At 34.7% G+C, this 254,176-nt stretch overlaps 29 protein-coding genes, 1 non-coding gene and 2 pseudogenes across 30 annotated transcripts; 14 read left to right on the forward strand and 18 right to left on the reverse strand.

The window, feature by feature from the left end:
- Positions 1-1,246: 1,246 nt before the first annotated feature.
- On the forward strand, positions 1,247-2,645 carry LOC145597942 (FCS-Like Zinc finger 2-like). Its single transcript, XM_081654225.1, has 2 exons — positions 1,247-1,730; positions 1,986-2,645. The coding sequence occupies exons 1-2, from the start codon at positions 1,342-1,344 to the stop codon at positions 2,182-2,184; spliced, it is 588 nt and encodes a 195-aa protein (XP_081510351.1). The 5' UTR covers positions 1,247-1,341; the 3' UTR covers positions 2,185-2,645.
- A 6,301-nt stretch (positions 2,646-8,946) lies between these two features.
- LOC145597967 (uncharacterized) lies at positions 8,947-54,346 on the forward strand. Its single transcript, XM_081654247.1, has 64 exons — positions 8,947-9,282; positions 11,364-11,467; positions 13,899-14,033; positions 14,124-14,177; positions 14,411-14,505; positions 14,579-14,696; positions 14,853-14,954; positions 15,039-15,227; positions 15,308-15,468; positions 16,666-16,836; positions 17,667-17,753; positions 17,859-18,177; positions 18,264-18,368; positions 18,463-18,555; positions 19,099-19,166; positions 21,792-21,912; positions 21,989-22,195; positions 22,415-22,615; positions 22,776-22,885; positions 25,220-25,322; positions 25,504-25,602; positions 26,034-26,198; positions 26,282-26,356; positions 26,433-26,858; positions 26,939-27,283; positions 27,399-27,530; positions 28,110-28,223; positions 28,300-28,484; positions 28,654-28,762; positions 29,390-29,533; positions 29,668-29,958; positions 30,508-31,107; positions 31,213-31,398; positions 32,038-32,141; positions 32,804-33,093; positions 33,177-33,261; positions 33,342-33,671; positions 33,947-34,300; positions 34,382-34,871; positions 35,583-35,746; positions 36,504-36,666; positions 36,833-37,102; positions 38,082-38,282; positions 38,890-38,932; positions 39,623-39,741; positions 39,842-40,351; positions 41,175-41,957; positions 42,060-42,133; positions 42,232-42,568; positions 42,653-42,751; positions 42,830-42,985; positions 44,330-44,508; positions 44,775-45,281; positions 45,712-45,883; positions 45,974-46,110; positions 46,369-46,495; positions 47,744-47,965; positions 48,056-48,415; positions 49,261-49,419; positions 49,537-49,821; positions 49,897-50,112; positions 50,200-50,252; positions 53,228-53,336; positions 53,725-54,346. The coding sequence occupies exons 1-64, from the start codon at positions 9,186-9,188 to the stop codon at positions 54,067-54,069; spliced, it is 12,954 nt and encodes a 4,317-aa protein (XP_081510373.1). The 5' UTR covers positions 8,947-9,185; the 3' UTR covers positions 54,070-54,346.
- A 1,295-nt stretch (positions 54,347-55,641) lies between these two features.
- Positions 55,642-59,998, forward strand: LOC145597802 (uncharacterized). Its single transcript, XM_081654046.1, has 7 exons — positions 55,642-55,929; positions 56,032-56,133; positions 56,973-57,038; positions 57,125-57,193; positions 57,841-58,449; positions 58,711-58,782; positions 59,554-59,998. The coding sequence occupies exons 1-7, from the start codon at positions 55,792-55,794 to the stop codon at positions 59,785-59,787; spliced, it is 1,290 nt and encodes a 429-aa protein (XP_081510172.1). The 5' UTR covers positions 55,642-55,791; the 3' UTR covers positions 59,788-59,998.
- A 13,402-nt stretch (positions 59,999-73,400) lies between these two features.
- Positions 73,401-75,960, forward strand: LOC145599472 (beta-amylase 3, chloroplastic-like). The gene is made up of 4 exons (XM_081655846.1): positions 73,401-73,970; positions 74,084-74,294; positions 74,789-74,899; positions 75,013-75,960. Exons 1-4 carry the CDS (start codon positions 73,450-73,452, stop codon positions 75,799-75,801), a joined length of 1,632 nt encoding a protein of 543 aa, XP_081511972.1. The 5' UTR covers positions 73,401-73,449; the 3' UTR covers positions 75,802-75,960.
- Positions 75,961-81,224: 5,264 nt separating this feature from the next.
- Positions 81,225-84,629, reverse strand: LOC145597903 (putative serine/threonine-protein kinase PBL19). Its single transcript, XM_081654169.1, has 4 exons — positions 83,461-84,629; positions 82,901-83,161; positions 82,288-82,410; positions 81,225-81,907 (listed from the first exon to the last, which is right to left on the reverse strand). Exons 1-4 carry the CDS (start codon positions 83,854-83,856, stop codon positions 81,503-81,505), a joined length of 1,185 nt encoding a protein of 394 aa, XP_081510295.1. The 5' UTR covers positions 83,857-84,629; the 3' UTR covers positions 81,225-81,502.
- Positions 84,630-87,249: 2,620 nt separating this feature from the next.
- On the reverse strand, positions 87,250-96,773 carry LOC145597890 (putative plant SNARE 11). Its single transcript, XM_081654159.1, has 10 exons — positions 96,269-96,773; positions 94,955-95,047; positions 94,341-94,434; positions 93,921-93,958; positions 90,405-90,493; positions 89,826-89,905; positions 89,338-89,394; positions 89,115-89,207; positions 88,964-89,038; positions 87,250-87,795 (listed from the first exon to the last, which is right to left on the reverse strand). The coding sequence occupies exons 1-10, from the start codon at positions 96,343-96,345 to the stop codon at positions 87,706-87,708; spliced, it is 786 nt and encodes a 261-aa protein (XP_081510285.1). The 5' UTR covers positions 96,346-96,773; the 3' UTR covers positions 87,250-87,705.
- An 8,697-nt stretch (positions 96,774-105,470) lies between these two features.
- Positions 105,471-109,365, forward strand: LOC145599176 (SNF2 domain-containing protein CLASSY 4-like). Its single transcript, XM_081655583.1, has 4 exons — positions 105,471-105,477; positions 105,564-106,166; positions 106,349-106,518; positions 107,369-109,365. The coding sequence occupies exons 1-4, from the start codon at positions 105,471-105,473 to the stop codon at positions 109,232-109,234; spliced, it is 2,646 nt and encodes an 881-aa protein (XP_081511709.1). The 3' UTR covers positions 109,235-109,365.
- Positions 109,366-114,149: 4,784 nt separating this feature from the next.
- LOC145599178 (SNF2 domain-containing protein CLASSY 4-like) lies at positions 114,150-118,931 on the forward strand. Its single transcript, XM_081655586.1, has 4 exons — positions 114,150-115,015; positions 115,160-115,621; positions 116,605-116,772; positions 116,908-118,931. Exons 1-4 carry the CDS (start codon positions 114,302-114,304, stop codon positions 118,717-118,719), a joined length of 3,156 nt encoding a protein of 1,051 aa, XP_081511712.1. The 5' UTR covers positions 114,150-114,301; the 3' UTR covers positions 118,720-118,931.
- A 562-nt stretch (positions 118,932-119,493) lies between these two features.
- On the reverse strand, positions 119,494-123,450 carry LOC145597856 (uncharacterized). Its single transcript, XM_081654110.1, has 3 exons — positions 122,549-123,450; positions 120,485-120,734; positions 119,494-120,109 (listed from the first exon to the last, which is right to left on the reverse strand). Exons 1-3 carry the CDS (start codon positions 123,316-123,318, stop codon positions 119,933-119,935), a joined length of 1,197 nt encoding a protein of 398 aa, XP_081510236.1. The 5' UTR covers positions 123,319-123,450; the 3' UTR covers positions 119,494-119,932.
- Positions 123,451-126,432: 2,982 nt separating this feature from the next.
- On the reverse strand, positions 126,433-131,862 carry LOC145597410 (casein kinase II subunit beta-1-like). Its single transcript, XM_081653567.1, has 5 exons — positions 131,178-131,862; positions 128,918-129,136; positions 127,815-127,924; positions 127,572-127,737; positions 126,433-127,050 (listed from the first exon to the last, which is right to left on the reverse strand). The coding sequence occupies exons 1-5, from the start codon at positions 131,416-131,418 to the stop codon at positions 126,920-126,922; spliced, it is 867 nt and encodes a 288-aa protein (XP_081509693.1). The 5' UTR covers positions 131,419-131,862; the 3' UTR covers positions 126,433-126,919.
- Positions 131,863-132,672: 810 nt separating this feature from the next.
- LOC145597508 (uncharacterized) lies at positions 132,673-136,629 on the reverse strand. Its single transcript, XM_081653696.1, has 3 exons — positions 136,413-136,629; positions 134,488-135,077; positions 132,673-133,185 (listed from the first exon to the last, which is right to left on the reverse strand). Exons 1-3 carry the CDS (start codon positions 136,591-136,593, stop codon positions 132,922-132,924), a joined length of 1,035 nt encoding a protein of 344 aa, XP_081509822.1. The 5' UTR covers positions 136,594-136,629; the 3' UTR covers positions 132,673-132,921.
- Positions 136,630-137,383: 754 nt separating this feature from the next.
- On the reverse strand, positions 137,384-145,228 carry LOC145597507 (NAD-capped RNA hydrolase DXO1-like). The gene is made up of 13 exons (XM_081653694.1): positions 144,549-145,228; positions 143,415-143,659; positions 142,984-143,049; positions 142,804-142,882; positions 142,507-142,586; positions 142,378-142,401; positions 141,335-141,459; positions 139,954-140,170; positions 139,789-139,842; positions 139,645-139,691; positions 138,896-138,980; positions 138,678-138,741; positions 137,384-137,909 (listed from the first exon to the last, which is right to left on the reverse strand). The coding sequence occupies exons 1-13, from the start codon at positions 144,985-144,987 to the stop codon at positions 137,782-137,784; spliced, it is 1,653 nt and encodes a 550-aa protein (XP_081509820.1). The 5' UTR covers positions 144,988-145,228; the 3' UTR covers positions 137,384-137,781.
- A 2,040-nt stretch (positions 145,229-147,268) lies between these two features.
- On the reverse strand, positions 147,269-153,462 carry LOC145599179 (uncharacterized). Its single transcript, XM_081655587.1, has 3 exons — positions 153,382-153,462; positions 148,013-149,606; positions 147,269-147,558 (listed from the first exon to the last, which is right to left on the reverse strand). The coding sequence occupies exons 1-3, from the start codon at positions 153,460-153,462 to the stop codon at positions 147,269-147,271; spliced, it is 1,965 nt and encodes a 654-aa protein (XP_081511713.1).
- A 1,962-nt stretch (positions 153,463-155,424) lies between these two features.
- On the reverse strand, positions 155,425-159,184 carry LOC145598258 (uncharacterized). The gene is made up of 3 exons (XM_081654588.1): positions 159,064-159,184; positions 156,956-158,686; positions 155,425-156,266 (listed from the first exon to the last, which is right to left on the reverse strand). The coding sequence occupies exons 2-3, from the start codon at positions 158,676-158,678 to the stop codon at positions 155,839-155,841; spliced, it is 2,151 nt and encodes a 716-aa protein (XP_081510714.1). The 5' UTR covers positions 158,679-158,686; positions 159,064-159,184; the 3' UTR covers positions 155,425-155,838.
- A 1,569-nt stretch (positions 159,185-160,753) lies between these two features.
- On the forward strand, positions 160,754-160,835 carry TRNAS-AGA (transfer RNA serine (anticodon AGA)). Its single transcript has one exon. It is a non-coding gene; the product is annotated as a tRNA-Ser (tRNA).
- An 838-nt stretch (positions 160,836-161,673) lies between these two features.
- On the reverse strand, positions 161,674-163,594 carry LOC145597426 (chlorophyll a-b binding protein CP29.1, chloroplastic-like). Its single transcript, XM_081653585.1, has 2 exons — positions 162,935-163,594; positions 161,674-162,295 (listed from the first exon to the last, which is right to left on the reverse strand). Exons 1-2 carry the CDS (start codon positions 163,439-163,441, stop codon positions 161,939-161,941), a joined length of 864 nt encoding a protein of 287 aa, XP_081509711.1. The 5' UTR covers positions 163,442-163,594; the 3' UTR covers positions 161,674-161,938.
- Positions 163,595-164,706: 1,112 nt separating this feature from the next.
- On the forward strand, positions 164,707-169,436 carry LOC145598264 (putative complex I intermediate-associated protein 30). The gene is made up of 7 exons (XM_081654594.1): positions 164,707-164,926; positions 166,386-166,499; positions 167,074-167,124; positions 167,340-167,431; positions 168,063-168,143; positions 168,223-168,321; positions 168,995-169,436. Exons 1-7 carry the CDS (start codon positions 164,875-164,877, stop codon positions 169,181-169,183), a joined length of 678 nt encoding a protein of 225 aa, XP_081510720.1. The 5' UTR covers positions 164,707-164,874; the 3' UTR covers positions 169,184-169,436.
- A 494-nt stretch (positions 169,437-169,930) lies between these two features.
- Positions 169,931-173,130, reverse strand: LOC145598117 (peptide methionine sulfoxide reductase A1-like). Its single transcript, XM_081654429.1, has 2 exons — positions 172,347-173,130; positions 169,931-170,570 (listed from the first exon to the last, which is right to left on the reverse strand). The coding sequence occupies exons 1-2, from the start codon at positions 172,887-172,889 to the stop codon at positions 170,319-170,321; spliced, it is 795 nt and encodes a 264-aa protein (XP_081510555.1). The 5' UTR covers positions 172,890-173,130; the 3' UTR covers positions 169,931-170,318.
- Positions 173,131-175,087: 1,957 nt separating this feature from the next.
- LOC145598748 (pentatricopeptide repeat-containing protein At4g17616-like) lies at positions 175,088-178,068 on the reverse strand. The gene is made up of 2 exons (XM_081655136.1): positions 175,675-178,068; positions 175,088-175,374 (listed from the first exon to the last, which is right to left on the reverse strand). The coding sequence occupies exon 1, from the start codon at positions 177,902-177,904 to the stop codon at positions 175,796-175,798; it is 2,109 nt and encodes a 702-aa protein (XP_081511262.1). The 5' UTR covers positions 177,905-178,068; the 3' UTR covers positions 175,088-175,374; positions 175,675-175,795.
- Positions 178,069-180,292: 2,224 nt separating this feature from the next.
- Positions 180,293-183,897, forward strand: LOC145598461 (tRNA (guanine-N(7)-)-methyltransferase-like). The gene is made up of 2 exons (XM_081654820.1): positions 180,293-180,420; positions 182,869-183,897. The coding sequence occupies exon 2, from the start codon at positions 182,927-182,929 to the stop codon at positions 183,683-183,685; it is 759 nt and encodes a 252-aa protein (XP_081510946.1). The 5' UTR covers positions 180,293-180,420; positions 182,869-182,926; the 3' UTR covers positions 183,686-183,897.
- Positions 183,898-184,547: 650 nt separating this feature from the next.
- Positions 184,548-186,305, forward strand: LOC145599276 (splicing factor Cactin pseudogene; annotated as a pseudogene).
- An 8,037-nt stretch (positions 186,306-194,342) lies between these two features.
- LOC145599180 (splicing factor SF3a60 homolog) lies at positions 194,343-195,299 on the forward strand. Its single transcript, XM_081655588.1, has one exon. The coding sequence runs from the start codon at positions 194,343-194,345 to the stop codon at positions 195,297-195,299; it is 957 nt and encodes a 318-aa protein (XP_081511714.1).
- A 690-nt stretch (positions 195,300-195,989) lies between these two features.
- Positions 195,990-197,485, reverse strand: LOC145599181 (F-box/LRR-repeat protein 13-like). The gene has a single exon (XM_081655589.1). The coding sequence runs from the start codon at positions 197,483-197,485 to the stop codon at positions 196,145-196,147; it is 1,341 nt and encodes a 446-aa protein (XP_081511715.1). The 3' UTR covers positions 195,990-196,144.
- Positions 197,486-199,215: 1,730 nt separating this feature from the next.
- LOC145599182 (F-box/LRR-repeat protein 13-like) lies at positions 199,216-200,532 on the reverse strand. The gene has a single exon (XM_081655590.1). It carries the CDS (start codon positions 200,530-200,532, stop codon positions 199,216-199,218), a length of 1,317 nt encoding a protein of 438 aa, XP_081511716.1.
- Positions 200,533-200,989: 457 nt separating this feature from the next.
- Positions 200,990-202,420, reverse strand: LOC145599184 (FBD-associated F-box protein At4g10400-like). The gene has a single exon (XM_081655591.1). The coding sequence runs from the start codon at positions 202,418-202,420 to the stop codon at positions 200,990-200,992; it is 1,431 nt and encodes a 476-aa protein (XP_081511717.1).
- A 1,168-nt stretch (positions 202,421-203,588) lies between these two features.
- On the reverse strand, positions 203,589-205,025 carry LOC145599186 (F-box/FBD/LRR-repeat protein At4g26340-like). The gene has a single exon (XM_081655593.1). It carries the CDS (start codon positions 205,023-205,025, stop codon positions 203,589-203,591), a length of 1,437 nt encoding a protein of 478 aa, XP_081511719.1.
- Positions 205,026-205,920: 895 nt separating this feature from the next.
- Positions 205,921-207,333, reverse strand: LOC145599188 (F-box protein At4g09920-like). Its single transcript, XM_081655596.1, has one exon. The coding sequence runs from the start codon at positions 207,331-207,333 to the stop codon at positions 205,921-205,923; it is 1,413 nt and encodes a 470-aa protein (XP_081511722.1).
- Positions 207,334-208,821: 1,488 nt separating this feature from the next.
- On the reverse strand, positions 208,822-211,667 carry LOC145599189 (PHD finger protein ALFIN-LIKE 3-like). Its single transcript, XM_081655597.1, has 5 exons — positions 211,595-211,667; positions 211,390-211,422; positions 209,640-209,871; positions 209,302-209,365; positions 208,822-209,106 (listed from the first exon to the last, which is right to left on the reverse strand). Exons 1-5 carry the CDS (start codon positions 211,665-211,667, stop codon positions 208,822-208,824), a joined length of 687 nt encoding a protein of 228 aa, XP_081511723.1.
- Positions 211,668-217,322: 5,655 nt separating this feature from the next.
- Positions 217,323-218,334, forward strand: LOC145596505 (transcription factor bHLH55-like). The gene is made up of 3 exons (XM_081652683.1): positions 217,323-217,386; positions 217,561-217,929; positions 218,136-218,334. The coding sequence occupies exons 1-3, from the start codon at positions 217,330-217,332 to the stop codon at positions 218,211-218,213; spliced, it is 504 nt and encodes a 167-aa protein (XP_081508809.1). The 5' UTR covers positions 217,323-217,329; the 3' UTR covers positions 218,214-218,334.
- Positions 218,335-221,135: 2,801 nt separating this feature from the next.
- LOC145599344 (protein DETOXIFICATION 33-like) lies at positions 221,136-223,501 on the forward strand. Its single transcript, XM_081655740.1, has 9 exons — positions 221,136-221,153; positions 221,324-221,519; positions 221,832-222,177; positions 222,322-222,408; positions 222,534-222,590; positions 222,708-222,946; positions 223,034-223,152; positions 223,273-223,359; positions 223,445-223,501. Exons 1-9 carry the CDS (start codon positions 221,151-221,153, stop codon positions 223,499-223,501), a joined length of 1,191 nt encoding a protein of 396 aa, XP_081511866.1. The 5' UTR covers positions 221,136-221,150.
- A 1,626-nt stretch (positions 223,502-225,127) lies between these two features.
- On the forward strand, positions 225,128-226,546 carry LOC145599190 (UDP-glycosyltransferase 91C1 pseudogene; annotated as a pseudogene).
- A 3,206-nt stretch (positions 226,547-229,752) lies between these two features.
- LOC145599453 (calcineurin B-like protein 1) lies at positions 229,753-232,581 on the reverse strand. Its single transcript, XM_081655835.1, has 8 exons — positions 232,441-232,581; positions 232,169-232,251; positions 231,549-231,608; positions 231,298-231,406; positions 231,134-231,186; positions 230,452-230,532; positions 230,220-230,332; positions 229,753-230,108 (listed from the first exon to the last, which is right to left on the reverse strand). Exons 1-8 carry the CDS (start codon positions 232,517-232,519, stop codon positions 230,045-230,047), a joined length of 642 nt encoding a protein of 213 aa, XP_081511961.1. The 5' UTR covers positions 232,520-232,581; the 3' UTR covers positions 229,753-230,044.
- Between the last annotated feature and the right edge of the window lie 21,595 nt (positions 232,582-254,176).

A 254,176-nucleotide genomic window follows, 5' to 3' on the forward strand; every position in this document is an offset into this window, starting at 1 on the left:
GCATGGATTGTGTGAATATTCATAAAATGATATAAAGAGCGATTTGACTAGTATCTATAGGGATATTAATATATTATATATTGTTATAAAACATGAAGAATGGAATATCTAAAAATATGAACAAACTTTACAATGAGGCATATTTTTAAGAGAATTACATTTCTAAATACGAAACTTTGATTACAAGTTACTCTAATTTTTTGGTTACAATTAAAATCTAAATATACTTTGGGTATAATCCCATATCCAATTGACTTGCTTTAAATTGAGGAAAAAGGAGCAGTGAAGTGGTGACACTCCTATGTCTTGAAGAATTGATTTGAGGTTCAATTCATGTCTACATTACGGAAAATTAATTAAGAAGGAAAAATTATGTTCAACATATACTTCATAAATGGTATTTTATGCATTTTTCGTGTTTAGTTTCATACAATAGAGCATACAACAATAAGAACGAATAATCCATAGGGGAAAAAGCATTTATATTCAACAAAGATTAAAACTTTGCAAGTAAGATATACATGGAAAATTTTATTTTTTTTTTGGAAAATTTTACTTGTACCGACATGCATAAATGGATAAACTTATAATTACTTGTATTTTTTGATGGTACATTAGAGGTGCAACCAATATTTTTACAGCTCATCATAGTATCATGCTATACCTTGAGATTACAATGTGAAATTTTTCACCAATATCTCCGTATATAAGCGAAAAAGAAAAAAAGTAAGGCGTGCTCCGTACAATTGAAAATGTAAAAGAAAATTGAAAAATCGCGTGTAGAACACGAAGTTGAAAAAGAGAAAGGGGGAAATCAAAGTAGTTGTCGTTTTCTCCGTCCGCTCAAGTGACGTTAAGAAAAGCGTTAAGAGTCGTGAGTAGGTCCCACTGTGGCTCCCCACCCCTCCCCTTTCAATTGAAAGCAAACAGAAAACTCAAGCATATACACACAGTCACACACCCACCCTGTTTCCATATTCCCCAAAACACCCTCACTCAAACCCCTTATTCTCATAAACATCCAAGGGCAAATCAGTCATTTCTCACCCCACATCGCAACAAACAGCCAATGGATTCAGTAGCACGGGATTCCATGCACCCGCTCGTGGTTTATACTTTCTCTCTCCTCCTCCTCCAACTTCATTTTCCATTTCAATTAATTTAAATTTAATTTAGTTTAATTAATTTAATAAGAAAAATTTGATTAGTTTCTCTTTCCACCAAACCACTCTTTATAACCTCCCTTATTTCACCCCCATTCTCTCCCTTACCCCATCACCCAACTCTCTCTCACTTTCTCTCTCCTCTCAAACCAAATAAAATCCAAAATTCTCCATTAAAATGGAATCATCATCATCAACGATGAGAAGGCCTTGTTTCAGAGCAGAAGACGATGGTTTAGCTTCTATTGCTGGATTCTCCGGTACTACTCAAAATCATATCATAAATAATAATGGGTTTCCTTTTAACAACAACAATAATCATCAGAATCTGAATCAGAATCAAGCTTTCTTATGCTACAATGGCGGAAATGGTGCTGGTATTATGATGAGAAGAAGAAGTAGTCTTAGAAATATTACTTCTCTTTCATCTTCTTCCCCGGTTTCTTCTCCTAGATCCGGTCGTCTTTTTGATGCGAGATTTGAAGAGCTTCACTCCCCTCATTTCCTCGAATCTTGCTTCCTCTGCAAAAAACCCCTCGGCGGAAACCGCGATATCTTCATGTACAGGTCAGTCTATAACCTCCCCAGATCCACCTTTCGTTCTCCTGCGTCTGTCTATCGGTGTTATTAATACATACGCCGTCTTAAGGACTAACTATCTGAACAAAACATTACTTGTATTAATAACACCGATAGACGAATCATGATAGTTAGTCCTTAAGACGGCATATATATATAAATTACTAATTTAATTTGTAGATATTGAATTTGTTTTGGGTATGATTATTGATTTGTGTTGGGATTTTATTGTTGTTATTACAGAGGGGATACGCCATTTTGCAGCGAAGAGTGTAGACAAGAACAAATTGATATAGACGAAGCGAAAGAGAAGAACAGAAAAGTGAAGGCGTTGCGAAACAAGAAAGAATCGTCTAAATCGAATTCGACAACATCTTCATCTTCTACCCCTAGTAAAAACCCAAACTACCCTTTTCGCACCGGTACCGTTGCGGCAGCCTAATTTTCACTTAATTTCCCTAATTAATGTTCTTAATTAGGGAAAAATATAAGAACTTGTTACATAGTAAATCTAAAGAAAATAGGTTTTTTTTTTGGGTTTTTTTTTTTAAAGGGTGATCTTGAAGAAAGATCTATTTTGGGGAGAAGTATGTAAACTGACTTTACAGTCAAAGGAGAGAGAAAGTGAGGAATCAGAGGGGAAGGAGAGAAAACAGAGCTCATGAGAGTGTTATGCAAGGAGTATAACAAAGATGATGAAATCAGAGTGATGTGCATATGGAATTATGGATGGGTGTATTTTAGATGAAAAATTACTCTATGAATGGCTCTTTTTTTTTTTTTTGGTTGAATTATAATCCAAAAAAGGGGTTGGAAAAAAGAAAAATAATTTTTGGCTACTTTGGTTGTAATTTTTCCTTAGTTTTTGATATAATACTTACTAATCTATGAAAATTAGATGCATATTACTGTGACAAAAATAATCAAATTTTTGTTCTTGATTTTCTTGAAATTTTCAATTATTTATTTTTGTCTTGGTTCTTTGTTGTTATTACTGTGAGTCTATGATACATGACAAAGTAAGGTCCATTATTGGAGAAAATTGACAGATTATTCTTGAACTTGTATGAACAAGTAATGAACTTTCTTTTTATTCATGTTTTTGTAAACAAAATTATTTTATTTCACTGTAATTTTGATTCTCAAAAAAAAAAAAAAAAAAAAAAAAAAAGAGAGAAAGAGAGATTCTATATGTCAATTTTTAGAAAAGATTCGGGACTTTAAAAAGTTAAAATTGTACTACACTACAAATATTTCTAAATATGCCGTACTGTATTCGGCACCTTGATTTGTTAATTGAAAATTTGATTTGTAAATTTGATTTGTAGTATTATTGATTATGAATTTAATTATGAATCTAATGTTTGTAAACGGCATAAATAATACGGAGAACGAAGTAATTTCAATTATAATGACTTGTTTAATAAATTTAGCTAGATATTTATTTAAAGTCAAAACTAGACTTTAAGTTTGAGTGTCTTTTGCATAAAGCAAAGTAGAAATGGACCATGATTATTACTCCATGGATTATTATTTATCTTTTCTTAGATGTATTGTCACTGTTAGTTCTTTATGATAGTAATGGCCATAAAAGAAGGTTTCAAAGCAAAAGAGATGACAAGTTCAGACACAGAAAGCAAACTATTGAGAGGAGACTGCCAACAAAAAGAATTGATCTTTCACATCTTTAATTAACCTTTGCTAGGCTGCTGGCCTATATGGTCTTTCTTTCACCTTGGTCTGCTTCGAGCAAAGGCTCGGTGGACCAAGCAAAGATCCCTCCATTTCGACCACTTCTATAAAGGGGAGGGGGGCATGGAGAATTACTCGAATTAGTGGTTTGGCCGGTTCAAGTCAATTTCAACTTAAGCATTATTTTTACTTTTACGTTTTAACTCACAAGTTTAACATATGGATAAGTTTCAACGTACTAGTATTTGAAAGTATCACGAAGTACTCCGTAATTTTTAAAGTAAGTTTCCATGAAATTATACAAGTACTTCGTACTCGATTATGAAATGAAGATAGCCTTAGGTTGGAAGAGGTATTAGGTGGTCAATGATTGAAGTACTAGCAGCTAGCAGTAGAACAATTAAGGCAGATAAATACTGTGAAATGTAGCAAGTAGAAGCTGCGAGATTCAAAGATCTAGCTACTACGGAGTACAATTTACTGCAAAGTTTGATATTAAAGGAGATCTCCTTATTTGGGGGTTTTTCCAAAATAGTAGTTTTATGACAAATTTATTTATAGTTGGTAGCGTTATATTTATGCAATTGGTTCAAATATTGGCCACTTTCTTGGTCATCCTTATAGTGGACCACAATTACCATTACAATTTTGGACCACTTTTGTGGCGTGTTTATAGTAGTTAACCATCCATGTCTAGAAAAGGATTTACTCCGTAAAAATTGATGAAAGTAAATTGTAAATTGTAATTTTTGTTTTTTTTTTTTTTGAAAATAATAATAATAATAATGCTTGGTCAATGAAAAGACCAAAATAGAGTACGGAGTATTAGATGATCTAGTGTATAAGTGTATTAGTGTGAGTGACATTTTGTTTGTTACTCCAATTGAAATTAGGGGTTTATTGTCATTGATTACAACCATTTATTAATAATTATTACGGAGTAAAATTATATATTTAAAATTTTATTTGATGGTACACCTTGAAAATTATAGTACGTATTATATATTGATGTCTATACTTTGAATGATTTCATAAAATATTCTCCTTAGTAAAATTCTATGTAGAGTTGCATGACTCATTTTAATATATGAATTACAAAGTTTATAACATAAAATATTACTTTAAAGGGTTCAATTATCGTATTCCATATATATTAAAACTTCTCTTAGATTTCTTTGATGCAATGATAGTTTGATAGGATGAATTGAACATAGTTTGAGTGTTAGGCATTGTTTAGTTCACCTTATTTTTACTTATTTCAGAAAAAATAAGTTCAGATCAAATCGGATCAGAAAAAATAAGTTCGGATCAGATAATCGTTTTATGTGCAGTTTTATATCGCTAAATATCTCTAATTTCATAATGAAAAAATTCTGAAAATCACATATTAATAAAGTACTCATTATTACGAATCTAACAAGACACCACTTGATATATTTTTTCCGTATAGATTATCGTATATTTAAGGTCAAAGTTTGGTCAGATTTGACCTTCAGATCAGATCAGACAAGATCACATCAGATAAGCAAATATAAGCGAACTAAACAAGGCCTTAATCTTACATTAACATACACCGGCCACACATCATCTTAAATTAAAATACACTCAAATACGGAGTACTGTACATATGATTACTCCGTATTTACGGTGTCTTAATGTGAATGATTTTCTTGTCTTAGAATCATAGTGTCAGTCCTAATTCCCTCAAAGTTCCACTTTTTTTACAGAGAAAATCTCTCAAGCCCCTTTGCCACTTTATTAAAAGCCTCAAAAGTAATTAAAACCCATTAAAGCCATCATACAAGTGCTCATCAACCTTTACTATAATTAAAGTAGTTGTCATGAAAGTTCCAAGAAGAGAGATTCGAGGAGAATCCTTTTAAACTGTCCACTACTAGAGTACAAGACAAGTGTAATGCACAATCTCATTAGAGAATAGCAATGTTTCATTCAAGTTTTTAATTAGTTTTTGATACTCATTTTTTACTCTATAAGGTTGCTAAAAGATTTTGATTTTGATAAGATAAATTACAAGCACTACACATGTATTTTAAACCACATTGTAACACATATATTAATATTATTTTAAGGAAAATATCATAAAATTTGGCATAAAAAAAATAAATTAGCTACAACTCTACAAGTTCAAATGATCATTGCAATCTTAGGAATTGCAAAATAAAGAAGGTTAATGTTGTTATATACTCTGCATTAAACTTATTGTATATCAAATGTCAATCGGTGTTAGTGTTATTATTTGATTAATACTTAACAAATCTACTGTTACCTCTTCAATTTAACATGGAGTCTTTTTAGTAATACCTTTTAAAGAAAAATAAGATTAAAATCTAGCCACAAAATTAAAAATTAGCAACAAGTTTAACACTCCTAGATCATTATACACTTAAAAGTTGGTTAAATGAAAGGTGAAATGAAAAGCAAAAGAAAAGGAGGAAACCTTTTTCTTTAGAAAAATCATACTAGTAGATTGGGCATTTTAATACTATGAAGTATTAATAAGTGTGGGGATTGAGCTGGAACAAGCTCAGCTGTGGGGCCCACTTAACGTTAATGGTTGTCTACAATAAGAGGGATGTCAATTATATGTGGTCATGTGGGACTTATGTCTATATCATGAGGTGTTTCTATGATCAATGACCATGACTCACCCTTTTGGTAATTCCATGAACAAACAAAGGGACAACAACCTTGCTTGGAAGGTTTCTTGATCCATGCCCATCAAAATTTAATTCAATTAGTGAGGGGAGAGAACGAATTGAAGGAACATTGGAGTAATTTCTGTATATGGGCAAGCCTCCAATAAGGGAATGAAAGTGGTCGTGTTATTCAATTGTTTTCTTGTGCACGATTCAATGGATGTGGGAGAGAATTTGAAGAGAGGGGTTGAGGGATGGAGAGGTTGGAATTGTTTCACGTACACACGCTAAGGCACACATGAGTATATGATGGAATCGACTGGTTACACTGCTTTAATATGTTGCATTAACAATAGTGTGCAATTAATAGAGTATAGAAGTCACTTATTTAGTGGAATGATTGTTGAATGGAATTTTATATTCATGATGATATATAATTAATAGGCCACGTTCAATAAAATACGGAGTGTTTTAGATTGGAGGTATAAATTGGAGAAGTATTGTTCATAAATATGCTGTATAAAAAAAATGGTTGAGATGAGCACACTAGTTTGAAGGCTTTCAACCACTTTACGTGATATGGATTGGGTTAAAATATATATTAGTATAAAATACTACTCGTACTTAACAAACCATAGAAAAATTAATACCCGGATAAAAAAGTTTCCATTGATATGTTAATGAGGGATATTGTTTGTCCATGCAGTCTATCTATTAGTTACAACTCTTATGAGTAATAACTTTATTCAACATTCTTTAAGAAAAAAAGAGAAAAAAAAAACTCTTGCTAGTTCCCCCATACTCAAATAACTTTTTACATGCTTCTAATGATGAAAGTATAAGGTTTGTCTACTCAAACACATTTAAATTATAGTATAGCCAAAAGTGTATTTTTTCTTGTAGTTTTAAAGAGGATTGTGTTAGTACTTAAATTTTACGGGTGTTTGTTTAGGAGGGTAGGAATGAAATCAATCAACTTGCTAGTTTACCACATTTTTTCTTGTAGAATACTTTATTTGTCCCACTAAAATTATCTCATACCATTTAGAATTCTTTTTAAAGAGTTGGTTCACCTGAAATTATGTCAGGATTTTTTTTTTTGGTCTTTCTATAGTTATATACTTCATATATTTTATGAGCTGCCAAAGGAAAAAGTATATTGCCAAACAAATTTGAGTAAAGTCCTTACGATATTCGTTTTAGATGTATGACACGATTCTATTAGAACTAACTTGCTGAAAAATAACTACATATTTTCAGAATACTTTTTATTGGTGCTTTGTATGGTAATTGATCATCAAAGTCATACTCATATAGCAAAAACATAATTTTAAATTGATGTCTTGTATCACAATGTTGGATCATATCGTATAACTAGGTTAAAATCCCGTGCAATGCACGGTTGTTAAATATTTTTGACAATAATATTACAAAATACAAAATATATCAAAAATATTCATAAATATTTTAATTGGGTATATATGGAATATGATTCTTAAATTTGAAAGAAAATATATGAGGTAAAAAAAATTTATAAAAAAAAGTGAAAAGGCGGGAAAAATTTTCACAATGTAATGACAAGTGTCATGGGAGAATTTGCTTTTAGTAGTATAGGTTAGTAGATTCGAAAAACTGTGTACAATTTTTTTTCTAAAAAAAAAAGGCAAGAAGAAAGAAACATTAGGAACATATATTGATATATTTACCCCGTATTAATTTTGAGGGGACCGTAAAACTGTGTACATTGTACAATGGATTTTGGCCCTCTATGTTTATACTGAGGATTGAAGCTGAAGCCATCTAAATAATTGACGGGCCCCATCTCAAGAAATAATGTTGGGCCTACTTTGAAAATTAGATGGACTGTTAGTTCATTATTTAGGCATCTTGTTGAAAGTCGATTTTAGTGGTCTTTGCCATATGCTCTAGACAAACTTCCCATGCCCCTTTTCTCCTTAAAAACAGAGAAGTATATGACTATTTCATAAGTCATTCTAACTAACATTAATACTTCGTATTCTTCATTTTTATGCCAATGCTAGTATTATGCTACAATCTCTTTAGGTTAGAAATTACTCCCTCCGTATTTTTACAAATGAAACGATTCTCTTGTGCATGTATGAAAGTGTAAAATTTTCACCAATAACATCTTTAGTTATCAATAAGTAAAACTATAACAACTGAATATAAATAATCTATTTATTGAGACGATTCCAACAGATACACACAAAACTATATTTTGTCTTATGTATAAATCAGTTATATTAATCAAAGTGGATTAAGTGAATAGTGCAAAAAGTCAAAATATTTCACTAAAAAAAAAAAAGAACGGAATATATATCAGTATATGTCTAATCATAAGTCATCTAACTAACATGAATCCAAACTATAATTTTATGCCAATGATAATGCTACAATCTATGAGAGTGAGGAATAACTCAAGTGATTAGAGCTTCCCTTACGGTTTCAGGAAATCTTGGGATCGATTCTCACTCCTGCCTGTGGCTCTCTAGACACCAAAAAATAAAGCTACAATCTCTTTATGTTACTCTCATATTTGGGCTTATGGATTGGTAGTCCATGTACACCTGAAAGGGCAAGTCGGACCAGCCCATCACCCACAACATCACTAGCCAGAAGCACGTGCCATTCATAAATTTTTATGATAGACACGTGCAATTCTTAAATGCAAAGTACACTTAGCAGAATTTCCCCGTCTTTACCTCCAAAAAATGCGCCACGTGTCAACTACCTTGCAGGTGAAAACTCTTTCTGTATTCCTCTTCTTCTCACTGAAATATCTACTCCTCTTTCTTTAAAAAAGAAAAAAGCAAATCTCCTTTATTTTTTTTCTCTCTATATCTAGAAACTGTCATACTTGTCCTCTAATCCTCGAATCTCTCTCCATTTTCTCTCTCCTCCTCCTCCTAGATTTTTGGCGGTTTCATCATTTCTGCACTTTAGGTGTTCGACGAATTGCTTCAATGAAACTAATCCAATTTTTATCTCTATGATTTCTTTTGTGTTTCGATTATTTTGTTTGTTTGTTTTTGGATGATATATTTTGATTGCAGTTTGATCGAAGAAGAAGAAGATGTTAGAGGATCAAGTTGCGTATTTGCTGCAGAGGTATTTAGGCAATTATGTTAGAGGTCTTAATAAAGACGCTCTCAAAATTAGCGTCTGGCAAGGTAATCATCAATTTATTCCTTTTTTTGTGAATTTTTTGATCAAATTTGCGTTACTTGTTGCTTAATTTTAGTATATACTATGAATGTTTATTGAATTTTGTTGTATAGGATAAACTGATTTGTGTTTTGACTGTTAAATTGAACTTATTAGTTTATGTGATGCTGGACATTGGACAAGACTGTAAACTATTAGTGTAAGGAGGATTATAAAATTTTGATTAGATTACAATGTGGAGGACTGGTTAGTGGTGGCAGTTGCAAATTTGGCTGGAAGTTTCGTTTAGACTAGTGGCGGATTCAGTAATTGTAAAACGTTGTGTCTGAATTGTGGTTAGATAAAGCTTAAATCATTCTTTAGTTTTTTCTTGTGATTGCTGATGTAAATTGTTTATGCTGTTATTACACGGAGAATAGTAGTACGGATTATCTTCAGCTTTCAGTGTGGAGGTAGTGGTGACGGACTTAGGATCTTCAATGCAGTGTCTGAAGTGCGGTTAAAAAAACCTTAGCCATACTTATATGGGGTGTATGGCTTATCTACGGTAATAGCCATAGAAACTATGATTGTGAGACTAAGCAAATGTATGAACCATATATTTGAACTTTTAGTATATACTGAAGTCAGCCATTTTACAAAATTTATGCTATGCTTAGTATCATGTAAACATGAACGAGTCTTTGCTCCTTCTGCTGGGGGGATATTACTTGATTTTGAATGACTTAAGGGTAGAAATCAATCGGGCACTAGCATGAGATTATGTTCTTTTATGAATTTTTGGTCAGTGTTCTAAGGCAAAAATGGAAATGGATGGTCGAATGTATACATTGTATTGGAATTGGCTGATTCATCAAGATCAACCTTGAACAATAGTAACATACTCTCTTTGCATTGTACGTAGAAATTATTTATGTTTGAAATTATAAGTCTTATAGAGTTAGTGATGGAGCTAATGAGCTATGGTCATTTGAAGTTGAGTTGTGCTGCAACATATTAGGGCTTTCGCATCATATTAAAATTTTCGTTTTGCTACATAACTTAAGGAAATTTCCCAATAAAACTATTACAAAGTAATTTTTTGGAAGGGACTTATAATGTTTTGCTTAGTCAGGATTGGAATGGTACTTGCAAATAAATCTCCAAATAACTTTCTTTTTATACTTTGAAACAATATTTGTTACTCTTTCATCGAAAAAGTTTGAACATCATGTTTTTCACCCAAATATTTTTTATTTATGATTCTTAATAGCTTATTCTAAAATTAATTATTCATAATCGACCTTATTATGAAATGATAACTATTTAGCTGTAAGAGATTACGACTAACTACTCCTAATTGAAATTACACCTCAATAGAACTACTTCTTTGTTTCTAATGTTATTCAAAAAGCCAAAAGTATCTTCTTTTTGTTAATTATCTCTATGAATTCTTAGCCTTTTGAAACCAATTCTCGTTTTTCTTTTAGAAAATTCTCCATCAATTTCACTACTTTGGCTAATGATTTATCTTAATTTTACTCTCTCTTTATCTCATTCTTCCAGCAGCATGCTCTGCTACGCATCCATGAACTTATACCTGTAGCTTCTCCTTTTTAGTGACACCTTAATGTGATCTGAGCCTTTTTTTTTTTTTTTTTTTTTCCTTTGCAAGGTTTTAGATCTGATATAATTCATATAATTAGGATGTTTTAGCCTATAGGGAAATAGGCTGCCGCTCTATGCACGTGTATTCAGGATAGAGATAACTGTCTTGTATGATACATCAAGCCTTGAAACTTGGGAGTTTGACTCTCAAGATCACTGTATCATTTTCTTGCTCTCTTCTTGCCTAGTGGGTTTGTTTTAGACTATCTGATTCACTTGGTGTTAATCACTGATGACCCTACTTAAGGCTCTTTCTTTTCCTATGTTATTGAGGTTGCTTTTTATTTTGTGATTGGTTTGTGCTAGATTTCATAAACTCAGTATTTGTTTTGTCTTTCGCGAATGCTTAGATATAAACTGTTTATTTTCATGGGTTTTATTTAGTTATGCTGCATGAATTTATTTAAGTTTCTGATAGTAATTTGGTACTTTTGAACAGGTAATGTGGTGCTAACTAACATGCAATTAAAGCCCGAGGCATTAAATGCATTAAAACTTCCCATTAAAGTTAAAGCAGGATTCCTTGGATCTGTCACACTCAAGGTTGGTTATATTTCTATGCCATAATTTGAGACGGAAATCCTCTTCACTTTCTCCATATAAATTTGATATTGGCCTTTAAAGCTGTATGCTAGGAGTCTAAGACCGGGAAAAATGAATATTGTAATAAATTTTAGATGGTACGGTTTAATAGAATACATTTTAATAATATTGCTCTTGGTGAAAATGTGTGTTTTTTTTTTTTTTTTTTTTGACAAGTGTATATGTAAGAGAGAAGGTGGTTCTTGTGAGTTGTGATGGAGAGAGACGAAGAGAGAAGGTGGTGGCCTATGTTACATTGACACGGGTACGGGGATCCGATATTGGTACGGATCCGAGTGTCCGATACGTCATTTTCAAAAATTTAGGACGCAGGGACACTGTCTTAACTTTAGACTCGGGTACGGATACGGCAATAAAAGAAAAAAAAAAGGATAACCGTAGCAAGTCGCCATAAAAAATACCAATTTTTATTTTAAATTAGACTGTATAATAACTCTATACAGTACTACTACTTATTTATTTATTTATTTTTTTTTATTTTTTTTATTTTAACGAAAAGTAGTACTACTACTAGTCTTACTACTTAAGTACCTAATATAATAGTCTAATACTGTCAAAACTCTTATTGATACTGCCAAAATTTGATAGCATATGTTGAAATTTCTGTAAAAAGAGAAAGTGGAGTGTGGGTCCAATTAAAGACTCTACCATTCATTTTTTTATTTCTCTTTTCTCTCTTTTGTTGAGTGTTCGCCATTTTTGAAGCTCCAAGCTCCACCTTCAACCTCTTCTCTGCCATAAGATAACTATGCCATACCCGAGAGCCAAATGGGGGGTCCGAAACGGATTTCATACCCGGATGTGTGCTGTGTCGCACTGACGCGAGTATGACGGCAAATTTGCCGTGTCCGAGTAACATAGGTGGTGGCTATGTTGCATAGACTCGAATTTGTGTGTCGTGTCTAACACGGTGTTGGATCCTTCGACTCTCCATATTTTATAAAATTTCATATAAGGCCACTATATATGTTAGTGTTGTTTTGTGGCGAAGTGTCGGAGGATTCGACACTGGACAGTCGGCGTATAATAGGGTATCAGAGTAACATAGGGTGGTGGTTTGGTGAAGCTAGAGTGATCGGGGATGGTGGCTAGAGGGGTCGGTGGTTAGGGGGTGGTTGGGAGGGGTGGTTGGACAGGTGACATGAGTGTGGTGAATAAGGAAGCGATGGGTGGAGAAATACGCTAAATTAAGGGCCTCTGTGGTTCAGCTTAATTTCATTTCATTTCAGCTCAGCTCTAATCAGGTCAGGTTAGTTCCTAATTTCCTTTTCTCATAAACAATTCATTTCAGTTCTATTCAGTTTAGTTCACCCCAATCAGTTCAATTAAGTTGTTTCAGCAAATCGGAGCAGGCCCTAAAACGCGACATTGTAACCATTCAAACTGGTTACAACAGGTTACGGATCATGTTGGAAAGAACCCCTCAAGGTTGGCCCATTGTAGGATTATTTAATAGATGGACTATTTATAGCGTATAGGTTACAGTAAGTTGGGACAGTTAAAATAAAATTTTCCTTTTTAACACATTCTTAAACTATGTATCTAACTATCTGCATTAATTAATTGTAAAAGATTGGAGGTAGTGTGAATTTTGTAATTATGTGAATAACATATATTAGAACCAAATAAAACACTGCCTCATTAGTTGCTTTGTGTAAAATAAAACACCGTATGTTGATTATAATGTCTTAACTGATTTTTTTTGAACAACACTATCCTAAGAAAAAAGCACGACACCAAATTACAATTGTTTTCTTGTATGCACAACTCCCTAGTTGATGCTCACAAGGTCTCAATTCCTCAATTGCGACATCCATGGATTGAGGCCCATTTAATCGTATAATAATATCCTTATGTCTGCAAATACTACTCTAATTTGCGTCATAACCCAAGCTAACATATTAATTAAAATAACCAAGGTAATCTTTTTGAGTTGATTATTCACTCCCATATCAGACTCACTGGGGAGCAGGATCTTTTCACGTATAGATAGGGGGATGACACGGAGTCATGATCAATTTGAAGATAGGAAGAGAATTAAGAAAGAGCAGAAGATGGCAATTGGGTTTCTGGGTGTTAATGTTGGCATCTTCATGATCCATGGCATGTTTCTGGAAGTACACTAATTTTTTTTTAACCTCACTTGATTTTGAGGTTTCCTGGTCCTTTAATTTGCCATGCCTTACAGTTTCGCAGTGATAGACATTTCTCGTTATATTATCTGGTGCTTTGTTTATTTTTACGCAAGAGTTGTTTTTTACACAGTCTGGTCTGATAGCTTTTATATACTACGTAGATAGAATGGTTGAGTAAGGATGCTGGTTCAGTTTTTAGTTATTTTGAATCTTCTTATGATGGATCTTAATTTCAGGTTCCTTGGAGTAAGCTTGGCCAAGATCCAGTTATAGTTGAATTAGATGAAATTTTTTTGTTAGCTGAACCTGCCACACATGTTGATGGAGACAGTGAAGATGCTTTACAGGAGGCCAAAAGAAATCGAATACGTGTACGACTTCATTGATCTTCCGTTTGAACTCATGTTTTTGAATGCTGAATTAGGAATTTTAAAATTGTTTTTGGTAATTGTTGCAAATAGGAGATGGAAACGAAGTTGTTGGAAAGAGCACAACGCATAAAGACTGATGAAGTGGTATGTCATGATATTTTTTTTTTTTGTTTTATTTTTGAGCATGTTAATACATTGATGACCACATGAAAGCTCGGTCAATTAGGGGTTGGGACTTGGGATACCCCTACCCTCTATCCTCCCTGCCTCAGTCTCTTTCTATTCTGATGTCTAGTTCTTGATTTTCCGGTTTTTGTGATATAATTTTTGGTCAGCTTAGTGCGGATGACATTCAATGATTCCATTCCTTGTATCAGAATACATCTTGGTTGGGCTCACTAATTAGCACTATAATCGGTAACCTGAAGCTTTCAATTTCAAATATCCACGTTAGATATGAAGATGGTGAAAGGTATCTGCAACAACTTACAATACCTGAAATTTCTTGTCAACTATACATCTTTTAATATGTTTTTTTTCTTCAGCAATGCTGGCCACCCGTTTGCAGCTGGTGTTACCTTGGACAAACTTTCAGCTTTCACTGTTGATAACAATGGGAATGAAACTTTTGTCACTGGGGGTGCATTGGACAATATCCAGAAGGTTTGTATATTTTCAGTAGTAAAATGTAAAGCCGATTGGATGAGCTAGTCACTTTTAGCCTCATGATATCTTAAGATGTGTGCACTGGTTTTTGTCCTTAAATTATTACTCATGTTGCTAAATTCCATTATTGCTTTTCTTTTTGAATATTGTTAGTCTGTGGAATTGGAGCGTTTAGCTTTCTATTTCAATTCTGATATTACTCCATGGCGTCTTGACAAACCATGGGAGGATTTGCTTCCTTCTGAGTGGTCTCAGGTGTGTACTGCAGTACTTGTCCTGTACGTGTTATTTACCTTATTGCTAAGAATTGTAATTTACTAACACAATGATGAGTGTCAGGTGTTTAAGTTTGGAACAAAGGATGGAAAAGTGGCTGCTGTTCCTGTAGATAAACATAGTTACATTTTGGAACCAATATCTGGAAATGCCAAGTACTTAAAACTGCGGTCATATGATTCTCCTGTTACCGGTCAACCTTTGCAGAAGGCAGCAGTAAATTTGGATGATGTGACAATCTGTTTATCGAAGGTAGATATTTTTGATTAACAAATAATTTTGTTGTGGGTTGATGTGAATGGTGCCAAGGACCTTATGATGCCATATTACAGGATGGTTACAGAGATATGCTGAAGTTAGCAGACAATTTCGCTGCTTTTAATCAGCGTCTGAAGTATGCCCACTATCGCCCAGTTGTCCCAGTGAAATCTGATCCCAGGTCCTGGTGGAACTATGCATACAATGTTGTATCAGATCAATTGAAGATGGCTAGGTTTGGAAAATCTTCTTACATTTTTTTTTCCTTCTTTTGGGCTTCTTGCTCTTAATTGGAGGAGCAATTTCTCTTTGGGCACGTTCTAACCATGCTTCTCTTTCCTGCCTTGTATCTTTTATCTGTCTTGTGTGTGTATGTGTGTGCGTGTGTTTGTGCACGAAAATCGAAGTAAGGATTTTCTTCATAGATTTTGAGGACTATTGTGTTACGTTTTAAATTTTTACTTTCCAGAAGTCTAATTGTCCCTGTTGGTGGTTATTTGTTTTCCTTAAGAGGTTTGTGGATTTTTTTCATAGTTTTTGAGGTATTGCAGCTTCCTATATCGTAGCCTAATAGTAAGCATTTATTTTTTTATTATTTAATTTAATTCATCCTCAAAATGGCGGATTAGATTCCACCCCCCCTCCCTTCCCCAGTCCTTTAAGTGCCTAATATGTTTATAACATACACAATAAGTTAATTACTTAAAGGGAAATGACATGGTTGGATATGTCTACTTCTGAACACTTTATCTTTTAATGCTGTATCAATCAATCAATCAATCAATTAAAGCCTTAATCCCATAAAGTGGGGTCGGCTAACATGAACCAAAATTGATTATTCCGTGTAGTCATCGACATAAATCTTCCTCCTCCATCCCTTACAATCCAATGCTTCATCCTCATGCAAATCCATATACTTCATATCCTTCCTAACTCGTTCCAACCAAGTCATTTTCGGTCTCCCTCTCCCTCGTTTCACCCCTCCATAATCCCACTCTTCCTAATGCTGTATTTAACTTATTTATTTATGTTAAACCTTTTTCAAAATTTTATAGCCAGGAATTGTTGCCTTTCGCCCCACCTTTTTCTCTCTTTAGTGACATCTTGTCCTTTCTCGATAGTTTTTTTTATTAGATCTGTTTCAATTACCTGACATTATTACTATCCGTCTATCTTTAACGTGCCGAATAATGCCGTGCAAGATTCACTACTGTATTATGATGTAGGGTTGAACAGTTATGTGAGTTGCTACTGCAGTGATCTATAGTGGGTTTATTTCCAACGATATTGCTATTTTTTGTGTTTGTTTGATGTTTGAACCTTTTACTACTATTTTTGAATCCTTTGAGAGGCAGGTGAGTTAATGTATATATATGCATGCTTTTTGGATATGTATGTGATGTGCTTTGCATCCTTTGATTTTTTATTGCAGTGGGAAACTATCTTGGGATCGAGTGCTGAGGTTTGCGAGGTTAAGGAAGAAGTATATATCTTTGTATGCTTCTTTACTGAAATCCAATCCAAGTCAGGTGGTGATTGATGACAGTAAAGAAATTGAGAAATTAGATCTTGAACTTGATATTGATCTCATTGTGCAGTGGAGGTGAGATTTGTAGGTTAAAGTCTTTTTTTTTCATTATTATTTTTTGTTTTTTTTATTTTTTATATAACTTGTCTGGTGAATTATTTAAGCTAAAGTATAACTTGTATTTTCTTCATGATATTTTTTGTCTGTGGATAAGTTATTATGCATTTATTTTTTTGGTGTTTAGAGAGCCACAAGGGCGGATGATGAGAATCGATTCCAAGATCTCTTGGAACCGGGAGGGGAGCTCTAACCACTTGAGCTATCCCTCACTCTCAGTTATTATGCATTTATGACACATGTTAAAACTTTAAAAGGCACTGAGGGGGGCTTTATTACTCGTCTATCTATTTTTCCTTTTTGTTTAAAATTTTTTATTTTATTTTATTTGTTTTATTTTATTTATTTATTTATTTCCCTGGACTTCTAGTTGTGTTATGGCTTGTGACTTGCATAGTATATCCACAATTGGGTTTAAAGCTTCTGAATTTGAAATGATTTTCTATTTGTTGCTAGTAGAGTAGCGATTGTGATAGTGGTTAGTGTTTTTGTAGCAAATAGCAATCACAGCAAACAAGGGTTTTATGCAAAACTATATTTTTGTTATTTTAGTCTACAACCAGATTTTTTGTGAAATGTTACTTCAACCTATCAATTAACCTCTAATCACTAATTAATTCACTACATCATTGTAAATTATTACTTTTGTATTACTTAGAAGGATGTTGCATAACACACCCTATATTTGGTCTAAAAGCAGGATCTACTTGTGCTTTTGAATATATATATATGTGGTTTGTTCTATTGATTTCTAATATTGTGATCAACTTGATCTTTCTGTCGTTTAGGATGGTTGCTCACAGGTTTGTGGAGCAGTCCATAGAGTCAGACCTGAAGAAACAACGAGAAAAGAAGTCATGGTGGTCATTTGGGTGGTAAAATCTTGCTTTCTTTTTCATATTTTTGTCAAAGCTAAGCTCTTGTACTGTGTCGAATGAACCTCAGAGTTGTTGAAGTAGCATTTAACTCTTTTCTTTTAGGGGTGGTGGTGAGTCATCTCAAGCTGAGACTGAAACCTTACAGTTCACTGATGAAGATTGGGAACGCTTGAATAAAATCATAAGATACAAGGAAAGCGATGTTGGACAAGTTTTTGATGTGAAAAAGGATGTTATACATACTGCCTTTGAACTCTACATGAGACGTAATGCATCAAAGTTGATTGATGCTGATGGATGTGTCGCTGAATTGTCGTGTGAGGGCCTAAAGTGCTCCGGTAGTCTGTATGCAGAAGCAAAAAATTTTGATCTAAAGTTAGGCTCATATCGTCTGACTTCACCACAAGGAATTCTTGCTGAGGTCTGATCCTGACTCCTCTGATTCATGTGACATTTATATGTTTTTTATTTTCATGCTGATGGCTGGATGCGTTATTTTGTTACCAGAGTGCTACAGCTCATGATTCTCTAGCTGGCACATTTGTTTACAAGCCTTTTGATGTGGAGGTTGATTGGAGTTTCATCGCTAAAGCTTCTCCCTGTTATGTGACTGTGAGAATGCTTTCCCAAGTAAAATGTTAAAATCAATTTTTTTTTACTATAAATGTTGTACAGCATTTAGTAATATCAGTAAATGTCATTACAGTATCTTAAAGACTCCGTCGATCAGATTGTGAAGTTTTTTGAGAGCACCACTGTCAGTCAGACACTAGCTGTAGAGACTGCAGCCGCTGTACAGGTATTCCTGTAGCTCTTTGCACAACTCAGTGGGAAGTCGGGGTCAAACATAGATATTCTTTTTTCTAATGTTATTCCTCATTTCTTATTTAAATGTGCATGTTCTACAGAGTACAAACTACGCAATTTTTTAAATTAATGGTATGAGTGACATGGATGATCTAAATTATAATTATCTCTAAATTATCTTAACTTTTGGGGTTGTATTCACTTAATAATGCCAATTGCTGTTTACTTTTCAGATAGTGTTAGATAATGTCCTAAAATTTAAGTGTTAGATTTATTGATTTATTTTGAGGATCAATTACAGAAGCTGAGTGTGATCTAAGTTCTTATGTAGGTGGGATTAATTTAAGTAGATGGTTAAAAGTTTGAATTTTTCATGCTAATTTAGTTCCAGCTCATCAGAAGTGGCTTTTAAAGCTAACTAGTCTGTGTGATTTTATTTATAAATTCCAATGCAAGTTATTGTTATTGTTTTTGTGATCCCTGTTATTTTCTTCTATATGTTACTGATTGCTGAATCTATTTCTGTTAATCTCAGATGACTATTGATGAAATGAAAAAGACTGCACAAGAGCAAATGTCCAGGGCTTTGAGAAATCAAAGCAGGTACGCTTTGACTGTAAACTTAATATCACATTGCTGGGTTGCTTTTATATCTAGCTTTAGATTAGACTTGCAAAATTTGACCCAACTTGATAATATTGGGTCTTGAGACGACATTAGTTGGCAAAATTCAAAAAGACTGAACCTAAAAAACTAAATATAAGTTGGTGAAACCTGACCTGACCCGACCTTACTGCCCCAATTTAATTGTCATGCCAACCTTTTCAAGTAGTTTTATGCAATAAGTGGTTGGTTTATTTATTACTTCCTATGTTCCGGATTAGTCGCACCTCTTTAACTGGCACAATTTTAAGGTGAATCAATTAAGTTATTAGTTATTACTTCATGTAGCCGACCCCACTTAATAATCAAATTTGGTTCATGTAGCTGACCCCACTTATGGGATTAAGACTTTTATTGAATTAAGTTAATACTTTGTACATTACTGGGGGTAGCTGATAATGGGAGTTGTTTTTAATTGTAGTTTGTGGGAATTGAGGTTTTTTTTATTTTTTTTATTTTTTATTTATTTATTTATATATATATTTTTTATAAACTAATTGGGCAGTAGGGTTATTTTACTATATTTATTAGGTAGTAGGGCATTTTTTTTTTTTTTTAATTTTTTTTTTTATTGATAGTGGGATCATAGTGAAGTGATGGAATTTGTTTAAAAAATGGTGTATCCTTACCATTTAATCATTTATATAAGTGTTTGAAGTAATATGGGATGAGTTAATTGTAAAAGTGTGTCATCTATGACATTGGGTGCATATATTAATTGAAAAGTAGATGTGATGGGAAATGGTGGAGGAATATATGATTGAATGAGAGTGGGCGTGACTGTGTGAGACCTTAAGGTAATAAAATGTTATTGAGTACATATTAAACTGGTACGGAAGTTAAATGAAAGTGTGACGGTCAAATTAGGATGAAAGGAGTATTATTGCGCCCTAATGTTTAATTAGGGTGAATTATTTTGCGATTTTTTTTTGAATTGACTTCACTTTCACTTGCTCAAATTTTCGCATTGTTGGTAATTTGATATTTGCAAACTCATTTTAAGAAAATTGAACTTATTTTAATACTACTTTTAAGCATTTATATTAAATTATTAATTATGCAATTTTCTTTTTTTAGAAAAACTACATTAAATAAACTCCTAAAATTTGGGCCTGCTGTGAATGTCAGTTGTCTTCTTATTCTACTTGGACTCGGGTCTTTGATTGAAACAATTTAGGGAGAGAGAAGTTGAGAAGATTAGAAACAGATTAGCGAGCAGCAGCCTATGGGACCACGGCTTCACAGTGGTAGCCTGCAGTTCTGGTGAGGTCGCAGCGCCAAACTGCACTTCTTGTGGCTGAGCTTAGGTAGAGCCGTAGAGGTGAGATAACGAGTACAGTGGCTGCTCAGATTCCCAACAGAGGAGAGAGAAAAAGAGTGAGAAGAAGAGGGAGGATTTGGACTTGTAATTCAAGGTTTAAATTGGTGATTTTGGGTTTATGTTAGAGTGATGTTGAAAGCTTGGCAATAGCAGCCATGGCTTAGGTAAGATAGATGAAGAATGATGAGATAATTTAGCTTACTAATTAATAAACAGAGTTTTAAATGAGTTCTGAGCTTGGAATTTTATTGGATTTTATTGGATATTAAAGTGCTATTTGTTGACATTTTACAAACCTAAACTGGATAAACAAGCTGAATTTAGATTCTTGCTGGCCTATGTAAATCTTAGCAATTACAAATGACAAATTTCTGAAAAATTTTAGGCAAATGGGATAGTTGTATTGGATCTTAAGAATTCAGTAGGGTAGCTTAGATCAGGAGATCATTTCTGAGGAGATATTATGCCAATAATGGCTGGAGGTTCTACACACTGTACACATGGAACATGGAAAAAATTTGTTCTCTTTTTGGAGTGATAAGGGTAATATCATCATTTTAGAAATTGTGATCAAATTCAGATTTGGTTTTCTGGGCTGTAAAATATGATGGACAATAATTAAAATTAAAATGTTTAGTAGAACATTATTATTTGGCACAATGACATTAATAATATTTCGAACCTATTTCAATCGTTCTATTATATAATCAGTAATCATGAATATAGGTTTAGTAAGAAACAAATTAAATTATTTGAGATATTGTTTAGCTTATTAAATATCACTAACATCTAAGAAGCCCTGTTTAATATTCAGGTTATTACAGTTTGTACTACTATCATTTCTATGAAAGTGAACTGAAGAAACCGTTTGAAGAGATTCAAATTATCTTTTTAGCATTTGTTATTATTTTGTGATAGTGAACATAATAAAGTGTAGATACCCTTTGAAGAGTCCCAAATTATCCTGCCCAAGAAATTTCTGAGATCCCCACTTTTGTTCGCTAACCAATTGGAATTTCACCAAGGGAGAAAGAAAAGATTTCTTCAAAAGAATTGCATTTGCTTAGATTAAAAAGCCTGAACAAGCCAGTGCATCTCAGCGATTTGTATTAAGACTGAACTTACTCTTGATCATCCTTAGCTATAGGAAGTTAGTTATTGATAGACTAAATCTATGTAAATGATTCCTTTCTTACACATCAGCTCCTAGCTATAGAAGTGTTGGCTTTAATATGTGCTTTTAGGTTTCTGCTCGACCTGGATATTGCTGCTCCCAAGATTACTCTTCCTACTGAGTTTTGTCCAGATGGTGATCATTCAACAAAACTCATGCTTGACTTGGGGAATCTGATAATACGAACAAAGGTAGTTTCACTTTAACTTTTAATAGTGCAGGATATGCATGTTAGGTAGTTTTCTAATATGCCTATTGCAAATGTAGAATGACCATGGATCAGAGTCAGCTGAGATCATGAATTTGTACCTGCAATTTGATATGGTGCTGAGTGACGTATCTGCTTTCCTAGTGGATGGTGATTACTGCTGGGGTGAAACCTCATTGGGTGGGCATCTTGGCTCTTCCAAGTTACCCGGTGCTGTTTTATTGCCTGTTTTGGACAAATGTGGTGTGGTTCTTAGGCTTCAACAGGTAAATTTTGTCTTTTGGCTTATAGATCTTCAAAAATACAGAAGATGCAAATATGATTTAAGCTCACCTGCCATATGTAGTTAGACCTTGTGGAAGATCTTTTCCATTGTGCTTTGGCAGATTGCATATCTTCTTTAATGTAGTATTCAGGGTCAGCAATCTTCATTTTGTGAAATATTCACGCTTTTAAACATCTTGCTGATGCTTTGACACATACAGATAAGGGTGGAAAACCCATCATATCCATCAACGAGGTTGGCCGTTCGGGTGCCGTCGTTGGGATTTTATTTTTCCCCAGCTCGCTACCATCGTTTGATGAAAGTAGTGAAATTTTTTGTGGAGGATGATGATAATGCTAACCGTTTGCTTCCGTGGACACAAGCTGATTATTCGGGTTGGCTGTATCTTTTGACTTGGAAGGTTTTTACTTCTTAAATATTAATCGTTTTGAAATTTCGGAATTTGGTTCTTTGATTATTTTGTTAAAAATAAATAATAACGGTAACTAGTCTTTACGGGCCGTCTCTTCGAAACCAGCGCTAACCTTTTACTGCACCTGGTTTTTTCTTTTAACCTATAGGGAGTAGCGAACAGGGAGGCTGTTTGGCAGAGAAGATACTTTTGTTTAGTTGGTCCATTCCTTTACATACTTGAAAATCCAGACTCCAAAACCTACAAACAATATCTGAGGTTGGGGCTCTTACCACTTTGTTCTGTTTTGTGATTCTTCTTTCAATATTTGCTTTATGCTGAATTTTGCGTTTATACGTCTGTAACTTCTTGTTTTGTCCTCTCCCTTTGGGCCCTTTGGGACAATTTTCTTTTAGTGGTTGTCTAAGAGTGACATCTTGGATTGTTGGGTTTTGTTGAACTAGTGTAATGGACCTGGAGGAAATACTTAGAGCATGTACATTAGGGGTCTTGAACTAATTCTCTAATGTGCTCTTGGAGGAGAGAAAATTAAGAATTTTAATCTTCCTCCAACTATGGGGTTTCTAATTAGCTCTTGGATGGAGCCCATGGAGAGCCGCATGAGAATGGCTCTTCCCCAAGAGCCACTTAAATACTTATGGGGTAGCTAAATGCTTGAAAAGTGTACTAATTGTCTAATTCTTGTATATTTTTTTGGGACCACTAGAGAGCTCATCGAAAGATTTCATCATTGTTGGGGCTTTTTGAATATAGATTTTTACTTTTTTTTGGTGTATCTTATTGATAGAAAAAGGTAGAGAGAAGGTAAGAACTCACACCAATGTACATACTCTTATGATTTAGGACACTGCTATTTGGTTCAATACTAGGTAAGAAATTAGAATCCTACCTCTTGGGTAAAGGTAAAGTGGTACGGGAAATGGCTGAGATGACGCCGAACCACTATCGAGATTATTTGAACCATTTTTCCCACGTAGTTTATCAGTCAATCATTTTATTGTCAGAGAACTAGAGAGATATTTTTCTAGTGACTTCTATCAATGCAATAAAAGAACCATCTGATTTTGTTGCCCCTAGCAACAGACATGTATGAATCATCATTCTGTTTTGCTGCTTCTTCATTTTCTTCTCCACATTCTGATTTAGCGAGATTCGGGAATAACTAGTGCATTACAATGAAAAGACTAATGTTGCGCCAAAGAATGTTTCTAAAGAAGAATAAGCAAAAAGTGAGTGCAGAAGGACCTGAATAGAGTGTTTATCTTGCAAGGTCAGTTGAGTTTTGAGTGCAAAGTGAAAAATCCATGGGAGCAATCCACCTAGTTTGAACGAATCGTTCGACTATGACCCACTCAATCTTATGCCTGTCGTACGCTACAATGATGAACTAACTTTGGAAGAAAAACGCTACCCAGCTACGTTTGAAACCTGAAATTCAAGACTTAAAAAACAAAATGGTCAAAGCATAAGAAAAGCCAAGTTTAAATAGTAACATTGAATGTAGACATTAATAAACTTAAAGCAAATACGTAGTATAATTTTGACTAGTGTCCAAAAATAGGGGTTGGTATATATATAGTTGGTAAATGTCTTTTTATATAGTATATGTGAGACACGTGGTTCTTTTATGAATCCTAACTTTGGCCGGTTCATCTTTATTAATTGCAGCTATCAATTAGTTTTTAATAATATATTTGGGTTGGGGAGTTTCCATTTTTTTTTTTTTTTTTTTTGGTCTTCGGTGATTTGATGAATGAGTATTTTTTTTTTTTTTTTTCTATTTACTTTTTTTCCCCTCCATCAACACTAGTACTAAACTTTGACAGCCAACACCACTGAGACCACCACTAAGGGTTGTTTTTGATTGTGAGGGAGGAAGGAGGTATTTTTATTATTTATGGTGGAGATGGGAGGGGGTGACTTTCGATGGTGGGGGAAGGAAAATAGGCGGGTTTTAGTGGTGGAAAGGCAAGGAGGTGAAGTTTTGTGGTGGGGGAGGGAAAAGGGATGGCTTTGTGGCGGGGGAATGGAGGCAGTTATATTCTGGAGGAGGAGAAGGGTGGTTTTCGATGGTGGGGGGCTGGACGGCGGTGGATGGAAAAGGGGTGGTTTTGCAGGGGACGTCGGTAGGGTTGGAGAGGAGTTAGGCTTTTGAAAAAAATAAAATTATTTATTTAACCGATTATGTGTTTACACGTGGCAAGAAAACCGTTAACCCGGTGGACCAAATAAAGCTTATCCCCCAAAGTTCGGATAATTAAAAACTATCTCATAGTTGGGTTTAATAAAAGTTAATCGGCCAAAGTTGGGATTAATAAAACCAAATTTTCTAAATAAATATATCAATCGTTCTGCTACTAATTGTTGAAATCATGTTCACTCCTCTTTTAAGTATCCGGCTGCTTAGCTAAATTTATATTTTTATTTTTATATTATTTATCACTTATAAAACCCAATAGAATATCATTTATCATTTTGATTTACCTATAAAATATTACCAATAAGCTTTGAATAGTAATGCATTGGACTTGTTGGGCAACTTTGATGGATTAATTGTAATGGTGATTTGGTCAACTCACTGGCCTTTTGCAGTTTGAGAGGGAAACATCTATATAAGGTGCCTGCAGAGAATGTTGGTAATGAGGAACATATACTTGCTATCCTTGATGCTACACGTGTCCATGCTCCTGGCAAGGTCCTTATACTCTCTTTTTGTTTATATATTAATTGCAAAATAGCAAATTTTTTTTTTCTAAAGTTAATTTTTTGAAGTGTTGGTTCTTTTTTTTTTTTTTTTTTTTTTTTTTAAATTTTCATTTATATCATTGATTCCATTGCTGTTGCAGTTCATTCTATCCCCATTTTTGCATTTGCAGGTTGTTGAGCAAGCAAATGCATTGATCTTGCGATTCGAGTCTGATGAATCTGAAAGCATTTGGTATACCCAATTACGGAATGCTATATATCGTGCATCAGTATGTAGAAATTGTCTCTTTGTATCTTTTGTTTTGGTTCACCGGCTATCTATTGTGATTAAAAGTGCTGTGGGGAGTAGGAACTTTCTATTTTTGTTAAATATCAATTTTGTTCTTTTTTAAGTACACTTTTCTTGTCAATTTTATTATTCCTGGGCCTCTATTGTTTGGCTAAGCTATCTTCGCTTTGCAGATTCAATTTTTTATTTATTTATTTTAAAAATTTTTAAATCATCCTCTTGCTGTAAGATTTCCCACTTAATATGTGGTTGGGGGGCAGTAAATGTGATTATCCAATTTGATTCTAGTTTCAAAACAGTATAAGTCTATTACTGTTGAAGGTTGAGTCCTATATCCACTCCATTTCCCCCTCGTTGCTTTTCAATATCTGTTTAATGCTGCATATTTTTCTGGTTTTATGTTAAATCTAGAATTCAGCTCAAATCAGTACATTTTCTGAATCTTCATCGGACGCTGAAAGCTTGGAATCTGAGGCTGTTGAACACAATGGTGTTGATAATGTTATAAACATGGAGAAAATATTTGTTACTGGTGTGTTAGATGAATTAAAAATCTGCTTCAACTATAACCAGGAGGTAAAACTACATTTCATTATGTTGTAATCTAGATCTTTTGCTGCCAGATGTCTTACTTGTCTTTGTGCTACCTTGAAACTTAGTATGACGAGAGCTTTATGAAGATGTTACTATCTGAAGAGAAGCATTTGTTTGAATTTCGAGCTGTTGGTGGTCAGGTATGTTTGTTATCCTTGTATTTTTGCGCTCTATATACTACTTTATCACCATAGTTTTATATATTGGTTTGAACAGGTGGAAATTGCAATTAAGGATAATGATATGTTCATAGGAACTCTCTTGCAATCCTTGGAGATAGAAGATTTAGTATGTGGAGGAACTTCTCAACGTCAATATTTAGCCAGATCATTCATACAGGGACCTGAAGTTAGTATGGTTTCTGAAGAAACTAGGCAGAACAGTAATGGTGATTTGTCTGCTGAAGGTGATGATAAATTCTACGAGGCTCCAGAGAATCTGCCGGATAATGACTTCACCATCCCTGAAGTTTCAGCATTTAAACCTCCCAGCTTTAGCAGGGTGCCTGGTCTTCTTCCTGATAGCTCCTTTCAAACTATAGCAGAGAAAACTGGGCAAAATGATGAGTTGGGAAGTTTTGTTAAAGCTCAAATAGTTATATATGATCAGAACTCTCCTTTCTATAGTAAAACCGATAATATGGTGAGTTTCTGTCTCTTTCTGGGCAGTGAAGCTTGATTGGTTTGTTGATGTCAAAATGATATATTCTGTGGTGACTGCAGGTTGTGGTGACCCTTGCCACCTTATCGTTTTTCTTCCGTAGGCCTACACTTGCTGCTGTTATGGATTTTGTGAGTGGTATTAATTTTGAAGATGCAAGCTCTGTATCTCTCAGTGACAGTTCACCAGCTGCCACTCAACAGCATGAAATTCCTGTTGAAGGGGATGATCCACAAAATACAACTGTAGCTGCGCAGTCTGTTGCTGTAGGTCTCTTAGGAAAGGGAAAATCCAGAATTATTTTTTATTTAGTCTTGAATATGGCTCGTGCCCAGATAGTTCTTTTGAAGGAGGATGAAACTAAGCTCGCTACTTTGTCTCAGGATAATTTCCTTACTTGTATTAAGGTTTACTTGAGCTTGCCCCCCTTTTACGAGTCTTATCTTATCCTTGCATTATGCTATATGACATACTTTTATTCTTGTGAATTTTTTATAACTAACTTGACTTCCTTTGGGTTAGGTATTTCCATCATCATTCAGTATCAAAGCTTCCATAGGTAATCTGAGAATAAGTGATGACAGTCTTTCCCTGGAGCACTTTTATTTTTGGGCCTGTGACATGAGGAACCCAGGGGGAAGTTCATTTGTGGAGGTATTACACAATTTTGAATTTTTGTGCTAGCATGATTCTATTGTTGGTTGGGTGTCATTACTTGTCATTACTTGTCATATTGGTTTTATGTCAATACTCTTTTCTTTGTTTGTTTGGGCGCGCGCCGTGTTTGCGTGCGTGCTTGTGTTCTTTTTGAGAAGTAATTTTTCTTAATTAGACGTGGAAAAGAATGAAACAGAAGGAACAATGGTTATCATACTTGTAACCCCCTTTTTTTTCCCCATCTCTCTTGGAATCTGAAGTTTATCTCCATTACATGCATAGATTTGCTGTATTTAGCTATCTACTAACAAATTTTTTGGTAGATACTAGTGTAAATGATGTTCTGTTAGGTTTTCCCCCCTTTAAATCGAGGAAACACAAATTTTTTTTTTTTTTTAATCTAATGGGTTGTCTAATCTTGTCTCACTCATAGTCATCAATTGCTGCATGAACTTAGATACATTTAACACAATTTTATGTGGTCACTCATTATTTACTGCCCATTTCCCCGCTCTTTTTATTTATTTATCTATTTATTTTTTATCATTGTTTTACAGTTTGACTCTGTGCATGCAGATAGATTTCTCTTCACATGATGCTGATGATGATGATTATGAGGGGTATGATTATAGTCTCTCTGGTCAACTTTCTGAAGTGAGGATTGTGTTCTTAAATCGCTTTATCCAAGAGGTAATCAATTTTATGTTTATCTCGATTGCTTAGCTTTCTTTTGTATCTTGCTCTAACGGTTGGAAATTGTATGTAGGTAGTTAGTTACTTTGTGGGTCTTGCTCCCAACACTTCTGCTGGCGTTGTCAAATTGAGGGATCAGGTTACTGATTCTGAGAAGTGGTTTACTACAAGTGAAATTGAGGGCTCACCTGCTATGAAGCTCAATTTATCACTTACAAAGCCAATTATAATAATGCCTCGGAGAACGGACAGTCTCGAGTATATTTTTATCTTATTTATTTAATCTCATATCAAGATAGAGTAGTTCGGGTTTTATTATTATTATCATTGTTGTTGTTGTTTATTTTTTATTTTATTATTATTTTTTATCCCGTCCTTGATGTTGAGGACCCTGTTAATATTGGATGTAATGGGTTCTATTCTGCAGTTTCCTGAAGCTTGATGTTGTACATATAACTGTCCAGAACACCTTCCAGTGGTTCAATGGCAGTAAACATGAGATGAATGCTGTTCATATGGAAATATTGACTGTGATGGTAAGTTATGTCCATATCAAACATTTGATATCAGAATTTCAACTGTTGGAACTGGATCCATTGTCGTTTGGTCCTCTAGTTTCCTTTTTATAATGTTTTTTCTATGTCTTTTCTTCCCTATGAATATGACTGAAATGATTTGCTGAAGGTTCTTGTTCACAAGTTTTTTTTGGTAAGAAAAATAGACTGTGTTCTCAGCTGAGAAGGGTGTACAGAAAAATATAGGACAAGGTGTCCTCCAATGACAAAATAGCAGATTAACATAGTTTGACTAACCGAGTTATAATTTGAGCCCAGCTGATTTACTTTGGAACAACACTTAAAATAACTTTTATCCTTCTACAAATTATAAGATAAAGATTTTATGAAAGGACACAAAGCAAACTGCTCAAAGAACAATATGAAACCATTTGAGGCAGTTCCCGTGCCGATTTTCAGAAATTAACCATGTAACTATGCAAGTATCAAAGCTGAACCTCTCTGATGAATTTGCTGTTCGTTCTAATTCAGTGGACTAAATCTGTCTCGCTAGAGTTTTTTATTTTATTTTATTTTATTTTAATTTTTTTTTAAAAATACTCAGTATGTGTTGTTAGCAATGCTTTCAAGTCCATTTTGTCTGTGTAGGTTGAAGACATCAATTTGAATGTTGGAACGGGAAAAGAAGTGGGGGATAGCATTATTCAGGATGTCAATGGATTGTCCATTGTTCTTCGGCGGTCACTTCGAGATTTGTTACATCAAATTCCAAGCACCGAAGCAACAATAGAGGTCATTTCATCTACATTCATACACACTTTGCTCTACAACAAAGTCAAATCTTTGCAGTCCCTATCTTATTTCATTGGTTACAAGTAAATTGTGCTTTTCTTATTAACTTTTTTTTTATTAATTTGTGTTTGTAGATGGATGTACTGAAAGCTTCTTTATCTAACAAAGAATACCAGATCATTACAGAATGTGCACAGTCTAATTTATCCGAGGTTCCAAATATTGTGCCTCCCTTGCAGTGGAAGAAAAAGACGCCCTCCATTGACATGATTGAGTCTGCTGCGACTTTCGAATTAGGATCTACTGAAGTTGATTCTAATACTAGGGAGGGCTGGATCAGCTTGAAAGTCATTGTTGCTATTAATTTAGTGGAATTGAGCTTACATTCAGGTGCTGCAAGAGATGCACCATTGGGGACCGTTCAGGTATCTATTATTGTATTTACTTTCCACCCCAAGGTTTTGTCGTTGTTGTATTGAATAATTTCATATTTAAAGATGATGAGTGATTTAGTGGTGGCAGATGATAGAACTTAGATGTAGCTTATGGCAATGGCTAATTGAACCAAATGGTAATGATTCTGAAATGTAAATTTTTCTGTTCCAAAACATTATGTATGATATATGTGCAATTAGTAATTGCTGAAAATGATTATGATAAATAGTCTCATCTACATGATTCAGAATTCAGAATTCAAATTTTAATGTTCGGTGGTGTTCTATTCCATCATACTAGGATGAAATAGTTATTGTGGATAACATCTGTGCTCCCCTTTAAATAAAGGTTATATGTCACTGCTCTTAAGCTAATCTGGCCATTATTGTTGTTAGTTATACACATCATATGTTTATAGTGTGTATTTTTTTATACAATCCCTTTTAATTTCTCATCATTTGTTATTTTTTTTTTGTATAGTGTTATTTGTATTTGCTTCATTTGTAATATGGGATCATTAATATTCTTTGCTATGACAGATCAACACTGCATGGCTTCTTTACAAGTCTACCACAGGCGGAGAAGATTTTCTATCTGTCACGCTCCAAAGTTTTAATGTACTGGATGATCGTGAGAGTACTCAGGAACAGTTTAGACTAGCAATTGGGCAGCCAAAAAGCATTGAGTATAGTTCTTTAGAGAATGAAATCAGGCAGATAGATGCTACGATGCTTGTTGTTGATGCGACACTGAGTGAGAAATCATCATCTATATGTTTGTGTTTGCAAAGGCCTCAATTGCTCGTTGCACTTGATTTCCTGTTGGCTGTTATTGAGTTTTTTGTCCCAACAGTTCGTGGCATATTGTCAAATGAAGAGGATGACATGCCCATGAGTTTAGTTGATGCAATCATTTTGAATGATTCTACCTACACCCAACCTTCATATGAATCTTCTCTCTCTCCAAAGACACCCCTTATTATTGATAATGAAAGATTTGATCATTTTATCTATGATGGCAATGGTGGGACACTATTGTTGAAAGATAGGCAAGGTTCTGTTATTTCATCTTCCAGTACAGAAGCAATAATATATGTGGGAAATGGGAAAAGACTGCAATTCAAAAATGTTGTCATTAAGGTGGCCATCCTTATTATATTAATTTCTTTCATTTTTTGTTTACTATATATTAGCTTGTGTAAGGTAAAGAAGAAACACTTATCTAATTAGTGTATACTGTTGCAGGATGGACGTTATTTGGACTCTTGCATCGTATTAGGAGATAATAGTAGTTATTCGGTGTCCGAGGATGATCATGTTGCTTTGGAGTATGAAGATGAACCTTCAAAGGATTCTTCTGGGACTTTTCAAGTTACAGAGAACCAAAATACTGAGAATGGGGAACCTCCAGAATACATAATTGAGTTGCAGGTTATGCTCTGATTAATTTTCCCTTATTTTTCTACAAGGAAATTATATGTATATACATATACATATAAAATTTCCATTATTTTTCTACATATTTACATATATGTATACATATTCGATTTTCCCTTATTTTTCTGCATGGAAATTATATATATATCAAACTCTTAAAATGACTATCTTGTTTTGTCCCTTTCTTTATATCGTACGGTTCCTTATTATGATTCATGTTAGGCGACCCCAAATCATTTTGGGACTAAGGCTTTGTTCTTGTTACAAATCTTTTTAATGTTAATAAAGAGGGGAAGGACCGATCAATTATTACCAGGGTATTTTCCAGGATGAATCTCTCCTATATACAATCTTACTTATTTGCATGTTGTAGATTTAATGAAAATTTGAATAATTTATACTTGGATATATTTTTTTTTTCTCTTTATTTTTGTCTAATTTTTTTTTTTTTTTTTTTTTTTTTTTTTTTTTTTTTTTTTTTTGGGGGGGGGGGGGGGGGGGGGTTGGGTTAGGGCTGTTCAAATATCTTCCCAAAAATTACATTTGAGTTTTTATCTTCCAATATCAGTTTTAGGTAAGAAAAAGAGGTATTATATGCTTTTAAATATTATCCTGATATGTGTTTACTTTCAGGCTATTAGTCCAGAGCTCACTTTTTATAGCTCATCAAAAGATGTGGGAAATTCGGCTAGTTTATCCAACAAATTGTTGTATGCGGAGCTGGATGCATTCTCCAGGTTAGATTTCTCATAGTAAATAAGCCACTATAGGTCAAGTCCTTGCTTTTGAAGTTAAAAGAAAACTTGTGAAATGTATTGCTTTCACGAGAGCCTCATGGGAAGAAGCCAAGTAAACCTTTGAACACCTGATAATTTCTTGCAGTTGTTGCATCATTTCTTTCTCACTCTGAAACCAAAGAATAGTTAAATGAGTCCGTCTTCTTAGAGCCTGTCTCCTATTATATCTTCCCAATCTCATATAAATTATTAGTTAATGGTGGGCAGAAGTCAAGTAAACCTTTGAACACCTTCTGCTCCAATCAATCAATCAATCAATCAAAGCCTTAATCCCATAAGTGGGGCTGGCTACATGAACCAAAAGTGACTATTCTGTATAGTTGCTAACCCAATGTTAGAAAACAATTTATTTCCAGAGAGTAGTTATCTTACTAAGAACAAAGAGATGATTTCACCCTTCTATATGATCAAGGTATATGCACTGGAAAATTAACCTTTGGTTTTAAAATTTATGCTATTATTGAAATCTACTATCTCTACTGTCTGTCTATTTTTAAAATTCAGAATTGTTGTGGATTTTGTTGTAATATTTCCCTCCTATTTTAAGGAAGGGAAGCTTTAATGCTTCGATGTTATGTAATGCAGTAAATATTTGGTTTTAGGATTGTATTAAAGGGTGAAACCATGGAAATGACTGCAAATGCACTTGGATTGACAATGGAAAGCAATGGAGTCAGAATTTTGGAGCCATTTGATACATCTGTCAAGTTTTCAAAAGTTGCTGGAGAGACAAACATACATCTCTCATCTTCTGATATATTCATGAATTTTTCCTTCAGCATCTTGCGTCTTTTTTTGGCTGTTGAAGAAGACATTTTGTCCTTCTTAAGAATGACGTCAAGGAAGATGACTGTCAGTTGTTCTGAGTTTGACAAAGTAGCAGTTGTGGAATGTGAGTTCCTTACTTTTGGACATTTGTTGTTGCAATGTATTGTTATCTGCTCTATCATCTTAATAATTCCTTTGATTCCTCAGACCCGAAAAATGACCTCATTTTTGCCTTTTGGAGACCTCGTGCACCCCCTGGCTTTGTTGTCCTCGGTGACTATATGACTCCACTGTTAGTGCTGTCTCATCTATTTTTCTGCCAGTGTAATTTTATATTGCTTTTGACTGTTGTAACTCAAATGTTTGTGTCAGAGACAAGCCACCTACCAAAGCAGTTCTTGCAGTAAATAAGAACCTTGTAAGACTCAAGAGACCTGAGTCGTTCAAGTTGATATGGCCACAAACTGCATCTGGTGTTGTCTCTGATGCCGAAGGCATCAACAAACTGCCATCTATTCTTCAGGAGGGCAGCGTAAGCTGTTCAATTTGGTATCCTGTGGCCCCAGAAGGTTATATTGCTCTTGGCTGTGTGGTTTCTTCTGGAACAGCACCTCCTCCGTTGTCGTCTGCGTATTGTATCTTGGCTTCTTTGGTTTCTTCTTGTCCATTAAGGGATTGTGTTGTGATTGGAGCAAGCAATGAGTACGTGACTATAAGAACCCTTTCTGGCACTATTTTACTTACTAATTGCGGGGAAATGAATTAAATCAGTTTTGTCAAGCAGATCTAGCTTTTATTTTTGGCATTTTATGTTTTTGTATGTTGCTAAGATGGGTCTGAAATCTTGGAAATTCTGCAGTTTGTTTTTCACTCTCAGTTTTTGTGATTAATTATCAATTAATTAGAAACTTGGAGTAATGCTGTAACTTTATTTTGTTGAAACTTATCTGGTTTATGTAATCTTTGGAGTAATGTAGGTCCTCAATGGCTTTGCCCTTCTGGCGGGTGGATAATTCTGTTGGCACGTTCTTACCAACAGATCATAATTCATTGAAGCTGGTTGGTGGAGCATATGACTTGCGACATATTTTTTTTGGGATATCAGAGTTCTCACAAGATGTTCCTAAGAGTAAGCCTCATCATGCCTCACCGTGTGATGGACCCCTCCCTGTGGAACCGTCAATTGGAAATTCTGGTCGGCGTTTTGAGACTGCGACGCTCTTTGATCTGGTGTGGAGCAATCAAGGTTCCAGTTCAAAGAAAAAACTATCAATATGGCGTCCAGTGGTCCCACAAGGGATGGTATTCTTTGGCGATATTGCTGTTAAAGGGTATTTAAGATTTGTAATAGACTTTTATCTTTATGTTGGTTGCTTTTATCATTATTGACTGAGAGAATGTATTGGCCATAGGTTTGAACGTCCAAATGCTTGTGTTGTTGCTGAAGACATTGGTGATGAAATTTTCAAATCACCTATAGGATACCAAATGGTTGGTAGAATTAAGAAGCAACGGGGAGTAGATCCTATGTTATTTTGGTTGCCTCAAGCTCCGCCTGGCTATGTTCCTCTGGGATGTATTTCCTGTAAAGGCTCGCCCAAGGATTATGATTTTAGTGGCTCATTGCGATGCATACGGAGTGACATGGTTGTTGGGGATCAATATTCGGAAGAAAGCTTGTGGGATACATATGATGCTGGTCTTAGAGCAGAACCATTTAGCATATGGGCAGTTGGTGGTGACTTTGGAACTTTTCAGGTGCGGAGTGGAAACAAGAGGCCTTCCAAAAGATATGCGGTGAAGCTTGCTCATAAATATGTAGCAGATGGCAAGGAAGATACAGTCATCGATGCAGAAATTAGAACGTTTTCTGTTGCATTCTTTGATGACTATGGTGGCTTGGTAAGTGATGCCTTATTTGAGATCATTAAGTATTCGATACTTCCTTTGTTCTGAATTAATTGCTCCATTTCTCATTTTACACTACTCAATTACATTCTTCTAACTATCTTTTGTGATTTATATGTAAGTAAATATATAGTCACGTGGGATATTGTTGGATTTGTCTCTATGTATATACATTCAAAATATCAATTTTTTATAGCGTTTACTTTAAAGGGAATTAAAGATATTAATGGTCATAGTTGTCTGTAGTAGGGAAGCATAAAACTCCAGATGGAGCATTTATTCAAAAATGGGGGAAGTAAACAATCTATAATTTATCTGACATGTGTCATGCAGCCAATGGGCTACCTGAGGTGTTTTTGCTGATTTTCATGATAAAACATTTTTTTATGAATGACATCTAATCTTCCAAGTTGTAATCTCTAACATCTGTCTAAAAGTGTACTGATAATTAAGTCTAAAGGATTACTTTTTGGTTTTATGGTTGATATATCTCGGGACACTTACACATACACCTGTTAGAGATACATGCCTAATGCTATTGGTTGGGACATTTATCTGCACAAGAGTCAGAGATATGATGTTGAAAGTTTCTGTTGTTTTTCTTATCTTGGTAGCTTCTTGATGTCACTTTGTTGTTGAAATATGCAACGTCCTTTCCCTTGCATAATCATTTGATATTGTTCTTGCTTTATTTTATATTTGCAGATGGTTCCGTTGTTTAATGTGTCCTTGAGTGGTATTGGGTTCAAATTACAAGGAAGGCCTGACTACCTAATCTCCAATGTAAACTTCTCTCTTTCGGTGAGGTCATACAATGACAAATATGAGTCTTGGGAGCCTGTGGTAGAGGCAGCTGATGGGTTTTTGAGGTAATTATTGATATTAATGTCGCAGATTATCTGTTACAGTTCTTTGTGATTAACGAATGTTTAGGCTTGATCTCAATTTTGGCATGGTTGCCATATTTGAGGAAATTGCTAATGAAAAAAGGTATTGCACATGTGAGGATTGACATCTTTCAGTGGAATTAAATGTTTCACACACCTACTTCACCAAAATATTATATCACACTAACTCCTTCCACAAAATATTAGTTTTGCAACGAGAGCAAAGGCTGAAAATTTAAATGGCAATCTTAAAAGTAATATTGCAGAAAATATTGGGCAAAATCCACTCTTATTGCATGTAAGCTAAAAGCTAAACTTACCTTAGATTTCTCTCATCAGTTTTCCAAAAGACCCATGGAACTCACCCTTAATTAGCCTTCCTTACTTTTGTTGAGCTTCACTTTCCCCACCTTTGCTCTTTTACATGCTACATAATGTGTTAAGTTTTTTCAATTCGTGATTAACATGTCTAAGAGTGGATATTTTAGCTCTTTTGTGCTAATTGGTGTTTGAGTGTCTTTAGTTCTTTTTTTGTTGTGTGAATGAATTGTATCATTGTATGTGGTGGCTAGCTCTTAGCCTTTGGGTTTTTCAAAAGTACACTCTGAACTAATATCACCTCGTGGTTGACAGTTGTTAGACTGTCAAATGTAATTTCTTACCTCGTGAGAAGGCTTCTCTAATAAAAATGGTTGTTTTTATTTTTGTTGCATGATTTTCTCATGGTTAAAATATGCAGGTATCAGTATGATATGTCTTCCCCTGTTGCTGCTTCACAGTTAAGACTCACTTCAACCAAAGATCTTAATGTGAATGTTTCTAGTTCTAACATAAATATGATTCTCCAAGCTTATGCAAGCTGGAATAGCCTAAGTGAAATCCAAGAGTCCTGCGTTACTAGAGTATGCTCTTTACTTCTCCCAGTTATTATTGTATGATAATTCTTGTAAGCTACTTCACGCATATTTATTAAATTTGGCACTTATTTTCAATATTATGGACCATTTCTTGATGATATTTTGTTGTGTTGTAAGTTGTAACTTTATTTGGTGATACCCTATTCTTCAGGAAATTGTTACTCCAACTCATAAGGATACATCAATTGATAGTGTGCATCATAAAAGAAATTATTTCATCATTCCACTAAACAAGCTCGGCCAGGACATTTTCATCCGAGTTACTGACATTAATGAGCTTTCAAGTGTATTCATGATGCCGTCAGTGGATCTGAAGCCTCTTAAAGTTCCCGTGCTGAAAAATATGCTGGATTCTCACTTCCGAGGGAATATTGGCCAGAATATCCGTACGATGGTGACGTTGATGATTGCAGAAGCACAGGTATGATCATTCATTCTTCTTTAGAAAATGATCAGAAAAAGTTTAATTAAGAAAAGAAAATTGTTCCGATTTAATTTCAAAGTTCTACTTGATATGTAGTATAGCTCTGTACAAGTGTATAGTTTGTATAAATTTAGATCTTCCTCTTTGTATTATTGGTTCGTGATTGCTGCAGCCTCACTTGGATCCTTATGCAAGCAGGCTGTTAAAATATGATGTGTTTAATTGTTTTTTTGTCATTCATAGTTGAAGGGTTGATTCCGTTAATGTTTTACAGCCATCATGTTTTAGTAGCTAGGCTGGACACTAAATGGACATCATTTAACAGCCATCATGTTTCCTCTTTATCGTGGGACTTTAATCTCGACATATTTTCACTTGATTATAGGTTTACTAGTGTTGTTATAGACAAGAAATTGTAACAAATTTCATTAGTCAAGCAGTAATAGTGCCCCTAGCGCAAAAAGAGGTGGATTGTTTATCATGTATCATTGTATCCTCTCTCTCTCTCTCTCTCTCTCTCTCTCTCTCTCGCGTTTTTCTGCCTAATCACGAGTAATATCAATTTATCTGATTGTATATGGAGTAGTGATTTGCTATGAGAAGCATATTTAGGAGTTGGACTTGATAATCTCCATTTTTGAAGACTTTTGTTCTCACGGTAAACATCTGGAAAATTTCTCACTATTATTACCAATGGCAAAGCAATTAATAATCCTGGTGGTTATTTGCATCATATCAGGTGAAAGAAGTGATATTGCTCCTTTGCGATTCTCATTTTTTCTAAATATCTAACTGGACCAAGTGATTAAGTGATCTGGAAATTGGAAATCTAATTCTTTTCATGCATCCAAGTTTATTGCAATTACATTAGATAAAAGTTTCATGTCTATAGCAACATGTTGAAATTTATTTCTAGAATTTAATGGTTGTTGGTAGTATGGCTTCTTATTTATTGTATTCATGTTTTCAATTACAGTTTAAAAAGTTGGATGGTCTATCTTCTCGTCAGTATGCTGTATCAATTCGCCTTAGTCCAGAACCTATTGTGTCAGATGCTACAGCATTGAATCAGCAGCAAAGTGTTCGCACATGTGGGCGTCGCTCTGAGTCTAGCAGTTCTTTGAAGCTCGAATGTGTTAAATGGAGAGAAGCTTTCTTCTTTAAAGTTGATTCTCCGGTATGTCAGAAGTGTTTCACTTTATCTGAGTTTCACTACTATGTTTGTATGTTTTCCTACCCTCTTTCACAGTTCCCCTACCACCTTCCCCTGGACTCTCTTGTCTTATTAACGATTTCTGTCTCAGACTACATATCTATTTAAGTTCAGGAAAATAAACATTTTAAGTTTAATAATAATATAGCTTATGTGAACCTTTTCATGAATCTTGATGGGGCTGATGATTTTAAAACAAGCTGCAAATCCTCAATCCTCCCCTTCCCCACCCCCGCCCCACCTCGAAAGAAGATTTTGGAAGGGTTATGAGCCCTGCCTGATTACTCAGGTGAAACAATTTTGGAGTATTTTTATTGCTTAAAGATCTGAGTTATTAATTTAAAATTGTTTTTATGGATAGCTTCATGAGTATGGACTGTTGATTATTCTTGGTTCTTTGACTTCTATCTATTATTGAAATGGTACAAGTACATGTGCGGATACGCCTATGTTTTGAACGGGGAAACCTAAAGAGTTTCACTTTGGCCAAACCATATGCTACAACAATACTACTCGTGGTTTGTGTCTATATCTTTATCTTTCTGAAATTTTACACATTTTTTTTGAGCAGGAAAACTACCAGTTGGAGCTTATTATGACTGACATTGGAAAAGGTATATATTTTCTTATTTTTAATTGAATTGAAATTGCAAAGATCAAAGTTTTAAGATAAACCAAGGCTGCACTGCACTCTTTAGTACTTTGTAAACTTTTTTTTTTTTTTTTTTTTTTTTTTTTTTTTTTTTTTTTGAGGAAAACGTACTTTGTAAATTATATATAATACTTGTAGGGTTTAAAAAAAATCTATATAGTATATAGGATCTAAAAATGTAGAGACCAAGTTAATTTAAAATTGGTTTTAAAACATTTCAAACTAAAACAAAATAAATCTAATTAGAGTAGGAAAGTAACTTAATAATTTACAATACCTATTTTAATCTTTAAATATATTAAAAAATTATATAATACTCGGGTGTTACAGTTTATGATTCGGAATCAGGCAGTTGTATCATCTCTTGGTGTCACCTTGCGATTGAGCAAATAATATGTATGATATTTAGCATGTTCTATATAGTCTGGTAATCTATATTTGAAGTCAGTAGTTGTGTGCACTCCCATTTTACTTCTCTAGCACTAATTCTGTACATGAACTAGAAAATTTGTGAAGTGGACAGACTGGACACTACATCAAATTTTACACGAAAGAATTTATTAATCTTATAATTCCTTGTATGTAAATGTTCATTGCTAATTTTTTATGTAATATTTTATGCTCTATGAATTTACCATCTTTGTTCCGGCAGGTGATTTGGTTGGATTTTACTCAGCTCCATTGAAGCAGATAGCAACAATGAAAACTGCAGATTCTCATGATGATGGCAATGAATGGAAATGGATTGATCTATTTCCTCCAGAATCAAAGGTTCCTTTCGTTTTATTTTTCATTTTTCTCTTAGCCTAAGTTTTCTGATCCTGAAGTTGGTGGTACTATTGTAATCCTGAACCATGATTATTTCTGGCAGATGCTGTCTAAGGGAGATACTTCAAAGGGAACACAAGGAAGATTAAGAGTATCTGTTCATTTTGCATCAAAATTGGAAGTTGAAAACAAGCAGTCATTTGCTGATGGCAGGAAGCCTGGGTTAATCCAGATTAGTCCTACCCGGGAAGGACCATGGACTACTGTGAGGTTGAATTATGCGGCTCCTGCTGCTTGTTGGAGATTAGGCAATGATGTTGTTGCAAGTGAAGTTAGTGTTCGGAATGGCAATAGATATGTAAATATTAGATCCCTAGCGTCAGTACGTAATGATACTGATTTCACACTTGATTTGTGCCTGAAAGCCAAGGCCCCATTTGAGTCCAAGAGACCATTGAATAATCCATGGACAGCTAACAAGTCAAAATTGAATGATGAAAAGATTGAAACAGTGGAATTTTTTGAAATAGAAAGATACATACCTGATGTTGGTTGGGTTTGTTGCTCTGGAAAACCTGATAATAGTCTATCAGCTAGTGGAGGGCCTGACAAGGTGAGTTACTCTTAAATTGTGTTTTTTGCTTGAATGGATAATTTGGTCAAGTGTTTTAATTCTCTTCTTAAGTCACTTGTTTTGACGGTGATGTTTTATTTTATATATTGAGCGCCATTCATCATATGCAAATACTATCATACAGATGATAAATCGATACTATAAGTAGCTTGTCCTGATGTCATCTGGAGCAGCTTGTTCTAATTTGATTGGAATCATCAGCTGTCTTATATATGCAACCTTTAAAAGAAGTTTGATTCGTTGGCTTTCATAGTATGCGTATCATTGTCATACTTATTTTATTGTTATTTCTTTTGCAATAATAACTTGTGCAAGCTAAAGATGAGCTAGTACAGAGAAAATTCCACTTCTAATGTCACAGTATTTGGTAAGTTAGTACTATATCCTAGAAAGAATTACAGGTGTCCTTAAGCTCAAAGGGTGAAGCTGTTAGGAAAAATGAATGTGGTAAAACATATAGCACCCCTTGGGTGTAGCTGTTAGGATATCATACTCCCTCTATCTTCTGCGGATAGATCTATTATTTATTTAAATGTTTTTCTTTTAAATAAACTTATGGTATCAATTATAGCATTCTAGTTATTTTTAAGTCAATAATTATTGTGGATGTTAGTTGTATACAAGTATTCTTTAACACTGAAAGCGAGAGGCTGGGGGTCGATTCTGTTTGCAGAACTTTAGAATTCTGCTGGATTTTGGACTGAGTTTTCTAATGGATGTTTGCTTTTATATTATAATACATATTTAATTTAATCTGTACTTTCTTCCTAACCTTAATGCTACTAAGACCTTTAATATGCAGATAGTTTCTGGGGAAGAGCCATCATTTGACTGGGTATGGGCTGATGATTGGCATCTTGATGAAGCGTCAGTGTGCACTGCTGGTGGATGGGTTTATGCTCCAGATGAAGAAAGTCTTAAGTGGCCTGAGTCTTATGCTGCTGGAAGTTACGTGAATCATGCTCGGCAACGAAAATGGATACGAAACAGGAAACTGATTGCAAGTGATGCACAACAACATATATCCATTGGGCTACTTAAGCCTGGTGACTCTATGCCCCTTCCACTTGCATGCTTAACGCATGCTGGATCTTTTTCTTTGCTTCTACGACCTTTAAATTTTGGTATTCCAGATAGATATGCTTGGAGTAAAGTCGTTGAATACCCTGCTCAATTACAAGGTTCTAGTAAATCTCAAGAAGAACCTGAGATTTGTGTATCTGACCTAGAGGAATCTGAAAAACTGTTGCACTGTGAACATAGTTCTCCAACCTCCTCCAGTAGCACCATTGGCTCCAGTGGAATTTGGTTTTGCTTGAGTGTGCTGGCTACTGAGATTGCTAAAGATATCCGTTCTGATCCCATCCAGGATTGGACTCTTGTGGTTAAATCCCCTTTAAATATTGCTAATTATCTTCCTTTGAGGGTCGAGTATTCAGTTTTTGAAATGCAATCGAGTGGTCACTTTGTGAATCGTTCTAGAGGCATTTTTTCTCCTGGAAAAGCTGTAAATGTTTATGCTGCTGATGTTACGAAAGGCTTATTCTTATCACTGTTTCCACAAAAAGGGTGGCTGCCAATGCATGTGAGCTTCAAAAATATATACTAATTTTCCTTTTCTCTTTAAAGGTATTAACTCTGGTATTATATCTCAATCATAGTTCTAAGCCTTCTCTGTTTTCTGTAGGAAGCTGTTCCAATATCTCAGCCTAGTGGAGTGTCATCTACAATGTTGAACTTAAAAAATCTAATTTCCGGAAGGTCGCCTCATACACTTTATTACTTGCTTTACACCTTGTATTATTTTTTAATGCCCCTTCTCTAGTGTCCAAACCTCCAATATAATATCATTGGTGCAGGATTGTCCAAGTTGTTCTGGAGCAATTTCATGACAAGGAACAGCCAGCAATGCCAAAGGCTGTCCGAATATATGCCCCATTTTGGTTTGCTGTTTCCAGGTGTCCTCCTCTGACTTTTAGGCTAGTTGACAGAAAGGTAGAAAAAGCATCCTCACCATTGAAGTCAAGAAATAATAATCCAGAAACAAGTGGGCAGATAACAGAAGAAGAACTCCAGGAGGGTTGCACTATTGCTTCATCGCTGAACTTCAAATCAGTGGGACTACAAGCATCTATTGCCCCTACTGGAGAAAATTCATTTGGACCTGTTAAAGATCTTTCTCCACTCAGTGACATGGTAAATTGCATTTGTAACTGATTGCATGGTCTGTTAGTCTCTGTAAGAGTGAAATATTGCTAAATGCTTTTGTTCAATTTGTAGGATGGATCACTGGATCTGTCAGCTATTGATTCTGATGGTAATTGTATTCGATTGTTCATCACCACTAAACCGTGCCCTTATCAAACAATTCCCACGAAGGTATTTTTATAAGCCAAACTTTTAGACATTTGTGGGGACACTATAAATGATGATGTTTTTTCTTATTCCTTTTCCCAGGTAGTCTCCATTAGACCATACATGACATTCACTAACAGAACAGGTCAGGATGTATTTATAAAATTGAGCAGCCATGATGAGGCAAAGATCTTAAGGGCGTCGGATTCAAGAGTGAGCTTCCTTTATCGAGAAACAAGTGATAGTAACAAACTCCAGGTATTTGGACTTTATACAATGATCAATGTTTGCAAGGGGTATCTCCCTTCTTTTTTTTTAGCATCAATTGGTATGGGCTTTGTTAGTGCTCTTATTTAACTTCTTTGTAAAAGTATGGTAATTTGAGTGTTTCAAGGGTTGGACACATTAATGTATCTTTTATTTGTACAATTAAAATTTAAGTGCCAAAATTTAACTTATTTGAGCTACCTAATTTCTGAGGGTGAGCATGGATCGGGTACCTAAACTATTATCGTTATTGGATCAGGTATCTAATAACACATAACACTAAAATGAGGCCTATGAACCGAACCAATAAGATTACTTCGGAGATCTGTTTTTTCGGATCGGATATTGGATACTTGATATGAAATCCATGTATGAAAAGTTTGACATTTCAATATTTAACACTAAGTAACAACGTTAGCGCATGGTCTTTACTCTTTACTAAATTACTAATAATATTATTATTTATTCACATTATTAAGTATTTATGAAACTATGTCAGAGTTTAGGTTTGAGATAAATATATTTAGTTGATAAAAAAATGTGTATTGGATCATTATCGGATACTCGTAAGGTAAACCTGATAACTATCACTTTTTTAAGTCGGGTACCCGAACCGTTATGGTTATCGGATCAAGTACCCTACTTTTTAGATGATATAGTGGATTAGATTTGTGGATTACTATGCCCTACTAATTTAGTAATTTCAAGTCAAAATATTATTGGATATGTCTTCAATGATGTTGACATGCTTTCTACTTTCTAGATGTGTATTGTGAAGATATAGCATTGCTTGATTTTTTTTTTTCTTTTTTCTTTTTTTTTTTTTTGAAGTTGTTTTTGAGTGATTTATTCATATAACTTAATAATTTTGTTTACATTTTCTGAATGAGTGGTACCTTAAACATAGCTTAAGGTATGGATTGGTGTGGAACCTTATACTAAAGAGGAATGGATTCTAAAACCCATACTAGTCTAAAGTTGTTTGGTTTTATTGTTGGAATGGATTTATATACTTCATTAATAAAATGGATTGCGAATCTTTGGGGGAGAGATGGGTATGGGATTCCATAGGTATTGGGTAGAGTTAGATTGTTAGAATCCTTGGGTATGAGATTCCATTACTAAAGTACTCAACCAAACAAAAAAATAGATGTAATGGATTCTAACTCCATTCCAGTTCATTCCAAATGACTCAACCAAACGGCCCCGAAATCAGTGTATTTTGAATAAGGATGTTAAGCTTTCTCTTCTAATGATTGACCTTTTTTAAGATTGGGTCTCTGCCTCTTTGGTAAGAGAACCATGTTAATTTTTGTAAAATGGTCAATATTGTAGGTACGCCTAGGAAATACCAAATGGTCATTTCCTATTGAAATCCTGAAGGAAGACACTCTCTCCCTTGTTTTACAAAAGGAATGTGGTGAACGGATATTTGTAAGGATGGAAATTCGTGGCAATGAGGAAGGATCACGGTTCATTGTTGTTTTTCGTCTATGCTCAAGAACTCCCATCAGGTGTTATTCTTTAACCTATTTTATAACGCATGTCAAATAATCCATTAGGAACTGTACCTTGTTCTTGGGCCTGTGTGTGCATATTACATTATTTCTGCACAGGTTTCTGTAAATCTTGGCTTACTATTGTGGTAGCATGTGTGTTAATGCTTGTGGCTGTGAACCTGTTATAATTTTTGTGATATCAACTTCTTTACTCCCAGTGTTGAGGAGTATTCCCCTTGAACTTTGACAAGTATAATTTTTTTTTCTTTTTTTTATTACAGGATTGAAAATAGAACAAGGAAGAAAATTAGCATTTGCCAGAGTGGATTTGGTGATGATCATTTGATTCATTTGACACCTCTGTCTACAACAAATTTTGCTTGGGATGATCCATATGGTCATAAATGTTTTGATGCTAGTATTTATAGTGACAATAGTGTGAGCACCTCAACACTCAACTTGGAAAGTGCTTCCATGTGCTCACTAGAAGGAGCAGGAGTGCAGTTTCAACTGATGGAAACTGGTAATATCACAGTCGCTCGATTCACAGAGGAGCAGCCATCCAGGTTGAATGCACAAGGAGATGACCAGGCAATGATTAATGACGAGGAGAGTGTTCAGATGCAGAAAAAAATGCGAAATAGTGTTCCACCATTTAAACTCACTGTTGAGCTTGGGGTCCTTGGTCTTTCTGTTATCGATCACAGACCTAAAGAACTTTCGTATTTATTCTTGGAGAGGGTCTATGTAGCATATTCCATTGGCTGTGATGATGGGACTACAAACAAGTGAGGCTTTGCAATCACATTTGTCTGTATCTTTATGTTTGTCACATATAATGCAATTAAGACTTAAGTTGATCACTTGGTCTTAAATTAGATCAAATTAGTGAGATCTTTTATCTTATAAGAAGCCACTCTGGAACAATCAGTGCTTCAAAGATGGAATAAAAACTGAACTATTAAGTAGAAGAAATTATTCAGTCTCTGATGGGACTGTTCGAAGAAAGTGTCCTGATAGTTTTATAATTATGTACTGCATTCGTATGTTTAGTTTCCAGAGGTTGGGGGTGCAGGAGTGGTAGTAATAATAATTTTTTATTCACATTTCAATTAAGACTTAAAGAGGTTTTAATTTCCGATCTCTAATATTCTTTAGAATTGACAGCTTAGTTTAGTGTATCTCATGAGCTGATTGGATAACCTTCATGTAATCCAGGTTCAAGATTAGCTTGGGTCATTTGCAGCTTGACAATCAGCTTCCCTTGACAGCGATGCCTGTATTATTGGCACCTGAGCATATTGGTCAGCAACCAGTATTCAAAATAACCCTGACTGTCTTAAATGAGAATACTGATGGCATCCAAGTATATCCAGAAGTGTACATAAGAGTAATTTTTTTTATATTATTATTAAAAAAAAATCTCTCCCTTTTCATAAGAAGTCTGTATCCATTTCTGATGAATTTGATGACTCAACAGGTAACAGAGAACTGGTGGAGGCTAAATATTCATGAACCTATTATTTGGGCTGCCATGGATTTCTACAATAAGCTACGGCTTGATCGTCTTCCGGAAAATCCAAATGTCACACAAGTTGATCCAGAGATACGTATTGAGTAAGATTTCAATTTTTTGGCATCACTTATGTGTCTGGTTGCCTTGTTTAAACCCTGTCTATGGTCGCTTAAAATATTAAGCTGATCAACTTTGGAACTTGCGTCTGACGTTACTACGGTGACTTTTTAGCTACTCTCTTGCCTTCATTTAGTTGCATGATGATTTAATTTATTACTTCCATTAGCACACTGTGTTATGGTTTTGGACTCGTTACATATTCTCAACTAAGAGATGCTGACATTATAAAATCGGTGCAGCCTCATAGATGTTTCAGAAGTAAGATTGAAAGTCGCACTGGAAACAGCACCAGCTCAAAGACCACATGGTGTGTTGGGAGTATGGAGCCCCTTATTGTCAGCAATTGGCAGTGCATTTAAAATTCAGGTGAGCTTGCCTGATTGGAATTAGTAACTTGCAGATTAAATCTTTCTCGTTGTGAATGCATCTTTTGTACTACCTCCGTTACATTTTATTTGCAACGATTAGACATTTTCTACTCACACTTTATGTCAAATTGTTGCAAATTATATGAAACTGAGGTAGTATAATTATTACTTTCAGGTTTCAACCACTTTAAAGCTTCCCAAGAAATAAATTTACAATTCATAATTATTATTCTTTTTTTTTCTTTTTTTTTTTTTTTTTGGTAAGACTGCCTTGGTAAGTTGAAATTTGATTCACTTAGTGAAAGTTATCATCATTATAAATCAAGCTGATTCAAACTGCTTGATCAGATATTTTATAATTCTGAGTAGCTTGATTAATGGAGAGACAATGAGAATGGAGGAGGTAGGAGCTCTGCATCTAGCATCTTTACCATATCATTACAGCATTACCCATAAATCCTGTCAAGGCTACTTCCTAGTGCAGGTAAGGGAAAGACCAGGGTTTGCTATTAAGTGTCTTGCCCATGTATTAAATATAAGATGGGCAATTAAATATATGGTGGAGCAGTTGCTTCTCATAGTTTGGGGCCTTTATTAATTACTTTGACGTGGTTAATTTTGGATGAAGAAACCCATGATCTAGATAGGTGATTTCTTGCACTTCAATAAGCACTATTGCTTATGTCTCCCAACATGGGAGATTATATTTCACCTAACACAATTGGCGAAACTGCACATCTGACCAAAGCAAAGAACACATGTATATATTCATCAATATTTTTATACACATAATACATATTATTAGGTTTTAGAAATAAGTTTTCACCTTTCCTTTTAGGCCTACCTCGTAAAGTCGTAATTACTTGCACTCCAATCAGTTCTTTGCATACCTTCTGAGTCCCATCTAGATTTTTACTCCTAACATCTCTTAACCATCCAAGTCTTGCACGTTATAGCAAGACCATATAATAAGATTCATATTGATGTTAAATTACTACTTCATTCAAGAGTCATGCGGGTCTTATTCTACTTGAAAGCTTCTCATGACATGCATTGCCCCCCTTTTATTTGAGGACTCTGCAATTATGCTACAATTTATGTGTGTGTCATTCCAACCGTTAACACATTGGATCTGGAGGCTTAAGCAACATGATACTACTGGATTCTTGGAATTGGATCTTTACACTATATAAATCAACCTAATATGATTTCATGGCCATAACTTTGTAATATGTATCTTTTGCAGATTCACTTACGGAAGGTTATGCACAGGGATCGATTCATGCGAAAAAGTGCTGTGGTTCCTGCCATTACAAATCGGATCTGGAGGGACTTAATACACAATCCTCTGCATCTAATCCTCTCAGTTGATGTACTTGGCATGACAAGATCTACATTAGCCTCCCTAAGCAAAGGTTTTGCTGAGCTTTCTACAGATGGACAGTTCCTACGATTACGTTCCAAGCAGGTTCTTCCCTTATTTCTGTGTAATCCATTATCCATATGAAGGTTATGGTTTTAATATGGATATCTTGAGCTTAATTGAAAACTTCTTCAGGTTTGGTCTAGAAAAATAACAGGCGTGGGTGATGGAATTATCCAAGGAACTGAAGCTCTGGCGCAAGGTTTTGCATTCGGTGTGTCAGGAGTAGTCAGGAAACCTGTTGAGAGTGCTAGGCAGAATGGCGTTCTAGGACTTGCTCATGGGCTTGGGCGAGCTTTTGTGGGATTTATAGTCCAACCAATGAGTGGTGCATTAGATTTCCTATCATTGACTGTTGATGGAATTGGTGCAAGTTGTGCCAGATGCTTTGAAGTTTTAAACAATAGAACCTCCCTCCAAAGGGTCCGTAATCCACGAGCTATACATGCAGATGGTATTCTTCGAGAATACAATGAAAGAGAAGCTCTTGGACAGGTACAAAAATATCTGATATTGTACCTGATATCAGCAAGCCTTAGTGTTTGTAATTGATTATTTTATTTAGTGCAAGAATTATATTCGACTAACACCAAGGGGGTTTCACCCCTATTTAAAAAAGGGCTTAAGACAAATATATTAATGGCCTTAAGCTATCACTGAACTTTTAATCTGCTCCCTTTTTCTTAAAACTCCAATTTTCCTGGGAACACGTTTTAATGAGAGAAGTTATAGTGGGGTACTTTGATAATGTTGAACAAGGAAGGTAGTGGAAATTATTTATTGTTTTAGGGGAAGTGAAAGACATTATGGTGGGGTTAGAGGGTTTTGTAGATTTATTATGCATAAGTTAAAGAAGTTAATGGGTGAAGGACCCTACCCAAATTAGAAATGGGGCTTTTATTTTTGAGCTAGAATTCTGGAGAAGTGGGGCATTTATTCCGGGATAAGGGGGATTAGAATTCTATGTTTATTCGATTGTTGATAGCTGTATTGTAAAAGCAATTGTTTCAACTTTGATTTTGTTAAAATGATATAATGAATCTTACAGCTTTGTGCCATTAATCATATTGTTAGACTAAATGAGGGTTCTAAATTATTTAAAGAAAACCCCTCTGAAATCTTTTGTAACTCAGGTTCCGAAAGGAAATACTACCCAAGCTCTCCCCTTAAAAACTAAATTTCCTCATCATGTGTTATGGTTTATTTCTCTTCCATACAGTTTTCTAATTTGGCAAAAAAAATCAAAGGAGTTATAAAGTATATGATCTTATTTAGATGATTCCTGTTTCAGTTTAAAAGGAGTTAAATTAATTTAAAGTTCTTTTCTTGTTTTGATTCAGATGATTCTATGGCTTGCGGAAGCAAGTCATAATCTGGGATGCACGAAAATCTTCAAAGAACCCTCCAAATTTGCGTTGTCTGATTACTATGAAGCTCATTTCATGTTGCCTCCGCAAAGGATTTTATTGGTTACAAACAGAAGGGTTATGCTTCTTCAGGTATATAAGAGATAAGTAGCCCTTCTAGGCTTCTAGCACTATCTTATCAATATAAAAGACTAATGGATGTGTGTGTGTGTGTGTGTGTATGTGTCTGTGTTTGTGTTTTGGATCTAGTTCAAAGCTTCAGAAAATATGGACAAAAGACCTAGCAAGATTATGTGGGATGTGCCATGGGAAGAGTTATTGTCTCTTGAGTTGGCCAAGCCTGGAAGACTTCAACCTTCTCATTTGATTTTTCATCTTAAAACTTTCAAGAGATCTGAGCCATTTGTTCGGGTTATAAAATGCAAGCCCGAGGAAGAATCAGAAGGCGGAGAACCTCTGGCAAATAAAATTTGCTCGACAGTGAGGACGATGTGGAAAGCCTATCAATCTGATTTGAAAAGTTTAGCTTTAAAGGTTAAAAAGTGATTTCATTTCACTGGTCCTTCATTCTGGGTTACAATCTGTCCTCATGAATTTGTACATTAGCAGGTACCTTCAAGCCAGAAACGTGTGTACTTCTCTTGGGCTGAAGCTGATAGGAGAGATATGCAGAGCCAGAGTAAAGCTATTGTTATGTCTAGGGAAGCATCATCATCTAGTTGTGTATCCCATGAAAGGAGGTTTGTGGAACACAGCGTCAACTTTGATAAGATTTGGAGTAGTGAACAAGAATCTAAAAGCAGATGCACACTGTGTAGAAAGAAGGTGAGAAGACTGAGAACAGGATCATGGCATATGCAGGCTATTTTTTTTCTCAATTGAGAATTTATTTGTAATTTATTATTTATGCAGGCTATTGAGGATCATGGCATATGCAGCATCTGGAGACCAGCATGTCCTTCTGGGTAAATCAGGAACTCCCTACTCTGGCCCCGGCCCCGGCCCTATTCTTCCCTTAAGTATTCAATGACTTCAAAAGAAAAACCCAATTTAATTTACTACTTCCTCCATCCCTTAATGTTTGCACCATTTGACCCAAAAAGCTCTCACAAAAAATGGGCCCACAGTGCAAAGAAAAAGGGACCGAGGGAGTAATTTATAAGGACCATAACTTTATTCAGGGTTTTTACAAGCCCTAGGAAGAAAATTTCTCACTTAATATCTCATTGAAAATAACAAGAGAAACTTTAATGGCATGCGTGATTAAGTAATTTAGAAGGACCATAACTTTATTCGGGGTTTTTACAAGTCCTTGGAAGTATCTCATTGAAAATAAAAAGAAAAACTCTAATGGCATGCATGATTAAGGAAGCAATTTCAGAAATATGTTAGTCATAGTATTATTACTCATAGCAATGAGGAGAAGAGTGAGAAAGTAAAATTCTCAACAAGCTTTATAAGAAAATTGCTAAAACCTTTAATAATACTGCAAGTATCCTAATTCACCATTACGATTTTGGTTTTTTTCTTTTTCTTTTTTTTTTTTTTTTGTTTTTTGTTTTTTTCTTTTTTTTTTTTTTAAATTTTTAAACAAAAAAAAACTATACCCAAAATCTAATGCAGTTTAATCAGCCAAAAAACTGTAAAACTCAAAATCAATGTAATAAGTGTCAAATACGGAGTATTAGCTATATCCTATATGCATCTTTTTTGCTCTGAATTATTTTACAATTACTATGTAATTCAATAATTACATGAAAATTTTGACTACACACATGATAATTTCGAGAAAACAATTAACCCATTCATTGAGATTCTTATTATTACTTCACCTTGAGTTAAATTTCATATCTAACAAAAAACCTAAAATTGCAAGGAGAATAGTGGGATTGTTAGCAATACTCTGTATTTGTCAACAATCTAATAGGGTGTTGGTGCTCTTAAAGAGTAGGGCCTTCATCTTTTACCATCATTTCCCATTTCGTCTTTTCCACTCAAAAAATTTTGCGGTATTATTAAATTTTTTTTTTGTGGGCGATTAATATCTTTAATGCTTATCAGTCATGTGGAATCTTATTAGATTCGTCACAATATATATTCTCAATAAGCTTTATAAGAAAATTGCTAAAATTCTGGAGTTTGATGGGTGAATTTGACTATTAAAACCTATGCTAACTGTCAAAAACTTTAAAAGATAAGAGAGACACATAGGGGCGGCAGCGATGGTGGCTTTGCGACACCACTCGCTAAGTTATATGGTGGATGTGTTAAAAATAAAGAAGCTAATTGAGAAATGATGAGAGGAGAGAGGTTGGTGGCCATGGTGGGTATCGGTACTTGGTGTATATAGGCAAAGAGAGTGTATTTACTGAATTTTTGTAGCTACTCAAACCAAACAACATAGCATATCAAATTCTTTTCCCTCCCTCAGCCTTTCCTGGTTCCATTCCCTTTATCCTCTTTGAACCAAATGGCCCCAAATAGTCTTCAACAGTTCAACTTGTTAGCATTTCCTTTACTTTCTTTCTCTTACTTTAAGCTTTCTTGAAGATTTTTAGTGAAACAATTACAATTGGAAATTTTAGTAAATATAATCTAGTCACCTTAAGACCCACAAACACATCCGTGTCTCCTCAGAGCACCACGGTCATGTCAAGACAGCCAGAATAAAAAAAAGGCCTAAGATTAAGATTACTAAGAAGACTCAACTGCCACTTCATGTCACCTTTCTTGGATGTGGATGTGTCAAGTTGATTTTGCTGATATCTGAAAATTTTCCAGATTTGATAACGCTGACATAAACGTGTCAAGCTGATCTTGCTGGGGGCAGGGGCAGAAACTGAAGCTTTAGGACATAGACAAGTAGTGCTTCTTTGGCACAAACTCATTTGCTCTCTTGTTCTAGCTCTTTACTTCTTTGATCTTTACCTCCCCAGATTTTCCATGCTTGCATCAACTAATTTCTGAATATCTGAAATTTCCCTAAATCAATACAAAGACCCGTAAAAAAAAAAAAACAAAAAAACAAACAAGTAAAAAAAAAACAGTGGAGTAATATGGAAATAAGATGGAAATCATGCATAAGTTGAAGCTTTTTTTTAAGTTTGTTTTTTCATTTGTTTTTGTGTTGCTACGATGTCCCCCCCCCCCCCCCCCCCAAACACACACTCAGAAAAAAGGAATGTTTGGGCCTATTTCATTTGGTACATAAATTCTGTATTTTTCCTCTCACTTTTCTCGTGGATGTAGCTAAAATAGTGCTAGTGAATCACGTAAATTTTTGTATTCTTAAACATTAATCTTTCTCACATCTGCCATTAAGTATGGGTTTTGAATCTTGTGATGGTGGTGGTGACATCAATGGGGCAATTTGGGCAGCTTGGTGGTGATTATCGTGATCTAGATGATTGCTTTAATGGGGTTGGTGGAGGGTGTTGCAGTTGGTGTTGGTTAAGGTGGGTGATAGAGATTGGGGCAATGGTTAAGCAAAAACATGAATTGAAATGATACTGTTTTATATTTCCGCTGATTCCTAGAGTGAGGTTTTTCTCCCCGCGTTTGGGAACCCAATACCTTGGGAGTTTGAAGGATGACTCCAAGATTCCATTTTTTGGTGAATAAACTAAAACAAAAGTCAAAAATAGCTGAAATAAACGCCCCTTAAACTCTCTAGAAATATGTACAAATAAGCACTTAGCACACACCTTCCCCAACCCACCCATCTAATCCCGCTCAAAGCCCCTTTCAATGGAGAAGTAATGAAAGAAATTGTACTCTAGTTTCATTTCATGCTGACTGGATTTCTGTTTGGTAGTGTATGTTGGACCAAGCCTAGTTCATTTTCCGCCAATCTGAATCATCTTGCTTATAGTTTTACAATGTTTTGTATTTAATTCTCATGTATCTTTAAAGGGGTAACATAATTCTTTCTATTCTTCAGGTACTTGTCCATTGGTGACATAGCTCATGTTGGTGGTCACCCACCCAGTGTTGCCACTGTCTTTCTTTATGATGACCAATTGTTTGCACTTCCTCTTGGTTTTGACCTGGTATGAACGATTTACATATCACACTGCAGTATCTCTTGTTTAAATGACTCATATTGTAGAAAATATCCGCAGCAAAGTTTCGGGTGTAGGGGTGTATATGACATCTTTTTCAGCATATCACTTTGGCTGTAGCCTTGTATGCAGTTGCTACTTTTTTTATTCATACTCTGTACTTAGCAATACCTCAGAACCAACTTCTTTCAACTGCTATTTGACATCTAGTTCCTTAGAATGTGAAATCGCTGAACTTTTTGGTCCAAAGTAGTAGATTAGCACATTTTTGTGGCCTGTTATGCATTTCCTTTAGCCATATTAGAATTTCATCATTTACAGAATTAGCACCTGTTAGTATTTGATATTTATCTATACTCTTTTGGGGTTGGTGTAGGTATGGAGGAATTGTGCAGACGATTATGTAACTCCAGCATCTATATGGCTTCCACGGGCTCCAGAAGGATTTGTATCTCTAGGATGCGTGGCTGTGCCAGGGTTTAATGAGCCTGAGACCAATGTAGTTTATTGTGTGGCAGAATCATTAGTTGAAGATGCAGAATTTGAAGGGGAAAAGATTTGGTCTGCACCGGATTCATATCCATGGGCATGTCACTTGTATCAGGTGCAGAGTGCTGCTCTTCAGTTTGTAGCTTTAAGACAGCCTAGGGAAGAGTCTGGATGGATACCAAAGAAGGTGCGTGAGGATGCGGCTTCTTCATCACAGTCATCTGAGACATAAAGAGTTGACATAATTCTATTTGAAATGCTGGTCTGAATTTTTTTTAACCAGTTTTACCCTTCTCTATTGATTCTTTTATTGTACATAAGACATATTGGCCGGAGTCATTGGCCATAGCAAATTTTGTCGGCATGGAAATTATGGAGTAATGTTTAAAGCTGCAAAAAAATGTGTGATAAAACTTTTATAAATACGTGAGGGGTTGCTTTTGTAAATCATTTTCATGAGTATAAATCAATACATACATCCATACATGTGTGAAACACACTTTGGTCAATCCTAAAGTACTACATATACACTGCATATTTCATGTTTGTATATCATATGACAATTAAATGATTCAGCTTTCTAAATTTCATAGTTGGTATTCAAATACCTTTCACTACATGTGCAAGAACCAGATTTACTAACATTGTAATTTATTTTTATCAAATTATGGAATTATTGTCATAAAAATACCTTAGTTTTATTTCAATTTGTGAACTATACTTTTTTTTTTCCCAACTAGTACCTTAAATTAAATTTTCTTTTAAAAGTAGCATGTTAATCACGAAATCCGGCTTAATAGGCAATACTCCGGTCATTGTCTTTCATTTTCTCACTAAACTCTACTATTCCTTCTGTTTCATAATAATTGCAACATTAATATTGCAACATTAATAATAAAATGTTGCAATTGTTATAAAACGAATGTAAAAGGATAGTGTTGTAATTATTATAAAACTAACCTAAATGAAAAGTGTTGCGATTATTATTTATTACGAAATGGAGGGAATAATAATATGAAATTCAAACAAATTATATGACCAACCTTGGAGTGCAACACACGTAACTGAACCAAACACATTCTTTGGACTTTATATATCTATGTATGAGTCTTTTATGGTTCTAATATGGGAAACACCACAATGCAGCCACACATTCACTTCAATTTTGGAAAAATTTTCCAATATTGGGCCAATAACGTGGATTATATAACTTTTAGTTTTGAATAATTTTATATTTTATTGGATCGATAAGGAAATAAGTCGAAAAGCTTTCCATAGACCCCAAGACACCTGGGGAGGCCATTGGATTGTTTGAAGACTTGGAATAGTAGTCCACTTTCCCATTAAACTATCCAAATCCAATCAAAATTAGCATTTTTTATTACACTTCATCTCATAAATTTGCATTTTTTTAAATAACGATTTAACGTGTATCGTGAAAAATAAAAGTAGATATTAAGTATATTATACTTGATTACACATTATGTGTCCAAATAATAATTCGATAATCTGATTGTATAGTGAACACCTTGATATGAAGTGTTCGGATTCAGGTGCTTCGGCATAAAGCATATGGGTGAGTCCATTTTCGGCATATACCAATAAATCAAATTACTACTTAATTAACATTACTTTCCATACTAAGAGTGAGGGATAGCTCAAGTGGTTAGAGTTTTCCTCTCGGTTCCAAGAGATTATGAATTCGATTATGATCCATGCCCTGTGGGTCTCTAAAAAAAAAAAAAAAAAACATTATCTTCCGTTCTTCTTTGTTACTTCTTATCCATTATTTAAATCTCTACTTCTCAACTGTCACTCCCTCTCTTTCTCTTTCTATATCTTCAAATAAAAGGAAATAAAGATTACCCTTTTTAATTATAGTCACTTTCTCCATTTGTCGTACAATCAAAATAAAGATAATTCTCAAAGGAAAAAAAAAAAAAAAAAATCGATTATGGACGGTTTGATCAAGGGTCTCGTCGACGTCGCGATCGGCCACCATCGTCGCAACGACGACGACGATAACAACAACAACAACAACATCAACAACTCTGAAGAAATAGAAGAACGTTCTAGATCCAGTTGGGCGCAGGTTAGCAGAATTACCCTGTTCCTTGTTTAGTACTTTTAACATTATAATGGAATTTGTAATATGAATTATGATCTGATGATGGGAATTGGCTAAAATGCGCAGGTGGTGTCAGGGGAGCAGGATAATGATCAAACTGGTCAACACACCTCTTATGCTGCTACTGTTGATCATACTTATCAAACTCAATCTCAATACGTTACGCATGTACGTTTTTTATTTATTAATTTCATAAAGTTTAACGAAATAAAAGGGGGAAATTTTATTTTTAGGGAGTATATTATGATCTGAAATTATGTGGATTTAACCTAATGATCTATATTATGCGAGATTTCGAAATTATGGATTGAAGACAATAATGATCCATGCTATATGGGATTATTGATAAAAGTATGGATGAATATGTATATGCTGTATGAAATTTTGAAATTATGGATTTAACAGATTAAAGAATGATCCATTCGAAATTGAACAATTAATTTGAAGTAGCTTTTGCATACAAGTACATTATGAAGGAAGTGGTGATTAGTTTTTGGAATTGAATTTGGAATTGAACAGAATGATCAATGCTGTATGAAATTTTGATACTTCATTGTTGACTAAATTTTAAAATTAGTGATTTCCAACTATCAATCGTATCAAACATTGTCAAATGTACATCAATGTGTACACCCTAGAGATCAATTTATCATGCTTGGGCGGTATATCTCCTGCGATGCTTATTATTGGTGTTGATAAGTTGTTTATTGTGACGGTACTTTTGAAGTTGTTAACCCGAGAATGCTAGTGATTTGATCAAGTTATTGGCTACAGATATCAGCATGTTTATTCAACATATAGGTTGTCGATCTAAAGATCATAATCTTACATAAATTAATGCAAGTATGATAGAAGAAACAAAAATCTGAGTACAATTGTTCAGCCTTTAATATTTCACATCATGTCTGCAGCTTGGAGTGTAATCCTGAACTCTTAATCGTGAAAATCTGTCTTTCTTTGGATGCATTTGTACTTATGTGATGCTTTGAACATTTTTTGACATCTAGGCTACGCATGAGAATTATCAACAACATGAAGCTTATGAGAGGCCTAGTCATAACCGAAATGAAGAGGTTAGTTTTGTCTGCTGTTTCATTGTGTCATTCACTGTAAGAAGTTAATGTTTTGGTTTTAAACTTTTCAGTTTTGATATGTGTAGAATGAACAAGAGGAAAACACTGATGGTTGGCAAACTGCCCACAAAAAGCATCACAAGCGGCCTCAAAGGGTATGACACCTCCAATATGCATCTTAATGTTACACTACATATTTTGATTTGCTTGTGGTAAATACATTCTCTTTTCATCAGTTTGGTGATCACGATAGTAGTTTTCAGGGGAATTGATGCCTTTGTTTAGGTTACTGATTACTGTCTATTCTGGTGGTACTTTATGCTAGAGGGATCTGTGTCGTACATTGATCAAGCAAGTAGTAGACAAAATAGTGTACTTTTTGAATTCATTATTTTTGTAGGAATGAAATGTGAAGTGCAGTAAAGAAATGGAAAAGGAAAATGGTAGTTGAATAGAAGGGATCTTTTATGTTTTAATGGATAATTTTCACTGTATGCTTAGTATTGATGGAATTTGAAGCAAAGATTGTCTTTACCTTACCTCACCACTGCCCTTTCCCCTCTTATACCTTGTATCGCAATGTGCCAACATATAATGTGGATAGGGACTTAAGATGATGGCTCCAGACTACCTCCTTTCAGTTATGGCAATTCATGACCTTAGAGTGCTACTTATCTTAATTTGCTGTTTCCCTTACAGCCTTAATTGATATACCAATTATGATTGAGAAGCAAACATCTGCTTATAGTTGTTATAGATAGATCACTTCACTTCTTGTCTAACTTTATATCTCGATTAACAGGTTCATATGGACCATTGGAATTCATATAAAAGTCCTCCAAGTGAGCAGCAATATTCTGAGGAAGTCAACTATGCTGCTGAAATGGAGCCATCAGAAAATGAGCTTTCTGACTACATAAGTGCTTGCGCAAAGCTTTGGGAACTCGATTTTAACCGCTTGAATCCTGGAAAGGACTATGAACTTGATGTTGGTGAGGGAAAGAGGGTCCATGAGAGGGAAGACATGGCAGAAGCCAGTCTCTTTACATGGGTTGATGAAAATGTTCTCAGAAAACCTACTTTTTCTCGGTTCTGTGCCCTGCTTGACAACTACAACCCATATGAAGGATGTAAGGAAAAAGTATCTGAGGAAGAAAGACGGGAACAAGCTGCATTTATTGAAGAGATTAGTAGGACTGCGCCTATTAAGTACCTTTACAAGTATCTTTCAAGCACGGGTCTCTTCACTGAAAATTACCAGGAATTTAAGAGTATGCTAAAAGATCTCTGGTTCACTCTTTATGGTCGAGGTGGTACTTCTGGATGCTCATCTTCTTTTGAACATGTCTTTGTTGGAGAAATCAAGTCACGTGGAGAACAACAGATCTCAGGCTTCCACAACTGGCTTCAGGTATATGCCTGTACTGCAATCACTAGTCATAGGAATTCAGAAGTAGTTCTTATAAGTTCGCATCTCCATTATTTATATGTTTATGTTAGTTAAGCACTTTCTTTGTAATATGCATAGTGATTTGACATGTAAACTTCTGTTTCCTTACTGTATCCCTTTCTTTCTTAACGTGTTTTGGTCTATTAAATATCAACTATTCTGTTATCAATGGTGTCTGTACTTCAGTATTGAGTAACCATTAAACTTCGTTTTTTCCTGCAGTTTTACCTTGAGGAGGCGAAAGGGAAGGCAGACTATCAAGGTTATATCTTGCCTCGCAGAAATAGGCAGTTCGTAAGTAACTAACACTATGGTATATTTTTGTTATTTGGAGCAAAGATGCAGTAATTATGGTTTATATGAAATTAGAAATGACATCTCTCAGTAGATACACTCCCTATGTTGTCTGTTGATCACTTTTTCTGGAATTTTCTGCTCGTAATTCATTTTTTTTGTAATGACAAACTGACATACAAATCCCCCTACGAGATGACCATCTTTTATTAGTGACTGGACATTCTTTCCTATGTGACTCTCTTTCACCTTCAGTACCACAATCTGGGTGCTAAAGAGTAGTATTTCTCGTAACAGATAAAATTTGCTTATGACTTATGACTTTATGAGCAATACAGAATTAGTAAAATTATGTGTATAGAACACTTAACGGATGAATATATGTAATAAGTGGAGCTCATCTTTGTGTGGATTTTGTGCATTTTACAATATGTAGCTTAGTTAATCTTGATTGGAGAAGAAACAGTATAGGTCGTATAACAGTTTATACACTGGATGAGGGGATGACTTTGAAAAGTGCCTACTTTATACATAAGAAAACAGCTCCCTATTTCTATTTCATAATTTTCTGATTATCTCAGTACAGTACAATGTCCAAAGCTCTAATTTATTCAAGATTCAAGGGGTCAGCAATTTTCATGATTATTAAGTTTGTTGTGCCTAGACTGATAATGTACTCGTACCTTCTTAGCAAATTATGTCACATACATACTGAATTGTGTTTCTTTTTTCTTGTTTCCTTGATTTGTCTCTACCTATGTCTCTCTACAGCCAGATGCTGAGACACAGTTGCTTACTGTTCAATTTGAGTGGAATGGAGTCCTCAAGTCTCTCTCAAGCATGTTCATAGGAGTTAGCCCTGAGTTTGAACTAGCCCTCTACACACTGTGTTTCTTTGCAGGAGGAGAGGACAACCACATAGAGGTCGGTCCATACCCTGTTAATATCAAGTGTTATCGTCTAGGAAACAAAATTGGTTCTGCATTTCCTATTGCTGAGGCCTGATCAGCAAGGAGTATAACTCTGCTGTTAGTCATAAATTCTGAATGTTCTAAAGAAGCTATATATAAACTCCCTTGTATTTTAAAATTTCTATTTGATACACAACCTTGTTCTGCTACAAAGTATTGATGGTAGCACTTTACAGGAAGGAAAGCATGTGCCTCCCTAAGTAAATTATTTCTCTTATACTGTGCTATTCAAGTGCATTTTTCCATTTGTATTTAGAATTTTCCTTAGCATGCATCACAGTTCAAATTAATCAACATTAAATCAAACAATTATTGTCCACTGCTTACTTGCTACTCCTTTCGTCTTCAAATTATTGTGACTAATTAGGGTACTACTTATCAGCTCTACAAAAAGCAACCCAAAGACTTTGATCTCTTCAGTTTATCAGCTCTTAAAGAGTACCAGTATGCTTAAAAATATGAGTTCGCCTTTGATGCACCACTTTCATAATACGAGTCAAGTGGTTCGTTTTTCTCAAGGTTTGATTCTATAGTTCTTCACAATTTATGCAAGAAGAATATATTCCGGAGTATCATTATCATTGTGAAGAATTTACTACTGAACGATGAATTGTTCTTGTGGTATAATCATACGTTTATAATTTTACATATTAGTAATTGAAGATTTTAGTGATTGAAATAATATTGACAAGAGTGAAAAAAAAAGTACTTCCTCCGTTAACTATTATTTGCAACAAAGGGGGTGTTTGCGGACTCTTAGGCAAAATTTGTTTGTGAGAGTAAAATGGAGAGAGAAAAAGTTGGGTGCATGTGATGAGGAGAGAGATAGAGAGAAATGATTACCTAAATAGGAAAGAAAACATTTGTTGCACATAATAGTTAATATCCATTTATAGTATATGTTGCAAATAACAGTTAACGGATGAAGTATTACAAGTACAAAAATAATGGAAGAAGCAGTATATAAGGTGAGAAAAACAAAACCTACCTAACAATATTTTCTATTTCTGTTTTTTGCTTTTGAGAAAAGAAATTACAAGAAGGTAATCAAAATTCATTAGGACACAAATTTGCACAATTAAGAAGACCAAAATTCAAGGAGTTAAGGAAAATATTATATTCCAAGCCTATAATCCACACTTTTTGAGGAAATTTTGAGGTTTCGGGATCCGGTGGCAAAAAGTGTTGAGACCCTAAGGGATATATCTCGGTGTCATATAATGTCGTTTGAAACCATATATAATCATTAAATGTTGTCATAAACGTACGTGGTAGTCTTGAGTTTACAAAATCAATGCAAGTTGTGAACGAGTAAAATGACCGTCTAAGGGCATATTGGATGGTTCCACCGACCCAATTGGACACCCGGAGAATATTATGGACCATGGTAAACATCTCGATAATTTTTATTTCCGGGAGAAAAACAGTCAAAAAATTACAAAATTAAAGGCTACAATCCAAGCTTTTTGAAAAATTTTGAGGTTTAGGGACCCGATAGCGAAAAGCCTTGAAACCGTAAGGAATATATTTCTCAGGTTCATATAATTAATGCCGTTTGAAACCATATATAATCATTATATGTTGTCATAAACGTTCGTGGTAGGCTTGAGTTTACGAAATCACTGCAAGTTGTGAACGGGTAAAATGGTTAATTAAAGGCATATTGGACGATTCCACCGACCCTATTTGTCTCCCGAAGGATATTAGGGTCCATGGTAAAATCTCAGCAATTTTTATTCCAAGCGAAAAAAGGTCAAAAATTACAAAATGGAAGGCTATAATCTGCGCTTTTTGAGGAAATTTTGAGATTTTGGGGCACGGTGGCGAAAAGTCTTGAAACCCTAAGGGATACATTTCGGGGTCATATAATGCCGTTTGAAACCATATATGATCATTATATGTAGTCATAAACGTCCGTGGTAGGCTTGAGTTTACAAAATTACTACAAGTTGTAAACGGGTAAAATGACCGTTTAAGGTCATATTGGATGGTTCCACTGACCCAATTTGACTCCCGGAGGATATGAGGGACCATGGTAAACATCTCGGCAATTTTTATTTCCGGGCGAAAAAGGTCAAAAAATAACAAAATTAAATGCTATAATCCACGCTTTTTGAGGAATTTTGAGGTTCGGGGCCCGGTGGCGAAAAGCCTTGAGACCATAAGGGATACATCTTAAGGTTATATAAATCCGTTTGAAACTACGTATGATCATTATATGTTGTCATAAACATCCATGGGAGGCTTGAGTTTACGAAATTACTGCAAGTTATGAACGGGTAAAATGACCGTTTAAGGGAATATTGGATGGTTCAACCGACCCAATTTGACTGCCGGAGGATATAAGAGACCATGGTAAACATCTTGGCAATTTTTATTTCCAAGCGAAAAAAGGTCAAAAAATTACAAAATTGAAGACTATAATCCACGTTTTTTTGAGTAATTTTGAGGTTCGGGGCCGGCGAAAAGCCTTGAGACCCTAAGGAATACATCTCGGGATTATATAATTCCGTTTTGAAACCACGTATGATCATTATATGTTGTCATAAACGTCCGTGGTACACTTGAGTTTATGAAATCACTTCAAGTTGTGAACGGGTAAAATGATCGTTTAAGGGAATATTGGATGGTTTTACCGACCCAATTGAACTCTTGGAGTGGATTAGGGACCATGGTTAACATCTCGGCAATTTTTATTTACGGACAAAAACAGATCAAAAAATTACAAAATTGAAGGCTATAATCCACGCTTTTTGAGAAAATTTTGAGGTTTTGGGACACGGTGGCGAAAAGCTTTGAAACCCTAAGGGATACATCTCTGGGTCATATAATGTCGTTTGAAACCATATATGATAATTATATATTGTCATAAACGTCTATTGTACGCTTTGAGTTTACGAAGTCACTGCAAATTGTGAACGGGTAAAATGACTTTTTAAGGGCTTATTATATGGTTCCACCGACCCAATTTGACTCCCGGAGGATATTAGGGACAATGGTATACATCTCGACAATTTTTATTTTCAGTCGAAAAAAGGTCAAAAAATTACAAAATTAAAGGCTATAATCCACGCTTTTTAAGGAAATTTTGAGGTTTCGGGGCCCGGTGGCGAAAAACCTTAAAACCCTAAGGGAAACATTTCAGGGTCATATAATTTCGTTTGAAACCACTTATGATCATTATATGTTGTCATAAACGTCCGTGGTAAGCTTGAGTTTACAAAATCACTTCAAGTTGTGAACGGGTAATATGACCGTTTAAGGGCATATTGGACGGTTCCATCGACCCAATTTGACTTCCGGAGGATATTAGGGACCATGGTAAACATCTGGGAAATTTAAAGGAGAAAAAAGGTCAACAAATTACAAAATTGAAGGCTAATCCACGCTTTTTAGGGAAATTTTGAGATTTTGGGGCCCGGTGACAAAAAACCTTGAAACCCTAAGGGATACATCTCGGGGTTATATAATATCGTTTAAAACCATATATGATCATTATATGGTTTCATAAACGTTCATGATAGGCTTGAGTTTACAAAATCACTACAAATTGTGAATGGGTAAAATGACCTTTTAAGGCCATATTGGATGATTTCACTGACCCAATTTAACTCCCGTAGGATATTAGGGACCATTGTAAACTTCTCGGTAATTTTTATTTTCAGGCGAAAAAAAGTCAAAAAATTACAAAATTAAAGGCTATAATCTACTTTTTTTTTTGAGGAATTTTAAGGTTCAGGGCCCGGTGGCGAAAAGCCTTGAGACCCTAAGAAATACATCTCGGGGTTATATAGTTCCGTTTGAAACCACGTATGATCATTATATGTTGTCATAAACGTCCGTGTTAGGCTTGAGTTTACGAAATCACTTCAAGTTGTGAATGGGTAAAATGATCATTTAAGGGCATATTGGATGGTTTTACAGACCCAATTGGACTCTTGGAGGGTATTAGAGACCATGGTTAATTAACATCTCGGCAATTTATATTTACGGGCGAAAAAAAGCTCAAAAATTTACAAAATTGAAGGTTATAATCCATGCTTTTGAGGAAATTTTTAGGTTTCGGGTCACGATGGCGAATAGCATTGAAACCCTAACGGATATACCTCGGGGTCATATAATGCTGTTTGAAACCATATATAATCATTAAATGTTGTCATAAACGTCCGTGGTAGGATAGAGTTTACGAAATCACTTCAAGTTGTGAACGGGTAATATGACCGTTTACGAGTATATTGGACGGTTCCACCAACCCAATTGTACTCCCGGAGGGTATTAGGGACCATGCTAAACATCTTGTCAATTTTTAGTTCCGGGGGAAAATAGGACAAAAAATTACAAAATTAAAGGCTATTATCCACGCTTTTTGAGGAAATTTTGAAGTTTCGCGGTCCGAAAGGAAAGCCTTAAGTCCCTAAGGGATACGTCCAGAGGTCATATAATTCCGTTAGAAAATATATGATCATTATATGTTTTCATAAACGTCAGTGGTAGGCTTTGAGTTTACGAAGTCACTGCAAATTATGAACGGGTAAAAACACCGTTTAAGGGCTTATTGGATGGTTCTACCGACCCAATTTGACTCCCGGACGATATTAGGAACAATGGTAAACATCTCGGCAATTTTTATTTTTGGACGAAAAAAAGGTCAAAAAATTACAAAATTAAAGGCTATAAACCACGCTTTTTGAGGAAAATTTGAGGTTTCGGGGTCCGGTGACGAAAAACCTTGGAACCCCTAAGGGATACATCTCAGGGTCATATAATGTCGTTTAAAACCATATACGATCATTAAATGTTGTCATAAACGTCCGTGATAGGCTTGAGTTTAAAAAATCACTTGAAGTTGTGAACGGGTAATATAACCGTTTAAGGGCATATTGGACGGTTCCACCGACCCAATTTGACTCCCGGAGGATATTAGGGACCATGGTAAACATCTCGAAAATTTTTATTTCCAGGCGAAAAAAGGTTTAAAAATTACAAAATTGAAGGTTATAATCCACACTTTTTGAGGAAATTTTGAGGTTTCGGTGCCCGGTGGCGAAAATCATTGAAACCCTAAGGGATACATCTCGGGGTTATATAATGCCGTTTAATACCATATATGATCATTATATGTTGTCATAAATGTCCGTGATAAGCTTGAGTTTACAAAATCACTACAAATTATGAACGGGTAAAATGATCACCGTTTAAGGGCATATTGGATGATTTCACCGACCCAATTTGACTCCCGGAGGATATTAGGGACCCTGGTAATAATCTCGGCAATTTTTATTTTCGGGCAAAAAAAGGTCAAAAAATTACAAAATTGAAGGCTATAATCTACGCTTTTTGAGGAATTTTTGTGGTTTCTGGGCATGGTGGCGAAAAGCCTTGAAACCCTAAGGAATACATCTCGGGTTCATAAAATGCCGTGCGAAACCATATATGATCATTATATGTTGTCATAAACGTCCGTGGTAGGCTAGAGTTTACAAAATCACTTCAAGTTGTGAATGGGTGAAATGACCGTTGAAGGGCATATTGGATGATTTTACCGACTCAATTGTGCTCCCGAAGGATATTAGGGACTATGGTAACCATCTTGGCAATTTTTATTTCCGAGCGAAAAAAGGTAAAAAAGTTACAAAATTGAAAGCTATAATCCACGTTTTTTGAGGAATTTTGAGGTTCGGAGCCGGTGGCGAAAAGCCTTCAGACCATAAATAATACGTCTCGGGGTCATATTATTCCTTTTGAATCCATATATGATCATTATATGTTGTCATAATTGTCCATGGTAGGCTTGAGTTTACAAAATCACTACAAATTGTGAACGAGTAAAATGACTGTTTAAAGGCATATTGGAAGATTTCACCAACCCAATTTGACTCCCGGTGGATATTAGGGACCATGGTAAATATCTCAGCGAATTTTATTTTCGGGCGAAAAAAGGTCACAATATTACAAAATTGAAGGCTATAATCCACGTTTTTTGAGGAATTTTGAGGTTCGGGGCCCGGTGGCGAAAAGCCTTCAGACTATAAGGGATACATCTCGGGGTTATATTATTCCGTTTGAAACTACTTATGATCATTATATGTTGTCATAAACGTCCGTTGTAGGCTTGAGTTTACTAAATCACTTCAAGTTGTGAATGGGTAAAATGATCGTTTAAGGGCATATTGGATGGTTTCACTGACCCAATTAGACTCTTGGAGGGTATTTAGAGACCATGGTTAACAGCTCGGCAATTTTTTTTTACGGGCGATAAAAAAGGTCAAAAATCTCCAAAATTGAAGGCTATAATCCACGCTTTTTAAGGAAATTTTGAGGTTTCGGGGCACGGTGGCGAAAAGCCTTGAAACCCTAAGGGATACGTCTCGGGGTCATATAATTCCTTTTTAAACCATATATGATCATTATATGTTGTCATAAACGTCTGTGGTAGGCTTGAATTTACAAAATCACTACAAATTGTGAACGGGTAAAATGACTGTTTAAGGGCATATTGGATGATTTCACCGACCCAATTTGACTCCCGGAGGATATTAGGGACCATGGTAAACATCTTGGCAAATTTTATTTTTGGGCGAAAAAAGGTTAAAATATTACAAAATTGAAGGCTTTAATCCACGTTTTTTTGAGGAATTTTGAGGTTCGTGGCCCGGTGGCGAAAAGCCTTCAGACCATAAGGGATACATCTCAGGGTTATATAATTTCGTTTGAAACCACGTATGATCATTATATATTGTCATAAACGTCTGTGGTAGGCTTGAGTTTACTAAATCACTTCAAGTTGTGAACGGGTAAAATGATCGTTTAAGGGCATATTGGATAGTTCCACCGACCCAATTGTACTCCCGGAGGATATTAGGGACCATGGTAAACATCTTGGCAATTTTTAGTTCTGGGCGAAAAAAGGTTAAATAATTATAAAATTGAAGGGTATAATCCTTGCTTTTTGCTAAAATTTTGAGGTTTCGGGGCCCGGTTGCGAAAAGCCTTGAGACCCTAAGGGATACGTCTGGGGTCATATAATTCAGTTTGAAACCACATATAATTATTATATGTTGTAATAAATGTCCGTGATAGGCTTTATTTTACGAAACTATTTCAAGTTGTGAGTGGGTAAAATGACCGTTTAAGGGCATATTGGATGGGTCCACCGACCCAATTGGACTCTTGGAGGGTATTAGGGACCATGGTAAAAATCTCGGCAATTTTTGTTTCCGGACGAAAAAAGGTCAAAAAATTACAAAATTGAAGGCTATTATCCACGCTTTTTGAGGAAAATTTGAGGTTTCAGGGCCCGGTGGCGAAAAGTGGCAAAATTGAAGGCTATAATCCACCCCATTTGTTCGAGTACAGGCTAGGTTCTAATCATTGTCGGTTAAGGTCGGGTCCTCGGGTCAAGTCAGTTTTTGACGGCTTTAGGGTTTCAATACTTTTCGCCATCGGGCCCCGAAACCTTAAAAATTCCTCAAAAGTGTGGATTATATAACCTTCATTTTTGTAATTTTTTTGACCTTTTTCGCCCGGAAATAAAAATTGTCGAGATGTTTATCATGGTCATTTATACCCTCCGAGAGTTTAATTGGGTGGGTGGAACCATTCAATTTGCCTTTAAATGGTCATTTTACCCTTTTTCGTCTTGTATTGACTATAAGCTCTCACGGGGCCTTTACGTTGCCAGATAGTGGTCATATATGGGTCCACACAATATTATATGATCCTGGGATTCATCCCGCAGTGTTCCGTGAAATTCCAACACCAGCTCCCGACACCTCCTAAATCGCTCCGATTTCGTGTATTATATACCCAACCGACATTCTATTGCACTTTTTTTTTGGAAGTGTTTCCCTAAATATCTAATGGCACTTGTTTTTTTTTTTAACAAATATCTAGTGGCACTTTGAGTCCATATACTTAAGGCACCTTAAAATAAGGATATTAACCATCTATTGGCATTAGAGAATGTTGTGACAAAGCATTAATAAAATATACATCGAGTCAATTCAAATAAGATCCTACATAAGTACTCTCTCTGTTTTTTTATATGCATCAGTTTGACCGGTACATTTGTCGAAACGTTACTTTGAACATTAATTTCTTTAATTGTGCATTAGTAAAAATTGTAACAAAATTATATTATAAAAATAGACATTAGGACAAATCTAATGATATATTATATAATAACAATTTATTTTTTAGAGGTGAAAAAATTAAGTCAACCATGGTAAGTGAATAAAACATTGTCAAAGTGATGCATATAAAAAAAACCGGAGAGGGTATATCTTATTTATAAATCACAAAAGTAAGGCAAAGTGTAGCATGTGAATAGTGTCAAAGTCAAACAGTGTCAACTAAAAAAAACAAAGGAAATAGTATTAGTTAAGGTTTTGCATCAATATACGGCATTTAAGAAACGTATCACTTAGAAAATACAAAGACATTATAACATACTTCCTTCGTTTTTTTATTATTGACATGTTTTGACTTCAGCACTATTCACACACTTTTCTTTATAGTCACGTAAAATTTTTTTATATTTATTGCTTGTAGGTAGTTAACGATATTAATAGTTGAATTTGTGTATCGATACACATGACTAAAAAACCGTGTCAATTAAAACAAACGAAGAAAGTGACTAAGACACGTAATTGAAAAAAACAAATAATGCACAAATCAGAACCATGTTAAACAAATACAAGGGCTCATACTCTTTGTGTACTCCTCGTGTCTTCCCATTTTCCAGGTATAGTTAGATTAACGTGTAACTTTTTTACTCATTAGTTGATTTGGCAAGCAATAATAGCCGATCGACATGTTACATTGTGATATTTTTATCTAAAACAATCTTGAAAAAGACATTTGAATGCAAACACAAAGTATCTTGGCATACATTATAATAGTCGGTACTAAGAATACAATTGAAAAAGATTTGATGATCGACATCAAAATATATATAAAACTATAATCACTTCAACCGTTACTAGTATAAATATCTCTATGTCGACTGACCAATAGGAATATAGGATACATAAATATTTCTGTTACTCTGCCATATGAAAAGATATTTCTTCAACAACCTTACTTTAACAATAACGTCTCTCCCATCATTATTCAAGAGAGAGGGCCTTCAAAAGCTAAAAAATTAAAAGCCACAAGACAACAAGAGTAGTTGCATAATTGTATTTGAGTCTTGAGATTTGACAATTAAATGAATCTTCCACCTCAATTACTTAATGTTTGAATCTTGGAAGCAACAAACTTCGTCCAAACATCTGTGTCAATTTTACATGTACATATTGCATAATACTTGTAATAGGAATGAATTAAAATGTAAAATAAGAGAGCGACTATGAATGGTTATGTTGATATTAAAGATTGTTACAATATAAAATCATGATATTGATTATAAATGGTTGTAATGGTACTAAAATGACTACAGTGTCCTAGTGATACACTAGAAATTGAAAATTAACGTGACAAAATATAGTCCCATAACCTTTTATTATTATACTATGTTAGCATATACCCTTATTATGTAACAACAAATACATAACAATACTCCCTTAGAATTCCTCCTCTAAACTAGATATCAATATGGATACAATCAACATTGAAAGACCAACTCTTTTGATCCTCGTAGTATGATAACCCCTTCACTAATTAGTATAACTAGCAATCAAATAATAAATTCGACTGTCTCCATGGTTAAGTGTATGAATTTTCTTTTGCCATGGAGATATCATATCAAGTTGGCTACATGCATCTAAAACCACAAGGTGTACAATGCACTCAGATGTCATACATTGCCACACTTGCCCATCTATATAAGTGCACTTGAGTTAATCGGGTGTGCGAAACTGTGCAATGGGTTTGTGACATAATTTACATGCATTGACGACACTCATTTTACATGATAACATGAGTACATGACACTTTATTTATGCTCAACACCTTGAATATACCTTCCATTAAGCATCTGCACACTCTATAATTAAATCCAAACCATTGTCATGAAAAGATTGACTAGAAACATTATCAATACCTCAACAAATTAATGGATTTTATCCAAATTTTCTTCTGTCCCTCTAAAGACAAAAAAAATTCAAAAACAATTCTCAAGCACATGAACTGTTTGTATCAATTATATGCATTTTGAATCGGATAACTCAGCATGATTTCGAAAAATAGGCAAGTCATGTGCATATTATTGTATACAAGTAGTTCATGTGACTCAGCACCCTTATTTATTTCAAAAGAGACAACCTCCTATCACAATAAATTATTTGTTTTATTTGGAAAAACTGTCCTGTAACTCACAAATATTCATGCATATGCAAACCATATACAAAGTACTTAGTATACTTGATAGTTTGATTTTATTTTAATTTTCATATGACAAAGTTTGCGTTCAAAGAGATTATAAAGCACACACTAAGAATATCACATTCATTAAAAAAAAAAAATTAATTTTGCATCAATAAAAGCATTCATTTACAGAAATTATTGACATAGACTACTAGACTAGTAGAGAGTGAAAGATTGGCTTGCTGAGGTGGAAAGTGGACGTAGAAAAACAAATTAAAGAGTATTACTTCGTATTAAATATCACCTTCTCCATCAAAAAGAGTATGAAAAAGAACCCATTCAACACGAGTGCTAAGAAGAGCAAGAACCCAACAAGTGAAAGAAATAAGTTCCAATCTCACCTCCCATTGCATAACACTAATTGTAAAGAAACACATTAAGAGTATCCAACTACATAAATATGTCCGATACTACATTACACAAACAGCACACATAAGTTCACTACTACAAAATTAAGATCAATCCAAGAGCCATGCATTGCATAGACTCATTCATTCATATATTGTTTAACCATAACAATATGACATGTGTACTCACCAACTATTTCAAAAATGGAATCAGAAGATAATCTAGTTACATACTTTGTATAACCTAATCTAAATCACATTTAGTTTTACCATCAGTATCACTTTCGCCTATTCTTTTTACCGCGAACAACCCTTCCTTGCAGCAACACGGCCAACACCCCCCCCCCCCTCCCCGTAAGGGAGGAGTGTAAGGAGGAAAAAAATTAATAAGAGTAAAAAAAACCTAGCCAGACAACAAAAAAAATGGGTCCAAGATGACAGCTTGTTTGCTATGTGCTCTTTATGAAATTGGCAGAATATAGTTGTTACATCTATGTCCTCTTAGAGGAAAACAAAAACAGGTTTCATTTCTCCTTAAGGTGGGGCTAGGCTAATAAGGAAGTGAGTCACCAAAAAGATAAGGTTCAATTACCTCCACTAAAATCTGCATCAACAAGCATCAGAATCACACAGCGCGCCAAAAGGACCAACTTGAAATTATACTAGAATAGGATTCAAAAACATAGCCAATTTGCTCTTAATTTCCTAGGTTACCAACCTTAATTTAAATCGTTCGAAAAGTCTAAACCCATCTAACCCAAATTTCACGCTAAGTCGCTACATAACAAAACACATCAACCTTATCTGACCAAGCTTTGTTACTGATATTCAGGAAGGTTAACAAGTCTTAAGGTCAATTATGCTCATTTTTTCAACTAACTTAGCATAACCTATGAATATCCCGCCTCCAGGGAATGAGACTCAATCTGAAAGCATCTCCTTGGCTCATGGAGGTAACTTACCAGCTGAACTGCCCAGTGCCACAAGGGCAAGGCCCTCTAGTCCTCAACAGGAGAAAAAACGAATGTAGCAGGCTAGAAGCTACGGTAACAACGACAATTTATACTGTTAGCATAAACTACACAAATATCTAAATAAATGAGTCAAAAGAGGCACAACCTTGATATTTTAGACTTAAATTGAGTAAATTTTATGTCATTTTCGGACAAGAAAAGTTCAAAGTATCCCTCCTCTATTGTGCCTATCAACACCACGTGAACAGGGAAGATTTTAAACCGACACAAGTCACGCAACGAATAATTCGCAACACCAATCAACTTAGCATCTCTAATGGAGCCAAAACAACCCCACATGCCTTTTACCATTACAACTGAAACCCTCAATCCTCCTTATCCATAGTTAACAATGACCAAAGATAATAGAAGATTAGAAGTTAGCAACAAATTTAGCCTCCACATAAAATCATGTGACGAAAAACACTAACACATCAGAAGCAAAAGTGTCCACTGCACTTTTTTGTGGGACTGGAATGTTAGAAGTAATGTTTGTGGCAAAACAATGCCACCCGATTATTATCACTAAAAGGAATATATGGGACAGAAAGAAAGAAAATTTTTTTACATAAACATGTTTACTTCTGAATACATAGTATTTGAAAACAATGCCAAAATTTTCAAAATAACACGAGCATTGTAACAGGTCACATTTGACTTTATTTGACAATCTTTCTAACTTTAACCCCAAGTCTAATAAAAACTATGTACTCGTATAAAGTTACGATAGGAAAGGGTAGAGTAAATGAGTAATATTAGGGTATCCTCATCACAAAACTAAGAAATGGCAGAATTTGTAAGGGAAAAAGTACACAGCTTCACATCCAATATCAAGAGAAATCAACAAAAGAAAAGCAAAGCCAAGTTAAAACCTTGAACATTACAGAAGAGCAGAAACGAAACTATACAGCGTAAATGTATTTTTAAAAAAAAACCAACAAAAACACCGAAAACAGAGGAAATATACTCAGTAATAATTTAGAGAATCTTCACGGTACCTTCCACTATTCCAAACTCTAATGATAATACAATAAATTGAATTCACATGATCCACAAATAATGGCAATATACACGTCGGACATACGTGTGAATGTGTAATTCACTACTGCACATGACAGTTGACATTTACAATGGAATACAGGGTATAGGTTAAGGTTATGTTCAACTCACCATATACTACATTGGTTGATGTGATCTATTTTTATAATTCAATATTCAACTTAACTTCAGCATAATTTATAAATTACATAAAGATGTTAAATCTGTGTTAATGTGTATTTTTAAATAAGAAATTTTCATTATTTTTTTTATGGAAAAATCAAATATATTTAGCTTAAATAATCCGGTCTAATCATAAATTAAGATACCAGTACAACTTATTTTTTAAGCTCTTGAAAGGTAAGTGAATTCAACAGTAACTAAAGTATTACTCCATATTCGTAACCCTATCCAAAAAAAAATGCAATAATAGTAACTGGGTAACAAGGCAATCATTCCCAGCCTGGCTTCTAATAATTATCAAATCTTCTCAGTCAGCATGAAATGGAAAATAGTTGCACCATAAAAGTAAAATAATAAAAACCCTAAAATTGGTAATAAAGTGCCCTTAATATATTAAAAACTCCAAACCCGGATAACTTTAGTGATAAAACGAGTGGTTAAGATTTATACATAAAAAATGGCCACTAAAAATAATTTTAAAAAATCACTAAATAACTCATGTACTTCATAATAATTTCGGATCCCCATATTTTATGATAAGGTTGAAAGTAGATCCGCGTAGAAGCTGACTTGGAAAAGCCAAGCCGACTAATCTCGATTTTATGCGCTTTTTTCTAAGTATTTTATACGATGGGCCCCAGCTTGGCAAATAAAGGTAGGATTCACCTTATAAATAGTGCGCTTAAATCATCATTTTTCCTTCATCTTTCTTTCTTCATCCTCAGAACTCATTTTTCACAACCATTAAAAATGACTTTAACTCTACGTTCTACAAATTCTTTCCTTAAGGGTCTCAGAAGCTTTAAAACTTCTGAAGATTTCTCGAATCTCGTATGTATTGCACGAATCAGACCGTCGTATCGTGTTCGGGCAATCAGTTCATTACAGGCAGAGCATTTTACGCCTGAGAAGATGGTGTTAGAAGGTAGGTGTAGTGATAAATGGGAAAAACTACATGAATTGACAGGTCATCATCACACGAATGATAAGAAGGTGCCGGTGTTTGTGATGCTTCCTTTAGACACTATATCTACTGGTGGAAGCTTAAACAAGCCACGGGCAATGAATGCCAGTCTGATGGCGCTAAAAACTGCTGGGGTTGAAGGAGTAATGGTAGACGCATGGTGGGGGTTGGTCGAAAAGGACGGACCTTTGAAGTATAATTGGGATGGGTATGTTGAGCTAGTACAGATGGTCCAAAGGCATGGTCTAAAGCTACAAGTAGTTATGTCTTTCCATCAATGCGGAGGAAATGTGGGCGACTCCTGCAGGTATGGAAATACTAATAATTATTGTGTTTCATTAGCTGTTCTTTTAGGATCATAGTAGATTATAGATAACTGAATCATCTTAGACTAAAATTTTGGCAAATTTCAACTTGCAGTATTCCTTTACCCCCATGGGTACTAGAAGAAATCGACAACAACCCTGACCTTGTCTACACAGACAAATCAGGCAGGAGGAATCCAGAGTATATCTCCTTAGGCTGCGATTCACTGCCGGTGCTCAAAGGAAGAACACCCATTCAGGTCTACTCTGACTACATGAGGAGCTTCCGTGAGAAATTCAAAGATTATCTGGGCAAAGTTATAGTGGTAAGACTCAAAGCTACCTAGCACTTCCCCCAAAATCTATAAATAATTCAAATCACTAATTGGCTTTATATGACCTAAAACCACCAATTAACATATTCTGGAAACAAAATGAGTACAGATCCCATCTATAAGGCTATCAGTTAGGAAAACAATATATTTGTTCTGTTTTTATCTATCTTAATATGTATATATATTCAGATAAAAAGATGATCAAATTGGACAGATAGGTAATTAAAGAATAAGTATTATACAAAAATCATTAAAAAAATCAAATCAAGATAATTATTTTGTATAATAAAAACAATGAAATACATGCCAAATATGCCAATATATGTAATCAAAAAGAGACAGAGACACAGAGAGATTGGAGGATTGCAAGACGCGTCTAAAATCCAAAAATAATTGGGTCACAAAAACCACATCTTGAATTTTTGAAAATAACAAGAAATATCTTCTGCTAGCTTTACTAATACAATTTCTATACTTATTTGCAGGAAATTCAAGTAGGGATGGGACCATGTGGAGAGCTAAGATATCCATCTTACCCAGAAAGCAATGGCACTTGGAGATTTCCAGGGATTGGAGAGTTTCAGTGTTATGACAAGGTAAAATCTTAGACCGAGCCCTAAACCTACTGTAATGTTTCGGACAATGAATTATGTGCCAATAGAATCTTTCGGACAGTGGACTCATCTTCGTTTTTCTTATATTCAAACAGTATATGAAAGCATCACTGCAAGCAGCAGCTGAGGCATTTGGACAGCAAGAATGGGGAAGAAATGGGCCGCATGATTCAGGCCAGTACCACCAGTATCCTGAAGACACAGGATTCTTTCGTAGAGAAGGAACATGGAAAACACCATATGGACAGTTCTTCCTAGAATGGTACAGTGCAAAACTAATTGAGCATGGTGAGAGCATTCTAGGAGCTGCTCATGGAATATTTAAGGATACTGGGGCAAAACTGTCCGGGAAAGTAGCAGGAATTCATTGGCATTACAAAACCAGATCACATGCCGCTGAATTAACAGCTGGATATTATAATACAAGAGATCGAAATGGCTACCTACCAATAGCTAGAATGTTTGCCAAGTATGAAGTCGTACTCAACTTTACATGCATGGAAATGAAGGATGGGGAGCAACCAGATCATGCAAACTGTTCTCCTGAAGGTCTAGTGCAGCAAGTAAAATTGGCAACTCAAACAGCTGGAGCTGAACTTGCTGGTGAAAATGCTTTGGAGAGATATGATGCAAGTGCATTTGGGCAAGTTTTAGCAACCAGCAAGTCTCAAACGGGAAGTGGATTGAGTGCTTTTACATATTTAAGGATGAATAAAAGATTATTTGAAGGAGATAACTGGAGGCATTTGGTAGAGTTTGTGAAGAGCATGTCTGAAGGTGGTCAAAACGAGAGACACTCAGCAAAAGACTTAAGCAGGACAGGCCTTTATGTAGGATTTTTGAAAGAAAAGAGCATTCAGAAAAACGAGCATGCTTTAGTATAGATTGTACAAGCACTGCAATAATTATTGGTGCAAACTAGCATACTCATATACAATGGAAGGGTACATACTGATCAAATAGTATAGAGCATGAATTATACAATGTATGCATGTCAATTTCAAGGCAATTTCGTAAGATAAATAAGAGTGACGCCTTATACATCCTAGCTTCAAGTAGTATAGAGCATGATTTTTACAATGTATTCATGTCAATTTCAAGGCAATTTCAAAAAATACATCCTAGCATTCTTAGTTAACAGAAGACAAGAGAAACACAATGAACTAAGATGTCCTCAAAATAAAAACAACCTAAAAGTCTTCATTGCCATGGCCATCCCGGCAAAAAAAGCACCCTAGTTAAATTATGAACTCAGAGATCAAATAAGACTAACTTCAGACCCATCCTTTCCAAGAGACTTGACACCAATCATCAACTTTTAGCCTAAAGTAACTTGACACTCCCCTGAATAAGTTGTACTAGGGAGACTATCTCATCCTTTACTTCCCTCAAATACTAGAATCTGCACAGCTTAATTTGAATGAGCCTCTTGAAAGTGCCAAGTATATTGTAAATCAAACAGATCTATTCGTTGAGCCAATCTACAACTAGCGAAAGGTAAATGCTTTTCATTTAATCAAACAGCTAAAGCATTTAAGGGACTAGTCTAAGATCATGCAACACTTATCATGCCCCCATAGTTCATGCTTGCCACCAAAATTGGAAGTTACACAAGTTAACAAAATAACAAGGTATCAACCATGAGTTAGGATCATTCCATGATTGACAAAAACAAGAAAAGAAATAACTTCATAAATTAAAACCTTGTCCAACTACATAAATCCCAAAGGAAAAACTGATTGAAACATGTCAAACCACATCAAAATAATCCATAAAACTGCTGAAAAAAAATATATATTTATCAACTCGATCAATTGAGCAAAAACGAAAACTTTCTTTCGATTCCATAATTAAGTTCAAAGTACTCCATGTCTCCGAAGAAACAGCAAAGCCAACGACAACAATAACAAACACAATCACACATATAATGAGGAGAAACAATCAAAAAATTAACTCAGAGCTAGAATTGAAAATCAGCAGTAATTCACCAACAAATCAGGAGCTGATAACTTGAAATTGAAATCAGCAACTAGTGAATTAATTCATCAAAGCATTAGTTTTACAAAAAACACAAACTACAAAGAGGAGAGAGAAAGTACAGAATCAAGATTGAGGAGGAGTAGGCGAATTGGAATTAGAACGGCGAAGATCATCAATGAGACTACCAAGCTCCTTGCGAGCTGATTCTCTTCCAAACATGAAGCCATACCTAGTTAATTCCATAAAATTTTGAGCAAAAATTGATCGAAAAAAATTGGCAGCCATTGATGAAGAAATCGGAGGAGAGAGAAAGAAGAAATTACCAGAATGATACGGCGGAGAAGAGGCCGGCGGTTGCGACGGTGTGGAGAAGAGTGAATTTTCTCTCCATCATTGATTGCTTCAAGTAGACTGAAATGGAGAATGTTGGGGGGTTTTGTGATTTGTGAGAGCATTCCCACCAATGAGCAAAAATTGGTTTCCTCATTCTCTCTCTACCCACTTTCTCTCTCTTTCAACCCATGAGCATTTTTGTGATCATATTTTTATCCCATCAATGATCAAAATATTTTTTTTCCCCATTCTCTCTCTAGTACATTTTCTCTCTTACTTTTACTAATATCCTTTTATATTTCTCTCTACTATATTATTTTTAATTCTTTTTTTTACTTGTATTGTGGACCCTACATGATTACTATTCATCTTAAAAAATGCTCATCCTATGAGCAATTTTCATTTTGCTCATGAGCATTTTTCAATATGCTCATTGATGGGGAACATCTTCAATCATTTTTGCTCACCATTTTTGCTCATGAGCAAAAAAATGCTCATTGATGGGGATGCTCTGAGGGTTTAGAAATGGCGGGTTTTGGGTCAACAAAATTAGGATTATTGATGCAATTTTGCCTATTTGGAAATACCATTTAGGTCTATTAGTTGATCCATAATCAATTAATCGTAACTCATAAGGCTTGTCTTAGTGATAAGAATTTATCTCATGATTTAGGTTATAGAATCGAATCATGGAGCAAAAATGAGTTTAAATATGGTAGGATTATATCTCAATTTTGTAATTCCAAAATTTATTGAAAAATGTGTGTTCTTGTCATCTACGGAGTAACTTAGACTAAGGGCATGTTCTCTTCAGATTATTTTCAGTTTAGTTCTTAATTTCCTTCTCTCATAAAATTCAGTTCAGTTCAGTATAGTTCAACTCAATTCTGGTCAACCAGAAGAGGCCCTAAACACAGATTGAAGGCAGGAAGTCATTGTATACTAGCAACCCCTTCTATCGCATTTTGCCTTTAAATATGGATGGTGCAATGTGAGGCTCCTGGACCAGCAAGGGGAGGTGTAATTAAAATAGAAATGAAAATTTACAATATGCTTCCTCTCTTAAGTGTGAAATTTGTTCAACCTTCCAAGCTAAAAATTAAGGCTCTAGAAATAGGATTGGATCTAATGTTAGCCAACTTATAGTCCAAAATCAAGCGACTATCTTAGCCTTGCAAAGCTCAGAGCGTTATCAAGGGGATTGTGTTAATCTAATTAACAATTGTTATTGAATGATAATAATGTATGGTTGGTGCACCCGGGTGTACCATGCGCATGGTGCACCCAGTTAAAAAAAAGGCGGAAAGAACATTAAGTGTATGAAAAAGAACATTTAGTTTCTTATAAAAGAACATGTTTGTTTTTAACAAAGAACATGCATTACAAAAGAATATAAAGACATTACACAAAGAACATGATAAAAACTTTATTAAATTTCATAAAAAATAACACATTAACGTAAAAATTCTTTACCAAAGGTTTCAGTTTCCCAAAAATAGTATTTTCTCTCACCAAAAATTTAACTTTCCATAATAATTTTATTTTTCTCTCTCTAAATTATTTTCAACTAAAAATAATTCAAGATTTCATTTTAAAATTAAATTTCAAATTTCAAAATTTAAAATAACATAAAAGAACATAAGTTAAAGAACATGCGTTAAAGAACATAAGTTAAAGAATATACGTTAAAGAATTCATTACTTAAAGAGCATACGAGCCATTTTCCAAAAAAAAAATAAAAAAATAAAAAATACGACCCAAATTCAAAGAACATACGAACCAAAAAGAACATATTTTGTATTATTGAAAAACATGTTATCAAACATATATATGTTTGTCAAACACAAACATGTTCTTTTGCCAAACACAAGATGTTCTTTTTCAAACACTAGTATGCATGTTCTTTTTCAAACACTAGCATGTTCTTTTTCCAACGCTAGTATGTTCTTTTTTTTTCCCATGTTCTTTAAAATATACCTAATGTTCTTTCCGGATGCACCATGCGCATGGTGCACCCGGGTGCACTATACTATTTTCAGAATGATAAGAAGTGATGAATGGAAGTCTCCTTTTTTTACATGTGTATCATGAGGGCAACAGGATTGCGGCCTAGTTGGCTAAAATAGGATTAATCAAACTGCGAAGATTGAAATTATCCAAACCCTACCTATAGTTAAAGTGGCTTAATTGTATTGTTTATTTCCATTGTTTTCGGCCCTAACGGCCCTAACGTATCTTTAACTTTCTTGCTATTTAGATTAATAAAATAGAAAAGTCAATTGACAAACAAATCTACTTATTCAAAATACTAATAACATGGAGTATTACCATTCTCCCTATTTGTTTGTCCTATTTGACTCTTTATAGTATTTAAATCGGTCTTAAAACTCTAAACACGTAAATATCTCGAACTCTATATATTTAAAAAAAATATATAAAAATATATGATATTTTTAAAATAGACATTAAATTTGATGATAATTTGAGATCAAAGTTCTTAACATTCATAATTACAAATTTACAATGGGGCAAAATAATTGAGGAAAGAGGGCCTATTCAAATACGTGTATGCTACCATGTTGTTTGACTTGCGATCTCAAGGATATAGTGGTTGATGATTGATGAATAAGATGATAGATGGAGGAGAATTAGGTGACGTATGTGATGGTGTGGCAGTAATGGACCGTGATGTAAGCCAGAAGGCGATAAGGTATTCTTAATGACTGCTGCCGACTACAGTCAAACCATACAAGGTCAACAGCACATTCAAATTGACCATATACTACTGTTGCATTGTACTTGGTAAACATTGTTGATTAGCTTTGAATTTCTCATGTAATTAAATTAGAGGATTGTGTCATTTGCGCCTAATCTCTTCCTAAACAATGATAAGATTGATAACAACGAATTCAACCACTTTGACTTTGTATTTACTCTTTCCACCTCAAATTTGCAATTTAGAGTTGCACATGTGTTAGGCTCTTGGAAAATGGGGGGAAGGACAAGGCTATAATAAAGGGAAATCCGACCCCTCAAAACCACAACAAAGTCATGAGGTGAAACTCAAATTTAGAGTTATACATATTAGGCTCTTAGGGAAAAGATAAGGGAATCTCCACTCTCGAAGAAACGCAGTAATATTATGAGGTAAAACACCAACTAATTAAACCAAGTACTACTTAGTACAATTTAGTCACATTATATAGTATATAAATCTTAAAATATTTGGAAATATTAATGTATATTTTGAGTTAATTATACTCCCTTTAATTCCCTTCATATGTCAAACAACTATGGAACATTAAAACATAATAGAGAACTCAAGAAGTCAAGATGTGTTAGTCTTTGTGGTTTATATATTACAATAGTGGGTGGTGTTTTGGCAAAGAAGGCACTATATTATTTGTAGACTCAACCATTTTGAATCACATAAAATAAAGTGTAATCTTAAAATGAATGATTCGAAATTTCGAATCATACTAAAATGACTTTTTTACTAGTTACAGTATACAACCTTTGACAAAAATAATTGGTCTTCCAAGCAGTGGTGCAATCATCAAAATGCTTCTAATGTGGAATGAAAATCTATTATTATACACCAAAAGATCTTTGAGATTTATTTCCTATAAATAAAAGCAGTCTCACAATAATAGTATAATCACTTTAATAGTTTAATAATAGTACAGTATAATCATAGTGACACATAATTGTTTGACAATTTTGTAATAAGTCTAATAACTCTATTCAACCAACGACTAGCTACCTAACAAGGGCCAAATGAAGAAAAGGTTTGCATTTTCCATTTTCCCTTGCTTATATTGCTAAGGAAAAGGGATAAATCCGTCATTTAGCTAACTACTAGGTAGCTAACATGCTTAGCAATGACTCGGACCACTCGATAATTATAATAATAAGTAATAAGAATAAGGTGAATAGAACAAAATCTTTAATTTGTGCTTAATGTAAGAGCAATATCTCATGGACGATAAACAAATGCTAACAACATAACAAATTTGATTGATTATATACAGACACAAATGCTGCAATGAAGCAGAAAATCAAGGGAAATGATCTGATTCATTACAAACTCTCCGCAAAATAAGCTTAAATGAATCAAAATCAAATGCACTCACTAAATCATTCAACCTAGATTTTTATTTTCTACTACAAATGACTGATAAATACATAATTTTTGGTATTTGCATCATATTGTAAGACTTACAGCATGATCATGCTTCTACTAAATTGAATCTTAATTTGTTGCTAATTCCTCTATTTAGCTTTACTTGATTGTGGGGTGTTTACTCTAGAAGAGCTTTCCTCTGATTCTAGTACAGCCGCTTTCAACACCTCTATAATTTCACTCATATCGGGTCGTTCTTCTGCTGTCTTGACCAAGCATCTATCTGCTAACTTAGCTATTTTTCGGGCAGTGCTTAAGGGATACTGATTTCGAAGGCGGAAGTCCATCATCATGCTAAACATCTTACTGTCAGCTGGAAACCGTTTCACCCAGTCTAGCAATCTCTGCTCTGAGACTGGTCGATTTCTCTCTATGGCTCGTCTACCAGTCAAGATCTCGTAAAGTACCACCCCAAAGCTGTAAATGTCACTCTTTTGCTTTAGATGGCCTGTGTCAACATATTCCGGGGCTGCATATCCAAATGTTCCCACTGGCTGAAAGTTAATAAGCAAGACATATCTTCAGTTTAATAATGCCCAAAATTTTTAAATTCATCATAATGTTTTAAGTAAACACTTTCAACTTTCAAGTTTCAATATTCTCAAGGCTTCCAAGTATTTTTCCTAAATTCGCCCATAACACAGGCCAGCCAGTTTGATCAGCTCTAATTCCCAAGGAAAGTCGACTGTCAATCTAGAACTCAGTGAATTAATCTACACAAATTTACTATCAGGCATTTGAATTAACATTGTAGCCAAAAAAAATTAGACATTATTTACTTTAAAGGTTGGGGCTGCAGCACACAAGACTTCTTTTTGACTATTAGATTAATAGAATAACACGAATGTTTAGGCATATCAATAATAGAACTCACCGCTGTTGACACATGAGTAGCATCCCCACTCGGCCCTTCTCTAGCCATCCCGAAGTCAGATAACTTCGCGTTCATATGCTGATCCAAAAGCACATTCGAAGACTTAAAGTCTCTAAATATCACCTGAAAAACAACAACAACAAAAAAAAAGTTAAGTGATTCAGTCCAACATCAATTGACCAGTAACACATGGCTTTTATTTTCAGCTGTGTATGCCCATACTGTGGATAACATCACAGACAGTAGAAGACCATATTATATGGGTTCCTAGTGATTTTCGGTTAAAGGTATTAAAAATGAAAGACCAAGCATCAACCTCCATGATATTGTGTTTTCAAGCTCAATGAGTACATCAATCTTAGCTTATAACATAATAATCCATTTACAATTTGATCATCAGTTTGTATTCTGTTAGTAATATAATCACATTATGCACTAGCACAAGCGGCTCATTATGCTGATTGAGACTGATAAATTTACATAGAGACATTGCACTAATAAAATCTATTGATTTGACTCGGCCACTCAGGAAACATGATCAGTTAAATGCTGCTATTCTAAGACACATAACAATATAACATTGCAGTATTGCATCAGCAGAAGAAAATCTCACCTGAACTTCGATTCCATCGTGCAGATAACTCAATCCTTCAGCAGCATCCAACATTATCTTTAACCTTCTTATCCATGGTAGAGCAGGAAAGTTTTTCCCAAACAAATGGTGTTCCAAACTTTTATTCTGCATATATTCATACACTAATAGCCTTTGAATTCCTCTTTCTCCGTCAACAGCACAATATCCCAAAAGCTTTACCAACTTAGGATGATCAACAACGCCGAGGAATTGAACTTCCGCAAGAAATTCTTTGTGACCCTACATTGGATCACCAACAAAATTCAAGACCAGAAAAAAAAAAACTACCACCATTCTATAAGCATTGTCAAATGATCACAAGATTGTAATTCTGCCTCGAAACAAATCCAACCACATGATTCTAATACAAGCCTATTAAGTCTAGCAAGCAAATCTGATAAAAAGGCAAATGTAAAGCATACAAATCAGGTAGAGGGTGTTCAAAGATAGAACAAAACAACAAAGAAATCGACACACAGATTTACGTGGTTCACTAATAATGCGACAACAAGAAAGAAAAGGTTGAATTCAATGAATACCTGCATGCCATATCTGTTAAGCTTCTTAATAGCAACCACAATAGGATCACCCTTGCCGTTTGAAGGCTTAATTGTACCTTTATAAACACTCCCAAAACCACCCTCACCAACTTTCAACAACTTGTTGAAATCATTTGTAGCTTCTCTAAGCTCATTATAAGTAAAAACCCTCAAATTATGTTGCTTCTCCCTATACAATTCTGGTATACTTTTTGATGATGAGGCTGAATTCGCCGATTTTGATACTCGATTATTCGATGCATTTGAAGGCTTTTGATTTCTTAATTCAGGAGCTGAATTTGATTGCTGCTTTTCTTTACCCTTCCTCTTGAATGAAGTGAAACAATTCATCTTTGAGATTTTTAGGAATAACCTCTCAAGTAACACAATTTTCATATAATTGTTGGATTAACTTTTTTACATCACACCCATGTTTTTCTAAAAAAAAAAAAAAAAGGAGAAAACTTGAAATTGAGATAAATCAGTTGAGAAAAATTGAAAATTGAGATAACCCAGTTGAGAAAAATTGAAAACTTAGAGAACCAGTTCAGAAATAATGAAAATTGAGAAAAACCAGTGGAAACTTTGGTCCAAATTTGTGAGAAAGTAAATAAAACCTAGATTAAAGTACACAGAAGCAATTTCTGGGCACTAAAAAATATAAGTTGAAGCCAAAGAAATAAAAAAATCCAATGAATTTAGCTAGATTTTAGTACAATACAACCAAAGTACAAAATTTTGAGGAGATTGAAGAAACCCCAATTAAGAAATTGGTCAAAAAAATGTGGCAAAAAGATAGCCCAGATGAAATCAAACAAGTAAAAGGAAAAAAAAAAAAAATCTAAAAAAATTTATATTTAAAGTTCTAAACAGAAGAAATTTCTGGGAATTTAAAAGAAAATAAAGGTGGAAAGCTCTGAAAAAAAATATATGAAAGGAGAGAATTTTCTTGTATAAGAAATTTGTCACACCTTTATTTTAGTGATGTTGGTCCTAATCTTAACGTAACAAAAATGATATCCAATTAAATGATATGAGAAATAATTTAATAAGATAACCAAATGTGAAAGCAGCTGAAGAATTCCACGATGAAGAAGGAAGGAAACAGGGGAAAGAGAGAGGATAGAAGAAAGTAAACCAAAAAAAACAGGGGAAGAAAATAATAAAATATTGACCGTTGATGACGATTTGTTGAATAAAAAGGAAGAAAAGACCAAGATATAATCAATTTTATTTGTGTTTTTTGGGTCTATTTCACAACTGTTTCTGAGATCAGTCAAATTCATTCAACTTTTAAGGTTTTTTTTAGACAATTTTTAAGATTTTAGGTGGCCTTTTTAGTTTTTACTATCTCATCATTTATCAAACACATACATTTTGAAAAGGTAATAAAGCCGGTAACGGTTTAGAATTAACGGGGTATTCAAATAAACCGCGTTCTACATGAAAATTGATTTGGAAGGGTTAGACCGCTAGACCATGTCTTGTTAGGCCTTGTTAAATTTATTGAAACTTACTCCCTTTGTGTCTAAATTAAAAGTCTATATCTCTTTATTATGTGAGTAATAAATGTTAGAATGAAGCTTTGTAGTAAGGGACGGAGGGAGTATTAAAACCTTATTGAATTTATTAAAACTTATTAGACTTTATTAAACTAATTAAAATTTATTAAATCTGATTAAACTTAATACGGTAGAAAATCTAATCTTATTAGACCTGAAACTTATATTTTTAAGGTGAAGAAAACACGCCTAAATGTATTCAATTTCTATCTTAATGGCTACGAGCTAAGTATTGTAGTAGGTTTTGAAAAGTAAACCGTGGTAATTGGGATCTTCTTCACCAATACTTCACGTGTGGACCCAAAAGTTTTTATGTTGGTTGTCATTATCTAGTCATAACTCTACTAATGGTCTTTAACAAGAGCGAGATCGCCAAGATGATCACATTATTTATATTTTTTGTACGTTATTAATTACAGTATTTATTTATTTATTTATTTACTCGTATATATTTGGTAGGTGTATTTGATGTTATTTTCGCACTCGTTTTCATTTGCTCATCTAATAGTCCAACATCATCAGGGAAAATAGGCTTGGCTGCATCACAAAACTGATTGTTTTCAATTACTTGACTGAAATACTCAAAGTCAGGTTTTACTCGAAAATTTATATTCTAATATGCCTAACTCAGACCAAAAGTAAATTTGTCTAATATTTCGTAACATGCCAACTGAAAATAGACAAGATTTAACTCAAATTTTCACCCGATCAAAATGTCCCATGATAGATTTGGAATAATTTTCAAGAGGGTTTAAGTGGTTTAAATCAACTAGAATTAACTTACTTACTCTGTCGACACTTTGACTATTTCAATATTCATCTTCTAATTTTTATTTTTATTTTATTTTATTTTTTTTAACGAGTATCTGCTAACTTTTATTAAGGGCCTGTTCACATTTATTTAATTTCAGTTCAGTTCAGTTCAGCTCCAATCAGTCCAGTTCAGTTCCAATCAGTTCAGTTCAGTTCAGCTCTTAATTTCACTCTCACATAAAATATTCATTTCAGCTCAATTCAGTTCAGTTCAGTTCCAATCAGTTCAGTTCAGTTCAGTTCAGTTCAGTTCAGTTCAGTAAATATGAACAGGCCCTAAGTCGTAATAGTTTTACCATTATTCATGTGCTATTATTTTACCTATTAATAAAAGGTATAAATTTTTTAAGTGCTATTAATATTTTTATATTTTTTTTAAAGCTATGCTATACCTTTTATTAGGGAAAAATTAAAATCCAATTACAATAATATAATTTTTTTAGGAAAATAATTTTTAGCACATAACATATGTCATTTAAATTTCTAAAATTTTAAATTACAACATTATTTCTTATTTATGTTTTACTAGTATATGTTAATAACTAAACACTAACTTTCATATGGTTACTTTTTTAATTTTCTGTTTTTTGAGGAGGAAAATACAACAAATGAGTTTTTTTATTTTTATTTTTATTTTTATTTTTTTTATGAGAAAATATAATAATTTGTACCGTATATGACTCTACGTCTCTACCTATAAAGTACCCATGACCTAAACTAAAGCCCTAAAGCACAACTTTCTACTCGTAACAACTAAGCAAAGAACTCTTTTTCTAGATCGGCATGACCTAATCACATGATCCATTATGACATCACCAACACCTTTCACCACGTCACACCAATTACTGTATAGTTAAACAACGTTGTTAATCATTTTAATTATTGTTAATCATGTAACTTGTTCAAGTTGGGTATTTCTTTATCTCCTTAAACAACAAAAAAAAAATAAAAGGAACATAGACCAAGAGTCCAAGACCATGTGAGGCTTCAACAAGCTAATACTACCTCCGTTACAGGTTATGTGCAACGATTAGACATTTTTCCTCTCTATTTTATGTCAAATTGTTGACATAACCTTTAATTGAGGTAGTATAATACTTAAATAATTCACCACACATTATAGAGGCCAAAATTTCTAATACTTACTCATGACCTCATGTATCCCCGCCATCCCTTAAGATTGCCCGTAGTCCTATAGTCCAGTTTACACTATTAAAATTCGGCAAAAGTAGTACACGGGAAGAGAGAGAGATAGCAAATGGGTATGCATACCAACAAAGAAGGTACGGAACAAATTCAAAGAAACACTTCAAAATGGTACATGGAGTCATCTTTTTTGGTCGGAACTCTGAAGAAGTAATAATTAAGACTTAAACAACTTGTTTTAAAACAAAAACTCATTAAATTAATTGTATTATCTCATAGGTACATAAAATCCGACAAAAGTCCAAACAACAGAAAGGTGGAAGTATCAAAAAAAAAAAGTTGTGGGGAAGAAAGAATGTAGGTATGATTATACAAAGGTTGCGAGTCATGTGTGAACGTGCACTTTAGTCATATGAAAATGACTAACTTTCACGCTAATACAAACATAGGATTACAGGAATAATTAATATTTTGACAGCATCACTACACCGAACCCTACAAAAGAAGTTTGTTGTATGCTGGAATATATTCTTGGCAAGTTGTGATGTAAGGCTCCAAATCAAATATATTGCAAAGGCCAAAATACCGCCAATATGAACATATTCTTGACTAAATTACTCGGGTTCCGAAAAGACCTTGGTGCAGTCAAAGTCTTTCACACGGCTCACAAGATAGCAAAAGACCAAAGTAAGAATCCTAGGAAGCATCATCTTTGGTAGGAACTTCAGTTTGGAAATGAAAGCAGTCTTCGTGATTGAGCCGGTGGCGCTAGTCCAGGAATATCTCGGATGTCTTTGTTGTGTGGGTTTATAATCTGAAAACAAGTTGTGTATCCAGTGTAAGCTCACATGTAAAGTATTTTAAGTGGGAACTATGTATGAACATGATACAAAGACTTGGATCTTGCAAGTAACAGCTAACAAAGATATCCCTAAACAGAAGGCAAGGAAGCAGATGGAAAACCAGTAAGATTAAAAAGTACATAACCTTAGAATGGATAATAGAAAGTTTCTTTTTAATAAGGCTAATGAATGTGGGTGCGTGACTGCGTGTTTTGGAGGGGGAGGTAACACGTAACAATCACATAACAATTTCAAAATGGGGGAGGTAACAACTCTAACTAACAACAAAGACATTTTTGTCCCCAAACTTCAGCCATAATAAAGCTCAAAGTCAATTGATGATAGCTAAAAGCAAACAGCTGAAAATGCTAATAAAGATCCAGATAACAGGCAAAAGCAATTCAAGGTTTCTTCATTCAGATCAAATTCAGAGGGGGTATAGCATGTAAAGATTTGTGCTGAGGAAGAGGTTAAGGAGCATGATAACCTACATTGCTTGGGTAGGCCAGCAAGGGACTGGCTGCTTTTATCACTATATAGTGTAGGACCATGATAAGGCCAATGCTAAGTAGGGTTTTCTGCGGATATATATATAGATTAAAAGTCTATTGGAGTGCTAATCAAACCCCTTTGAGAACCATACAGAAGTGGGTGGGGCAATTGATGACGAAACAAAGGCTGTCAGACCAGTTGATCTTAATTTATTCATTATTGGTCGCCCACATGGCACATCCTCTAAATTGGACTGAGGTTCTGGGAAGTCTGAAGAGTATTACATTCTTTCTTTCAAAAACTGTTACGGCCTATTCCTTGCATATCTCTATTTTGAAAACTTCCAAATATGATAATTTTGAAGTCTAACAAGTAAAAACCAAAAACTGTTTCTGGTTTCCATATTCTTGTTTACACTAGAAAAATAAAAAGGGCACACATTGAAACATGGGAAAACGATGAAAAGGAAATTTGTAGTTAAGATCCTATGCTACGTAGTTAAAGATCTGAAAATCAAGTAGTAATTTTAGTTTTCTTTCTAAAGAACTACACTCCAAGTAACAACTCCTAGAGTCTAATCATTTTTTTTTTGGAATAAAGACGAAATCATCAACATAATTTACATTATATAGGATATTAGTAGCCAACCTTCGCAATGATGATGGCTATGACTCCAAGCACTATGAGGAAAAGCAAGGCCATGATACATTTATCAGTAGCAACCTGTAGAAAGTTGGAAGGGTAAGTAGCCATAATGCATCCAACATAATCAAAGATATAAGATGAGTGTTGAAGAGACCTGTCGACCGATTTCCTTGACTAGCTTCGAAGCTTTCTTGATCGAGAAATTTATGGAGTCCAGTTCATTAACAATCCTACTCATTTGATCAGTCTGCACACTCCCAGAGGTTATTGCATTATATTTCATGCATGTAAAATTCCTCATAAAGAGTCTCAAAAGAAATGGATAGATATTAAAGCTCCATTTCAACCCCAACAAAAACTTCTACTATGTTACACACCTGGGCTTTAAGAGCTTCTGCAGTTTCCGTTCCTACATTAATTGTCTCGTGAACAATCTGCCTCAAACAAATGAAAGTATTAATTATTGCATATGATTAATCAGAATACTTGAGAATGTTAAGAGTATGGAATCCCATGTATGATATGTATATTGCACTGACACTGCAGAGTGACAGATGAAAGATGTGATGATAGACGAGCATTATTTACACATCAACTCCACTATATTCTGGATGAATTGCATATAGCCATGTACAGCACATTATACATGTTAATTTCACAAAGTTTTAGTATCATTTTCAGAACACACAAAATTTCTCCGATTCCTTTTTAAAGCACTATAACAATTCACATTTTGAGCTGCATTATTATTCAGATCAGGTAGAAGATTTTCATATTTCTCATGGATATGCCCATAAGAGTGTGATAAGACAAAAAAGTTTGGTTCTAAATCTGAGATTAAAATGCAAAAAGCTAATCAACAAACCTTTTTTCCTCTATCAATGGCTTGATCAGTTTCATCCATCATTGTGTTTCCACGATCCATCAGCTGCTCATTCGTCATAGCTGCATAATGTACAACCAAGGTTACAAATGTATAAATGATACATGTACTTACAAAAAAATTATAGGATGAACAATCAAGAAAAAGGTAAACACAAAGAAGAAATAGCCTCGAAAGAGAGGAACTAAAAAATTATTGAGTAAAAGTTTACTTTGTCCATGATCAGTTCTTATGTGTGAAAATATGCACGCGTGGAATGTTTTTAATAAAAATGATTGACAAATTTCCTACTGACATCAAATTAATGAAAAAGTGGAGGATACTGTTTTGCACAAGCTATATATAAACTCGTAGTTATTAGACTTAAACATTGATATATTTCGCATATAAGATATAAATACATGAAAAAGACGTAGTCCAATGCTTGTTGCATTCATTAAGTTCTAACTTATAACTCTTGATGGTAGAACAATGATGAGAAGTTAAGAATAACAAAAGAAGCCACAGCCCACCAGAAGCCACATGCTAATAACAGTAGTTAAGATTACAGCATTTGCTTACTGGATGCTAACAAAACATTTTCTTCTCCTACCCCTTCGCTAGGCCCATCAAATAGTTCAACTCGTTTATTTTCAAGATTGGAAGCATATCTGTTCACAAATTAAATCCAAGTCAGTTATTGAAAGGCTTAATGCATAGAGATTTAACAGCATCTGAACAAGTGCATAAGTGCAGGAAACACCATGACATTGTAAGAATCCTAAATTATGAATTCAAAAAAGAATAATAAGAAAAACAGAATTGAAGGCAAGGTTTTTGCCAAGAACAGGTATATGAGATTTCCATAACCCTCACAAAAAGGGAAACAAAAAAGATATGGAATGTTACAAATGCAAATAAATTAATAGAAATAGAGAAATACCAAGCATGTTGCTCATTTTATAATGAACATTTGATCATGGCCTAATTAATGAGCATTGCTGCACAAAGCTACACCCAAGAATTTTTTTATACAAGAAAAGCGGTAATTCAAACTCCAAACAAAAGCATAAGAATTATGGGCATCATGTCTGTAAATAATTAATCAATTAAATTAACAACCTACAAAAAAAAAAAAAAAAAAAAAAAATGTTCCCTCCATTATATTAGTCCACGAAGCAATAAATCCTAGCATTACAGAGCATATTTTCAAAAGAAGAGATAACTTGTCAGAAAATATCCACTTTGGTGCCCTAGGGTTTAATATAATTCCACTTTATTGCTTTGTACTTTCAGTAATTCCACTATGGTGCCCTTTAGTTTGGTAATTCCACTATGATGCCCCGAGTTTGAAACTTTTTTTAATCACTATATATATAATGATAAATGGAAATTTTTTTCCTTACAAATAAACAAAGCTATAGAAGTTACAAAAAAATAAGCGCGCGCGCACAGACACACATATAGGGTTGGGATCCAATGAGAAGGTACCAAACATAGAGAGTATGAACAAAATTTGATTTTTATTTAAAGAGAAGGAGAAAAAAGAAAAAAAAAAAAAGGTAATACGTATAGAGAGCATGAAATGAGAGAGAGAGAGATATAATAATAAAATGTAGAGATTTGCCAAAAAAAAAAAAAGGAAGTGTAACACTTGAAAAAAAAAAGAGGGAGTATGAACAAAATTTAATTTTATTTATTTACGAAGTATAAAGAGGAGGGGGGGGGGGGGGGGGAAGGCACACAAAGTTTGTTTAATAGAAAATAATAATTCTTGTCAAACTATAAAAATTTAAGAACATGTTCTTAATGAAGAGGCTAGTACAAAAATATCAATATACAATATAACTGACGAGATTAACCGGATGTAAAACAAAAAATTAACAACAATGTAAGGTTTAAAGCACCAAAGTTAGCAATTTATTAAAAAAATAATATTAAAAAAGGGCCTTTTTTGCCTTACTTTGATATGTTGTTTTTCTTCCTTACAATAAAATAGGAAAATATAACATAAACAGACAAACCTTTGGGCGGTTCTCCAATATTGGACTAACCTTTAAATCTGCCCATATTAGACACAAGTTTAACCTTTTTCTCCCAAAATGGACCCAAATGACCACTGACTTGTACAACCGGTAATTTTTTTAATTATTATTTTTTTATTATTTTTTTTATTAAAAACCTTTAATTATCTTTTTCAAATTAAAAAAATACATTTAAAAAAAAAAACACTTTCCTTTCACCCCACTGCCAACCAGGCAACCGCCCCCTCCTCCACCTCTCCACCCTTTCCAGCCACCACTCCCCCTCCCTCTTCACCTCCCATTTTTGAACATCTCCTCCAATTGCATTTTCCGACCACATCCCACTCCCCTTGAAACCCCTAAACTGGAAAAAAGTGAAAAATTGATGTAGAAAGATAGAAGAATTGGAAGATTGAGAAACTAAGGATAAATGGGATGATTTTGGAGGAAAGGTGCGGTGGTGGTTATGGGGTGAGTGTGGGTTAGCTTCACGGTGCGGACGCGAGTTGGGTGGGGTGGAATAATTCGGATCTTGGTGGTTGTGGTGAGAGGATGGTTATGGCAGGTTTTGGGTATGGGTTTTTGGATGGTTTTAGTGTGTTGATTGGTGGTTTGTATGGTGTTTTGACTGTCTTCAGAGGTTGGTATGGGTGTTTTTGGTGGGTTGGTATGGTTGTTTCGATGTTTTTGGTGGGTTGGTATGGTGGTTTGATTGGTAGGTATGGGCCGTATGGTGATTTTGGTGGTTTTGGTTGTCGGTATGGTCAATGGTGTTTACATAGGTGGTGTTGCAGTGGATGGAAGTGGTGGTGGTGAATGTTAGGGTGTAGGTGTAGGTGGACGGCGTTGTAGGTCGCCAACGCCGAGGGAATTGGTTGGCCCTTGGCCGCTGGTAGGGGAGGGGGCTGGCTGTGGTGGAAGGGTGGTTTTGTTTTTTTTATTTTATTTTTTTCTTTTTTTAAAAAAAAATTATCAAAATTAATAAATTAAAAAAAAAAAAAAAACTTGACCAACGATTTAATGACACGTGGTATTTTACCTGGTATAACAGGTAAGGTAACCTATTTGGTCCATTTTGAGAGAAAAGTGTTAAACTTGTGTCTAATATGGGCAGATTTAAAGGTTAGTCTAATATTGGAGAACCGCCAAAAGGTTTGTCTGTTTATGTTAAATTTTCCAATAAAATAAGACTAAAGAAAATATTTTTTGTTCCAAAAATGAACATTAATATAGTTTCAGGTCATCAAACTATCAAAATGAAGAAAAGTATAAAAGTGGAATTATCAAAACCTCACGGCACCATAGTGAAACAAAATTTAAAAGTTCAAAGCACCAAAGCGTAATTATAGAATCTACATTCTATAGGGCACCAATGTGGAAATTTTCCTACTCTATATACAGTGGACATGATAAGTAGGCAATTCAACAACTTACAAAGGTAGTACTTATACATCACTTGATATGAATTAACTGATACTTATTGGGTTTCAAGTTAGAAATGAAATTTCAATAACCATGTTCAAAAAAAGAAGTATCCAAATAAGAATCAACCATGGCTTTGACCGTAATTTGACCCTTTTATTAGAACTTCCCCTTCCTTTAGATTGACATGTTATGTTAATGGCTACTCTAACACATGAGGATGAGATGTTAACAGCCAATGTACTTTCAGATTTTAACATTCATTTCTTTTTTTTATGTTATGATACTTATAAGATACTTTTGAGGGAAAAAAATGGTTCAATCATTCTCAGCAATCTACATTCACACTTCATTTAATAATCTAACTAGGATAAAGAATGTCAGGTGGCAATAACTCAGGATGAGAAAGTAGGGGACTGGTTCAAAAATTCAAGATGGCAACATGATTCATAATTTATTAAGGTATCCTAGGATCACATTATTAGTAAAATCATCTCTCTTTTCACATGTTAATGCAACGCTGCTATCAACTAAAACAAGCATATAAAAATGAGTGCAGGAAAGGACACACATTAAGGTATTTAATATTTAAATTTATATTTCTGATAGTATGTGAAGAACGGTCATAATAACGTAAAATAATTCGACTTACTGCTTTTTCAAAGCAACATATGAATTCAGCTCCTTGATCTGCAAAAAACCATCAAAAACATAATCAGTGCTTAAGGAGTGAAGCTAAGAAGATCCCCACCGGATATAAAAATTTCGTAATAATGATCACCAAATAGGGAGGAAAAGAAAAAACAAACCTTATGCATCAAAACAATGTTTAGGGTCAGTACTTCATCACAACAATGTACATTTATACCCCTTCCCCATTCACAACATAGTAGTGAATTTCACTTATTAAAAACTACCCAAAAGTAGTGTGGCAAAAACCAATTATACCAATATACCTTCACCTGTTATCTAAGCGATAATAAACATCAATGCTTGAAACTACTTTATTTTAGAACATCTAACTGTCTAAGAACAAAACACCTATGCTTTAACATAAGTAAAGATGTCTAACCATAGACTGTTTTCTCTCATTCAATGTCTTGCTTGTGTTTGGATCATTCCTGCTTTCCAAATTCTTCACCTCTCGATCAAACTCTTTAATAAGCCTGAGAAAATAATAAATCAGCTTCAGTTAAGCAAGAAGGACTAAGAGGAGGCAGGGCCCATAAGACTCATTCTTAAGCATTGGCACATCATTACCATCAGCTAAACTTCCTTTAAGAAAGACAGGTTACAGACTAACACAGAATGCACATTTATTATCAATGAATGCAAGATTCAGCCAAGTTCACCATCAGGCTCATTAAGCAGTTATCCTCCTCACAATTCAACCTGAATTTGAATAATCAGCTTTATCCACAACACTAATGATCTACGTATTTGTGAAAGCAGATATACGTATTTGTGCTCATCATGCATAACAATTCCATAAAACCAAACTGCTAATGCCATCTATTGATGATAAAACTGTAAGTTTTTTGTTTGAGCCAACAACACCATTAGGTTCGACAAACCAATGGTGAGAAGAAGATTACTTCGTAAGGATAGTTCATGGGATGCATGTTATTCTTACTAGATGAAACAAATATAGATTACCCATATGGAAAAGAAAGTTCAGACAACTACCTTTTACACTCTCGCATCTTATCCGTGAGCTCTTCCAGTTGCCTGCTCTGTCTACTGGAATCCTTGATCTTCTCCAACTTCTGAAACCCGTTTCTGTTTCAAAGATATAATCAAACAAAAAGTTGACACAACTGTTCATTGCTAACTACAACCATAACTCTATAATATCAACATGATTCCATTGAAACTGAATAGATGAAAGACTACCACAAACATAGGCCATGCGTAAATAGATCAGCAAAAGAATATGCAGCCTGTTAATTGATTTCTAAAATTTCAATGTAGTCATACCAAGTGCATAGTATAAGCAATAACATTCCCTAATATGCAGTTGCAAAGTTGCTGATAGTAGAATTCTCAGGAAAGGCAGAGCTAAAAGTGTATCAGTCCAAAAGTTGTATACCAGCTTGTATACAACATATCAGCAGAAACATGTTGATTTGCAGCTTGCAACACTAACCATCCCCAAGTTGCAAATTACCAATACGCATCAGTTTTACAGTCAAGACGAAAAGAGACATGTGCAGGCTGATAAGTCCAATATGATAAATACACGAATCATGCCACATTAACCACAACACTTAATGCAACACTAGAATTAAATATGCTTTAGCTGTGCATCATCATTACTGCAATCGATCCAAGATTTTAATATTCGTTAATTCCATATTACCATAATTTCACTTAAATGATTGAAGCACACACACGGGTGTCTTACGAGCAGAAAAGATTACAAACAGATGCTAGATTTTGTTACTTGGAAAAGCAATTCACTTCATTTGAAATCTCTTTCCTAGTAAAAATCATCACTATCACTCTCCCCTCTCCCTCTCACCCAATAAAAACCGAAAGCTAGTAAGGCTCAATTCATCAGGAATATTAGGCTCTTGGATAGTAAAGCTTTCATCCTTGGAAAGCTAAGTAATTTCCCCTAAACAGTTGGCAACCAAATGCCATATCAAAGCTAGTTATAAGGTAAAGTAATTAACTCCAATCGAAAATGGTGAAAAATCAACCCAATTCGCCATTTTTTCACCATTTTTAGCATTACATTCTTCAAGAACCTAACTAACACTGTGCAAATCTCTCTGCATAAACTTATTACAGTATATAAATTACACATCAAAATATCAGGCAATTGCAACTTGTAAGCAACAAAAACAAAGCGCTGATTAAATATCCGACGCTTATATTAGATGAATTAAAAGACTGCTAAGAACAATTCACAATGCATAAATTCATCAACTTAGATTATATAAAACAAAACATAAACAAACTTCGGAACATTGAGGAAGAAATTGACATAAATCTTACGATAATGCACGAAAAATATCATTGATTTGTCCATCAATCTCGCCGAGCTCCTCGCTAATCGACGACAACGACGACATTGTCAAATTCCTCAAAATGTCAACTCGTTTCTCCTCTTTCTCTCTCTTACTCCGTTGTTTGTCGAATCAAATGACAAACAAATGTTCAACAAAAATGCAGATTATCTCGCCATTGTTGATCAAAACAAATTTCGAGCAACGATGAATGTCAAATTTTCAAAATTTTGAAGCGGTAATTGTAAACTAATTGAATCTGGTTGTTCAGGTAAAATTGAATTTAGTTTTGGTGGACCAAAAATTGGGGGAAATTTAGGATCAAAACAATGTAGGATTTGAAAGATCGAAATCTAGGGTTTTGAAGATCTAATTGTTGCGTTGTAATAATAGTTTAAGGACAGAGAATTTGAAAATGGAGAAGGTGTTTTTCTCTCTCCTGTTTTCCTATGTAGTTTTGTGCTGGTCTAATTTCCATTGATTTTCAAGCTATTTTCTGTGTACTTTTATAATCTTATTTTATTGGAACGGGAATTGGGCCGATTAATACGCTGTAGAGTGCTGCAGCAACTGTAGTGAGTAATGACTATTGTCTAGAGTTCTAGACCATTAGTCCATTACTCCATTAGATCACTCTCCCATTAGGCCATTACCCAACTTAAATATGTAGCACTCGCATCGGCTCCGTTCTTTACATGTAAATTTAGTTGGAATGAACTGAAACTATCTATATTGAACCATTAATGACTCGTTTTAGCGATGTTGGTATGTTGTATCTCATTTTGTATATCGAGTAGCCAAATGTGCTATCAACATGTACTTCTTTTATTCTTTTATACTCACTATTTATTGGGTCAAACTATAAAAAATTTGATCGTCTATTGCTAAGTAGGTCAAAAGTTATCATGTGTAATCTTATTAAATAGGTTTAAATGTGTAATTTCTATATATCAAATGTAATTAGAGATATAGCTAATTAAACATATGCATTGAAAACCGCACAAAATGCTTGGACGTCTTAAATTCTCAAAGTAAGATTGTAATATTAAATATTTTAAGAGTTTAAGGGCATGTTCTCATTAACTGAACTCCGCTGAACTGAATTGAGCTTAACTGAACTAAGTTGAACTGAACTGAACTGAATATTTTATAAGAGAAGGAAATTAGGAGCTGAACTGAACTGAATTTCAACGTATGAGAACAGGCCCTAAGACACATAATTTAATGCTACTCACAAGATTAGTGGTAAAAATGTAAAATTAACCGACATTGATGATGGAGAATATAGGACATAGGTACTTAGGAAGTATTAGTCACTTAAACCCAATATAAGGGGCTCGTGTCACATCACATTTTAAATCCAAAAGGTTCTCATGTGAGAGGACAATATAAGAGTAAATTGATTCGAACTTTAATCATCAGCTTAAGTTTCTTAAGTTTTTTTATTAGGTTGGTCTTTTAATAATACAGATAAGGTCAATTTGTTTACATTCTTTACATTAATGTACATATAAACGGTAGTTAGACATGTGGATAAGCATATTAAAGAATATAAAAGTATCCTGTCAAACATAAAAAAATAAAATAAAATAAAATAAAAAAGGATATAAGAGTATAAAAATTAAAGTTTATATCTTTAAAAGTAATTTTATAATGATACGAGTTTTTTTTATTTTTTTTACAACATCGTGTGGCCAGCTAACACACGAGTAACCCTTGACCAACCGAGTTCCCCTGATCAAGTAATCCCTGACCGATTGAGTAACCCTTGATCAACCGAGTAACCCCTGACTGACCTGGTAACCCCAAACCAATCGAATAATTCTTGACCAACTAAGTAACCTCTAACCGATCAAGTAACCCCTAACCGAGTGAGTAACCCCTGACTGACCAAATAATCCCTGACCAAGTAATATCGACCATTTTTTTTTAAAAAAAATTATTTATATGTGAATGATCATACATCGTGGCAAACCACAGATGAAAGTTTGTGTTGTTTTTTTAATGCAAAGAGTATTTACTACGGAGTACACTATATCGTTATTAAACCAAATTTAACATTTTAATTTTTTTATTTTTATTTTTTTTTTTAAGAAAAAAAAAAAGTTTTTTCAGGGGCTAATAAATTCAACGTAATCAACTATGATGCACTTGTACTTCTTAAGAATCTTTTGGCATTACTTCTACTTCAGGTAAATCAGGCTCATAAATGTACGAGTACTTGGTAACTTTTATATGTAAGTAGTTGTTACACTTGTTAGATCAAACAAAGGCATTATTGTTTGGCATTATGCAACAAATACAAAATACGAGTAGAACGAAACAGAAACAAGTGAAATACTCTTAACGTCGTAATAAGAGTACGCTAGCTGTCGCTAGGCCGCTAGCAGAACCAAACAACTGAAATACTCGTAAAGTCGTAATAGTACGTTAGTAAGATCACTCTCATTCATGGGCAAATAAAAAAAATGTCATTATCTCTCTACCCTCTTTCTCACTCCTCTTTTCCACTTTTTCTTATAAGCATTTTTTTTCTACAAGTTCTCACACATTCATGGGCTAAGATAAAACCCACTCTCTCTCCTATTTTTTCTCTCTCCTAAAGTATTACTATCATCACATTATTTATTTTTTTTCTTATATTATTTTTGATGATTTAGTATCATGGCCCACACTACTGTAGCAATTAATTTTTGCCATTGCTATGGGCAATTGAGGATTTCCCCATGGGCATTTTTTCTAATGCTCATGAGTGGGAAACCAAAATTTCATTGTTTTCATTAAAATCTCCTCATGGGCAAAAAAAATGCCCATGAGTGAGAGTGCTCTAATAAGAGTACGCTAGTAGAACCAAACAGTTATGTTCTTCCCCCCTTTTCCTCCTCCTCCAAACTTTTTTTTAAATTTTTTTTTTATTTTTTTGAAAGCTCCTCCAAACTTATTTGGGTAATGTTAATTAACGGATAAAAATTCCCAAAAAATTAGTACTGTTGTAAAAAAAACTGTTAGGCTCCTTCCTTTTCTTATTTAAAATCAATAACTTCTCGTGAACCCAACATCCCGTTTTTTTACCAAGTGAACCGTTTTTTTATGCAAAAGCAGGAAAAAAAATCCCCCCCAAAAAAAAAAAAAAAACCCAACAACTAAACGGGGGTGTGGTACCCAAGGATGTCCTTCTAAAAAAAAGATTCTTTATTTGTTTAGAGGCATGTCAAAATAAACAACCATCTCTATAAAAACGGTTCGCTTGGGAATTAGAACTTCTCATGAATTGTGAATTGCTACTTACCTAAGGGGGGTTAGCTCAGTAAGTTCTTACATTTTATGGGAACTCAAAATTCCTAGAATGTTTCACTTCTCCCACTTCACCAAATTTTTGTCAACTAAACAATACACCCAACTTGCAAGTCCTAGGAAGTTTCACTTTTCATGTTTTTTTTGTCAAACAAACAAACGCTTAGTCAAACAATCAGCTACCTTATTAGTTATTACTAGACCTGGTTATTCGGTGCAGGTCATTAGATGTGGGTCGGGTCAAAGAGGGTCATATTTTATAGGGTCAATAACTCGATATCGGGTTGGGCTAATGCGGGTCGCGGGTCGATAATGGACAGGCCTGTAAAATATCAATTAAAATAAGTATTGGTCAAACTCATTATTAAGTACTCCGTATATATGAATACAAATCTATGTAATTATTTTTACATTATCTAATTTCTTTATTAATTAAATTGAAACATTTTGACCCTATCCAATAAGGGTCCTCTTCATTAAAAACCTTGTCCGTTAAAAGCCATTAAAGCTTAACCCTAACCCTATTATTATTGGGCTACTCTACCCAATAACTAGCTCTAGTTATTACCCTCCTTAAACATTAAGCAAAACGAAAATTACAACCAAAACACCAAGGGGGTGTTTGGTAAATAGGAATTGATGGTGGGAATGGGATTTTTAATTCCAAATTAAAAAAATCTCCTGTTTGTTAAATTGGATTGGGAATAAAGAAGGGAATGAGATTGGGAATAAATAGGGTGAATTCTAAGGATGGGCATGGGCCGTGCCGGCAAGCGGGCGGCACGGGCCCGACACGATTCTGGCACGGCGGCCCACCTGTGGGCCGTGAACAAAAATCTGGAAATCGGCACGGGCACGGTCGGCACGCCGGCACGGCACACTGGCACAACACGTGGCACGGCTTGGCACGGCACTAGGAATTTAATTTTATTATATGTATTGTTGTTTTTTGCTAAATTAATAAAATTATTTATATAAATTTAAACATAATTGGATAAATAATTTATAAAACCTTAATTAAAATAAAGTTGTTCAAAACAAAATTATTAACATTAACATAAACATAAATTAATAACATTATTTATATAAAATTAAGTTGTACTAAAAAAATATTTATATATCGTTTTTTTATTTACGTTCATTTTTTTTAAAAAAATAATAATAATAATAAAAAGTAGCACGGTTTGGCCCGTGGCCCGGCACGACACGGCCCGCCAGGCACGTGGGCCGTGCCGTGCCGTGGGCTGGGGTGTGCCAAATTTAGGCACGGCACGTCCACCACCGCGGCACGGCACGGCCCCGTTGCCCATCCTTAGTGAATTCCCACCAATTTATTACCTACGGAGGGTAGGTTATATAGGTGGGAATGTGAATAAGTAGAAGATGACAATTTTGCCATTAATGAAAAGAATGGAGAAGAAAGATTAAGAAGGGTAGTTTTGTAGTTTTTTATTTATTCTCCATTTAATCCCATCCACTATCCAAATAAAGTATTGTCATATTTTTCTATATTCCCAAATCCTAACAATCAATTCTCAATCCCATATTCCTATCCCCACAATTTATCCCTAAACTCCCATTAGTCCCATTCCCACATTCCAAACCCCCCGCAACAACTACTACCATGGCCTGGTGGTCTTGATTTTCTAGCGCTTCAAGACAAGCTTTATCATCCATTTGCAACTCTAGCTTTGTCACTCCCAAGGCCATTTCCATCTTAAGTCATCTTAAGGAACATAAAGACTTAGTTGTACTGCAAGTGAAATTAATCTAAGATGGTATAAGTGGTCAAAGGTCATATCAAAGAAGTGATCATTAATGACATTAACTGACATAGGATAGCTACAGTACTAGTAGTATACAGTATAGCACCAGAGTTGCAAAATCAGAGCAAGGAGCATATATTTACGAGGTCAATCAGAGTCACAATAGTAGAAATTACACAATGAAACAACATTAAAACCTATGGAATTCTGAAGCTATCGTGTCAATATCTCTTTATCCTCCATGTCTAAAATGTACTACTCTTTATGTAACGATTTTACTCTAATGGCCTAGTCCATATTTATTTTGTGTGAAGCTCTTCTAATGAATTGAACCTTTCTCTTCGTTTATTTAAAATAAGTCATACAATGATACTCGAAAAGCTAGCCGGAATAGATACAGGGGTGGTGAAACCTACTACTCCGTAGTTTTGTAAATTAGAGATGGTATTTTTTTATTTTTTATTTTAAAAATAGGTGGTTAGTTGAACAAAGAGTACATTTAGGGGTGGTTATTTACAAAAAAAATCCCCTTAAATTATTATAAATGTCCTAAAAGCCTCATTTCAAGTTACAAATGTCATGCACATATAAGATACTCCCTCCGTCCCTAAATTACATTCCTCTTTGGAAATTTACACGGGAATTTATGAGGGAAGAATAAGACAAATAACAATAATTAGATAATGCAATGGGAAGTACAAAAATAGATTAGTTATTACTCATGACAAGTAGTCATCAATCCTTTGCAAAAAAAAAAAGGATCAATCACATGCTCTAATTAAAAAATTTTAACCAATCATATTCATTGTAATTTGGCACTAGGATTATGAGTGAGATTAGGTAAGGATGAGTGAGAAAACATTAAATATAAAACAGAAAAAAAGAGTTAATTTACTAAAAAAAACTTACCAAAAATAGAAAGGAAGAATGTAATTTTGGAATACCAAAATTAGAAAGGAGGAATGTAATTTAGGGACGGAGGGAGTAACTAGTTTAATTATCAAGATAGTATGCAACTTAATTAGGGTGACCTAACATTTTTGAAGTTACAAATGACATTGACGTATAATGATTTATGGGATCAGTGTATGTAAGCATTGAATTGTATCCCTCCATGTGAAAAATTGCCATAATTGTTGAAGCTTTGAATTAATCTCCATATCAAATATTCAAAATTTGCCAAAAACCAAAAAAAGAGCAATGCATCATTGGTAGTATGAGTAGATGGGAAAAAAGCGTCTAGTATTGCCAACTAGCTAGCAACTTAGCAAGGTCACCATCTTGGATGTCCTAGGTAGGAATGACACGGATAATATTTCTTGTAATAGCTATATTTTTTTAGAGTTTTGAATGTTCTATTCAAAATCTTTTAATAGTCTCCTAATTCACCTATTGAATTTCTAATTTGGGACAATATGATCAAGTAGATGGAAAAAAAAACATCTTTAGTGAAAATGACACGAATATCATTTCTTGTAATAACTCTATTTTTTTTTACGCTTTAAATGTTCTTATTTAAAAACATTCAATAGTCTTCTAATTCACCCCTTGAATTTCTAAATTGGGAAGTTACCAATCAATGAAGTATGTAATAATGTGACCTTGTCTCTAAATGATGCTTAATTGCTTATAACAACAGTAGTGAAATGTGGAGTGATTAATTATAAAGCTTTGGTGACTTGAAAATCATGAGATATTGATGTTTGTATGTAGAATTGCATAAATGCTGAAAAGTAATTGGAGTTGTTGGAGTATTAAAATGTATATAAAGTAAGATAAAACAGTTAATATTTTATTAAAAACTACTGTAAGTAATGTGAGAAAGAAAAACAAATTAATAAAAAATTTAGTGGATTTGAATGAGAAAAATGAGAGAGGAGAAAATGACATTAAAAAACGATCGCATTTAGTAAATATGACACTTAAAAAAACAAATAAAAATAGGAGAGGAGAATGCCACTTTTTTTTATTATTTATTTATTTTTTTATTTTGAGGCCGGGGAGTGTCTCCATAATTACACGTAGATCTCCCAAAAATAGATTTTACATAGGAGTACAATAATACTCTACTTAAAACAAAAAAATGCATTTTGTTAACATGACACTAAAAAAAAAATGGTTTCAAAAAACATATATATGACACTAAAAAAAACCGAATGAAGTACTTAAATTTATAATTTTACTTGTAATATTTGATTACAACATTGTACATATATTACTCCGTAGTCCGTATTAAGAGATAGAGAGACTAGAGAGGGTACAATTTATATTCAACCCAAACGATAACTAAAGTCTATACTCCTCAATACTCTATACTTCTATAGTACTCGTACTCTACAATGTGCCATTAAGAACACCACAGTAGTGCCAATACTCCAACGTCTCCAAGTAGCAAAGATCAAAAGAAATTCCAGAATAAAATCAAGAAGCAGTTGTAAATCAAGAAACAGTGAACACTTTGTCATTACTAAGATTAATAATGTCAGCAAAAACGTAAGTCTTCTTCCAAATTTCTGAACCACAAGAAAAAAAATACAGTAGCTGTAGCCTAGTACATCAGAATTGCAGAGTTTTTACACAAACACAGCAACAAAAATTAAAATACAGTACTAATAAAAATTAAACCCACAAATTCCAAAAAAATAAATTAATTAAACCCATAAATTCCTTAAATGAACAAATATTCTTCCTTTTCTTACACGTTCTTTGGCGCCTTTTTTCCATTTTCTTGCAACAAACAAAACACATTTTTACTTTCTCTCTCCTCCTCCTTCCATGAAGTATCTACCTTTAAAAAAATAAAATAAAATTAATTCCAATATTTATTTTTGAAACGTTACATTTTCCTTACTTTACAAAATTTAATTCAACTTAATTTAGCTTCATTTTCTTCCCTGGTTTTGACCTCCCCTGTTTTCCTCTGTTTTCAATCTTTTGAACTCCAAATTCTTAAATCATGGACCCTGTAAATGAGCCTGTTGGACGAAGAACAAGGCTTCAGAGGTCAATCAACACGGAGAAATTTAGGAAAGAGAACAAACAGAGACGAATAGCTGCTAAGAAAAGATTCCAAGAAGCGAAAGCGAAACAATCCGGTTTAAGTTACAATTCTAATGACAGTGACAATGAGGATGAAAATGGTGGAATTGAAGAAGCAGTAGCAATCGATGAATCCGAGTTCTTGAAGGGAATTCAGCTACTTGGATGCGGGAATAGAATCTGCTACAACGGCGACACGAACAATAATGTTAATGCTATAGCAATGAACACGGATTTAGGTGAAAGGGATGGAGGGGTGATGATAAATTATGAAAATGGTGGTGAAAGCGACGATTCGGTTCAGATAATTGGGGAGAAATGGAACCCAATTGGGGTTTATGATGACGAGTCATCTGATTATGACAATGGTGGTTGTGATGATGGTAATGCTTTAGTTGAGGCGATGGAGGGAGATAATACAGGGGTTAATGGTGGTGTTCATTCATCTGATATCGAGTCGTCTTCGAGTGAGGATGATGGTCTTAGTGATCGTGACTTTGATGTTGAAAATCCGGAAGATATTTCCAGTTCTGAGGATTCTAGTTCTAGCTCTAGCTCGGATGACAGCACAACCGAAGAGGAAGAGGTACTGTAATTTTTTAATTAAAATCTAAATTTTCAACATTTTAATTACATTTACTTTTGTATTCAGTATTCTCATTTATTTTGTTAATGTTTCTTTGTATATCTTGGTTTGCTGGATGATATTTTCTGATATTATGAGAATTGGGAAGTACTCGTACATTTTTATTTTATTTGTTTTAGATAAGCCTTTAATCATCTAAAGAGTTACAAAACAGTGTGATTGATTTGTTACTATTTCTGAAAATTGAATTTTTTGGAAGGTTATATAATTTGGGTATTAGAGGTTGTTAGATTTGATTAAGTTCCTCAATTCAATGAAATATGCAAGATGTTCATAATCTCTTAAAATGTTTTTCTTTGTTAATATTGTTTGATAGGTATGTAGTAATAATGGCTTGGATAAGCATAATGATGATGGCGGTAGGTTGGCCATCAAAGATAAACAAGATAGGAAGAAGAAAAAGAAACAAAAGAAAATTTCGAAGTTTGAGTTTCGAAAGAGAGTTGATGGAGGGTTGGTGTGTTCAACATCCCAGGAGAAGAATTGTGATGTGGAGAAAAGTTTGAAAGCAAAAAGAAACAAGTCTAGTAAAAAAACAGATTACCCTAGGAAGAAATCGAAAGAAGGGGCATTAGTTAGCCCTCGGACAGATGATGTTGAAGGTGCATCATCGTTTTCATCTGACTCCCATGATGAGGACTTGCAAGTGCCTTTGAGTGTGAGGATTCCCGAGGATGGCGAAAGGGAGGAAGGAGTGAGGCCATCCAAGAAGAAAAATGTAGTGTCGGGTTCTAAACTTAAGAAAAAGAAGGAGCATGATAGAGATTTAGACCCTATGCTTGAGGAAAGGGAGCCTAATGTAGTATTTGATGACTTAGATTTTGTTCCTCTTAAGAAGAAACGAGTGAAGAAGCTAAAGGCAAAGGATGTTGAGCATGTTTTGCTAAATACGATTTTGGAGAATGGGAGTGCATCTGCTTTAGAGGACATTGTATCCCCTGCGATAGATGATGTATCCCCTACAGTAGATAATGTATTGCCTACAATAGATCAAGATAATCTGTCTCGAAAGTTTAGATTTGAAGATGAGAAGGATCCGGTGCCTGAAAAAACAGAAAGCGAACTTGAAATAGATGACCTCTGCAAGGAACTGGATTTCGGGCTTGGAGTTTGTGATATTGGTGCACAAACATCTTGTTTGGTAAGTTTTTTCATTCAATATCTTGTTTCATCAATAAACTAAGTGTTATCTTTCTTCTGTTTTTAGCTCTATGTACATTTGTACTTTAAACCTTGTTGTAGTAAATGCTAGACTAATAGTATTACATGACAATACCTTCATAATAATTTTATAACTTGATCTAACTATTGTTTCTTGTTGGTTTGCAGCATGACAATGAAGAGGAAGATGCCATTCTCTGTGATAGTGCAATTTCACAAGAAAAGCTTTGTCGCGAAGGGAAGCACTATCTAATTCTAGATGATGAAATTGGAGTCAAATGCAAGTTCTGCTCTATCGTAGTGCATGAAATTAGAGATGTAACACCAGCTTTTGTAAGTCACTAATCCTTTTATTTTTCTAAAAAATTTTACATGGCTTTCTTGAACCTTTTAGTAATTAATAATTTGATTGAAAACTTTGGTCCTCTAAACCTGTAGGAGTGTACATATGTCTAGAATGTTTGTCTTTCTACTGTTGGACATTAATTTGTAGCCTTGTTGGATAGGAATTTGTTATGATTCGGACAAACTAACTCAGCTAATATAGTTAGAATGAGTTGCTCTGGTTCTACTCCGTACTAGTCATGCAATTAAAACCGTGTTGATGAATTTGTAGTTATTTGTTGTTACTGCTTATTGATGCACTCATGCACCTTTTCAAATTTATATTAGTATAGCAATTGACACAAGTAGGCCTTTGATTAAACAGGAAATCAGAAACCGACTCTTAGCTTAACAGATAAATTTGTCAGACTCAGTGATAGCTTATTTGCCTAAGTTGAGGTATCCAAATACAGTTGAGGAAATCAGAAACCGACTCTTAGCTTAACAGAATCTTTACCTCTGCTAATTCTCCATTGTTCGAGCAAGGCTTCTGGTATAGGAGGATGCTGTAACATTTGGTCTATGAGAATTGACCGGTAGTGTCAATGCTTCTGTTGGCTTCACTTCTGCATTCGTTTGAATGGAAGTTGCTGAATGATACAGTGGTGGTAAATTTCTCCGAGAAATGAGATACTGTGATGTAAAATTCAGAACCTTTGTTTGCTGTTTTATTGATTTTAGTAATTAATACTTCGTACATAGTATCTTATAGTTTGATGCAAATGATTATATAATGTTGCTTGTATAACCAGTCAATGCTCAATAACATATGATTATTGTTTCTGTTTTGTATATGAAGAATGAAAATCTATTTGGGAATTCCAAAAATTATGGAAGGTTACCATCTGACAATAACAACGGGTCTGATGGGTTTGAATTTCCTGATTTAATCCATGATTCTGGAGATGCTCCTGGAGATGAAACTCGGGGCACAGTATGGAACCTAATCCCGGGTATAAAGAGGACTTTATATGAACATCAGCAGAAGGGTTTTGAGTTCATCTGGAGAAACATAGCAGGAGGAATACAAATTGATGAACTTGGTAAGCCTTCAGAGTCTAGCCTAGGAGGATGCATCATATGCCATGCCCCCGGAACAGGAAAAACTCGTTTGGCTATTGTTTTCCTTCAGTCCTACCTGAAGCAGTACCCCATGTCAAAACCAGTGATCATTGCTCCCAGTAGCATGCTTCTCACCTGGGAAGAGGAATTTGCGAGATGGCATGTTGATGTCCCATTTGTTAACCTCAACAGCGCTGAACTATCAAGCAAGGAGTTTGAAGTACTTAATTATGTGGATAAGCTGAAAAATAGCAAGGCTATTAGGAAGGCAAAGCTTTGCATATGGGCCATGGGAAAGGGTGTACTGGGAATTAGCTACCGGATGTTTGAGAAACTAGCCGGTGAGAGGAAGGGCGCGGATGAGATAATCAAGAGAGCCCTTCTTGAGCAGTCTGGTATATTAGTTCTTGATGAAGGCCACACACCAAGAAATGAGGATAGCTACATCTGGAAGGTCTTCTCTGAAGTGAAAACAAAGAAAAGAATCATACTTTCCGGGACCCCTTTTCAGAACAACTTTGTGGAGCTAAACAACACACTTTCTCTTATCAGAGAAGAGTTTGGGGATCCCTTTTTGCGCGGGAATCATTTGCAGAGTGGACGGAAATACAAGGCAAACAAAAGGGGATTTTGTACTGATACTAGCAAGGTGAATGATGAAAAAAGAATCGAGGACTTAAGGAACCGTCTGAAGCCCTTTGTACATGTTCACAAAGGGGAGATCTTGAGGAAGACTCTTCGCGGGCTATTTCACTCAGTGCTTCTACTTAAGCCCTCTGAGTTGCAGAAGACTTACATCAGGAAATTGGATGTGTTTAAGAGCGGCTTATCATTGGACTACTTGGTTTCTATTGCCTCAGTACACCCTTCTCTTTTGTACAAGTGTGAGCAAGTTCCTGCTTTCGTTGACAAGGAAATGTTGGTAAAGCATGAAGCAGACTTGGATGTTGGGGTAAAGATCAAGTTTCTCTTTGAGCTCATCAAGCTCAGCAAAGGGGAGAAAGTTCTGGTGTTTAGCCAATATCTGAACCCTTTAACCTTCATTGGAGATCTTCTGAAACTGCACTTCAATTGGACCGAGGGAAATGAATATTTGTTTATGGAAGGAAAGCAACGCCCAAAGATAAGGCAATCGTTGATTGGGCAGTTCAATTATCCTGGAAGTGCAGCAATGGTTCTTCTAGCCTCTACCAAAGCATGTTGTGAAGGGATTCACCTTGTTGGTGCCTCAAGGGTGGTCTTGCTTGACGTTGTCTGGAACCCAGCTGTTGAAAGGCAAGCCATAAGCAGGGCTTACAGGCTAGGTCAGAAGAAGGATGTCTATGTTTATCACCTTATCACCTCAGGCACACTGGAACGAGACAAGTATGAGAGGCAAGTGGCAAAAGAGCGCGTGTCTGAGCAAGTTTTTATTTCTTCTGAGGCTGAAGGAGTGCAGAATGCAGGTACATTGTCGATGATTTCAGACGATCGTATCCTAGAAGATCGGATCCTAGAAGAGATGGTTGAACACGAGAAACTGAAGTGCATGTTTGAGAAGATCATCTACCAGCCTAAAGCTGATAATAATTTGATTGAAAGCTTTGGTCCTCTAAATCTGTAGCAGTTTTGTACATATGTCTAGAATGTTTGTCTTTCTACTGTTGGACATTAATTTGTAGCCTTGTTGGTTAGGAATTTGTTATGATTCGAACAAACAAACTCAGCTAATATAGTTAGAATGAGTTGCTCTGGTTCTACTCCGTACTAGTCATGTAATTAAAACCGTGTTGATGAATTTGTAGTTATTTGTTGTTACTGCTTATTGATACACTCATGCACCTTTTCAAATTTGATAAAACAGGAAATCAGCAATTGACACAAGCAGGACTTTGATAAAACAGGAAATCAGAAACCGACTCTTAGCTTAACAGATAAATTATTCAGACTCAGTGATAGCTTATTTGCCTAAGTTGAGTTATCCAAATACAGTTATGAAGGAGACACTTTGTTTGCACACATCTTTACCTCTGCTAATTCTTCTGTTGGGTTCACTCCTGCATTCTTTTGAATGTAAGTTACTGAATGACACAGTGGTGCTTGAATTCTCTGATAAATGTTGCAAAAATCAGAATGTTTCTTTCTGTCTCGAGTCGTAGAATCTCAAGCTAAGGAGCTTTATCAGTGCAAAGGTTAGCATTTTTCAGAAACTACAGCACATAGCCTTTTTTTATGCAAGGATGTATTCCATCAAGTAATTTTATGACAAAACTGTATGAGTCAATCTATCTTGCTAAAAGTATATTGCTCACATCTTTCAATTCTCAGATACATTATACTGCCAGGAAATTCTCGACAATCTTAAGTTTTGCTCATGAATCACTACTTTTAATCTTCCCTTCTTACTGTAAACCATAGTTTCTTACCACGTATGATTTCTTTCAATGTTCAGAGCGCGGCATCTAAGCCAAGAAGTTACAGGACACCAGTGTTATTAAGCTAATCGAGTTTGTCCTGCTGTTATAAAACTATTTAACTTTATGAACCCAGCTGTTAGTTCAGTCTTTTGCAAACAGACATTTTCGCGCCTTGTGCAAAACAACTTGTATGCATCACATTTTTCTTATCACAATCTTTGTCATCGCTTGATGATCACAAACAGACTTTGTTCGTGCCTAGTACAAGAAACTTGAATCACATTATTCTTACGATCTTGTCATTACAGCTTATAACATATGAATTCTTGTGGATGTGTATAGGATTATTGTCCTTGTTTGTATGGTTTACTATGATATTCGATCTTATTTTACCGTCATGCATAACTTCAAGCAAACTACAGACTTACAGTACGTTTAGCTTAGAGTTTTTAGTGTTGCTTGGGCGTCTCTTGTGTTTGTGACGTGGTGTATGATCATTTTTATTTACTTGTTATGGAATACTTCCTCTGTTTCTATTTAGTTGACGCGTTAGATTTAGGCACATATATTAAGGAGAGGAGAGAGAGTGAGAGAAAATGAAAAAGCAAGTGGGGTAGCTTGTAAAGGCAAGGTAAAAAATTTACCCCAAAAGGAAACGTGTCAACTAAAAAGAAACTTCCTGAAAAGGAATACGTGTCAACTAAAAAGAAACAGAGGTAGTATATGTTTGTACAAGTATTTGTTTTTTTGGTGTACAAAATTTATTCTTACTAACTTACTAGTAGTTCAGCCAAGTGCAAAGGCCAGTAGACCAGTAGTAAATCGACAAGCTGATTCAATCATCCTCTCTTTTTCTTTCTTTTTTAAAGTTTTTATTCCATCTAACAACAACAACAATAATAAAAAGGAGTATATTTTTTTACAAAGATTCTTTTTACAAGTTATTATTCAAACAACAAGCTTAAAATTAACTATACTGAAAATAGAAAAAGGGTCATAGACAATTACTCATACTTCGTAGTATTTATTGTTTTGTCTACTAAAACTACCAATTGACCTACCTACTGTCTATATTTAAACATGATTTCCAAACAAGGTTAGACCCTGTTTTCTTCACCTTAAAAAAAAAAAAATATTAAGTAAAAATAATTTTAGTTCAGTAAAATTAATTTCAGATAAAAAAAAAATAATTTCAGTTCATTAAAATTCAGTTTTCTTAAAGAAGAATTATAATAGAAAATCAGTAAAAATAATTTGAGTTCAGCAAAAATAATTTCAGTTAAGTAAATATAATTTCAGTTAAGCAAGATTAAGGTGAAGAGAATGGGGCCTTAAACCATATTTTGGAATGGCTAAATAGTAAATAGGTTTCCTATGATCAAAAAATAAGAATTGAAGAAATTTTCACATCTTTGTAAAATTATTAAACTTAGGTGATACTTGTATAAATTTGCTTTGCCATATAAATTTGTACTTATATACGGAGTATTCGATAGTAAAATACATAAATTGATATTGCAAAATGATATTTACTAAGTACTCGTAATGTTAAATTTAGTTCACGGGTACAATAGTATTTTGTTTTTTTGAAACCAAGGTACAATAGTATTTTCTTTTGATGTAAGGGGTATTTAATTTTCATTGTTGATTGTCAAAAAAAAAAAAAAAAAATTCATTGTTGGCGGGCTATAGTAGATCAACCCTTTATATTTTTGGTAATTGTTAGAATACTTTATAAACAAAAAAAGAGCCACAGAATGTGATAGGCATCACCTAAAACTTCCTCCAGCTTCCTCTTTAAGAAATTATAGACGGAGTAAATTTCAATAAATGATAAGACTACAAAAATCATCAATGTCCCAACTTTCTTTTCCCAGTTTCAATAATGCAGCTATAGAATGCTAATACGAGTACTCCATAGTGTAAAACTGTAGGAGGTTGGTCGTACTATACAAGTCTACAAGTCCACTATTTTGATATACATATGTATGTAAGTATGTAACATATAACAACAAAAAGCCAAAAACTATCAATTATAATGTGAGAAAGTAGTAATTGTGTTATTCCGTTACGTAAATATCACTGCAAAGACTATCAATATACAAGCATCTTTGCAGACGTTAATGGTCACAAAAAGACAACTGATATGACTTTACAATGTAATACTCCATCCGTCCCTTGATTAGATTCTTAATTCTCTCTATTATGTGAGTAATAAATGAAAGAAATAAGATTCTAATTAAGGGACAGAGGAAGTATGACATTTCTATAACGTGTGACTTTATAGTCCATTACGTGAAGATAAAGATTAATACGAAGTTTTTGATAATGATAAATACTTGTAAATTGTAATACTTTGTAATATGTTAAGATTTGTATGATATACTCAGTACTTTGTAATGTCTCCCTAAGATAGTACTCCGACAACTCCGTACTTTATATACTTAATAGTATGATGTAGACTTCACTAAATTGATCAAAATTACAAAGTACGGAGTACTCCGCTCTATAACATAAAGAGTGGAAAACATGAATAAATTATGCTTTTCCTTAATTTTTGGTATTTTATCATTTTTCTTCATAATCTACTATTGTATTAAAGATGCATGACAAAATAAACTCACTTAAATCTCACCATTGAAGAGGGTCTAATGTCAAGGAGTCTATTCAACCAAAGTACCCTATATCATACAAGTACTTTGCATAATTGCGAGAGACAAGTCCACTACATCTATGAAAATGATTATAGATGAAGCTAAGCTTTGAATAATTATACCTTCTAATGTTAAAATTTCCATTAACATTCAAAGAATGGAGATTTGAAGACTTCTTGTGTTTCCCCTTCATTTAAAGGGTCAAATAGAACAATACCCAACATTGATTTCAACCCCAATTCCCAACCTTCTTTAATTAATTACTATACCTTGTCAATATACCATCCCCTTTGAAATTAGTCAAATTCCCACCATCTTATCGGTAGTACTTCCTCCGTCCCCTTTTAATAGTCTCTTATGGGCATTTTTCACGGAAATTAATAAACACAAATAAGAATAGTAAAAGTACATTGAAAATATAAATTGACATTGAGTATGTAAAAAAGTAGAGAGAGAAAGTAATAAAAGTACATGGGAAAACAAAATTTACATTGGAAAGTTAAATTTGCACAAATAAAGGACTATCAAAAAGAGACGGAGGGAGTAATCTTTTTTTAAAAGGGGTATCCATCACCTAGCTCTAGGTAAATTATTGCTACCAGTAATCATTCACTTTCTTCCCCATACTGCAGTAAATAGAAATTCCACAGAAGAATTTACAGAAAATTTTGACATCATCCAAACAATTTTTTTCTTCTATATACCCCACATTTATAATTACTCTCCCCATTTCTTTACCTTGAGTTCTTTACCCTCTATTTTTTGCACAATTTTTACTTTGAGTAGATCTCTATTTTTAGTTAATCAATCAATAATTCAAAATGGACAATATATTTGAAAACTACAATTTGAGACGTACCATTTCACACGGTGACACGGGGTTTAGATTTACTCCTTACACTTCTTAATTGCATTTTTTATACTTGCAATTTTTTAACTTTGACATTATTTTTTATCTATTCTATTTTGATTAATTGTGATGATTTATGGTTAATAAAAAATGAACATACAAAATCTTACTTCGTATTATACAATGATAATATTAAATTTTTATAATTTTTACATTTGATAATTGATCCATTTATTAATGATTAAAATAATACTTGTACTACATTAACCATCATAAAATATGAAGTATTGTACGGAAATGGAGTAGCTCACAATGTAGTAAGGCGGGATACTAATGATTGTAACGAACGAGTCTCTATGGGTTCTTTTCCTCAAGGTTTGGCCGAATTCGACATTGGTTAATCAATATATTGCTCTGTTTACCTCAAAAAAAAAAAAAAATTTGTACAGAGTAATTTGTAAAGTTGTAAGTAGAAAAGCAAAAAATTAAAAAAACCAAAGAAAAATTATGTACTGTATAAAATAAAAAAATACTCCTTGAAATATGGCGGACTTTTGCATGCATAATTGGCGCGAATTCTTACTACTTCTGGCAAAAAACTATCATCTCATTGCTACATCACATCCTTCTCTCTGAACTCACCTACCTGCATTTATTTCTCTCTCTCTCCTCAATTTTCATCACCTTTTTTTTTTGGTTCTTGCAATTCTTATAAGTATAATTGTATTCCTTTGTTTCTAGAAACTTTCCATTTTTCCAAGAAATTAAAAATGGAGAATTTACCAGTAGGGAAGAGAACAAGGAGTCAAAGAGCAAAATTGTTAATTGAGCAAAATAAAAGGGCTCGCTTGGCAGCTAAAAGAGAGTGGAAGAAGAAAAAAGATGGGATTTTTGAGGGTAAAATTGGAAATAAAGATGAAAATTTGATGGAGGGTAGTGAAGCCATGGTGATTGATGAAGATGAATTTTTAAAAGGGGTTCATAAATTTAATGAATCTGAGGAGAATTCACAAATTCCGGATTTGGGGTTTGTTAAAAAAGAAGTCTTTGATGATGATGATGATCATGGAAAAGGTATTATGATGATGGATGATGTGAATGATGGTGAAAGTGATGATTCTTTGCAATTTTTGGGAGAAAGATGGAATCCTCTTGGGTTGGATCACTTAGATGAAGAAGATGATGATGATAGTGAGGATGTGCATGATGATGGATGTCATCCTTTAGCTGTGGAAATTAGTGATGATGATGTTAATGATGATGGTAATGGTGATGGTGAAATGAAGGGAGATGAAGTTAAGGAAAAAGATGATGATGATGGTGGGGATGATGATGTGATATATGATTTTAAGGGTTTATCAAGTGAAGAAGATGATGTTGAATTGGACAAAGATTTTGTGGGGAAGGAAGATGAATCTTCTAGTTCTTCAGATGAGTATTCAAGCTCAGAGTGTTCTGTTATAGAAGTTGATGAAAATGATGATGTTCTTCTTCATTATTATGATGATGAATTTGATGATGATGATGGGGTTGATGAATTGAGTTATAATGATGATGATGATGATGATAACAAAAGAGGAGATAGAAATTGTGATAGTGAGTTAAAAAAGAGTGTGTCAATTGAAAAGGAGGAAGCGGAAGTTGGGAAGATGATGGGTCAATTGAGTGGTGAAAAGAGGAAAAGAGGGAGGCCCCGGAAGAACAACAACACGGCCGAGGCCGAGGCTGAGGCTGAGGCTGAATCTCCACCAATGAACAAAAAGGGAAAGAACACGGCCGAGGTTGAATATCAACCAATGAACAAGAATGAGTTGGAATCTCCATCTATTAAGAATAAATTTAAGAAGTCTACTAAAGATAATGAGCTTCAGATTAGTATCTTAAATTCAATTTTAGAGGGTAGAGATAAAGGAATAGATGAGAATTTGGCTGATACAAGTGATTTTTATCTTCCATTGAAGTTCAAATTTGGTGTTGAGAAGTTGGTTGTGCATGAAAAATCAGAAGATGAGCTACAAGTTGAAAATTTGTTCAATGATCTTGATTTTGCTCTTCGAGCTTGCAATATTGGCGCTGATAAACCTACTGTGGTAAGGACTTTTGATTATTTATCTTTATTTATTTATGTAATTTATGCCTTTAATTTGATATTTAGCCATTTCTAGAGTTCAGAAATGATCAAATTTAAAACTGCATTTTATGAGATGAATAGTATTGGATTCGTACCTAGCTCTTAATTAGGTTAGGATTAGAGTCTGATCTTCTTGCTTGGACACAGCTTTAGCATGAATTTGGTTGTTTATCACTTTATCTTGTGTGCTTGTATTTTCTTATTCTTAACATGTTATGGCTGCTGTAGGATTTTGAATGGTGGTGGGTTTGTTGCTTTGATGAACTAGGATGTCTGTTTGTCTTTTTAAATGTGATTTTCGATTGGTTGTGGAAATATGGTTTAGTGCTGCAAAGGATTGTGTTTGATGGGAATATAGCTTTGTTGCTCAAATGTGGTGCTTTTGCAAAGGTGTATTGGAGCACTTGGTTTTTCATGCTTAAAGTTTTTCTGTGAATTTTAAGAGCTCTTAGTGCTGTGGTAAAGCGGTTGAGCATTTTGTTCTGCTGTATTGCTATATGTTGTATCAGATTCACTTAGTAGTTTGTATTTGGATTGCAGAAGGTAAAGTTTTAGCTGCCCTATCATTGCTGTATACTTGTAGAGTTGTAGCTATTGTATGCATAAAGGAGCTAGGCTTTTTTCCTTTTCCCTTTCGTCTTCCTCATTTTGTATGAGGTGAGCTTACCATGTCCAAAAGGTTGGACATTATCTTGAGGGATCCAGGTGGAAAGGAAAATGAGGCGGTTTTCATGTTATAATTGAGAAATGTGGCTAAGCTTGAATATTATCAGAACTTTCTGTTGGTCATACAAATTGGTTAAGCATCTTGTGTGTGCTTAATTTTCTTTTTTCAACTATTATCAAGCTTTAAGCCAATTTGGCAATAACTGCTTCCATTTACACTGCATATAAGTGTATTTCTTCATGTCTTAAACACAAAGTCCACAACCTGTCCTGCAGTATAACAATGATGGTGACAATGAAGATGTTCCTTCTGATGATGCCATTTCGCAAGAGGAGCTTTGCGCTAAAGGGAAGCATTATCTCATCCACGATGATGAAATTGGATTGATTTGCAAATTCTGCTCGTATGTACACTTGGAGATAAAACATGTTATGCCAGATTTTGTAAGTTTGGCATATATTCAAGCTCTTATTATTAGATTGCTGTTGATATTGTACAGTATTGTATAATCAATCAGTTCTCTTACAATTCTTACAATTATGTTTATGATGGCGAATATTTTGGTTTTGTATGTGAAGAACAAGGATCCATTTGGAAGGGGGAACAGGAGAGACTATGGACGGTTCATGTATGGTAATAGCATGGCCTGTGATGGGTTTCAGTTTCATGACTCTAGCTATGATCCTCAAGGTGATCATTTTAGCCCCTCTGATGACATTCAAGGCACAGTGTGGGACCTCGTCCCTGGGGTTAAGAGGAGTTTGTACCCTCACCAGCGCGATGGGTTTGAGTTCATCTGGAAGAACATTGCTGGAGGGATAAAGATTGATGAACTTGTCGAGCCTACTGCTGCATCTGGTTTGGGTGGGTGTATCATATGCCATGCTCCTGGGACTGGAAAGACCCGTCTAGCTGTTGTTTTCGTTCAATCTTTCATGAAGCAATACCAAATGGCAAACCCTCTTATCATTGTGCCTAGTGTCATGCTCCGAGCTTGGGAAGAAGAGTTTGCTAGATGGAAAGTTGATATTCCCTTTTTCAACTTAAATGAGAATGAGTTGTCTGGGAAAGAAGACCCTGAAATCCTCACTTACGCCAGGGATATAAAAAACGACAAGACAATTCGATTTATTAAGCTGTCAACTTGGGCCTTAGGGAAGGGAGTTCTGGGTGTTAGCTACACACTCTTTGGAAAACTTGCTGGTGCGGAGGGCACTAATAAGAAGGTTAGGGAAATTCTTCTTACAAAACCTGGTATTTTAGTGCTGGATGAAGGGCATATTCCTAGGAATGAGAAAAGTAACATATGGAATGTACTGTCTCAGGTATCCACAAAGAGACGGGTGATCTTATCTGGAACCCCGTTTCAAAACAACTTTGAGGAACTTCATAATACTATTGCCTTGGTCAGAGAAGAGATTGGAACTCCGATTCTATCAGCATATTATGAACAAGATGATAGAAGAATCGAAGATTTGAAGAAAAGGATTAAACCCTTTGTGCATGTCCACAAGGGGGAGATTTTAAGAGAGAGACTCAAGGGGCTATTCCATTCACTGATCATGCTAAAACCGTCTAATCTTCAGAAGAAGTGTTTTCAACACTTGGCCGGGAAGAGATTAAACAGATTTTTATATGATAATTTAGTCTCTATAACTTCCGTTCACCCTTCAATTTTTTGTGATGAGAATGTCAAGACACCTAATTTTGTCGATGATGCACTCATGGATCTTTTAAAGAAGCACAAAACAGACCTAGATGCTGGGGTAAAAACCCGGTTCCTTGTTGAGCTCATCAAGCTGAGCAAGGGAGAGAGAGTGCTTGTATTTGGCCAGTATATACCTCCCTTGGACTTCATAGCAGATTTGCTAAAAGCTGCTTTTGGTTGGAACATGGGTAGTGAACTGCTTTATATGCATGGGAAGCAAGACATGAAGGAGAGACAATCCATGATACGGGTTTTTAATGATCCTGGAAGTGAAGCTCGGGTTCTTCTGGCTTCAATAAAGGCATGTGGTGAAGGGATACATCTTGTGGGTGCCTCGAGGGTAGTTTTACTTGATGTTGTCTGGAATCCCTCTGTGGAAAGGCAAGCAATAAGCAGAGCTTATAGGCTTGGCCAAGAAAAAGATGTATTTGTTTATCACTTGATCACCTCAGAGACTCAGGAAGAAGATAAGTATCAGCGGCAGGCAACAAAGGAGCGTTTATCAGAGCTAATGTTTTCTTCAGAGGAAAGTGTGGAGAAAAAGAATACAAGGTCGAGGATGTCAGAAGACCGTGTGCTGGAAGAAATGACTCTTCATGAAAAGACCAAGCCCATGTTTGCGAAAGTTATATACCAGCCAAAAGCTGATAATCTGATCGAAAGCTTTACTATGGACTCCTGAACTTGTAGCATGGTTCAGGTGGTAGTTAGCCACTTAGATAATATAGGATTCTGACTGTTCAGCCTTCTAGCCATTCCAGGTACTTTGGTGTTTGATTGTCTTTTGTCCAATGCCTGGGTTTCCAAAACGGAGCCTGAACAACTGTAAGTGTGCAATTTTTTGGTCCCAAATGATGTAATCTGGACTCTCTAACAGCAAGTCTCTGCAAATCCACAAAGTTGCAACTGTTATTAGATACCTGTTACATACATAATATTCTACTAAGCAGGCCATGAATTCAGAAGAGAGGTAATCTTGTTTCTGCTTTAGATATAAGCACGTATACGAAGACTGTCCCTCTTGGGATGGCACTTTTTAGCAATCATTTAACCACATTTAAGGGATAAAAAGGATGTTTTGGGGTAACATTGTATCAGCATAAGGCTCTTGTTCAGGATATATCTCATATCTGAATATTTTGGGTTTAATTTGCATAACAATGGTTTATACTAATATTTTTCATTAACCTGAGCCTCTTTTAATGATCTTTCTCTGTAGCCGATCCCACTTATGGGATCAAGGTTTTGATTGACTGAAAAGAGGCTCAGGTCAATAAAAGGCCTATTGTGAAGGATCAATCCTCAACAGTAGTCTGTCTTAATGATAATACATTATTTACCAGCTAAAAGTTGATAATTTGATTGAAAGCCTTGATTTTACCTGTAATAGACTAGAGAATGAATATACAAGTAAAGCAAATATGCTATGAAGTATTTTTTTATGCTAAATCAGACGTAAACAAAACTTGATGCTGGAATAGATTGAATAGCCAGGCAAATTTTTTACATGTTGAAGCAGGCTATATGGATAAATGATATATAGCTGCTGTTCCTGAACAATGATCATACCCCAACTATCAAGTAAAAGCTACAACTACTACAAAAATGATGGCCTAGCCTTCAGCACCTTCGGTGCCATTTCCAGAACATCACTAACATTCAGCTATGTACATTTTGGTTTACAAGCTACGAAGATTGAGATTTGACCTTTTCGATCATCTACATCTGCTTTTACTGATTGTAGTAAAAAGCATTTCTCATTCTCTTTTCTAGTAGGGAGACGAAGTATGAAAATCAAACAGCATTTGATAAGCAAGGATATCAATTTTGGAATTGAGTTCTGATCCTCCAGATATTTCAAGTGCTGGTTTGTCGTGTTTTGATGAGGGTTTAAATCAGACACATTGAAGTGATGTTTTACTGTCGAATCCTTTATGCATCCTTGTTTGAACAGCTTTCACAGCAGCCACTCGCGCTGCATTAGCTGCTCTATTAGCAGCTGCTACAACTTTGTTCACCCTGTTATCTACTAATTTCACCTTGTATGCTCTCTCAGATGCTTGCCTTGCTTTCTGCATACAGAATAAGTGCAGAAAATTCAGATACTGATAATTACATTTTTCTAAGTTTCATCTCCTCATATTAAGAATCAATCAATCAATCAAAGCCACAATCTCATATTAAGAATATGTCCCAGTATTACTAAAAACCTTATATTATACAAGTAGTTATTTTTGTAGTTCTCTTCTAATTAATCAATCTTTATTAGTGGGAAAGTCAATCACATACCATTCATTACTCTCGGACATACTAATTAAGTATATGTGACCCTAGACGAAGGGAGTATAATTAGACTGCAGTAGCACTTGTCGGTGCTCAACAATAGACACCAAGACTTAGAAAAACAACAATATTTTCATATACTGGTGAAGTAGAGCGTCCTTTACCTGGATAGCAATAGAAACTTTGCAAGGGTAAGCTGAGTCAGGCAGTTGAGTTTGACTGCTAGCCTTGACAAGAAGCCCATTTTGCCAGTAACCGGATTGAGCTTCCCATTTTCTGAAAGTGTAAACACCTAGCCCATGCCTTCTGCCCTCATGCCAGGACCCCTCATATTGGTGTCCATTGCCAAATTTGTAAACTCCAAAACCATGCATCTTGTCAGCAAAGTATTCACCAGCATACAAATCTCCGTTTCTGCAAAATGAGTACGGGTATCATGAGCTTAGCCTTTTGCTGGGATTAGAAAGCAACACTAAAACTAAATCATTGAAGTTAACAGCATCTGAGGTTTGTACAATGATATCTTTTCTGACAGATAACAATATACCAAATTCAAGGAGATTACCATGCTAAAAAAACACTTTTTTTTAGAACAATAGTGAATAGTGTATCATTATTTACAAACAGGTAGTACACATAGAAATCATTCAGTGAGTTGAATGTAGCATAACATACAAGTTTCAATGTCTCAACTAGTGAGTGACCCCGGGCGTTGCCCCGAGTTGCTACTGTTGTAGACGTACAATCAATAAATTTTTTAGAAGTCTTTTCAAAACTGCAATTGTTATTGTCAAACCAAAATTGAGTTATTCTTTAAATATAGTTTTTTTATTTTATAATTGAACCTTGTGGTTTGCACTTATATGAATTTTTTTCTATACAAATAACATAGTTGATATTGGCTTAGATGGTTAAATAGTAGTATGTGTAATAAGAGGTTTAGGAACGCTTTTTAATATGCGGAGTACGAAGTAGGGAATAAAGAGTGAAGTAGGAAATAAATATTTGTTTTTTTTGTAATAATTACACCACATGGTTTTAAGTTATATATATTTCTTTTTCATAATTATAACGTGTTTAATAATTAGCTTAGATGGCTAAAGAGTCAATTTTGTTGTAAGTGGTTTGGTGTTCAAATCCTCTTATCATTATTTTTTTTTATTTAGTGATGGTGTAGTATGTGGAGATGTTGGGTAGGTGACATGGCACCGTCAAATGTTTGTGAAGTGACGTGGCGTCATGAATTGTTGGTGAAGTGACGTGGCGTAATTTGGAAGAGGCTACGTGGCGCATAGACGTTTTTATAAATGCCTTTTAATATATTAGTATAGATTGTCTACTACATCATCTTTCTGTAACCACATCAAAACACGATGAAAACAACCCCATGATATGTTTCTACTGTCAACACCACATAACCAGCCTAACCAAGGAAATATTCTTTCACTTGCTAGTTAGCTAAAGACCAATAAAGAAAAGTGGTTAAAGGATTACTAAAGAAGAAACACTTTTCTTAGAAGTCTCATACAACAACTAGCTTGACTTAAAAATTATAGATTATGAATTTAGTAGCTTATTCAGAAAATAAAGCAACAGAGAAGTTGCTAACAACTACCCTTAAAATTTATAAATCTGCTTCACCAACCAAATCATCCAGACAATGAAAGTAGTTAAAACATAAATCAGACAAACTTGTTTTATATTGATTCTTCATTTCAACAAATAATCAGCCCCAATGTTACAAACGCCCGACACAATGCGCATTAACATCAAACACTTCCTTTTCAAAAAAAAATAAAATAAAAAGTGCATTAACCTCATCAATACACTCAAGCCTCAACACCTCAAAGAGGCTCCTACCACTACCCATGGCAAGGCAGGATGCATTGGATACACGGCTGTGCGTGACCTCACACGTATAATAATCGATAAACTTACTACATTGACCGTCTTCCAAAACACAATGTATGTATGTTACTTCACAATAAGCAAGAATATGATAAGCTAATTGATTTACTCTATTATAGTCCAATCCAAACCCAAATAACAGTAAGCTAATAATGGACATAAACACCAACAAGCAACAATGTAACACATGAAACTTCAAACTGCACAAAAAAAAAAAAAAAAAAAAAAAAAACACAAAACATTAAGCAACATAATAACAATTCTAAAACCAATCAAAATATAATTAATAAAATTGAATTCAAATTCAACCAAAAAATTACCTATATTGATAATAACCAAATCCATGCTTGACACCCCACTTGAATTCACCTACATACTTACTACCATCTTGAGAAGAGTAAATCCCACAACCATGAGATTGACCATTAGACCATTCACCTTGATAAACATCCCCTGTAAAAAACCTATAAATTCCAATTCCATGCCTTAATCCATTCCTATATTGACCCCTATATCTACTCCCTTTTGCCCAAGTTTCAACTCCATAACCATCATACTTCCCATCTACCCAATCACCCTCAAACTTCCCACACAAATAATAGTGGTAGACCCCACTTCCTGAACACTTACCCTTATGAAATTCACCCTCATAAACATCTCCATTGCTAAAACCCTTTACACTAAATCCTGAATTTAGGGTTTTCTCCCATTTGGGGTTTGACCCAATTGTCCAAACAACTGGATTTGAGGAATTTAGGGTTTGATTTTTTACAGAAAGTTGAAATTGGGGGGTGAAAATTCTGGGTTGTGGAATGTGGGGTAGAGCTAAAGCTAGAACAAGAACAGCAAAAAAAGCAAATACCCAGATGAAATCGATTGAGTTTGAGATGAGAATGTAGAGAGAAGAGAGAGAAAGTAGGATTATAAGAAGATACAAAATTAGGGTTCTTTGGATCTTGTTGGTTGTATGGCTTAATCTTTGATAAAGATGAAAGGCCAAATCTTTTGGGAATGTTATTGAATACATTAAAGAGCTCTTTAGTGTTCTTTGATTGGTTAATTGTAAACTAGTGGAAGTTTTGCTCATCATCCAATCCAAGTCACAAATTTGGGATTTTTTGGCTCATTTTTTGGGAATTTGAAGGAAAATGAGAATGGTGGGTATTAGTATTGATTTTTGTTGGGAAATTGTTGGATTTTAGGTTAGTTGATGGATTTTAGTTATCTGTTGGTGGTTTTGCAAAGCAAAGTCAAGTTGCTCAACTCTCTTATATGAAAAGGTGATGGGATTGGGATGGTTGAGTTTATGGGTATGCAAGTGGGTCCTTAATTTGAAGGAGACATCATATCTATATTTTAATTTAATCTTAGTTTATTTTATCTTGGTTATTATAATCATAATCTTATTCCGTATTTTATTTTGTTTTGGTATAAAAAACAAAATTAATAAATTATACAGAGTAAAAGGGTCGATGTTTTATGAGATTTGTATGTGTTGGCAAATAGAAATGATGTGATAATTGTGATTAGGATATGTTCAATTATTGATATTTAACGTATGATGTGTATAAGTGTATTATATGTTTGAAGAATCTCCAATAGAGTGTTGATAGTATATTTTAAGGGTCTAATAATTGATATAAATATTATATTCACAACCATCAAATATTTTATCCTATAATCATAGCTAAACAAAATGTATTATATATTTTTTTTTTTATTAAAACAATTTTGGAGTAACAAATATTATTAAAACAATTTTGGAGTAACAAATATGATATGCATAAAGAAGCTTGAAGAAGAATGATTCATTTAACTAATCCCTCCAACCCAAACAACGTTGATGGATTGAACTTTGGTTCACATTGATCTGGTACAACTGATTTAGTCAGTAGACTCAGTACCAAGGTGATATGCTGATAACCTCAATTAGTTGACAAAGTTACGTCAATGTTATTCAAAATGTGCCTGTCAAAAAAAATTATTCAAATTGTGATATGACTAATGAGGATTGAGGATGCAAATTGTGATACGGTGTTTTAAATTGGCAAGTTGGTGACCAATTATGAAACTCTTTCCGTTCCTTTTTTTTAATGGTTTTAGTATAGTAAAATTCACTTTTTTTTCTTAAAAAAAAAAAAAAAACAAATATATACTTCCTTTGTTCTTTTTTACTTGATCCTATTTTTCACATCATCCTATTTTTTAACCGTTTTTGTAAATTGTAGGTAAGAAAAAACGTATTCACGTGAAAGGATGTAAAATATGTACGGAGTATGAGACAAACAAAAAGAGACTGTAAAATTAATACAGTATATAGTAAAACAGAATAATGAGAGTATTTCTCTTTCATTTGCTCCAAAATTTCAAAAATAAAAAAAAAATGTAAAAATAGAAAATTCAAAGGAACATTGAAAGCAAAAAGGCAAAGCCTCCATACTCCGTATTTCATAATATCCACGTCAAGAAAAAGGCTAGTGGATAGGATAGGATTAAGCCAATTTAGATGTTTTCATTTTGCTCTTATCTTTTGCCTTGTTGGCCCCTACGCCATGCTTCGTATGTTTTTATATCTCCGTATGCAAGAATGTATGATTTGAGCCATATGTTTGAGATTTTGCAATAGCAACTTCTTAATTGAAAAATTCCAAGGACTATTTTAGTCAATTAATTGTGACGTGAGGCAACTAAATGATTGTGTTGGTCCTTATAGAAAGGTCACTTTCGCCGAAGGTAAATCGAGTACTATGTATTAATCAGAATATTTAACTGATTATGTATGTTAAGGTAAACATAAAGATTAAATAAAAAAAACTACATACAAATATTGTATGCATCATATTATTACACATTATTTGATATAATCTGGCTCCATTCTACTTTAACGAATAAATTAAATTACTATAGAGAAATTTTACATTCGGAAAAGGATTATTGATAGTTTGATACAGTACTATCATATGTAGTGTACTAGTGTAGTTGATATGCTGATTGCTTCATTGCTAATTTGAGCTTTACCTACTAACTAGTTATTGGCCCGGGCGATGCCCCGGGTCATTATAAATTTATTACTTTAATCGATCTATATATATTTTGGCTTGTTTGTCATTGAGAGATTAAGTGGTGGTTTTTTTTTTATTTAATATGATAGCTTAAGTAGTTTGTTGCTTGTATGAGTTGGTTTGATTATAAGAATAATTTTTTTACATTAAAATAATCATAAAAATATTATAAATCAGATCTTTATAAATTTGATGTCAAAATATATACGACTCCATAATGCACAAAAATCTTTTACTCTATGATTACAATTTTATGAGTTAATGCACAAAATAAAAATGGAGTAATGTTTAATTTCTTACAAACTTTATTATTATGTAATTATTAAGGAGTTATAGTCCAATTCAAGGGAAATTGTCATGCCATGCATATGAAGAGTTTATCAATTAAATTTAATAATAATACATGAAAGTTAATGCATAGAGTTTTTCAATAATTAATGCTATGGTATGATTTGGCGACGACACATCATATGCCAAATGGCAAAATTGTTGTCACATGGCAAAACATCATGTCTTGCCATGAGTTTTAATATATATATTGATTGATTGATTGATTGATAACTCTCATTTCCTCAAACCACTAAATTAGCTCTACTTTGTGAATAACTCTATTCTCAATGATGATGTAAAACTGGTATCAAAAAATAAAATAAAAATGATTATGTAAAACTACCAAATACTAGTCATTGAAATATTAAGTGACACAGTTGGAATATAAAGATTAGTTGAGTGAGCACATATCATGTGGAACACATTCATAAAACTCACTTAGTCATTCTGGAATTTACAAGGAAAGCTTTATGAATTGCAGGAACTGAATTGTTGCAATAGTTTCTATAAAACTTCGTATATAAATTATCTTTCCTTGTTAAAATAAGAGATCAGAATATAAGGACAAATTTACTAAACACCCATCCTCAGTTTTTTATTTTTCCAATTCAACATCATCCCTCCTCGATTCTTTTCAAGTTCGATATCCACCATTGTTGTCTACGAGTAGCAGTTTTTACTATGCATTGTTCAGCAAGAAGCTACTCTATATAAACATGCATCAAACATAAAAAAAGCTACTCAGAAAGTTGTATAGAAGTACACTGAGAATCATATGCTTGAACGGTCCTGGTGCCTAATCTGCAGTATACTATGGTTAAAAATTCTTGTATTTCAGCCAAACATTGAGCATTCCTTTACTCGAAAAAAGCAAGAATTACGATGAACCAAGAGTACAGATTATAAAATACACGAAAATTTTTACTATCAGGAAGGGAAACTTAGAGGGAGCCAGACTTTCATACTAAGAAAATCAAGGGTAAAAAAAAAAAAAACACTACAATATTAATTTGAAGACTTCAGGAGAACAGTACAAAGCTTACAAACGCTCTTCAATAGGCAGCTAAAATTGTAAATAGTAATGACAGGTTAAGTGCAGTATTTAAACTGCTATTTTTTGGGGGGATGGTACATTTACGGCAAATATAGCATTTAACCCAGAAGTAACAATTTCCTAATAGCTTCAGAGGTTTTTGATCTCGCATCTCCTTGAAATTCAACATCCAGCAGCATATCCTCCCGTGGTATACAGAGGTCATGAGCTGCAAATTTGCCTTAGCCTGGAGAATCTTCCCACTGTCATGGCTTGTGAAGCTTGAAACCGAACACCCTTTGAGTATAGCTCTGACTAGGTTTTTGAGGCTTAAGATGTGGGTATGTCATCAAAAAGAGGTGAGGAAAGGTCGTTCCAAAATATGCTCCATCAACATCTACAACCCGTTAAAGAAAACACATAGAAGGATAAACTAATGTGCAAATAATTTGTAGGTTACTCAAATCACTACAGAGGCACATTTGAATTGCAAAACAATTTGGAAAAAAAAATTCAGAAAATAAGTTGAAGCAATGAGCTAGAATGATCACAATTTTCCATGGCAAAGGAGCAATATAATGCAACAGTCAATTCAATCTCATTTTCATAGACAATCACATCAACACCTAAAGGCTAAAACATACGAAGTATATATCCTAATGCCACTTCAATGCCAACAAGGATTAAACAGCTTAATCTAGTGAGCAATAATAAGAACCAATAACTTGGAATCAGTGAAGGGAAGGATGAGACAAAGTAGCTGATTAATTCTACACGCAAAAACAGCATTAATAGATGCACATCCACACCCAACAACGATAAAGCCAAAAAGAGGGTAGGAAAGCACATACGAGTTAAATACTACTAAATGAAAGCAAACAAGCAAGAGCAAAGAATGCCCAATAAAGTAAAGGATACTGCCTTGATACTTGGATCGAGGGTAGTAAATATCTTCACATTTAGGACAGTAGATTTTTACGGTGCTTGATCGAGCAAGATCTGATTGTCCAACTGGAAGGCAAGGTTGTCCACAGCAATAAACCCTTGGACATCTCCCAAAGTCATAATTTTTGTATTTCTCAAGCTGTATGCCCACAGAACACCCTGTTAGTATTATAGCATCCTAGGTATGACATGATGTAACTGGGAAACAATTCTCACCATTGCAGTTATCCCTTTGCTTGTCAATATGTATCGAGCATGGATTAAACCATATAGCATTTCTGCCGCAGATTCAACCAATTCATTCTGTTCTTCAGTAAACATATCACCTGTACAACAAAACATATATTCCTTGTAAGAACAAACATTAAACTCAGACAGCACAATTACTATATCTGTAAACTGTAACAACACACAACAATTATAGCAGTAATTCAGTAAATTTATATTGACCACCAACAGAACCCAGTTACAAGTTGTTCAACGACAGAAACAAATGCTTGCTGATAGCTAGTATGTAGTTATGTACTCCCTCTGTCCCTACTTGTTTGTCCCATCTCCTTATATAGTAAGAAGTGCCAACCATTTACCTAATTGGCATACTCAAAAAAGTGTAAAAGACAAAGATACCTATCTACTTGCAATATTTTGGTTCAAGCCCTTATAGTAACAAGTGCCTACCATTTACCCAATTGGCATACTCAAAAAAGTGTAAAAGACAAAGATACCCATCTACTTGCAAAATTTTGGTTCAAGCCCTAATAAAGCATATTTTGCCAATGGAGCAAACAAATAGAGACGGAGGGAGTAAAGTGTAAGATTCCCTTACAACACCATTCACAATGAATGCTTGCACCCATAAAATTTGTCAATAGAAAAAAGACAATTGCTCGCTCATTCCTTCAAATATGTACAGAGTAAAGTTCCAGTACAGTACCAAATACCATAAATGCTTGCGCATAAAAAGCTTGTTCATTAGTCAAGAGAGAAAAACTCAATTGAGCAAGATAAATATTCTTCACTTGACGCAAAAGATAACAGGAAATGGGGCAAACAAAGTGAAGACTGGAAGAGGCTTCTTACGTTGAACTATATGGATCACCAAACACTCACTCAAATTAATAAAGAGCACTAGTATAATTCACAGGTCTGAAGTTAAATATACAAGCAATACTAATTTATTGCTGGCTAAGCATGTAGACTCAGCATAAGCCCTATAGTCCTTAAAAGAACTCGGTGCTCAGTATTACACATCATAAGCTTGACCATCTCAAGGGGAAGGAGGGGGGGGGGGGTAAGTAAGCGTAAAACTTAGAGCTCACCATGTGAAGATTCCACATCAAGTATCAGATCTAGAGCATAGTCATAGTATGGAACTTGACTGCTTAACCCACACAAGTTAAAATCATCTTGGATGTAATCATCATCAACTTCACAGAAAAACTCATTGCCTCGCAAGTTGCAAAACCATGAGATCCAAGAAGTGTCATCGCCATCAGACCCACTAACATCAGACTCTTCACTATCTGTTTCAGATTCGTCTGCAAGTCAAGAGGTAAAAACATCAAGAGGGCAAACCCAAAAATAAAAGGGGAAGTCAGAAAACAAAGACAAGGTAAAATAACAGCCAAAAAAATGTTAATTGTGCATTTAGCGTTTCTACCATAGTCAAATTATCACTTCATATTTGTGTCAATGGAGGAGATGTTGAAAATGGAGAAAAAAATACAGTTGAAAGCCTGATTCAAAATCAAACTAACGCAAATATAAAGACCTTCCAATATTGTTAAGATTCTTCCCTCAGTAAGGAAATAGTAGTCACGTAGTTTCTACCCTTCAAAATTAGTATGACATTCTTTTACAGTCTCTTTTAAAATAGTTGAATTAATCACCCCACAAATTTAAGCAAACCTTAACAATATTTAAAAAAAAAAAAAAAAAAAAGGTGAAAGATTGTTTCTGAACATCTTAACCAAAGATTTTGTGAATATTAATTATTGAAATAAGGGAGCGTTATTTCGAAAGTGAAAAGGAAAAACCACTAACCACACTTTATCATTATGAGCAATAAGTTTTGCAAGTACAAATGACAAAACAATCCACCTGTAAAATACTTGCACATAAACTGAAGCTGCATGAATCAGCTAACGAGACCCGCATCATCGATAAATATTACAGTGTTGTACAGAAAAGTTTTACTAGAAACAAGATAGCTCAAGTTAGTAAATTACTGCATTGAAGTGCTCATTCCTTCCACCTCAAACATTAGTCCAAACTATCATGTATCCAAATTCCATGGCCAATCAAAGGCCCTAACTAATACTCTCATAAGCCTGATAAAATATGAAGCTAATTCAATGTTAGATCAAAAAAATATATAAATATAGCCTGTCTTAACCCTAAATCCACACCTGTACAAGGCCATATCCTTCAAGTCCATATAATGGAGGTGAAACAGTCTAGAAAAGCTCAGATAGTGATTAAACCCCAACATAGGTTTATCGCAGCTTTCAATCTTTTTCTGAGATTGATTACAGTTTACTACTATCAATACATTAAATTGAAAATGGTTTATAAGTTTATCTGGATTCTGGAATATGTACTTACAAAATAAGTCATTCAGTCCAATACACAAATCTAATTACGCTAAATAGTATAGTCTAGGAAAGCTATACAAGACCATATCTCTCCAGTCCCAATATTGGAGGTGAAATAATCTAGGGAAAAAGTCAAAAGACTAAAATCAATACTCCGTATCAAAGACAGCATAAAATTTTATGAATAAACTAATAGGGAATTTATTGTTCAAAGGCAAGTTATCAGTCCTCATCCTCTTCCTCACGAAACTCTATTTCCTTTGCCTCATGCAGCTTCTCAGTGCTTATTCCTCCCTTCCCATCAACCCATGCCTCACATAATAACCTTTCCGTTTCCTGGGCTCGAAAACTCGCCTTTGAAGAAGAAGCCAGGAATGCTGTTTTATACTTATCATCCAAAATATTTCCAAAGACCCTAATAATTTTTGTGTCCTCTCCTTTAATTCATTGAGTACTATGGAGGAGTTCACATTATCACCTTCTTGTACCAAATAACACCCTCAATCTAATTCATCACATAATTCATTATATTCAACCCCCTTTGACAAGGCACACAATAGTCAACTTTATCCCTTCGTTTGAACATCTGTCATTCAATAATCAAACACAGGAAAAAAAAAAAACACTTTTTTCTCCCATTCCATGTAAATATAAAATCTATGAGAATATATACGATGCAGGACATACTAATATAGAAACATGTCACTCAAAACAATCAAAACGAATCCTTTCGAAACAAAAAGCAACCCGAACTACTCAACCGCCTTAGCAAACAAGATCAAAGTAGATTCATTCAACTCAAATAACCACCATATACCAAAAACACCAAACACCATCAATCAAAATCCTCAAAACACATCAAAATGCACCATTTCTTCCAATAAAAACCACACTAAAACAACAAATTCAGCTGAAAATAATCACAAAACACAACATTCCAAAAACAAAAAATTTAGAAATCCAGGAGAGAGAAAGCTGAACATACCATCGGAGCAACGATTCTTAGAGAGAGGAACAGCGCGAGAATCTCTCTGATCAGACGGCTGTTTACCACCACCACCAGTAGCACTGATAATCGACTGTGCCGACAATCTATCCTTATCTTTACCATTCAATCCTTTCGAAGTTGAAGGAGACGATCTCTCCAAGTGTTTATCCAACGCATCATTGATCCTTTTCCGATCCACCGCACCCATCTCCGCCTTCGATCCTCGATCCTTATACATCTCTTTCTCTCTCCTCCCTAAACTTTATCGCGCAAACTTCAATCAATCAATCAATCAAACCAACAATCAATCACTCACTGAATCACTTACTCAATCAATCACAGTTTATTTGAAGAATAGGTTATCTACAAGCAGCAGTTCTTCAAGCTTAACCCTAATTAAACGTTAAATTAAAAATAGCTAGTGATACAAACAGAAATTGGTGGAATGAACAGATGAAAAGCTAGAAATTGGAACCCTAGAATTGAGAAATTAGGGGATTTAAAATTAGGGTTGTTGGTGAAATGCGAAAGGAATCGAAAGAGAGTGAATCGGCGAGAAGAAGAGGAGAGAGAAAGGGGGAGAAATTAGGGTTTAGGAGAGAGAAAGGAGAATGGGGAGCTTAGCCATCTCTCTCTCCTCAGTTTCGCTTCTCTCGTGTTCTATTTTTTTTTTTTTTTAATTTTTTTTTTTTTTGGGGAAAAAGGTGGGGAGAAGATATTTTATTTTCGTTCTTCTACTTTGATTTGCCTGTTTCGTTTGGGCGTTTGTCAGATGGTTTGTTTTGGGTGGATTCAAATATGAAAGGAGGGATGCTGGAAAGTCCTCATAGTGGGTGGCCTGGAATCGTGGTTCTAGCCGTTTGTTTTGGCCAATGCCTAATGAGCATATATTTGAAAAGTATGGACCCGCAAACTCGTTTTATAGGTTGGTAATACCGGTCAATGCTTGTTTGGTTGACACAGAATTTGCGGTAGATATGTAGAATGGTGAAATAGAAATATCGAGAAAAGATAATTCGGAGAATTATTTTGTTAATGTACGTAACTAACCAAGTGTTGACTTAAATGTAAGGAAAGAACCTATCAATGAAGGAAACTTTGAGAGTGAGATTTCCTTACCCTTTTTCCCCAGGTGTCTAACCCGTTGTCTCAGGTCAAATTAATCCGTAAAAAGTTTCACGACCGATAGGATAATTCTACTTACTCACTCGAAGCATAAAATGTAATTTGCCAAAATTTAATGATATTGATTAAAGAATCTAATTTGAGTTCATTAAACAAACAAGTCAAATTCAGACAATATACAAGTTGAAATAGCAACTTGTTTATTGTCCCTAGAAATATGTAAATTGAGAAAAAACTTACTCGTAGTATATCTTCTATACAACTGATGACTATTTTTTATTTACTTGATGTGCTAAGGTACTTTGTCATAATATTATCCAGATAGTGACAATAAGAGAGTTTCCAAGCTCAACGAAAGGCAAACAAGTTGGCGAGAAGACAAACTATACTAGTATTTGTACTAACAAATTAGGAGGGACAAAACTGTAAACATAAAACTACAAAGCTTAAACACTTTCCTACAATGTACAAACAGTCCTATGCTGAGTTGTTGACAGACCAGGCATCTCTGCACCTTGGGCGGCCTAGGCAAACTTTACTCCTTTATAAGAAGAGCTCTCATAGTAATAGAACATTCAATATAGGCCAACTTTGACAACGCTAGGAAACACTCTGATCAATCTTCTTCGAAGTACTTCTCCTCAGCATCGTAATTGGCTTCTTTTGACCAGTGATCATCCAAGGTCTCATCTTCATCTATCTTGGAATAATTAACATGTTCGTGATCTTGACCAGATAAGAATTTCTGCTGCATAATGTAAGTGAATTGATCCAACTGCTCCTGCATTTCTGCAGGAGATAACATTGGTCTCTCAACATTCATGGAGCCGGTGGTAGCAGTGCCATCGGTTATTTCATTTTGATCATGCACAGGCTGCACCTGCATAAGTTTTATGGGAAAAATAGTGTCAGGTAAAGGCCATGCCATGATTTGTTCTATGCATGTCAATCTTAAAAGCTTCTCGAAGCCCACTAGATATATAATGACTTTGATGCCACACATAAATAAAAAGTGCTTCTATCATGCCAGAGATACAATCTTCTCTGGGCAATACCTGTGTAGAAGCCAGGGACATATGAATATGACCACCATTTCAGTGAACACTTACTCAAATTAAACAATTTTAGTTTCAACGAATTTTAGGGTTCAACAGAAACACAGAGCAGGGGAGAGGATCAAGAAATGGCATTCAGTAGGATAATCAGCAAAATATCAACACCTTTCTCTTCTTCCCTCCCAGCAATCTTCACTCTGGTCATAACATACCGCCATGCCATACTGACAGTACCGTCACTAAACCAGTATTGGATCATCATTATTTAAGTAGCTACCTAGCAGCCATCAGGAAAATAATCGCTTCTTCTCCACGACAATAATCAACACTGGTTGACTAGTGAGTTTCAAGCTACCTATTACTGTTCCATTACCTCCACCTAAGATCTATACTCTATAAGCATGTTCTGATTATTTTGTAATATGAACATAAATACTTTACTTCTGAGGTTGTTCTACTAAATACTAATGTTATTAATAAACCTGTGCCGTTTCCTTTGCTTTTTCAGACCAGAAGTATTAAAATTGAACATTGAACTGAAAATTTGCAAATACAAAGGTCATTAAGAGTTGAAGACAAATATCTTTAATTAATCTGTAAAGTACAGGAATATATATAACCTTAATACTACAAGAGATTATTATATGAAGCTAATAGAAGTATTCAAGAATATCATCACATAGCTCAAATATATATAGCCTTACTATTACAAGAGATCAGCTACATGCCGAATACCCATATATGACACCTTAACCTGACTACTCAAGAGTAAGACCAAAGTCGAAACCTTATTCCCAATAAAGTGCTTATGTCTGGTCATATAGAAGTAACAAGGGTTCAACCCATGCAATGTGCATACTGACTTGTTAGAAGCTTACATGTATGAAATAACAGCCGATGTTTAAAAGAACAGAGACACAGACCAACAGTAAAAAATAATCATTTTATAATTCATTATTCATAGGAGCTACTGTTAACTCTTACGAGTCTTATCCTTAAAGTTCCTGTTTCTATTATCCTTTATATCCACCTTTCCTTCCATTATTTCATAAGAGCAACTGTTAACTCATACTGAATTCATCTAAGATTTGAAAACAACAAAATAAGCAGTCCAAGGAGTGAATTACCTCTAAAGGAGTAGGTGCACCATTCGCATGAAAATTAATTTTCTTATGCTTATCTTCATCTTCCTCCTCTTCCTCTTCTTCTTCTTCCTCTTCCTCCTCTTCCTCTTCCTCTTCCTCCTCCTCCTCCTCTTCTTCTTCCTCCTCCTCCTCTTCTTCCTCCTCCTCCATTCTGTTTGCTCCATCATTACCAACCCATTCACTCTCATGAACACCTAACCTCTGCTGTTCACCTCTGATCTTTGTTATCAAAATAGCTTCCTCTGCTCGTCTCATTAAAGTTTCTGACCACCGCTCCCCAGGCCTGGGCATGCTTCTCCCGTAAGGATCTTGAAACTTACCCACATACTCATGGTGCAAATATGGTTCCCTCTCTCTCATGGCATCCTCGGAAAAGTAATTACCTTCACTAATGAGCTTATCCATGTATGCGCTTCTTCTGTTCTTTTTAGTTAATAACTGAATGCGTCGTTGCTCTGAAGTTGGGCTGATCTTGCTTCTTAGATGCTTTAAGTGCCAATTAATTTCATAGTCATCTTTTAGGACATCAAACTCTTGAAGTTCTTCAAATGTCAATTGTGGCCCATACCGTTCTACAAAAAAACGTGAAAAGAGTTTAGCGCTGCATTACAAGGGTCACATATCATTTCTCAAGGATTATTGGATCTTGCAATCAATGAGTACAATGATATATGAAGTATTTGCTTACTTACTAAAATGGTTAAACGGAGAGGAATAAACTCAGATTCAATAGAATGATCATATAACTTTCAACAAGGATGAGAAATGATGAAAACAGGAAACAAAATTATTACATCCACAACAAACAACATGTTAAGGAGTATTATTCATTAATTTAGTATTTAGGGGCAGGAGGCAAATCCAATGGTGCATTTAAAAGAATACTCCCTCATTCTAGTCGCACAAACAACACAATAACATCAAATTACACTAGAAGTGTAATGTCATCAACCCAGCTTAAGCACAAACAATATACTCTGTATGTGACTATCATATTTGACATTAGTACACTGATATATTTTATCTCAATCTGAGACCTTGTTTTTAAAAGTGGAAAGAAAAGTTTCAGATCGCACTTTCAATCATTCCTATAAAAGGGAAATGCAACTCTTATCCCTCTCACAACCTAGCAATTCTTTTACAGAAAAGTAGGATTATAAGGTAGTTGCAAGACAAATAATCACTACATATTTACATTAAGTCCAATCAGCATATCAAATTTCCTCTTTTCAAAAATCACTGGTTCTAAGCTCACAAAATCATACTGTAATCAGCTTGGCAACAATAACCAGTTTTATCTAGCTCGATTACACCATCCCCAACCCAACCGCCTCCCAACAAAACAACTCGAAACATACAAATTGGCACAGCGGATTACTTTAAGTCTAGTTTAACAAAACTAGGTAATGGATTGTGTTCATGTACTCGTCCCGAGTCAACTACAAGGCATACCTATAAGCTAGTAGTAAGTGAAACTCATTCACCAATATAGTTATAAACCCTCTTTAAGTAGAAAAGTTTGCCCCTTTTTCCTACTATATTCTTTTCAATCTATAAAACATAGGTGATAATCAACTTTTGCGATCAACATTTGTTAAATTAACCTAAAACAATACATTGAATTACACACAAACTCACAAATTCTATATTTATCTCAACAAATGCAAAATGCACTGATCAAATCAATAACTCGAATGCGGCACAATATATATCTAATTTCCAATCACCCATTTCAGTAATTAAGAAGAAATACACCTCAAACTCTCAATCAATTGGAATACCACAAAGAACAAATTCAACCCCACATCCCAGATTTTTTTTAAAAAGAAAATAATAATAATTCAAGATTAAACAACAACAACAATAAATTCCAAATTAAAATTCAATTAAACAACAATTTGAAATACCTAAGAAAACGGGGACATCGCGGTGGAGGAGGTCGAGAAGGAGGGGTTTACGGAGTGAAGGGGTGGCAGCTTTAGAAAGAAGAGCTTGCGGAAAATAGAGATTATCGAAAGCAGATAATCTATCAGTTATCTTCTCCATTGCTTCTTTCTTTACCTCTCTTCTTCCTTTCTCTTCTTCCATTTTTCTGCTTTCTCTACCTTCTGCAATTGCTGTTGAGTTTTATTTAATCGAGTATTCGCTCTTCTCGGTTATTCCATGTCGGTTTGTACAACCGTACCCGCGAGTCGCTTACGGGTAAGCGGGTAATTATATACTTCCTCCGTTTATTTTTAGTTGACACGTTTTTTTAGACACGTTTACTAATGTACAAGTCAAAACGTTAATATTTTTAGTTACCGATAAGTAAAAATTATAAAAAGTTGATATTTTGAAAATATATACCGTGACGAATCTAACAATACCCACATAACTATATTTTTCATTACGTATAAATCAGAAAACATGGTCAAAGGGGAGTGTGTGAATAGTGCTAAAGTCAAAACGTATAAACTAATAAAAACGGAGGTAGTATTTTTTTTTTGTTCCACCCGGTTCACCCTTTGGGTTAATCCGGATTCAGATCAGTTTTTGGTGGTTAGACTTCAGTCCCCTTCCAATTGTTGTTGCGGGGGATCGAACACGGGTCCCCTTTGCCAAGTGTAGTCTCAATCACCACTACACTAACAACTAATTGGTAGCGGGCGGGTAATTATATGTATCATTCGGTCGCATGCGAATCATGATTAGACAATGAATTCAAGTCGCGCAAGTAATGCAATTAGTTCAATACTAGGTTAGAACCCATGCAATTCACGGTTTATAGAAAATCTATTTTTATAATTTGTACATTTTTTTTAAAAAAAATAGATAGATATAAATAAAAATTATGCACCGTATACAATAACATTTAGGTGCACAATACACTCGAGTGTGTATAAAATATTTCAATCTCAAAGTGCGTGTTACAAGGTTGTGTTGTAAGCATTTAAAAATCGTTAATAATGTAATTTTTTGTTACATAACAAGCTCGACCAACTTTACATTGCCAAAATTGGCAGGCTGATGAACTGGTAACTGGGGTAAGCCAAAATTGTCATCAGCTTAATTACAACTGACATAAACTGCATTGCTGATATACCATTTGGAACTTGGAATTTGGATGTACGCATCAAGATGAAAAAAGAAGAGGAAAAAACCAATCTAAGATGGGCATTTACCTAAGAAAACTATCTAACTTCAGTCTAAAAATGTGTCATATAATCAAATTGACTTCACGAAGAAGCCGTATGTCCTGTATATTATTGGAGTTTTGAAACTCCATTCTCCTTGTCATTCCATATCAGACTGCATTTGCTGATACAGCTCTAGATGGTGAGTAATCTCGTCTGGACAGGAGTTTGCCAGTAGGAGCTCCAAACGGGTGAAGGGTGGAGCAAACTGCAAAATGTAGTCTTCACCTGTAATGGCAGAGATACACAAGCATAATGTCAGGGCCACAACTATAATCCAAACTCAACAAAAAAAAACTAATACCCCCCTTACAAGAAACATAAAACCAATGTAAGCAATGTTGTTCTCATGAAAAACAATATAAAAGGGTGAAGTAAAAAATATCCCTACCTTATAAAAAGTAGAAAATCCCTCTTATGAATAGTGTAATGCCAATTATACCCTTCAAAATGTGTATTTACATACATAAACCCTCATTAATATGTAGGCTATTTTTAATAAATAGTGTTTAGACAACTATACCCTCTAAAATATTTATTTACTTTTATGCTTTCATTAATGTTTAGTTATCTTGAACATTTATACCTCCTAAATATAGTTGTTTATATATTTTCCCTTATTGTTGATTTAACTAAATTTGTGATTTAAAAGCCAAACCAAAAAAACCTTCTAGATATGGCTAGCTATGACGCGCGCATCGCGCGCGTTAGCTTCCCTAGTATATATATAAGTATATTTCTTTGAAGCATTAGAAATATAACTTTCTAGATTTATACATTAATACTATTCAGGGGCAACTTCAAATAGAGAATACTACTATTTGAGACAGTAAATCCCGTATTGAATTGGTGCTGTGAAGAGAGGAATAATGCCTAATTTTAAATTTTGAGCTCATTTACAACTTCCTCACAAGTCACCCCAAGATAAAAGTCTTGTAAAGTCTAAAGAAGATATTTCTTCGTAGTCGAAATACTGGCATGAAATATGAAACATACCTTCTTTCACAGTTCCATACAGCCAGCACAATACCTCGTCAGCAAATGCTAAGCAAACCCCACCCTGTTAGGCAACAAATGACATGAATAGCAATGAAATTAAAACTAGATATATATTTCCAGGAAATTGCAGTGCAGTTAACAACTTAGAAGGTCAAATGGGACAAAACAAAGCTAGAATCAATAACAGGCTATTGGCACAAAAGGGTTATTTTTACCTGCCAATAATTCTTCATCTTCACTCTCTGATTTATTTCTTTGGTCCTCATTCTCTCTGTGCGAACAAGTCGGCCGGAGTCATCCCTGCACAAGGAGCATTGAAGTGAATACAATCCAAAGTTTTCTGAATCCAAAGTCAGATGACCAATTTTACAGAAAAAACTCTGTTAGCTCATAACAATATTTTCACTTGTCTACAAAATCTCTGTAATTTACTTGTATGTATTAGTGAAACCCTTCATGAGACAAGATATGCTTGTTTTCATATTTACATCAGTAAGGAGTTACACCATGAAGTGAAATCTTCTAATTGGTAGGTAAACCAAAGGTAATTCTATTACAGCTAGTCAGCTACAAGAAAAAAAAAATATGTATGAAACAGGTTAAGTAATACGACTATACGAGTGTCTACTCTGTATTGGTCAGTGCAAGGCCTCCGAACCTTAAAGGAGGCAAAGAAATTATAAAGACACAAAAGACAAATTTGTATAGCAGACTTCACAATAGATATAGGAAGCATAGTTTTTGACGAGTTAATGTTGACAATCACTACAGGGTCAGGAGTTAATATTCTAAAAGTTTTATCTATACGTTTTATAAATCATAAGATGTAAATAAGAATTGGCAAGCATAACAATAAAACCCAAGTCTCTCTACTGCAAAAGCAGCTGAAAATTTTCAAGGAAATCAGAGCAATCAATTCAACTCACCAAAAGGCATTAAAGAGATGGTAGCAAGAGCCATTTACCTGAAGCCGACAACGATATAGGGAACACCAGCTAGAAATGATTGGATCTGCAATCAGAAGGCAAATTAATATCACACAATTTACTACAAGTAGAAAGGATATGTGCAAAAAATAGAGAAAGCTAAGATGAAAGGCTCCACAAACCCAGAATTTAAGTAATTTCTCCCTTAAATATTTTTCCTCTGTTCGATATTCCAACTGCAATCAATGGTCAAGTGATTTCTACATCAGAATATATAAACATAGAGAAAGGCCTTGTGAAAATAAACTACATTCACATCTATAATATTAAATATAAATACGGCAAACCTCTCGGGATGTCTTCAATTCTACATAAAACTTCCTCCCATCATCAGGGGAGTCATAGCAATCCATTTCAGCGCCCATTAATATTCGATGAGCACCAAGTTTTGTTTTGATGACAGCACAATACTCAACGTTGGCATCAATATGATGTATACCCTCTCCATCATCCCTTGTAGGATCTTCAGTTGCAAGGCTCTCAAAGCAATAACCCCAATAGCACCTAAACCAAAAGGAACAACCGAAACATAACATATAACTCTAGAGTAAACAGAAACTTTATTTTTCCTGTTATTTTGGTTGACCTATATGAAAACACAATATAGTTTTCTTTCCCTTGATTGACAGATGAGAAGAAACGAAATTCACAATATACAAGAATCAGAATCATCACAAAGTCATCGTTAATGTCATCATTATGCATGAAACAATATCATAATTAGCCTATTTAATACTAGGAATGGCAAGAGCATGCTCATAAGATGTAGAGGGAACCACTTTAAAATAACAATTAGTAGAATTGAATGCTTATACACATTCTTTTTTATACTTTCTAATAAATAAGAGAGAGCATCTTTTTCCTCATCCTCATTCATGTCATTAATGTCCAAGACTAAAGACAGTAACAAGAAATTTCATCCTCCCTATAGCACTGAAGCATCATTAATGTCCAATACTAATGACTCCCACCCTCCCAATAGCAAGAAATTTCTAAGTCCTTGAATATCAACAAGGTAGATTTAACATTGCTATAGCACTAACATTCTATCACAATTAAATAATTAAAGTTGCTCTTATCACTATAGAAGTCTCATGTTCACAACTTCACCTCATTTGAATCGCATCCCCATAACATCTGGGCATTAATGGGTATCAAAACCCTAAAACATCTTATTGACCAGCAAGTTCTTATATATCAACAACTTGGCAAGAGATGTTATTATGTCCCTAACTTCATACCAACTATCAAAGCCGACAAATTAAAATATACCCTTAACTAACTTCATTTGTTTTATTTTACTTGCAACACATGTGTTCACACCAGATACCAATTCTATCCTAGTAGACATTTGATAATAACCATTGTTACCCCACCTTTTATCTCTCCCTTTTATTTGTATCACATGGGTAATTTTGGTTCCCAATCTTATATTCTTTTTATAACATTTGAGTCCCTCTCTCCCTCCTTCCTCCCTCCCTCAATAGAGAATTGAAATTTATCTTAAATACTAGGCATATCATTTCAACCCCCTTAATGGTTTGTACATATATGAACAGCATCGATAGAAAACACTTATCTTAATAAGAATACAATTTTAAAAAAAAAAAAAACTTAAATAGAAAAACAGCAAGAGGGCAAGGTAAGAGGGAAAAAAACATTATTTACCTTCTGCGATCCAATTCTGTCTTTGGCCTTTCTGGTAGTTTATGGACATCAAGATAAATAACCCCATTTCTTTTATGTACTCCCATTTCCCAAGGCTCATTCCTAATATAAGCAGTGGCTAGAATCTGCACAATTGGTGGAAGAAGAGAAACATTAAGCTTCAAAATGAAACCAAGAATTAATCCAGCTATACTCTAAGGGGCTGTTTGGTTGGGGGTATTCATCAAAGGGAAAGGGAATCAACCATCCGGATTCCCTTTGTTAGCCGTTTTTTTCATTCCCTTTACCGCCTCCATTCCCCCAAATCCTTCCAAGTTCATTCACCACCCCCCCCCCTCAAGGTACTTCCATTCCCATTCCCTAGCCACCACCACATCACCACTTACCAACCTACCCACACCACCGGAAAACCCAACCACCTTCCGATCTGACCCTCGCCGCCCCTCCCCCGCAAGAACATCCCACAGCCCCATACAACCCTAGAAACCCCTCCCTATCGCGCCCTTCCCTCCTACGGGGATAAGGAGGGGATTCTAGGGTTTTACGGGGGCCGTGGGATGTTTTTCAAGGAAGGGGGGAATTTTGCGGGAGGAGGGGCGGCGAGGGCCTGGGGAGAGGCGGTGGGGTTGGGGGGGGGGTGCGGCGCATGGTGAGGTGGCTAGATGGTGGTTGGAAAAAGAAGAAAGTGAAGAAATTGGTTGTTGTGTGGTGGTGGTATGGTGGTTGGACTAGTGGCTTCATTCCCTAAGTTTTTTAAAACAAACAACATTGAAAATTTGAGGGATTTTCATTCCATTCTCCTTCTCTCCCTTTGTTCATTCCATTCCGTTTACCCCATGCCAACCAAACGGCCCCTAAGTTGAAACATGTGTGAATTATGTGATCTCCCAAGTCCCAAGCTAAAGCTACCCCCTAAGAAAAGCTTATGCAAAGCACTGTACCTTTACCAACTTTCTCAAGGATGACAAGAAATCACGAGCTAAATCATAGAGTTAAATAAAGCAGCAAATTATCTTACAAATATTGGAGAAATCACATTTTACCTTATTTAGATTGTTCCGATACGTCTGCACAAGATAAACAAAAGAATTTTAATAAAATCAGAAAGGCAAATGGTTTATGTAAAATTTTCACTACCATGGAATCCTTCTGCACAAGATTGTTGTACTTACCACAAAATGCATATTCTCTAGAGGAATTCTTTTATGTCTTATGCAAGCAAGAAAATCACCAAAACCCTTTGAGCCCAAATCTGGTTTAAGAGCAGTTGGTTAATTTCAGAGCATGATGAGCATAAACCAGTATTGAGACACATTACACCAATGGCCAACAAAAACCGTTTTCACCCACATTGCAACTGCTATTCTCATCCCTCACCTCCCTTCCCCCCACACCTCCCAGTCTTTCTCTTTATTATCTACAAACAAATTAAGCATTCTGAAATTTTCTTCAATGCATATCTAGGATACCTTTTTTCTCGATGAATGTATCAAAGCCTTCATTCAGATCTGCTCCAACATCTTCACTGATCAGTCGCTTAAAAAGCCTCTAATAACATACATGCAAACAATAGGACAAGAGTTCACGATACGGTGCTAAAATGGCATAGTAGTTGGAACATAATCACATAATTAATCTAGATGGCTTACCAGGCTGCGATCATCAAAGAAGACCTCACCAGTTTCCAGACGACTATAGCAGGCAAATTCAGAAGGCTATTTAATCAAATTGCCACTAAGCTGTATTAGCAAACAGTAATTAAAGGCAAATGATCATTTACATGGCAATCATCAAGCAATCACCAAATTCAGTAACTGATTGATAATTTGAATATAATAGCTATATATCCACTAAATTGCACCACACCCCCAATGAACAAATAAATACTTGGTTTCCAGATAATAACATACCGAATACAGCACAATCTTCTATAAGTCTTAAACTCAAGCTGAAACCTAATGACTAGTAATCTAGATATGGTGTACAGCCAACAACATAATCAAAATTCACCAAGCCAAAACACTACAAAAACTCATAATTATACAGAAATTCATGCATCTTAGAACAAGCATCAATTTACCTCTTGGAACTGTACAGCTTTTCTTGAAAGTGTTTCCTCACTACTTGTAAACAGGAGCTCAGAAACAAAGCGTTCATCTCGTATAGCAGGAGGAAATCTAGGGTTAAACCCATAATTTTGTCTAGGAGGATATCCAGGCCGAGGTAGGATACCAGCACCTCTATCATTTTGCCATCGTCCACGGCCACGACCACGACCACCTCCACCTCCATCTTGATGATGGTTATTTCGAATTGGAGGCAAAACTGCAGAATACAAAGCCTTCAACAAACCAGGAAGTAAAGTACAAAAATGAAGAGAGAAACAAAAAAGATAAATATCAAACTCCTAATATCAAGCGGTTACAGGAAACTAGACTCAAATCTGTGCAGCAACTTTGAAATTATATAGCCAAGACATATAAAATGGCAGCAAAGAGGCTTACTCATTTATTAATCACATCATACTACTCGACATGCTCAGACAAAGTAAACACTCATAAAGAACATATATAATACACCTTCATTTCCTTGAATTGATATTTATATTTAATAAGAATCCACTACATTAATTCTAATCAATAGTGTTGCAGCATGAACAATGGGCACAAAGTAAGCTGGAACGAATCACATTCTGCTATAAAAGCCCCATTGCAGCTTGATTGCAGATGTCCATAAAAAAACAGCCACTATTTCAGCTCAATTGCAAATGCAAAATGAAAACAGACACAAATGATTGATATACCAACACCTAAACATTCATAAAACGACAGTGGGCAAGCATCAAAACCTAAATTTGAACTAACACCAGCAACACACACCTAATAAAAACACTATATTTCCTCGAGGAAGAACTACAAACACACTTACACAACAAAAGGGAGGTTACCCATATATTAAAGCTCACTAAGCTATAAACTGCAAGCATGAAAACCTCAAATTTAAACAATAAACACCAACACTCACCAGCAAAAAAAACCAACAATTTTCTCCAAATTGAAACCACAAACAAACAAAAGAGAGATTACCCACATTAAAAAAAACCTCACTAACTACAATAAGCAAGCATTACAACCTAAATTTGAACCCAAATTAGCAACTCCCACCAACAAAAACCCCTCATATTAATTCAAAATTGGGGAAAAACTCAAAATACCAGGAACAGGGTGAGGGCTTTTAGCTAAAGTTTTGCAATAATCTTCATTATCAGGCCCAAAAAGATCTCGTTCATCATCTACTTCATCAATTTCATCATCATCATCATCAGGTTCATCCCCAAATATATCCCTAGCAATAATCCTACTATTGGACACTACTTCTTCCCCACCACCATTTTCTCTCTCCTCACTCGCTGCGCTACTACTCCCACTGCCGCTTCCACTACCACTGGAAGAAGATCTTGATCTCGAAGACGAGGAAGAAGATGAATTTGACGGCGAAGATGAGCGAGACGAGTCGGAAGAAGATGAAGGACGAACACCCCCACCACCGCCATCGCCGCCATATTCCTCTTGCTTTGGTTGTTGTTCTTCGTCATTGTAATCTTCTTCATCATCATCATCCCCAAATAAGTCTAAGTCTGGTGGAAATTCCATTGAAAGGTGAATTTGAAGGTTTGCAAATCTGGGTTTTTTTTGTTCCGGAGTTTTTGTGGGAGAGATTTTTGGGTTTGAAAAAAGGGATTTTATTTGAAATTTGTCTAATGGGATTGCAAAAGGGCAATTATTATTTGAGCCCTAAATTTCTAAAGTGAAGAAACAACATTCCTAATTTGTTAAAGAATAAGGGCAGATGATATTTGAGCCCTAGATTTCTTAATTGAAGAACAACATTCCTAATTTGATAAAGATTAAAGAATAACTCAACAGTAAAAAATTATACGAAGTGCATATATAGCACATATGTATTTATCTCAACCTTTTGTTAATAAAATTGTTAATTTGTACTCATAGTAAGATAAATACAAATTGTAAAAAATTTGCAGTGCCTTTTTGGTGCAGCAGGTCACATGGTGTGGCTTGCTGCCAAGTTAGCAAAAATAATAGGAGTTACTGGTATTGTCAGGGTTACTTGTATTTTTCAGGTGTTACTTTTTTTTTTTTTTTTTTTTTCTTCAGGAGTTACTTATATGATTATTTATTTAGGGGTTACTTATATTTTTTTTTTCAAGAGTTACTTGTATGAATTACTTATTCAGGGGTTACTTGTATCATTCAGGGGTTACTTGTTTTATTTTTTTCAAGAGTTACTGATTACTTGTATTTTTTAGGGGTTACTTGTTTTTTTTTTAAGGGGTTACTTGTATGGATTACTTATTCAGGGGTTATTTGTATGATTAATTATTCAAGGGTTACTTATATGAGTTACGTTACTAGCTTATATAAGTGTTACTTGTATGCATGGGTTACTTGTATCAGTTACTTATTCAAGGTTACTTGTATGAGTTACTTGTTCAAGGGTTGCTTGTACGTATGCCCTATACCAAACCAGTAACACCCTACAAGTAACCTCGACCAAAATTAGTAACACCCTACAAGTAACCCCTGACCAAAACCAGTAACATCGTACAAGTAACTCTTGAAAAAAAAAAAATTGTATTCTGGGTTACTTGTTTCTGGAGTTACTTGTAGGTGTTACTTGTAGAATGTTACTTGTATTCTGGGGTTACTTGTATGGAACACTTGAATGGGTTGAGTAACCGCCCCAGACCAAAATCTCGTACCAAACCAATAACACCCTACAAGTAATCCCTGACCAAAACTAGTAACACCAATACAAGTAACCCCATCATACAAGTAATACCTACAAGTAACCTCTGACCAAAACCAGTAACACCCATATAAGTAACCCCGGAATACAGGTAACACCTACAAGTAACCCCTGACAAAACCAGTAATACCCATACAAGTAACCCCAGAAACAAGTAACACCTATAGTAACACCATACAAGTAACCCCTGCCGCACCATGTGGCCAGCCGCATACAAAAATTTGTGAAAGATTTGTACTCATAGTAAGATAAATACAAAAAAAATAAAAAAAATTAAAAAAATAAGTTTCTTGTGTTTTCCCATACATTTGTACTTGCAAATTATTGATGACTTGTGTTTTCCCATACATTTGTACTTGCAAATTAAGTTTCTTAATACCCGCAAAATCAACTCAAATGGGTCGTTCTTTCGAGGATGGAGGGAGTAGTTGTTTTCAAAAAGTGCAAAGTAAATGGTAGTGGCTCACAAATTTTCTTTCATTTTTAATTGGTATAACATACATTTGTGTAGCTCTCTCACAATTCCTAGTATGGGTTTTTTAAGTTAATTGTGTAATATGGGTTTTTTAAGTTGATTGTGTAATAAAAAGATTTGTAAATAACTTAATCCATATATGTTTGAGATTAATTTTTTCAAATAACTCATAATTACAACAAATACATTGGCTAATTTGAAAAATATCTTATTTGTGTATAACTATTTTTTGGCAAGGAACAAAAGACCGACCTTGAAAGATATAGAGAGCATTTTTGAAAAGTACCTATACCTAATTCATTTATAACATGCAATAAGCATAGATAAATTAAATCCAGTTCTTTAATTTGAAATTTGAGCAAACTCCTAGAAAGACCCATATATAGCAAGAGCTAGAAGAAGAACTTGTTCAATCTGATGGCATGCAAAGTAAGTAATAATCATTCTCACAACAGATTACTAAAAGGATAATGAAATAAGCTAAATAAATTCCACAAAGTTATAATCTAAAATGTGCACCAAAAGATGCTAATAAAATTATCCAGCTCAAATGTTGAGCTTATTAATATCCAAGAGTTCTCATTATTGCTAAGCTCAGCTCCTTGCATAATCCCCTCAAATTTTCTTCATACTTAGAAGTAACCAACTATCCAATCATCGACGGGAAGAGGCTCATCAGCCTCAATGTTAAACTCGAAACCAGCAGTTGCGAGCTCCCTTAGATGACGGTTGTAAGATACAAAGCATTTTAGGACAAACCATAGATGTAATGGATCGGTCTCACTTGTTGATAACAACCTCCCTACATCTTCTCTTCCGAATTTATGGGGTAAAGGAGCACCATTACATGTTACCCCTAAGACTATTGTTGCAAAATCTTGCAACTGTTTGTAGTTAATCCCATACCGCCTCCACCACTTAACTGCATCAATGTAAACCACATCATGTAATGCATGTCATCGTAGTGTAACAACATTTAATAAATCGAAGTTCAATAACGAACCTTACCTTCAATCGATATTAATTAAGTCACGTTGAAAGTGAAATTATTTGAACACGTAATATGATCCAACAAAGATTGTATATATAAAGAAAATATACTTCCTCCGTTTCTTTTTACTTGCAACACAGCCTTGTGGCACGTGTTTTGAGGTTGGGTTTATGTAATGTAAACAAATAAATTATTCATTATAATTTTTACAAATGATACTTAACCCTATTCTAATCTTCGTGTAAAAATTATGTTGATAAAATCACTCGTTTACCCTCACTAATCATCTCCTAAAACTGCGTGCCTAAAAGGTGTGTTGCAAGTAAAAGAAAACGGAGGAAGTATATAGAAATTAATACATTGTGAAACAGAAAGTAGTGCATACCTGGAGAGAATTTGTGTCTTTCACGCAAACCTATTTTGAAATCTCCAAGGGCCTCTTCATACGAATTCAGTTGCTGATTAATAGCTATTTGGGCTTGTGCACTACCCCCAATTTTGTGTATAGTGTCCCTAATCCCATTTATTACTTCTCTATCATCAGCATCAAAATTATAACTGTAATAATGCTTTGGATTTAGATAGTAACCTGCTGCATGAAGTGGGGAGTGCAACATATTGTCCCAAATCTCATCTACTATTACCCAAAAAGGCTCATATATGTTAGGATTTGCATGACCAATATCCTCCCTAATTTTTTCCTTCATATTATCCATCATTTCATATATATTACCCATTTGAGGCTTATTAATATCAATGTTTCCATCATTGATTAAGCTTAATAGGTTTACTATTGGCATTGTTCCATCGACAGCATTATTAACTCTAGTCCAGAATGTTGTGTCCCTTAGCACTATCTCCGCGACTCTCATAGCTCCCAACGATAATCCAAAGCTTGAATCATTCCATTCTCGCGAATTCAGCATGTTCTCAATATGTGTTCTCCAAAGCAGCATATTCTGGAGTGTCAGAAAGGGTGTAGCTTCCTTGAATTTAGCCGACTTCACAAGGTTCGAGTTCTGACCAATTTCTCCATTACTAGCCTGCCTTAAGAGGTCCATCACACGAGGATCACTGTAAACAAGCCTTGTAACCATCTTGGCTTGCGCTATGGTTTGTGCCACCCAGGGTATATTCGAGGCCACCCTCTCTAGTATCAGACTCAAGCAATATGTCGCGCTAACAGACCAGAATATCCATGGATATATTTTCTGAAGTCTTTCTCCAACCTCATCTAGCCATGGAGACGAAGAGTAGGATATGACTTGGACCACACACTCCGGCCTCAAACCGAACTCTGGTTCATAAAAAAGACTCTGAACAACTGACAGCATCATCTCAACATCATTAACAGCAAAACTCACATCAACCGATTTCAAATAGACCGCCCCTAATGGACAATCGACGATCACATTCAGAAATGTTCGTCCTGTCATCTCCTCAGTCCACATATCCAGGATTAAACTGCATTTTACAATATCCCAGTAGTAACTTATTCTTTGCACGCATTCTTGTAACAACAGGTACTCTTGCCACAGGATTCCACCCTCGTCTCTGACAGCAGCTACATCAGACTGATGCAGAGGAACTCTGCTACCAGTATTAACCAACTCTTGAGAACTTTCACCTACAGCATCAAGATTGAGGTTGTTTTCAGAGAGTTCAGACGGCGGTGCCATACTGCAGGAGCTGATACTAGAATTGACAGCAGGTAATGGTGTTTCAGTCTGCTGCTGCTGCTGCAGCATAGATGATGAGGAAGATATGATCAAAGGTTCTGTATTATCCTGGCACAGAACACCACTTACAGCAGGATTTTGCTGTTGTTTCGCCTGTTTGTAGTTGTCGTCGTTGGTATCCACCATTTTCCCTTTGCCTTTTTCAGCAGACGAATAGGGTCTCTTCCGAGAAGGCTCTTCCGACGACTGTTTGCCTTTGCCGTGATCATCCCTAGAGTCCATATTTAGTTGTTCTGGTACCTAAGGCATTACAGAACAATTAGTTAAGAGTGTGTTGTATACTGAAAGTTAATAGAAGAAAACAGCAACTTATTACAAGTATATATTTGGTAAGAGCCAACTTAGAGTATGCAAGTAAAGAGCTCAACTTATGTGAAAATACAACATACAGATTGTCAGATTGTAAATAGGATATAACAAGCAACTTTTAGATCCTTTTTAGAGTAATGAATGTTAGAAATAACGATATTTTATGATACAATACTTTTTTTCAAGTAGTGTAAGAAATGCTTCGTACTACAAACATGTTTTACTTGTTACTACTTGGTTGTAAACTTGTAAGTATATACAGAACCTTTAACTTGTAATAAATATCATAAAACATTAAAATATGAGGTTATATATGGTACGAGTAGTATAGCTAGAATACAAAAATTGTCATTGAGCTTAATACAATCTATAATTTTAATTATGATAATTGGCATTTGACAACAATTCAAATAACAAAGTTTATAAGCTAAGATAACTTTTGTCATCATTATGATTATAGAGGTACTTTTTTTAAAGGTGAGAATCAAACCCCTCTCACAGAGGTGAAAGGAGGGCCTCCAGGCTCCAACCAACTAAGCCAACCTTGATTCTCACCATAATCCAGATCGAAGGTAAGGAAAAAATAAACATTGGAATTTAGTATTGGCATTTGGAATTGGAACAAGGCCTAATTACCTCAAACCAGCATGTTCCGATTTATTCACATTTGGAATTTTTTTTTTCTTTAATAGTTTTTGCATACTCTACTAATGATTAGATTTTTGCACAAGTATTTATGTAAATAAATATGGTTTAATGTAGAATGTCGAACACTTATGTAACAACCCTAGCAATTTCAGATCCAAAAAAAAATTCTTATGGCTTCGTAGTCTCTAAACATATACAAATACTTTGTATAACAAATTATCAATGAGTCAATGAAATCAAATAACACAATCCAAAATACAAATTACAATTAATAATTTTGGTGTGAACATGTTAAAAAATAAATAAGTTACAATTGAATTGGAGGAGTCTTCATGTTTTGGAACCGATCTATTATATCATCAAATTCAATATCTTAAAAAGGAAAAAAGAAATCTTGCTCAGTGTGATTAATTTTTTATGGTTAGGTTTTGTTGGAATTTTGGGTAATGGCCAATGGGTGATTGGGCCCTTAGCCCTTAGGTAATTTAAAAGCCAAACAAAAAAAGTAAAAAAAAAAAAGGGGAAAAACACGGAAAAAGAACCAATCTTTGATTAAAAAAAGAGTTTGTACTCCTAAGGTAAGGAAAAAATAAACATTGGAATGTAGTATTGGCATTTGGAATTGGAACAAGGCCTAATTACCTCAAACCAGCATGTTCCAATTTATTCACATTTGGAATTTTTTTTTTCTTTAATAGTTTTTGCATACTCTACTAATGATTAGATTTTTGCACAAGTATTTATGTAAATAAATATGGTTTAATGTAGAATGTCGAACACTTATGTAACAACCCTAGCAATTTCAGATCCAAAAAAAAATTCTTATGACTTCGTAGTCTCTAAACATATACAAATACTTTGTATAACAAATTATCAATGAGTCAATGAAATCAAATAACACAATCCAAAATACAAATTACAATTAATAATTTTGGTGTGAACATGTTAAAAAATAAATAAGTTACAATTGAATTGGAGGAGTCTTCATGTTTTGGAACCGATCTATTATATCATCAAATTCAATATCTTAAAAAGGAAAAAAGAAATCTTGCTTGGTGTGATTAATTTTTTATGGTTAGGTTTTGTTGGTATTTTGGGTGATGGCCAATGGGTGATTGGGCCCTTAGCCCTTAGCCCTTAGGTAATTTAAAAGCCAAACAAAAAAAGTAAAAAAAAAAAGGGAAAAACACGGAAAAAGAACCAATCTTTGATTAAAAAAAGAGTTTGTACTCCTACCACTAGTAGCTTCAACATGTTTATACGCGTTGTAATTTATTGATCTAAAATTTACGAAATCCGATCAAATTTTTTCAGATACTGAACCCATACTGAATCCGCGATTGAATCTTAGGGCTTACACATTTAAAATAAAATTTAACATTAATAAATCCGTATGAAATTGTGTGATTATCAATGGATTTACTAGTCCGTCTCAAAATTCAGTCTTTTTCTTATAGCGTAGGCGGATATGGTTTGGTCTAGGTTTTTTTGGGTTTAAACAAGATCAGAAATCAACAATTTTTTTTTTAAAAAAATGAAGACCAAACTGGTGGTCTTTGATCTGGTTAGGTCTAAAATTTTAGCCAGGACTTATCTCTACACAATTTTAACTCAAACCAACCTTATCCGAAATTTCATATATTTGTAAATTTTTCTTATGTTTTCAATTTCAATGAAAACCAAATCATTAAAAAAAATTTCTTTTACATGAAAATCAATTAAGAAGAACGTAGGTAAAAAAATTTATTAAAATTGAATGTGTATTGTGTTAGAATTTTATTGGGTTTTAGCGCTTACAATGTATTTAATTTTTTTCAAAATTTTTGTGGAAAAAAATTATATAATAAAACTGAATTTTTCAAAACAAAAGTTCTCAAATCCAATTAATATGATACATCCAAAACATTTAAAAAAAAAACTAATTGGGTATCCTAAAATTTGCATCGGATCCACCTGGTCACGAATCATATCAGATTTCTTTGAAATTAAATAAGCCAAACAAAAGAAAATGAGGAATAGTTTGCATGACTCCTTGGTAAGTGAGAAATTAGATTCAATTTGCCTCTAAGGGGGTACAAAAGATTCTATCGGATACACAAATCAAACATAAATCACGGTAAAATTATTTTAAATACTACATTTCTCACATTTCAAATTGAAGAGAATAAATTAAAGCACATAGATAGAAGAGAACATAAAAATTAAAGTGGCAACACATAAGAAATTAAAGTATTTTTTTACCTTTACTTCAAGCAACAAAGTTGTATGGAGAACTTGTCTTGAAAGAGAGCAAAAACCCTAAAATAGTTAATAGAGAAAATAAGGACTTGAGAGCAAAGAGAGCAGGAAAAAAAAATTTAAGATGTGACTTACAGGAAAAAGAAGAAGTAGTAATGTGTTTTTAATGTGACAAGAATAATATAAATATGGTCAAATGAGAAAGTTTTATCAAATAATGTAACAGACAGCAATAATATACGGCGAATTTTTCTTTTATGCTAAATATCTATTCGGCGATGGTAATAAAATATCTTTGAATGGAGGCAAATCATCAAACGAATCAAGCAATTATAGTAGAGTTTATCAGCGTATCTTTTTACCTACCAGGCTACCACCCTTTAGTTCTATCCAGGCCATATCCAAAATTATAAAGCAGAGTCACACTTGTTTAGTTTTACCCTAATCTGATTAGACCGCGAAAACAAACCCTAAGCCTCAGGTCCATGTATAATTCAAAGTATAATTAATCTAAAGACTATACCTTTGAACTGTGCTTGTTAGCTTAGTACGATTGGATCCAAGAATTGCACGTGTAATTTCATTATCAAAAGTCCACCCGCATGATAAAATCTGCCTAGAGTATGCTAGCTTAGAATATCGGACAATTTTCTCAAGTTAAGGTTTAGCGCTTAGATATATGTTCTTGTTTTAATGAAGGATTGCAAATTAATGTTAAATGTTATGTGTCGATCTAATTCACAAGGGTTGTTTTATAATTAAGTACACCTACATTTAAACTTAGTAATATTTGAAAAGTTGTCCATGCAGGACAACTTACCACACGCATGTAAATCGAGGGATCCATGTAGTGCGCAGCCAAGCTATGAGGCTGGCAAGCCTCGAAGCTTCGCAGCTCCATGCGCTCGCACTTGTCGTTGGGCCTTGTGCCACGTGTCGGCACGGTTGCTACCCATTGTAGGCTTGCGGGTGATGCGGCAACCCAGTAGGGCTAAGGCTTGCATTTGCTTGTTGTACCTCGGCTAAGCCGGCCTCCAATTAGGTCTTGCATTAGCGCAGCATAAGCAATGCGAGGCCTTAAGCCCTCGCTTGTAGCACGCAATATCCTCGTCGCATTCTATGATATTTCAACTATCATTGACGATGCGGATCTAAATAAACTTTACGTTATGATCTAACTAAACTTTACTTAATTGACGTCTTTGAGCCTTATGCCAATTCGTTTATTGATTTGATTTTGCGCTTTAGGTCTGACCTGATTACCACAACTAATAATAGCAATGGATCGAATTCTGGACCCGACTTGAAAACGTGGATCCAAATCTGTTTTCATGAATATGGGTCTTCTAATATTGGACCCGACAGATTTAGGTCGAATGACTCTTTTGAGAAAAACATATCTGGGTGCCCAGATCCGTACTTAACTCGTTTTTTTCCTTATATTTCCTTTGTTTTTTTAGTTGACACCATTTGATATTTACACTATTCACAAACTACACTTACTAGCTTTTTGTGATTTATAGACACGAAAAACATATATAGTCAAGTGGGATCTTGTTTGAATTGAATCAACTCAATGTATATTTTTATTAATATCCACTTTTTATAATTTTACAATGTCGAGAATTAGAAAATAGTGTGTTAGCAACTTAGCAAGTGTGATAAAAGAAAGGAGTCAACTTAATAAAAACGGAGATAGTATATTATATACAATTCTAAAATATCCCAATAGCAGCCCAAAAAACACCAAACTCCTCCCAAAGAGGATGCTCGGGTTAATCATTGAGATAAACAATTTTTTTTAACAAAATTAATTCATTAATTGCATATTTCAGTGATGTGTACGATGGATGTAAAATAATTTTTATTTATCACATAACATTTTGATAAATAAATCAACAATTTTATCTTTATATATTTTAATGCATTTTTGCAAACACCATTGTAGCTGCATTTTTCACATTGATAATCTTTATATATCTACACTAATCTATTAAAAGGCGTTATTAAGAACATTTATGTGCCACGTAGGCTCCTCATTGCGCCACGTCGTATACTCAATTCCTCAATATGCCATGTCAGCAACTCAATTTTTTGTATCACACATCACCCATGCGACCAACAATTACACTATATGATGCCTTAACTAAATTAAAAAAAATAAAATAAAAATAAAAGAAAAATGCTATACATAGCCCTTAGGGCTACATATAAGCATTTAATTTACTCTTGAAAATTGTTTGAATTTAAACAAACATATGGATAGAGGTTTGAACACTCAACCTCTTTGAAGAAAAGTCATTGTATAACCATATAACTAATTGTCACTTATGTTATAATTTAGCACACAAATTAATGTTATACTACCAAAGTATTGAAATCACATAAAATCTATTAAATGTCTTTTAAAAACTTAATAGTTGCACAACTAAAAAATGTAGCAACCCGGGGCAACGCCCGGGCTATACACTAGCTTTAATTTAAATAATCTCTCGATAAATATATACATATTGTAGTAAAAGAATTAACATATATAATCATGTGTGTTTTGTTTGCTTTGCTCAATGTGTAGTTTAATTGTTTAAAATTTTCAAATTTTTAGAACTATTTGAAAATCTAGGTTTTTTCTCAGTATTTTTGTGTTGTTACGTAACAATCATAACTCAAAAGATATAAACATGAAAAAAAAATAATAAAATATGATTACAGACTTAATGGTAAGCATTGAAATATATAGAAAACATCGGATACAAGATTATCTTTTAAATTCCAGTTCTTTTTTGGCAATACTTTGTCATGTAAACAAGTTCTGCCTAGTTCAGCAGCTTCAAATGCAGCAAGCTCCTTAACCCGAAGCCTCTAGTTAAAATACAAATTGCTTAAGTTTGAAAAAGAAAAAGGTTCATACAAGTATTATACAGGTAAATAAAACTATACAATCTTTGATTATATCAGAGTTCCTAATATAGTCTGTCTACAGTCCTAAAACTACAAACAGCAATTTCTGATAGAAAATCAGAACAGTACATAAAGAAACTAATTTTCTACAACAGCAGCTTTTCATTCTAATTAGTCTTCCAATTCTTTTATAAAAAGGGCGGAAAATTAAACTTAGGGAGACAATGGACATACATACATTATATGCCAAAATTCATCTTCTAACTTCAGAGCCAGAACCATTTTGTACATCAGTATGTGAGTGTACAATAGTGTACAAGAGCACATTTCACCAATACAAAGGCTCCCTCTTGTTTTTGATCTTTTGAGGCTTCATAAATTAGACTTCAGACGTTGGTTCTGCCTTTGGCGGAACACCAGAAGAGCCTCCTTCCTTGAGAGTATTTATCAGGCTTGTGCTGCCAGAACCTGTGCTGAGGATTGTATGAAACGTTCTCCCAGAGTCATCTCCTTCAGCCTGATATGATTCATCTACAAGCCAGTCCTCTGACGGGTCAACTACTACATCATTAACAATGTCGAATTTTGCCCTCATCTTGAATTGCTTTAACTTGAGATTGTAATGAAGGTATGCCAGGCTATGCAGTCGGTTGTATTCCATGATCTCTCGTTTGCTTGATAGCAATTTCTCAGCTATATCTCTTCTTAGACCATAAACTTCAGCCCCGTTGCAGGTCTGGCTAAGGATTCTGACAGCAAGCTTTTGCAGATCAGGACAGTGGCCCCCAAAACGCATCCACCAATTTGCTGCAGCCAGTTCAAAATTTGTTATGGGTATCAGCGTATCAGTTAAAGATAACTTGAATTAGAATAGAATAGCAGAACAAATAGCATGTGACCAAAATGGTATCTTTACAGTTCAACTTCTATAGGTAGTAAATTCAGGAAAGTAAAACTTATGGGAGGTATGAGATATTACTATACAACTACATCAAGTCATCAATATTACTATGTTTCTAACATTCTGACCCTCTGCCTGAGACATGGTAAGGGTTTCGATGTCTGCAGTCTAAGCCATACAATAGCTAAGACTCTATGAGGCAGTTTTCATTAAACCCTTAGTGAAAGTCACTTCATTAGGCTGTGATTCCCAGCCAATAGAAAGTATGTAAGAAAGAAAACATATAGCATAGTGCGTCCATTGTACTTTTTAATTTAAACAGACATAACTAACTGACAATATATAGTTCATTGCTGTCTATTTTGTCCATAAACTAACTTTCAAGTATATGTAGCGCAAAAAAATAATATTACCAAAGTCACACCCCATATTTCCGTCAGTCCACCCCCACCATAAGCTTAGTAATGGAAAATAGTGAACTTAAAGTTCGGTGAAAATTAGAAGAGTCATTAGTCAACTAAAGACTCTTTCTTGCATGGAGCTTGAAGTTATCTAACTAAATTAAGTCAAAAAAAGCAAAGCCTTACTTACAAACCTGGAGAGAATCTCTCTTTACTGTCGTTATCAGTTCCGACTTTGAAATCACCTTCACAGTCTGCATACACACGAAGATGCCGAGATATCAAATCCTGGGTAGACTGATCAGCAGCCATCCGAACGATAGTGATAAGAAGGCCACCTGCAACTTCCGTATCAGAGAAAAAGTCTTCAGTATAATGGAGTCTTGGGTTAAGGAAGTATCCAGCAGCATGAAGGGGACTATGCAGAATTGTGTTCCATACTTCATCAATTATTTTCCAAATTGGGATATACTTAGAAATCTTATTTCCAAACTCCTCACAGATTGTCTCTTTAACTTGATCCATCGTTTCGTATATGAATCCCATATTGGGTGTACCACCCTCATTAATCAAGGATATAGCTCTCACTAATGGAATGGATGCTTTCACAGCTAAGTTAACCCCAGCCCAGAAGGAGCTATCATTGATCAAAGTAGTAACCAATTGACCTTCAACACTTGATGCCCAAGACGAGCGCAACCACTCAGAGGAAGTGAACATGAGCTCCAAATTACTCTTTTCTGACCAAATATTCTCTAACGTCAAGAAAGGCGTAGCAGATTTAATGCTAGAGGGTCTAACTAGATCATGACTACTAACATATTTCCTCAACAGCATCAGTACTGCAGCACGGCTATAAATGAATTTAGTAATGGTTTTTGCATTATCCAGAGTCAGCTTTATTGAATCAATAATTGCAATCTTGTCTAAGATAAGTGACAAGCAATGCGTTGCACTAACTGTCCAAAAAAGCGACCTATGCTTTTCTATCAGCTTCTTACTAATTTCCTCTAAAAAGTCTGAGGAAGTGTGAGCAACAATTTGAACAACATTTTGAATGCCCACTTCCTCCAGAACAGCTTCAAGCAACACTTGCAATGCATTAGCACCCTTTGTTGAGGGTGAAACATCCTCTGATCGAAGGTAAATAGGCCCCTCCGGACAATCAACTACAACATTGATCAGGCTCCTACCCAAATGATCAGTCCACTCATCAAGCTGAATGCTACACCCAGTAAGAGGCCAAGTAAGCCGGACCTTCTTTACATAATTTTCTATCTCGCGTAACTCATCATCAAATATCCAACCCCGGAGCTCAGCAATGCTAGGGATAAACTGCTTACTCTCACCACCTTTTAGAAAAGTGCTCATCATGCTATTAAAACTAGAAGATGAGACAGCACTGAAGTCAATCCCATTCTCTAGGAAAAACCTACCAATGTTCCGTTTACCCATAATAGAGTCCGAATCTAGCCCACTTTTGCCAGCATTACCATTTGGAGAAGTCAACCTTCTTTTGTAGTAACAAGTTGGTTTACTCAAACTACTTCTAGCAATGGTGGTACCATTCTGAGGGCTTACAGCCTGTTGTGACTTTACCCCATTCGCTTTCACATTCGAGGTACAAGTCCTCTTCAGAGGAGGACTAGGGTGGTCTAACTCACCAATCTCCTTCACTAAGTGATCTACTTTCACAGACACCAAGCTATGCCTAAAAAAGTCTTTCACCTCAACCGGAACATCCGGACACTCGGTTATATTCCCTCTTATCCCTCCCAAGTGATGCTGAAGGCGGTTAAACCCCGGAACAATTTTGCCACAGTAACAACACTGAATTCTCTTATTATCAACATCAAGTGCCATTCCATGATTGTATGCTTCTTTGGATGGTTCAGTGGTGGGATCAATTGGGGCCATTTATGACTCTGGCCAATAACATCAACATTCACAAATGACCCAAAATAAGATCAACTTCATATTATCAAACAGTTACAACCCCAAATTCATAGTATAAACAATCAATTAATACATGGTAAACTAGCGGTTAACTCTAATCACATCAAAATTTACCATTAATTGCAAGCAATACATACTAGTACTAGCAACTAAGTGAGAAACAAAAGAAATCTTAAATGGGTTTATTGCAACAACAATTAGACTAAAAACTTATAATTTAAGCTAAGGATCAATAAAAGCAACAATTTAAAATAATGGGTTTTTGAAAATTAATGAAATCCAATAAAAATCAAAGCTTCAATCTTTTCATGTTCCCAAATAAAAAATTAAGGAGACAGAAATGTACCTGAAATAAATAAAAGAAATCAGCTGTAAACCTTAGAATTATGGTGATTTCTTGGTCATTTTCAAATGAAAACTATCATCATCATCAACATGAATTACCCAATTAATTTACATATCTCCTTCTCTCTGATTCTCTCTCTCAGTATATATGTGTTGAATTCAATTGGGTCGAGGAAAACGAGGTTTGAAAATTGTTGGAGAATTGTTATAAAACAGCGGCTAATCCAGTAATCACTCAAAAGCCACTACTGTTTTCCAGTCTTTTTCTGTTTGTGTATGTTTTGGGTTGATGTTCTTCACAATCAAAGGTTAATGAATTAATGAGTGATGACTATGAGGCTCAACAAACTTTTACAAGTAACTTACTTTTTGGCGTTTTTTTTTTCTTGTTTCAAGTTTTAGGTCTATATCAGCCATTGGTCGAAAATTGCATAATTTCTTCATAAATTCGGCTATTTTTAGTAGTAGTACATAAAAAATGGGTAGGTCTCTTATACAACTATCATAATATACTAATATAGTTACAAAAAAATTTCTATTTGATTCAATTTAATATGTTATTGTTAGATTGAAAATGTTATTGTAAATGTCATATAACTTTATTTTTAGTGTTTGTGAATAGTATTAACCTTTTTTTTTTTTTTTTGGAATATTGTGAATAGTATTAACCTAATAGGGTATCATATTTCAAGAGTATTAATAATCACATAGTTATGCTTAGAGGTGTAAGTCCTTCAAACTAAGTTCAATATGAAACATTATTTTAAGAATCAATTATTTAAACTCTTATTTACTTTCAAATTAATTTGGATCAGTTTCTTCAAAAAAAAAAGAAAAAAAGAAGTTGGATCAATTACTTTTAAAAGCAATGCAAAGATGGATGACTTAAATTATGGGCTCGCTTATTTAAATGTACGTAGAACTTGTAAATTCCTTATAAATTTATTTTCCTGTGTAATTGAAATTCCTAGGAATGCAACTAAATAATGTTTCGTTAACAATGGAACGTGAGGATTTTCATGGGAGGTTCCACTTACCAAGGTGGCAAGGTCTCACTATGTCATGAACTTCCCTCATTCTGTGAGAAGTGAAATTTCTACTTTCGATTAATTTGTCAACCAAACAATACAAAAGAATTTCAATTACTACCTCCGGTCCAAGTTAGTTGCAACTTTGGGGTATTATTTGTGAGATATAAAATATTCCAAAGTTGCAACTAACTTGGACCGGAGGTAGTATTAGGAATTACAGCTCCCTAGGTTTTTTTTCCCAACCAAACGACATCTATGTTTAGCTTAGGTGATTTGACTAGAGTAAGTTCGCCGTGTGTGTACTAAAAATGTTTTGTCATACTCCCACAATCTTAAAAGTCTTATCTATATCTTTTGAACACACAATTTTAGCAGAATATATATATGTGAAATTTTGTTAAATCATACGTAAAATGAAAGTGAACTATTCTAAATGAAGAATTGGGAAAGATAATTAGGACAAATCAAGTAAAAAATGGGTTAGATATTTTGTGATACAAAGGTGAAAATTTCTTAGTCCCTCATAATTTCTAATTCTAAATAGCAAATATTTCGTATATTTTAAGGCAAGATGAAAAAAAAAAAAAAAAAATTGAAATGACACTGTTATGTCGTATTTAAATAGTTATAAACAACTTTAAACAACATTAGCTCAAAGTTGTGGACGTGCCGGAGTGGTTATCGGGCATGACTAGAAATCATGTGGGCTTTGCCCGCGCAGGTTCGAATCCTGCCGTCCACGCTTTTTTTCGTTGAATTAATCGTTTCATTTTTTTTTTTTTTTTTTACTTTTGAGATTTAAAGATATGAATAGTGGTTAATATTTTGAAAATAATTTCATTCATTTAACTCAAATCAAATGTGTTCATTGTACATGATTAAAACAATGTATAAATGCAAGCTAGGCTGGCATATATTATCTAAATTATTCATAAAGATTTTTTTGATTTTGTTTCCATTTTGCATTGATTGTAAATGATATATGCATGATATTGTTGATAATTTCCTTTATTGTATGATTTAGATGAAATTATATATTTTTGGTAATTTAAATGATTTTAGCCAAATTCAATGTAAGATAATGGATAAGATATTGGATAGCTCTCATTGATTATGGGCTATCCAAAAAGATTTTAATTGATTATGTTTTAATTGTCAGTAATTGTAAATGATATATGCATGATAATTGTTTATAATGTTCATGTTCTTCTATTTTGGGAGGATTCAGCTGTAAGATTTTTGGTAATTTAAATTATTCTAGCCAAATTCAATGTAGATGAGGGATGAGCTAGAATTTGACTTAATAATGCTAAAATTTGGACTTCAACCATCCTTTTAAGTTTTTGGTTGAATTGATCATTTAACATAGTATCAGCCAATGTGATACAAAGGTCACGAGTTCAAATTTCATCCACCCGCGTAATAGTATATATATAAATTAATTCTAGGCTTTAATCAATAGACATGTGACAAATCAATTAAAGAGTGCTTACTCCGTACAAAATAAGGTTATTGATATTTAGGAGCATGAACATATCTACATGTACATACTGTTATTTGTTCAATCATGCTCATTAAAATTGATCTGAATGCAGAGGATATATAATACTTATAATGATACAAGTACATTACACTGTTCTTTAAAAGTGTAACAAATGTACATATTACAACTGAAATGCACAAGTACAGCTAAATGAGCTAACAACATCCTCAATTATGTTGGGATAGACCAAAAAAGAGAGCGAGGATTAAAAAAAAGACGTGAATATTAGGAAAATATATCAATAACACATACGACTATACGAGTACTTCGTATGCAATGTTGTTCCTCTTAATAACAATAACTTAAGATGAAAAGGTTTTGAAGATGTTGTTAGAAGGGTCACTTAAGAATTCAGCAACATTGCTAAGAGGGCCTTTTCCAGTGGCAGCAGCTTGGATGGCAAAGCCAAGGAAGGCAACCATAGCGAGGCGAGAGTGCTTGATCTCTGCTAGCTGAAGCCTCTCCTTCTTCTCAGGGTCCGCGGCTAAGCCAAGGGGGTCAAAGTACTGGCCACCGGGGTATAGACGCTTCTCTGGGTCGAGCTCTGCATTCCTCTGGAACTCAATGTATCCAACTAGTAACACTTCTATCCAGATCAATGTGCTTAGGGAGAATGGCAGTTTTTGGCCTAGGTAGGATGCTCCTTCAATCAACTCTACCTGCACAAAGTTGTTTATTTTCAACATTAGTATAAGTTTATATTATTATTTAATTGTAACTTAATAATTCATATTGTACAAGTGTACAACTTCATCATTATGTACCTATCAAGTTTTTTGCTAGATAAGTCATTAACTCGTGTTATGTAGTTCAGATTAGCGTGAAAGATGGAATACTACATGGATTCAAGACTTGAAGTTCTTTGTAGAATAAGTACTCCCTAGGTCCACTTCGAGTCACATAAATCATGTACGACTATTATTTGTGGACGGAGGGAATATACAATATACAGTACAAATTCATGACATATGGAAACAATACTTGGGATTACTCGAATTTCCCAATAGATCCAGTTAAATTGGAGACTCTATAATCAAATTATTATTGACTTTCTAAATTATGACAATCTTACTTGAAACAGCACAAACAGATGAATTTGAACTGTGTTAACCTTGCAATTGATGATAAAACAATGCAGAATCTTGTATGTACATATTACAATACACTTATTTGTTGATCTATAGTTTAAAGAATGTTGTGATTATAAACTATGTAAGTAAATATTATCAATAATCTCAAACCATATATTCAATTTATGTACTAGTATAATATAATGTTGTATTGAATAATGATGTTACCTTTCCAGCATCTTGCCATGAAACACCAGTAAGAGCCTCAACAGAAAGAGCACCAAGAGTGGCTAACATGGCCCACCTACCATGGATGACCTCACACTCCCTGAATCTTTGGATACCAAACACTTCAGTGTAAGGCTGAAATGGTGTGGGCTGAATGTCAGCATTTTCAATCCTAGTTCCAATAATATCACCAGCTAAGTTCTTAGCAAGGTTCTGATCCAGCCCATCATAGTCAAATTGCAAGTATTCCGCGGGCTTGCCGAGTCCAAATGGATCGAATCCACGGTCCCCGACCATTGATCCGTCTAGCCATTCGGGTGGTTCAGCACCCGGGAACCACACGGGCCGGTCCTCTTCTATTATTGGCTTCTTTGGGGCTGCTTTCTTTTGTGGGGCGGCCTTTTTGCCAAGCCCAAACAAGGCTTGGAACTTTCCACGGCCCGGGTTTGGGCCGGTAATACGGGTTCCGAAGATGTATGAGGCGGTGGCGGGGGCGGCGGTAGCCATGATGGTACTAAGACTAGTGGATGCTATGGGAGCAAAGATGTGTGTGTGATAATGAGGCTAATGTTTGTGTAGGAAAAAAGGAAGTAACAAGGATATTTAGTAAAGTGAAGGGTAGTATGTGATGAAGTGTGGCAATTTTGTGGACAATTGAATAGTTGGTTTTGGTTGATTTTGGAGGGTTGTGGATGTGATATTGCTAGACTCTTATCTATCCTTTGTGAGAATGATTGGACATCCTACAGTTCTTCATCCAAATGGGGCCCTTACCCCTTTTTTTTACACCTGAAAATTTATGTGTTGCACATATATTTGCATTTAGATTTTTGGGTGTATAATTAATAGTTTTATTTATGCTAAATGGGGTTCTTAGCATGATTATTTTAGTGCATAAGAGGTGTATTTATTTATTTTTTATTTTTATTATTTTTTTTAAAAAAAAAAATAAAATAAACAACAAAATGACAAGGAGATGACTTGTAAACTTTTATTCTTTGTCAATCATGGTAGTTCAAATTATTATATTCCTAGTATTTGAGTTTTTGTAAATGATACAAATTATTGAAATCCTAAGGAGCAATATGCTGCAATTCTCTGATCTATCTTTACTCATTTGCTCAAGCAACAAAAGAATTTAGAAGTTTATAGTCTAGAAGAAGTTAGTTTGGGTGTACTCATAGTTGATCAACACTCCTCACATCTCTTTTTAGATGAGTAGAATAATGTAATCTAACATATTCAGTATATCATATCATTAACTCCCCTACAAAATAGTAAATTCCTGCAAGTATAATTGATGGAACGGGTTGAATATACGAAGTAATAAATGGTGGTAACGGTAGTTTTCTCAAAAGTTGTTAAGAATGAGTGGAGTTACCTTTGAAATTCAAACTTGAATTTGAAAGTTTAACCAAATGTCTCATACATATTCTCATTTTATAACTCATATATTGCATTCCTTTGACTCAGCACATTATGTTGTTTGTACTTAATATACGGTTAAAGTTGAAATACTGTATTAATTAGCGTGTAAAGCGCTTTTTTTTAGTTTTCTATAAAATGAAAAAATTCCAAGGTAAATATTTAAAATTATAATAAAAAATGAATTTTAAGAGAGGTTGGTTTATATTCAAACCCACTACCCTCAGCCCCAAACTTAAAAACCCAAATAAAGCAAGGTTTGACCCAAAAAGTCCAAAACCTTGTTGGCTAACTTTGCAAACGACGTCGTATTAACCTCGTTGCTCTAGCTGTCTTCGCCATTCTTTCTTTCTTCTCCTTGGTTATTACAGCTGAACTTCAACGGGAATCGGCGGCGCAAAACCGATGCAGAAATTATTGAGCTGAGCTAACAATGGCGTCTCAACCATTTTAAGAAGAAATTTAAAGAAATTTTGAGGAAAAGATTTGATTGTTGTTTAGAAAGAAGTTAAAAAATGTCGAGGTTTCGATCACTTATACAAGCTTCTTTGAATGCTACCAAGAAAGGTATATTACACCCATTTCCAAGTTATCTTTTTTTTCGATTAATTTGATGTTCTTGCCTTTAAGTTTCAATCCCATTTATCTTCTTATAATTAATTCCTGGAATGTGCTCTTTGTTTTAATGGGTGTGTCTTAGATTTTGTGATGTGGGAATTGCCTGAATGATTAGAAATGGGTTGATTGATAGGTTGGTACAATTTATTGTTGTTGTTTTGGGGTTAGTGATGAGATATATTATAGTGGTTTTGATGAGTTAATTTGCTGAAAACACTATGTTAGGTGTTAGAAGCTGTAGAGAATTGATTATTGCTGATGGAGATAAATTGGAAAACTCGAGCCGGGTTTTCGCCTGCTACATTTTATGAAACTTGAAACAATGTAGTGATTGAAATCATGGGTATAGCTAATAAGGGTGAAAGACAATGTTGTTTAATGATTTGGGGAGGTTGGTGCAAGGGTGCTAGGGGAAAGAGGTTAGCCCAATGGTCTAAGGTTACTCATTCCCACTGCTAGTGAAATTCCCTAGATATGAAATTCCACTTTCTTGTCTCACCTAGTGACGGAAAGGTTTGGCTCTTCGATTTTGGCCATCATTTGGGAAAAATTACCGCCTTACACCATGAAATTGTGTGAAAGAATCAATGAAAAATCTAATCAACTAGCATGCTTGTGTAATCGGTTCTTGAATGGCATTATATCAACCATCAAATTGGAGCAACGTTCTGAAACTCGTAGTGCCAAATGTTTTCAGTAGTTCCTGCTCCCACTCAAATGCTTAAAACATCTCTGAAGTGATTGATGCTGCTACAGCCTCTGGCATCTTGTGCATGATGATAGAATTAGATTGCCATTAACGCTAATAATAGAATGCAGTTGCCATATTGCTTGCAACATTATATTGTTGTATCTGTGGTCATGCTTGTTTCTTTCTCTATAGTTACCTTACCATTGATTAGTCCTGCTCCTATTTTTATTTGTATAAATTGGTTGTAGTCTTTTGAGTGCTTATCAGGGGTTTAAGTCTTAAAATTGCACATTGATAAAATATTTTCCCTTTCCTTTGGAGCTAAACCTTTACTACTCTTTGGCTTTTGTATTATAATGAAATTAAATATAGCAACTCCCTTTGCGCTTCTTTAACATTGTGAAGCTGTATAGTGTAGACAATTTCTATGTCTTGGTCCTCTCGGATCTAATGATCAATGGCCATTTGGCCAAGGACTTAATTAAGTATCCTTTCTAAAATCTCAGGGGTGAGGCTGTGTATATCCAATCCCCTTACCCCTACCAAGGTGAGAGCTCTTGTAGGAGCATTAGGGCAGCGTTGGTGTTGGTTATGTATACCAAGTTATCTGGCAGGGTGCTATGCTGCATTATATTTCAGGGTTGATTTTCTCATTGTCTATATTGTATTGTATGATTTACTTTACACCCTTGTCATCTTTTGCTGGTCATGTTGCAGCTCTCACATGGAATGTTGATGATTTGATGCCCCCTAGTGAAAAGTATATTTTCAGTTTCAATTGTAAAGAAGAGATCAAGAAATGGCATCTTTACTCAGATTCGGAATATGGAGGTACGTGCATATTCAGGTAACTGTCACTTTGATCATGTCATATTATCTGCAGTGTGGTCTATATATTTGGTACAAAATACTTCAATCTGAAAGGCAATATTTTTGGTGAAATTTTGCTTTCTTCCAGAGAGTGAGAAAAGGGATTGATTGACTTTTAGACATAATACTCAAATACAATCCTTCTATTTTTTCATTGGTCTATGCCAAATGCTTAAGGCAACTGTCCTCTGCATTACCATCATCAGTTGTGTTAAGTAAACACTGATGAAGTCTTATGGTGGTTACAAAAAGTTAATGCACTCATTATTCATGAGTGATGAACTAACTGCATCCATATAAACTATATTCATGAAAAGAATTTAAAGACAAACTGGCAAACCAAACTTGTGAAAACAGAACTTGGATTTAACTGTGATTAATTTATTTTTGTAGCAGAATTGACTTAATCATTCTGTAGATTAAGGTATTAAGCTCATATGGCTTTTGACTTGTAATATCAGGCTGTGTTGGTGCTTTTCAAGCATTTAACTGCTTTTGTAAGCTGTATGACATTTTTATTGTTTCTTTTCTCCAGGTTTGTCTTCAGCGTCATTGGAAGTCACTGATGAAGGAGATGGTTTCAAAGGTATTTTTAGATAAAACTTTAATATTATTGTGTACCCTGCCTCTCTTGAAATGGTTATGCTGGCTTAGGAGATAATTTTTGCGTTTAATTAGTACTTTTTATATTATTATATAATCCTGTATATTAGATAAAATACTAGAAAAGAAAAGGCAGAACAGAACAGAAAACTTATATCTTCTTTTGCTGATTATTGATACTGAGACATTTTTTTATAGGATTATTCTCTGGTACACTCTCTTTGGATGTAATGGAGGGATCTAAATGGAACATAAGTAGAAGTGGCTTTTGTGGGATGCGTTCCAAGAAGGTAGTCATTGATACGAAATATAATTATTTGTGTACTTTTGCAAATGACTGATAAGAAGTTAGATCCTTGTCAATAATTATTTTTATTAAACAAAGGTTATGGCTGATGGCATTCAAACATGAACAAACTTCTTGTCTATTATGTTCTGTTTTATGGTCTTGGAAATTCTTAATCTTCAAGTCAGCACAATATGTTCTGAAGTTTTTATAAATTTATCTGGATACTTTAGTGAAGTTTAGGTAATCTGACAACTGCATGAATAAACATTTATGGGGGGGGGGAGTATAGCTGTCTTTATTATACAGTTTTGACCTACTCTGTGCAACTCTTAGCTGTTGGCCTGGATCCTGCGATAAAAAAATAAGATACTAAATGTGTAGCTTAAACACTTTAAATATCTATTCAAGCATACAAATTTTTATTGAAGCTCCTTTCATGTCCTGTACAAACTAGTTCCCCTAGTAAAGAAAATGAAATGATGGGATCAACATGCTAATTGCTGAAGAAACAAATAAACCGAGTCACATATTAGAGAAAAGGAATGACATTATTTTATCTTTGATATTTGGAAGAAATTCCAATGGTACCACATATCTCACACAGTCACACCTGTACTTTGTTTTTATTTCAGTTTAATGGTTTCATTGATTTGGACTCATATGACACAATAGCCTTAAAACTCAGAGGAGATGGACGATGCTACATATCTACGGTGAGTTTTCCTGTGCTCACGTTAGAGAAAAGGAGTTAAAGTATAAGGTCACACTGAAATTCCTGAAATTCCTTGCCAGATATATACAGAAAATTGGGTAAATTCCCCTGGACAGCAGGAAGACAATTCTTGGCAGGCTTTTGTTTACGTTCCTGCTGGCAATTGGTACATTGCTAAGGCAAGTTTTGAATACTCTGGAACTCATGTCATTGATACATTTCATTAGAATATTAAAAATTTGTCTCGATTATGTTACATCAACTTTGTTGTTCTCTACGCTAGCATGTTATTGGCAGTTGGTATTCTTCGGATATGTTTTCATACACATTGAACTTTACTGCCACTTATTTCTATCTAGTCCATGCATCGATAAGGAGCTTATGGAAGGATCTATACTGAGTGGTGATGGACTGATGCTGGTTGTTGCATGCATACATTAAAAAGAAATAGCATTTTAGGACTTTAGGGTAGCTGAGCTTAGTAGAGAGTTCATGAACACTTTGATCCACAGAATTTATGCTTCTGAATGATGTCAAATGAATAAGGCATTAGCCAACATAGTAACATGTTTGTTGTTTAACACTACTAAACAACCAAAAGGTGATTTTGTTCTCTCCTATGTTCTCATATCAATCTTCTTTAACAGAGGTTTAAGTACAATATTGTCTATATTCTAGGAGCTAGGCGTCAAAGACTCAAAGATGTTTCTTGTTTAAAGTTTCTCTTATAGAATGCAAACATTGTTCAGAACTCCAGATGTAGGTCACTTGCATGATTCAATGTTTTATCTGTTCATTTAACATAAAGGAAGTAGCCTTCACATATTTTAAATGGAATTTTGTCATTCTCAGATTCCTCTAGCTCGATATCTACCAACCTGGAGGGGCAATGTTATTGACGCCAGTATGGAAATGAATCCAGCTCGTGTTCTTGGCATGTCACTATCAGTAAATGCTGAAGGTGGTGTACCCGGTGCTAGGTCTGGGCCAGGTGACTTCAGAGTGGAAATTGATTGGATTAAAGCTGTTAGGAATGAGTAAGTTGTTAGAGCTCTTAGAAGATCGCAAAAATTTAATAAAGGCAGTCGTGTATGAAACTTTGTATCCAATTTTGTGTACGTTTCTTATCCACATACAAAAGCAAGCCTGTACATGGATTTTGTGTACGTTTTTTCTCCACATACAAAAGCAAGCCTGTACATGGTTTTGGTGTACCCAAAGAAGCTTATCTCCAGTGCAACAAATCCTTTGTTTGAAAATTGAGTGAGATAAATAACATAGCAATTGAGTCAGAAATCTGTGACTACATGTCTGCAAGTGAATGATTTAGTAATATATATATATATATATATATATATATATATATTTTTTTTTTTTTTTTTTTTTTTTATATATATTACTATTCTCATACTTTTCCTTGGATTCTATAAGGTTAGGAAATTCGTTAGGAAGACCTATGGAGAGACAATGAATCATCAAAGTACACAGCTAAATTTGCTTTGAGTGAGAAAAATACCATTATTGTTACATCTCATTAGCATTCCATGATTTCCATCTACCAGTAGACAGGGCAAAAAGGACTTGTACATGATTGCCCGAATCCAAAATACCCGATTCACACCAAAAAAAAATCCAAAATTTTAAGTGACTAACATTGATAACATGACAGTGATTTAAAAGTGACCCAAACAAACAACCCTTTTCCCATCTTCACTACCAGTGCCTTTCAAGTGCGTGACTACGTGACAGCAGAAAGTGTTTTAAGAAGAAGTGAGCAATTACCATAGGTGAAACAGAAATGAGATATACATTGATAGGTTCTGATTTTGGCACTAAAGCTTACCCTATTATAAACATGAGGGAATGATACATCATTACATCCCTAAACATCACAGTTAATACTTCTTTCCCAGAGTTTATATTAGAGAGAAGAAGCATCCAATACAAGGCGGTACAGATATTAAGTTCCTGGAATAGATAACATGATATGCACAGAGTAATCAGCCCCTCAAAGTCATGCGAATAGTTACAAGAAGGCTGTGACCTGTGAGCTAACAGGAATATCACACCAGCAAAATAAGACTAGATTCGCTATACACATAATTTTAGGCAAATTCTAACCAAGAAAAAGGTTCCAAGCCAAGTAGGATTTGAGTACCCCAGGGTTTGACAGAACTTAGCCATAACATCTAATAGGGTCATTGCATCCTTTCTCAGTGGATTGCTTAAATCCAAATCGTCCTCCCTTGGCAAGGTATTGCTGGTGGTACTCCTCAGCTCTGTAGAACTTTTTCGCTGGCAAAATCTCAGTCACGATCTTCCTGTTCAGGATCTTTTGCTGACGGTCCCTTGATTCAATTGCAGCTTGCTCTTGCTCAGGTGTATAGAAGTATATTCCTGATCTGTACTGCGTCCCTACATCATTCCCCTGAAACCAAAAAAAAGGTCAAGCAGTGAGAACCAACTCATCTGCAAATCCTCCCTCCGCCAAATGTATTGAAAAGATGACCTAGAATTAATGCAAGTTCTTTGTAGCAAAAAGAAAAAAGATTGGACATACCCCATATTCAACTCCTCAACCCTAGAATACAAAGAATAATTAATAAACAAAGAATACAGGCATCAATACTTCACAAGTTTAACTTTAAAAATTTTCAAACTGATGTTCAACTCTTTTAAAGGCAGACAGAGACAAAGAAATCAGAGAATAGGACATCAGTAAAGGCGTGAAAGAAAATTAAAAGGCCAGACTGAAATACGAAAATTCTGGTTCATGGAGGTGACACATTTTACAAGTGATCTGCATGCCTTAAGCAGACAGCATCTCAAGAATGCAAAAGTGACAAACGTCTGAAAATGGAATAATGGACAATGAAAAAATGCAGGCACCACTGCAAAAATATACCAGGGTGTCAAGCCCGTCAATTATCTATGCTAAGACCACATCTCAACAAACAGAGCTGAATAACTGGATATGATAGGCATACATAGATGACAAGACTTAAAACACCTACGCACTCTTCAACAACCAGATGAGCTAGCCAGTAAGTGTCAACAGGAAATTCAAATGTCTCTAATTGATAATAACCATAATCTAATAAAATATGGTCATCATGAAGCATCGAGCCCAACTTGCTCAATTTGTGATTATGCAAATACTTGTACATTATCATTTAATACTTTGAAGAACTAGAAGCAACAGGGTTTTGGAATAATGTTAGCCAACAAGTCAATATGCCATTTTGGTTCTCATGGGCTCTCAAACATCCATCCTTCTGATAAAAACCTCCATATACTTTGCCTACGATTTCTCAGCCCACACATGAAACATTCTTAGCATCTTCAACTATACCCAGACAAAGTCACATAGTGAAACCATAAATAAAGTCACATAACCAAAAACAAGTCTTGGAAACGCATACACTTACATTATCGAAAAATTCAACAACATAATGCTATACTCCCTAAAGATACTTTAATTCAAACAAAATCTACTACTCCGTAGTCAATAGCATGAAGGGCCTACACATAAAAGTAGCTCCAACAGATAAAAATATACATATAAGAGAAAACGTCACACCCTTCCCATAAACTCCCAAAATCTCCCCTTTCAAGTACACTGTTCCTCTTATCCAAAATTTTGCACGCATCTTTTCTCAAAGCAAAAGCATCCTCATGCAAACGTTGCAATTATAAAGACCAAAAGTAGTGAATGGCACTTAAGTATCACTCTCTAATTACATGTGTCATATGCTTCTTTTAGCACACTTTTACACTTTCATATACATACCTTCAGCAACCTTTTTCAGATAAATAGCTTGAAAGTTAACTAATGACTTCCACAAAATTAAACCTTCAGAAATACACTGTGAGCTTCATTACACAAAGGCCTCAAAGTTTAAACCTCAGGCATGACACATCTTTAACAATAGCAATATCACTATCACCTCTGCAACTTTTCGGACATCCAAAGATAGTACGAAGCTATTAATTTCGAACAAAGGCCACAAATTTTAGCTAATTACATCAAACTCAAACCCCAATTTTGAACTGAAAGCACAAGAATCACTAATTAACAACAATAAAAAAAACCCCATTAACAACAGACTATTAATCAATCAAACATAGAAAAATATTCTACAACAAATACATAAACAAATAAACTCCACAAAAGATTCAATCAATTAAAAATAAAGGAACTTACTTGACGATTAAGGGTAGTAGGATCATGTCTAGCCCAAAAAACATCAAGAAGATTATCAAAAGCACACAATTTAGGATCATACTGAACCCTAACAACTTCAGAATGATTAGTCATCCCAGTACAAATATCTTCATAAGTAGGATTATCAGTAAACCCTTGACTATAACCCACTTCAGTTCGGGTCACACCAGGTACCCTTTGAAATGCCAATTCTACCCCCCAAAAACACCCTGCCCCAAACTGAGCGAATTGCTGACCAGGAGCAGGCAAATCATCATCTGGGCCTTGCGCAATTGAAGAAGAATCCATAGTATCAGGGGTTCTAGTAGCGAAACCCAGTTTTCCAAGGAGATTATTCATGGGGTTTTTGAAGGAATTGAGGAGAGAGAGTGAACGAGGTGATGGTGAAAGTGGGTTTGAATTTGGATGTTTCGAGAAAGGAAGAGAAAGACACCCAGAAAAGGCAGATGATGATGATGAAGATTTGTTGAATTTGAAGAGAAGTGGAAGTGAAGGAGATGAAGATGTTATGGTTTTCAGCATTGTATTTATTTTTTCTGGGTAAAATTAAATTTATTTTTTCTGGGATTTCGTGTAAGTTTTCTCTGGAATTTAGTGGAATGGGTCAATGAATTGAATCAAAATTAATTGAAGTGTTCTTGAAGAACATTTCAAAGTGGGTAATCCGTAATAATTTGTTGAGTTCTAGAGTTTGTTGATGAGAAATTTGGGAGAAAAGTGGGGTTTAAAGTGTTTAAACCTTATCGAGTGAGGGAATGTGTAGGGCATTTGGCAAATTGTTTTATTGTTTGTTTGTGTGTGGTTGGATCGAGTGACGTGGTGCTCGATGATTCATATATCACTCTTTATCAGTTGTTTATGTAATTTCCTCGATATTTGGAATATGCTAAAAATAATACTCCGTCCCTTTATTACATGCCTATATTCTTTTTTTTATGACCAAAATTAAGCGTCTGTTTCTGTTTATAAGTTTCCAATTATGGAGTATTAGTTTTAAGGAATCTTTAACTTTCTTAATTCTCGTACAAAATGAAAAATAGACATGTAATAAAGGGACGGAAGAGTACTCTGTACTTTGTATTTCGTATGTAATAATCTAATTACGTCGTGTGTAATAGATTTTAATGGGTGGGTTAAGGATTTTATAATACTTTCATAGGTAATAATCTAATTACGTCGTGTGCATTAGATTTCTATGGGGTGGGTTAAGGATTTTATAATACTTATAATACGTCGTGTGCATTAGATTTTTATGGGTGGGTTAAGGATTTTATAATATATGGAGAGACAATTTATTTCTATTCAATTGCATGAGTGCATGACTAATTGACTATGCTCTACATAAGTAGATATTTAGGTTTCTAGCGAATTACTCATTCAAACTATTAAAATATTGGGTCTAGCTCAAGTACTCCTTAATTCATAAACAAGTTATCATCAGTTCTAAAGCAAAAACGGAGAATTTAATGATTTATATGACTCAAAAGGTGAAATTTAACCCAACAATTTGGCTTGCAGAAATAGATTAATGATCATATAAGAATAAAAAGGGCATGCTACTTCCAAAAGTGACTCCTTTCTTGTTCTTACAAACTCTTACATGGTAGGAGAAAAAGAGCTACAAATATTTGAAATGCAACTAATGATTTCTGCAAAAAGAAAATTTTACTTTTCTAAACTCAACTGCGAGATAATCTAACTACTCAAAATCACACACATTTCTTCATGTGCTAAATTTTGCTCATAGCTTAATCGCTCACGTAAGTTGTTGGACTTCCTTGTAGATTCAATGGATGAAAGCACAAGCTACATTGGCTAATGCACCTCAGGTAAAATTCCAAAGTCAAACTAGCTGATTTTGATGCCATAGTGATCTCAACTTAGAGTTTGTTCACCAACCAAATCATGTCAAGCTCAACCTCGACGTCTTCAGTTTATCCATTACGTTGTACTTCGTATTATTTAAGCCAAGTATCCGAGATAAGCTTTTACTGAATCAAACAGGTTCTGTGGTACTGTTCTTGCTTTTGAGTGTGCCTGCGTGTATTTCCACTTATTCAACAAGCTGAAACGCACAAGCAACAACAACAATGTAAATTAGCATTTTGAAATGAGATCAACCCAAGTCATCTATCTAAACATTAAATATGGACTTAATTTGTCCATTTCAGTAGTGAAATGTCCTAAATAAATCATGTATGACCAACAATCCATTCCACAAAAGATTGACCTTGAAACCAATATTAAAATAATGCTACCAGCCTACCAAATCCTATCTACTATTCTTCAAGAAAACAATTTGTAAGTGGAAAAAAAGACGATGGCAACTTTCATATAAAGACAGGATAGATTTTTTCAAACAACTAATATAAAGTAGTGTAGCACCTCTTTCAGATTTCAATATTCTTCTTCAAAATAACCAACTTTCAAATAAGGGAATAGACTACCTCCGCCTCAAGATGCTGGGAAGTACCTGACTTTTTGTGGTCAAACCTAATCAACTTCACTTTGGTCAAAAATATCAAAATTTATAAAAATTAAATAAAAATTATGTATACTTAACAATACTTTAATTCATAGTTCCTTAGGTTTGAACGCAAAATAAAAATGGTTATGGTTCAAAAGTTGAAAAGAATATTCAACTTAACAGTAGATATTTTATTCTGTAATGCAAATTATGCAATCTTAATTCTTAAAGAACAAATCCATATGAGAAAAGGACAAGAGAAGGTAGTGCTTTACTTGTACACAAGTAATAGTTGAATTCTAGTTTTCTTAATATTTTTACTTGACTTGTTTCATATCTCTGATTGTGTTACTTGTACACAACAATTTGATACGTTAATCATGTCCCAGAAATATACAACTACCATCAATCAACATGTAACTAATGCCTTGTATACAAAGTTAGACAAAGGCTATCACCAAACTCTGTATAGATCCTGCTGATATTTCTGATGTTTGCTTGCAGCACTTTGTGCAATGACCAAAGTAGCTAGCTTTAGTTCTGCACAAATAGACAAAATAAATAGATATAAATATGACAAAGTATTCATAAAACTTGCACTCGTGAAAACCACAGGAATCAATAATCAAATGTTAAGCTTGAAACAGTCAGTTGGCCGGAATCAGGAAAATTTGCTTATATGAGGCCATCAGGCCGATTTAACTTGACACAAACTTTTAAACCAATAAGGATTTCTTTTAAATACAACCAAGTCTGAATTGGTTAACCACAGCTGAAAACATACAAAACTTGCTTTTCATAAATTGCAATTAGAAAAAGAAATGGATAAAATTTACTCACCATTCGGTGAAGTCTCTGGCTTCACTGTGAATACCTTCTACCTGTTGGCTAGATTGATTACACACCAAGAGTTAGGGTGCCTCCCTTTCTATCAACCAAATCAGATAGCCCCAACACTGGTTCAATTATTGCGAACCCACTTCCTGAAGGCCTTAACATGCTCAAGCCTCAATCTCTGTGCTTCGGTTCTAACCTCCGTGGCCTTCAATCTTCTATAAAGATTCTTATGAAGCCTTATGAACTCCTTATTATACATCCATCTATCAGCATACATACCGTGCTCCTTCATATGGCGAAGAACTTCCAGTACTCTCTCAAAGTAGCCTCCTCGAAGAAAATTTAACAGCAATAACTCATACAAGTCCCTGTTTGCGAGTGCACATCCATGATCCATAAACCTTTTGATGTCACCCCACACGATGGTTATTTCCCGATACCTTTCCAAAGATAAGTAGCCTTGTACCAAGTAAGCAAAAGTTTGCACTGTGGGCTGTATCTTTAACTCCTGCATTTTTCTGTATATCATCTGAGCATCCTCCATCATTTTGGCCTTGCAAAAGAAATACATAGAAGAATTAAGCTCATAAACTTTAGATGGAGCTTTATTATAATCCCAGTTCATTTCTAGAACCAAAGATTTAGTTAATTCTGATTGCCTACTGGTATTTGATTCAACCACACTTCCATGTGCTAACCCTGAAAGATATTTAGACACCGTTATTTCATCAGATGCATCAATGAGCAAACCAGTCATTTTAATTTGTTTCACAAGTGCTTCTGCTTCCTTGGACATATTTTCTCTGCGATAGGCATTCAACAGTAACATATATGTTGAGGTGGGAACAGCCATATTGGCTATTTTAATGTCATCCAATATATCATGAGCAGTCTCAAGGAAACCAGAACCAATGCATGCATGAATTACATCACAACAAAGATTTTCTTCTTGAGCTGTACCCATCCTCTTTTGAATTGCAACTAGAAGTTCAGAAAGTTCAGTAATTCTTCCTCTTCTCTTGTATTTTATAATCAGTCGTGCCAATCCTTTACTAGTAAGAATAAGTTTTCCATTCTTTAATGCCACATACTCCTCTTGGCCTTTCACATGAACAACAAAATCCTTCTGCAGCAACTCAAACATAACTTGAACTTTCAAACCTTCTTTCAAATATGGGGAACCAATAGGCACTTTGCAAGGCTTCATCAGCTCCTCATTTAGTTGCAGAGGACGTGACCCCCTTAGAAGATAAATATCAGTTACCAGGCTGGCAGCAGCATCAATATCATCAAAATCATAATGCAAGCTCAAAAGCTTGTCATAGAAGTGAACATAATTCCTAGCAAGTGGCAATGAAACTTGATCTACATACTCTTTGAACTTCTTCACCTCGTCTCTTAGACCATTCATTTCATAAATATAAGTGAATAGAAGAACGGAGTGTACATCAGCTACAGCTCTTATTCGTGCCATTGCTTCTATTATCTGTTGCCCTTTCAGCGATGATCCAGATCTCACACAAGCCTCAAGAATAAGGTTGAAGATTGTAGTACTCGGTTTCATAGACATGGCAAATTCAGATCTCTTTTCTGTAAGATGGTGGAAATGGTCACAAATTTCAAGAAGGATATTAGATGCCAGACATGTGCCAGCCTCAGTCTTCACCATATGCATAAACACAGAACACAGCACATCCACCGGGGGAACACTATTTCTCTGCAGCATGAGTCTGAGTACTTTCGATGCGAGTACAGGCATCTGAGCTCTTACAAGCGAAAGGCAAAGCCTAGACAAGCAATCATGCTCAAGTAATTCAGAATTTTCTTTTGCAACTTTAAATATTAAGTTGCACGCTTTAGGAAGTGAGCTGTGATCAGATGAGTAGGAAAGTCCAGAGATCAGCTTACTCAAAATAGCCGGTGGAGGAAAACCATACAAACTCCTAAACTTGCTAAAGACAGGCCATGCCTCATAATCTTTGCAATCCAACAATGCACTTTCAAGCCTTTTCAGCATAATATCATGGTTAGGACCTTCCCAACACAGCTCATCTTGCTCAGTTCTAGTACAAAAACGCCTGAGACACGCAACATTAAATTGTCTACCGCACACATTGGTTTCCCAATAAGTTCTATAGGAAGATTTAAAGATATGTACATTGTGAACAGCCGCTGCAGACTTCATAATATTTGAAGCAGCAACTAAAATCAACCGATGATACACTTTCATCATCTGTACCAACTATAATGCCTTGTAGACGCGTATATTGTATATAAAGTATCCATACAGAACATTTGCAATCACCTACCAAACATAGTGATTACACATGCCTTCCGAAATCTTGGATAAATGTGATGAAATCGGCATCACATAGCTCATTCAATATAATTCACAATGGCCTGTTTCACACATTCCACAACAATGTTATTACAGCAATCATCCATAAAATTAAAACTAGAGTCAAACCCGATTTCATAGTTCCATCCTAACATTAGGGGTATTGAGGTGGTTCAACAATTCAATGGTATTGAGGCCTTGTTAAGCATCAAGTTCTTAAGACGGGTTCATTCAATCAATCAATCAATTAATCAAAGCCTTAAATCCCATAAGACGGGTTCATTAGGGGTGCTAAACCTTCGAGCCAAGCCCAAATAGGAGTAGGGCAAGCCACCCTCTAAAAAGCTCTGATTGTGGACTCGATTAAGCTCGAAAAATGCAACATTTTAGCAATCACATCAGACTCAATTATAATCTTATGCTCCTAAAAATCACATAATATTTTCCAATCTAAGTAGAGTGCACATATAAAAAATTTAGCCACAAAATCGCAGGATATAATCTTCCATAACTTCAGTAATTATAACCAGGGGTTCAATTATCCAACTTTAGAAGAACCCTAAATTGACTACAATGGCAATTAAATTAACAATAGTGTGCAATTAGTATTCGGTGACTAAAAAAAAGCATCTTACCTGAGAGCTGAGAAGCTGCTTCAATGGAGGAGAGAAAGCTCAGAAGCCGCTACAATGAGAGCAAAGAGTACTGCTTCAATGGAGGAAAAGTGAGGAGCTACAAAGGGAAATTAAAAGATTAAGGGGACCGTTTGGTTCACGGGGGGGAAACAGAATGAAATTAAGAAAGGGATTCAACAAGAAAAGGTAAAGGAGTTTATCGAAACGAGTACCCGAACCGTTATGGTTATCGGATCGGGTACCCTAATTTTCGAAATGGTTACGGATCGAGTTTTCGGTTTTTCAGGTAGTTTTGCTCAGCCCTAATTGTATCTGATTTTGAACTTATTTTTCTGATAACCCGATGTGATTGTTTAATTTATTAAACTTTAACAATAGAGTACTCCGAATTAGAACAAAAACTTATTTTTATTGATTCAATCCAAAATAAGCAGTAAAGTACTTAGAAAAGGTGAGCTAGACACAATGATAGAGCACTTTCATTTTATGGGTAAATTTTGTTTTTACATGTATATTTATCGATATATAAGTCACGCCGTATCAAAATATGTCTTCTCCATGTCATTGAAATTGTACTTGAGATGTTTTTCATGAGATAAAGTTTACAGAAATTAAGAACTGTACGGAGTATAGTGAGTTGATTTTATTAAATTTTTTATATTAGTGTGAAGTTGATGGGATAATATTTTAAGGATGCAAAAACTGATATTCCTTACTAAATACCAAGAGCAACTATTATTTCCTTTACTATTTCTAAATGTTTCTAATTGGCACATATGCGATGCCAATGTGAAACTTTGACTATGTATTATATAAAGTGTATATCTGAAGTTTGAGAACTATATCTTAATTATTAGTACTCCAATATACAAAAATTGAATTTGAAAAACTATACATTGACAAATACCCAAATGACTATGTTTAATACAATAGTGCGATAATATTGATGTTAAATTTAAAAAGCTATACATGAATAATGCAACGATCAAATTGAAACACCTTAAGGGATAAAACAGAGTATTAAGTGAAAACAAAACTTATACTTGTATGAGAATGTACAATGACCACTTTAGTGTATGATGCAATCAACAAATATTCCAAAGGCTGCTCGCTAATTTAGTTAAATTATGATGATATTAGCATGTTATATAAGTTTATTTTTATATTTATTTATTTTATTTTTTATTTATTTTATTTTTTTAGTGTCTTTATATTTTCTCATATTTGAAGGGTGGGTAACACAACTGCCCACTTTGTGGCAAGATGGGATACTCATGGATTCATAGACCGTGGTTGCTCAAAATTTGTTCGTGTGGATTTGTTCTCAAAGAGTCTTGTACTTTTAGCGGATACTAGTTTAGGGCCTGTTCTCTTCAGCTTAATCTCAGTTCAGCTCCAATCAGTTTAGTTTAGTATCTACTTTCCTTCTCTCTTAAACAATTCATTTCAGCTTTATTCAATTCAGTTCAGCTTCTATCAGTTTAGTTCAACTCAGTTCAGTAGATCAGAACGGACCCTTAGTACCGTAAAATTTCTAGCTATAATGTTTTCCAAAAAAATAAAGAATGTATGATGACCGTTGATATTATTTAGATCCGGCGGTTAAGATTATAGGTAATCAAAATTTTTTTTTTTTTTTTCTCCTTCTAGTTTTTCACTTTTACGCTGCATCCTCCTCTCTTTCCTCCATTGAAGCGTACTCTGAGTTCCCGTTGAAGTAGATTCTGAGCTTTCTCTCTCCTCCATTGAAGCAGCTTCTGAGTTCGGAGTTCTGAGGTAATCTGTTTTTCTTCTTTTTTAACCTCGTTTATCAATTTCACAATTTAGGGCTTAGTTTCACTCTGTCGTTTATTTAATTGCTAGCATAGTCAATTTAGGGTTTTTCTGAGGTGAGTTATCGAACTATTGGGTATAATCACTGAATTTATGAACGATTATAATGAGCAATTTTGTTATATGCAATTTACGCTGATTTTCTTAAGCCACCAGAATTTTATGTGTTTTTCTGAGCCTCAATTGATGATTGAGTCAAATTTGGTTGCTAATGTGTTGCATTATTCGAGCCTATTTGAGGCTATTGGAGCCTTAGCCAACCTTGGGTTTGAATCCTATTGAGCTCGTGCCGAGCCTATTCCTATTCCGGCTTTGGCAGTGGTTAGCACCTCTAATGAACCCCTTTAAGAAGCTTGATGATTAGCAGGGCTGCAATACCATTGAACTACTTCAACCATATTGCCTAATTTCATTGGCTTTTGTTTGTAAATTTTCATGTTGGGATGGAAAGCCATGAAGATGGGCCTGGTCCAGGGCGGCTGCCCCCTGCCGGGTATGGCCTGCTCGAGAGTTATATTGTGCATTCGTGCTTAATTTAGTTATGTGCAACTTATTGTAGTATAGTAAGTTGAACATATGCTTGTTTTCTCTTTATACATTATAAAGACCTATTTGTGGGGTTTTGAAAGTTAAACTTATGGGATCTGTTAAATGGGGTTAGGTTAAAGCCTTAAAGGTAAGGTCCGATAGATTAGATAATCTTTCTTTCTGTTTCCGAGGAATGTAATTGAAGCAAAATATTGCGACTTGGTTAGTTAGAAATGACGTGACAACTAATTAAGGAAATTCTCTTAGATTTCATTCAATAGGCTTGATTTTTACAAAGGCAATAAATCCCTTTTGTGAGCTATAGCTTTAACAGCCCTAATGATATCATGGCCTTACATCAACTCTAACAATCCTGCTTAGAAATGATTAAATATCATAACACTATAACAGATATTATAGTGGGAAATAAACAAAATTGCACAAAGGAAATAACACTAACACTTTGTTTGGTTAGCATTTCATTTCCCATTCAAACCTTTCTTATCTGGAGGGATTGTTTTAATGGGGAAGGAAAAAGATATCCCTTAACGTTGTATCCAGAACAGGAAAAAGATATCCTCTCCTTTCCTTCCCATTCCGTCCATATCTTCACATCCAAACTTAGTGTAATGTTGGCCAAAGAGGCCTTTATTCCTCAATACTTTCCCTCAAACTTTGATGGAAGTGAGTGACTGAACATGCTCCCAGATTGAAAAGTATCTTGGGTTTCTTGGCTTGTTGCTGAGTACTAATAGAGAGCACCTTAGTAAGACTCTTTGCGGGCCTGTAAGTGCATGATTGAAGGCTTGTGCATGAAGGACATGAACAATATAGGTTATGTTAGGCAGGCTTAGTTAGTGTTACGTAAATGACTTTCCAGCTAGCCTTTAATAGAAGTCAGGCTGTTTGGGGGGGGGAAGGGTGGGGTCCCAGTATATGGTGTGATGAGCTTAATACGATAGTCAATAGAGGAGGGTACCTCGTGGACAAGAATTTACGTTAATGTTAAGGAAACATCAAAGCATCCCCATACATATCATGTAAATCACGTTTAGAGGAAAGTTTTTTTCTGAGTTATAGGATAGCTTTAAATTGTTCTGGCTATGATTAAATTACTCACATACACAAGTCTAGGCAGAAAGGCCTACAATTTCGTCAATTTGTAGATGTGTTTAATTGTATTTCTTTTTTTAGCAATTGAGGGGTGGGGGTGGATTTATGGTGAGTTAGTCTTATTTTATGGGATAGGCCTCTGGTTCTTGATGAAGCCATGATAACGCTTCTGTTGCCCTTGTGATGTGGTTGCATGGTCTATGTTGTCAAATTTCAACAGAATTTGTATCCTGTCCAAAAAAAAAACAGAGCATGTAGTTACTTTCCCCTGATAAAAGCATAAGGTGTAATATGTTTGGAATTTGGATGATAAATAATGCTTTACTTGTGAAGTGAACTGAAGTTAAAAGATGTTATTTTGCTTTTAATTTCTGGAGTTTAAGAAGAAGGGTAGGTTTTCTAATAAGAAATTGATGAAACAGTGTTGACCTTGGCTCATGTTTAATAGTCATTATGCAACAAATTGTTTTCTAGACCTCTACATCTACTGATATTGCTATTTGCAAGCTAGCAAACATAATTTTGAAATCCATGGTTTCATTTTCCCATAGTTGTCGTCTCTTGTTCTCATTATTATTTCTCTTGATGAGTGAAATTTCTGCATATATTTTGTTTTAAAGTTTTCAACCGGACCAAATCCTGTGTAGCCGCCTTCTTCTGTCATGTTCTTTCTGAAAAGCAGGTGAATGATATCATGGGTTCTCTGTCTGCTTTCCTTTTAACTCTTTTTTTGGGTCTTACTTTGAGCAGACCTACTGAAGCTTCAAGTTTGCACCAGCCAGTCATCCTGGGTAAGAAGGCAAGAAGCATGTTGGAGAACAAGGGAAACCCAACTTTTAATAAGTCAACAGGTTTGCCTCGGAAACGATTTTACCGAGCCCGAGCCCATAGTAATCCGTTAAGTGATTCTCACTTCCCTGTTCCACTTTCACCTCAACATGTTGACTATTCACTTCATTTTCCTCAAATTTTTCCTTCCCCTGACCGATCTGGAGATGCAAGGAGGATTGAATTTGCTGATGTAGGTTGTGGTTTTGGAGGGCTTTGTATTAGCCTTTCTACTCTGTTCCCTGAAAAGCTAATGATTGGAATGGAGATTAGGGATAAGGTGACAGAGTATGTTAAGGAACGGATTTTGGGCTTGAGGACAACAAACCCTGGTCAATACCAGAATGTCTCTGTGGTAAGGACCAACTCCATGAAATACATTCCAAACTATTTTGAGAAGGGTCAACTATCAAAAATGTTTTTCTTGTTTCCCGACCCACACTTTAAAGAGAAGAATCACCGTCGTAGAGTAATCAGCCCATTCTTGCTGGATGAATATGCTTATGTACTCCGGGAAGGAGGGATCATCTACACGATCACAGATGTTGAGGAGCTGGGAGTCTGGATGAGAACATGCCTTGAGAATCATCCCATGTTTGAGGGTATTACAGATGAAGAGCTTGAAGCCGATCCTGTCGTTAAGCTCCTGGTATCTGCTACCGAGGAAGGGCAGAAGGTCGCCAGAAATGGGGGACAGACTTTTCAAGCAGTTTTCAGACGTGTTGCTTTGTCTGGTTAGTCTGCTGGCTTTTAAACTCTTGGTGCTAAGAAGGAAAGCAGGTCACCAGGAATTAAAGACAGATTTTTCGAGCCTCAGACAGATTGCTTTGTCTGGTTAGTCAGTGTTCTGTATTATTAGAATGACTTTTTAGTTTTTAGTCGAACAAATCTATTATACATCTCTTAGGAGTAGAATTTCAATTTTGAGATGCGGAATCTGCACTGTGCTAATTTGCAAGATATTGGTTGTTTTGACTGTATTATCATTCATATATTATGCTTACAGCTTAACTAGAAGATGAATTTCAATTTATGCTCACAATTGACTTCATTCAAGATTTTTTTGGTACATTTTTTGCACACTAGATTTACAATAATATTAGTAGATCAAATAATTTTACAGGAACTTTTAACCAGTTTGGTGTAACTTTAAATATAATGTGGTTAATAGTAATTAGTTCATGAATTAAGTGTTTTTTTTTGTTTTTGTTTTTGTTTTTTTTTTTTTTTTTTTTTTTTTTAAGGCAAAGTTTATAAGGATAATATGATTACTTTATTTATTTATTATTATTATTTTTTGGGTTACACAGATTTTAATTATATTCTAGGAAAGACGACACTTTTGTCAATGACCTGGTTGATTTACTTGGACATCAAGTATAGGGATAATTCTTGTATTTACTTTCCTTTTTTTTTTTTTTTTTTTTTTTTTTTTTTTTTTTTTGGGGGTAAAGGGATAATCCATTACTTGCCCTTCAAGTATATAACTATATATAAATAATCCACTAATCCGCTGCTTAATTTATTTTATTAAATAGAGCTTAGTACCTCCTCCACGATCAATTATCTTCCCTTACCCAAATCCCTGACCAACCAAAAACATGGCGAGGCATGAGAGCAGCAGGAGCAGTCGTAGAAGGGGACGCCAGCAATTCAAGGACAATTCTGACTCAACAAACTCTGACTATGATATGTCCGAATCGTTTGAAGAGGCTGGCTACAGCAGGAAAAGAAAGAGGAATATCTCGGAGGAAGAGTTTAAGGAGTACCTCACGAAGAAGGCGCAGAGAAAGGCTGTGAGTGTGGCGAAGAAGTTCAAGAATCAGACAATCAATGAGCAGTTTGTGTGGAAGAAGAAGATCGAGAGAGATGTCATGGTGCAAGGTTTTAAGGCGACAATGGATGATCTCACCTTTAAGGCTGAGAAGAAGAGGCAGAAGGAACTGATGGCTGAGGTTAAAAAGATGCAGAAGAGGAGAGAAGAGAGAGTGCAGGAGAAGGCGAGGAGAGACGAGGAATTAGTGATGTTGCAGAGAGAAAGAAATAAGGCTGAATCTTGTAATTTGGAGATGAAAGAAAGAGAGTTTCTTTTTGATCAGTATAAAATAAGGTCTAGGGTCCGGCTGCGCGAAGGGAGACCGAAGCCAATTGATATTCTTATTGTTTATCTTGATGAATCTGATAAATTCGATGCCAAGGAGTTGGATGAGCCGCCTTACATGGTTTTCAAGGGCTTAAGTACTGTTAAAGAATTTGAGGAGCTAATTGATGATATTAAACTGCATCTTGATCATGACAGGGCGTCCACGTCTTCAACTCATGCGGAGTATTGGGAGGCTTTGTTGGTGGTTTGCGAGTGGGAGTTGGCTGAAATTAGGAAAAAAGAGGCAATTGATCATCGAGTTGGACTCTGTGGTATGCATAAGAATGTTGAAAAAGATGTCATAAACTACTTGGAAGGCAAGAGTCACAAAGATTTGGTAGCACTATTAACACAAATTGAGTCATTGATGCGTACTGGAAGAGCAAAGGTGGTTGAGTATTGGGAAGCTGTCCTTAAACAGCTTCAGTTTTACAAGGCTAAGGCTTGTCTGGATGAAATTCATATGAGTAGAAATTTGCACCGCCTTCAAGTACAACAGGCTCTCCAAGAAGAAAACATTAAATCTGTGGAGGGAATCGAGGAAGAGGTTGAAGATGCTCGGGATGGTCCATATTCTCCTCGGCTCTTACATGGTGAAGATAATGAGGAAGCAATTGATCCTGAAGAGGATAGGGTAGTTTTGGAGAAGCGCTTGGGTGTTTTGGTTGAACAGAAAAGGTGGTTGAAAGAAGCAGGAATGGCTTTAGAACCGCGTTCAAAGCCAGAGGAGGGTGACTTTGAGGTCATGGCAAAGAAAGAAAGTATGGGAGCCATGGAGGAAGGTGACGTGGTTTTGGGTTCCGATGCTGTAGTGAATCTGGATTCACAGGTGTATGATTGGCATGAACTGTATCGCCCAAGAAAGCCCAAGTATTTCAACTATGTTCATACAGGTTATGAATGGAACAAGTATAACCGGACACATTACAGCCGTGATAACCCTCCTCCCAAGTTTGTTCAAGGGTACAAATTTAATGTATTCTACCCACACCTTATTGACAGTTCTAAGGTTCCCAAGCCACTTGTTGAGAAAGATGGGGACTCTACCGAGACATGTATTATTAGATTTCAAGCCGGGCCTCCTTATGAAGACCTAGCGTTCAGAATTGTGCTTAAAGAGTGGGAGCTTTCATGTAAAAAGGGTTTCAGGTGTACCTTTGAACAAGGGATATTACGTTTGTATTTTAACTTCAAGCGGTATGGTTATCGACGATAAAAATGTATTTGCTCCCAATCAAGTTCTGCACATCCAAGTTTTCAGACTCATCTCAGCATTTGCCTAAGTGTTTTCAGTCTGTTATAAATGCAATTGCTGTCAGAATTTTATGCACACATTGTAATATTTTTTCAGAATTATATAAAGCATGATACAATTTCTTTTTATCTTGGATGCGAATTATGAATTTGATGATATGTAAACTGCAGTATATATCTACTTTGCAATGCTGTGCTTCTAAAGTTTATTATTATACCCTGCCTTATTGCCTTCAGTACACTAATTTTGTGCACAGTGGTTGTCGATGTCTATGCTATTAGCTTTTTTTTTTTTTTTTGAAGAATAGGATGCATAATTAGTTAAGAGTTAAGTTACAGCAATGTGCAGCTGGGACATCACCAGCACAATTAAAAGACAAGTTCTCAGTGCTTAGAGTTTTATCTCTCACAAAAGCATCATTACAAATTAGAGGAGGGTTGATCAAAATACAAATCTGGTGCATCGCCTCTAAATTCTTCCTTGCATCCTTTGCTAGCACATCTGCAACCTCGTTGCTGCCTCTCCCTTCATAGCGCATATCCACTTGGAGGTCCATTTGCAGGTCCCTGCATGATTTGATTAATGCTGGAGAGTTAGGGATAAACTCATTTGCCTTGATCTCTTCAACTGCCCTTTTAGCATCCGTACAAAGAATGACATTGTTCCAATGTTTATCTCTGATTAGAGTTAGAGCCATTTCCAGAGCTTTTAACTCAGCATCGTGGCTAGTAGGAAGATAACCTTTCCAGACCAGACCAGTCACCCAATCACCCATGCTATTTCTACACACTACAGCACACCCCGCTTCCTTAGAGTGAGGAAGGAACGAGGCATCACAATTGATTTTGAGACAGTTTGGGGGGGGAGGAAGCCAGTGCTTAGCCGAGGGCTTAAGACTTTCAGAGGTTGGTTTACAGTAGTAAGACTCTGAAGCAGCCCAGATGCACTGGTTGACTGATGAGATTAGGGGGGTGTTTTGTTTGGAGAAAGTCCAAGCATTCCTTCTAAGCCAAAGGTGCCAAAGAGCAAAACAAAAAATCATTTTCCATGGAATTCCATGGGAAGAGTCTGCTGAAAGAGTGAGATTCTGTGACAACCAGTTAGTCCAGGAGCCAGAGAAATTAATGGTAGCAGGACAGGGAAGAAGGTCCCAAAATTGCTGGGCTCTTGGACAAAGGATGAAGAGATGGGCTGATGTTTCATGAGTATTTGGGCAGAAAGGGCAATTTGGAGAGACAGAAGGGATTCTTTTGTTTAAGTTGAACTTGTGAGGTATGCGATCCCATACAAGTAGCCACAAGAAAGACTTTATTTTGGGATGGGTATGGCAGCCCCAAATTAAGTCCCATTTGAAATCCGGAGGAGGACGGGATTCACCCAAGCTGTCAAGTAGAGATGCTCTTGCTTTTTTAGAGTCGAATTTGGCTTTGTAAGTCCAGGTGGAGAAGTGAGAATCTAGTGTATTTGAGAAAGGGATAGAATGGATAAGGTTAAAGAGGTTGTCACTTAGTTGGAATGAAAGGAGATCCTCGAGATGTGGTTTAGAGGCAAATCTGATCTCATATAAAGTGAGTTTAGTAGCATGGAAATTGATGGGACCATAAAGGAAAAGTCTAAGGGGGAGGTTTGTTAACCAGTTCTCATCCCAAAGATTTATAGAGCTGCCATCTCCCACCTCCCAAGCAAGGCTTTTCTGGAATAATTTCCAAGCCTTTCCCACACCCACCCAAATATATGACCCCTTGTTAAATGGGGTGGGGTTATCCTTGTTATCTATGTAGATTTCTCTTAAGATATTTGCTGCCCATCCCTTGTTATTATAGATAGACCAACAAAGCTTGGAAAGAGACACTAGGTTGAGGTGCTCATGTTTAAGGAAACCCAGGCCCCCATGGTCTTTTGGCTTGCAAATTTTTTCCCAAGATAGCCATGCTATCTTCCTAGATTCATCATAGTTCCCCCAAAAAAATCTTGAGCAGTTGGAGTCAAGCGTTTTACAGATTTGAGCTGGGAAATACAGGGTTTGCATAAAATATCTTGGGATTGTGTGCAGGGTAGACTGGATGAGGATGTTACGACCAGCTTTGGTGAGGGTTTTGCTCTTCCAAGACGCAAGTTTGGCACCTATTTTATCTACTAAGAACTGGAGAGTCTTTTTGCTTGGTTTTTTTGAAGAGAGAGGGAATCCTAGATACTTGCCAAGATCTGAGGTTGCTGTAACATTCAGTTCTTGTTCAAAATCATCAATTGAGGATGTAGGGGTGTTCGGAGAGAAGAAGATGGAGCTCTTTTGATCATTCATTTTTTGCCCCGAGATTTTGAAGAAATCTGAGAGGGTTTTTTTCAAGGAGAGAAGGGTTTTTTTGTTTGTCTGGCCAAATAGGATGACATCGTCCGCAAACAAAAGGTGGGATATGGATGTTTTCCCTCCCCTAAATCTAAATGGGTTCCAACTCTTTTTTTCACATTCCTCATGGATCATCCTCGAGAGGTATTCCAAGCAAATTATGAATAGGTATGGGGAAAGGGGGTCGCCTTGACGCAAGCCTCTTGATGGGGTAAAGGGTTGAGAGAGGCGGCCATTGATTAGGATAGAGGAAGAGACGGATGTGACACAGCTCATGATGAGTTCAATGGTATCCAAAGAGAAGTTGAAGTAGAGGAGGCAGTGGCGTATAAATGGCCATTCAAGGCGATCATACGCCTTCTCAAGATCGATTTTAAGGGCAAAGACACCTTTTCTACCCTTCTTTTTCTTCCCCATGGCATGGATGATCTCAGATGCTATGACAAAATTGATATCAGTTCCACGGCCGGGGAGGAAACTGTTTTGGTTGGGTGAGATGATTGAATTCAGATGGGGCCTAATTCGCTGAACAAGGATCTTTGACACAAATTTGTAGCAAGTATTTACAAGGCTAATGGGCCTATAACTGGTGATTTTTGTTGGGTTTCGAATTTTTGGAACTAAGCAGATTACTGTTTTATTGAGATTTGGAGGGATGACTCTTGAGGTGAAGATGGAAGAGATTAGTGAATGGCAGTCATAATTGATTAGTTTCCAGAAATGTTGGAAGAAAAGAGCATGAAATCCGTCCTCACCCGGGGCCTTTAAGGCACCAATTGAGAAAACAGCTTCTTTGAGTTCGAGAAGGGAGGGAATGGAACAACAATGAATGAGCTGGGAAGAGTTGGGCATTTGTGGAGGGCGGATATTGTCAGAGGTGAAAAGGGAGGAGAAGTGAGAAAGAATGTGATCATGTATTTTAGTAGGGTCAACCAACCACTCTCCCACTTCATTTTTCAAAGTGGTTATCTTGTTATTTTTTTTCCGGATGGTAGATGAAAGATGGAAGAACCGAGTGTTACGATCTCCATTTATTAACCAATCCGTACGCGATCTAGCCGCCCAATACATCTCTTCTTGTTCAAGAAGAAGGTGTAATTCATCATTTAGTGATTTCTCTAAGTCAAATAGGAACAAATTGGAAGGATTATTTTGAAAGGCAATTTGGGCTCCTTCCATTCTGGCTCTCACTCTTCGAATTTTCTTTTGGAGAGATCCAAAATGGTTTTGGGCCCAAACTGAGATTGACTTAGAGAGGCCCGCCAATTTGGACGGAAGAATGTCATGGATCGTAGCCCATTGTTGAGAAATGAATGGTTCAAATTCCGGGTCGGACATCCACATAGGTTCAAATCTGAATAGTTTTTGACCCGGAATTAGAACCGGATTTTTAAGGGAAAGTAGCAAAGGGTTATGATCCGACGACATTCTTGGAAGGTTTTGTGCAACGGCCTCTTGGAATTGGCTAATCCAATCGGGGTTAGCCCAAAATCTGTCCAATCTTTCAAAAATGGGTGAATTTCTGCGCTTATTGAACCAAGTATACTTGTGACCCGTATACCCAAGATCCAATAAATTGCATTGATCCATTGTTTCTTTATAAGCCCTCATTTGATTAATGGGGTGAGGATTTCCCCCCCATTTCTCATGGGCAAAACAAATTTCGTTAAAATCGCCACACATTAACCACGGGAGATTAACTGTTGGCGCTAAATTCAGAAAATCACTCCACATTTCTAATCTAGCATTAAAGGAGGTACTGGCATACACTACTGACATAAAAAAGGGAGTAGTGTTAGCTACCTGTACAACGGCATGGATAAATCTGCGATCCTTGCTGACCGTAGTCACCGAGTTCACACCACTGTTCCAGAGAATTAGGATCCCACCCGATAAACCCACCGGGTCAACCACCTCAAACGAGTTGAAGGGGAGGTTGTCGATGATCTCTTCTACCCCTGATTTTTTGACCTTAGTCTCCGTAAGGATCACGATTTCCGGGTCGTGATCCCTCAAGAGCTGTCGGAAGTTCTTTTTGAACCCCTGACGAGCTATTCCCCTAGCGTTCCAGAGTAGGATTGACATTCCCGCTTTTATCAATGGGAATTTCGTCATCTCCACCTTTGTTTCGTAGGCCGCATCGTTGTCGAGAGTGACATAGAGGCCCGAGTAATGGCTGAATTTCTCCAGAGTGTTGGACTTGATTTTGATCCCTGACATTTCCACCGTGGAGTTCTTTTTTATCCCCCATCCAGCGTGGAGTTGGAGTTGCGTCGCCTGTCTTGTCAGGTGAAGCCATTTGACGTTGTTTGCTCCGGCGACGGTTTGGACCACAAGCCAGTCGTCTGTAATCGATAGGACTTTTCGCTCTTTTGGAAGAACGGGCTCCGGGTCGGATAGAAGTTGTAGCTCCCAAGGCATTACCATCCCCGAGTAATTCCTCTGTAACTCCCCTATCCACCACTTGAGGAGAATGCCGACAGGCTCGCACATCAAAGTCACATCCGCTAGAGAAGGGATGTGTGCTGGGACTAGTATTCTCGGATCCACGAGATCTCCTGTCTTGATGTTTGTGAACATCGGAGCAGTTGCTGCTGGGTTTAGAAGGATCTGTCGGACAACTCCTGGGGTCAGTGCATTCCACGTGCCCAAGATCCCCTGAACATAGAAAGTTTGAAGGTTGAACAATGTTTCTGCTTGGGTGAATTGGGGTTTTGTTGAGGTGATTAAGTTCCTCGCATGACAGGGAATCACCGTGACCGGGTTTTTCGCCGGGCGGCGCTGCTGAATCGCTCTGATGAGGGCTTCGGTTTTCTCCCGTTTTTTTTGTTGGTTTTCCATTTTTCTGGAGGTGGTATGGAGAAAGAGATGGGTTTTTTGAGTTTGGTAAGGAGAGAGTGAGGGTAGGGGTAGTAAGAAATTTTGTAGTGAGAGGAGGGTAGTCGTTCTTTGGCGAAGTGCCGGGTATTGGGAAGGTAAACTGGGGAGGGGCGATTTGACATCGGAGATGACAGGACGCAATTAGGCGGCTTAGGTCTGTAAAGAAATTGGGAAAGATGATAGAAGGATTTTGGAAGGATTTTTGGTCGAGGGAAATCCGAGGATTTTCAGAGTTTATGTAATTGATGGTGGGCCCCTCAACTTCAGCTTCAACTTGGAGCAAATTAAACAAATTCGTCGTATTCACTTGAGGAGCATTTTTTATTAACTGGTGGGTCCCATTTGACTGAGGTGTATATCCAGTGGATAATAGAGACAATTTGTTACTTTTTTTGGACACCAATTGCCACGAATCAGTCTCCCCTGGTTGGCCTTTTGGAGCAGAATTTTTTTGAGTAGAAGACGGTTGGGCGTTGCCGGTGGTAGCGGGGGTATTAGGCTGTTGTTTGTTGGTGATGGAGGTCTGATTATGTGGTTGAAGAGGGTTGGGTTTTTTCTGTGTAGGGTCTTTGTAACAGATTTCTTGTTTCACTCTCCCTAGCCAAATATGGTTCTTTCTCTGCCGGTCATCATTGAGCAGGACAAGTAATCTGGCAGTTCGTAAGAAGTTGATACCTCGGTTTGCATCAGCTTTGACAAAGGAACCAATGGAATTCCCTATTTTGGCTAGCATTGAGCTTGTGTGGAATTCAGCCGGCAGCTCTGGCAACTCCACCCAAGTCGCTGTTCTGTTTGGTGGAGCACCAGAGGGTTTGAAACCTGGTGTCCATCTTTCCACATAGATGAACGCCCCATTAATGAACCAAGGTCCTTTTGACAGGACTTGGTCCAAGTCTTCCCGGTGTTTGAACTTGGTGATGAAGAATCCTTTACCAATTGGAAAGGTAGAGCTCGGATGCGCGTTTCTCCAAATTTTTTTAAGATGTTCTACATAAAATTCTGTTGAGAAAGATTTCCCACAGGGCTTTGAGATGATTGAGGAAAGCCAGTCATCACATAAGGAATTGTATTCATGATCATCAATGGGTAGAAAGACTTCTGTCTCCGCATTAAAGGAGGAAGGAGGTGAAGTAGCTGCTTTTGAGTAAGCTAAAGGTGGCTGGTTCTTATTTTTAAGTGCATCTAGAAAAGAAGGAGGCTGGGTTTGGTTGCGGGAGTGAGTAGAAGGAGTAGAAGAGGTGATGGGGTTGGAGGAGTAAGGGGTAGAAGAGGAAACAGGGGTAGAAACAGGGGTGAGCTGCCAGACGAAGTCACTATTGAATACGCAATTTCTGTATAGGAAGTCTGCTGCTAAGATAGTGATGTAGCGATGTGTACGTAATACTTATGTTGGCATGTTTACTGAATTTACTCTCGGCTTTGTGATGTTGCCATTGTAATTGTGTGCTACTAATTGCTTGTGATGCTATTAACTAGATTTATTACGCCTTCTGTGTTTTCTGCCTTGCATAAGACTTACTGATTTTTAAGCGACAATTTGTTGGCACATCATATACCAGTGTTCGAGTTTGGGTAGGGTTGGCGGGGTGAAAGATCAATTAGTTAAGAAGCTAACCAAGGTTTATGCAACAAAAAATTAACGATAGATGTAAAAGATGTCCTCTACCCCTGCAATTTCCAGTAGATGAAAAACAATGGGTTTTATGAATGTTTATATGTTTCTAATTCAGGCTTTATGCTGAATTTTTTCTTTTTAATTTTACAGCCTTATTTTAATTTTAGGACACAATAATAACATTCATAACCTTGGGAGGTTTTTTATAAAAAAAAATTTATATAACTATGTTACCTTTTCCGGATCGGAGTACATATATTCATACCAATTTTTTTAAAAAATAAATAAATTTGCATGTTTTAATTCGAATTGATTTCGAGATGACATTTAGATGAAATCTATTCAAACAATATATATATATATATATATATATATATATATATATATATATATATATATATATATATATATATATATATATATATATATATATATATATATATATATATATATATATATATATATATATATAGTCATATAGAGGTCTACTTATACTATATTTTTCCATACGAATCTAATTATGCAAAAACTAACTTATAATTATACAAATGGCTTAAATTTTGATTGAATTTACAAACTATATTTTTTTTATTGAATTTACAAAACTCTATTTTACAATTTATTTATTTTTTGTTTTTTAGTTAAACGAACCTTACTACCTTAGGTTAAATAAAACTTTCCTTCTTTCAAAAAAAAAAAAAAAAAAAACTTTCCTTTTTTTTTTTGAAAACCAAAAAAAAAAAACTTTCCTAAATAAATGGTTTTATGACTTTATGTTAAACTTTCCTATTAAAAAGGTTTAGTTAAACTTTCCTATAATACCATTCAAAAAAAAAAAAAAAAATAACTTTCCTATAATAAACCTTTAGTCAAACTTTCCTAAAAAACAAGGTTAATTAAACAAGATTGGGGTGCAAGAAAAAATCAATTTACAATCCGGAAACTTGACCCTCAATCATAAAAAGATTACATCACCGCCTAAAAATCATCAAATGAACCGACCTAATTTCATTCATCAATTATAAATATCCCTCAACATTTAGTGTTTATATATGCAAATCAAAGTCCTTTTACAAAAAAAATTATCTAAGGAAGTCTTCTAAAAGGGTTAAATTAATTTCTTGTAAAAGGGTTAGTTTAATTTTAAAGTTTAGCAATGGAAGTCAGTAAAGTATGTGAGATTATTAGTAAGGTGTTTAAGGAGTTCGATGACATTTCTAAGGAGGAGACACACGAGTACAAGCGCCTTAACTCGAGGGCGGCTTCGAATTTTGATCAAGATGGTGAGCTCTATGACATTCCCATAGGTGTAGAACCAGGGTATGATACATTTTCTGTTGTTGATGAGTCATTCTCGGAGCGAACGAAACCCGTGGAGGTCTTTGACAGGGTGTTCGAGGAACAATGGAAGGGGAGTAGTAGGGGTAAGAAGCGGCCTTGGATGATTACAATCGATGATGTGATCGAGCAGTTTGATGAGTGTGATACATTGGAGAGTTTGATTGAGTTGGGACCTGTGAAGCTTAAAGAGGGTTTGGATGTCTTGGGGCTCAATTCTGAGGGTACTGTCTTACAGAAAGCGGCGAGGCTGTTACTGATCAAGAACACCCCTGAAGACAGGCTGAATCGAAAGTACTTAAAGACTGGAACAGAAGAAGATGTAGAACTGTCTGATTATAAAGTGACAGGAATCGTCGAGGCTAAAGTGAAGAAGTTGTGTGGGATCTTGGAAGAGACTATGGAGCAAACTCGACAAGATGTTGAGAACAGGCTAATGATGACTGCTAATGAAATAACTTTTGACAGCAAGGTTGATCAGATTGATGGAGAAAAGGATGTCGAAAAGGCTAATGATGAATTCGAGTGTCAGATATGTGGGAATTACATCTACAAGGGGCAGATTGCTTTTGAGAGGCACTTTCGTGAAGAGCGTCATGAACATGGTATGCAGTGCTTAGGAATACCGAACTCTCAGATCTTTTATGAGATTACTGAGATTGGTGAGGCAGAGAAGTTGTGGGAGGATATTCGACCGAGACAGGAAATGTTCCAGTGGTGTCCTGTATCAGATGAGGCTTATGAAGATGCAGGCAGTAACATCCATCTACACTAAGAAGACCAACACTACTATTATTAGGCAGGGCTTTATCTGGTTATTGTGCTTTTATCTTTCATTATTGATTTGTAGTCTTTTGTTGAACTGAGTAGCTTGTGTCTGAATCAGACTTTTGTAACAGATTCCTAAGTTGTTTTGAGAATAATAACATATATTTCTAATTCCGTTTGAAATCCATGTGTAGTTAACTGATATTTGTATAAGTAGCTATTTACAGAAATAATCAGAAACGATAATATATACTTGTATTACACAGGGTGGCATAGAATATTGATTCTGTTACTTACTAAGCAATCAAAACTCAGACAAAAAAATCACCTGTTTTTCAATGAAAATCTAGAACCTGTAAAATACATTATGTGGAGATTTATATTAAAGCAAAACAGCTTTAGGATGACAAGTCTGAAAGCTTTCCCAACAGACAATTTGACTCCTATATTATATGCAGAACTCCAAATTTGACTCCTATTTTTTATGCAGAATTGTAAGATCTAGGTGTAAAAGCATATTCCACAAAATAGTAAACATGTAATTTGTCTCTTTAAAGAAAATAGATTAATGCTACAATAAAAAATTCAATTATCAATTTTACATTCTTGAAGCACAAATGAAACTCAGGTCACTCCATATCTGAGAACCTGCAGACTATTATATTTGCTTAGATGTTAAGTCATTAGTGAAACTTACAATAATTTCAAGCTTCTCAACAAGAAGTCCTGAGGCGTATGTGGTATAACCTGTCTTTCGTAAAGCAAAAACATACGTAGTGAAGCTTGGAGTTCAGAAACAGGAGTTACTTCTTGAATGCCAAAAATCATACATGCCTTGCAGATTATGGACTGTCAGTAGACAGTAGGTGTCTCACCAAACAGAGGATCCTCAACATTTACTGTTATTTTGGTATTCCTTGGAACCAATAACAATGTTCTAGCTAACTTATATTCCTTCCATAGCTGACCTCTTTCACCATCATCATCTTCGCCATAACCATCATGAACGGAGGAAATATAAAGCCGGTCCATAACAGTTGCATTACTTAGAATGTACTCGAGCAACTTCACATCATTGGCATTACCCTGAGTATTCAATAATTTTATCTTCTTAAGCCGACTTAACAAGCACATTGGTATTGGATTTCGATCACCCCAATCCTTTTCATTCTTAGATAAATCTAAGGTAAGATTGACAAGATTATGAAAGACCGACCCAATATCATAATCCAAGCTATCAAGCGCATTGAACACAGCAAGACCATTTAACAGGTTAAGAGACTCAACACTGGAAAACCCTCGAAAAAGTACTGGTATATAACTAATAAATTCAGTCCTACTATAGCTAAAGTTCGAAAAGTCAAGATCTGCCCTGATCAATCTGCTTGGATACTGGTCAAACCTATACAGACCAAGAAAGCCGCGAATCTCAATGTGTTGGAGCAATGGTGCTTTAATGGTAAACACAAAATGGCGCGATTTTCCCCTGATAATCAAGGACTTGAGATTCTGAGCTGATATTGTCAGAAATTTCGAGTTAGCAGAATCTTCATCTATTTCCAAAGACAACATTTCTAACAAAGGGCAAGACTTAAACAATGTTTCAAACACTGATCTATTGTTGGTTGGCAGGTCAATTAGCACAAGTTTCTTCAAATTCGGAAGACTAATAATTCCAGTTTCTGGCAATTCACAGCATAAATTTCCACCCAATTCAAGTTCTACTAATGATTCAGTTTGAAATACACAAGACGGAAAACGAACATGAGGTCCAAGATAGTAAGGAAAGTCGCAACTTACCTTGATCTTATCCACTTTAAGGGCACAAACACGACGAATCCAGGATTCCAAATAAGCAGAACACACTTCAAATTCATCATTCTTCGCAGTTTGTGGGTAAGGAATACGTAGGTGGAAGGTTTTGATAAGTGGGGAGGCGATCCGGTTGAGAATATTGTCAACTGTGATGATGAATTGGAAGAATACTTCGGAGTTATCAGAGTCACTGGCACGCGGCCATGACTCGTCTAAGAAGAGGTGAGGGAGTTGTGTCCACAGGTAGCACCATCGGCGAGATAAGACAGAGGTGGCAACTGCGGATTTTAATGGGATGAGTGAAAGTATATCGACCAAAAGAGTTTCAGGGAGTGAGCTTAATCTGTCTTCTTCATAATTTAAGAGAGTTTCAGCCATTTTTGTTAAAATTTTTGAGTGAGATTTTTGTTTTGAACTCTCTCAAATAAGAAAGAAGTTGAATTGGTTGGTGGATACAAAATACTCTACCCAAGTAACCTTTGAATTATATATTGGAGGGATTAGAATAGAAAATTAAGACAGAGTTTACTATGAATATAAAAAGACTAAATAAAAATATTAGGGGCAAAAGTAACCAATACTAGTATGAAATTGTGACATCGAATCTTCTTTTCTAAGAACGCCAATGTTGACATTATTGACCAACTATTCAGATGATTCTAATGTACACATGTAGTCACATAAGTTTGGACTACCACAAAGCATGAAATAATTAATCAAGCCTCATATTGTTCTTGATGAGTCTAAAGAAAAACTAAGGCATACATTATTTAACTGAAAAATTCGTCGTCTTCAGCAAAGCACTTGTGTTAGTTATCCAACCCAGTCATTTATAGAAGTACTTCGTACCTACATTACTTGATGCACGAATATAAACTCCATTAAACTCAATCTCGCAAGTTAAAGAACTCCTTGGAAGGCCGAACAATATACCACAGAAGTCATATTCCTTCCGTAATTGATTTTTTTTGTAATCGCCAAAGTTATAATTATTCTTACTAGCAATGCATTGCTTTTGAGAGGCATTTTCGTGAAGAGCGTCATGAACATGGTATGCAGTGCCTAGGAATACCGAACTCTCAGATCTTTTATGAGATTACTGAGATTGATGAGGCAGAGAAGTTGTGGGAGGATATTCGACCGAGACAGGAAATAATCCAGTGGTGTCCTGTATCAGATGAGGTTTATGAAGATGCAGGCAGTAACATCCATCTACACTAAGAAGACCAACACTATTATTATTAGGCAGGGCTTTATCTGATTAATGTGCTTTTATCTTTCATTATTGATTTGTAGTCTTTTGTTGAACTGAGTAGCTTGTGTCTGAATCAGACTTTTGTAACAGATTCCTAATATGTATTGAGAATAACAGATTTTTCTAATTCCGTTTAGTTAACTGATATTCGTATAAGTAGCTATTTACAGAAAAAATCATACACGATAATATATACTTGTATTACACAGGGTGGCATATTAAATTGTCTTCTGTCACTTAATAAGCAAGTATTTTCAGAACAGGAACATTATAAACAAGCAATTTAAATGTCAGACGAAAAATCACCTGTTTTTCAATTAAAACCTAGAACCTAATGTCATTTTAAGGAGATTTATGTTTAAGCAAAAAAATTTCAGGATGAAAAGTCTCTAAACTCCCAACAGACAAAATTCGACTTCTATGTTCTCTGCAGAACTTCAGATGAAATTTGACTCTTAAGTTCTGTGCAGAACTTAAAGATCTAAAATGTAATAACATACTCCACAAATACTCAAATAGTAAACATGTAATAATTTGTCTCTTATCAGAAAGCAGATTAATGCTACAATACATGTGCCGCACTCCAACAATCTATAGTGTATCAATATTACATGAAACTGCAGACTAGATTTGCATAGATGGTAAGGACATAAGTGGTAATCATATTCCTCTGCAGTACTGATTTCAAGCATTTCGACAAGCATCCTGAGGCGTATGTGGTATAACCTGTCTTTCGCAAGGCAAGAACATACGTAGTAGTGAAGCTTGGAGTTCTGTCTTTCACTTCTTACATGCCAAAATCATACCTGCCTTGCAGATTTTGGACTGCTGTCACCCTGTCAGGTGTCTCACCCTACAGAGGATCCTCAACATTTACTGTTATTTTGGTATTCCTTGGAACCAATAACAATGTTCTAGCTAACTTATATTCCTTCCATAGCTGACCTCTTTCACCATCATCATCTTCGCCATAACCATCATGAACGGAGGAAATATAAAGCCGGTCCATAACAGTTGCATTACTTAGAATGTACTCGAGCAACTTCACATCATTGGCATTACCCTGAGTATTCAATAATTTTATCTTCTTAAGCCGACTTAACAAGCACATTGGTATTGGATTTCGATCACCCCAATCCTTTTCATTCTTAGATAAATCTAAGGTAAGATTGACAAGATTATGAAAGACCGACCCAATATCATAATCCAAGCTATCAAGCGCATTGAACACAGCAAGACCATTTAACAGGTTAAGAGACTCAACACTGGAAAACCCTCGAAAAAGTACTGGTATATAACTAATAAATTCAGTCCTACTATAGCTAAAGTTCGAAATGTCAAGATCTGCCCTGATCAGTCTGCTTGGATAATTGCCAAACTCATACAGACCAAGAAAACCGCGAATCTCAATGTGTTGGAGCAATGGTGCTTCAATTGTAAACACAAAATGCCGCGATTTTCCCCTGATAATCAAGGACTTGAGATTCTGAGCTGATATTGTCAGAAATTCCGAGTTAGCAGAATCTTCATCTATTTCCAAAGACAACATTTCTAACAAAGGGCAAGACTTAAACAATGTTTCAAACACTGATCTATTGTTGGTTGGCAGGTCAATTAGCACAAGTTTCTTCAAATTCGGAAGACTAATAATTCTAGTTTCTGGCAATTTACAGCATAAATTTCCACCCAATTCAAGTTCTACTAATGATTCAGTTTGAAATACACAAGACGGAAAACGAACATGAGGTCCAAGATAGTAAGGAAAGTCGCAACTTACCTTGATCTTATCCACTTTAAGGGCACAAACACGACGAATCCAGGATTCCAAATAAGCAGAACACACTTCAAATTCATCATTCTTCGCAGTTTGTGGGTAAGGAATATGTAGGTGGAAGGTTTTGATAAGTGGAGAGGCGATCCGGTTGAGAATATTGTCAACTGTGATGATGAATTGGAAGAATACTTCGGAGTTATCAGAGTCAGTGGCACGCGGCCATGACTCGTCTAAGAAGAGGTGAGGGAGTTGTGTCCACAGGTAGCACCATCGGCGAGATAAGACAGAGGTGGCAACTGCGGATTTTAATGGGATGAGTGAAAGTATATCGACCAAAAGAGTTTCAGGGAGTGAGCTTAATCTGTCTTCTTCATAATTTAAGAGAGTTTCAGCCATTTTTGTTAAAATTTTTGAGTGAGATTTTTGTTTTGAACTCTCTCAAATAAGAAAGAAGTTGAATTGGTTGATGGATACAAAATACTCTACCCAAGTAACCTTTGAATTATATATTGGAGGGATTAGAATAGAAAATTAAGACAGAGTTTACTATGAATATAAAAAGACTAAATAAAAATATTAGAGCAAAAGTAACCAATAGTACTATAGTAGTATCTAATGTGACATCAAATCTTCTTCTCTAAGAACACCAATGTTGACATAATTGACCAATTGTTCAGATGATTCTAATGTAGACATATAGTCACATAAGTTTGGACTACCACAAAGCATAAGATAATTAATCAAGCCTCATATTGTTCTTAATGAGTCTAAAGAAAAACTAAGGTCTAAGGCATACATTATTTAACTGAAAAATTCGTCGTCTTCAGCAAAGCACTTGTGTTATCCAACCCAGTCATTTATAGAAGTACTCCGTACCTACATTACTTGATGCACGAATATAAACTCCATTAAACTCAATCTCGCAAGTTAAAGAACTCCTTGGAAGGCCGAACAATATACCACAGAACTGATATTCCTTCCGTAATTGATTTTTTTTGTAGTCGCCGAAGTTATAATTATTCTTACTAGCAATGCAAGAAATGTAAAGCTTCTCCAAAACATGTGCATTACTTAGAATGACTTCAACCAAATTGGCCTCATTGTAGCCTCCAATAATATTGATTTCCAACAAGTCTATCTTCTTGAGTTTCGGTAACAAACACAATGGTATCGCGGATCCCCAATTGATAATAGTCTTAGATAAAGCCAATCGAAGATGAGTTAGATTACGAAAGAGTGACCAAACATTGGCATCCACGGGAAAAAGGGCATTATTGTAGATAGCAAGACCACCCTCTAGTTTTAAGTAGTTAGCATTCGACATCCCTCGAACAAGAACAGGTAATAAGGTATAAAGAGCATTTCCTTGCTTGAATCTACAATTCCTATCGATAGAATCCCTAAACACAATAGATGCACTTTTCAAATAACTAAGAGCCTCGACGAAGCAATACGATGCAATACAATCTTTAATTTCGATCTCTTCCAACAAGGGTGTATGAATCACAAATTTTTTTATCAAAAACGACGAGACAGATGTACTATTAATCACCAAAACTTTCAAATTTGGAGCTGATATATCTATTACGTAGTTTGATATGTTATAATAATCCTTGGACAAATCGAATGTCAAGATCAAAGTCTCCAATAAAGAACAATACTTAAGAATTGCCTTCAATGATTCAAGGTTGAACAACTGATAAATACCTAGTTTAAACCTCTTCAGATTAGGAAGATTAACAATACCTTTTTGAAGATTTCTACAATAGTAACATCCATCTAATTCGAGGTTTACGAGTGATTGGATTTCGAAAACACAACTTGGTATATGTATGCCAAACCTGGAAAATTTAGAAAAGCTTATATCTAAACTTACAAGATTTAAGGTGGAAATTCGAGAAAGACTTGAATACACAAACATTAATAGTTTTACGAATAGATCATCCTCCAAATATTGGTCATTATCGAAGTGTTTCAAATGTAGTTTTGAGGTTTGGATACGCGGGGAGGTGAATTGATTGAGGATGTGACTGAAAGATGATATAAATTTTTTAAAGTTTTTTTCTCCGCTATTTATGTCGATGATAAGGTTACGATTAACGTTACAAAGCTCGGTCCAAAGAGGTCGCCAACGGCGGGACAAGATCGAAGTAGCAACGGCAGAATTGATAGGAAGAAGGGATAATATTTCGATCAATAGAGCGTCCGGGAGAGAGCTTAATCTGTCTTCTTTGCCACCATTGTTGTTGTTGTTGTTGTCGATGAGGAAATTTAATTCATCCATATTATGATTCATGTGAATTTCTTAAGGTTTTTGAAGAGGTTTCAATAGGGTTTAATCAAGGTTTAGGAGGATGGCAATGAATGAAAGTATGATATGGAATGAAAAGTTAATTATATTTATATATACACTCCTTTGTTTTTTTTGTTTTTTTTTTTTTTTTTTTGAGGAATTTATATATACACTCCTAGTTCTAAATATTATTGGGCTCAATGCATAAAAAAATATTATTGGGCTCAATTTTGTCCATCTCCTTTATCATTAACACATCGACTTTTTTTTTTTTTTTTTTGACAGGATTAACACATCGACTTTGGCTTAACCTTTCCGATAACTAAGTTAAATTATTATCTTAATTATAAAAAATCAATCTTAATATGAAAAAAACACTTTAATTACGACTTTTTTTTTTTCACTTTAATTACGACTTTAATTAATTAGATAAAAAATGTTTGACAATAAAAATCAATTCAACTGGTAAGATATCATTAAAAACTTCTATATCTTTTTATATGCATAAAAGCTACAAAAACATGATACAAGTAAGATATATGATGAGACAAATTTAACAATATGACACATAATTTTAGAATAATATATTATCTTTTATAAATTCATGGTAATGTATGGCCAAAGTTTTCAAATTTGACCCGAAAAACAGCATTGGGGCGAAAATAAAGAGACATAGGAAATTTGGGTTACTTTAGGGTCACAAGGGTTATTTAGACAATGTTTTATAGGGTAATTAGTCAATGTTATAGAAATTATTCGATAAATGTCATAAGGGTTGCTTTGAATCGGATTGACTATTGAATCAATTTATAATTAATCATCGGGGCTTGTCCCTCCCCTTCACCAATTTATAGTTAATCATCAATCTCATTCATTAATTTGACAAATTAGATGATGAAATCGTTTTAGAACGTTACTCACTTACTTTGTAACGTAATCCGTATGTTTAGTTATAAAACACTCACCATTGTCAGTAACCTTTTCCATATATGATGAAAATTAAATCAATCTTGTATAATATGCCTCAAAAGGATTATTGGCATGACTACAACTCCAAGTATTAAGTACAAAAATTGCAAATTTGTTACAATTAAGCTAATTACAGCTAGTATATAATTAATCTAAGTATATGATGTATGCTTCTAATAATTGCTTTGCTTCACGAATTGCCACACTTAATTATTGACGTCTTAATACGTAACCCTGAAAATACGATTTGGCATCGACGAGATGAACTTATTTTGCACTCGGATAATTTTTTCCAAAACAATAACTCCCTGCCTAGATCACTAATTTCGGAGGATTCAAATCTTTTGGTGAAGGTACATATGACCTGTTCCAAAACTAGGCCTTTTAGTAGAAAATACTCTAACACCTCCAACAAATTCTTTTCTCCGTTGTAAAAAATCATAGCTACCTTTATCTCTATTTTCTTGATATGATGCAATAAACACAATGGCGGAGAATCCTTTGGATGAATTAAAACATCAACGTGAGAGACTTCACTGCTCACGCTAATATAAAGATTTTCCAATTTCGTACATGACTTGAGCAATGGCCACAATACCTTAAACTCGCGGCCATAACATCCCATGAATCGTAAGTGAGTCAAATTAGGAAACAACAACGGCGTCCCTAAGGAGTATGAACGAACATCAAATATGAGGGACTTAACATTAGAGATTAGTCCGAGAAACTCCGTGATCGCATCCTTTGTATTTGGTGCAATAATTCTCGGTTTCCTAACAACACTTATCCCTGCTTCACACAATGCATTAGGATTCCTGACAAAGCGAAATTCAAATAGAGATTCAACATCGAGCATCAAGTATTCCAATCGAGGGGCATCGATTACAACTTTTGCCCTATATTCATTAAGTACAGCTATATTCAACCGCAACAAATTTTGACATAATATTGATATTGATGTTATGTCGGTAAATATAACACTTGCATTAATATTAGGCAATGAAGTAACTATTAAGCTTAAATCTTCGAGTGATGGGCAAGACTCGATTAGTTTTTCCCAAAAAACACTCTCCAAAGGCAACACTTGAATACTCAATTTCTTCAAATTAGGAAGATTGAATATTGATTTAGTATCACCGTTGAAAACATGCCTAGGAAAAATGCAAATAATACCAATGTTTAGTTCAAGTGTTACCAGTGAAGGAGTTTGTAATATAAACGAAAAGACTTTGAACCTCATTGCTGCAACATTATTATCAGTTACAAGTCTTAAACGGATGTCTTCGACTTTTCGATGATGGATGTGTTGAAACCATGAATCAAGGGGAAAATAAAATAACCACGGGTCATGAAGATGGAGAGTAAAACTACGAATCATCGGAGAGGTGAGCTTCTTGAAGACTTTGTTAATAGCACCAAAACATTCAAAAGTATTGTACATACCTTTGAAAAGTATGCTATTGAGTTTCAGAGAAGTGATTTGAGGCCATAGATAAAGCCATCGAGACGATAAAACAGCGGTGGCAGCCGCGGAGTTGATAGGAAGACGAGATAGAATATCGATGAGGATGCAATCAGGAAGAGAGCTCAATCTATCTTCTCCACCACTACTACGGGATATCTTCATTGATCTCGTTCTCTTAGTGCTTCTTTAATTTTCTTGATTTTAAGAAGAGGAATAATCGCATAATTATAATAGTTGATAGATTATTTGATCTTAGTGCTTTTTTTTAGAAAAAAAATAAATTAATAATTGATCTTAGTGCTTCAACGTAGTATAAGATATATATAGAGATAGAGTTTGCTAACTAATTTTTTTTGGGGTGTTTATAAATTAAAAATCCAAAAATAAATAAATAAATAAATAAATAAAAAATTATAAAAAAAAATAATAAAAAAAAAACTTTCATCAGTTTCTTTTAGATGACACGACCTTCAGCTCCCTAATTTTAATATATATATCGACAATATATATATACACAATATAGAAGAAGATGTAACTTACCTGAAACTCCTAACCCAATAAACTTACCAAATATACGTTATTACTTATTAGCATAAATAAACCTACTAAAAAGCCCTAGCATAAAGGTTACAAAATCAACTAGCATAAGGGTTACTAAAATCACGCCCGTGTATTACCAAGTAATAGTATAGTACCCATATTTTAATGTTAATAAACAAACTTACCCTTACATGTATTTTAATTTTATTAATGAGAGGAGAGCAAACCCAAAATCTCCCCCTCTCATAGTGCCACAATTAAAAATATAAATATCTTCAATTAATATCAATTAAGCAACAATATAACTTCAAAGGATTACAAATTTACAATAGAGAAAATAAAACGAAATTTCAATATATTGTTTCCTTTTGCAATACAAATTTCAATATTATTTGCACAAATGTAATCAATCAAATCAAAAGAGTCAATAACAAATTAAACAAAAGTTCTTCCATAACTACATCAACATCAATAGAAATTTTTTATTAATCATCTGCAAGATGATTTAACTTATGCTTCACTTGCAAATTATGTAACCATTTGGTCCCTTTATGAGCTTGCATTTTTCACCAGAATGTTTAATTCTGAGATATTTCCCCGAAAATTCAACTTGATAGCGCGTTGATAAAAATCTTACCCAATCAAATATCTCCTTACAAGCTTTAACTTCCTGGTTTTTTTCTTCTTCTAAAATCTCACCATTTGGATCATTAGTAATCTTGATAATAAACCGGTCCAATGCGCGTGCATGAGTTAGCAAGTACTTTATAAGATTCAAAGCATCATTGTTGAGCATTAGTGAAGACATAAAGTTCATCTCTATCTTCTTGGCATGGATTAGTATGTTTGGAGGCTCGATGTAACAAAGGAGCCACAAGTATTCCCATGTACCGAAACTTGTGAAGTTAACGGTAAGAGTCTCTAGTAGAGGACATCTTTCGAGTAATGCTAAGAGTGTCTTTGTGTCCTCCCCGGAACAAGGCATGGTACATATAAGACGAGTCAAATTAATAAACATTCTTGTCATTGCACCTATCATCATAGGTCTCCATACACTAAGAGATCTTACTCTAGAAATCGCGTCAAAAAAATTTGTTGTCACCTCTCCTTTACTAAGATTGCCACTTATATAGGCCTCAACTAACATAACAGGGGAATTGACAAAGCTAAAATTTGGGAAAAAACCATTATTAGAATCCAATTTTAAGTACTCCAAATTAGGAGCATCAATTACAATATTTCTCATAAGATATTGACCTGAGAATGATATACTCAATTTCTTCAAATTTGGACCTAATAATGAAATTTTATTAGGAACCAAATATCCTGTCCTGCATATTATAGAACAAAAATATAAACACAAGTCTTCGAGTAATGGACAAGACTTCATTAGTGACTCGAAAAACGTGCATTGTTTTGTTTGAGTGAAATTGATTTGTATAGCAAGCTTTTTTAAATTCGGGATCTTAAGGTCATTAAGAGGCAAATTCAAAGATAAATCACCATACAATTCAAGCACTAACAACGAGTGTATTTGGAATATCACGGGAAAAGAGATTAGACCGTCGTAACCCTTTGTTGTTATCTTGATCTCCTCAATCTTCCATCGATCTGAAACACGGTCAAACCACAAATCGATTTGATCCAACCCATACTTGTTAACATGGCACTCTATGTCTAGACAAAATCTTCTAATTAGCGGCGAAGTGAGCTTTGGCAGTATTTTTTTGGGGAAGGAAGTCCAAAACTTAAAGGGTCCTTTGGAGTGCTTGATAAGAATATAAATAGTGGTGACTTCAACCCACAGATGCAGCCATCGCCGCGATACAAAGCTCGTGTTGATAGCATCATTGAGGGTGATTAAAGAGAGTATATCAACGAGGATAGCATCAGGAAGAGAGCTTATTCTGTCGTACTTTGTATTACTCATGTTGAAGTTTAGCTCAATTTTTTTGCTACAAAATCGTGAGTTTCGATGAATTATTGTATGTAACAATGGTATAGTGTACAGATCTCATATGTGCATATTTATTGTATATATGCTAATTGTTATATAATCTTCTTAACTTAATTAGTTAATTATAATTATCATTGTACGGGAAATAACAATAAACCAAAAGATATTGCTACAAGTCTATTGGCCATTTTATGTTTTGTGTGTGTCAAGTAAATATGTTTTAGTAAATTCACATAATCCTCATTAAAAATCAAGTATTTATACAATATCACACTCTTGGTTCTTCAATGACTTGTAGTACATTTCTTGTTTATGGAAAATAAAATTGTTTGGCTCTAATATCATGTCAAATTAATTTTGATTATTTTTTTTTTATTCTAACAATCACTACATGATAAATGTTATATAATGTTTAACATATCGATCACAAACTAGGATTATATATATCAGCATGACAGCATATATCTCATACTGGTATGTATCAAAATAGTTTCACATCTATATCATACAAAAAAAAAAAAAAAAAAATAATTATTCACATCTATATTATATTTAGAAGTAGGATCTATAAGAGGGGAGCATCAAGATTTTGATGGAGTATTTGTTCCCATTCTAGAATTTTCGGGAAAATAAGGTTATTAGTAAAGGTGGGCATGGGCGTGTAAATATTGAAAATTGGCACGGCACGGAACGGGCACGGCACGCCGGCACGATCCGTCGGCACGTAAAAATCGATTTTGTATACTATATCTTTATTTAAAAATAAAAAAATTAAAAAAAAGCGTGGTGGCCCGCGGCACGGCCCGCCATGTACGTGGACTGTGCCGTGGGCTAGGATGTGCCAAAACTTGGCCCGGCGCACAAATCCCCTTTTTGTTTAGCCGATATCTCTATTACGCCGGCACGAGCCCCACCCCGGCACGGCCAAGCACGGCCCGCAACGGCACGGCACGGCACAATGCCCATCTTTATCGACAAGTTGGTGCTCATATTTTCTCTAGAATTATCTACTTGAACATTCTAGAGAATTATTGTCATGCCAACCCCCAAAACCGAATGGAAAACACCCGCCCTATCATCCTAACCTCTAGAAAATGCCCCAACTCCCAGGCCAACCAACCCCCAGGAAACGCCCCCTCCCACCCCTACCCTCGAAACTGGCCAGAAATAGCCCCTCCCCACACCAAACCCTGACACCGCCCCCCCCCCCCCCCTTCCTTTACCCCTCCTTGGAAAACGACCTCCTCCCTTCCTCAACCCTCGAAACCACCTTAGTGGGAAACTATATATAGTTGTAAGTATTATGATCGATCAAGCACAAGAACTAAAATATGTTTTTCCATGGTCTATATAAAATATGAAAATTAAAAATCCAAACTACATCGAATCAAATCCCATCCGCAACTAAGATTAGTAGCGGAATACTTGTTTAAAAACATACATTGATTATCTAGTTGATCATCAAACAATGACACACTTTCCAAATAGTTTCCAGCAAGACACGGTGCATTGATGCCATGATTGATCATCGCTGCAAGATGTACATATGTACTTCTTGATGCGATCAGCCATGACGGGCGTCACGTTCACGCACTTGCCATGGAACCATGCATCACACATGTCACAGCACACCCAAAGCTCATTCAGTTTGTCACTTTTGCGACATTTTCCACAGTCTTTGTCCTCGTCTTCATTCACTTCCTCCTCTTCTCCATCCTCCTCCTCCTCTTCGTCTGAGGAAGAATCCTTCGAGTGCAAATCAAGATTGATTAGGTTAGTGTCTAAGCAAAGGAATTGAAATTAATTAAGGGGATGCCCACAAAATAAACCAACAACTTTATTCAATTGTGAAGCCTATAATAATGAAAAAAAGTTGATTTATTTACGAAACTGCCCCCATGAAAAACAGGTTATAAGCATATATAGGGTGAGGGGTTTTACCTGGTCAGCCACAACTTCCTCAATTAAATAAGGGAATTCATTCACCATATCAAACAACTGAGCCCTACATAACATACATATATGTCAACTGAAATCCAATAAAATAAAACTACAATTTATGCAATAAGATCAAACATATAAATAATGGCACAAACTATTGACATAATTTATCAAATAAGATACATATAACATACTAAAAGAGCTCATAATATTATGATGCACTTAAGCAATATATATAAGAATGGTGCTCAATTAATGCAGCAGAATTATACAAGTAGTAGGCAGGAAAAAGCTAAGAAGGATGGTATATACAAGTCAGAAGAGGGTTATAACAATACCTTTGAGCTTTATCAAACCCGAATTTAGCGCCTTCATAAAATGCAACCGAAAGCAACCAAGCATCACTGTGAACAGCAACCATCTTTAGCCAGTCTTTCTTCTTAATTATCCCATCCCTTGCGAAATTGATGCCCAAAGTCGGATCCGGAACCTCAGGAGGTATATTCTCTGATGGAAGACTAAGTTCCCACTCCTCATTTGGTTTCCCATACAAGCAAAGGTTCAGTTTCTCTGTTCAACAATGAGCATATATACACATTAAGGTTCATAACTAAATAACTCAAGAATATATACTACATATATTAGCTTAGTATACAAAACTTTTGATCGATCGATGAGTAACAACTTAGACAAGGCAGATATAGGCAAACAAAATTGACAACAATATAAACAAACACCTCCACCTCAAAGTAATAAAATAAATTAAAAGATATAATTTCTATGAATTTACAAATGCTATATACATGCATCATATTACAAATGCTCGGTTGTTTTTTTTTTACTTGCAACACAACCTCATGTACCTTGAGAAGTGATTATGGAAGGTATATATACGGACTAATAATACCTAAATACCCTTACCCTTCTCTCTTGACAGTGTTTAAATTATTTTTTAAAATGATCCGTTTGCCCACTCTAATTATCAAGCGCTTCATTCAAATTTGTACTGTTAGGCTATGTCGTGAGTAGAAGAAAATAGAGGAAATACAAATGTACAATTTGCTGTTAGCCAAACCTTAAAACCCACACATCAACTGTGTTGCAACTTAAATTAAGCACAAAAACGAAAGACACGAATAAGCACCAATAAGTCCCATTTTCATTTTTGATGAATTCGCATTGATCCAATAAATTACAAAAACATAAGATACAAATTAGCACCAGTAATTCTTAATTCATGAATTTGCATTCATCCAACAAACCACAAGATGAAAGACTCAAATTAGCTCCAATAATTCCCAATTTCATGAATTTGCATACACCCAACAAAGCACAGAAATGAAAGACGCAAATTAGCACCAATAATTCCCAATTTCGTGAATTTGCAATCATCCAACTAACCACAAAAATGAAAGACAAATTAAGACCAATAATAATTCCCAATTTCATGAATGTGCATTCATCCAACAAACCACAAAAATGAATGACGAAAATTAGCACCAATAATTCCCAATTTCATGAATTGGCATTCATCCAACAAACCACAAAATTGAAAGACCCAAAGTAACACCAATAATTCCCAATTTCATGAATTTGCATTCATCCAACAAATCATAAAAATGAAAGACACAAATTAGCACCAATAATTCCCAATTTCATGGATTTGCATTCATCCAACAAACCACGCACAAAAATGAAAGACACAAATGAGCACCAACAATTATTCAATCCAAATTTCAATTCATGAATTTGCATCTATTCAACAAGACATTAGATCGACACGTAACAGTTACAACCAGATCGAATTACCCTATAAACTTTTCTTTATCATCAAGTAATAAAACAACAACAAAACCTTAGTCCTAACAATTTGGGGATATTAACAAGTAATAATAATAAAATTTCAAACCTCCAAAAATCATCAAACTTGAAAATACAACCAAATTATTAAAATCCAATTGTGCTTTGTGCATGAATTAATTGACTTTCAGCATTTTTTAAAAATGTCATATGACTTCACGTTAACGATGATTAAACAAAAACCCTAATCAAAGTACATATACAGATGATCGATCAATAAACCCTAACCTGGATCGCACTGCTCGTAAAGATCATCAGATTCTGCAAAAATGAACAAGAAAACAATGTAAAAAACATTAAGTCTAACAAATTCTTCGTATCATTTCTTGTAAGAAATAATCAAAAAAAAAAAAAAAAAAAAAAAACAAAACAAAAAACCATTTCTTGTAAATAAAAAAAAAAAAAAAAAAAAAAAAAAAAAAAATAGACAAACCAGTAGTGAGAGCCTTAAGCAAAGCAGCACGTCGACCTTGCCAATTCTTAAAAACTTGTTCAAGGTTTGCCATTTTCAATCAATTGTTTGATCTAGTAAAATTTTAAAGAAAAAATTAAAAGAAAATTTGTGTCTGAGAATTTCTGGAGAAATGAGAAAATGCAGTACTGCAAGAGCATGGGAGAAAGACAAACGCAGTGAGTTTGAGTGAAGGTTGACCTAACATTATTTATACTAACACTGTCAGCTTTAGAGTGTGTTCGACAATATCTTTTTCGATATTTGTATTTGTAGATAAAGTTGTCGCGCTTTTAAGTGACATTATTAAATTCAAAGGTTATTTATAATTACTTCGGAACTAAAATCATACCAATTATATAAATTTGATAGGAGGGGTTAAACGACTAATAAAGACTTTCTCTTTTACTTAAGTGTACGTAGATTCGGTATATCTTAAAAAAAACATAGATTCGAAAGACATATCATTCAAAAATTGATATCTAATAATAATTCGAATTGTATATTAAGTTAATCTATTGAGATATTGTGTTATTATACGTGTGACTGTGTGAGAGGGTAACGTATACGTATGAAATGTATTAACAATTAGCGTGTGCATGGTTATGGGTTAAGTAAATTAATCAATATTTTACAAGATATTTTATGATATTAACCTATTACTTTATTATTTTTCGCCAATTTTTATGCGGCTGGCCACACGATGTGTTATAGGGGTTAGTGTTATAGGAGTTACTGATTAGTGTTACAAGGGGCTACTTCGTGTACGTTATAAGAGGTTATTTTGTTCTTTTACAAGCGACCAACTGTTGTGGTCAACCACAAATAAAACGCACTAATTGTATTTTGACAAGAACTGCCATATTATTAATTAAGTGTGATCGATATATTCCTATTGTATAACGTGTAATTATATTGAAACACTATTCATTAAAAATAACTTGTACAAGTACATATTAATGAGGGTATATATGTAAATGCATATTTTGAAGGGTATAGTTGGCATCACGCTATTCATAAGAGTAATCTTATACGAAGTACATTTTATAAGGCAGGGAAGTCTAATTCAAGTATTATACTGAAGTGATTATTGTAATAATCACCAAATATTATACTGTATAATAATAATAAAGATAATAAAACGTTATTGATGCTGCTATTAATTGAGGGTAATTATGCAAGTAATTATTTTTTGAGAAATGCAAGTAATTATTGAGAACAATAAAAATAATATAGTAATAATAATAATTGAGTTCTAAATTACTAAGTAAAGATTATGAGAACTCATTCATGATACCATATAAAATACTCGTAATTTCTAGGCTAGTTTAATAGGGTGGCATAATTAATTAACTTATCATGCCCGCAAAAAAGACTAGGCTTGTTATATTAAAACTGATCAATTTGTGGAAGAGTACGGGTTTGTTTAGTGCACCTTATCTTTGCTTATTTGATTTGATTTGATTGAAATTTAACATTATATATACGAGTAATATATAAAGAAAATATGAACGTAATAATGTGTATTTTATTAATATGTAGTTTTTATAATTTTTTATATTACGAAATTATAGATATTTATTTAGCGATAAAAAAAAACCACACATCAAACGATTGTGTTGGAACTTATTTTTTTATGATCTGATTTAGGGTCTGTTCTGTTCACCTTATAAGTTAAGTTCAAGTTTAATAAGTTTTGATAAGGGTTATCCAAGTACAAATTACAACTAAAAAAAGTTTTAGTAAGGTCTTATAAGTTCATATAAGTGAAAATCAGGTGAATAGAACACACCCTTAACCTGATTGATATATATATATATATATATATATATATATATATATATATATATATATATATATATATATATATATATATATATATATATGATCAGATTTGAAGTTATTATTTCTGATATGATCTAAACTTATTTTTTCTCCTATGTCCGAATCTGGTATTATTACTTCTGATATGATCTAACTTAATTATTCTAATATATGATTTGAACAAATATGAAAAATAATATCTGAACAAATATGAAAGATAAGATCTGGTTTGATTATTTCATATTAACAAATAATTAAGTTATAAGTTAAGTTGGTCTTAAACATAGCCTAAGTTCATACACTCCCATTATATGATATGGAATACAAGTATAATGTATAAGAAAATCATACTCATGTGAAGTAATTACAGTAAAGGTGATCAAAGGACGGGTGTGTCCCGCCAAGGCAAAAAAAAATACATTAGACGATTGGTTGTGTTAGGCTAGGCCAAAAATGCTTGCCCAAAATCAATGTCTAACAAGCTTTTTTGGTCCGGCCAAAAAAAGCTTAGAAATGCATGTACAAAGATCACACCATAAATAGGAAACTTTTGGGTCGGACTAGAAATTTCAGCCCAGGCCAACGTGCCAGGCTTAATTAGATCAACTCTATATTACAGTTATAGAAGTTATAATGAACTACTTTGATAAAAAAAATAAAAAAAAAAATTACTTCACTTTGGATATATAATGTTTGGTAACATCAAGTTAGATCATATCAGAAGTTATAAAGATCAACTCTACTTTAATAAATCAACTCTTGGTTGACAATCGTGACATATAATCACAGTAAGATGATCAACACTCTACCGTGTCGATTGCATATGTGCACAGTAGCGGAGCTATTAAGGGGCCTAGGTGGCACCGGTCCAGCCATTATTTTTATTTTTTTCAAAATTTTATTAAGTTAAAGTTGTAAATTTATAGGTTAAATACAATATTAATGCAATAAATAACATTAAATTAGCTTTGTCATAGTGGTAACACATTGAGTTGGTGAAAAGTCTTGGGATCAAGTCTTTAAACAAGCATGTTATTCATTTTTTTTTTTATTTAGTGCCCCTCCACCTTAAAATATTCTACGTCCGCCACTGTATGTGCATATATGATTTGATAAATAATATAGATAAATTTTTGCTCAACTCTAACCGCTATTATTTTTAAATAGATGTATATAATTTATACGTAGTAGAATAGTAGATATTACATGAGCTGAAAAAACTACGGAGTATGTACTGTAAAGTCTGTAATATGTAAGGAGAGTCGTTAAAACAACTCTAGCCCAGTCCTTTAAAATGGATAAGATTAGCATCCACATAAATCTTGATCACCCTAGCTACCTTGAATTAGGCAAGACCACAAAGAAGCCAATTGAAAATGAGGTTCACACTCTCTTCTTTTGAAATCAATTTTCACAACTTGTCAACTATCGTAATTAGAAAATATTGATTTAATCACAAATTTTTTTTAAAAAAAAAAAGAAAAAGAAAAGAAAAGAAATGATTAATAATTGTTGTTCCATTCCTCAAAAAAAAAAAAAAAAAAAAAAAAAAAAAAAAAAAAAAAAAAAAAAAAATTGTAATAATAATTATTATTGTTCCGGCCCTTAACTTTTTCTCTACCCCACGTAATTGTGTCTGACTGTTTGGGAAAGAAAGACAATATTTTTTCCAAACTTTGGTAAGACCTAAATATATATGGTACATTAGTACGACTATAAGATTGATAAGGTGAGAGTAAAATGTAATAGTACTTTGAATCTTTGGTCAATCTATATTCTGAACTCTAAAGTAAAGCAACTTTTTGTGTCACATGTATAATCCTCCATATTAACTCCTATTTACTTCACTTTGGATATATAATGTTTGGTAACATCAAGTTTTAATTAGCAAATAATTTTATGTTGTTTTTTTTGGAAAAAGCAAATAAATTTTTTCTCACAACAAAAAAAACATAATTTCAAAAAAATTAAATTAACTTCAAGTAAAATCAGGTTAAGAGATGGATTCTAAAAACATGACCTAATAATATACCGTTACTCCATGTGTCTCTTTATGATTGCCTAGTTTATTTTTAATTGTGTATGTTTGTCTCGATCATAATTAAGTTAATTAGTTCCACACACCACACCTACCATTTTAGATATGTTGTCTCTGTGCCTCTCTAGCGCACTCTATTATCAATGTATAAAAAATAAAAACATTATTCCACTTGCAAATTCATTAAATATCTATTGAAAAAACAGTAATATACTACGGGGCAAACCGAAAAGAACAACATAAGTATACCACAAATTAAACTAATTTAACACTAATAATTTTGAATTAGCCATCAAATATATATTAAGCTTAATAAAAATATGGAGTGAAACTACTAAACTACTATGCACTAATTACATCGATCAATGCTTGATTTTATACGATATATATCATTTTATCTTCTTAGAGTCTGTTCTCTTCCGCTTATTTTCAGTTCAGTTCTTATCTTAATTTCTTTCTCTCATAAAATATTGAGTTCACTTCAGTTCAGTCCAACTCTAATAAGTTCAGTTCAATTCAGTTAATCAGAACAGACACTTAATTTATTTATTAACTTTTAAGTCGTAAGGTGGAGTCAGATCAGTGGATCATCACCCACCTATAAAAAGAAGAGAAGGAAAAAAAAATTGACATTTAAGTAAAATAACGTGGAACACAACATGTCTAGATCCCACGTTTTTCCCGCAGCTAGAGCGGCAATCAAGAATTGATTCAATGTCATTTTCATTTGCCAAAAAAAAGGACAAATGAATTTGATGCCATTTGAGTAGTAGCAGATATATCCTGACAAATTATACTTGGTTGTTGTTGTTCTTTAATAGATAAGTATCGTCACTCTTTATGCTTGTTTCTGTTAAACTATAGTATGGCATTTATTTTACAGTACGTAACTGTTTTTTATGCACTGCAGTAGGAATTACAGTACAATTTGTACACAATTTAGTTTTTTTTTTTTTTTTTTTTTTTTCATATGAGCTACAAGGCCGGGGGAAATTCCAGCATATGCTGGGGGCAAGGATCGATTCCGTAACCTCGAGGTTACGAGATGGGAGTAGTGCTACCATCAAGCCAACTCCACATCCTTACAATTTAGTAGTTTAATGGTACATCAAAACTTATTTAGTTTGTTTGCTTATTTGCTTTTCCAAAACTTTAAATGGGTATTAAAGCCTAAAGGGGTAAAAATGAGAGAATAATCGGTTGTATCATAGATAAACCAAAAATCAAAAGGACCTTCAATCTTAATATTTCTAAAATTTTTGTCTTTAATTAGTTTCACATCAAAACATTTAAAAAAAAAAAAAGTTAATAATTCTCAATTCAAAATCATCATGTATTCATGTTAAACATAGATATGACTAGTACTTAAATTCATAAATCAACCTAAACCAACAGAGTTTCTAATTCCTAAAATTAAAACTTGAAAAATGACATTAATATTAGATTAGCAATGAACTAAATAATTAATAATGTGTCATTTTTTTCGAACATATAAATAATTTAAAATATTATTCCATATATCTACTACCTAGCTAGCTTGTGCATAATTCTAATTAAGATTGCGTAACAAATTTCAATTTTTTTTTTTATTATTGATATATATATATATATATATATATATATATATATACTTCAAATAATTAAATGTATATGTAGACATGTAGTACGAAGTGGCTTATTTTTATTTATTGATACAACATACAAGTAGTAGTATTTAAGAATACTTTTAATTACTCTTTTATAACAAAAAATTATTATGACAGCTACATATGAATAGAAAAAAAAAAAATGATCGTGTGCTATAAAATGGATGAAACCTCAAAGGAAAAGAGTAGTTCTGCCAAAGAATAAAAATATGTCTGACAAACTTTACTCCTCACTTTTCTCTCTCCTTCCTCAAAATTATGTCAAAGTAAATTTCTTATCTTTTTTTTTTTTTTTTTTAATTTATTTCTTTCAATTTAGTTGACTCCTTATATGTTGAGTGCAATCTCCATATTATATTATTTGATCATTTAATTGATGTTTTTTATTTTGTTAATTATATATTTATAATTTGATTTATTAATTAATGTGTGATTATTAGGGAGATTCTTCATGTGATCATATAGAAGAGGCGACAAATTATATCAAAGATTTGGAGCAAAATGTCAAGGAGCTTCAAGATAAGAGAGAAAAGCTTAAGAATTCTTTATCTGAAACCTCAAATGATATTGGATTATCGTCGTCGTCCATCACTAGTAACACTAATCCTTCCATTAACGACGATAATTACGTGAAGATTAAGGCATCCGTGGATGAGTTAGAGATTGAGATTAACACCGCAGTTGAAGAGGAGGATGTGTTTCCTTTATCAAAAGTGCTCAAATTGTTACAACTTGATGAAGGTCTTAATGTTGTCAATTGCGCCTACTCTAAAGTTAATCAAAGATGGACGTATGTCATTCATTGTCAGGTAATATAAAATACTCGATCTCTCTATTTCATATTATCCGATAACTTAATTAAGTATGAAATATAATACTTATATTATGTGTTATTTTCTACTCCGTACTTATGTATTGATTATTAACTTCGATCCTTGATTTTGCCTTTAAGGATAGTTCTAAATAAATAAACATTTGTATGTGCTATAGTTTAATGATATCCGTACACTTATAGGTTGATGATGGGAAGTTAGTTGATTCATCTCGCTTGCAATGGAGGTTGACCAATGAGATTTCATCATATGCTGCATAGCTTTTACATTTTAGTTTGTATCCTTTGTACACTACTACTCGTAGTATATATATACTATGTATGTTTGTATTTAGTTGTCGTATTGTATTATTGATGAAGTAAATTATTGAAATTTTATTTGTATGGATTAATTGATCAACTGTATTGTATTTATTTATATTGAGGTATTTTATGATAATTTTTGTTTTTATGTTCATTTAAAAAAATTTAGGTAGCTAGATGATATTTTAAGAAGAAGAAATTTGTTTATGCTGACCGGATGTATGGTTTGTGAGCCAAGGTTGAAGTGTATAAATTGAGATTGAAGAATATAATGAATGAAAACGGAAAATTAATGAACACTGAGAGAGTCTAACATGGTATCAAGAACTCACGAATACAAACAAATGTGAGAGGTGGTATTGTGGTGTGAGGGTTTTTTTTTTTTCTTCCTATCTTTCAAAAGTTCATCAAACTTTATGTCGGTTGTTTGTATTGTTTTTATCTTGTGAGTTGTGATAGTGGGTCAATTTCTTTTGTTATCTAGGTTGATATGGAGTAGAAAAACAAGGAGCTTCAATTTCATGTATAATGTTGGACCACATTTCAGATTCTTTTCATTGGATAAATGACAATATTGTGACATGGAGCCTGTTCTGATTAACTGAATTAAACTGAACTTATTAGAATTGAACTGAACTGAATTGAACAAAATGTTTTATGAGAGAAAGATATTAAGATAAGAACGAAGTGAACTGAACTGAACTTATTGGAACTGGACTTAAAATAAGCTGAAAAGAACAGACCCTAAAACATCAAAAATTTACACAATTTCATTAAAGAACGACTATTTATCGAATAGTTTGATAGGAAATAAGAGAGATCAAGAATTTGCGGTTCAACCCACAAGTACAATTATCATAGCATTTTGGACTTCTTCTCTTGCTCCTTAATGATCACAACTTCGTCTAATGTTATACTCATTTCATGACCTAGTTACTTTGCCTCTCTATTCATATATCCCATTTGACTTTTTACAGGCTCTAAAACACGTTTTAAAACATAAATATCTTCATATTTAATTATGTAAAAATTCTTTTAAAAAAATAATACTCTGTATTTTAAAGATATACATTAAAATGAATCCAACAAGATTGCACATGATTATATATATATATATATATACTCTCTAATAAATCAGGGATAATTGATAGGCTAATTTTTTAAAATTTGACTCAAAAAAATGCATGGGACAAAGAATCATACACACAGAAATGTAAGTTGAACTGTAAACTTTGTAATTACATTTTTAAAATGTTCTAACAATCGAGGTGGTGTTGTTTTGGGCTGTCACGTCAAAAAAAGAAAGAAGTTGACTGGGCCGCAGCCGCTTAAAGAGGAATGGGCCGGCCGCAATTTAGTTTGGTGAAAGGATCGGCCGCAATTTAGTGTGGTGGAATGATGGTAACCACACAAATTCAATCCATGTCAAAAGAGTTAAAGATACATGCGTATATTATGAGTGTTACAAATCAGCAACATTTGATTCATGAATCATGATACATAAATGCCATATATTCATGTACCCAACTACAATAGTTGGGTAGTCATTACATTTCAATGTCATATATTCATGTACTAACACCGAATGTTCGAAAATTTAAACGGAGTAACTAATATATCATATACTAACAAGTGCTTGAATCAACTTTCCTTCGAAAAAAAAAAGTGCTTGAATCAACTAATAAGAAAACTGTTCTAACTTAACTATAGTTTCGTGTTTGAGTATGGGAACCCTTCCTATTGCATCAGCATTTATTTTTTAAGGTATGGACCATAGTGTCACAATTTATAAGACTTCTTGTGCTTAATACCATTAAAAATTTTATCAACTCTATGGTAATACTCAATAATGGGCTAAGATTAATGCTTAATGCCACCCATAGTAAGTAATTATTGAATCCATATTCACCCTCAAAATTAAGATTATAAAAATACATAAATATTTAAAATACGTGACAAAACGTGAAGTGCTCAAATCCAACTCGAGAATAAAAAAAACACAAAAATTCAACTACTAGAAGCATTCTTGTTTTGGTCTTAATTAATAAAGAAACTGAATAAATTGTTGTAAGATGATTCGATCCCAAATTTTGAGAATCGTATCCAATAATGACTTTAATATGCTTCATTAGTCGATTATACTAATAAGCAACTAGCTTAGAATATTTCATGTTTATTAAGAAGTTATTAAAACTCATGTGATTAGCTAGAAATCCCAAGACAACCCCACAAATTATGCCACTCCCCTAATTAAACAAGATTAAAGTATATTTTGAAGTTGCTGCTAATTAAATAATCAATTGACTAGTTTTCAAAAAAAAAAAAAATAATCAATTGACTAAACCTTTTTAACTTATTTTAATAATTAGAATATCTAATACTAATTTTCCTTTCCTCCCCTGTTCATTCCTCTCAAGACACAATAGCTAGTATCAACCTCCATGTAAGATTACCTTAAGCTTAATTTCTTCAACTCCAAATTTTTAATCTTGTTCCACTTAATATGTTTCATGCATAATTACAAAATTCATCCTAAATTTGGAAAGTATTTATATATATATATATTCAATATTCTGTTATTTCATGCTTGACGATTTTAATATAATTTGTTTCATGTTAGATTATATCTGAAAAAGGGAGGCAATGGAGAACGGAGAAAGGATTCCACTTCTAACGCCAAAAGAGAAAGATTTGCAAAAGCTGTTATGCTTAACAAATGAGTTTTGTTGGGAGTCAAAGAAGTTATGGCATATTGCTGGTCCTGCCATCTTCACTTGCATTTGTCAGTACTCACTTGGTGCTCTTACTCAGACCTTCACTGGCCGTGTCGGTGAGCTCGAGCTAGCCACTTTTGCCGTGGAGAACTCTGTTATTTCTGGTCTTGGTTATGGTGTTATGGTATTGTTACTAACCTCACATTTTTTTTGTTTACTTGTCAATAAAAATGTACAAGTGTAATTGTTGCAACTAGTATTATGTGTCTCAGGCAATGCCTCGGGTTGTTATTTTGAAAATATTTAATTTCGAGAGCATGATGTTAATGCTGGAAATTTCATGTCAAAATGTAGCTTGGAATGGGGAGTGCATTAGAGACACTTTGTGGACAAGCATTTGGTGCAGGAAGGTTGAGGATGCTAGGGATATACATGCAAAGATCATGGATTATCTTGCTAATCACCGCGATTTTACTCACACCACTTCATATCTATAGTCCTTCTATTCTTCAACTTTTTGGAGAGACTGAAGAAATTTCACTCGCTGCTGGTTAGTATATGATTCCATCCCCTTCCCTTTTTTCAAAAAGGTTTCATTCAAGGCTAAACCGCGATTATGTGGCCTGTTTATCTAGTTATGTTTCTAAATAAAACACACTAGTATTTCAACTACAACATAGTATCTTAGGTCTTAAATTAGGATTGTACATAGATTGGTCAGAATGAAATATTTTGGAACAACCGGAATATGATAATACATATGCAATGTTTGAATTTGTACTTGAAATGAAGGTATCACTAAATGTAGCTTATTTGTGGATATTATGACAGCAATAGTCACACTAATTATTAAATTTCATAGGAAAATTTGCATTGTGGATGATTCCTCAACTATTTGCCTATGCCTTGAATTTCCCAATACAAAAGTTCTTACAAGCACAGGGTAAAGTGGGTGTAATGGCTTGGATATCCGCCGTTGTTCTCCTTATACACGGCGTATTGAGTTGGCTGTTCATACTCAAGCTTGAGTGGGGGTTAGTTGGAGCAGCAATCATGCTCAACACCTCATGGTGGCTCATTGTCATCGCGCAGATCATCTATATCTTTGTCACGAAATCAGATGGTGCTTGGGGTGGATTTTCATGGCTAGCATTCGAGGACTTGTGGGAGTTTGTTAAGCTCTCCTTTGCTTCTGCTGTTATGTTATGGTATATCATCTCATACATACCTTTTCATAATCTAATGTTCTCATTTCTCAATATTGACCAACTTAGCATAGAACTTCTCTTAGAATAATCCTTCTAATAATTTTATATGGTGTTAGTTTTTGAGTCCTTTGTTTTAATTTGTAGCTTGGAGTTCTGGTACATGATGCTAATCATCGTGATCACTGGCCGTCTTCCCAACCCTTTGGTGCCAATTGATGCCCTTGCAATTTGGTAACACTCAACTACATTAATGTCATGAAAATTTCTCAAAATGATACAATGTCACAAAGCAACTATATATTAACATGTCGAACAATGTTTTATTTGATAAACACAATGTTTCATCACATGTACAGCATCAACTTAGAGGGCTGGGATACAATGATAGCAGTTGGTTTCAATGCAGCTGTTAGGTAACTCTCCTTACACTAACAATACGTGCTAGTACTACAATGATAGCAGTTAGTTTCAATCTAAGAGATCGATTTTAATGTGATCAATATCTATCTTGGTTCTTTCTATATATATAGTGTAAGGGTGTCAAATGAGCTCGGAGCTGGTAATTATAGACAAGCCAAGATATCGGCGTGGGTAGTATCCATAACTTCAGTGGCCGTAGGATTGGTGGCAGTCATGCTAGTGTTTGTTACTAAGGAATGGTTCCCATTCCTTTTCACAACAAGTGTACCAGTAGCTCATGAAACTACTAGCCTCGCGCTATTCTTGGCATTTAATTTCCTGCTCAATAGCCTTCAACCAGTTCTATCAGGTCAGTCCATGAAATTTCAATCTTTTTATCAAGTGTATAAGTCTTGTAATGTTTGTTGATGCTGAAAATTCTTCCATCTTTGTTTAGGGATTGCTATTGGAGCTGGATGGCAAGCACTTTTTGCGTACATTAATATCGTGTGCTACTATATGTTTGGGCTACCAGCAGGCCTTATTCTTGGATTCAAATTCGGCTTTGGAGTTAGGGTAATCATGCATTTGAAAATGTTATATTTTCCGATATCTCATATCTCTAACAACTACCAAAGTTAGCTTAAATTTGTAACATTTGATTTATTTGTTTGCTATATCAATATTTGAATGCAGGGTGTTTGGGGAGGGATGCTTAGTGGTGTTTGTTTGCAAACTATTGTGTTGATCATAGTTACAAGCCTCACTAATTGGAAGAAAGAAGTAAGTTCTATAAATATCAATCATCATAATTTTTTCATATGAAGTAGGATCTTGCCTTAATTGCTTGAATGTGTTTGATTCGCAGGCAAATAAAGCGGAAAGTAGAGTCCTTAAATGGGGTGGATCAACGGCGGAATATTAATTCCAAACAATGATGAGTCGTTTGGTTGAACATAGAATGAAAAATTTAGTTAATGCAGAGTTTTGTTTTTCATGTGTAAAACTGTCCACAATGAAAAATCAAGAGATTGGAATGATCATAGGCTTAGCTTTAGGCTACATAAGTGGAACGTAGAACTATACTTTTTCCGTGGTCAACCAAAGACAACAAAGATGCATACAACATTTGAAATCTACAAGTATTTGTATTTTAAACTTGTTATGAAGACTATAAAAAGTCAAATTGTTTAATGACAAAGAGAATAGTTGAAAAAGTAGTGAATGTAATGAAAACCGCAAAAAGTCAAATAAAGCAATGATGGAAAGAAAAACCGAATAAGTTGGTGCATGAAAGGATAATGTAGTTTGTAGTGCAATGGTAGCATAATATAGTACCATGTATCTTAAAGGAGGGCGTCCTTAAAATATGGAGATTATTCATGCAGCAAATCTATTTAGTGATGTTAGATATTCAGTATGTCTATTATATTAAATTAGATAGATTTTTCTCAGTGAATCTGCTCTTAAACAAATTAACAGAGCCGACGTATAATGAGGCTGTCAATATTTTAAAATATGTAACGACAACCTGTTCATTAAAACCACAAACAGAACATTAACCATGCATAGACAAAATAGTACTTCATACACATCCATTAATATTTAAGAACTAATATAAGCATTATCTGTTTTGATCATATTTTTTTTAACTAATACGATTTAATTATCTTCACTAATCACCAAATGTTTGAACTAGTTGGTCAACAATTTGTTTCAACTTAACCATAAATCACAAACTGTCCCCTGAAATAGAAAACATTGGTTGAGCGAACATTTTCCTCATTTTTATCTTGGTGTTTAGAGAGCCACAAGGGCTGGGGTGAAAATCGATACCAGGATCATCTGCAATCGAAAGGGAAGCTCTAACCATTTGAGCTATTCTTCACTCTCTTTTCCTCATTTGAAAGCGAACCTAGCTCGAATCTGAAATATCTGAGTCTAATATTACTCATTAGATGTTTTACCTGTGATGAAGGAAAATTTTTTCTCAATGTGAATCAGTCTGTGTGCCTAAAAAATCCATCTATTTGTCTGCTTTCTATTATTTTATTATATCCCTTTTTGAAAAACTGTGTATGAATGGAGTATAAGAATTGAACACCAACACATACACATTGCCTATCCAATTATTTTTTATTTAAGCTAAATTAAAGGCAAAAAATATCTCACAATCTTTCTTGGACTTGCAGGATTTCATAATACGCACTTAGAAATATTTAAATGCAATAATTGAGTCGGTAATATGCATATGCGTCCGCACACCCACTACGACTAGTGTAAAGTAGCAAGTAGCAACCTGCCTTTCCATACTTTTATAATCCATATTATGAATACCATCTACGAAATCTATTGACCGAGACTGTAGAATTTCATTAATTAAATAAAGATTTAAATTAATTATAATTAAAATTACATGTACGAAATAATTTATATGAACAAGCCTTCATGTGAAGCTTTTCATCCCAACAGAAGAAAAAATAAAATACATCATACAAATTCAATTCCACTGTAAAATCACACTTAAAGCCTACTGAATTCTCATACTTCAATGGCAACAGACTCTAGTGATCTTCATGTAGTTATGCTTCCATGGTCAGCATTCGGGCACATGATCCCTTTCTACCAGCTCGCTGTAGCCTTGGCTAACAAAGGTGTACGAGTGTCATACATATCAACCCCAAGGAACATTGAGAGGCTTCCTAGTATCCCTTCCAAATTAGGTTCCCTTATAGAATATGTAAGCATCCCGTTACCAACAGTTTCTGATAGTGTCCTGCCCAAAGGAGCCGAGGCTACTGTTGACATACAGTTTGAAGAGATTCCAAACCTAAAGGTGGCTTATGATCTCCTGTATGAGCCCGTCAAGAAGTTTGTTTCAAGTCATTCACCTGATTGGCTTATCTCTGATATCATAGGTCATCGGATGGCTGACGTTGCTCGGGAATGTCATGTTAAGTTCATGTTCTTCTCTGTCTACACAGCCACCACATTGTGTTTTGTGGGTCCACCAGAGTACCTTTCAGGGGAAGGTCAGAAGAAAGTGAGACCAACACCAGACAGTTTGACAACCCCACCTCCCTGGGGTGGAATCTTCCCACGATCAGTTGCTTTCCGTGGTTACGAGGCAGCAGGATTCCACGCAGGAGCTTACAGCATGAATGAATCCGGGATATCAGATGGTGAGAGGCTGACTAAAATAATCCAGGGATGTGATGCAGTAGGCGTACGCAGTTGCAGGGAATTTGAAGGAGAGTACATGGATCTCTTTCAGAAGCTCATTAACAAGCCTGTGGTGCCAGTAGGCCTGCTCCCACCACCCAAAGTAGAAGAAAAAATCACAGACGAAACATGGATTGAAAACTTCAAATGGCTTGATCAACAGAGCCCCAAATCAGTTATCTATGTAGGATTTGGCAGCGAGTATAAACTCACAAAAGATGAAGTTTATGGGATAGCAAATGGCCTAGAGCTTGCGCAGTTGCCATTCATTTGGGCTCTCAGAAAACCCACTTGGGCAGTTGATGATTCTGAGGCATTACCAGAAGGCTTTCTGAAACGAACATCAGGAAAGGGGATTGTGTGCCTTGGGTGGGCACCACAGCTCAAAATTTTGGCTCACCGGTCAATTGGGGGCTCTTTGTTTCACTCTGGGTGGGGTTCAATTATAGAGACACTAGAACATGGGCACAATCTTATACTGTTGCCATTCATTATTGATCAAGGGCTAAATGCGAGGGTGATGGTAGATAAGGGTTTGGGCATTGAAGTAGAAAGAAGGGAAGATGGATCATACTCTGGAGACGACATATCTCATGCACTAAGGCAGGCCATGCTTGGAGATGAAGCACAGAAAATTAAGGCTCAAACTAGGCAAGCTGCAGCAATCTTTGGTGATCAAAAGCTGCACGAAGAACAATATATCAGTGGGCTTGTTGAATTTCTGAGAAATACAGCCAGGCATCAATAAATATACTTCCAAGCATACCAATCTTTTGTTTTTGTTAAAGCATGTAACAAGCAGATCAGACCAATAATGATATATGAGTCCATTTTGTAATACAATAAAACAAGCAATTTGCTATAAAAACTCTTTACAGCAGTGCTGCAAGCATAAGATATACGAATAGCATTTTAATTGCGGGCTTTAACTCCACAAGTCCTGGTGTCTTATTTTAATAAACTCCAAATGAAAGCAAAAAGGCAGGAAACAGTTTAATTTTATGGGACAACTTTACCAAGTGAGTTAGTTCAGCACCTTCCCATTTTCCATGCATATCAAAGGATAGAGTTCACTTTTAACTCTGCTTAATATGTCACTATTTCTCCTAGACATTATAAGTATATTATCATTACTCTAAACTTATCCTTACTTCATAAATGTGATAAAGAACAAAATAGTCTATCTCTTAAATGGCCAATAGACATTTCAAAGGCCATACAAACATTGTCATCAACATAGTAACTTCTTTGTTCTAATACTGCGGATCAAAATTACTGAGCAAAGAAATTAAGGAGAATTGAATTTAGGGGTCTTTGATGTAAGGCCACGTGTTTTTAATTCTGCCTAGACGCTCCTTTCACAGGATTTATTCTCGGTGGTAACTACTGACTTTAGGGCAAGGCAGATAATGAGTAAACGTCCCTATGAAGCTCTGCTGCAAGTCACATGAAAGAAATTCAACTTTATTTGAACTTATATTAGGAAAGCTCATGGCTATCAAAGATGTTACACCGGCCCATATCACTGATTCTCAAGGAGCTAATCATCCCAAAACACCTCGCGCTGTTAAAACAAGGGAAAATCAGGAGAGCTGCCCAACAATAAACTGAGCCAACAATAGACTGCCCAACAATTAGCAAAGAATTAATATTAGTCAATCCAACGACATGAATACAAACACCTAATGCTGAATCTAACATGTCTAGTTTGTCTCAGATTCTAAAATTGCAACACTTAGATTTCGGAAACAAGCATAGAAGGACAATGTAATTATTCTGAGCAAAAAAAGTTCAAATCACATCAAGTGATAATATTATAATGTTTCCATTCATCATTTTTCAAGGTCTATATGCAAGTGATATGCAGAAAGACGTCATACCCCGAAAAGACAAGTAGAAACGAGCCAAACTCGAATGTTAAGCATTGGAAATCAGAGCTCAAGCAATGCAGGTAGCAGCATTCTTCATTGAATACATAACCTGCATGAAAAAACATTTAGTTTTAGCTGAATATCAAACAATGCACAATTGAGAAGATGATTTATTCTTTTTTTTATAAATTAACAATAACTATTGTAATATGCCTAAAATATTGTACTCAAAACCTAATATGATAAAAATTCAGAAATAATGAAAAAATTAGGGGAAAACATCAGAAAATTACAATAATAAATCACTAATAGACGCAATCTTCATTTTACAAAGCACATATGAACTGAGTATAAATTATCAGGATCGAAATTCATACTAAAATTGATGCAAATTAAACCTAAAGGAGAAAAAAATGACAGGTAATTCTGCTCAAGGATACGAAAATTTAAATAAGAAGACAGATTTTTGCAACATATAACCTGAATTATATCGTTGAATTTCTCAGCATTTAAAGCTTCAACTACAAATTCCGATGAAACTACACTGTCGCAAAATTCGACCAAATTCCGATGAAATAACGGTGGTGAAGGGAATCCGATCGATTTTCTTCTTCTAAAATTCTGCAAATTTTCCGGCATTTATAGTACTTGTTAGAATGGATTTTGATGAAATTTCTGGGCCGGTATTCTGTAGGGTTTATCAGACTCTCATCAAAATCCCTTCCAACAAATACTAAAAATGCCATTATGCTTTTTTGTTCCCAAACTTTTTTTTTTTTACAAGAAATTGGTTATTGGTCTAATGGCGATTCGAACTGCACTCGGTAGGGAGGACGAATCCGGATTAATCCAAAAGGTAAACTAAGTGCAACACAAAAAAAATATAAAGTTTGTAAAAAAAACTCGGAAGAGGGAGCTCGGCTCAACCAAACACCGTGTTTAAAGTCTAAACACACAGGTGCCTGTTGCACTCCTAGCACGGTTTTGGTAAGCAATATTTGTGAAATGGGTAATAACAGTTTAATTTGAAAAAAAAAAATTGTAAAATCTATAAGTTAATTAAGATTCACTAATTTTTTTCTTCAACTCTTCCAACCTACCACCACACTGGTATTAAATGGATTTTGCAATTTCCTTAAAGATCTACAATTTTACATACATGTATCATAGACTAGTCGATGAGGTTTTCGCCATGTCCACACAAAATCACTAGTAGTAGATCAAATGATTTACAAGATCCAAGGAGATCAATGAGAGTATTAATCAAATTTGTTAGTTATACATTCCATAGCTCTTAATCAAAAGTCACAACTGACGAATTCATATTCAATGTTTTTTTGGAAAATCATTGAACAAATACCAATAAATTATAAACAGTTTGATACAATTATACATATAGCTTCTTCCAGCTATCATCAAATCAACGTTATAAACTACTCCGTATCAAAAAGACTTGTGATCACATCCCATTTACAACTCTATATATTTACTCTTTGCAGCACTTGAGGGTTTCAATTGCGATGCGGCATCAAACAAGTTGTTAATCTTGCTATCATGCATGCCTTAACTCTATTAGGCCAACTGCGATGTTAATCTTGCTATCATGCATGCCTTAACTCTATTAGGCCAACTGCACCTAACATTGACTGGTACGATACATAACCACCAATTATACCAACATAACCAAACATTGACTAGAATGATGCATAACCACCAATTATACCGACATAAGAGATTCTAACTAACTCAACTACTTCACGCTTCCATTATTGTAATTTGCTACTATCCTATTGCATTATAAACGTTCAGACATGATGTTTGTTCAACACGTGTTCTTGCACGTATGAAAACAAACATAATTCAAAATCTCCATCCAGATTTAGTTGTCACTTACTGGGTCAAGTTATACAATTTTGACAACAATTATCATCCCTCAGTCAATAGTCAACAACAAGATTTCTCTCAAAGCCTCAATAAGCAGATGGGATGTTCGCTGCTACCATTACAGGATTCACAGCTTTAGTAGAACCACAAATATAATGAACATAGGGTAGAAAAGCCGAGAATGGGACAACAGGTAAACTGCTTTTGAATGTATTAATATAATGTTCTCTTTTCCCTTTAAGATAGATGTTCTTTCTCTAAATCTAACAAACTAAGACTATAAAGCCAGAGCACAACTGATACTGCACATCTCAACTTTTCGACACACAAACCATATGCACAGGCTACCTTAAGCACACCTCAACTCTTCTTAATGGTTGGGATAACAATAGTTCAAGGGAACAAAAAATTAAGGGGGGGTCTAGCTATATGTGCAGAGTCTGCCCCAAGGATCAAATTTAACGGGATTGCAAGCAGCTTTTATCAGCTCCTTAAGTGGCCATTTCATCAACTTCTGAATGGAAAACAAAACTAGGAAATGTCGTCGTGATATCCCTGTATGAGTTTTTCCAGGTAAACAAAACCAAATCAGGATGAGTCACCCCTCATATGTGTGCAAATAATGGTATACAGCTAGAGTATGAGAAAAAAATGACCGCATAATACCTGAGATATTGGAGGGTCATTATTTTTAACAACGAAGGATTTTTCGTTACAAACTGATGCCACTCGGATTTATCAATCTTTCCATCTAGATTTACATCAGCTTCTTTGAATGTCTGTTCAAACAACCATATACATGATTAATAAGGTTGTAGAAACAAAGCATAGTCTCCTGTTCCTATGATAACTAATTAGCTTCAAGAATACAGCAAATGTGGAAATGTGTTAACCTTACCTTATCAAGTATTTGTTCGATTGTTTCATCTGCCAACTTCAGTTCAGATTCACATAGAATTGCGATCAACATTTGCCTCACCTGCCAAAATATAAATATCAGCTCATATGTATATTATAACAAACTTGCTATCTTGCAAGTGTACTTAAACAAAGCATGTAGAATGAACAACTAAGAAAATGAAGGCACTACTATGCAACCTAAAGGATCACCCAGCGAAACCTCACACCAAATTGCACTTGCAGATTGAAAAAAACAGTGGTGTTGAGGCACCTGCTTTAAGTTTAATTTAATTCCACAAGCACTGTAGTGTAGTGCACAATGTTCATACAAGGTTATATGACCGGCCAAAAGAAGGAAAATCACATTGAGCAATGTTTTTAGATAAGAACGAATCGAACAAACATGCCAACATAACTCTCCCCACCTCAACTGCGAACTGTGAGGCAAAAATCACCTCACACAGGAACAAGACAATATGCATTGAATGAATATCTGTCTAGCTACAGCCAAACAACAACAACAAGCCGACAACCATATTGCACAACTTTATGATCCTTAAAACAGGGTCCACAGTATTGCAAAGCAAAACAAGACATTTGTTCAGACATCAAGGATTTAAAAAAATTGGGAAAATGGAAGCTGAGGATAGGGGATTAGGGGATAAGCAAACCCAATATACCTCGTCACGCTCAATATATCCTGTGCCATCCAGGTCATAAAGCTTAAATGTGACTGCAATAGAAAAAGAATTAAGTGTTAATACATATACATGACCCAGGTTTCAGATATACAATATGTAGGACGATGTATGAGAGACTTTGTATAAAGCCAGGTTACACATACAGTCTATCTTGTCTTCTTGGGAGGCATTTGGATGGAAGACATTTAACACTCTGACGAAGTCACCGAAGTCAACTACTCCTTTCCTTTTCACATCGAACAAATCAAAGATCTGATACAAAAGGATTTGCAGTTATTAAGGTATAAGTCGTATAACATAATATTTACGAGACACAAACCAGCAAATTAAAAATAGATAAAGAATATAGCTGAAGGTGTAGTTAATTCAATGTACAACATCAGTAGCAACATACCCGATTAGCAAAAAGATTCTCTTTCTTCTTGTTTTTGAATAAAGCTAACTGAAATTCCTCCTGCAAACATACAGTTATATAATGGTAAGGGAAAGCCATATAAAGTCCAGAAATATTTCATTTGCACAGGATATACAGAAATTAAGAAATGCAATAGAGAAGCTACAATACAAGAATCAAAACCCAACTCCAAATTATGCAAGATCATACAATTCAAACACTGGGACACATTCATTACCAGTAATTTGGGTTCGTTCAGTTTCTAGATGAATCTTTGATCCAATATCTTTTATTTACATCATGTTGCATATTCGATTTTGGGTAGAACGGTCTTGTTCAAGACCTTAAATTCAGACATATTTGTCAGAATTTGGGATTGAATCAAGATTTGTATAAGCTTATAGTCAACATCTAATTGACACTATAATAATGGCCTTAAAATCTTAGTGAATCTTTACTACACCTTAAGCTGAATAAAAAAAACTTATACAGTAGTACAATTTTGCAGGGGATTTCAGCATACACATGCATATGAAACAGAAGTTTCACATGCCTCACAAGCTGATACAAGCAACAAGGCAACAGAATTTACTCAAAGTCAACATGGTAATATTGTATACCTTGCTAATAAGCCCATCATCAATCACAGAACTGCTTATGCTCTTAAACAGCTCGAATAATGCTTCGACTTCACTAACACTAACTGAAAAGAGAGTAAAATTCATTTTAGTTTTTCCAGTGCAAACCTCACCAATCATATATTCTACTCATACTATCAGATAGTGTGAAAGCCCAATAGAGATTAGAGGGTTGTCGAGTTCATAACGGTCACAAACTTTTAATCGAAAGCATACATGATACATCTAACGTAAACATTGATGGAGGAGCTTACAAGCAGTTTGAGAAGCAAGGAAAACCGGGTCTTCGTGTCCGGGACATTGTCTACTTGCAGTAGAATGAAAGCAACCCATATTTATTGAGCAAGATCCACAACCACTAGAAGAAAGCACTCTGGCTCTTTTCTTGTATACTACATCACCAGTAAAACCATCTTTAACCTTGCAAATTCAATTTCAAAATAAAAACCCAAAAATGCAATCACTAATTAGTAAAAGCCAATCTTCAAATTTTAATTAAGAACCCCTAATCTATGTCAGACTTTCATATTCAAGAATTAGCAAAATTGTGTATAAATCATAATTATCAATTTCGAATTCCTTAAACAATAAGGTGAATTAACATTAGTAAAATCAACAAAAATTGAATAATTCAGCACAACATGGAACACCACTTTCAATACATGAGCTTTTTGACCAAATAATTGTCAAAAATAGTGAACCACCAATATACCAGCAAACCGTTTGCTTTTTTTTTAACAAAAAAAATCTGCACGTATATTCTTCCCAATCTAATTAAATACAATAAATTTTACTACAGCCTCTTTTTTTTTTTTTTTTCTTATAAAAAATTCAGTATGAATCTCAACCACAAAATGTAATAAATTGTAACAAAAATCATAATTAAAAAAAAAAAAAAAAAAAACCCACAAATTTAAATTGAGCTACACAACTAGAAAACTCCCAATATCAATCAATCAAACACCCCATATCACATATCAAACAAAATCAAACAACCCAGTTCATAATACTCATATAAAATTCTACAACATTAAACAAAAAAAATGGCAAATCAATCAAAATAAATTCAAATTTTACTAAAATGATTAAAGGCTTACTTAAAATAGATGTCCCTGGCGAGGGATGGCGCCGGAAAATTGACCTTTTCAGACACGAAAAAAGCAAAGTAAAAAAGAGGAGAGAGAAAGTATGAAGGGGCAGAGATGAGCTAAAAGCGTCGCTAAAATTGGGGGATTTATATGCGACGAAAAAATGCCGTTGTTAACACTAATTGTAGAGAGAGAAAGTGTTTGAGATCAAGAGAGAGACAGAATAATGATCGGACGGTTGTAAATTAACGTGAGAAAATTACGGAATTTTTAAAATTAAGGAAAGAATGCGAGAGTGAAGGAAGTTTATATAGGAAAAAAGCAAATTTGGGACCCATTTTAAAGAAAGCGTCACGTGAGTTCGTGTCAAAGTCGCGTTAATTAGGGAAGTATTAATTACGGATTAATTAAAATTTATTGTTGGAGTTTATGAGTTATTAGTAGTAGTTATAAACTTATAAATCTTATAATTACTCTTTTTATTGGGGAATATTCTGTGAATATGGAACTTTTGGAAAACGTTTTATATGAGGTTTATTTCCTTTTTTTATTTCAAAGTTAGATCATTAGGGGTTCGGGAATAATGTGGTTGTTGCTAAATTAAACGTCTTTTTTCTCATTAATTCACTATATGGTAATTATATTGCATAATTTTAATGTAAAAGATTTTAATGACAAAGGATTATATTCTCCTCCAAAGTTTGTGATACCCAATTTTGCCTAACGATTGAACATATAGTATGTGTTACTAACTTTACAAGTGACTTCTCTCACTATATGGTAATTATCTGGCATAATTTTAAATGGGTAAGATTTGGATAAATAAAAATTTAAGTTTAGTAATGGAGGTTACAAATATATTTGTTGACAAACAAATCTATTCTTCTCCAAAGTTAGAATTATTCACTTTAGTTTACCTAAATATTGAGCATATATTGCGCATATATTGAGCATATATTAGGTCATGAGTCGTGACTAAGGTATTCGATTTAATAAGGTAATAATTTTTTCTTGTTTTATTTTATTTTATTTTATTTGAATTTAATTTTTGTCAAATAAAATAATATGAAACAAACATACACAAGTTAAATTAATAGTCGTAGCTTCTTTCAAAAAAAAAAAAAAAAAAAAAGTTGATAGTTGTAGCTATCCTCTATGATCTAGAATTCTAGATGGTAAAATTTTTAATGATGTCTTGAAACCCAATGTAAAATAAGAGGATTATTGACTGCAATGTAATACGACACTACTACTTCAGACGGGGGAGGGAGGAGCTCAATTCTCGTCTTCTATTCATTTTGTTTAGTGTATTTCTCACATTGGTTTTGTACATGTTTTCACGACTTGCATATTTTTTTCATAATAATGATGACTCGGTTATTTTGTTTTTTTTAAACCAATGACTAGCTAGGTTATATATTGGTGAATAGTTAAGGTGTTTAATTACCTTATGAAAGAAAACTATATGTAATAAAAAAATTGGGCTGAGTCAGACCTTAACATCACATTGATAAAGTAGCAGGTTTTTGAACTTTTTTTGAGTCAGGTTCGGATTTTTAACCAAAAATGCATTTTTAGGCTTATCCAAACCCGCCCTATTATCAAATTGAGCTAGCGGGACAGGCAATGTTGTTCATCTCTAAAGAAAACCCTTGGGTGATTTACTACTTCATATAAGTTAGCCTTTTGATCTAAAAGACAATTCATAACCAAATTATTTAATTTTCTCCATTATATTATATATATATATTGAATGTTAATAGTAAGAAAAATTCTTAGTTATTCTTATTCCACATGTGAGCATTTGACGTACTAGGTCATTTTTTGTTTTAAAGTAAGGATAAGAACCCTAATCGTATCTTAACCATCTTGATTTTTGGTCTTGTACATAATATTTGCAGATCAAACACTTTGAGGGCGAGTGAGGGGAAAAGGGTAAGGAAACCTCACCCTCAAAGTGATTCTAATGAAAATAAAACCCTCAACCTCAAGGTTAAAAGGTGCAATCTTTTCCATGAGACTAAGTTTCGCTTGGTATTAAGCTAGGTCACTTGATAGTATCATAGTACCATACTACCATGTAAAATTATGTGACTCTTTACTTTTAGCTCCACTCTATTATCTATTCATTATAGAGTTGATTTTACGTATTTTTCACCATATACCACTGAGTTATACTTAGGGCATGTTCACATTTACTGAACGGAGCTGAACTGAACTGAACTGAACTGATTGGAGCTGAACTAAACTGAACTGAACTGATTGGAACTGAAATGAGCTGAAATGAATATTTTATGTGAGAAGGAAATTAAGAGCTTAACTGAATTGAACTGAACTAAACTGATTGGAGCTGAACTGAACTGAACTGATTGCTGAATTGAACTGAACTGAACTGATTGGAGCTGAACTGAACTAAACTGAACTGAAATTAAGTAAATATGAACAGGCCCTTAATTCACCATATACCACCAAAAAATTTCTAATTCACCATGTACCACTCAATTTCTTTACATTACCACAAAATACCTCTTTTTGTAATTGCCGTAAGTTTGCAGTTAATCTGTGGTTTGGAAATTACTAATTCACCATATATCATTAAGTAAAAAAATTATTTCACCATAAACCATTAAGTTAAAAGTAACATCTCCATATATACCCAAAATTTCCATCTGCTACTTTATTTATTTATTTTTCTTTTTTTAAAAAAAAAGGGAAGGAAAAGAGCATATAAACGTAGTACCTGAGGGATCAAAGTAGCAATTCACACTTCTAAAAGCATTTGCAAAGATGTCCACACTCCACACACTTGAAATAATCATCACCATCTTACAATTCTCCGTACGTAAGAGTGCCAAACAAAGCTTGTTGTTGTTTCGGGTTATGCACAAAGGTTGTCCTTCAAATGGTGCAAGGGTAATGCCGAGAAATATGTCCTTTCGGGTTATGCACAAAGGTTGTAAATGACCTTTAGACCATGCTTGCAAGATATAGGTATCCCTGATCCTTGCCATTTACCATACCCACAGCTCATATTCGCTAGTGTTGCAAGGAACTTGACGTGGCCACCCTTGACTCCAAACTCTCGACCTCCACCTGACATAACCTAGACTCATCACTCCTTGTCTCCAAAACCCTGTTAACAAACTCTGTCAGTTCAGTATGTTCCTTGTCAATTGCTTTATAAAACCTATCACCTATCCTTTTCATGCACCAATTTCTTACATTTGATTAATTTTTTTAAAAAATAAAATAAAATAAAACACACACACACACACAAAACAAACATGGTCTTAGGGTATATGATGAAATAACTTTTAAATTAATAGTATATGGTGAAATAACTTTTAACTTAATATTATATGGTGAATTAGTAAATTATCCCAAACGACAGACTAACGACAAATTAACGACAGTTATCAAAAAAGGCATTTTGTGGCAATGTACAGGAACCGAGTGGTACATAGTGAATTAGAAAGTTTTTAATTTAGTGGTATATGGTGAGTTAAGTTAAAACTCAGTGGTATATGGTGAAAAATCCAAAATTTAATCGTTGGCTACACGTACTATTTAGCTCGAAACAAATCAAAATCACCATTATCGATAATCCTTATAACAAAATGAGTAATCCTACACTAGCGTTCCATAATAATAGGAATTAATTAATTGTGTAAATAAGAAATATCGTGAAAGATTGAAGCATTGATAATTCACGTATTCGCCCCTAATCAAAGAAATTATATATATAATATTACGAAGTATATAATGTTGTCTACTCAAGTACTCATAGAGTCATATGCCTTCATAACCACTTTCTCTCAATAATGCAAGTAATTTTGTCGTACAACCTGTATATTGTATACGGATCAGATTGGATAAGCTAGAAGTAGAATCATTAATTTTATAATTTCTGATTGAAATGACATTAAGCTTTTTAAACAATAATGTAAATTAAGGTTATCGAGTTCCCTTTTTCGTTTATTGAAAATGACAAGATCGATCTTATGCATGGTCACAAAATATTACTGCATTAACCTTGCTCAAGTTGACCCTTTTTGATTAAAAAATCTGGATATGCACAACTTGATTTATCTAAGCTAAGCTAATAGGTATATAATATACGTTCAGAGTTTCGTTTACGGGTTTTTGGTATGAGATATACATGGGATTAAAGTGACTCGAGTGAGTAAGGGTCTGTTCTGATTTGCTAAACTGAGCTAAACTAAACTGAATAGAGCTAATATGAAGTGTTTATGAGAGAAAGAAATTAAAAGTTGAACTGAACTTAATTGAACTAATTAGAACTAAACTGACTGAAATAACGCTCAAAAGAACAAGGCCAAAAGATTTCAATTTCTAAACTTATACCTTAAACGGCTCATTAGAGAAAGTCGATATGGAAGCTCATACCATACCTTCATATATGTTAGAGATATGATATCACATCGGAAAATATATTTAACATAAATAAAGATAAATATTTATTCACCTAATAGGATCAATACAGAAAATATACTACACATATATTTTCGGATATTGATGATATCATATCTCTAACAATATACTTCCTCCGTTTTTTAACACACTATAAAAGGAAAGTTACTTTAGGGAAAAACTATATGATATCCCTTATTTAAAGCATATGCCTCACTAAATTACACTTCTAACAACCACTCATCCTATTTTAAAGTTTATTATATCATGTAAACCCCATATTTTTTAATTACCGCGCTAAAGGGTGTGTTGCATTTAAAAGAAAATGGAGGAAGTATCAAATAAAAGAAAAAATTGTTCTCGAACTACAACCAAAGACATGCTTTTAAATTTCAAGTTCTAAATATATATCATCGACCCTATTACCATTCTAACTTTGTGAACCTAACACCCAACGATTTTGAAATCTAACTCAATGCTACTACTCCGCAATTTCTAAGGGCCTGTTCACAATTACCGAATTGACCTAAATTGAACTGAACTAAACTGGACTGAACTGATCTGAGATGAAATGAATATTTTATGAGAGAGGATCAATATCGAAAAATATATTTAACATAAATAAAGATAAATATATTATTCTCCTAATAAGATCAATACAGAAAATGTATTACACATATATTATCCCTATATATCATCGACCCTATTACCATTCCGACTCTATGAACCTAACACCCAATGATATTGAAATCTAACTCAATGTTACTACTCTGTAATTTTCTAAGGATTTGTTCACATTTACTGAATTGAGCTGAGCTAAACTGAAGTAAACTGGACTGAACTGGACTGAGCTGAAATGAATATTTTATGAGAGAGGATCAATATTGGAAAATATAATTAACATAAATAAAGATATATGTATTATTCTCCTAATAGGATCAATACAGGAAATATATTACACATATATTTTCCGATATTGATGATATCATATCTCCAACAATATATCAAAAGTTGTTCTCGAACTACAACCAAAGACATGCTTTTAAATTTCAATATATATATATATATATATATATATATATATATATATATATATATATATATATATATATATATATTGGAGCTGAATTGAACTAAACTGGACTGAGCTGAGCTGAAATGAATATTTTATAAGAAAGGGAATTTAGAAGCTGAACTAAACTGATGAAAGTGAACTGAAATTAAGTAAATGTGAACAAGCCGTAAGTGTAGCCTAGAGTTTGGGCATAAAATTTCGACCTAAAGTTTGGGCTTAAAATTTCCATCTAGAGTTTGGCTTGACTTGAAAGTTTTTATTTATTTATTTTTTTGTCTAGCTCAAAAAGCTTGTTTTTAAATTTTTATTACCAAGTCAGATTTTCGAATTTTTTGTAATCTTATGCGGTTCTTATTTGAGTTTGTTCTTTTTCATGAATTTCATTTTTATTGCTACAAGCCTACAATAATAAGTGAGTAATATATGAAACAAAGAGGTTAAGGGCTGTAACAAAATGTAAGAACTTTAACTCTCTAATTTCTAAATATGGAGAATAGGATGATTTGATAATCACAATATTTTATATGTGGTTAGTCACACCGTGTGATAAAAATTATTTATAGGGGTTACTCATTTGGTCAGGGGTTACTTATTCAGGGGATACTCGTTTGGCAAGGGTAAATCATAGGGATTACTTATTTAAAGGTTAATCGGTCGATCATTATTCAGGGGTTACTTGTTTGGCAAGGGTAAATTATAGGGGTTACTTATTCAAAGATTACTCGGTTGATCATGAGTTACTCTCACTCAGAAAACGCGCTATACGACTGAGTAAGTAACCCTAAATTAAGTAACCCCTATAATTTACACTTGAGTAAATAATTATTGAATAAGTAACCCTTATATTTTACACTTGAGTAAATAACTATTGAATAAGTAACCCCTATATGTAATCTCTGCTATATGGTGTGACCAATCATACAGAAAAGTTATTATTCAATGAAAACATTCATTAATTTAATTTTAACATTATGAAAAAAAAAATAAAAAAATTATAAACACACAAAATATCCTTATCCAATTATATTATGTTATCTGTACATGTGGCAACAGTGTCCAGTAACATAATTCTGCCACATGGACACGAGTTTCAAATTTTAAATTTTTATATTTTATTTTTTAATTTCTTTTGTAGTCGGTCGAAATGTAGGATGGCCACATGTATAAAAAACAACCAACGACCAACAACACTTCAACACTTGCCAATTATTTAAGCACAGTTGACTTATTATTTCCTACATTTTTTTTCAACGGCTGCTTCATTTTCACTATAGTTACAGCTCGTTGAGGCCACCTTGCACACCTTTAGCTACTTTCTTTATAATCATATTCTATAGCCTTTTATTTTTGTATTATTTTTTTCGTAAAAGAGCAAGCATTTTCACATTGATGGATTAATTAATTAATGAGAATTTCCCTTAAAAAAATAATAATAATAATGAACATTTATGCAAGCTTCCAGCCTATATGTAAATTTTACTAAAATCAATCTTCACTGCGTGATAATTTAAAGGTGAGGATTCCCTTACTGTCTTTCCTAGGGGTGAGCATGGGACGGGTACCCGTACCGTTAGTACTAACGGTTCGGGTACCCGATAACCAAAATCACTAAAAGTGATACCCATAACCGGAACCGATAAGTTCGGGTACCCGGACTTCGGGTACCCGGATTTTCGGATCGGTTATCGGGTACCCAATAAGATATCCAATAATGATAATTATACTTAATTATGTAGTTACTATGATATAATTTACAACTAATTAACAACAATACCATATGATCTTGACTAAATTATTAATAATATTACTAATCATTGATATAATAAAGTGATTATGAAGTAAAGTGAAAATTTAGATTTATATTAATAGATTTAAGTAGGGACAACAAGCAAAAAAAATGCTTATCGGATCGGATCGGGTAACCGTTAATTTTAAAATGATACCCATAACCATACCCGATAACAAATTATCGGAACGGGTACCCGAACCGTTATGGTTATTGGATCGGGTACCCTAATTTTCGGAACGGTTACGAATCGGTTTTTCGGGTTTTCGGTTTTTCGGGTAGTTTTGCTCAGCCCTAGTCTTTCCCTTCAATATTTTTTGTTCAAAAATAAAAATATTTATCCACTATGTCACAATTTTGGGGTTGCCCTAGCTAGCCACCATTATTGCTCCCCCTCCCCCTCCCCCTCCCCCTATTCCAAATTTCCAAAAGGCCTTGTTTGGGTACTTGGTCAAGTTAACCTGTAAGAGGCTCCAATTAAGTAGAGTGTTTTCTCCCTACTTACCCCGAATTTAAAATAAAAAAAAAAAAAAAAAAAGAAGAAAAACCTTCACATGAACAACGTAAATACAAGCCTATGATAAAATTGTTAGAACTAAACTTTACGTGAAATTATATTATTGTATATTTTAACTTCATGTACTTCCTCCGTTAATGGTTATTTGCAACAAACGAATATTTTATATCTCACAAATAATACCCCTTTGTTGCAAATAATCATTAACGGAGGAAGTATGTATAAGAGACAACTAAGATATAATAGTGATATATAATTTATAGTTTTACACAATATATATAATTATTAGTTTTACATTAGGAATTCCCCTTAGCTTATGACTTTGTGAGGAGGAATTTATAATAATGACATTTCCTTGCCTTTAAAGAAAGTATTAGTTTAAAGTAATTAAGATTTTATGACAAAATCATGCATCCATTCATCCATTGCTAATATATACGAAGTATTAGTTTACTCGAGATACTCCTTTAAATCTACGTTAGTTATTATGCTATGTGATTCTAAGAAATTAAACGTGGTAAACGAAGTATGAAGTATTTTTTTTCTTTGGTTGAAATTATCTTTCAAGTAGCTTTCATATACAATAATGAGATATACGGCATATACCGAATACGTACTAAACCGTTGACCTATGTACAAGAAGGAGCACATTGTATGTCAACACTTGAAACAGAAAAAAGACGTTGAATTGTTGAAATAACTAGAAATGGATAAATTTAAAAAATAGGGAGGAGAGGCTAGCTACAACAGTGTTAGTTCAAATTCAATGTTTTGTGAACAATAATTATTGTGTCTTAATTATAAAATAAAAGTATATACAACTATATTATAAGAATTGGTCCAATTTTAGCTTCTAGTATTAGCTAAAGACTTTAGACTTTAAAGGTAAAGAATATTCTGATAATTATATGAAGATCCTTTACTTCACGAGGGCTGCCTGTTCGTGGCAGCAATCTTTCAATAAATTGAAAAAGAAAATCAAAAGAATTGTCAAAGTTGTAATTGATTCCCATGTTCTTTTCTTTATTTTTTCTATTAGATTTTGTATAATGTGTATATGAGGTTGATGGGAGATTTTTCTCATGATTCTTTGATGTTGACTAAGCTTAATTCTATTGGTTTCAAGGACTATAGTCATAATAAAAAAAGTAAAAAGGCGTTAATATAAAGGAGTGTTGATTTTAGATATCGCACAGTGCTTGATGAATGCGTTTCATTGTAGGGTTATGTTCAAACACTGATATACGTGTTTAGTAACAACTTGTATGAAATTGTGTCAAAAAATCATATGACATAAACAAGAAATTATATCTAAATTTCAAAGTGAAGTGGTTCAAAATTTATTTAAAATGTTCACACGTAAGTTATATGCACCAGTCTCAACGTGAGTCAGACTCATATAATAATTTCGCTTGTACTTGGACTACCGAACTTTACTTATTACGGAGTAGTCAATTGGTAAGAGGTGCACTTATGCATACATACCAGCCTTAAGACGGTGGGATCGTGGTTTCAATCTCAAAGTGATTTTATGATCAACCAGACTAGATCAGACAACCATTGAGAAATTGAATTTCAATGGTATAACAATTCTTCTTACCTTTATAAAAAAACTGAAAGATTCTGCTACCTAAAAATCCAATGTTACTTCTCCAAAATGAAATTATTATTGATGAAATAATATGAAAAAAAAAAAAGTAAAGTAATCAGTGAAATTAACTTTTAATTCCTACAATTTGTGGGGCATTGGAATTTACTATGAATTTGCACTTTTTACATTCATTCATGATCAATCAGACAAACTGTTAGAGATATGGGATATCGGAAAATATATATCTGATATATTTTCCGTAGATATCATTAAAGGAATAATATATTTAGGTTTATTTTATGTTAAGATATATTTAGAAAATATATCTTTAGGGTTTATGATTATGGTAGTATATCTTGTAGGAATATTATTTCCTATCTTATTTTGGTAGGTTTTGTATAAATACTCTACCTATTGATGAATAATAATAAGAAAGCAATTCTATTCCAATTATTTTCTATTCCTCTTTATTTTATTTCCTTCTACGAGTACTTTCAAATTCACATGAATTTTCAATTTTCTTTTTAATGTGCAACAAATAAAACAACACCTTAATTTCAAGGAATCTAAAGTCTAAACATATAAAGTAGTACAGTAAATGTCTATTACAAACCGGAGATTATTAATTTTCTAACTTTAAATCACAACCGTTCAAAACCTTTGTAGGAGAAGCTAAGTAAGTATTCATAGACCCATAGTCTAATGCCTAATCTTAGTCGTAATTTAATGCATAAACCACGTGAAATAATTTTATACCATGGATTGGATCCTTAAGTTGATGGCATAATTAAGTGCCTAACATGTGGAAGGTTGTGATTAATTTTCTTTTATCTCTTCGCGAACTTTCTTTGCAAAGTGCAAACTACTGTTAATTGATAATAACTTTTCATAGATGTCGATTGTTCTCTTGTTATTCCTTCGACTTCCATTTCAATTATTTGATAAGACAGATGTTGGAAAAGAAAAAGGACTCGAATTCTCCTACATTTATTCATAGTAATCCATGGGCAGGGTTGATTTTTTTTTTAATTTTTTTAATTTTTTTTTTTTTTTTTTTGTGTGTGTGAAGAAATATTCCATGCATAGGGTTGATTAATTAGTTGTTATAATATCTATCCACACGTACATAATACACGTGTATGTATTTCTTCTTCTTAGGACAAAGTCGGTTAAGTTCAATGTATCTTATATATCAGGTTTAGTATCTAAAAAAAGGTTGCGAGGTGAAATTATATTCGGGTGCACGATGCACTCAAGGTTATTTAGGTTAGTTTTTGCTGTTTAAATGAACAATTATTATCAAACTGAGCTAAAAATACACTTAACTGCACTATACTTGGATGTACGTAACAATCTATCGCTATAAAATATTGAGCTATAATTTACCGCTACTATAAGTTTTCCATTTTTTTTAACACCAATTTTGCCATTTATGTTATTAATAGGGAGGGGGGGTGAAGCATATTCGCATATGTATATTTCTAGTAGAACTTTTATTTTTGGGTGAGGATTGTTAGGTGCTTCGTTCTACTTTAGCTGTTTTCCATCCTTTTCGCCTGTTGTTTGGTCTAACCATACACGCCGATAGAAAGACCAAATCCTAATCGCAATTAGACAAGTTCATGTGATTAACGTTGTTTTACTAATATTTTAATGAAATGTTAAACAAAATTATACGGAATAGTACAATAATACCCGTTGATTGTAATGATACTTCATTAACACAACTATAATTTTGATAACTAATAAATTAATGTGAACTCTCTTCACTTTGCTTGTAGATTAATGGTTACTTTATTCTTTTTGTCTGTTGATTGCCGCCCTTCTTTATCTATTTTATTACATAATTGGTTTGGTAGATTTTTGTTAAAGATAGAGTTTGTTATAAAGAATAAATTTGCTCTCAAATTTGCGGGGAATATGAAATTATCATTAATAAAATACGGAGTACTTAGTTTTATGACGTCTACAATAATTAAACAATTAGTCTTTATTGACGACAATCTTAAATAATAATCTTTAATGCCTTCAACCACAATTAAAAGTCTATGACACAAACATCTTTAATTTTGCTAGCTAGGGAACCCTAAAATCAAATTAGGAAATTGAATGTCAAATAAGTTTACGTAGAAAGATTCAATGCAAGACTAATATGACAAGATCTCACTAACTCGTTACTATACTCTCTATGTTTCAATGAACAATCACTTCCACTACCTATTAGTCTACCACACAACTAGCTGCCACTAAAGATCATCTAAAGGGTTATCTTCTACTAGTAGTTTGTTGGATCATATAGTAACGGTAGATTAATCAACCACCATATTGTTGGGTAAAATTCTTGTTGAAAAAAATCAATTTTTTTATTCTGATGGGGTGCGATAAAATAAAGTTTCAATGTTGTTATATACGAAGTAATCAACAAAAACAAAAAAAAAAAATATTAAGTTTCAATGTCTTATGTAAAATAAAGATCGATCTTCACCCCGAAAAAATTCCAAACCTACTATAATTTTCTTATGACAACATTATGGGTGAGGCACAATTAAATTTTGAGGGAGAGTGATATGGAACTGCAACAAAATTTAAGGCAATGTTTAACAAGTTCAACAAAAAAAAAAAAAAAAAAAAAAAAAAAAAAAAAAAAAAAAAAAAAAAAAAAAAAGAGAGAGAGAGAGAGAGAGAGCATTTTGAAATTGGGCCTAGTCTTTAGCAAATCGGTTGGTCCAAGAGAAAATGCTGTTTTGATGGGCTTGATTATGGCCCATTTCAAGAAAGCACTCTAAATTTGATTTGTCTAACATGTTGATTTTTGAACAATTAGTTTAATCTTTTCATTGATCATTTTAGCGCACACAGATGAATAGGTAAACTGAACTAGGTTTTTTTTTTTTTTTTCCTTCTTTTTTTTTTTCTAGAGAAGGCGAGGAGAGCTTACTATATAATTAAGAACTAATAAGAAAATATATTAATATCCTTGTGTTGTACATTCTCTCTCTCTCTTTTTTTTTTTTTTTTTTTAAAAAAAAATGAAGCTATAGTTTAGGGATATAGACCAAAGGTGATGAACCTGTGGTTTGAACGTAAAGCACCATTATGTAAACATAATAAAGCTATATTGCTTCAAAAAAAAAAAAAAAAAAAAAAAAAAAGCTATAACTTGAGCAATTAGACAAATAATAAATCCAAAAAAAAAAAAAAAACCAAAAAGTCAGAGATGATGAACCTAATCTGTATGTCAGAGATAATGAACCTACAATATAAAATTGATAAAACATGAACCCATAGTTAAAGGTAATGTGCATACACTTTAATCACAATGAACTCAAGGGACAAATATACTGAACTTATCAACTGTTTAAACTTTTATTGTATCATCAAATGTAAGGAACTTGTTTGGATACCAAAATAGCTAATTATTTTGGGCCTTATATAACTATATCCAACGGACCAACTACATTTATATTTTGACCCACAAAGCCCATCAAATGAAGATCCTAAGATAAGCTAAGGTAGTTCCACCCTAATCTACCATCTAATGAGATGTGATCTTAGAACCTCGTAAAACGTGATCAAGAGTTCGATGTATGTACTCGTGTTTAAAGCGTGATTATAAGATGTAAATCTTTCCAAAAATTAAACCTTATTTGGTAAAATGTCACTCCATGCACCAAAGATTGTTTAAATTATACTCCGTATTTCGTATTATAGATCATAAAAAATGTATTCAAGCCTGAGGAAATCATAGGTAAGCAATTAAGTACGATATACTAGAAGTAAGTCGTTGCAATGCAATGCAAGAAACAACTATATTTGCATAGCATATTGAGAAACATATGCCACTAGTTTTGCATAACCTTACTTCCAAGGACATCAAATAACGAATGCCATATACATACAATAATCATATCTATAGCGTTCTATTATCATCACTACATCCGATCCATTTTCACACATCACACCCACCGCCTCTAGTTTTGGTCGATTTTTTTAATACAATATAGAAGAGGAGGAATGTAAATTATCATTGAAAAGAATTGGATAGGGAGAGTACATTGAAGAGAGGAGATAATTTTGAAAAATAATTATTTTGCTCGGAGCTAGTATTTAAAAACTGTTAAAACAATTAAAGTTATTGATTGTCATGAAAGTGACAAACTATTTAATTTAATTGATCTCGACACTTAAATTTGAGAATGGATCGGAATTGAATAATACGAAGTATAAATTACACTTTCACAATGAGACGTAAAAAAACTCAAATTAGTTTTTGAAATGGAAAAATCAATACCTTATACGATATATACTTGTAGGAATAAAGTATTAACTAATACTTGTAGGCATAAAGTATTAACAAGCCAATTGACATACTCCATATTATAAATTTTACCATAAGTATTCATGTTGAAACAAGAGATTAGTTGACAACTTGATATATTATTGATGAAAATAGTAATAAAAGTCAACTATTAATCTATATATGAAGATAGTTATGGCAAAATTATCAAGGAGGTGCTTGGCCATCAAGGAGACGTTCAATAATTAATGTTTTACATCACATTAGACCATTAGCACAATACATTAATTAAGTTATCATCTTGTTCACTTGTTTAACAATACCTCTTTAATGCCGACGTAGAGGCAACTCTGTTACGAAGTAACTCTTCTCCGTTTTTTTTTTTCTTGCAATTTTTGTTTTTCCCTTGCTATAAGGAAACTCTTAGCTCCTTTTGGTCATTTTCTTGTAATAAAGGCATCATTATCAATCGTGCATATTTTAATTAGTCTATGATAACATTTTATATCTCACAATATATATGTTAACAGTTTGTACCTCACAAAGTCACAATACATATTATGTGTGATTATCAGGGTTCAAACTCCGCCCCGAATACACACACTTTAAAGATGGAGAATTCGGCTTTCCTTGCTTCCAAGGGATCTACTGCTGACTATAATGAGATTACGCTCTAGTAGTAGAGCTCTTTTCCTTGCCTCCTAAGTCCTACCTAAAAAAACCTACAAAAAAGTAGTGTATTTTATTTATTTTTTTTTTAACTTGAACCATAATTGTTAAATATTTCCAATTGATGATTCCTTTTTTGGGTTAATAAATTATAAAATGAATGATTTTTTTTTTTTTTTTAGGCAAAATGAATGATTGAATGGAGCAACCACCACCTTTTTTAGAAAGCGGGACCTGGCTTGACAACATGCTCAATATTGTAGGTCCAATTTTATACTTTTATCATTTATTAATTACTCGGATTATGCTATCATTTTTATTATTACTCTGTAGCTAAATTTTGTTACTACTCCGTATAATTTTATGTCTAGTTAAACACATTTTTACCATTCTAAACCCATATACCTAGACGATGAATCTCATACTCCTAAAGACATTCTTTCACGACAGTTGTTAGTAAGGCCCTGTTCACTTCACCTTAAAAAAATAATATTAAGTAAAAATAATTTCATTTCAGTAAAAATAAGTTCAATTCAGTAAAAATAAGTTTAGTTCAGTAAAATTCAGTTTTCTTAAAGAAGAATTATAATAGAAAATCAGTAAAAATAATTTCAATTCAGTAAAAATAATTTCAGTTCAGTAAAATTAAGTTCACTTTAGTAAAAATAAGTTCAGTTTAGTAAAAATAATTTCAGTTCACCAAAATTTAGGTGAATCAAACAGGACCTAAGTTGTAACTGAAGGATCATCTCTTGATTTTAACCTACATATTAACTATCATTAAATTAAAATTATGTGGACATAATTTAATTAACAAAATTAACAAGTACGTAGTATGTGTCATCCAGTGAGGTTAGCTGTCACTATCCAGCCGACTCTTGCAAGTTGCTTCATATCATACGTGTCCTCCAAATTCCCTCCTTAATTAAGAATATTAAAAGTTAAAAAATGTACAGTAATCAAAAGAAAAGAAAGAAGGTGACTCTCTCTACTTTGCTTAGGGTTTTGCTACCGCTTGTGGACGGTTGTTGTCGGTCTTCCTTTCGACTGCTTTGGAGGGATGGCGGATGAGATTGCTAATAGGTGCGCTCAACTGCGTATTGCTGATGATGAGGAAGGAGGTGTGGTGGATTTAGGTACTGTAAACTCTTCGAGTGTGAACGAAAAATTTGACCTGATGCTTGTGGGGCGAATTGTGACTGATCGACCGTATAACGTTGATGCTTTTAAAACCACCATAACGAGGTCGTGGGTGTTATCGGACAAAGTAATTATTAGGGTGCTTAGCCCTAATCTATATGCTTTTCAATTTTTCAATTGGAGAGATAAGGTGAAGGTTATTCAAGGCTGCCCTTGGTGTTTTGATAACATGTTGATTGTTCTTAAGGAGGTGGATGGCTCGGAGCAACCGAAGAAAATCCCTCTGTTTCATTCTCCGTTTTGGGTTCGCATTAAACACTTACCTCTTAACTGTCGTTCTGATTCTGATGTGAAAGAACTTGTTGCTAATATGGGTGAGGTAGTTGAAATAGAAGAAGACCCTCTTGGTCTTGATCGCACTCGCAGAGTGAAGGTTATGCTCAATGTAACAAAACCATTACGCCGCATTCAAAGGATCCGTGACAAAGGTGGGAATATTGTGTTGGTCGAATTTGCCTATGAGAGGCTACCTTTCTTCTGTTACGCGTGTGGAGTTATCGGTCACTCGGAGCGTGATTGTGTTATGGTTCCTGAAGAAAGTAAGAAGGAGAAGCTTGGGTGGGGGAGGTGGCTAAAGGCTTCCCCTAGAAAGGGTCGAATGAAGGAGAAGGAGGAGTTGGAAGAGGTGCTTTCGGCTAGAAAACAATTATTTGTTACTCGTTCTCACGTTAGAGACAGCCCTTGTATTGAGACTGAGCAGCAGAGTAAATCTTTGTTGGAGAATGTTCTTAAAGATGTGGGGAGTGATAAGGAGCAGAGTAACTTTTTAATTGAGGGTATTAATAATCCAATTCATACATTGGGGGAGAGTGATGTTCCGACGAGTGCTTTTTGTAGTGGGGACAAAAGTGAGGATGGGGATGTCTTTAGATCTGCTGAAAATGTTGATGAGGGAGTGGCCTTGCAGAGCTGTGGTGTGAAGGGTGGGGTTTGTTTAGTTGATAATGGGGGTGGTGTGTGTGAGGGGAATGATACTGGGCAACTGTTTGGGGAGGGTGTTAAAAATAGTGGGGTGAGTTGTAAGGGGAAGGAAGTTTTATTGGGTGAGCATGTGATTTTTGAAGCAGGGGAAAAAAAGAAAAATGTGAAAGGGTCTGTTAGAGGGTGGAGGAAAGTAGCAAGGGGAATTGGTGGGTCTGATGATGTTGTTATGGGGGGTGATTCGGAAAAGGCCCTTGGGAAGCGTGATAGAACTGATTGTGATGCAGAAAGGGAGGATGAGAGAGCTTTAAAAAAGAATACTTCTGGTGACTCTTTAATTGGATGGCGATTGGCGGAGGCTGCTGATGAGCAGCTCCGCCAGGCTCAATGAGTATCTTAAGTTTAAACTGTAGAGGGTTGGGCAATCCCTCTGCAGTTTCTGGTCTCCGTGACCTTATTCGGAGAGAGGCCCCGTCTATGATTTTTTTATCAGAGACGAAGTTGAGTAGTTCTGAATTCAGAAAAGTGAAAGATAGGATTGGTGATTTTAATGGTCTAGTGGTGGATTCTATGGGTCGGTCGGGTGGCATTGCTCTGTTGTGGAGAAAGGATATTGATGTCTCATTGTGTTCTATGTCGGTGCATCACATTGATGTTGAGGTGAGTAAGGGGCTTGGTGAGGAAATTTGGAGGCTTACAGGTTTCTATGGTTGGCCGGAAGTTGGAAACCGACATTTGTCTTGGAGTTTACTTCGAGATTTGGCATCTCAATCACAACTTCCATGGGTTTGTATAGGCGATTTTAATGAGATAATGTTTCCGTCTGAGAAAAGTGGATATAATGACAGAGCAGAGTGGCAAATGGCTAATTTCAGGGATGCGGCCAATTTTTGTGGGCTAAAAAATTTTTCTTATACGGGATATGATTTTACCTATGACAATGGAAGGGAGGGTGAAGAGAATACACAGTGTCGGCTTGACAGAGCCCTTGCTACCGATTCTTGGTTGTCCATGGCTCCGGAGGCTCACTTGATTCATATTGATAGGGAATGGTCCGATCATGCCCCGATAAAACTTGTTGCTTGGAGTAAGACCAGTGAGAAGTTAGGAGATAAACCGTTTAGGTTTGAACAGATGTGGCAAGTGGATGAGGGTTGTGAGCATACTGTTGATTTCGCTTGGAATGGTGCCTTTTCGTTGGAGTCTAAGTTAGCAGCTTGTGCTGAGGGGTTGAAGAAGTGGAGTAGTGAGAAGTTTGGTGCCACTTTTCGTGAGTTAAGGAAAAAGCGTAAAAAATTGCAGAAGCTGAACAGGGGGAAGCTTTCGGCAGCACAGTTAGAGCAGCGTAGGGCTCTGGTTAGAGATATTGCTGGGTTAGTAGGCCATGAGGAGGTATTTTGGAAGCAGCGGTCGAGAGTTTTGTGGCTCTCGGAAGGGGATCGAAATACTAAATTTTTTCACCAGAGAGCTTCTTGTAGGAAGAGTAAGAATACCATCCAACGCTTACAAGATGATGATGGGGTCTTTCATTCGGGTAATGAGGTGATTGGGAGTATTGCGGTGAATTATTTTCGAAACATCTTTACCTCGGATAATCCCCCTTTGATTGAACAAGCTCTACAAAATTTTCAGAGTCGTGTTACAGATGAGATGAATGCGATACTTAGAGCCGAGTATACTACGGAGGAGGTCAAAATTGCCCTTGGTCAAATGCATCCGATTAAAGCCCCGGGCCCTGATGGTATGTGTCCTTTATTCTTTCAATCTTATTGGCATATTGTGGGACCGTCGGTTTCAAGTTCGGTGTTGGCTATTTTACGTGGTGATCCCATTCCTGATTTTTTGAATAAGACATTTATAGCTCTTATCCCGAAAAAAAATGATGCCCATTGTATGTCAGATTTTAGGCCTATTTCTCTCTGTAATGTGATTTATAAGTTGGTTTCGAAGGTTTTGGCCAATAGACTAAAATTATTTTTAGACAAAATAATTGCGGTGAATCAGAGTGCTTTTACTCCGGGTCGGCTGATTACTGATAACATTTTAGTGGCCTTCGAAATTTTTCATTATATGAAGAATTTACCTAGCAAAGAGGGATGTATGGCTCTTAAGCTTGATATGTCGAAAGCTTATGACAGGATTGAGTGGGATTTTTTGGATGCGGTTTTGGCTAAGTTTGGTTTTGATGTGGCTTGGAGGAGCAGAGTTATGGATTGTGTTCGTTCGGTTTCTTTCTCGATCCTGATTAATGGTAGGCCTACTGAGGAGTTTATCCCTCATAGGGGCATTCGACAGGGTGACCCTATTTCTCCTTACCTTTTTATTCTGTGTGCTGAGGTGTTTTCTCATTTGTTGAGAAGTGCTGAGGTGTCGGGTAGTCTTCATGGTATCCGCATTGCTCCGACTGCTCCATCTGTTAATCATTTGCTATTTGCAGATGATTGTATTATTTTTTCGAAGGCGGCATTGCAAGACGTCGAGGTGATTAAAGGGGTTCTTAAGACTTATGAGTTGGCCTCGGGGCAAAAAATAAATTTTGACAAGACTACTGTGACTTTTAGTAAAGGGGTCCGTGAGGAGAGGAGGGTTGTGATTTCTGATAGCTTTGGGGTTCGAATGGTCGATGTCCATGATAGGTATCTTGGCCTTCCAACGGTTGTTGGGAGATCTAAGAAGGTCATTACGAAGGGTGTTAAAGAAAAGTTGTGGAAGAAGTTACAAGGTTGGAAGGGGATGGTTCTTTCTAAGGCGGGTAGGGAGGTTATGATAAAGGCGGTGGCCCAATCTCTCCCTACTTATGCGATGAGCGTGTTTAAGTTTCCATCTTCCTTTTGTGATGAGTTGAGATCGTTGGTAGCTCAATTTTGGTGGGGTCAAAGGCAAGGGGAAAGAAAGATACATTGGCTTGCTTGGAAGAAGTTGTGTCGAACCAAGAAGGAAGGGGGTTTGGGGTTTCGAGATTTTAAGCTTTTTAATTGGGCTCTTTTAGGCAAACAAGCTTGGAGATTACTCATGTCCCCGGGCAGCCTTTTAGAGCAACTATATAAGGCTCGTTATTATCCAAATTCGACTTTCTTGGATGCAAATATTGGTTCTCTTCCGAGCTACACTTGGCGTGGCATTTGTGAAGCTAAGTGGGTTGTTAGGAGAGGAATGCGATGGAGAGTGGGTAATGGGGAGAGTATTCGGGTTTGGGCCGACCCTTGGATTCCGGATACTCAATCTCATCGTATTATTTCTCATAGGGGCAATGTTGATGTGGATATGAAGGTGAGTGAGCTTATTGATATCTCTTCTCAATCTTGGAAGTCGGATGTAATTTCACATGCTTTTCTCCCTTTCGAAAGGGACAGGATTTTGAGTATTCCGTTGAGCCATAGACTGCCGGATGATTGTATTTGTTGGGACTTGGAGAAAAATGGAGAGTATTCTGTGAAGTCGGCTTATAGAGCTATTTTTGATGATAATTGGAAAGACGAGGAAGAAGAACCTTCGAATGGGCGTCAGTTTTGGAGTACAATCTGGAATTTAAATATTTTGCCTCGGGTGAAGGTGTTTGGGTGGCGTGCTTGTCAAAGTGCTCTTCCAACTAGGGAGGGTATTCATCGGAGAGTGCAGGGCTATGATCCTATTTGTGGTGTGTGCAGCAGAGAGGTGGAATCCGTTGTTCATGCGCTGAAGGACTGCAATATTGCTCGTGCTATCTGGAGTAGAAGTAAGTTTTCATCGCTTATTTCTCAAGCTTTTTGTACTGTGGTGGACTGGTGGAATTGGTGCAGGGAGCAGGTGAATGGAGACGAGTTTGAGGAGTTTATTACTCTTTGTTGGGCAGTTTGGGGAGCAAGAAACAAATGGGTAATGGAGGGGGATGATTTTGACCCTGATAGAGTTATTGATTATGCTGCTAAACTTGCTAAGGAGGCCAGGGAGGGGGGTCAGTTACGGGTGAGCAATGCAGGGGCTGGTAGCAGTCATGCAACGCATTGGTGCCCTCCTACTGGTGCTTATGCTAAGGTAAACGTGGATGCTGGGGTCTTGGGGTCAGCAGGTTCGGGATTGGGGGCAGTTGTCAGGGACAATGGTGGGTTGTTGCTGTGCTGTGGCGTGCTGCAAGGGACTGAGGTTTGGGACACCAAAATTGCTGAGGCGAAGGCTGTTTGTTTGGGGCTGAAGTTGGCGAGGGATGAAGGCTTGGAGCGAGTTGTGGTTGAGAGTGACTGTTTGGGAGTGATAGAAGCGCTGCGTGGAGGGTCGAAAGGTTCCAGCTCTTTCCATCTCATTGTTGATGATATTTTAGATTTATGTTCTAGCTTTTTTGATGTAGTTTGGTCTTTTGTTAAAAGGAGCGGGAATAGGGTAGCACATGAATTGGCTCATTTCCAACCTTGGGATTTTAGTCAAAGAGTGTGGAATAA

The sequence above is a fragment of the Chenopodium album genome, chromosome 20 (assembly GCF_948465745.1).
Source record: "Chenopodium album chromosome 20, dcCheAlbu1.1, whole genome shotgun sequence".
Lineage (NCBI taxonomy): Eukaryota > Viridiplantae > Streptophyta > Magnoliopsida > Caryophyllales > Amaranthaceae > Chenopodium > Chenopodium album.

Excerpts from the sequence above, each read along its gene's own strand:
- LOC145599176 (XM_081655583.1), top strand. Across the intron at positions 106,167-106,348 it reads TGCACAAACATCTTGTTTGG|TGCAGCATGACAATGAAGAG; the intron begins TAAGTTTTTTCA and ends TTCTTGTTGGTT. Across the intron at positions 106,519-107,368 it reads GAGATGTAACACCAGCTTTT|AATGAAAATCTATTTGGGAA; the intron begins GTAAGTCACTAA and ends TTGTATATGAAG.
- LOC145597802 (XM_081654046.1), top strand. The coding sequence starts at position 55,792 with ATGGACGGTTTGATCAAGGGTCTCGTCGACGTCGCGATCGGCCACCAT. Across the intron at positions 55,930-56,031 it reads CTAGATCCAGTTGGGCGCAG|GTGGTGTCAGGGGAGCAGGA; the intron begins GTTAGCAGAATT and ends TAAAATGCGCAG. Across the intron at positions 56,134-56,972 it reads AATCTCAATACGTTACGCAT|GCTACGCATGAGAATTATCA; the intron begins GTACGTTTTTTA and ends TTTGACATCTAG.
- LOC145599179 (XM_081655587.1), bottom strand. The coding sequence starts at position 153,462 with ATGGAGCTGCGAAGCTTCGAGGCTTGCCAGCCTCATAGCTTGGCTGCG. Across the intron at positions 149,607-153,381 it reads CCTCGATTTACATGCGTGTG|GTACCAGAACAACTAAATAT; the intron begins GTAAGTTGTCCT and ends GTAATGCCTTAG. Across the intron at positions 147,559-148,012 it reads AAGACACAAATTCTCTCCAG|TTAAGTGGTGGAGGCGGTAT; the intron begins GTATGCACTACT and ends ACATTGATGCAG.
- LOC145597426 (XM_081653585.1), bottom strand. The coding sequence starts at position 163,441 with ATGGCTACCGCCGCCCCCGCCACCGCCTCATACATCTTCGGAACCCGT. Across the intron at positions 162,296-162,934 it reads CATGGCAAGATGCTGGAAAG|GTAGAGTTGATTGAAGGAGC; the intron begins GTAACATCATTA and ends AACTTTGTGCAG.
- LOC145598264 (XM_081654594.1), top strand. The coding sequence starts at position 164,875 with ATGTCGAGGTTTCGATCACTTATACAAGCTTCTTTGAATGCTACCAAG. Across the intron at positions 164,927-166,385 it reads TTTGAATGCTACCAAGAAAG|CTCTCACATGGAATGTTGAT; the intron begins GTATATTACACC and ends GTCATGTTGCAG. Across the intron at positions 167,125-167,339 it reads TGAAGGAGATGGTTTCAAAG|GATTATTCTCTGGTACACTC; the intron begins GTATTTTTAGAT and ends ATTTTTTTATAG.
- LOC145599189 (XM_081655597.1), bottom strand. The coding sequence starts at position 211,667 with ATGGCAAACCTTGAACAAGTTTTTAAGAATTGGCAAGGTCGACGTGCT. Across the intron at positions 211,423-211,594 it reads GCTTAAGGCTCTCACTACTG|AATCTGATGATCTTTACGAG; the intron begins GTTTGTCTATTT and ends TCATTTTTGCAG. Across the intron at positions 209,366-209,639 it reads GGGTTTGATAAAGCTCAAAG|GGCTCAGTTGTTTGATATGG; the intron begins GTATTGTTATAA and ends TATGTTATGTAG.
- LOC145599186 (XM_081655593.1), bottom strand. The coding sequence starts at position 205,025 with ATGAAGATATCCCGTAGTAGTGGTGGAGAAGATAGATTGAGCTCTCTT.
- LOC145599178 (XM_081655586.1), top strand. The coding sequence starts at position 114,302 with ATGGAGAATTTACCAGTAGGGAAGAGAACAAGGAGTCAAAGAGCAAAA. Across the intron at positions 115,016-115,159 it reads AAGTTGATGAAAATGATGAT|GAGGAAGCGGAAGTTGGGAA; the intron begins GTTCTTCTTCAT and ends TCAATTGAAAAG. Across the intron at positions 115,622-116,604 it reads GCGCTGATAAACCTACTGTG|TATAACAATGATGGTGACAA; the intron begins GTAAGGACTTTT and ends CCTGTCCTGCAG.
- LOC145597507 (XM_081653694.1), bottom strand. The coding sequence starts at position 144,987 with ATGGAATTTCCACCAGACTTAGACTTATTTGGGGATGATGATGATGAA. Across the intron at positions 142,883-142,983 it reads TCTTTGATGATCGCAGCCTG|AGGCTTTTTAAGCGACTGAT; the intron begins GTAAGCCATCTA and ends GTATGTTATTAG. Across the intron at positions 137,910-138,677 it reads GTATGGAACTGTGAAAGAAG|GTGAAGACTACATTTTGCAG; the intron begins GTATGTTTCATA and ends CTGCCATTACAG.
- LOC145597942 (XM_081654225.1), top strand. The coding sequence starts at position 1,342 with ATGGAATCATCATCATCAACGATGAGAAGGCCTTGTTTCAGAGCAGAA. Across the intron at positions 1,731-1,985 it reads CGCGATATCTTCATGTACAG|AGGGGATACGCCATTTTGCA; the intron begins GTCAGTCTATAA and ends TTGTTATTACAG.
- LOC145599184 (XM_081655591.1), bottom strand. The coding sequence starts at position 202,420 with ATGGATGAATTAAATTTCCTCATCGACAACAACAACAACAACAATGGT.
- LOC145598461 (XM_081654820.1), top strand. The coding sequence starts at position 182,927 with ATGTTGGAGAACAAGGGAAACCCAACTTTTAATAAGTCAACAGGTTTG.
- LOC145596505 (XM_081652683.1), top strand. The coding sequence starts at position 217,330 with ATGTCTGACAAACTTTACTCCTCACTTTTCTCTCTCCTTCCTCAAAAT. Across the intron at positions 217,387-217,560 it reads TTCCTCAAAATTATGTCAAA|GGAGATTCTTCATGTGATCA; the intron begins GTAAATTTCTTA and ends TGTGATTATTAG. Across the intron at positions 217,930-218,135 it reads CGTATGTCATTCATTGTCAG|GTTGATGATGGGAAGTTAGT; the intron begins GTAATATAAAAT and ends GTACACTTATAG.
- LOC145597856 (XM_081654110.1), bottom strand. The coding sequence starts at position 123,318 with ATGATGAGCAAAACTTCCACTAGTTTACAATTAACCAATCAAAGAACA. Across the intron at positions 120,735-122,548 it reads TTTGGTTATTATCAATATAG|AAACGGAGATTTGTATGCTG; the intron begins GTAATTTTTTGG and ends CTCATTTTGCAG. Across the intron at positions 120,110-120,484 it reads AAGTTTCTATTGCTATCCAG|AAAGCAAGGCAAGCATCTGA; the intron begins GTAAAGGACGCT and ends TTCTGTATGCAG.
- LOC145599344 (XM_081655740.1), top strand. Across the intron at positions 222,947-223,033 it reads CCTTCAACCAGTTCTATCAG|GGATTGCTATTGGAGCTGGA; the intron begins GTCAGTCCATGA and ends ATCTTTGTTTAG. Across the intron at positions 223,153-223,272 it reads AATTCGGCTTTGGAGTTAGG|GGTGTTTGGGGAGGGATGCT; the intron begins GTAATCATGCAT and ends ATTTGAATGCAG.
- LOC145599472 (XM_081655846.1), top strand. The coding sequence starts at position 73,450 with ATGACTTTAACTCTACGTTCTACAAATTCTTTCCTTAAGGGTCTCAGA. Across the intron at positions 74,295-74,788 it reads ATCTGGGCAAAGTTATAGTG|GAAATTCAAGTAGGGATGGG; the intron begins GTAAGACTCAAA and ends ACTTATTTGCAG. Across the intron at positions 74,900-75,012 it reads AGTTTCAGTGTTATGACAAG|TATATGAAAGCATCACTGCA; the intron begins GTAAAATCTTAG and ends ATATTCAAACAG.
- LOC145597410 (XM_081653567.1), bottom strand. The coding sequence starts at position 131,418 with ATGTATAAGGATCGAGGATCGAAGGCGGAGATGGGTGCGGTGGATCGG. Across the intron at positions 127,925-128,917 it reads TGATGTGGAATCTTCACATG|GTGATATGTTTACTGAAGAA; the intron begins GTGAGCTCTAAG and ends TTTGTTGTACAG. Across the intron at positions 127,051-127,571 it reads TCGATCCAAGTATCAAGGCA|ATGTTGATGGAGCATATTTT; the intron begins GTATCCTTTACT and ends AACGGGTTGTAG.
- LOC145599180 (XM_081655588.1), top strand. The coding sequence starts at position 194,343 with ATGGAAGTCAGTAAAGTATGTGAGATTATTAGTAAGGTGTTTAAGGAG.
- LOC145598117 (XM_081654429.1), bottom strand. The coding sequence starts at position 172,889 with ATGCTGAAAACCATAACATCTTCATCTCCTTCACTTCCACTTCTCTTC. Across the intron at positions 170,571-172,346 it reads CTACTACCCTTAATCGTCAA|GGGAATGATGTAGGGACGCA; the intron begins GTAAGTTCCTTT and ends TTTTGGTTTCAG.
- LOC145599181 (XM_081655589.1), bottom strand. The coding sequence starts at position 197,485 with ATGGCTGAAACTCTCTTAAATTATGAAGAAGACAGATTAAGCTCACTC.
- LOC145597967 (XM_081654247.1), top strand. The coding sequence starts at position 9,186 with ATGTTAGAGGATCAAGTTGCGTATTTGCTGCAGAGGTATTTAGGCAAT. Across the intron at positions 15,228-15,307 it reads TGACAATCTGTTTATCGAAG|GATGGTTACAGAGATATGCT; the intron begins GTAGATATTTTT and ends GCCATATTACAG. Across the intron at positions 35,747-36,503 it reads GCAGCTGATGGGTTTTTGAG|GTATCAGTATGATATGTCTT; the intron begins GTAATTATTGAT and ends TAAAATATGCAG.
- LOC145597890 (XM_081654159.1), bottom strand. The coding sequence starts at position 96,345 with ATGTCGTCGTTGTCGTCGATTAGCGAGGAGCTCGGCGAGATTGATGGA. Across the intron at positions 95,048-96,268 it reads GATATTTTTCGTGCATTATC|AAACGGGTTTCAGAAGTTGG; the intron begins GTAAGATTTATG and ends TCTTTGAAACAG. Across the intron at positions 89,395-89,825 it reads CCATTGATAGAGGAAAAAAG|ATTGTTCACGAGACAATTAA; the intron begins GTTTGTTGATTA and ends TGTTTGAGGCAG.
- LOC145598258 (XM_081654588.1), bottom strand. The coding sequence starts at position 158,678 with ATGGCCCCAATTGATCCCACCACTGAACCATCCAAAGAAGCATACAAT. Across the intron at positions 156,267-156,955 it reads TAAAGAGAGATTCTCTCCAG|CAAATTGGTGGATGCGTTTT; the intron begins GTTTGTAAGTAA and ends AACTGGCTGCAG.
- LOC145599453 (XM_081655835.1), bottom strand. The coding sequence starts at position 232,519 with ATGGGTTGCTTTCATTCTACTGCAAGTAGACAATGTCCCGGACACGAA. Across the intron at positions 231,609-232,168 it reads ATGATGGGCTTATTAGCAAG|GAGGAATTTCAGTTAGCTTT; the intron begins GTATACAATATT and ends GTATGTTTGCAG. Across the intron at positions 231,407-231,548 it reads AGAATCTTTTTGCTAATCGG|ATCTTTGATTTGTTCGATGT; the intron begins GTATGTTGCTAC and ends CTTTTGTATCAG.
- LOC145599182 (XM_081655590.1), bottom strand. The coding sequence starts at position 200,532 with ATGGCTGAAACTCTCTTAAATTATGAAGAAGACAGATTAAGCTCACTC.
- LOC145598748 (XM_081655136.1), bottom strand. The coding sequence starts at position 177,904 with ATGATGAAAGTGTATCATCGGTTGATTTTAGTTGCTGCTTCAAATATT.
- LOC145597508 (XM_081653696.1), bottom strand. The coding sequence starts at position 136,593 with ATGGAAGAAGAGAAAGGAAGAAGAGAGGTAAAGAAAGAAGCAATGGAG. Across the intron at positions 135,078-136,412 it reads CGATGTCCCCGTTTTCTTAG|AACGGTATGGGCCACAATTG; the intron begins GTATTTCAAATT and ends GTTTTTTTGTAG. Across the intron at positions 133,186-134,487 it reads GTGCACCTACTCCTTTAGAG|GTGCAGCCTGTGCATGATCA; the intron begins GTAATTCACTCC and ends AAACTTATGCAG.
- LOC145599188 (XM_081655596.1), bottom strand. The coding sequence starts at position 207,333 with ATGAGTAATACAAAGTACGACAGAATAAGCTCTCTTCCTGATGCTATC.
- LOC145597903 (XM_081654169.1), bottom strand. The coding sequence starts at position 83,856 with ATGAAAATTGTGTTACTTGAGAGGTTATTCCTAAAAATCTCAAAGATG. Across the intron at positions 83,162-83,460 it reads TTAACAGATATGGCATGCAG|GGTCACAAAGAATTTCTTGC; the intron begins GTATTCATTGAA and ends GATCCAATGTAG. Across the intron at positions 81,908-82,287 it reads CTACTCATGTGTCAACAGCG|CCAGTGGGAACATTTGGATA; the intron begins GTGAGTTCTATT and ends ATTAACTTTCAG.